Raw genomic sequence first — 236,139 nt, forward strand, 5'->3', positions numbered from 1 at the left:
TTCCCTCTACTCTTCTCTGTTCTTGGCTGAGACTTTCGTAATAAAATACAGATTAACAAGAGACAAGTAGAAGTTTATTAATATGTGTATCTCCCATAGAACATGAATGAGACTCAGGGGAAAAAAATAAGTAACCCAATTGAGGGGGCTTTACAACTCAGGCTTAAATACCATCTTACTAGGGAAGGAGGAAGAGGCTTAATAGAAGAATGTAGGCCTCATGGAGGAAAAGAAATAATTTTTAGGAAAGGGGAATGGGCCCTTAGAACACTAAATGGGGGAAATGACAGAGTCTGAGAAAGCGTGGGTGTGGTTGATGAACTCCTGGGGATTTCTGACAATTATGTTTCCTTTGAAGCAGATGAGGGGAGTTCAGAGAAATTTTCTCCCTGCATTTACCGTTTTCAAGTGCCTATAGGTCAAAATAATCAATATACAAAGCAGCATATTTTAGGGTGGCATGTCCTGAACTCCTAGTTATATTTTGGGATGGCATATCTATTCTGCTGCCCTTTGGCTTCTAGCACAATCTAATACAAAGTAATAAATATTTGTTTTAAGAGTTGAAGAAAATAGACACTTTAGGAAATCGGTCTGGGTCATCTGTGGGTTATTGTATGAGGGACCCTGTATCATCTGCACCATGGGTGAAATTGCTGGGAAATTAGCACACACTGTGTTGGGCAAAGGAACTCCTGATGGTTCTTTGAAGAATCTACAGTGTTGGGGCAGGAAGACCCCCAGCCTTTGTTCTGGTTGCACACGCTACCAGTGTCAGTCAGCTGGGCTGAAACCCTTGTGACTCCGGGTCAAAGTTTATACTTAGCATTGGAGAAAACATTCCTAGCTTGTTCTTTTTTCAGTCCTCACTTCATTTCATAAAGGATAGATGCTGGGGGAAAAAGGGCCAACAAACTTAGTGCCCAAAAGAGTTGGGTTTGCTACATAGTATTTGAATACTGGAGTTTGACTCAAACAGGTATTTCCTTGGAATGATTTAAGATAAATTTATGAACCATTTACTTATAACACTAACCACCTAATAAAAAGATTACCTGATGATCCCTTTCAGAAAGAGAATCATTCCTGCAGGCTGACACTTATCCTTCCTCCCTGCAAAACGGCTCGTGTTAGCACTGCCCAAGAACCCCATCTCCCGGACTAATCACGACAAACCGTTCCTCTTCAGAGTATCCCTCAAACAATGGCACATGGGTTATCCTCACGTTCGAAACCTCATTTTGGCCACGTGACAATATTATTTATAGATCCACCAACAAAAATATTTAAGGAAAAAATTTGGTAATAAGTAATTTTGTAGAACTATAACTTTCAGTGCTCTGAGTATATATGTGCAATAATATAAGGTTCAGCTGTCTAGTGAATTCTGAGTAAAGTAATAATACTTAATAAGAACAGCAACTATTAAATTTTCAGTAATTGCTTATATGAAACACATTTTCACAATATCAAAATGACATCTAAGCTTTTATGCATTATGTCATTCTGCATCTCCTATAAATTGGTCCACATTCTTTCTTTCGGAGTTTTTGTTCATGGTAGTGTTTATTTTCCTAAGTTTTATAAAAAGCTAAATTTCTGTTGGGCTATTATAATATTTTGCAAAATAATGGTCAAACATATTTGCGCAAGTTTAGAATAAATGGTGTAGCTGAAAATATAGGCTACAAAGCATTCTCACTTTTTTTCTGTGATAACTGGAAGGAAGAATCCCCAACAATACAATCTAGCATTTTCCAGAAAAGATGAAGCCAGAATTATAGAAGAAACTCATGCAGAGTCACATTACAACATATACGATTCCAGAAGAAATAAGTGGCTCCAAATAAAAGCTTCCAAACCAAACCTTCCAGGATAAATGTCTAAAATTGCAGGTGCTAATTTTCTATCTAACTGCCTCTCATGTGGGCAACTCTATATTCGAAAATGACTATCAACAGGGGTTGATTTATTTAACAATAGGTAACAATTATCCACAATGCCAAGAGGAGAGTTAATGTGATATAAGCTTGGAGAAATATCTAAACACACAAGCTAAATATTCAAATGAAACATACTATTTCTTTGGAAAAATAGATTCCAACAGGCTGAATACGCCAGCCCCCCAAAAAAGAGAGGAAGAAAGGAAGGGAGGGAGGGAGGGAGGGAGGCCACCCTGTCATCAGCGAAAGGATTATTTTTCTTTGACTTTCATTTAAAATTTGGACCGCCATGTATTTATTCTTAGGTATCTGAGTCATGAGCTGTGTTGACAAATCAGTGCAGTCCCTTTATTTAAATGACCTAATAATCTGTCTTTTGTATTTTGCAATACAACAAGAGAATTTAATTTAATGTCTCACCAGTTTAACTACTGATCTGGATTCTTTTATATGCCCGTAAATTTGATAACATTTGCTCATAGAAAGCAAATGCAAAGCTTGTCCTTGCAGGATCTATAAACTCATTTATGTGAATAATCACCAACAGATTATATAGTTTCACAAATCCCTGGCATGTAAAACTGAACAGAGAAATTAAATAAATCACAAAGTCAAACTAACCAAATCGCTCTTCTCATTTGATTTTACATGAAATTCCACAAGGTCATTTAACTCACCCTGAAATTGTCAGGGTTACCTAGGTAGTTATTACTAAATTCCCTGCCTTTTTAAAGAAAATCAGTTGCTGAAATTGCCACTGTTGAAACATCTACTTGGCTATGAGTTAGCAAAGTCCCTTAACAAAATTTCAGAATGACCCAATGTAACAGACTCTCACTAGTAGAGGAAAGAAAGCCCATTGACAAGGAGCTGCTGGAGAGGCGGCTGATGTTTCATGTGTCAAACAGCGCACAGCTGTACTTCCAATATTCTTGCCAGAGCTCATATTCTAAGTCTTGGTTGTGAAAATAGAATCATCACAACCCAAAGAATGCCAATGAATATAATCCAGTTCTAGGCACCTGGTAATTTGGACCCTTAGAAAGATATGTAAAAGGGGAGAGATTTGGAGGAACAAGTATGAAGGACATAAGGACGAGAACTAATGGGGGTGGAAATGGGAGGGAGGTGGGGAGCACAGGGCGGGTTGGGCTGGGATGGGAGAAGTAGACAGAAAACCGTACTTGAAAAATAAGTAAATAAAATTTTAAAAAATGGAAAAAAAACAAAACAGAAAGAGATGTAGGTGTTTTATATACAACAAAATATTGATCAAAGTTAGAACTCTGATCCCTCCGGAGTTTCTCCCATCACTCACTGCAAGCTGTAATTAGAAAAGGATTAGCCAAGGGTAGTTTTAGAGCAAAATGTTCTGTTTCCTAAAGCTTGTTCATCTTTTGCCTCTTACATTGTTCCAACACAAAGCAATCCCTAACAATAAAGCGGAGCCTCTCTTCTCTCTGATTTAAGAACTCACCATCCGGAAATCAGACCATATTGCAGCCCTTCTGTATTCAAAGTCTCTTGAGGTTTTGCTAAACATGAAATGAAATTGTATTTCCTTGTACTTTCTAGTTCATCCACTTTCGGTTTGAGCTTCAATGATCACTAATCAGATCAAAAAAGGGGGAGGACTGACTCAAGGCCTATTTTCTTTGCCAACATCATTCTCAAACTCCACATTTCTGTCTTCAGATTCCTAATCACTTCTTCAAATGCATTGTTTCTTCTCCTGAATTTAATTTACACTGTTGTAAACTGGGGTCACACTGAATGGTCTTATTGGTTATATATAAACAATTGTTACCAAATCATAAAGTTCCTGCTTTAGCCCAAGGCACTTTAGCCACAATTAAATAAAGTCCTTTGCAGTTGACAGGCAAAAACCAGATCAACCCCCCAAAAAAATAAAATATATTGTTTAAAAATTGAATAATCTGCCCTGGCTGAGTGGATCAGTTGGTTGACGCATCATTTCATATATCAAATTTTGCAGGTTGGACCCTGATCCAGGCACATACATAGGTCCCTGGTAGCCCCATCGGGGTTTGAACAAGAGTCAAAAGATCTCCTGTCCATTTTTAAAAAAGAGTCAATGGATTGATGTTTTCTCACATAGATGTTTCTCTCTCTCCCTCATGTACATGTCTTTCTGTCTTTTTTCTTTCTTTCTCCTTTTTCTCTTCCTTTTTCTTTCTCCTCGTCTTCCTCCTTCTCTCTTTTTCTCTCTCCTTCTCCCCCTCTTCCTCTCTCTCTGAAATCAATAAATATATTCTCGCCCTGGCTAGTGTGGCTCAGTTGATTGAATGGCAGCCTATAAACCAAAAGGGGGACAGTTGGATTCCTGTTCAGGGCACATGCCGGGGTTTTGGCCCAAGTCCCATTTGGCAGCGTGTGGGTGATGTTTCTCTCCCACATTCATGTTCCTTTTCCTCTGTTTCTCCCTCTCTTCCCCTCTCTAAAAATAAAATCTTTTTTCAAAAAAGAGGAAAAACTTTTAAAAATATAATAAAATAAAAGCTAAATAAACATATGCTCAGGTGATGGTTAAAAATATTTAAATAGCCCGCTGCATAGCGTGCCTCCCCTTCCCTTCCCCTCTCTCAATAAATAAATAAAATATTTAAAAAAAATATTTAAAATAGACTAAAATTACAATTAATTTAATCAGAAAATCCTCATGAAGCCCATTCATTCATTCAGTAATTCATTCACTCATCAGATCTTTACTGAGCAACTACTTAGGATTATCTTATAAAAGCTAGGGACAAGGATTAAAAAAACAGTTGCAACCCATGCCTTCTTAAAATGTATACCTTAGCAGTAAAAGACAGGATAAACTTACTAAATAAATAAAATATGTAATATGTCAAGTGGTAATCAGTGCCACGGCAAAAAAAAATAAAGTCAGAAAGTGAGGTAGGAAATCCAGGGTCAAGGCGAGGAAGGTCGAGAAGGGCTAAGGAAGATAACAGAGAAGGACCTACTGAAAGATGGCACATGAGTAAATACTGAACAGAGATAAAAAAACAAGCCAGGCAAATATCCATGAAACATTTCACACTGACAACAGACATATGTCTGAAACCAAGTGAGCCAGGGGAAAAAGATTAGGAGATAGAGCAACAAAGAGTGGTGCGGGTCTGGGATGCAGGGGCATCATCATACAGAGCACGAGGACCTCACCAGCCCACGATGCTGTTGAACTAAAGGAGGTTCATTTGCCTACATGCCTCAAAGCCCAATACAATGAAAACAGGAGTTTGCAGCAATGAAAGCAAAGGCTTATTTAAGAAAATTGCTCCAAGCCCAGAGAAAATGCTGTACTATTACTCTAAAACCTTACTCCCTGATGATCCACATGGAGGAAGATAATATAGGGGAAAAATTATTAACCAGGGTGACTAATGGGGTTACCTAAGGTCACAGGTTCTACTGATTGGTGGGAGCCAGGGCAGGAGTGGCTGACCATGGCATCAGGTGCTGCTGGCAGCCATGCTGCCTCCTGTCTAGTTTCATGAGGCTGTGCTCAGTCTAGGTGTTCTGCTTCTGTGTACCTGGGGCGGAGACACAGCTGAGGTCAAGATGTTATCTTTAGTTTGAGGGAACTCTGTTCCCTCAATCAACCAACCCGAGGCTTCGTTCTTAAGACAGTTTGATGCTGCCCAAAACCTGATGTCCTGCGGGTATAAATGCACACTTTGCCATGGTAGTTGTAGCACTTGGACTGGAACTAAGCTAGTTTGAAATAAGGTAAAAGTCATATGAAAGAAATGAAGTTCCTGTGTGCTGACAATGGTAGGCACTAAGGGTGTACACACAGCGAGGTGGGAAGACACTGAAGGGCTTTGAGCAAAAAGGAATGAGGTGATCTGGCTTCAGTATCACTATGAGAAAAGAGTTTTGAAAGTACAGCAGAGCAGAGAAGCCTTCTTGCTGCCCAGGACTGTCAAGCAGACCATGTCATCTGTCTTCTTTTTTTAATGAAAATCCTCAGCATCTGTTTCCTCCTGCGGCAAAAACAAAAGTGTGCCTACCATGTCTTCCAAAGGGAAGCCCTTCTACACACACCAAGGCAACCTCTTCTATGTTAAGAGTCATTCTGTCAACGCAACCAAGGCTCCCTCTGGGCATAAGTGCTTCGAGAGAGCTTCTTAATTGCATCTAATTAAAGAGGATGTAAACAACCCTAATTTAAGATGTCTATGTGAAGATTGATTTTAATTATTGAATATTAAATTTAAAAACTCTCCTCCATCAGTGGATTTCTGTTCTCATATGAAAATTTATGTAACAACCTTTTCTGGACTAGACATACAGTGAGGTTGTCTCATAACCAAGTAATTACAAGCAATTTAAATTGGACACATGCTAGAATTCTACAATATTGGTATTAAAAAACTTACATGGCTTATAATTCAGAACTATAGGTGAAAAATCTTAGACATTTTTATGTTTCAGGAAGGTTTGTTTCATCTGTAAAACAAATCACTATAGGATTCCATCAAAAAGAAAGCACCCTTAGTAAAGTATTAATATACTGATATCAACATATTTATAGAAATGTAATTATACTTTAAAATTTCAGATTTCTAACCTCGGCTACTAGGGTTTATTAGGTTTTCTAGAATCTGTAAAACCCCTGAAATTATATGTGAGGGGGGTGTGTGTGTGTGTAATATGAATTGTTCTGAAAACAGCAGTCATGGATTTCACTAGAGTTTAAAGAGAATCGTCATCTAAAACAATTTAAGAACTATGATAGAGTCAGAATGAAGAAATGACTATAGTCACAAGAAAAGTAAGAATTTAAGCAAATATTTTAGTATTTATTCTGACATCTTCTTTAGATTCATCATTTACATGCAAAGTTCTGTAGTTCTCACAAATGCGAGCTCTAACCCTCCAAAAACTTATGTTCTACACTAAAGAATTCAGGGCAAAGGCGAGGAAGTGATCTGAGCAAAGGTCTGAAATGCAATCACACTAAATTAAGTAAAAGAGGATTTTTTTATGAGGAATCAGGAGCATTGCACCAACCCCCAAGGCCAGAAGCAATACAGGTGGTGTCTGAGTTTGCTCTCCCTCTCCCTCTTCAACTCTCCAATAAACCCAACCCACTCTTCCGTCTTCCAGCTGTCTTCAACAGGCTTCTCATTTGTTGTTCCCCCAAATATTTGGTAATGATTGGCTTTGTATTGCCGCGATGCTGATGTTGAATCCTCACTTCACCAAGCATCTCAGTCTCCAAGTTCATTCCATTTCTGTTAAGAATAGTCAGTTCTGTAGAGAAAGGGAACCTGATATCCTCAGCTTGCATTCTGAATCCATCTGATATAAGGCTACTGGGGCTCCCCCTACAGTGAGGGTAAGTAAGCGCATCCAAAGATGGTCACATGGTGTAGGCTGGCAGCCAGACCCATCTGTCTACTGCAGTCGTCCATGACTTTGTGCTTAAAACAATCAGTGCTAAGTTTTGTCTTTACCTTGTAAACCACCTAGGACTTAACTGGGACTCATTAATATTAGTGCTTTTACCACACTCCCACCACTAGTGTTATATACACACTCACCAAGAACTACCACTTACAAGGTTTCCTCTTGTACAAGACCAGCAAAGGGACAACGAAAAATGTAACCCTTCTTCCTGTCCTCAGGGTCTTAAAAGCGATTACAATATAAAATAATATGTGATAATGCCCAACTGGTGATCCATACAGAAGTGCTATATTTACGATAACTGACATCTGAAGCAGATTATTGTTAATATACTTCTCCTCTATATGGCAAATTAAATTCAGTAATGAGATTCACATTAGCATTTATAGTAACAAATCTCTTAATGAATGTCATATTTAAATGGAAGTTAATTTAGAGAACTCCTGGTATATTTGTAATGGGTCAGAAACATTTAAGTTTGCATTGAGAACTGTTCTTGTCTTCCACTCACATGAAAAAAAAACATATTCCCCCACTTAAGCAGATTTAAAATAAATTATGAAAGCACAGTGATTATGGAAATGGAAAAAACAGAATTTGAGTGACTGCAAATTTGTCATTCTGGAGATTTGTGTCTCCCATTTAGAAAAGTAAAGGATATGATCTCACCTTTAACAGGAAGCTAAACAACAAAACAAACAAGCAAGCAAAATATAACCAAAGACACTGAAATAGAAAACAGGCAGACAGGGACCAGAGGGGAGAGGGGAGGGAATTTCAGGGGAAAAGAGGAAGGGTTTACAGGAACAAGTATAAAGGACACATGGACAACAATTAAGGAGAGTGGCAGTGGGAGGGAGGTGGGGAGCACTGGTGGAGGGTGGGCTGGGATGGGAGTAAAAAACAGAAAACTGTACTTGAATAATAATTAAATAAAAATATATGTAATATTTAAAAAAGTAAAGGATAGTGACCAGGGTGAACATTTGAGAATCAGGCCCAGCTGATTCTGAATATACTGGAAACCTCTTCAGTTCATTACTGAAATAGACACATGTATCTGAGATGGCACCATGTCTTAAGTCGATTGTAGTTACACACTTATTATTAAAACTCAGAAGTACCTAGAACAATTATTTGAAACTTAGAGCAACAAAAATTTTTTAGGAAGGAGTATTTTATCATTGACATTGTTCAGAATTGCCAACCCACAGTGATCATGAAAAGTAGCCTGAACTTGAGTCTGTGTTACTACTGCTTTATATTCTCTATAGACAGCACGCCCAGGACACATTGCTCCTCCTGCATCCAATGTCCCGTCTTGGTTTATGATGTCAGAGAGCAGGTGCTCGAGCCATGGAGGGAAAGGAGACTCTAAAGCCAGTATTACTTAGGACATAAATACCACAAGCCAAGTTATAAAAATAAGTTATTAATTTAACGATTTAAGATGTTATTGAGGTTCTTGAGAATGGTGCTGCCTCAACAGGCTAGGAAATGTTGTCAGGACCTTCTCATGTTCTTCCCCTCGGTTATGTCTCCCTGTGTGGGGCCCATTCTCAGGCAGGTTGGTCTCTCCAGATGCCAAGGTGTCAACAAATACCCCCAGCTCTTGCCTTATCCTCTAAGCAAACCCAGGGAAAAGAGTATGTTTTTTTCTTCTTGTCACTCTAACTCTGATGGACTCATGCCCATCCTAAACCAATCCCTGAGGCCAGAGATATGCAGTAACTAGATAAGTCCAGTGACTATGTCCAACCTTGGAGGCAAGAGTCAGTTAACAGTAGTCAAACAATAAAAGTGACAGTGACAGCACCTTGATCACTGGAGGAGCAAACGGAGAATTTTGTGGCAAAAATCCATCACCTGCAAACCCTACCTCAGGCAAGTCGAGCAGTTTTGCATAATGGTTGGAACTACTTTGTGTCAGTTTCTGTGCTAGTCAGTAAAACAGCAATAGTGGTACATACTTCACAGTGTGTGATAAGTATTAAGTTTGAAAATGCATGTAAAAAACCAAACACAATACTTAACACATATTAAATGAAGAGTGATTATTAATAGTAACTTTGGATGAGTGCTTACTCTGGGCTAAACTAAGCCTTTAGATATATTATGTTCACATTATTGTCACAATAACACGAGAGGGTAAAATGTGTATCAATTTGCCTAGGCTATCATGCCAAGTTATTTGGTTAAACACCAATCTAGATGCTGCTGTGAATGTGTTGGTTTTTTTTTAGGATGTGATCAACATTTAAACCAATAGACCTTGAGTAAAGCAGATCACCCTTCATACCGTGGGTGAGCCTCATCTATTCGATTAGAGGCTATGAGATACTGAGGCACATTGAAGACAATTGTGTCCCGAGGTTACTTTTGGACTCAATCTCAAAACTCTTGTAAAAATTTCCTATCTACTGGCCTGACCTGGAAGTGTCCAACGTACTGGCCCTCACAATTGAGTGAGCCATTTTTTTAAAATCATTCAATAGATACTAGATAGATAGATAGATGATAGATAGATAGATAGATAGATAGATAGATATTAATATAAATACCACCCCCCAATCAGTTCTCATTCAACTAATACAGATTTTAGTACTGGGATTGAGTTTAGAGAAATTATCTTAAAGATGAGTTTTCTGAGTTGATACTGGGTTTTCTAGAATTGGTGTTCTACTCTGATTACATTTAAAGGCACCAGTGGCTTTATTTTCAGTTTCAAAAAGAGCACTGATAGTTCGTGGTGTGAGGTGGCAACAGAGGTACAGAAAATATCACCACCGAATCTTCCCAGTCAAATACTTAATAAGAGACAAGATTCTGGGTGACCATGTATTTGATACATTAGAACAGAAATTCTAAACTGGTTTGCCACTAGAATTTTCAAAACATGCAATACCGACTATTTAGTTAGGAACACTGACTACTTTTCCTTATTGTCCAATTTAAAAAAAAATGACAATAGCCAACACAACAATATCCATTAAGTATAAAAGAATCAAAGTTATATTTAAGTTTTTTGTCATACTGGCACAGAATATATTTTCAGGTGTGCTATACAGAATTTTAGTCATTAGTTTATATGTGCTAGGGTATGAAATGGTTGAAAATCACTGCCTTAGGACATTTTTTGGCAAACTAATGAATAAGATTGGCCAATTGCTCTTAATTATGCTGGACAAGCAGAGGAGAGAAAAGACGCAGCTCACATATTCATATTCTCAGCTCAAGCGCTGCACAAATGATCTGCAAGTCTCCACCCACCCTGAAAGAGACACTTCACTCCTTTAGCTGCAGAACAAGATGCTGAAGACTAAACCCAAATCTTATTCTGTGAATAGAAGAATTACAACACGAACTGAAGTCCCAGTCTCATGGGGAAACTGCTGTCTAAATGAGGGCATGGACTGGGAAGAAATGAGATACTGAAAATTAGAATGGGGGCATATAGGAAGATCCTGATGAAGCCACGGACACTGAAGCCCTAAATTCTGTCGAGACTTCTTCACTAATTGAAGCATCCACTCAACCCCATCTGAGGTGACTGGCCCGGCTTCACCTAAGGAAACTGATAAAACCTCCCCTGAGAAACTTCCTTGCAAGACACTCCAAGTTCACCTAGGACCTCCCCCATCACTACTCCTCTTTGCTTCTAAACCCAAACGAGACTCAAGCCCCAGCAGGCCCAAAAAGGTTATGTGCGAGTTGCGGCCCATGAGGAGGTGAGCTACACTAAAAGAACTGCATAATTTTTTCTACTTTATATAGACAGGAATCTGGGAGGAGGGCTGCTGAAAATGGATATTAACAGTGTGAAATTTATTGACAGGTACCTATTATGCAGATATTCAGAATTTAATGTTGCCGGTTGGTGGCTGAGAAAGGGCTCTTACAGTTTGTTTGATTGATTGGCTCAAACATGGACCAAGATGTAGCCTATAATAAATAAGATAAAATGTCAACACTGGCTTGGTATACACTAGAGGAAAGGATCTAGAGGCTTAGGGAGATTTGAATGTGAGAGTGTATTTATCACCCACCCTGGAAAGGTCCAGAGGACAAATTTTTCACCATGATTGTGAGAAATAAATTTATGAGTGGAGCTCCAGCATCCTTGAAGAACTCTATGGTTGCTCTTTCCTGTAGGTCAGAAATTGCAGTGGGAATTGCTGCCACTGAGTCAGAAACCCTAAGTGCAATAGGAACCATTGGGTCTTGTGGAGGCAGGGATCAAGAGTGGCGCATACTTGCCAAAAGCAAGGTAGGCATGGTTGCCATGATGGACAGCAGAGTGAAAGCAGTAAACAGAATAGTCTGAGTTGCAGAGACCTGTGATCACAGCAATCCTGGCAGTGAAGTATGTGGACAGTCAACTAAGTTCTTACTTCATCTGTGTAAGTGGAAGTTTCAGATCAACTCAACAGAGATATAACTTGACTCATAAAAAAAGTAAATTTTCAATCAATTCTCTAGAGAATCCTGACTCATAGAAGGTTTTCCTGTTGTAAGATAGTTTCTATTCTCCTCATTGTACAAAGTCAATAAGGTCAAACAATTTAAGTAAGTTCTCCAAGGTCATATATAAAAGATTCTGTAGCCCTAAGATTTTAACCATGATCTAGAAAAAATTCTAGATTCAAAAATCACTCAGCTCTAGCTGGAGGCGGGATGCCTGACTCAGTAAGTATTCAATAAATATTTTTTAAAAAACATCTAAGAACTCAAAAATATTCTAAATATTAGAATAGTATTTAAAGATATTCTATTTTTCTTGACATAGCAATAATTATAAAAATAAAATTACTGATAATAGTCTAATAAGCAGAAACTAATAAACACATAGTCTTAAACTTACTGATATACTTGATTCAATAGATGGTTAGAGGCACAAGAAGTGAGAGGGAAGTTGCATAACGACCACAGAATCTTAAGATTCGTGTTCTACGTGGAAGGTCAGCACTTGGTTTATATTCTTTTACTCACATTAAATATAATGAGGAAAGTAAAGAAAATTATAACTTTTTAAAAGATCAGGTTCTTGGGGTATAGTTTTCCTCCCAACCTACTTCGCTCACCTTTGATCTGCACACTAAGCTTTGAAGAATAGAAAAGAAAATGTCCTCACTTGAACTTGAAGATCATAAATCTCCTTCCCTTGCTACACTTATAAATTTGTTGGGAAAAACCCATCATGGACCCTTGACTCTATCTTAAATCTCTGAGAAACTAAGTTGTAGTCAGTAACTTTTCCTCGCCAGAATTCCATCAAGATATTATGTAATAAAATTCAAACCTACATTGAAAAATAACTGAGTCATGTTAAGTTATTGCTAAGACCTTTATTTCTACCAGGCAAAGATTAAATAGATATGTAATATCTATATTTTACATCCAAATTTTACTGAGAACAAAAGTAATTATATATTGACAAATGCATAATTTCCAGTTTATAAGATAAAAATGTAAATGACAATGAATCATAATATGTAGATAATATATATCTAAATTCAAAATAAACATAAATAAATGATTGTTTTCCACCTATTGTGAAATTCTATTATTTCTTTAGTGTTTACTATATGTGTGTATGTATATATATGAAGTCTGTTCAGAGAAAGTCCCACCATTGTTAATATAATGAGAATGCTTTGTGTGACATTGATATAACCTGGCAGCCAAGGAGAATGGACTGGAATGCATATGCATAAAAAAGGATGACTTCACTGTCCTAGTCAGTGGGGGTGGGTGGTGGACACCATTGAGTGAGCATGTGCTCAGTTATTTTGGAGCATCACATCCAAATGCGATGCTCCAAAATAACTGAGTGATTATGAGATGCAAGATGGTGGAGTAGTAAGTAGAAGCTACACTCACCTCCTCCCTAGAATCTGGAGTTACATCTAAATTGTAGAGAAGTCATCCAGAATGACCAACTGAACACTAGCTGGAGAAAAGGCTTACAACCCAGGACAGGCAGAAGAAACCACTTCACCACAATGAGACTGGTAGAGAGTACAGAGGAGGTGTGAGAGGACTGACTGGCTGCCACAGGCAGCAGCTGAAGTTCCAGAGGGACATTTCTGTGATCAGGGGGCGAGAAGTGTGGCACTAAACTCCAAGCTGGTCTCCTCAGCCTACAGCACCAGAGCCAGAAAAGAACCCAGATAACATTCAGCTGTGAAAAGCAGCAGTGTTTCTGTCCGGCAGAGTGAGATTTCTGGAAACTCAGATCAACACTTAAAGGGCCAATGCACAAAATTTTGTTTGCGGCCACTTACCCTGGGCTCTGGCAGAGGGAGGGCAGGGTGGATGACAGACATTTGAGAAGAGTCTGGGGTTGGTGGCTCAGGGAGAGAAATGAAGGAACAGCAGTCAGGATCCCTGTGCTGTCAGTCCCATACTGAAAAGCCATCTTTCTCAGGCAGAGCACTCATCTTTGAATGGTATCAGCCTTAGGGGAAACACTAGCCCCACCCACAGTAATTACTCTGCCCCATCCTGTGGAGCGTAAATCAGGCTGCTGATTATAGCCTGAGGCTGCATCAGTGGTTAATTTAACAACTAAGGGGGGATCTCTGGGAGCTCTGCGAGACATCAGCTGACCCTCCCCTGGGCCAGGTGCTGATAAAAGTGGCCTTGGTGAGCTGCCTGATTCTTTCTTCACACAAACAGGCCCAGCAGAGGGAGCCCCATGCTATGGACTGCTGATAGCTCCAAACAAACAGTTTGACCAGGGCCAGTCATGAAGTGTCTGACCAAGACCTACACTAAAGTCTTTGCAGATCTACCTAACACATAGAAACAAATACAAAGAAGCAGCCAAAATGGGAAAACCAAAAAAAAGAAAGACTCAAAATGAAAGAACAAGAGAATTCTCCATAAGAAGAGCTAAATGAAATGGAGGCAAGCAACTTATCAGATAAAGAGTGTGAGAGTAATGATTATAAGGATACTCAACGGCATAAAAAAAAGACATACAAGTCATAAAAAGGACCAGTCAGAAATAAAGAACACAATATCTTAAATAAATAATATACTGGAAGGAATAAACAATAGGTTAGATGAAACAGAGGACTGAATCAATGATTGGGAAAACAAGCTAGAAAGAAAATACCCAGGCAGAGAAGAAAAAAAAAAAAGAAATGAAATGCAATGAATTTTTTTATAAATGAGGAGAGCTTAAGAAATATTTTGGACAACATAAAGTGTAAGTATAACGACATCCAAATCCTGGAAATACCAGAGAAAGGACAAAGTGAAGAAGGGACTGAGACCCTATTTGAAGAAATAATGACCAAAAACTTTCCTAATCTGGTGAAGACACACAAGTCCAGGAAGCTCAGAAAATTCCAAATAAGTTCGACCCAAAGAGGCCTACACCAAGACATATCATAATTAAAATGACAAAGCTTAAAGACAAGGAGAGACTCCTAAAAGCTGCAAGAGAAAAGCAAATCATTACCTACAAGGGAGCAACAATTAGACTGGCATCTGATTGCTCAGCAGGAATATTTCGGGTCAGTTGGGAGTGGTGCGAAATATTCGAGGTGATGAAAAGAAAGGTCCTACAACCAAAGCTACTTTACCCAGCAAGGTTATCGTTTAAAATCAAAGGAGAAATAAGGAGCTTCCCAGACAAGAGAATGCTGAAGGAATTTTCTAATACCAAGCCAGTACTGCAACAAATGTTAAAAGACTTAATTTAAAAACAAAAAGAGAAAGAAGGAAAAAAAACAGAGGAAAATAGTCTTAACAATAAAATGGCACTAAACACACATCTATCAATAATCACCTCAAATGTAAATGGCTTAAATGATCCAACAACAAGTAGAAGAATTGATAAGAAAACAAGACCCATAAATATATGCTGCCTCCAAGTGACCCATCTCAGATTGAAAGATACACACAGACTAAAAGTAAAGGATGGAAAAAGATATTTCATGCAAAAGGAAAGGAAAAAAAGCTGAGGAATTAGTACTCATATCTGACAAAATATATTTTAAAACCAAAGCTATTGTAAGGTGCACAGAAGGACACTACATAATGATAAAGGGGATGACCCAACAAGAGAATATAACCCTAGTAAATATTTACACACACAATATAGGAGGACCTAAATATGTGAAGCAAATTGTAATGGACATAAAGGGAGAGATCAATAGACATACAGTCATAGTCAAAAATTTTAAAACCCCATTGACTTCAATGAATAGATCTTCCAGGCAGAAAATCAACAAGGAGACACCAGCCTTAAATGACACACTAGATCAAATAGATTTAATTGATATCTTCAGAGCACTTCACCCAAAAGCTGCAGAATATACATATTTTTCAAGGGCACATGGGGAACATTTTCTAGGAAAGACCGCGTGTTAGGACACAAAACAATTCTAAATAAATTTAAGAAGTCTGATATCATATCAAGCATCTTCTCTGACCACAGTGCTACAAACCTAGAAATCAGTCACAAGAACACTGAAAAGCTCACAAAGATAAGGAGAGTAAATAACATGTTATTAAACAATGAATGGGTCAACGAGGAGGTCAAGGAAGAAATCAAAAGATACTTTGAAACAAATGAAATGGAGCATACAACAAACCAAAATCTTTGGGACACTGGGAAAGCAATCCTAAAAGGGAAATTCATAGCATTACAGGCCTATCTCAAAAAAGAAAAAAGAAAAGAAAAAAAAAAGTTAAAATAAACAATGGAGATTTACACTTAAAGGAACTTGAAAAAGAACAACAAACAAAGCCCAAAGTGAGTAAAAGAAAGGAAATAATAAAGATCAGGACAAAAATAAACAAAATGGAGTCTAAAAAACTATACAAAAGATCAATGAATCAACTGGTTCTCTGAAAAGATAAACAAGATTGACAAACCTTTAACCAGACTCATAGAGAAAAAAAAAAGAAAGAAGACACAAACAAATAAAATCAGAAATGAAAGGGGAGAAATAACAACTATCGCAAAAGAAATACAAAGGATTGTAAGAAAATATCATGAGCAACTATATGCCAAAAAACTCAACAAGCTGAATGAAATGGATACATTCTTAGAAACTTACATTCCTCCAAAACTAAATCAGGAAGGATCAGAGATTTTGAATAGACATATTGCACCTAGTGAAATTAAAGTAGTAATGAAAAAACTCCCAACAAATAAAAGCCCTGAAACCAGGTGGTTTCATAGGTGAATTTTAGCAACATTCACAGAAGAACTAACACTTCTCCTTCTCAAACTATTTCATAAAATTCAAGAGGAGCAAAGGCTCCCAAACTCATTTTACATAGCCAGCATTGCCCTAATTCCCAAACCAGATAAAGACACTACAAAGAAAGAAAATTATAAGACAATACCCCTAATGAACATAGTCACTAAAATCCTTAAAAATATATTAGCAAACCAAATACAGCTATGCATCAAGATGATATCACATGATCAAGTGGGATTCATTCCAGGAATGTAAGGTTGATATGACATTCGCAAATCAATAAATGTGATTTAGCACATAAACAGAATGAAGGATAAAGGCCACATGATCATATCAATAGATGTAGGAAAATCATTTGATAAAATCTGGCACCCACTTTAATAACAACTCTCAGCAAAGTGGGATTAGAGGGAACATACCCAAACATAATACAGGTCATATGATAACAAACTCACTGCCAGCATCATACTCAATGGGCAAAAACTATAAGCATTCCCCTTAAGATTGGGAATAAGACAGGGATGTCTGCTTTCACCTTTCTTATTGAACTGGAAGTCCTAGCAACAGCAATCAGGCAATGAGAAGAAATAAAAGGCATCCAAATTGGGACAGAAGAAGTAAAATTGTTATTATTTGCAGATGACATGATATTGTACGTAGAGAACCCCAAAGATTCCATCAAGAAACCACTAGAACTGATAAATGAATTCAGCAAAGCGGAATACAAAATTAATATACAGAAATCTGTTGCATTTTATATGCCACTTATGAGCTAACAAAAAGGGAAATTAAGAAAACAATTCCATTCATAATTGCTGCAAATAAAAAACATAGGAATAAACCTAACCAAGGATGTAAAAGACCCATACTTGAAAATTTTTAAGACACTGAAGAAAGAAACTGAAGATACAAATAAGTAGAGGTGCATACTGAATAGGAGTATGAACTCCTATTCATATGAGTTCATGTTCATGAATAGGAGAAATGAACACCATTAAAACATCCATACCACCCAAAGCAATCTATAGATCAAATGCAATTCCTATCGAGATTCCAATGATGTATTTCACAGAACTAGAACAAATATATCAAAAATTTATATGGAACCACAAAAGGCCCCACACAGCAACAGCAATCTTGAAACAGAAGAACAAAGTTGGAGGAATCTTACTGCCTAATATAAAAATATATTATAAGGCAATGGTAATCAAAACAACATGGTTCTGGAATAAAACCAGACACATAAATCAATGGAACAGAATAGAGAGCCCAGAAATAAACTCACACCTTTATAACCAATTAATACTCGACAGAGGAAGCAAGCACATACGATGGGCTAAAGAAAGTTTATTTAATGAATGATGTTGTGAAAATGTGACAGATACATGCAAAAAAATCAAACTAGACCACCTTCTCACACCGCATACAAGAATACATTCAACATAGATCAAAGACTTAAACATTAGACCCAAAACCATAAAAATCCTAGAAGAAAATGTAGGCAGCAAAGTCTTAGACACTGCTCTTAGAAATATTTTATTGGATGTATCACCCCAGGCAAGGGAAACAAAAGAAAAAATAAACAAATGAAACTACTTTGAACTAAAAACTTTGCACGGCAAAAGAAATCATCAACAAAATAAAGACAACCCGCACAATAGAACATATTTGCCAATATATCTGATAAGAGGTTAATATTCAAAATTTATAAAGAACTTCCAAAAATCCCCACCAAAAATACAAATAACCCAATAAAAATTAGGCAAAAAAATCTTAATAGATATTTACCCAAAGAGGACATACAGATGGCCAATAAACAAATGAAAAGATGTTCAATGTCCCTAATTATCAGAGAAATGCAAATTAAACTCACAGTGAGATGCCATCTAACGCCTGTCAGAATGGCTATCATCAATAAATCAACAAAATACAAGTGCTGGGAAGGATGTAAAGAAAAGGAGACCCTTTTGCACTATTTGTGGGAATGAAAATTGGTGCAGCCACTATGGAAAGCAGTATGGAGGTACCTCGAAAAATAAAAAATGTATTGGCCCTTTGACCCGGAATATATCCTAAGGAACATGAGATGCTAATTTGAAAGAACATAAACACCCCTGTATTCACTGCAGCATTATTTACAATCACCAAGATACGAAACTAGCCCAAGTGCCCATCAGTAGATGAGTGCATAAAACAGCTATGGGACATTTTACCAGTAGAATACTACTTGGCCATAAAAAGGGAGAAAATTTTACTCTTTGTGATGGTATGGATGGACTTGGAGAACATTATGCTAAGTGAAACAAGCTAGTCAGAGAAAGACATACCATATGATTTCACTCATGTGTGGAATTTAATGAATAAATTGAACTACCAAGGAAAATGACAGACTCATAGATGGAAAGCAGGAAGATAGCTAGTGGTGAAGGGATTTGTGGGGATTTTTGGGATTTTGTGGGGATTTGTGGATTGAGGGATTGAGCAAGAAGGAAAAGGACCCATGGGCACGAACAACAGGATGGTGACTGCTAGGGGGCGGGTAGGGATATAAGGGGACTGAATGATAATGGAAAAAAGTACAGTAAAGATTAAATTAACAAACAACAAAATGACTGAGTGAGTAGAGCAATGAAACTGCATCAAATTTTACATTGAGCTTGAACATTCCTAAATAGAAACTATTTGGATGATTCAAAAAAATGCAGCTATGGGCAGCTGGCGATTGGCAGTTTCATCACAACAACGCAGTCACTCATGCGTCACGTCTCATGCAAAGTGTTTTGGTGAAACATCAAATCATCCAGGTAATTCAGCCAGATTTGGAGCCCTATAACTTCTGGCTTTTACCAAAATTAAAATCATCTTTGAAAGGGAAGAGATTTCAGACCTTCAGTGAGATCCAGGAAATATAATGGGTTACCTAATGGTGATTGGGAGAATGGTATGAGGTCCCAAGGTGCCTACTTTGAAGGGGACTGAGACACCGTTGTCCTCGATACAATGTTTCTTATACCTCAAATCTTCCTCAGTAAATATTTCTATTTCATAGTGTGTGGCCGGATACTTTCTGTACAGGCATCTATCTCTCACATTACACACACACACACACACACACATATACACATTCACAACTATAAACCTACTTTTGCCCCACCCTGTATACATATACTACTAAATATTTATACATACTTTAAAGAGTAATTTTCGAAACAGTGAATAGAGTTAGATGCATGCTTTTGAAGGTAACATTTCTTCTTTGCTTTTTAGTATTTTCCAGATATGAACACAGATGGCCATTCCTAGATTTCTTAAAATTGTACCTGACCTCAATGGAACATATTTTATGTTATCACTATTACTGTATATGTGTTCTATAAAAATAAAAAGGTTTTTTAAAATACTTTATTTATTTATTTTTAGAGAGAGGGGGAGGGAGAAAGAGAGGGAGAGGAACATCACTGTGTGATTGCCTCTCATGCGCCCCCTACTGGGGACCTGGCCTGAAACCCAGGCATGTGCCCCAACTCGAATCAAACTGGAGACCCTTTGGTTTGCAGGCCTGGGCTCAATCCACTGAAACACACTAGCCAGAGTGAAAAGAGAGGGTTTTAAGTTTGGCAATTCTTGTATTTGAAATATGGGCCAGGTAATGCTTTCGTTTAAGCTCAAATGCCTACAATGATCAGGCATGGAAGTGGGCAAGTATTAAAAAAAACACAGAAGATAGAGATTATTAAAGTAGAGAATGTGGCCCGTGAATTCTAGTTGAGATTTGCCATGTGGTAACTTGACCAAGCATTGCCAGACACCTTGAGTTTTCTATTCCCATTCTATTCCCATTTCTTGAAATCTCCATTTCTAGTTCCAAAAATCTCATTTTTCTATTATTTTAAAATATGAATAACAATTTTTTCACACTCAAAGCTGTGTGCCATTGTGAGATGGGTAGGTAACGGGAGTCTGGATGTGCCCCGCCCCTCAGACCTCTCACCGATAGCTTGCGATCTCTTGGTCAAACAACCCTGAAAATTAATTGCCTGTCATCGCCTTCTTTAATGAGCCTTCTTTAATGAATGGGAAAAGAGTGCTGCACATCTCAGAAGCTTAGACACAAAATTGTGATCTGTGATTCAGTTTATGAAAACTAATACGGAAAATAAATACACATCCTGCTGTAAAACTATGCAAACTAATTGAGCAATCTTACCTTACCCAGGCAAGAGGATTGGGGTGGGCTTATTTGAATTGGGTAAACACACAGTGCTCTGACAAGCAGAACGTATTCTAAGAAGAAAAATATCAGGAAACTTCTTATACAAGCAATTTTGTTGTGATCACAAACTGTTTCAAATCAACATCATCAATCTGTTTTAAATTAGCAATAAACAACTAATTAAATTCAGAATCACAACAGACTCAATAGTTAAAATTCTTGCTGGCAATCCAACTACTTCTAATCTAGAAATAAATCTTGGGTTGACGTGCACATAAGTTATAGCTTCTAGGCTTCTGTGTACCCACCTCTCCTTTACAGGGGCAAGGAAAGCATCATTTGATTACTTCACAAGTACAATTATAGAATGCAATCTAGTCAAAAATCCCATGAACTTCCTAGTTCAGAAATACTGGGAGGCTTGGCTAGTGAGGTCTGCTTCACTCACCTTCCCTGTAATCTGCCTGGAGCTGTCCCTCATGTTTATTTTTTTTACATTCTGGAAATGGAACATCTACCCTTACAGGAAGGCTGATGTGACTGTTACCTGTATTTAAATTGAAGCTTCAATATGCAAAGGAATTAGTATTTCCCCATGGACTAATTTCCCAAGGTTTCTGAAAATTCTCCTGCTTCTAAAACTCCACATGACCCCAACACCTAACCTTCTCACTGCTCATATCTCTTTTTTTATTTTTAAGAAAAATTTTATCCTCCTCTGAGGACATGTTCAATGATTTTAGAGAAAGAGAAAAGGAGAGAGAGAGAGAGAAAAAAACATCCGCATGAGAAAGAAACATGGATCAGAAGCCTCCTGTACTTTTCCCAAACAGGCAACCTAGGCCTGTGCCTGACCTGGGATGGAATCCACAACCTTCTGGTGTATGGGATGAGGCTCCAAGAAACTGAGCCACAACTGAGACAGGGCCTATGTCTTTTTGCCCATGCCTCAGATACTGCATTATCATGGTACTTAACACAAATCTTGCCTTGTTTTTAAATAACTTATGTCTGTGTTTTTTTCCATTGATCTGTACCTGGAAAGTAGTGATTTGGTCTTATTTATCTCTAATTATCCTTAGAAGATCAGATTATTATAGACATAAAGAACTGACCATTTTCTGGTATTTGGAGGGGGTTGGTACCAAAACCTAGCTACGGCTGGCACCCAATAATTTTATAAGATAGATATCATATTGCAGTTGAATTACACAGAAGAGCTTCTGAATTTCTCATCTGCCAAGAGAAGATCTCTCTTAAGAATCTGGTGATGAGACATATACAAACATTCACCCTTTAAATAGAGTCAATTACATTATATGAAAATTACTGTTTATGTCTTCACTAGAATACAAATCTCTTAGAATACTAATCACATTACTCTTCACACTTCCAACACTAAGCAGAATAAAGAATTTGACATTTAAGATATACTCAATAAATATTGACTGTCTGTTAATATTATGGCAATCAATTATAAATCAATTTGAACAAAAATACCACCACCCTCATAATCATATCTAATAAAATATACAGTAAAAGCACTTGCAGGTAGCCAAGATAATAGTAGTTGACTAAATCCAAATCTCTCCATGCGTCCTCCAAAATTGTACAGACTAATAAAGTGAACAAATAAAACTATGCAAATGCCATGCTTTCAGTAAAACCAGGCAATAGAGAACTTAATTAATTTCAGATTACCCAAATTAAAAACAACAATATAAAATGCTAAAACTCACAATTCACAATAAAGTTGAAATAGTTATCACCATATATCAAATATTATAGTCACCACTGTTAATAATTAGAACTATGGAAGCTACAATGAGACATACACTAATGATAAAAGATTTCAACATACTACTTTCAAAACAAGAAAAGTGCACAAAAATAAACTAGAAATGTTACAAACAATACTCTGTTCAAAACAACATACAACTAAAAATTTTTTTAGATTGTAAAGGTCTTCCTATACAGAAATTTAAGACAGCATATTGAAAAACCCTTATATAAAAACAAAGTACAAACCAAATGATAAATTTTTTTATCATAACTTTTGAAAAATTTCATGTATCCTAACCTCTAAGCTCCACTGAAAGAGGAAATCATGTAAAAATTCATAAATCAAAACTCCTAAATATCAAAATAGAAAAATTAATTTAATTAACTAAATTCATCAATTAAAAGCCAAGAAACAACAACAAAGAAAACTGCGAGGAAGAAAATATTAAAATGCAAAAAAATAATGAGTAAAAGTAGTACTGTTCAATAGAACATTCAAGTACCTATACATATGGAATGTAATTAAAAAGTAATAAAAATAGCAAAAAATATGGATGAATATAAAAAACAGGAGGCTGCTTGAAAGATGCCAGACATAAAATAAGAGGAAACTCTAATCTCTAGCCGTAAATAGATCAGTTTGGCCTGGGTTTGGGGTGAGGCAACAGTACCTGCCACAGAGGGCACAAGGAAGTTTTTTTGGAGTGACTGAGGGCACAGTTCTATAACTTAATGGTAGTGTGGTTGCGTGGGTATTTCTATTTGTGAAGATTCATTAAACTCTGCCCTTACAAAGGATGCATGTATATATGTAAATTGCACTTCCATTGGATTTCATACACTTATCTATAAATCTATGTTGATATAAATACACTAACATAGTGAGGTGAAGCAAATCTTTTCCAACTAACAAATATAGAAATAATGCTGCAGTTATAAAATGAACACTGGCACCCATTAGAATGACTCAAATATATAAGAATCATTATCAGATAATAAAACAAATGGTTGAAAGTTTGATAACAAACAAACTACACAGTTCTAAAGCGTCTTCTCACAAATTATTTAGTAATTAAAAAAAGGAAAAGAATACATTTCTAGTGGACAAACCAGGCAAACAACACCTTAACCAAGTGGCCAAAGTTAACCTCTCTGGCGATGGGACAAACCGACCTTATGTGCCTCCAATATGATGACTGAGGACACACTCCCCCACTTTAATGCTCCTGCCACAGACCTACTTAAATCATATGAAAATATCGAACATTAAAAAGATAACAAGTATCTGTTTGTAGAAACATGAAACACCTAACCAAACAGTTGACATAAAAGCCAACATCAAGTACTAAAGCATATTAAAGCACCAATGTAATAAATGGGGAATTAATAACATACAGTCTTCCTTGCCAGGTGCAATCTCTTAAATAAATGCATATTATTTGTGGTCCTAAGGACCTTTAAATTTTTTATACCCTGAATCTAATTATGTGGAAACATCAGACAAGCCCAAATTGAGTTCAGTTTTACAAAATAACTAGTCTATACTCTTAAGAAATAACAAGGTCAGGAATGATGGAGAAAGGAGCTCTTCTAGATTAACGATATTTGATAACTAAACTCAATATGTGATTTTGGACTGGATCTTATTAGACCATATGAAAATATGTTCATGTGTACATAAACATATATTTAGCCATCAATAAAATTTAGGACAATTGGTAAAATTTTAATGACATCTATAGATTAGGTTAGGTAGTCCAGATTAGGTAATATTACATCAATGTAACATTATTGAGTTTGGTCATTGTTTTAAGCTGTATAAGGGTGCAGGAGTGTTCTTGACATTAGGTAATATTGAAGTATTTAAGGGCAATGGGGCACCACACCTATGACACACTCACAAAAGGTGCTGTGGGCGCACGTGTGTGTACCTGTGCGTGTGTGCTTGCAGAGAAGGATAAAGCAGTTATCCTTTAGAAATGGGATATCCTTTAGTTATCCTATAGAAATGATTATAAAAATGTTTGCCTAATAATTTACAATAGGGGTAGCACAGGTCCACAGTCCCTTAACTATAACTGTTGGGCCACCCTGGCCAGTGAGGCTCAGGTGGCTGGAGCATCATCCCATAAACCAGAAGGTTTATCTATTTCATAACTCCAGTAAGTCTGAGGCAGTACCCGATGATTAAACAAATATATTCCGTAGTGAAATATATGAATACTCGCCCTGGCTGGTGTAGCTCAGTGGATTGAGCACGGGCCTGTGAACCAGACAATCGCAGTTCGATTCCCAGTCAGGGCACATGCCTGGGTTGCAGGCCGGTTCCCTGCAGGCCGGTTCCCAGCAGGGGACGCACAAAAGGCAATCATACATTGATGTTTCTCTCCCTCTCTCCTTCCCTTCCCCTCTAAAGATAAATAAATAAAATCTTAAAAAAAGAAATATATGAATACTCAAATTGAATACAGCTTTTAAAAGAGTATAAATCATCTCAATTCAGTTGAGGTCAGATTATGTAAACAAATTACTTAAAGACTTAAGTGTCCTGAGATTTGGGATTTCAAAATTGTAGGCAAGAAAGCATGAATCTTTATTTGAAAAGCAACTAAAGAGAATTCTTTATAAATTGTTAACTGAGTGATTGCTTGATGTAAACAATTCATCAAAATATTCTTGTCTTTTTCTCAAAGTCAAATGTGTACGTCACCGACATTAAGTTCGGTAAGTCAGTTTTGAACTCCTGTTCATTTCTAGACAAGAAAGATCTATCAGGCTACAAATTGGGCTACTTACTCAGCACACTGCCCCATTAAGAAATCTGTAATAGTTTCTATGTCTGGGTTGGATTCTAGTTAGGACATTCAGTTGTTTTGTTTCTGTTCTTTTGAGATTCTCAAAATCTAAAGGAACAGAGACATAAAAAGGACTTTATTAAAAATAGGGAGAAAGAGGAGAAGTAGGAAGCAAAATGCTGTTATCCACTCAAATTCACTGGAACTTTTGTAACTCAAAGTTCACTTTTTGTAATCAGCATTTCATAAAAGTTTTGTTTTCATTTGTGTATATACTTCTTTTTAATCCTATTAATATACACTGTAATCTTTATCTTTTCCAAGAAACACATGTCCAGATAATTTTCTGGATATTATTGGTTTAAAGAGTCTTCAGAAAATAATCTTTTAAACAAAAGGTCAATAAATAACCACTGTTTCTCTGGATTTACACTAATTACTTAACTCCCAGTTTATTCAATTGAGTGGAGAAATTAGTAGAATGCTTTGATTGTCTGGGTGAAAGGTTTTATAATTATGCTGACAATTATTAATAATTACAACAGTAGTTCAGTATAACTTCATTTTGCATTTACTAAAATCAATAAGGAAAACCATATGCTGAGTCTGCAAAAAACATTATTTATAATCAATTGTAATTTCTTTCTCAGCAATTTTTGGCATACATGCATCAGAAGCTATGGATATTCGAAGCCCAGAAATAAAATGAAATAATGCAATAGGCATTTTAAAAGTGAGAAGAATTTCTATTCATAAGTGGAAATGTCATCACTATCTCAAATCCCATATTCTACTTGGCTAAAGTCATTTTTAGAAAGACAATCAATAAAGGGAGATAAATATTGGGAAAACTGTTATTTTCCAAATATTAAAGAATTTTCCAGTTCCAAATGTTACATAGTATTCCAATTGCTCAATACAGGGTTTTTACTTTCAGGATATAGTAATATTAGTGCTTAACATCAGGACCAAGAAAGAATACTGAATTAAAAATTGACCATTCTTTCACTGATGTCTTAAAAGTCCATAAAATGGATTCAACTGCTTTTATTTTTAAGCAGCAGTTGTTCGCAAAGCCTCACACTTGACCTACTGTCTGATAAAAGTGATTACTAAAACCTCTGTTACATTCCTTTAAATAGGTCTCTCCAGAGCAAAGTTTCAAACTCAAAGACAGAACATACCTACCACCACCACTCTAACTCACCAGGCTAGGAAGTGTTTCTTTATCGCGCTAAAGCTGAGAAACAAAGCTTATCTTTTTTTTTCCCCCAAACTAAAATAAATCACTCAATGTCCAGTTTGACACTAACTACAGAAGATTTCACAAAAGAAAATCAAGGACCTCTCTGGGTTTGCTGAAGGAAAGGAGGCAAGATCCAGGTCTTGTGAGTGCCAATTGCAAATGATTAATGAATCCACAGAAACCAATGGAAAGAAGAGGAAATCAACACAGGGTCAAGTGGTCCAAATGTCCAAAAGCAGAACAAATAGACAGTTTGTTGTGATATTTATGGAGGATTTTCACAGGGAAGATCACAAAGTACTGTGACTACACACACAGGAACTATGGGAACGCTTTCACTGACTTCCGGGGAAGGATCCGCCTTCCCAGCGGGTGCACATGAAAGAAACTGTCCTTATGTGCGTGCTGATCTTGTTAGAAGAGGAGCCGCGGTAATTTCAGAATGGCTTTTGTCTAGTTCATTGGCGCAGATGAACAGATCGTAGACCGCACAAAATGAATATTCAAGAAAGATGAAGGGAAACGGAGTGGGAGAAAGGCTAGAATCTGAAATGGAATGAACAGAATATAAACCACTATAAAGTGAAAGAAAACATGAGAAGAAAATCCACATCTCTGATTATCAAACATTCAAAGTTGTTAATGAGAAAGTCATAAAATCAGAGCCTTTATTGAACATAAAGAGGGATTCTTTAGGCCCCAGCTCAAAAATGCCTCTATTTTACACGGATAGGTAAAACATTTTTGCGGAAAAGAAAGAAGGCTCTATTTACACCAGTCATGATTAACCAGCTCACCATGATGAGCAATAAAGACTATTGTTCTGCCAAGAAAGAGCAAAGAGTGTGCAAAAACTACACAGTCTGTGTGTTCTGCCTCAGGCCAGTGAAAAATATCTCCAGAATAAACCGGAGTTGGCACTTCCATGCATTAGTATTTAGTCTGGGGTCCACAAACATGATTCAGGAAGTCAAAAAATCCCATCCCCACCCCTGCCACACACATAGTACACAGGTTCCTCTGTGTTTTGTTCTGAGAATCTTATTGATTCCATAAAATTCTCAGATGGTTCTGCAAGTGTTACTGACCACCAGTTTAATATCGCGCCCACAAGGCCAGTGGAGGGTAGAACAGTACTGAAGTTGTTTCTGAACAGCAAGTGGGGTCCCACTGCCCGCGGCCACCCTCCAGGCCAAATTCTGGAGACAGATGTTTGGTGAGAAGGGAAAGGAGCTTGTATTCAAAACCTACACAATTTTGAAATAACAGCTTTCCCCATGCCTAGCAACTTAACTCTTGAGTTTCAGCTTTAATCACTTAAGCCTATCAACTATGGCTAAAATCTTTAACTCCTGCATTTCCTATCATTCCCTTAGCTAGTTTTTAATTACCTTATTTCTCCAAGATTAGTTTACAAACTAAAACAACAGAAGATATAAAAGCTACACAGTTTTGGAAGAATGGCAGTCTTCTGCCCCAGAGCCTGTCCCCTCTAGAATATCCAAAGAAGAATAACCCTGCCACTCTCTTCCAGGCTGGCCTGATCCTAGGCTGCAGCCAGAATTCCTTCTCCCATTTAAAATACCATCATTTGGGAAATGTACATCGCTACAAAGTGATCATCAAGGCATCTTCAAGAAAGAGAAAGAGTGAGTCTCTTCCTTCCTTCTATTTAAATCTTTTGGCTCATAATTCCATGTACCCTGAAGGCATTCAACTTCTCTGACAATCCCATCCTAGACTCTTTGTCATTGACTCTGACTCCTACTTCCTGTTCCTCCCCAGGAACCTGATCAGATCTCTGTGTATCAAAGGGGAAAAAAAGCAGTGACCATCCCTTTAGTTAGAAGAGTGTGTGTGTGTGTGTGTGTGTGTGTGAGAGAGAGAGAGAGAAAGGGGGCAGTAGTGTTTGTGTTTGTTAGAGAAAAGAAAAATTGAGGCAGAGTCAAACACCTTGGTATTATATTATTAATACTAATAAGCACAATTCTTGTTCATTTTATGTCAGAGTGAAGAATTTTGGCAAGTGATAGGAAGAGTGTCAACAACAGGGAGAACAAGGTACAATATGGCTAATTAAAGTCTCTTTAAATTGAAATTTGAAGGTGAAAGAGAGAAAAGTTTTTATTTGTTGTCTTGCTCTTTCGACTTCTTTTATCTTCTATGCAAAGGATATCACTTCCTGTCATTCAATGGGTGCTGTTAAGATTATCAGCAGAATTAGAGAGAATTAGAGGACAAAAAAGACTTTTATATATGGGTTAACATAATATATAGAGAGATCTAGGCTATCCATTATAAACTTGTGAACGTTTAACTCTGAGCTATGCTTCAAAATGTACATACTCTCTTAATGCCAATATGCATCCTTAAGTCAGTAGGTTCTTCTAAGATTTCCAAGGAAGGCATGTCTGCTGTCAAGGACATAGAGAGAGGGTAAATTAAGTAGACTTTCAATCTATCAGTGTTAGTCAAAGACTGAAACTAAACAAAAATAAACAACAAAAAATAGAAGGTCAAAGGGGCTGGCTATGAAAAAACAAAAGCCAAGCCCAAGTTTCTGGCTTCACCCGAATAAAGTATTTTTTATTTCAGATGGGGTGAGAGCATGGTCAGTGCCTGGGAACATTTAGTCTTTATTCTTGTTTAGACTGCAAGCTTCCATGAGGGTGAAGCCCAGCTTTCCATGTCTTGAAACACCCCCCCCAACTTGCCTGCATGGCTGACTTCCACATTTCTCATGCAAAACTTACTAGTTGAGAGATATATTTTAGTTCAGAAAAATCTAACAAGAAACATTTATTCTGTCATAATGTCCACCCAATGACTTGGTTTACCTTTTTTCTACTTTTCAATAATTTGTAGGCTGTAGTATAAATGCATTCAATAGTAAGTTGGAGTGTGTAATGATAAAATCTACTTGAATGAGAAAAATTAAAAACAAAAACACTAAATACATTTAATTAGTTTAGGCACAATAGACTGATCATCACACCTCGTTGACTGAATCATTTGACCCTAAGGAAATACTCAGTAAACATTTCTCAGGATACTTCTGTATGTTAAAGATATTATTCTCTCCATATCATGATTAAAACAGAAAGAAAAAGAACTGAGAACTGAGAGCGAAACCTCAAAACAAAACTTTATGGAGATTAAGAAAAGATACCAGTGTCACTTACAAAAAGGCATAAGGAACTTGAAGGGAGACCCTCTTTTTGTTTTAGCATCTAGACAATTTTGTAGTCAGCAAGAGGAAACGATCCAAGTAGAAAAGAATAAAATATGGCTCCCCTCCCCCAAGGCTGGATTTATAAATTCAACATGAAAGTTCTCCAGAGTTTGGTAGTGAAGTCAAACAGAGCTATGTAGTCCCGCAGTTTCCATCACTGTATATATTTCACTGGGTACAAGCAGAAAAAAAGATCCGACCCTGGCTGCATTGAGAATAATGTGGGAACAATTGAAAGTATATCAGAAGGCTCCAAAAATCAAATAAAAACCTAGAAAAAAAGTCAGGCTTGAAACTGGCAGGAAGCAGAGATGTTCATCAGTCTAGGGAGCCTGGAATTCTCCAGACTCTTCTCAAAAGATGAGGCTCCAGATATTTTCTGTACTTATGCTGCTCAACTTTCAAATTCCTGGGAAAAAAATTTCATCAACCCGGCTTAGTTCCATGGCTAAAAAGGGCCAGGATGCATGAGTAACCATTGTGCCAAATCGTATACAATGAGAGAACAAGTAATTCCTCCCCAAATATCTGGTGTTCTTTTTACTAAAAGTAAGGACATCGGGTCATTTCTAAATAACAAACATCTAGGGCAACAACTAGAGGCCTGAACCAGGTTTTAGACAAGAGCAATGTTACCTTTATCAATCACCTTGTTTAAGGAATACTGTATTTTGTTTTCTATCTTTGTTAAACATAAAGCACCTGCTAATTATTCATTAAAACAAAGAAAGATACTTGTACCTTTATATGTAGATAAGCTAATAATTATTTTAGAACCTAACATTAATATTAGGATCTAAAATAGTTGGATCTCCTTTGGAAAGATAGATACTAGTTCAATAAATGAGAGGGTCTTATATCACCATTTTAACTTAAAATTTCTTATCATTAATGGACACAAGTCTCATCTCACGGCAAACTTTTGCCGTGTAGACCAATGTGGGTTAGTTGGTAAGTGCATAGATATTTAATAAAAAATGATAAGATTCACTATGAGATTATACAATTTAAGGTTATTAATGCAATATAAGTCATTGAGGAAACTTCCCCAGCTTTCTTCAAGTCTTAACTGGAATGTCCATTTTTAGTAAATGTCTATTATTTTTTCAGGTGATGGTAGAACTAGCAATCATAATATGTTATATTAGAAGAAACTCTTAATTGTCCCCCAAGTTATGTATATTTTTTTTACTTCCATAAAAATAATAGCCAACCAGAGTAAAGACCATTTCCTAGTCTTACTTGTAGAGGCCCTGTGTCTAAGTATTGGCAGGTGAGATAAAACTTCATGAAGCACCTCCTGGAATCCTCTGTTGGCTCTTTGTCATTTTATCTTTTTTTTCTATGACACATCTTTCCTGTTAGATGAAATACGAATTTGCAGATTGCAGCTGGAGCAGCAACCTTGGACTATGTAGCTCTTGATAATGGAGGTTTCTCATATTATAATGAGAGAACAACCTTGAGTCTCTCAAAATTCCCTGAAACAGAAATGACCCTAAACTTCCATCTTGCTGAAGCACAGAACTCAAGGGACTATTTCTGGAGTCCAAGAAGGCAACAAAGTTACCAGGACAAGGGAAGATATAGTGAAAAACATTTTGAAGACAGAGCTAACACAGTTGGTTAATGCATGAGAGACACAAGGGAGAGGAAACTAAACTAACACCTACATTTGGCCTCAGCAACTGCGGAAATGGAAATATAATTTATCAGGATTAAAAAGACTGGGACGGAAACAGTTTTGGAGGGAAAAATGCATTGTTTATAAATGTAGTATAATAGAGATAAATATTAAACATTTAAATATAGATATCACGTAGACAGTTGGATATAAAAGTCTGGATTAGGAAAATAGATCAGGATTGAAAACATAAATTTGGAATGCACTAGTATATAAACATTATTTCAAGATAGGAGACTGTAAGATTACACATAAAATGAACGTAAAAAATAAAAAGGTCTCAGGATGCAAAGTCATTTCAGCATTTAGAGGTTGGAGAGGAAGATGTGGCAAAAGAAATGGAGAGGAAAGAGGTGCCAGTGAGATCCCAGGAGTATCAGAAGAGAATACGAGAGGACATGTTTCCAGGAGGAAGGAATAATCAAATGCTCCCGAGCATTTTATTTTTAAATTCAGGGTTGAAGATGTTTTCAGGAATTTCATTCTATCCCCTTTCTGTGTCCCCCTGCCCCTAATGCTTACTCACTCTCCTCTCCAGTGTGATCCTGCCACCTGACAACAGCTGGTTCTCTCCTAGCAAGGAGAAAAGTAGCCCTTTTAATTTGTAGCATCTCTCCCCAAAGGTACGGTAACTAAATCACATTTAATATGTATCAGGGGGCAACAGTTTAATAGTGCAAGAGGTAGCAGAGGCAAAGAAAAACAGACTCAAAAAGCAATTACCTTGGACATAAAATTAGAAGTTGTTTAAATCAGGTGAAAAATTTTGCAATCCTTTATGCGTTTCTAATTTTCTTGTCTCCACAACTCACTGTAGCAGCAGTACATACAGCTCAGGGACTACCCCAGTTTGGAAGCTTCAGTTCTTCCCCCCTTAGAAAGTAATTCTGATGGATAGCATTAATATTATAATATTGCATCGGAAAAGCTATGAAATATTTATTTTTAAGTATTTGTAAAATCCATTTTCATTACATGGAATGACAATAAAGGTTGCCAAGGACAGTAGAGCCTATTTTACAAACATTCTAAGACTGATCTAGAGTTTTGTTGGTTTAACTTTGGATGCAGAGGTCAGGTCATCAACGTCCATGGAAGAAGTGGTTCATGTCCAGTCCCAGTAGCGCCCCCTGGGGAACTATTAGAAATGCAAACTCTCAGGCCTCAACCCCCGCCTACCGAAGCAGACACTCTGGGTAGAGGCCAATAACTGGTGTTTTAACAAACTCTCCACGTAATTACAATGTACAGAAAAGCTTGAAAAACATGGAGTTGAAGGATGGGAAGTGGGCAGAATAAAGAATACAGAGGAGGAGGAAGAGGAGGAAGACAGGGATTGGAAGGAGAGGGACAGCAGAGAAGGAAGGGAAAATAAGGAGAGGAGGAGAAGCTGGGGAAACAAGGAGGAGCAAGAAACAGACAACATGAGAGAGACCAGAGAAGAAGAGGGGAACGGAAAAGAAAGTGAGAATCATAGGCGCCCTTTGAGAGGAATGAGCAATTGCCTACCAATAAGAAGCGGATGAGAATAGCCTCACGGTACAGTCCTAAAAATTGAGAAGATTAAACTAAAACACCAAGTGCCCTGGCACCTAATGTTGGTAATATCTATATCAAATTCATGGTCACAAAGTAGCCCAATACGAAATTAGCTCAGCACCACTACTTTCATAATTCTTATGCTACTCCATTATTAACAATCATTTTCACTCATTTTCTCCAAGGCAAATACCTCCTAGGAGTCCTATTCTCCACCTAGTCCACCTTTTGGCTTACTTAACTCTTTCATTCTAGATCATTCACTGCTTCCTCGAAACCCCCGTTACTGTCTATACTCAAACTCAAGTAGCTGACCTTCCGACTAATTGAAAACACTGAAAATGTTACCAGGGGAGGAGGAGGAGTGAGACTTAGACAAAAACTAATAAATACGATTAATATTTAGTCATACTGAGGCAGGAGCACCTTCTCTTTGAAAAAAAGGAGTGAAGAGTCAGCTTGTGTACTATCGTTCGACTTCCTCCCAGAGACTTAAAGATTTCCCAGAGTTTTACTGCCAACAGAAAGCACCTGAGAGGCTCCCTGTTCCAAAGATTCAGCTCTTGTTCATTGTTTAATAAAAACCATAAAATCCACCTGGCTAGGAAATATGAAGATTTAAAAAAAACAACTAATTAAACTTAATTGGGTCAGTCTGGGCAGACTGATTACCCTGCCTGATTGGCCTCCAGAGAATCTGAACATGGATTCATTAAGGGCCACCTGGCAAAGGAAAGCCTGAAGTCAGGACTGGAGCTATATTTCTATCTGACAGGAAGTGGAATTTTTAGTGAGAAATACAAAAAAGGGGGGTAGAAGCGAGGGAAACGATGTATTGGGGTACGGTACACTCAACCACAAACAAGTCCTTCCAGACCCATTCTATTTCCTCAGAGTGGAGCAGAGCAGAGGGAATTATTATAATAAGACAACGGGTGTATTTTATAGGTGACCCTCTACCTGAATTAACCAAATACACTTGGTCAGGTTTTCTTTGCAAGATCTTTCTTGCTTGCAACACAGAAGAGAAACTAAGAGAGAGCTAGGCGGAGTGAACTGAGCACCTGGATAAGGGTCAAGGTTGTCTGAGGGACCCAAGTCATAGCACACCACAGGTGGTGTTGATCCCTAGAATAGGAAGGCAATCTCATCCCTCCAGCACACGCACTTATAATAACTTGTTCTGGAAACCCCAATTTTGAAGGCAGTAATATTTAATCTGGTTAATATTGTTTTGGAGTATATAAAGATAAAAATGATTTTGCACATAGAAATGATTTTTGCAGCTAGACAACCACTTTAGAGTTGCAATCCTACATTTCATCTTATAAAACTAAAAGGATTAGTGGAATTTTCTAAGGATATACAGATCTATGCTTCCCAAAGTGACAGGTACACACCTGTATTTAATCCATGACAACCGTGGGTTAAAAATACAGACTTCTAAGCCCAAACTCAGGTTACTAAATCAGAGTCTCAGGTAGTAGTTTCAGGGGAAATGTAATTTTAAAAAATGCTTCCCATGTGGCTCTTCATTACTCTAAAACACGTGAAATGTACTTCTAGTGTTGTTCAGTGGCACAGTAGTGAAGAGTCTGAATGTGAGCTTCCTCACGCCATGTAACGGTATGTATGACTCACCTTAAACAAGTCATTTTACCTCCTCTTATGCCTTGTTACTGAAATGAGGATATTAAGAGTCCCTATCTCAAAATGCTGTTGCAAAAATTAATACATAAAAATGTTCAGTACAGTGCCTGGCTAAATAAATCTTATCTCTTGCTGTTACCAGCAACATTATCTAGATAAGAATTATAAGTCAGCAAAAAAAAATTGAATTCTCAATGAAATTTATGTAACAACCCTTTTCAAGTACTCCATTTTTGCAGTACCTGTAACATGCTAAACATTCCTCATTAAAAGCTAGGGTTTTTTTTTTTTACCATTTCTTGAATCTTCTGTTTTTGTTTTTTAAATTATACTTCTAACATTGTCAGTCTCCTGAAATAGAGAATAAATAGACAAGGCACGTTTCTGCGACACAAGGACGTAAGGGTAACACGAGAACTGACCTTTGTGAAGTCCCTACTACACAGCAGTAATGTCCACGCACAACTGTAGAAGGAAGTAGTACAGCTCTCATGACCCTCAATTGCCCGACAGAAAGGCTGATGCCCAGGGAGGAACAAAAAACTCTCAGACACTAGCCACCACTGTCAAAAATGAATTAGATCTGTTACGTATATTGTGAAGTATGTTATGTTTCTAGTTACTCTGGTATATGTAGATTTGTCATCAAGAAAAGAAATAAAAACAAAGGGAGATAATGAGTGAGCCACATTCAGATGATCTGGGTTTCATCTGTCACAGTTTTTATACTGCTCCTACAGTTGAAAACCATGATCTCCCTTAATTCTCAGAAAACTGTGCAAGGAAGATATCATTCCTTTTCACATGAAGGGAAAATAGGTTAGTGAGATTAAGTAACTTGCCCACAGTGAGACTCTGCCTTCAGCTGGTGGCAGGCTGTTTTCGATTTCCAAAACCTGCTCTTAGTTACTCCACCTGAGTAAGAGGTACAAAGAAGCCAGCCGGATGCTCCAGACTGAACTAGTGGCTAATGACACAACAGCCGCAAGGCCTGGTGGAGCTTTCTATCCCACAGAGGAGGTAGAAAATGATTACATCCTAATCAGTATTGTAACTGTTATGGACCATAGGAGGGGGGAAGAGTGGTAAGCATAGAGCAGGGAGATTGATTTTACTATGGAGATAAGGGAAAAGCATTCTCAAGTAAGGGACATTTAATCTGAGAGATAAATCAGTGGGATCAATAAGGGAAAGAGAAAGGGAGAACAGTGGTAATGGAAGGAGCAGCATGCATGAAAAACTTACAGCCAGCATGAGTCAGATACTTTGAAAGAAAAGAATAATATCCAGGAAGGCTGGGGCATCTGAAGCAAAGGCTGGAAAGGGGCTAAGGAAGAAATAATGGGAAGTCTTGCAGGTCATGTAAAGTTTTAGGAATTTATCCTAAAAAAAACAAAATCTACTGAAACGTTAAGCAGACAAAAGGTCTAAGCAGACATTCTGCCAGTCACAACAGTGACTGCTAGAGTTAGGTGTTTTCAAACTCTACTCAACTTGCATAGAGGATGCATGGCTCTCTTAATACTATACTCTTGCCAGTTCGGCTGATGAACCACAAATATCATAAGTACTATAAACACTCTGCAATTTCTGCTAAACTATAGCTCCAAGCATCTTCTCTTAGCTCAATCTCAAGATGTACATCAGCTGTTCCTCTCCTGGCTTACTGTCTGCATCTGTGTACTAACAACACCCCAAGCACCCATTAGAGTCAATTTTATTGGTAACTTCTGCTTACTTAAGAAGACCATCATTAATCAGCTTCTGGAAATCAAAGCCAGCTACAGCCTCTGTGCTGACATAGACTTGCATTCCACCAAGGATGAGAACCATGTGGGAAGAAAGGACAATTTTTTTTAAATCTGTACAGAAAAATAGCCTTTTTGTGTTGCATCGATAAGTCACCACTGCCCAGGCTTAGCGGTACCCACTGCTGACTGTAGAATGAAACATAATGTATTCATCTTGAGTAATACCTTAGCCTTGAATATACTCCTTACCTTCTAAATTTTTTTTAAACATATCGTCAACAAATTAGCTGGAGATTTTTAAAAAGTTGTGTGAGTTGATTTACTATTGAACTATAAACAAGATTACGAAGTTGGCCTTTTGTCCCCTTGCTACCTCCATTTTTCTTTATCTCAGGTGTGCATCGGCCTCATCATGTCTTCTCTGGCTCCCCCAATCCTGCTTTGTCACACCTTCCCTCTCCTGAAGATCCCCCTCTTCTTTTTAAGATCGAGTTTAGAGCTACACGGTTGCAAGGATGGACCCTGCCTGCTCCCTGGAAGCTTAAGCCACAGCACGCAAAGTAGAAATGGAAACTGAATAATGTATATTGTGATTTGATGGTGTGGCTCCCATCAGAACAAATAGGTCAAGGTCAGGGTGCTGCCCTGAGAGAAGAGATCCCACATCTAGGAGGTCCGGAAGGACATTGTTCAGCCGGCTCTTCCAGGTGAACTGACTGTTCAACTAAGAAACCTCCACTGGCTATTCTGAAATGAAAAGCCTTGTATGCATTTATTAAACATGCTTTTAAAATGCTTCTGGCATAAAAAGACTTGGTGGACACACCATAAGGTGACCCCAAGGAGTCATGCGCTTGTGTCATCACCTCCCCTTGACTGTGAGTGGAAACTGCAAATGCTTCTAAAGACAGATTCTGGCCAAGAGGACAGGATACCATGCCTTTGATTAGGTTACCTTGTACAGCAAAGGTGACACAATGTCACTCCCATGATCATGTTACATTACACAAGACTCTGACTTAGGACACTGGAGAAGGAATGTCTCCTGCTGTCTCCTGTCTCCTCCTTGAAGTCAGCTGGCACGTTGTGAGCCTGTGAGACAGCTCACAATCAGTGGGGTGGCAGCCTCCAGCATCTGAGAGCAGCTCCCAGGCAGTGGTGAGCAGCAAAGTGGGGATCTCAGTTCTACAGCTGCAAGGAGATGAGTTCTCTCAACAACCAGAGGCAGCTCAGAAGCAGAACTTCTCTCAGTTAAGGCTCTGATGAAAGTGCAGTTTGGGCCAGCACCTTGGCTGCAGGCTGTCAGTCAGCAGCACCCCCAGCCAAAGTGTTCCTGCGCTCCTGCCCCCAGAAACTGTGAGACAGTGGCTAGCTGCTTTGTTTTCGTCTTCTCCTCCAATACTTTACTAAGATTACATTATCCTCTCACAAGCAGGCTTCTGTTGCAAAAAGTGTGACAGAAAATTGATTTTTTGTTCTTTCTAGGTGATCTGCTCTTATTCTTTTGTAGTTGTTGAAATTTCCTTTTCAACTTAACTAAATTGATGTTTGTACAGATTGCACATTTTTCTCTAGAAAGCATGGCTAGAGATGCTTTGAGAATATCGACATGAGCAGTTCTGTTGACCCTGTTACCAGTTAAACAATCACAACTGGTGAAAATGTATAACAATATATTTAAGTCTCTGGATTGCCATAAGGACATGCAGCAAATACATGCAGTCTTGGTAAGAGCAGGGAGAGCTGTGGTGTTTTGAGCCTCTACCTGGCCTCTGCCCTGCTCAAGGTAACTGCAGCTCTACTCCAGGCAGGAGCATACGGGGACACAGAGGTCTCTTGCCCTAGTTCCTGGGCAAGGATTAACTATCTCCCCGGGCAGGGCAAGCTTCCCGTACTTCTCATGTTCCAGCTCTGTGCTGCAGAAGCTCTATTCCGGGTAAGAGGGCCTGGGGGGCTTCCTTCCTGCACCGAGCCCTCACTCAAATGGTAGGGCCCTGGAGCCCTCTTCCAGTTGAGAAATCCCAATTGCCTGGTCTCTGCTCCCCTGTAGCTTGGCCAGTTGCTATGTCTGAACAAGTGAACCAAGAAGACCATCTTGGAAAGCTAACATTAATACAACACCCCACTTGTAAAGAAGGGATGTCACTTCTAGAGAAGTGAGTCTCTGTCCTTGCCCACAGCTCTGGAGTAGGGATGCGGGATTGTGGGGGGTAAGCAGTTAACAAGAGGCCAGCAGCTCCGTGAGTGCAGCAAGTTAAATCACAGACCAGCTAAAGGTTTAACTGAAAGAACCAGGAAGAGTACCCTGCAGAGACTGTATTTCATTGGATTAGACTGTGGAGTAATAATTTGTGTCCAGGGCATAACAATACAACAATCAGCCAGCAATTAGAGGAGGCTGGCCGCTGGGTGTGATACCTTCAGGGGAAAACAGTTTAACAGAGATTGGGAAAAGGCAAAGACAGCCCTGCTAGGCCACTGTCACCCTGGTCACCCTGTGACACTGAAGGCTGTATCCTTTGGGGCAGTACATTGTGGGGGGACACAGGTTTCACTGGTGAGCAACTAAAAATATAAACAAACAAACAAACACAGGGAGCTCTGGAGGTACATCAGTATCAGCATCAGTTCGAACCCACATAGAAAGCCCATGCAAATGAAAAACGGCATAGTCACTTTGGAAAGCAGTCTCGGATTCCTCAAAAGGTTCAACATACAGCAATCACGTGACCTAACAACGCTCCCCCTGAGTATGCATCTTCCCCCCCAAAAAAAACATATTGCAACACAAAATGTATACACAAACATTCATAGCATTACTCATAATACCAGAAAAGTGGAAACAACCCAAATGTTCATAAACCAGAAAATAAATGAGATGTGGTATATTCACATAATGAAATAGTATTTGGCAACAACAGAGGAATGAAATATTGATACAGACTATCACATAAATGAACCTTGAAAACATTATGCTAATGCATAAGCTAGTCACAAAAGACCACATTTTCCTACAGAGAAAGTAAGTGAGTGCCCAAACCTGGGGCTGTTGACTGCTAACAGCTATAGACTTTCTTTAGGGAGTTACTAGAATGTTCTACAACTCTTGTGGTGATGATTGCCAAAAGCTGTGAGTTACTAAAAGCAATTGATACTTTAAGTGGGTGAATTGTACGATAGATAAATTACATTTCAATAAAACTGTTCAATGAAAACTGACAATGCAACTAGTTACCTTTCTAACTGAATTAGTATATTTATGCTATTAGAACTTTATCTAAAATTTTGTTTTCCCCAAAATTTTAGAGCTTTTTTTAAAGAAATGTGTGGTGGAGAAAGAGGAGAACTCTTCATTACTTGGCTTCTTTGCAGATATGTGTATTTTTTTCAATAGTAAAGTATCTGTTGCTATAAATGAACACAGCCAGGAATTGAGAGGTTCAATATTGCTCAATAAGACGGGATTTGTCTCAAAAGATTCTGAGGCTCAGTAAATAGAATCCATATTGTCCCTTCTGTTCTCAGATCAGTGGGTTGCTTACTTCATCATTAGCGACTCTATTCAGGCATGCAACGTGTTTTTCTATACTGTGTTTTGAGTTTAGGTGAGCCAATCTGTAAAATTAGGCTTATTCACCATTGGAAAACACTGGACTTGCAATTTAAGCTCACTGCACCACATCTGTGCTTTCTAAGAAGGCAAAATTTAGTAACTTATATTAGGAAAAGAGATTTAAATAATATCTTTTGGTATACCAACACATAATTACTTATTAAAGTAAATACAAGTAATATTAGCAATGAAGAATAATTTTTCCAAAGAATAATTTCTTTCAGAAATATAGACTTAGAATGTATTTCCTTTTATCCTCATCTGAGGACTTTTTTTCATTGATTTTAGAGAGAGGGAGAGGGAGAAAGAGAGAGAAAAACATTGATTATTTGCCTTCTCATACATGCTGAACCAGGGACCAAACCCCCCAACCTAAGTATGTGCCCTGACTGAGAATCAGCCCACAACCTGTTGGTCTACAGACAATGATCTAATCAACCCCACCCCCAGCTAGAATGTATTTCTTAACAATTATTTTTAAATAAAAAACCTTAGACATCTCTCTTAACACACGTTACATGTCTCAGCTTGTGTTTAAAAACCTCACTTTTAGTTTATTCTCATCTGTCCTCAGCCTTAGAGGGTAAAAGTGTATCAACTTCTCTCTCACATCTACAGACTATTAATCAGTGTACAGGTTAATTAGGAAAAAAAAGTTTACCTTTGTAACCAACTTGCATTTAGAAATTCTATATCCTTCCCTGTACGCAGCAGAACAGAGAAACTTCTACACTTCCCTTCCGTCTCCCACTTGGTCATAGGCACTCGGAGCTATTCTGTTCTTTCCTTCACTTTCTCGCTCCTCCTTTGGCTCTCACTCCTCCCTCTGAGCAATGATTTGACTCCAAAACTGGATCCAGCTGAAACTTAAGTAACTTAAGTACACCTGTTAACATTTTGAGGGAAAAATTGATAGCCCCAACAGCAACAACAAAAGCACTCGTATAAACTATACTAAAGCACTGGTATTTTCTAAATGATCATAACAAGTCAGAACAACTTAAAGACTTTCAAACAGAAATAATGCCTGTAGAGTGTGGCAACAGGCTGAACCATATTGGGTCTTAGTAAGTAGCCTGTATTTAGCCAACCACATCCAGTTCAGAAATCAGACCCTCTCCTAGCTCAGGGCAGCAACAAGAAATTGATGGCAAGGATGGATCATTAAATTCTGGTAATTAGTGGGATATTATTCCTTATATCAAATTTGAACCATAATTGATTAATCGCTTAACTTTGAGTTGTCACATCAATTTCTTATGCTTGTCTCAATAGTAATCTTTCCATGTTCTTAACACAGTTATTTTTAAGAATTATAGATCTAGCAATCAATAGATAGTTACAAGTGCCAAACAGGTGTGAGTTATTATGCTGGACTTTATGGAGCATACAAGGAGAGATAACATCTCTTTTGTCACAGATAATTGGGAACTAAATAAATGAAAGATTTTTTCAAAGCAGAGAGAGTAGTAGTAAGTGTGCCAAGTGAGTAGTTTGAATCTACTTTAAGCAGTGACCATAATATTGGTCTTGAGATTACTGGTATCACTCATTGGGTTTACTGCTCTTAGTGCTCACACTGGCTGCCCAAATCCTTCATTATATGTAGTTCTAGAAATAAGAATATTTTTGTTCCCTTCAAAAATAAAAACTACAAAGCAGCCCAATTTCTAGTGACAAAAGCATTTTTGTTTTGACTTGGTGTTATAAAACATTGCCTTTTAAATCATTCATGAAACTATTTCTTAAAGCATTTTGGTAACCAGTGATTACTTTCTGCGTTAGGCTATTGTTTGATTAGCAAGTCGTCTAATGACTATGGCATTAGACACAATTTTGAAAAGTTTAACCAGTTAAAGTAACTAATCTAGAAGTTGTAGTTACCCATACTTTATACACCAGAGAAGCAAAACAGTGACAATTTGGAAGAATGTTTTTAAAATATCAAGCAAAGCATTGGTGGTATGTTTAGGGTTCAGTTATTTTCATTTTTATTGCCCCCTTTTTAAAAAGAGAACTTTTCACACCAGATTTTTTAATTAATGATGATGTGTGATTCTGTGTACATTTTAGAACACTGTGAACCTGGCATAGAAATAGGACTCATATCAAGGAAGCCGCTCAGATATAGGAAAGGGAAGCAGTGACCTACAGCTCCTTGTCAGTTTCATCTCCTGTAGATGTCATATCAAAATTTCTTTCATCTTTTTCTAAATTTGATTTTAAAAGGAATGAACATGTTACTGCTCCATAACTTGATTAATGTTATGGCACATTCATTAATCAAGTACGACTTACAGTTATGAGCTACATTTGTTTATTACAGTAAAATAATAGCTGCCATATGAGTAACTACGCTGATATTAATATTCTATTAAGATAATTCAACAGTGCATTATAACTATAAGCTACAAAGAGGATTCAGAGTGATTGGAGAGTTCTTTTGTTCCAAAATTGAAAGCATCATGTCAGCTGTTGTCATGAGGTGATCAATAAAAAATGCAGGAGGCACCAATTTCATTTGGACCATAGCTGTAAGTACACAGAGAAAGGAAATCTTTTCTCCTTATGGCATCTTATTTCAGTTGCAAAAACTGTTATTTTAAATATATATGGAGAGTTGGGTTTTTTAAAGCAATGTGTTTTTTGATATGTGCACAAAGATAAAAGCAGCTACATGTCTGATAACTTCTAATTCATGCTGATAACTGAGAATTTTCCCTTTCTCCTGAAGTCAAGTTTCTTACCGATAACTAGCCGCAGTGGGGAAGAGGGCCCTGGAGAGAAGAGGAGTAGTAGCTATTACTGAGAGTTTACAAAGTGCTCTAACTCAACACTAATGCTGAAGCTTAAGCAGGTGGATGATGGAAGGTGATATAGGCATCGTGGCATTCTGGAAATAACACAAGTTTGAAATCAGGTGTGGGTTCAAATTATGACTTTGCCATCAAATGGCTACATGAATTTGGGTAGATGACAACTTCCTGAGTTTCAAGTTTTCATATGAAAAAATAGAGTGTTATTTATCAGCAAGATAAAAACAATATAATGCATATACATATCTGATAAATCACAGTCCTTTAATTAATATAAGTAGTATTTATTTAAAATATTTAAGGCCTGCCATGTGGCAGGCACTGTGCCAGGAAAAATAGTGGTGAATAAGCCAGACGGAGCTACTTAGGGGGACCAAGAGTTGCAGTTTGTCTAGGACTTTCTCAGTGTCAGCAGAGGAAGTCCTGCATCCCAGAAACTTGTAAACCACTGTTCAACCAGGACTGTTGGTCATCCTACCAGAGCATCAACCTAACAGATTAACCATATCTAGATGCCAGCAAGGATATGACCAGTGTCAAACTGTAGTTTCAGAAAGCAGTCAAAAGGGAGAGCAAAATTATCATCCTGCATACTGAGTCAAAGTGAATGCAAGAATTACAAGATTCCAAAAGGGCTTGTAAGAGAATCAAGAGTCCAATTACCAAGAGGGAACACTGGGCCAATCATCTGAGTGAGCAGCTGACAGAGCCATATGAGAATCCTTAAAGCACTCAACTGTCCTTGAGGAAACTGTCTGTACAGTGTTTATGACATGTTGTGGACAGGCACATAGGAAGCCAAACAAGTGTGTAGGTAATTTTATCACTTGAGGAAGAGCCAAAGCATAGAACATTTTCTGTGGACAAAGCTTGACTAGACCACATACTGAAGCATCATATAGTCTTGGATAATACCTCCATAGTACTTCCATCTAAAGCTCCAGACGTTTCCCTCAGCCTCATGGCCCTGAGCTACCATTCCTCTGCTTCTTCCTCTCTGCTGAGACTTCTATCCCAATACTCCTCCAATCTTTCTTACTCCAGAGTTCCCTCCCATGCCTGCCTTCCCAACCAAACCATCCTACAGCCCCTGGAACCCACTTTTTTAATTGGGCACTCCCATCAGATTCCAACTACTTTATCAATGTTGCTTTTGTTTATCCTCCCCCCCCATTTCACTGCTGCTTGCATTGCTTTTTCTAAGCCCCATGGTAGCCTGTAACTAGTCTCTCTGCCTCCACTTCCCTCTTTTCTAAAGTAGCTTTCCATGCTGGCCAAGCTGGCAGCATCAAAACTGCCAGAGAGAGTTCTAAAATGAACATCTGATCATGGTTTTTTTGCTTTAAAGTCCTTCAACTCAAGTCGTTTCCTAATTTCCCTTTTGATTTCTTCTTTGACCCAATGGTCCTTTAAAAATGTGTTGTTTATATTCCACATATTTGTGAATTTTCCACTCATGTTTCTGCTAAAATTGGTCATAGTGGCAGAAAAGATACTTGGCATGATTTGAATCTTTGTAAATTTTTAAAGACTTGAGTTGTGACCTAGCATGTGATTTATCTTGAAGAAAGGTCCATATGTGCTTGAGAAAAAATGTATATTCCACTGCCATAGGGTGGAATGTCCTGTATATGCCTGTTAGATTGGGCCATAGTATTGTTTAAGTCCTCAGTTTCCCTATTGATCTTCTATATAAGGCCTGTTGTGAATTAAGGTTCTGTATAATGATGGATAATCTTTCAGCTATTTTAAGTGGGGTATTAAAGTCTCCTATATTACTATGTAGCTGTCTATTTCTCCCTTTAGTCTGTCATCATTTGCTTTACATACTTAGGTAGTCTGATGTTGAGTATACATATATATATTTATAATTGTTATAGATCCCTTTCAAATTTACTCTTTCTATTATTATATAATCTCATTCTTTGTCTCCTGTGACAGTTTTTGACTTAAGCATAGCTACCCCTGCTCTTTTTTTCTTATTATTTGCCTGGAATGTTATCTCCATCTTTTTACCTTCAGCCTGTGTGTGTTCTTAAATTAGCAAATGATTTAACTATTTCTTGTACAAAGCACATATCTGGACCTTGTTTTTTAAAAAATTTACTCTGTCTTTTTATTAAATAATTATTTATAAAGAAGGATTTACTATCGCACTTTTCTAACTTTTATATCTGTTCTGTAGTTTATTTTTTTGGTTTATTTGTTTATTTGTGTGTTTGTTTGTTTTGGTTTTTTTGTTCCTCTCTGGCTCTCTCTCTTTGAGATTTGATAATATTTTTGTATATAAATACTGTGACCAAATGGGATTTATCCCTGGGATACAAGAATCATTCAATATACACAAATTAGTTAATATGATATACCAGAGAAATAGGATAAAAGATGAAATTTACATAATCATCTCAAACATTTTTTGTGATTAAAAACTCTCAACAAATTAAAACTTACCAAAACAATAAAAGTCACATAAAAATAGTCCACAGCTTATATCATACTCAATGGTAAAAACTGAAAGCTTTCCTTTAAGATCTCAAACAAAGCAAGGATTCCCAGATATTTCACTGCTATTCAGCACACTTTTGGAAGTCCTAGCCAGAGCAACTTAGGCAAGAAATAAAAGGCACTGAAATTTTAAAAAAAGAGGTAAAAATATCTGTGTTTGTAGGTGATGTTCTTATATGTAGAAAACCTTAAAGGCTGAACCAATAATCTGTTAGAATTAATAAATTTAACAAAGTTACTGGATACAAAAATCAATATATAAAAATCAGTTGCATTTTTATACACAACAATGTATTATCCAAAAACCAAATTAGGAAAATAATTCTATTTACAAATAGCACCAAAAAATAAAATATTAATTATAAAGTTAATCAAGAATGGGAAAGATTTGTATGCCAAAAACCATAAACACTAATGAAAGAAATTAAGGCAAATACAAATAAATGGAAAGACATGCCAAGTTCATAACTTAGAAAAATCAATATTGTTAAAAATGTTCATATTACCCAAAACAACCTACAGATTCAATGCAATTTCTATCAAAATCCAAATAGCACTTTTTTACAAAAAATAGGAAAAAAGTCTAACATTCATATGAAATCACAAAAGATCCTAAATAGCTAAAGAGATTTGAAGCAAGAAAAACATAACTAAAGGAATCAAACTACTATTATAAAGGTACAGTAATCAAAACAGTATGATAGACAGATTTATGGCAAAGATTGTGATGATAATTTCCAAGTTGTGTACTTACCTCCAAAATAATCAAGCCATATATGTTAATTATACACAGCTTTCTATATGTCAAAAGTAGAAAAACTTGTAAATTAAAATAAGTTTAAGAAGATTATTACTATCAGAATCACACTAAAGGAAATTTTACAGGAGGTATTTTAGATAGAAATATGATTCTACATAAGACTATTCCTCAATAAACAATTAAAGATATCAGTAAATATACTGAATTAATATTAAAACAGTAACACGACTGTCCTGCATGTGTTCTGGATAAAGCCTAAAGTTCTTGGTTTGCTTACAAACCAAACTATCATGGTCTTTTCTCCCATGCTAGTTCTATGTTTCCCAAAGTATGCACCATGGGGTACCATTTTTATGTAGTAAAAGTATATTAAAACAAGAAGTTCTTTAATACAATAAGTCTGGTTGCTCTAACCTTAACATCTCCATCCCTCTACCTGCAGTAGTCTTTACACAATACATATGGAACTCCTAAAACCCATCACAGTCTTGACAGCCTCTTATCTTTGCAGGTGATTTTTCCTCCTCCTGAAATGTTCTGCTCTTATTCTTTCTCCTAGTTTATTTGTAGCACATCTTCAAGACCAAGTTCCAATGTACCTTCTTACCCTCCATCCATCTGATTTAGATGGCCTTCCCCAGACTTCCAGAACACCTGCTTCATTTTACATAGCACTCTATTTCCCTAAAGAGAGAGGACTTCTTATTTGCCTTGGTTCCTTCAATCATTAGTACAGTTTCTGACATATACTAAGTATTCGCTAATTATCAAATAAAGAGTGTTGAAGGTAGTGAAGAAGAAATCAATGAACCAAAATATAGTAAGGGAAATTAAACCAGCAATACAGTAACTACCTGTCTGAAAAATTAATAAGAAGAAACAAAGCTATCTTTCTGGGGTGCTCTTAGTACATAAAAATGAACTACAGGACCTCTGAGGTCTTCTTCTTCCCTTTGGAGTCTGAAATTCTGGGAGAATAATACATATCTCTATGAATTTGATCTAGTCTCTTCAAATGATTTATTATTCTTTATTTAAATAATGTATGATTTACTCTTCCAGCTGAATATCAATAGGAAAAAACAAATCTGATCTTAGATTTCCTAACATCTCCAAGGCAGAATCATATTTAAATTCAATGAGATTACAAAGTCTTAGATAAGCATTATTAGGAACTTCTCACTCTTTTTAACTGTCATTGGTATAATCTGTCATTTTCACGTCTATTTTGACTTTCTAAATCTTCTTACAGAGATTTTAAATTATCTTTTCCTGACGTGAAAATTTGTTGCTTCTTTTCCCTGTCAATGTTTTTCTTGTTCTCCTACGATTTCTTTTTTCACTAATCCACTCTGCCAGAAGAAATTCTGACAGCTGAAGTATGTGATTAGTACCATATTATATCTCAACATATAGACTTAAATTTAGCCACAGTGGTTCTAGTTGAAGTTTTTATTTGTCAAAATATTTTAGTCTTAAGTGAAAGCTACCCACACATGCCTTTTACAAAAATAGTTTTTGCACAAAAAGATTTTCAGCATCCCTCTGTCTTGGTAATTTTGAATAAGATCACCTACAAGCAGCTGAAAACAACAGGTTTCATCTCATTCTCTGTATTTTAAGTTTGTATATACACACAGTAGTTTTTCATGCCTACCAGCAGTTAAGCTGCAATAAGGCAGTCAACTTTCTTACCTCCTGGAAAACATTGCCTGCTAACTCTCCTGCCTCCACTTCCTTTCTCAAGTGTGGCTCACACTCCACCACCTCATGTGGATATTATCTTAAATTGTTTTTTTAAATTGGAATTTTTAGTTATTCATTAATTTTAGAGAGAGGAAGGAAGGAAGAGAAAAACATCAGTATGTTGTTCCACTTATTTATTCATTCATTGTTGATTCTAGGAGTATTAGGATAATCCCTAACAAACTGAGCTACTGAGCAGGGCTCTCTTCAATGCTTTTTAACCCTTGTGACATTTCTCAGCATTGTTTGAGAGATGGGGATGGTACAATAGTTCAAATTCTGATAAAGGTAACAAAGAAAGAGAATTTTGGAAAATTGGAATTTTGTCTCTAATTTTTTAAACTATCCTTCTATGAACCCATTTACCTCTGTTCTACAAAGGTAGATTGTTGCCCTTTTTAAGGGAAAGTGCTTACCAGGATAACAGCAAAACCAGAACATTCTATGTTTAATTTGCTATAGAAACAGTGTATTATAAGACTTATCGACCTCTAAATGGCTTGTTTCTAGTCCAAGCACAAATTTATAAATGTCAATTTAATATTTGAAGGTAACGCATTTTGAAAGTTTTGATATGAATATTAAGAAAATAGTACCTTAAAGCTATGCTTAGAACACCATGAATTCCTTGAAGAAAGATCTAGATTCTGTATTTCTTTATCTCTTGTGCCTACTACATAGCTTAGTACATGTTTGATGGAGAACAGGATGACAGCTAGTGGGGCAGGGGGAAGCTAGAGGGTGGAGGGACCAAGCAAAAAGGAAAGAGGACTCATGAACATGGACAACAGTGTGGGGATTGCTGGGGGTAAGGTGTTATAAGAGGACTAAGGGGTAATGAAAAAATACAATAAATATTAAGTAAAATACAAAAAATAAATAAATAGAAAGCATTTCAATTGAATTTGAAGTGGAAAACTTAGGCAAATGACTGCATAATCAACAAAAGGCAGATTTTAATTTTTTACTTTGAAACATACCAATTGGCCTTTTCATTCATTGTTCCAGGGTAGATTTTATTTAAGGGAATAAAATTACGTCAGATGATATATCTGCCACAGAAATTTTTCCTCAATTAAGCAACAGAGAAAGTTTGTTCTACAATAATCAAACTAGGTTCCCTGTGGTCCAGTACTCAGTACAGTGGAGAGAGACAATGCTGAAACTTTCTGTGCCAGACTGAGATCCCAGTATCATACCTTTCATCTTTCTTCTCTAGATAGCTCCAAATTACAGGAGAAAAATAATGCAGTGAAGAACATTTATGATTTCCCAATTCCTCGAGAAATTCCAGACTGCCCACCTTGCTTTCCATTTCTGCACAATGATTACTTCAAGCCTTCTGCACTCTCCTTAAATCCTGACCCTTCTCTATCTCTGGAATTTCAGGGGATCTCTTCTTTCTACTTTTGCTAATAATTAGAATCATCATAAAAGAGAAACTCTCATCACCAAATACATGGACCTCCTCACACTGGCATCTAGATTCACCTCTTTCTCTGCTTTGATAATGGAGGATACATCCCTCCTCCTAAAAATGGCTTTACCTGCTACCTCAGAACTCTCTAAAGTTATCTGCCCTGACTTCTATGTTGAATATGTCCCTCTACTAAATCCTATTCTTTAGTACTTAAACATGCTTTCATCATTCCTTTAAAAATAAAATAAACAGATAATCAGTCCTTGGATTCCACATTCTCCTAAGTTATTCTATTTCTTTCTATCTGTCACCATATGCAGAGACCCAGTTTTATTGAAATGAAAACATATTTCAATAAAACTAATACTCTTTGTAACTCAGAGACATTTTTGATTCTTCATTTTATAGAACTTCTTAACATGTCAGTATTTAACATAATTGGCCTCTTTATCCTTTTAAAAATATGTTTTACTTGGGTTCTATGACATCAGATTGTCACCCGTTTCTCTCTACTTTCCTATGACCAGCCCACCTCAATTTTCTCTGAGAATTTATTCTTCTCAACCCATTCTTTAAATGCAGATTCTCCAGAGCACTTCTCACTTTACACTCCATTCCTAGCCCTCATATCCATTCCTATAGTTTCAATTGTCTTTTATATAATAACATCCCAAATTGTGTCTTCAACTCAGACATCACTTCTAAGCCTCAGATTGTCTATCCCACTGCTTAACTGAAGTCTCCACTTGGAAATCTCACAGGTACCTGAACTTCAATATGCCCAAACTGAACTTATGATCTTCACTCCCAAACCTGCTCCTCATCAAATATATTTTGTGTAACTGAGCACTATATCCTTTATCTTATTGGGAAACAATAGGGCAGTTAAAGATGGGAAGCATTCTTAGTGAAAAAATTATTTACCCAACAGACAAAATGCATATATCTGATGATGATGAAAGACAGCACAGTTATGAAGTATGGAGTAACTTCTCTCAGGGACTGTCAAATACGGATAGAGAAAGAGAACCCAAAACACACACACACACACAAATACACAAAGAACTTCTAAATTTCAAATAAGTTTCTAACTTCAGGCTCCAGTAAGGGTTGAGAAATGATATAACCAGCCTACCTTTTCCAAGCACTGTGTAGGACATCACACACATACCCTTAGGGGTGACCAATAAGGCCACATTCCTGCATCTGAATAAAGAACATATTTACTCTCCTCTCTGAGGTATCAGCACTTTTTAAGCCCTACTCACTTCTGAAGTCCCTGTACCTTTTAATGCCACAGCCTCTAGCATGGCTGAGTTGCTCCTTGTTTCACACATTTCTGTTGCCCTACGAAGTATGGAAGGATGTTTATACCACAGAGTAGGAGGGCATGGGGGGAAGATTTCATCAACTTGTTTATACTCTGGAAGAAAAATACACAGATTTTCATACATGTCCTGTTGTTAAAGTTATGATTGTATGACTTACCTCTTTATTGAGAAAAAAGTTTCAATTTTATGTTATAATTACTCTATTTCTTAATTTGAGAAGCATGAAACACAAGAAAGAAGAGTGGTGTAGGCAAATTTGTCATTGTAGAAACATTTTCTTAGCAAATAAAGTCACCATTCACATACTTGCTCCTGCCAGAAATGTGGGAAATCTCACATCTCTTTCTACTTGACTCATTAATCTAATCAATCAAGCCTTCTTAACAGCTACATATTTGTGCAATTCATATATTTTCACCATTTCTACAATTACTCCCCAAATAGAAGCCTTTATTATTTATCACCTGATGGAATATTGTACTGGCCTCTTTGAAATCATCCAATACCAATCAGTGGAATACTAGCACACGTGATGCATGCAGAGGCTTAAAATACACTTGAACTTTGGAACTTCTGCTTTCAGGTGCCTTTAGAACCAGTCACCATGTGAACAAACACAGGCTAGCCTGCCAGTTGATAGAGACCCAAGGCTCCATCACTTCCATTGACACTCCAACCTCCAAATGTGTGAGTGAGGACATCTAGGACCAGTCACTAGCTGACTACCACCATATGGAGAAACCCAGGCAAAACCAACAGAACTGCCTAGCTCAGCCTGTCCCAACTGTCAACCTACAGAATATTTAATCAGTAAATGACCATTATTTTATCCATTGATTTGAGGGATGGCTTGTTACACAGCAAAAGCTAACTCATACAAATGAAAAATGTTACAGAGAAAATTTGTCCATATCTATCAAAAATAAAAATTCATATTCACTTTGATCCAGCAGTACTATTCACTGGAAATTATTCTATAGATATACCCAATACAAGTCAGCTATACCCACACAGGTACAAGGATATTATGACCACAATGTTTGTGATAGCCAAATATTGAAAATGACCTGTAAGTTCATTAACAAAGAATAATCAAAGATAATATAGCCTGTTTATATCATAGTATTTTATGAAATCACTAAAAAGAATGGGGTAACTCAATATATGGATATAGAACAATATCGAAAACATTCTTAAATGAAAGAAAGCAAGGAGTAGAATCGTATGTTAGATTGTTTTAAAAGTGTGTTATGGAATATTTGTATACTTCTAAATGTTTTCATAAGAATTGCTTATCTGGAGAATTGAAATGACCATCCTGGGGGACAGTTTTTGGAGAATGGCATATTTTTTCATCAGATGCTCCATTTACATTTGAATTTGGCACCTTGTGTATAAATTACTGACCCTAAAATTAATCAATCCATTTTTAAAAATAAGGATATCTTCCCATTGCTCTTGGAATATAATCTAAAATGTTATCGTTGCCTGGCTTGGTGAGGCTGTCAATAGCTTGAGTCTCTTTATTCGCTGAAAACCTCTCCCTAGCCTGAAATAACTGTCTAACTCTAACTCCCAAGGCAGCCTTTTCTATCAAGAAGGCTCAACAACCAGATCACAGGAAGCAGTTTTTGTTTACTGGCTGTCTTGACTGGTGAGAATAATTTGTTTTCTCTCTAACCCGAGGAAAAGACCAAACAGAGCATGGGGAGGAGCATGTGTGGGGAAGAATGTCCGAATGTCCGTATATGCTGATCATGTAGCTTATTGTCACTTAGCCAAGAGTGGCCTCAGTGGATAACTGATCCTATCACCTAATTACTGTCAGAAAGTATGGCTTAATAACACCAACTCAAAAGCTTTAACAATCATTTGGCAGACTTCCAAAGCTTAATTGGCTTATCATTAACAACTTCAATATCATAGGTCAATTCCTTTAGTTACCTAGGGGTATATTTTTGTAACCAGTTTATCTTGTAGGGGTACCAGGAAAAGTCTGATTAATAAGCATTCTGTTGTTGCCTGATTGATATGTTTATAAAGACCATGAACAATTGGGAACACCTGCTTTGACTTTTCTCCAGACTCAAATCATTATCACCACATTATCTAGTTCTGAGAACTTGAGTGCCCTTTTACTCATTTGATGAAATGGGCTTGATATTAAATTGCTTTGGAATCATATGGCTTGTCAAATATTCTACCTAAATTCAGCGAGCCATTAGAAGTGAGGAACGGCCCTGACCTTAATTGAATTTCTGCCTTACAAAATTTGCCAGAGAAGATATTTTCAAATCATCCGATGTTCCATTCTTTACGATTGTTGGAATGAGAAATAAAGAGGATTTCAATTGTCTTTTTTCTAGATATTTCAAATTATATACCCTGCTTCCCATTGCCCTAGAATAAAATCCACATGTCTTCTCATAAATTAGTATGCCTTTCTCTCTTTCACTAACAGTCCACCAGCACCAGCTTTTTTATTATCTCTCCAATTCACCAAGATTGTTTTTCCCCCATTCTGGGACCTGGCAACTACTCTACTCGAAGCCTGTAATAGCTTTCCTCCTAACTTTGTCAAGACTGGGGTCTTCTCATCATTTAAATGTGCCTTAATTATCATCTTTTCAAGAGGTCTTCCTTAGTCCCTTAGTTAACCCTCACTTAACCCTGTTCTATCATTTGCATAATATTTATCACTATTAGAATGTGTTTAGTGATTTGTTTATCACCTATTTTCCCAGCAGTATGTCATCTTTGAGACTCATTTACCAGTCTATCTCTAGTGTCTAGAACAGTATCTAGTATAGAGAGAACACTCAATAAATATTTTCAATATTTCTTAAATAAATAAATAAAACTAGGTCACCACAGTAGTGACCTACATTGAGGCAGCCATAAAAACTAGCTTTTATATTATAATAAGATTTTGAGGATTTACTCTACATGATCCCTCAGTATTCCTCTAAAAGAATTATAGGGGATATTTATCTTGCATATTTATATACAAGAGCAGCTAGGAATTTTTGTGCTTTAACCTGGGATCATACATCTCTTGTATTCTCTCTTTTTTTCTATTCCTGGCTGACCAAAAACAAAAAACAACAACAAAAAAACATAGGACCAAATCTGAGACCCATCTCCAAAAGCCAGACAGAAATTTATGGAGCACATTTGGAATTCAGAACTAACCCCTAGAGTTATTGCATAGTATCATTTTCATCCATTTCTTTATTTTATTTTATCCTAACATATTGCACTGTGGGCATTTCTGTAAGTTGTCTCAAATCCTATTTGGAATGAGACAAATTGAATTTAAAAAGAATAAATATATAAACTATACATGGCCATCAAGATCTGTAGACAGATTAGCTCAGGATCCCCTTCTCTGTTTGTCCTCACAAATCTTTAGCTCTTAAAGTCCATTGGTTACAGTCAGCATTCAATCAAATGCTCTCTTATAGTATGCTCTGGTTTTTCATACTATAGATTCCATAAGATTTTTAAGTGCCTCTGTGTGTATGTATGTTCTCTACAGTACCTAGAATAGTACCTGTCATGTAATAGGTATTCGATAGACCTTTAGTACATTAATGAATGAGCAAACTGCTCAATGAAGGGATAGTTTTGTTTTTAAAACTTCTAAGAAACAAATCTGTTCAGTCTTTTTAATATTCTGGAATCACAACTATAAAAGCAATAGGAAATTAAGGATTTTTTAATCTAATAGGTTTACTACAAGAACAAAGAAATATCGATAATGTTCAACTATATAAATATTAGAGACAGTTTATGTCATGCTTTTGGGATACGGAATTTTACTGGACACAGATCCATCAACTATGCAATGCTTTTTTATTGATTTGAAAGTGCTTTTTGGATGAACCTGGAGAGCCATTTGCTGAGTGTGAGATTTTATAGGCTTGGGGTTGTCAATAAATGGGCTTTGCTGTAATTAATAACTGTATGTTCTTGCACCTGTGGGGAAGATGAAGCATCTTTCTAATTTCATGTTCAGCAATAAACATGAGCGACTGTCTGCACAATTCCTTTTTTGATTCCAGCTGCCAACAGCTTGGAATGCTTTGAGTCCAGCAAACTCTGCGTTCCCTCATTAGCTGGTGTCCCCATTTATTTTTCTGCCTAAATGGGTATAGAAGCCATTTTGTTCAGCTCATTCGGATCTGTTGAGAAAGATACCAGCATATCAACACCTGTCACTTTTCAGTAAATCCTAAGAGGAACTGGGGCTTTATAGCAAATTTGCCTTGGCAGGAAACAAAATGCTTGAGGATTGCAATAAATGACTGAATTCTATGAAACCTCCATCTCCTCCCTTAAAGGGGGGAGTAAGCATCAGTCTATTATGGATGTAATTAATCCAAATCACTTATAAGACAATAAAATTTAATTATGGGTTCTTAGAAATTAAGAACCCACCAATTATAGTTAATAGGGTTTTTTTCTGTACTGTAGCTAGTGAGTTAAATTGGTTGAGGCTATTTTTCCAACAGGTAATTTTTTTAAATATCATTTTATTTTTAGTTAAGTAGCTTTGGTATAGCATTGCTTTGTAGTGGTACATAAAATGTACCCAATGACTTCAGTTTAGTTCCATATTTTGCGAACAATTCATTGACGACCAAATTCTTGCATGTATCTTGATATAATTGGCATTTTCTGTACCTTAGAGACTGTCTATCTTTATTATCTGTTTAAAAAAGTATTTCCCTCTATCTCTGAACAGCTGGATATTTGTCTCTACATTGATTTTTTTTTTGGTACCTCTATGCTTGGCATGAAAACAAGACAAAAGATTTCAAAATTTATTCTGATTTTGTCAGATTCTATAGTGGACCAATTGTTGTTTGTAAGTGATAATATCATCCCCTGAAAGTGTATTAACAAGGATATCATGGATTTGCTGACATTTCTATTCACACGGGATTAAGCTATGCCCCCAAATTAGCAGTTTATTGCTAAAAATTATAAGAACTAGCATTTATTAAATTTTTGCTATGTGCCAAGTACTTTTCTATTGAAGCCAACATGGATTATCTTATTTACTTACACTACAATTCATAAACTTGTTACTATTACTGCCCCTCTTCAGCATTGAGAAAATTAAAGCACAAGGAGTCTAGTTCTAGCAACGCAACAATCTCTTTTCTAATCTTCATTCAGATAGATCTTCCCAGCAAAGATCTTTTTGCTCTTGAATCAGTCAAAATTACTATTATTACAGTTTGTGACCCCAGTTGACTTTAAAGTACCTCCTACTCTTCAACAGCAAAACATTATTTTTGTGCTATGGGAAACTCAGGTATGTCTTCAAACAAGAAAATATTGTTCAAATAATGTTGATGAGATTGGTACTGTGGGTGGTGTTTTCAGCTGTGATGGCAACAGTGCACAGAAATCTTCAGACTTTTGGATTAATTCAAATGATTCCCAAGTTAGAATTAAAGCCAGAGGGCATGATTAATTAAATAGGGCCACAAAATCTTTGCTGCTCCTCTGATTCAGAGGAGGAGTTTAATTCTTTCATTGAATCTGAGGTGGTCTTAGTGATTTTTTGGACCAATTTCAGTGCAGAGGAAGTGACAGTCTTGGTATCCCAAGGATAGATCATAAGTAGACTTGAAGTTTCCACTTCGGCCTTTCAAAATGCTTACTCTGGAGGAAGCCAATAGCCATTTAAGAAGTTTAACTGCCTGAGTCTACCATGTTGGACCGGCCAAATGTTGACACTCTGGTCAAGAGTCTTGTCTGGGTTCATTCTTCCACTCATCCTTCCCAAGGCCCTGCCCAGGGGAGTAAAGTCATCTGGGACCTTTAAAAGTAGTCCAGCTACCAGCTGAGTACCCAGAATGACCTCAGCCAATGTCACAAAACCAGAAGAATAACACAGCCAAGTCTGGTCCAAATTTTTAACCCATAAATTATGAGATACAACAAAGTAATTGTTCTAAGCCACTGGGATTCTGGGTAAGTTTTCATGCAGCAGTGGACAATCACACAGAATATGATATCTGGCTTTGTCAGAAGGGACTCACATGTAGCATTCTGACTTTTTATCACATAATCCTTAAGTCCCCAGGCCCCCCAAAAGTCATTTCACAGTTATAAGCATATTTTACTTACCCACTGGGGTCCAGCTAAATCAGCACTGACTCTCCCTTGTCACTGGCCCCTCAGAGTGTGTCTCCTGTGCACTCAGGAATGCATCCCTACAAGCTGGCTGCTGTCTAGACAGACTTCTTTGTTGTCTGGGTCCACAGAAAAGCCACCAGCTTGCAGGGCTTATGACTATATCACATGCGACATGTTATTTCTCAAGGATACACTTTCCACAGCAAAGTCAGTTCATGTGACCAAATAAGTATTCAGACAACATCCAACTCTTCCTTTACCTGTTCGTCCATTCCTTCTGCCCTCCCCTGGCAACCCCTTGGATGTCCCCCTTGCTCTGGTTGGTTGTCTCCTCTGCAGCTCCATCTCCTTCCGAGACCCCCTGCTTCTTTTATACCTCCTCCCTTTACCTCTAGACGATCCGAGCTGTCACTTTTCCTCTCTCCACATCTGTAAATGAGCTAGTTGAGGAGCATCCCTAGTGCTCCACATCTGTTGTGAACATTAAAATTCAATCACATAATTCAAATGCCAGCACAGCACAGGATACAGAGGAAGTGCTCAAAGCAGGTGCATCGTCATTAACAACATTACTGTATTATCTGTCAGCCTAAAATGACAGTGGCCCTGTTAGTCACCTCACGGCAATAACTACCTGCCTACCCACTACCACATGCCATCACACCTTCCCGTAAAACCCTAAAAACCCAGGTTACACTTGGGCTCCACCCTGACCACAGCCTCCATCTCGGAGCACCCACGTGGCCCAGCGCATCACACCATGTCGCCTTGACCAGCCCATCACACAGAGACACTGTCTGCCAAACCGTCGCCCAGTCCATTCCAGGAATTGTAATGTGTGCAACTGAATTACCCTTTCTATTTTTACAGGTTGTTTTTCAGTACAATTACATTATTTCTGATGGACATATCAAAGTTTAAATTGGGGTTAATCTGATCTTGCAGAGTATTAAAATTTGCTGTCTTCGTCCAAGTAGTAGAACATGGTGCTAAAATACGTTTTTTATACATTGACCAACAGAAAGAAGAGTTTTCAATTTTGTCTTCCTAAAATATATTTTATTCGTGGATCTTTAAACATTTTAATAGTGTACAATTTTACTTTTACATTGCTCAGAGGTCAGTGATAACTAGTAGAATGTCCCTTTTTTTAAGATTTGTTTTTTCCCCAGAATATAATAGACATTCAGCAAAATATGTACTTAATGATAAATGATATATTTCCAGTCTTTAAGAATGAAAACACAACTGCTTTCTAGACATCTCTATTTGCATGTTTCATAACAATGAACAATGACAATAATGGCTAATGCTTAGCACTTTGTCTGTACCCAGCACTATCCCAAGTGTGCAACTTACGTTTTCTCAGTCTAACCTTCAGAAGTAGGTATTATGATTCCCATTTTGCAGAGAAAACACAGATATGGAAGATTTAAATAACCTACTCAAAATCACATAGCTCCTGAATGTCAGGGCCTGGATTCAAACCCAAGAAGACTGGCTCCACTAACTATAAATCATTTCCATTCTGCTTCTCATGGACACCTGAAACTCATTGCCTAAAACAAAACTTACCATTTTTGGTCATAAACCTGCTCTAATTCCTGGATTATCTAGCACCAAGAAACACTTGTGTGATGTCTCACCTATTTGCCCAGGTTCCTGGAATCTGAGTGTCCCTCTCACTCATCCAAACACATCATGAGATTACCCCTCTTCTCTCCTGGATCATTGTCATATTGTAATATCTCTTAACTAGTTTTTCTGACTCTATTTCTGGTTTATTCAACCCATTCAATTTGAAGTCGAAGCAAGTTTTCCCAAAATGCAAATGTAATTATATCACCTTCTACCTTAGAACATTCCAACAGCTTCCTGGTATCCTCAAAAAAAAAAAAAGTTCACACTCCCCGGCACAGCTTACAGGGCTCTTATGATTTAGCATGTTTCCCTAGCCTCCCCAACAACTCTGCACGCTCGATGCTCCAGTCACACTTGGCCTCCTTGGTTTCCTCAAATAGAGTTTGTTTTCCTTGCCTTGGGGTCTTCGTGCATATTGTTTCCACGTCATGCACACTGCAGAACACACCACAACTACTTCACCTGGGAAAATTTTATTTATCCTTCAGGTTCCAGCTTAGACGTTACTTCCTAATGGAACCCTGTGCTCATTGTCCCAGGCAGGAGTTCATATAGCTACTGAACATCTTTCACTACATTAATCAAGCTCTTTTATCATAATTTTTGTAAGAGACTCTCTGCTTTTCTGACTAAGTGGTAAGCTTCATGAGCACAAAAGTGCTCTATTTTATTTAAAGTAGCTACTCAGTAAATGTTTGTAAAATTAGTGAATAAATTTAGGGCACAAAGGGGTTAGAGAAAAGTGATGCAGAGATACTATATACAAAAACTACACACTCCAAAATTGTCTACAAGGGGAGGGACTCAAAAAAACCCCAGAACTCATTTATAGAAATATGTATTTATTCTTACATGTTTAAACTTCAGTCACCTTCAAAGTACTCTCCATTCGATGCAATGTACCTACCAAGAAATTTTCCCACTGCTCAAAACAGTTTTTGAATTAGTCCATTTTGATGCCTTTTCGTACTTCTTCCATTTTTTGTTTCAACTTGTCCACACGGGCAAAATTTTTTCTTTCAAGGACTTTTTTTTCATCTGGAGAAACAAAAGAAAAAGCCACTTTGGGCAAGATTGGTTGAATAGGGAGGGTAAGGCACAGGGGTCATGACGTTTTTTGCAAAAAAACAACGACTGAACACTCAGCACCCTGTGGACAGGTATGCTTGTAAATCACCCATCGTGAAATGTGTTGAAAGAGACTTCAAGAAAAACCATTCGAGCCAAACGCAGCCTCTCATAACAACACCAGCTGGTACACTGATACAGATGAGTCCCTAGAACACATGTGGGGAAGCCAGTACTACAAGGGGACTGCCCACTAGAAGATAATCCTGTTTCTTTTGTGTCCCCCCTTGTATTTTCTGTCCAAGAAATATTTGCATGAATATTGTGTGAAATAGTCTATAACAAAAAGTTTTAAAAGCAAAAGAACTAGTAAGCGGCCATGAAAAATCGTAATGAAGAAAGAAAAAAATAACAATAGATAAACTGTAAGTTTCAGAGGTTGATAAATACTTGCTTATTTCATATCATGGACACGGAGATATAAACAAGCATTCATAAGATTACTGAAACATAATTCTAGTGACCTGAGATAGTAGATTTAAGACTTGAGAAAATTACTGTTTATCAGTGTGTGTGTGTATTTTTTATTTTTATTATTTTTTTACAAATTGCTCCAGATTCCCTAATACGTGAAGACTACAGTTAAAACTAGAGGCCCAGCGTAAACTGGATGAAGGTCTCTGTAATCAAAAGAGGAGATAGGAACCTGTAACTAAAAACAAGGACAGGAATATAATTATTCTGATCTAACACTTCTCGCCACAATCATTTTTTCAAACCAAAATTTTATGGATTCATCAGTTTTGAACATCTACTATAATTACGTTCCTGTTAATGGTGGAGGAGCCTGCCTTGGCGCGCCCCTCCTCCAGTGCTGGGCAGGCTGTGCTAAGCTGCAGGGAGGAGGGGGTGCCCCTCTGCCTATGGGGCTCTGAGCCCAGAGGCTTGGCGGATGGCAGTATCTGCTCGATGCCTCTGCCTGGCTCAGAGGCTGTGGGAACCCTGGCAGACATGGAGAATGGCAGGGCGCTGCCTTCCCCAGCGGGAGCAGTGGTTGGGCCCAGCTATAGAAGAGCATTTTCTCAAAGATGGTGAAGCCAGGCAGCCTCGAGAAATGGCAGACTCAGGGGAGTCTTTCCCACCAGCCAGGAAGGCGGCAGGAGGGCATTCCTACACTGACTAGCTAAGGGCTAGAAAGATGAATGCGTAGGGCCTCCAAGGAATCAGAAGCCAGAATATAATTGGATAAGGGGAAAGGACCTTGCCTCCTACACTTCCTACCAGATTGGGGGTGGGACCAGGGGAAGCAGGCGTATGTGCCATTGAAGTCAGAATGGTAGCAGGGGAAGATGCGGACCAGAATCCTGTCAGTCTAGCCTGGGGAGAGAAGGGGTTGATTGGGAGGTGGACCCACCCAAAGCATGGGAAAGGTTAGGAAGTTACTTGGTCATTCTGAGAAAGCGCCCTCTCACATCCAAACTGAGGGGAACAAAAAAACATTCTCTGGCTCATACACTCAGATGGTGCACTGGCCTGTCCTCTCCGTGGGCCACACGGCCCGTCGCCCCCAGGAGGGAGTCTCTCTCTCTCTCTCTCTCTCCCTCCCTCACCATTTGAGAAATATAAAAATCAATAAAAACATGTCTGTACATTCCATATACCTGTGTAAGTACCAGGGATTCATGATTGGGTCTCAACTTCAGGTTTCACATTGAGAAAAAGGGATGCTGAATAATCTGGAGTCATTTATGGTGGCTAACCTCAGTGGGTCGACAAAAACCATAATTGGTTAAAACCAACTCCATCATATGAACATTAGTATGAGTACAGTAACCCAAGAACCTGTTGTTTCATGTACTTCTGGGAATATCAATTTGATACCAAACTTCCAGAGAGATTAGCACAGTAAAACTCAAATAAAGGAAGCCAGGGACCATTCCCTGATGAGTCAGTCTACAGAGTACCATCTGTTTGTATTCAGAAGTCCCTGGGGCCTCACACATCTAGAGTTCAACCAGGCACTGGAGTTAGGCAAACAGGACTTCACAAAGTACCATAAGACAGGCAGTGAGAGATTTAACAAAAGGTGAGTTTTGCCCTGGAGGCCCCCAATGCTGAGAAAGTCAAGTCAGTTATGCTTTATCTTATTTTTATAAAATAAATAAAATATGAGCCTAATTTACCTTAAACACATTTGCCTCATGGTTTTAACAATATCTAAAAACTACTACTCACATTTTAACTGCAACCACCCCACTTTCCCCTGCAGCCCCCTATATATTTTAATCATGACTGGGAAAGAAAGTATACTGAACCTGGCAAATGATTTAATATTAGGTCTTCAATTTAATTAGAAAACATTTTTAAGGACTTATATGTAAATCCTCTAGAATGGAGAGATTAAAATAAATGTTACAGTAAAATTAAATTATTCCACATAAATGTTATTTGCAACATTCTAGGTGGAAACTGGTAAAGAGTTATGGAAAACAGCAGAATGTTTCTGCTATGCTAAAAACCTCAAAATCCTGCCCTACTTTACCCTGCAGGATCTCCCATTGGCAGGTAGAAGACATTCCATAGAAGAGACCCTTCGTTGCCCTTAAATTCTGGAAAGAAAACATGCAGTCATTTAGACACTGCATATTCAATGTACTTTTATTCATAAAATACATATTTTTCAAGTTATTCCTCTCCCTTAATAATCCACTTTGAGTTTTTCAAATGCCCTCCCTTTTCTACATGTTGCTCGCCTGCCTGTCTTCATTATGGCCAGCCACGGCACTCAGCTTTGTGTGGGAGACTGTCCTCAGAGGACACAAGCGGCTTGGTTTTGTGAGACTGTTAGTGTTTTGCCTTTGATAAACAAAAGCACTCCTCTGTGGGTGGTGTGTTCCTTTTAGGGAATGCCATAAAGAAATAATTATCTAGGCTGGAAGTTTCAGGAGAGGAAAAGTGGACCTCTGCTACCAGAAAAGCCTACTTTTGTTTTGGTCAACAATCAATAGTTCCCTTCATGGATAGAAGTCCTTTACAGAATGAAAGTTGTGTAAAGACTCAAAAATGATCTTTAAGCAATGAGAAGCATGCACAAATGGTGCTGATTTTGACTTGCTGTTTTTTTCGCCCATTACTGCATTGATCTCAACAGCTGTAGGTACTTAAACTCTCTTTTTGGAACACTTACACCCTACCTTATGCACAAGAGAAATAGGGACAATTATTACCAATTTTTCACAGAGCCTGGGAAGCCACTTAGGAGAAAGATAACGTTCTTGCTTTTTCCATGTTACCTCACACTCACCGATTGCAACAGCTTCTTATAAAATGGCATGGTAATCTTCATTAAGAAAAATAGAATGTTTTATACATGAGGACAAAGTTGAAAGGAGCAGTGAGAGAAAGAGCAGGAGAAATAAAGTTGAGCTAGTCTTTCCAAGCTAAGGGTGCTTCAAAAGATTTGTAATAAAAGGTCTTCGTGGATTTGACTGGCTGCATGTGAGCATTTATGGCACCTGTGCCGCCGGGGCGCCACACCAGCAGCCAAATGGTAATACTGGGGTGTAATTACAGAGCACTTAACTGAATTCAGCATGCTTTGTTTCTTGGATAATTTTCCCTTTCATCGTTCAAAAGGCTGTGGACACTGTAGAAGCCGAGGTTCAAATACCTGCAGCTGTTGAGATAAATGATGTTGTAGCTGGTTTTAAAAGTTTCCAGTGGGAATGCTGTTTAAGAGGAAAGTTTGACAAAAGTGCAGTTAAAAATATTCTACTCACCTTTCCAAAGCCATAAAATCCTAAATCTATATATGGATCATTCTTTATTCCTCTTCACTTCACAACCTGGCTGAGCCCCTTTTCACCCAACCCAGTGGAGCCGGTCCTCCATGCCTGCTATTAAATTCTCAGTATGGAAAAAACTACTTCGATTTTCTACTCGGCTCTACAGACGCAGACCTTATGTTGTCTGCACTCATGATCTATAATGGAATTCAGCCATTTAAAACGTGTGTTAACCTGTTTATATGAAAGAATAAAAATGTACCAAAGGACAAAGCTGTGCCAAATCTGAACACAAATCTGCTTCCATTTTCTTGCATTTCTCTCATCTAACCAAGGTTCTTCGGGGCATTACTTACTTGTTCTTTAAATCTTTTTAAAGTTTTGAACGTTAGAAAACAGGAAGACAACCAAACCCCAAAGAAATGTAATTCCATTTTCAGCACCACGGAGAGAGTATATGTTGTTTCAGATTTTCCAAAGACCCTTTATTTTACCAACAATAATATAGAATCTATTTAGAAACAATGCTGCTTGATTAACTATTATTACTCTTTTCATTTCTTGCATTATGCAAATAGTCTGTTCAAATTAATGTAAAAGTCGAGAACCTTTGGTAAGTGTCCACAATACAAGAAGTATTGTTTTGAACTTCTGGTACTTTCTGCAAGCAATTCTGTTTCAAAGTATGAGTTGCATATCTAAATTGGCCGCCTGTAGCCTACTTACTTTTTGCCAAAGTCTACTTTTCCTCCTATTCTGTGTGTTTGTGTGTGTATGTGTGTGTTTAGATAGAGAGGCAGATGAAAGTTAGATGATAGATGACAGGTAGAGCAAACAATAATAAATCAAATAGGGCTAAATAATACCAACAGGCAAATATGAGTAAAGGTCATACTATTTTCATTGTTGCATTTTTTTAAGTCCCCAAATTATTTCAAAATGAAGTCTTAAAACTTCCATGTGGTTTAAACATGCACAATTAAGAATCCAGTCTCTACTTCTGTCCCAGCCCTTTCTCTCTGCACACACCCTGATAGCCAGTCATGCCCCGAATGGGTGCCCTTATGCCCGGGCCTGCCAGAGGAACCAAGACATGCTGCTCAAGACAACACAGGGGTCCATTTCAGCAGAACAGCTTGTCCTTGATCTCTTCGGGCAATTTAAGAACTTTCTTTACTATGAGAAATGATTTTTTACATGTCCGTTTTCATTAGAATATAAGATAAAAACAAAGAGACTGCATTTTGTGTGACTTGGTCATGCATGAGTCAGTTTATTTGTAGTATAGACTATGACAACCCCTACTCAGAGAGATGTTGAGCATTAAATGAGTTGATTTGTTAACTTAGACCGGCCAGATGAATAGCATGTGTTCCCCATATGACAATGGGGCTGTGGTGTCATAGTGATAAGTTGTATAAGATCAGAAAAGTACTAGAATAATAGGAATAGAAGGGATCATGGTATATCCCCCACTAAACATTGCAGAAATGTATTAAATATTTTAGGGAAGTAAAGGAATGATCAGGAAACATATTATGATGATATTGCAGGGAATAAATAATGATCTCACAGTGATAACAAGTGGGAGAGAAGGGGAAATTGAATTTAGAAAGCCTTCATCCAGGTCTATGTCAGGTGGTAAAACCTGATTGTGGACTGAGAGGGTAGGGATATAAGCTATGATGTCATCATTAGCTTAGTTCCTCCACAAAGTCACATTTAGGTGGTATTTCTAGGATATGATATCACTGTGGCAAACAGCACTGTCTTCCCCAGACAGTATGAATCATCCCAATTGGGTCTAAGTACTTCTCTCCATATTATAGCAGATATTTGGGTAAGTGTTTGTTATATATGTGTGGCAGTGTTTAGTCAGCGTGCAGTTGTGACTGTATATTTGGAAGTATCCGGATCAAAGGCGGTATATAACCACATAACCACATAATAAAAATTTTAATGAGACTAATAAACAAGAGGGAAACAAGAAAAAGAGATACAACAGCCCAGGCTTAATTATTTTAATATTAATTTGCTCATACCCTATGTCTTTGTATAGAAAATAAAAGTGATATTCTGGCTCCAAACCTTGTTTCATCAGAGAAGTGAACTAATTTTACATATCAATGTAAACAAATAAATGAATGCAACAATACAACTACAGCGACTCTTCACAGTATTTTATTTAAAAGTTCACAATTAGAGCACAAAAAGTTTAAAGATACAAAGGCTGCCTTGAAGGAAGGATTTCCCATGTAAGAGGCAGAGGGAATGGGAACCTTGTGCTTAAAATGTGTGGAAGTCACAGTGCACTGTGGGCCTCCGTAGGTCATCAGAATCCATAACCAGGAGGGATGAATGTAACTCCCGAGTGTGTCCATAATTGGCGAGAATTAGGGGGAAAAGGAGAGATGGCATAAATCTGAAGATTTCAGTTGGCTCAGGTTAAAAATCCAAACAACAGAAGGAAAACCACCTCAGCGGTAGCTACCATCTGCTGACATACTTCAAAACACAAAACTGCAAACTACTGTCCTGCAAAGAAATCCATTTTTCAAAGACCTCCGTCACACTTCTCAAATTCAGTACTGTGCAAAGAAATGATGATATTCCTGGATGAGGCAGATTGAATGACTATGAAAAAGGAGCAATAAACAAACTTCATGATGAAGGGCTTCATAAATTAAATCCAAACTTCATTTTAACAAATCCTGATAGTATTTTGCCTGGTTAGAGTGTCCCAAGTGTGGCAGATGCTATTTAAAAACAATGACGATAGTGACTGTGAAGTATACATAGAAAGAGTGCAGAAGATAGAGCAGTGACTTTTTCTATCTTGATTATCATGAATCAGCACCATAAAATGTTAGCTGCAAGTAAGCATGGGGAGAAGCTCAGCCAACCAAAAACAAGGCATTAGTAAAGAGAGGCATTCTCGTGAAGGACAAGTCACTAAGGAAGGACACTCTATAAGGTTTTTAAAAAGTGACTGACAATGTAATGGTGAAAGAGAAGATCATTAAGGCACAACTGAGTAAACTGAAATAAAGTTTGGTATCAATATTCATCTTTGGGGAAGGAAGTTGGGAATCAGTTCCTCAGGGTAGCATATGGCTTAGGGTGGTGTAAAATGGAGCCCAGGACTTTACACTGCTTTACCAGCATTAGACTGCCTGTAGTGGAAGAGACTCTTGGAGTCCACAGTGCGTGATTTCTGCACAGCTTCAACAAAAAGTTTGGTCACCTGAAAATGTAAGAGTAGGAATCTTAGCAACCCAGATGATATGAAAGTGAATGTTGAATGAAGCAGGAGTGAAGAGTCACAATTTCTGCTCCCAATTTTCAAAGGAGCATGGGATAAAAGGGACAATACCTCTGATTTCACAGGGACTTTCTGCTGTTTCTCAGACCTTACCATGAATAAATCTATCCCCCACCCCCACTCCCACCCTGTGAATATGGATTAAAACTGACTCAGGGAAAATATACGACAGGCAGAAAGTTAATGAGTCTTGAAAAAAAATTCCCACCCCCTTCCCGTGATAAAGAACTTGGTGAGTCATGTCCAAGTGGAGCTGAACATGCCTCATGCGATCGTATTCTGTAAATTGAGCAAGTGCTTGCACTGTCTCTGAATCTTCCATTATTGTTAACGCGTTGCCTTCAGGTGGTGACTTTCAGTTACAAAAAATGGAATAAAAGTTTGTGTCTTTATCCCATGCCACACCACACTTTTTATTTAAAGGATAATTGTATGAGTAATGAGAGAGCCATGCTGATGTGTGCCTTCTGATTACCTCAATTGCTTGATCACCAACTGTCTCAGGCCCTGACCTACGATAAAGCATCATTATTTTAGCTACTACTTAGAAATCCTTCTCCTTTCTGCATGTTACAAAAAGAGGAGGGGGGAGATGTTCATAGGTCGATGAACACTCTTAAGTGGGGCGCAGAAATAAAAATCCTCATGCAGCCTGTATTTGAGGAAAAGAACATACCTGGAAATTAGTGAGGAGGGCGATTCCGCTGTCAACAGCTGTCCTCCGAATCACGTAATTGTCATGGACATACTTGGTGTTGTTATTTGGAAGGTTAATCACCAGGTCAATGCTGCCGTCTCTAATCAGTCTGGAGGAATAAACAAAACAAACAAAAGCTTGCAGGTGACCATGCATATTTTATAATTAGTTTCTAAAATACTAATGTAAATTACTCTTAGCCCTTTGAGTCAACGGCTTAGCTAACTATCATTTGTTTTCCTTTAAGTAAATGTTCCAATTACACTATTTGGGGGTAAAAATTTTTAGTTGCGTTCTTGTAGAAACTCTGGTGAAAGTCTAACTAATTAAATGAAAAAGGTTGTTTTTTTTCTTAAAACACCATCTATCAATAATAAAAATTGGTAATTTGACAGATGTTTACTTATTTTATAAGGAGGTGATTCGTCCAGCATTCCTGTCCAGCCCCTATTTCCAGTCCCAGATTAACTTTACTTCACCGCCTGCTTGCCAGAGCATCTCAGATGATGGAATGAAAACGCGGGTCCCCTGATTTTGAGTTAAACCATTTCACATTCTGTTGCTGGGCTGCTACACACACAGGAGACATTTAAATGTCAAAAGCATGAAGTAATGCTAATTATTGTTTTACAAAGCTCTACGCGAGGGCTTATACCATCACGGGAAGTCTACTAAGGTCTGAAAAATTTGCCCTTCTTTTATTAATTTGATCATAATTTATAGGTTACCTTCTTAGGAGCTCTAACAAATAGCATATTGCATAGAACTTGGTATTACTTAGCCATTCAATGAGCTGTAATATCCTGGAGCAACTGAGAATTATCTACCTATACCAGGTAGTTCTGTGTTTATATAATGGTGTTCCCAAAGTCCCACATGGTGGTGCTGAAATACTATGTCTTACTAATCTAATGTTGACATAGCCTAAGGTATAGTACCCAACCTGAGCAGAGAATGGCATCTTAGGTAATCCAATGAACAATGTTATTATAGCTCCCGTCACAGTCTCTTGCATGTAGCAAGTGCTCAATAAATTGACTGATTCGTTGATGCATTTCCTCAGTGAAAGACAATTGACCAAACTTATACTTGGCATACACACATGTATACTACTTTGATGTCAAATATAAAGTTCTGCATTACAGTCTTCACGCCCATGATTCTCATCACTGAGATCACAGTATCTGCCAAGGAAAGCATCCTTACTAGGAACTATTTTGAAAGATGCTGCATATATCCATGCACACATATGGCATTGTGTGTTCATGGTGATAGCAAAGTTCATGAGAATGAAACTTTACTATCATCCACAAATTTCTCATTTTAAATTAGTTGATCTAGAGAACTTCTGGAAGACTTGCAAGAGGGTAAGGTAAAGTATCAAGAAGTACTCATATCACACTGGTTCCAAAGTTTTGCTATCTCAGACAACCCTCTCCTGTTCTTACTTTCTGATGGAAGCAAGGCTGGGATTCCGTCCTTCCTGAGATGGCCATGCCACAGGCGTGGCAGGGACATTGTTGGCATTGAGCCAGTCTGACGTGGCTTCAGTGGCAAAGAGCTGCATGGAAAATAGAAAAGTCAGTTGCTGTATCACAGAGAAAGCTTTCATGAAGCAAAGAAGCCTATTGGGACACATGCATCATTTAAAACAGAACATAGAAGAAACTGGTGGATATGAGAAGCAATGGGATATAAATACAGATTTGGACTCAGTGTTCAGAGTAACTGTCACTTCAAACATTTTAAAATTATTTGCAGTGATCAAAAATGCAATCACCCCAATTGTAACTGCTTTTGTAAAGGAGAAAAATAAAAAATATATATGTATGGCTGATTATTCATTGTTATGAGGTCAACAAAGCCCACCAACTCAGCCCGCCCCCCTCCCCATGCCCCCGAGCCTTGGGAGTTACTAAACCAGGCTTCGTATGAATGTCTTCATAGCAAAGGAGTTATACCTGTAACTGTAGCCAGTGAAAACTATGACTACGTATTGAAACAGAAAAAGGGAAAGGGAAAATATATAAAAATGTACTGGAACTTTGTCACAATTCTGCATAAGCTAATATCTAAGTTTGTGATAACTATATTGAAACTTAAAACTGGTCTAATTATTTTATTCCACTGAACATTTGAAATGATCAAGTTAGGATATATTTTGAGCTATTTGATTCCCTATGATTTTTCAGTATGTGGATGGAGCTCAATGCTCACAGAAAACAATCTGTAAAAATATATATATCACATACCTTGAAACCTTCATTGTGTAACTGTTCAGCCACGCCCAGGAATTGTGGACGGAATGATTGCTGAAATGAGAGGAATTTAATAAAATTCACTTTCTAGATATACGAGCTCTTCATTTAGTCATATGCAATATAGTATTCTCTAACGACATCATAAAAGGCAATGCCCTGTGTTGCGAGGTGTTTCATATTTAAAGGTGACAAGTTCTATCCTTTATTTTCCTATAATGAATGTGAGTTCTTACTTGTTTCCCAACATAGATACAACTCCATCCATATTGTCCTAATCTGCACTCTCTTACTTTTTACCTCACCCTCAAATCCCTTCACTCCCTGTTTGATGGACGAAGTCTCTGCTTGTGGATGGAGACAGATGCTGGTTCTTCATGGATCCTCTTCCTGGTCAGGGAGTATTTAAAGACTTCTGGGTTAGATGCTCAGCGCCAAGCCTGCCTTGCTAAACACTTTGCCTACTCAACCTCATCTAATTGCTGAATTCAAACTCTGTACCGCCCTTCAGTAACTGGGCCCAATCCTGGGAGCTCCTGCGCAGTGCCCTGCAATAAGTCAATCATTTGGAGCTCACTTTTGCATTGACTCTAGCAGGGGTGCCCAATCTTTTGGCATCTCTGGGCCACAACGGAAGTAGAGTTGTCTCAGACCACACATTAAATACATTGTGACATGTAATCACAAAAAAAAGAAATCTCATCATGTTTTAAGTAAATTTACAATTTTGTGTTTGGTCGCATTGATAGCCACCCTGGGCCACAAGTGGCCTGCGGGCTGCAGCTGGGACACCCCTGTGTAAGGCAAAGAGTAAAACAATAGGTTCTAGAATCACAAGCTACACTTCAAATCCTGCCTTTACCATTCAGAGTTCACATCTTTGAGCTTCCATTTCTTCATTTTTAAAATGGTAATGGGAATAACAATGTACCTACTTCTTGGGGCTCCATGATAAACTGCCCCCTTGAGCAACTTACTTAACCTCTGCACGTTCTTTCCCCATTTACTAAAGATGCACATAATAACAGTATCCACACTGAGGAGTCCTTACAAGTACCCTGAAGAGGACCAAAGTTGGCCTCCCACCAAAGTGTGCCTTTTGGGATATTGATTTTAAGAGAGTTAATAAGAAACAAAAGATTCAGAAAGAACCTTTGACCTTCTCCCCTTCCAGCCTAAGAGATTCAAATGGAAAGGCCTGCTTTGAAAAGGGAATCTTAACATATTCTCCGTAACATCAGATAGGAAGGCTTCCGGCAAGGGCCTGGTAGCTAGATCTCTACCTCCCACTCCTCTGTCCCACCTCCCTCCACTGTCACCATGCTTCTGAGCTGCCCAGCAAGAACGTGTTTGCCCGGTATGTTAGGCTGTTACCTGTAGCAGCTCCCTGTAAATGGCCTATTTCTCCTTTCTCTATATTGGCATAGAAGTCTCAGCTGCCCAATGTATTTCAGGCCTCGCTCATGGCATGTGCATCTATAATAAACATTGTATATTCTCCTGTTACTCTGTCTCTGCTAATTTGACTATTAGCCTAGTTAGAAAAACACAGAAGGTGAGAGGGGAAAAAGTCATTTTTTTAGCCCCCACAACTCAGCAAATGAATATAAAATAAGAACTATTTAAGTGTTAGGAGACCGACTTAGAATAATTACTTGTCCGTTAGCAGTTCTCATTCAGTATTACTATTATTCTTCAAATCATTGGTTTTGATTTTTCCTCCCAGGGACTAGATTCCTGCCCCTGCACCTTCGTGTCCACGCCTGGGTTCCTCCGCAGGCTGTCGTCACACTTCAACACAAACCAGCTTCCCCCTCACAGATTTCACTTCTGGACAGGCTTCCCTAACACTGCATTTCACTGTTCAGATATTTTCTGCGTCCATCGCTATGACTTTCTAGAGCCCCAGCTGGGCTCATCTAGTTTCCCGTCCAGTCCTCCCTGGATTCCTGCCCCTTGCCGTGAGGGTTCCCCAGTTCTGAACATACTTCCTCCCTGTGGCCAAAAGCCAGAATTGCAGGAGAGTAGTCAGAGTGAAAGACAAAGCTAAGTAGCCTCCCCTAAGGTCAGCCCGTGACCTTAGCTCATTAACATGAGTGTATATGAGTAACTGAGCTGAACAGAGTGTGCAAAATCATTAAAAGTTCAAATGAAAATCTGTTCTGCTTTAAATGAGAGCATTTTGGCCATTTTTCCTTGTAAGGAGTTTATACCCAGATGACATAATTTGGCTACTGTAGCAAATGTTTTGTAATCAATTTAGTAACTATATTAGTGATGGTTGAAGAAAAAGTTATGGATACAATCTTATTTCAGAATTTTAGAGAAACTATAAATTGTGATAACAAATCATATCAAGATCCTTGCCCAATTTTGATAATGGCCAGCCCATAAAACCTCCTAATATTTACTTTCATAGGCTTTTGGAGGACAGATCTAAATCCAAGGAGAAGCCCCCAAAGCCTATGTTCAAATACAGAATTCTTTCAGACTCTGGCCTTCTCAGTCCCAGAACAGCAGTTTTATGAGAGGAAACTATTGGCAGATAGAAAAGACAAATGCAAATGGTAAGGCTCAGTGAAGGCAGGCTCGGGGCTTATCCGTGGCAGTCTTCTGGAACTGAGGGTGTAACCGTGCCCAGAAAAGGGGCTTTCCATTTCCACCCAGGGCCAAAACGGAAGAAACGAGCTTAGCTGTAAGAAGCTTATGGCTAGACACACAAAAAATAAAATAAATAAATTTAAAATTAAAGAGGAGCTTGGCGATGTAAGGGCAATTTACCGAGATGTGTGGCAGTCTCTTAAATGAAATAAGCCAGGGGGCAAAAGACAAATACTATATGATCTCACCTATAAGTGGAACCTGATGAACAAAATAAACAAGCAAGAACACCAGAGGCATGGAAACAAAGAACAAACTGGCAGTGACAAGAGGGGGGAGGGGAACCAGGGGGACGAAGGGGGAGGCTGTAGTTGAGGAACGTGTGTGGAGGACCCATGACAACAGGGTGGGGATTGACTGTGGGAGTGGCGGGTGGACAGGGTAAGGAGATCAATGGGGGAGAAATTGGAACAACTATAACAGAACAATACAAAAACAGGTTAGGCAGAAAAACAGGACAATCATTTTTTTCGAGTTTGATTCTGCTTGGAAAGCAATGGACCGAATTAGATGGCCTTTTAGGTTTTCTGCACATTTTAAGTTCCTTGAAACATGGCAAATATGAATGAAACGGGCTAAATGAACTTCTGGATTTTGGAACACTACTCTGTTTACTGGTCTGAACTACTGTGCTTAGACCTTCTGCTAAACAAAGAACGGACTTCAGTCAGCATGGAAGTACAGTAGAAGGCTCAACAGACAGAGGTCAACGAGCACTCACTGACTGATTAAGAGATTAATTGTGAATGGAACAAACTACTCTCAATCCCTTAAATTTTCCTCTACCAAGAAGTCACTCATAATAGATGGGCATGTGATGGCATAATATTGAAACAATTTTCTAAAATACCCTTTCTCAAGTACAGTGATTCTCAAAATGGGGTCCCTTGGAAACTAGGTCTCACCTGGAACTTTGTTCCCAAGAGGGAAATATGGGCCCTACCCCGGATCTATAGAATCAGGAACTCTGAGGTGAATCCCAGTCATCTGACTTCAGCAAGCCCTCCTGGCGATTCAGACACAAACTCAAGTCTGGGAGGAGGAAGGAACAAGGGACAGGGGGACCATCTTTTTCTCCTTTTATAATTTGAGGTGAAGATTCACTGACCTTGGCCCAAGACACAATGAAAAATGTTGAGGGAGGAGCCCTGGAATGTCATTTTTCTTCCTCACCATTTTAAAGTGGAACGAGTCAGCAAGTCCTCCCAGACCTGCAGACCGCAGTCAGCACCTCATTATGGAGCTGTTTGTTAGTGCCGCCCCCCAAGTGGAAAAGATAAATATCCTACAGGACAGTATCGGCAGCTCCCAGCCGGGGAACCACTCCGCCTCCTGGTCTGGGCGTAGGCTTTCATAGCACATTATAAACTTCTATCAAATGTGTATTGAACACTTGTGACACATAAAACAGACTCTCTACAGAAAGAAATTACAGCTGTCAGCTTGCATCTGAGCAGCCTCAGATTTAATAGCTGATTGAAAATACCTGGGTAAGAAACCATTTGTAACTAGAGGTGAAAAGGACAAGCCGATTTATTTCCTGGAAAATGTTTATAAGAAAGAAGCCCTTTAAAAATAAAATATCTATCTATCTATCTATCTACCTATTATCTATTTCCTCTGATGACCATTTTCACTTTACTCCAGCTTCTGGCTGCAGAACAGAAAAGTAAAGTTAGTACAGGGACATCTGGATTGACAACTCTGTGGTTGCTCTTAATGATTCTGTATGGAAGATAAAAGGTTACTCAAGTCCCTTGGAGTTGTCCTTTTCAAATAAAACGCTTGCTTTGTGTTTCTGGGCATCGCCAAAGCACAGATGTCAGGACTGCGCCTCTCCACAAGCAGCCCTGAATAGCCCAATCAGAGCAGAGCAAACAGCCAGCGCTCTTGATCTGCTCTAGAGTAACAATCATTTATTGTTAAACCGTGTTCCAGAAAACTTCAAATGAGGTAGATTGCCTACTCATAGGACAAAAAAATAATAATAATAAAAGAAAGAAAGAAAAAAACCTGGTGGGATGAAAGCAAGCTGGAAACTTGCAAGAGACTCAAAGATGCTTTTGTTCCTCTATGAACCTGCACTGTGTTTTTTGTATTAGGATCCATGCTAATGGAAAGCTTCTGATTAGAGATACCTTGCATGTAATAGTTAAGCGGACAAAGATCCTCTGACAAAAATGTAAATCCTAATTTTCCCCCCAAAGTCCTAGTTACACCAAGTTGAGGTTACAAATACTTCAAATGTCCTAAGTAATTTGACTCTTAGGATGTATTTAACCTTGGGAGGGCAGACATGGAGGGTCTGTGCGTATAAAGGATTAGAGTGAGGAAGAGAAGTAAAAAATGAAGAAGACTGCAGTAAAACCAATGCGTGCATGCCTGTCCCCCTCCAAAGCACAAGGTATTTCCTGAATGTTTTGAGGTGGCTGATATTCACTAGTAACAATTAATATTTAAAGTACCTGTTAAACCATCAACAATAAGAAAAATGTTTCCTGGCTCAGAGTTACTTCTATCTCTTCTCTGTAGTTCTCTTTTCCCAATTTTTCTCTTACAACCTATTATAAACTATTAATAATGAATTGAGGTATCTTCAGTTAAGTCCCTCTACTCCTAGGAGACAGGTGAGGAGATGAAGAGACGAGAAGGCCTTTACCTCAAATAAATGGGATAGACATTGACCATCCTGCCCCACTTATACATGAAGGAATAATAGGCAAAGTAACCGCCATTGTGCTGGCTGCCAATGCTCCTCTGTGAGTGAAGTCAACACGCACTGAGTCAATGATTAGTTTAATGTATCAAAATGCATCGTAGCCTCTCTTTCTTAGAACTGCGTTACATAACTCAACAAAATCCCTTCCCTTGTACTTACTGTCCTAACTCCCATTTACATATTAGCAGAGCTATCGTAGGGTTGTTTTCTTACATTCTGACTTTATACATTCAAATGAGTCTATATGAATTCTTCTGACCCACTGAAATCATGTTAAATAAAATCATTTTTAAAAAATACAATGTATCCTGAGATACGGAACCCTAATAACTTTGTCCACAATTGCTATGAAGTTTGGGTAAGAAGACGCAATTAGATTTGGGTCCCATTCTAACTAAGAAGATCCTGGTGACTTTCATAGCTAGGAACTCTCTAGTTAGTATATTCTGTCATACTGTTGAGTTAAATTCCTGACTATATACTTTAAAATCACTATCAGCCCTGGCTGGTGTAGTTCAGTGGATTGAGCGTAGGCCTGCGAACCACACGATTGCGGTTCGATTCCCAGTCAGGGCACATGCCTGGGTTGCAGGCCGGTTCCCTGCAGGCCAGTCCCCAGCAGGGGACACACAAAAGGCAACCATACATTGATATTTCTCTCCCTCTCTCCTTCTCCCCCTTCCCCTCTAAAGATAAATAAATTTTTTTAAAAATCACTATCAATGCAAGTCACGTAGTAATTAACTGTTGGTGCTGGCTGCGTTTCCTTGCCTCCCATATAAGAAAATTATTCTTGTATATCTTCGAAGACTCTTAGAGTCACGCTGATCAAGTGTGTCACAGCTGCAAATACTGTATTAAATACAATTTCATTAAACATTTCTTTAAATATTTTCTTTTGCCTTGGGAGTTAAAATACAGATATATATTTAAATCCCTACCATTGTGCACTCATGCACAGGAGAAAGTTCTTTGCAATACCTCACAAAGCTGCTATTTCTTTTTAAAAGAACACATGAAAATGTGGAAGCTCTATGGACAAAACCCCTCCCTTAAGAAGACTCCTTTTTTCTCTACCACTCCCTGCCACTGCATTTTTCCTGCAAAGCAAAAATTCTGTTCACAAATACTTCATAAAGATCAAATTAATTTTTGCCTTACATTTCCCTGCAGCACTGAAACCAAACAGGCCCCAGTTTTATACATCACTGCCTTTTTAAACTGGTATTTTTAAATGTTAGCACTGTATGATTAGTTGTGAAGATGGGGATTAAGGGCATGGTCTCCTCTGAATGCCCCCAGGTCTCACATTAAACTTTAAGCCATAGCTGGAAGTTGGGCAAATACTCTCATACTCACAACTTAATAATACTTAATACCCATTTATAATGTAATGAGTCTCTCGCATGGTGTGATGTGTCTCTGAACTGCCATTAAGCTTTGCAATTGCAAGTCATCTTGTTAGTCTCTGCTCTAAGTGTTCACCATCACCTTTTTGGCACCTTTATAAAGCAAAATCCCAAGCTACTCTTTGCAGAAAGTTCGCCAAAGCACAACCCATCCAGTCTCCAGGGTCTAATTTGCAGATATTAAGACACCCTAATGGGATGGCATGTATAATAATCACCTACAGGCTTGAGAGTACCTGATACTGTTCTAATTATATTTTAATAATTTTTATGTAACCATGCAGGGTCTGAGCTTATTAAAAGTACAGCAGGGGTGATATATAAGACCATCTATTGTTTTCAAAGATCCGAGAACTACACATGTCAAAAGAAAGTAAATGACCCTTTGGAAACATCCAGCATTTTGGGAAGAAATTTATAAACAGAACAGTTTTTACATCCTTGCAATAATTATTCCAAAAGTATACTAACTTTCTGACTATCGTTTTGCACTAAGATTTTTATTTGACTTGGAATAATAAACCAATATCATTTTCATTATATGAAGATATGTATTTATAATTATTGCACCATGCTTATCAAATAATATTTCAAGAACCTCCACAGTGTATTGTGGAATATGCTGACTTTCTTAGGACCGTTACGTTACTGCTCTTTAAGAACAAAGCTCATAATATTTTTCAAACAATGCCCATGTCTTCTTCAACTTTTAACCTTTGACATTTAGTAAAAATTGAAATGTGAGCGAATGAAGGTAAGAAAGAAAGAAACAAGAGTCAGGATGCGGGTAATAGGCATTCAGTCTGGGAGATGTGTTGTGTTTGAGACCTCAGATGCAGGTGCCTGGCAGATGGTTGGATGTACAAGCCTGATGTGGTTGAAGATCTAAAGGTGATGGTTATAGGCAGGAGAATGGACACTGTAGACATAGATGAGCTGGGAAAAGGGAAAGTAAAGAGGCAGAGATAGACACAGAGACAGGGAGAAAGAAGAGGTGAGACCCAACTTCACAGAAAGCCTATGTTCAGGACTGAGGAGCAGGAACTAAGAGCAAAACATATGGAAAAGGTGTAAGCAAAGAATAAAGGAGATTCCTTTATAAAGCCCCCTAAATGCCTCTCAGAACAAATATCCTTCCACCAGAGACTTTTTCTTTCTGTCTGTTTTAGTTATTCACTTATTTGGGTTGGCTACTGCAATAGAAAAAGGTAAAAATCAGGGAACGCATAGAGAACAAATGGCCATTCTTTGTACGAGTTGCTTTTTTCTTTAGAGGAACTTAAAACAAATCTCCCTCTTCTAAACTGTAATTAAAGTCCCTTCCCCCAGCCACTCCCGGCAAGCGATCCCAGGCGTGCGCACAACCACACACCACACACCTGGATCCCAATCAGGATGCCTTTCTGGGGTATCTTAAATCCCGTGGAAAGCATTGCCTTCAGGAAAGCTGTATGAATGCCTTCACCAAAGCAGGCCACCTGTTTAGAATAAAATTGAAAAAAGAAAAGAAAGCAAATAATAGTCAACCATCTTTACAAAACAAAATAAAAAACAACTACAAATGGAAAGCACTTTACTCACAGACTCTTTTGTAGATTTTATTGAGTTGCCCATGCAATCTGAATCCAGAGATGAAAAGGCTGGCCAGGGCAGATGTATCTTATGTTTTTAATTAAGCATAATGAATGAATAAGCAATTCTTTCCCTACCCAACAGCACTCCATGGAACAACATAACTGGATTCTACTGTGAGTTATTTGGATGCAAATCACAGCTTCTGGTTCATAATGTGGTGAGTTACCAAATGTTAATATGACAATGTTTAAATAACAGTGTATGTTCTGTATGCTATGCAACAGTGCGTGAATTCACAGGTCAGTAGCACAAACACACAACCGCTAATCAATTGATTCGGAGTCATTTCATGCAGCGGAGGAGAAAGTCTTCTGAGCAATTCCATAAGTCCATGAAAATCTCAAAGGAGTTTGCTTTTTTAAAAATCATGTTCATAAAATGAACCTAAATACCATGCTACTAGCCCCAAATCCCACAGTCATAAGGAAAAAAAAATTTAAACTAACATATAATGTTGTACTATATAGAGGTTTCATCTGGGGTAATTGTGCTGCAGTATAACTACAAGTCACATGGCCAGCATAACCACAGAGCAAGTGGTCCATGAGAGCATGATGGGAGCAGATTCTGCCGTGCGTATCATCATCTGGCACAGGTGCAGAACAACCATTATAGTAGCCTTATTCTTTAAGCAAGCGACTCCCTTACCATGAAAGGAAAGTTCTTGTCACTTTGACCTGCAGTTGATCACCCATATACAGGGTGGGGCAAAAAAAGGCTGAGAGTTGTGAGTACACAAAAACACAGTTTATTCTTGTATTACTATGTATTAGTTACTGTATTGTTTTCCATATAAGCAACAGTCAACCTCCTTTGCCACACCCCTGTATACTCCACAGGGAACATTTTCTTTGGTCAAGGTATGGCCAACTAACTTAGTGGGACCCAAACTGGAAAGAAAGAAGCCAGGCCATCCCATCATAAGTGCAGATACAACAATGTCTAGGAGGTTTCGGCAGTTTTCTACAGAAAAACAAAGAAACTAGTGAGATATTCAAGTGTAGATTAGGGCTAACACCCCCTCCTCACCACTAAGAAAATAAAATGCCCCTCAGCTAGATCAGGACCTAAAGGCATATACACTCCCACAATAAACCATTTAAATACTGAAAACATCTTTTTGAAGCTTAACTGACATTTCACTAAACTAGAACTATTATTCTGATTTCAGTTATACAATAGACCTTGTAACAACACACTTATGTGACACTTGGAAATATGATGACTATAATACTGGAAGAATAATCTCCTTTTCTATTTCTGACATGGACATTAAAAAGGAGGAGACAAATTTCTAATTTTTTTGTATTTCCATATTTCAACAACTCCAATAATGTATGTTTGGATGCAGAATGGACTCAGGAAGTGAAACGAGATGTGCCACACTAGAGCAAACAACATGAAGGAAAACAGATCCCTCCATGATCTGAACCCTGGACCCTGGACCAGCTACTGAGTGACCAGAAGATCAAGATTAACCTGAAGAGAGCCTCCTTCAGGCATCCGAGAAACATAATCGAGGACCCTCACTTTAAAGGTGGGTTTCTCACCTATTAAATTTAAAGAAGCAGCAAAGGAGCCAAGAGAATGCCATCCATCGTCAGTCCAAATACAAACAAGATAGCCATTTATTCCTCACGGCCTACCTACTTGTCTCGCTTGGCTTCTCACAACAGACCTTGCTTATACCCAAGCAACCATATATAACATCCCATATTTGTTGGAATTAAACGTTTTCCCCTTTCAGGTTTTTCTTAATACCAAGAGGAAACAATGATGCCTCACAGTCTGATGTTGACACCCTGACATGCACGGATGAGAATTGAAGGTTGTACCTGGTAAGTCTGTCAAGGGCTAGGTGATTCGTAAAATGTCCTGACACTGACATGTAGGGAACTTTCTAGAATCTGACAGCTCTCTACAAGAAATGCATTTCACATTCTTGAAGCAACCTTCAGCTGCCGGAGTCCCAGCACAAGTGAAGAGGGCCATCCAGTGGCCAGTTCCATTATAGTTTTAGATAATCCCCCAGAGGTTAAAGTTGCTTTGAAAGTGGGTCTGAAATACTGCACCTATTTTTATGTTGCATAGAATTTAGGCCCATGATCTTTCTAATGCTGTACATTCATTTTGCATATTGCTAGTAAAAACCCACTGATCTAATGGGGGAAGGGTTCTATTGCAGGGAGACCTTGAGGGCTTTAAAATAAAGACCCAGAAAATATTTGAAAGATATTCTTAATGAGTAATATGGACATGAATTGGAAACATGAGTATTATAGTCACTTGTTGAACTGTAAGTGAAAATTTAGACCGTGGGCCCCGAAGGTAAAAGATTTTTCTTTAGCTCAAAATTGTTAAGCCCTTTCAGATTCACTCTGATAGCAGAAGTTTCTGTCCCCCTTGCTACTTGCAACGTTGCTTTACTACAGTCATATCATAAAATCATATACTTCAAAGTAGATTTAATAAGAGCATTTGTGGATCATTAACTACTTACCTCTCCAGTGGAAGCCATCTCACATCGCAGAATGGGGTCAGCATCCCTCAGCCGGGGCCAGGAAAACATTGGAGCCTGTCAAAAAAAAAAAACAGGGCAGAAAAATGTGTGAGAAAGGTATAAAAGGACTAAGAGAGAAAAATGTGTTTGGTGAATCATCTTTCACGCAATTCATTTAGGCTACAGTAGACATGTAAAAAATCTCTTTGGTCCAAACATCTGACTTGAAAAATAGCTTTAAAACTCTGGTCCAAGAATTTCATGAGCTTCTGGCCAAAAACTTGGGTGAAATAATCACGAATTATTTCTGTAAATAGGGCCCCTGTGACCAGTCGAAGCCAGTGTTTCTAATCTGGCCTACACAGATTCCTACTGGAGTGATTTCAAACAAAGTCTGTTGGGCATTGGTCTACTCAAACACAGAGTTCAAACACATTTTTTTTTCTTGGTTGGCTTTTGAAACATTCCTCTTCTTGTTTTGATCATTTGAACTTGCAACAAGCCACCTTGCCAGAAATTTCTGTCTGTAAGCATACTTCTGAGATATTAAACTGTTGTTGACACCTCTTAACAAGCTTTGAAAAACATTCTGCTTGGAAACACATTGGCTCAGAACTTTCGTAAGAACTAGAACATCAATAGGAGTGCTTCTTTTTCATTTATTTTTATCAGTGCAACTCACTACAGAACCGAATTCTTATTTCTTGCATATATCCCTTTATCTAGTCTAGACTGTTCCTCCTGTGAGTCTCACACCCATCTAAGGTATCATGGGAATTCTACCCTGGAGTCATTTCGCTGGGTCACCTTAGTCAAGTTACTGTACATTCCTGCACTCCAGCTTCTCTGTACCCTCATCTGCTGATAGCCACTCACCTTACCAGGGCTATATTAAAACTGACTATGCACAAGTAATTTGAAAACAGTAGATTCCTGTACAATAATAACTAGGAAAGAAGTAAACTGGAAGATCCAGTACATTTTGAAAAATGCATGTCTATCCAACCATATTCTTTAGTGGAAAATTGTTTTATATGTGTGTGCATGTGTATATATATGCCTATGTCTATGAATAAAGAAACATGAATTTGAAATTTATGTACAGAATCTTTGGTGGAAAAATATTTTTCAGGACCTTGTTGGTCTCAACAAGATTTTTGTGTATATATATACATATATATACACATATATATATAATATATAATCTCCCCCATTGAAAACTTGAATAATTTATGTTTTGTCATCATCTCCAGGGTCAAAATGCCACCCTCTCCCAACATAAAAAGTGACATTCTATTTCAGTGCACTATAAAATCTGAGGCATCCTAAATTATTAACTTAAGTAAGATTAATAAAGATTTTTTATTTATAGCTTCGACTTAAAGCTTCCACTGTAAAAGAAGCCAGAATCTCAGCTATAACACAATTATGGTTGAGGTCACCTATAGATATAGAAATGGAAAACTTTTAAAGGCATCTAAAATATGTGTCATAAATATATCACTCGATATAAATAAATTTCATGTGTGCTTCATCTAAAAACTTCATATATATTTATATAATACCTCACTAATCCTGATGCTTGTCCAGTAAAGTAGTTTGGTCATAAATACTCTGTGCTTGGACACACAGAGGCAGCTAGAGAAGTTCAATAGCTTTATTACAAGTTATTAGACATATAGTGGCATATATATGTATATTCCAATTATATATATAATTGGAAATTAGTGAACAAAAACTTAAATTTCCTTGGTGACTCTTCATAAAGGTGCCAGCAATTTCATCACTTTCACAGAATCACTGTGAACAGTAACTGCTCTCTCAACTTTTCAAATGGAAAATTGTGCCATTAAAGAAAGTAGGAGCCCTGGCTGGTGTAGCTCAGTGGATTGAGCACAGGCCTGCGAACCAGAGGATTGCGGTTTGATTCCCAGTCAGGGCACATGCCTAGGTTGCAGGCTGGTTCCCTGCAGGGGACGCATGAAAGGCAACCATACATTGATGTTTCTCTCCCTCTCTCCTTCCCCTCTAAAGATAAATAAATAAACGAAATCATTTTAAAAATAAAAAAAAAAGTAAGTAGGAACTAAGCGATGGTGCCCAAGGCAGTAGAATTTAACCAGAAGGAAAGACTTTTAAAAGATGCATGCACTCTTGAAGTCTTGGCACATTTCAAAAATGGCTCAATTCAAGCCTTGTGCTAACAATATATGTCCATGATTTCAATTTGCCAACCAAACCGGTCCTATAGTCTATCAGCTGCATACACGTAGTTATAATTCACTCGGCTAGTCAGTTCTGAAGTTGAACGATTCTAAATGATGTTTTGAAATGCACAGTAGTTCACATAAAGTTGACTGTAGAGCACCTGCATTACATTATTCAAAGAAAACATCATAATTTCCTAGTCCAGCACTTCAGTGAGAAGGTTCATAAAGTATTAAGATTCTTTTGATGAAAAGTTGCTCTTCTTCCTTGGAACTTACAAAATGACTAATAGATTTTTTTCAAATGTTACCTTAATCGCAACATAGTCCGCAGGAATGATGGGACGCTCCAAAGTTGGAAGGGGATTCTCATCAAAGTTCTCTCCAATCATCACTTTGGTGGCCACATCAATGAAGTCTACCCCGAGAGTCTTGGATACAAAGGGGAAGGACCGAGATGCTCTCAGGTTACACTCAATCACCTGGAGAGATAAAAAAATCAAAAGAAGAGATGGAATGGTGAGGACTGATGACAACAATATTAATGTTTCCCCCAACAGCTAGGGTCCAGCTGTTATTGACTGGGGACCAGCTCTTGTTCTGCCAGCTTCTCCCTTCACTCCCACTGCTTCCACTTTTGCTAACTAGTGTCCTTTCAGTCAGTATCTTTGAAATCTGGCTTTCTCCTTTTCACAATTCCACTTCCTCACACTACTGAGAGACTGACATTAATGCAGAGCTTAGAAAATCTCACATTCGTACTGAGAGCCTTTCACTGGTTTTCACTGGCCATCAGATCAAGGTCTAGTCCTTGATGCCTTCTGTCCTCTTGTCTCTGTGTCTCTCTGTGTTATCTTGTACCACCTTCATGGCCCCAATCTTACTTTTCAGTTTACCTTGCACTATTTTCCTAGAAAAACATGATCTTACTAAACTGAACTAGTCACTATCTCCTAAAATGTGTCAAATGTTCTCATAGATGTTCCATGTCTAATGTCCTCTCTACCTTCCTTCCAGCCATTCTTTAAAATCCATCTCAATACCCAGAATCTTCCTTGAAATTTTTTATAATCCACTTAAAACCAGACCAGACAAATGACACTCAGATACACATATGCCAGTGCACATGTGGGCACGCGCGCGCGCGCACACACACACACACACACACGCACGTGCAAACCAGCAGATACACTCTCTCTCCTCTCTGACACCAATGCCATTTTATTTGTACATTATTCTCACAGCTATTACACTCTAACTTATGCTCTGGTTATGTATGAATTCATCTTGTTCTTGGTCCTCACTAAATGGAAGATCTTTGGGAACTGAGGCTGTAGTTTATAAGTCTTTGTAATCACCCTATGACTTTACATAGCAGATGCTGAATCAATAGTGGTTACTGATTGGTTAAATGAAAAAGACTAAACTAATTAAGACTAACCTAGTTAATTTAACATTTAAAAAATTTTTTTGGTAAATGGCATAAGTAACAGCTTTCTTTTCTGTGAAAATAGTGAAGCAAAACTCCAGTGAATTTAATGTATCACTATTCTACATGTTCAGATTATTTTTTGATAGTCACTGTATCCATCTATCCTATGCTGTAGACGGCAGCCAATGACCTTTCCAATGGATCAGAGTACTTTACAAAGCTGCAACTAACATACCAGTGCCACTAAGGGCCTGCGTTCCATGCTGAGAAACATCCCATTCCCGCTCACTAACAGCAGCAGGGCCTCAGTTGCACTATGGCCGCGTTTACAGTAAAGGTTACTAGAGGGACACAAAACAACATGACCTAACACAGCAAGGTGTCCCCTCAAACACACTGGCATTTCTTACCATGACATCATTTCCTTTGACAAGAAACTGGACGTTGAATGGGCCAGAGATGGCAAAAGCCTTTGCAATCTTTCGGGTAGCATTCTTCACCTAGATCAAAAAACAATAATATAGTGCTAAGAGTGTTCATTAGGTATAAACCAAAAAAAGTTACAGAATCTTAAATTTATACTTCTTTCATTTAACTTTACAGAAAGCTCCATTTCCAATAACGATAATGAAACAATAGCAGCCACCATTAGACTTCTATAAACAAAACAATAATATGTGCTAAATATTCACAACAGAATACTGGGGTGAAAATATAACTACAGGATTACTTCTCTGCAAATAAATGCTCCTACTTACAATGATATATTCTGGTTCAACTTTGAAGGTTAAATAAAATCATTTGGGTTTAGTTGCTTCAGGACTAGAAACTGAAGACCAAACTCTATATCAATCTAACGGGTCACCTGCTGAGAGGCGCAGGCCGCAAACTTATGTGGTATTGGAGAGACCAGACTGATTTCTTTTCTGTGTTTTCCTGTTGCCCTGGTCTCTGCAAGGGTAGATATTATGGTTGGAAGGAAATGGCGTCTCTTTGTGGAGAGGATCTTCGTGCCACATTCAGGAATTTCTGTGTCCTGTAGCCAGAGCCAGAAGTTCTAGGGGCAACTTGGAGACTCTGCCCAGCACTACAGAATCAGAAGCGGGGGCTGGAGTCCAGGGCTCTGTACTTGAACCAGCTCCCCAGGCGGTTATGAAGCACAGTGAAGTCAGAGAGCCACTGCACTCACATACAACCACATGGTTCCTAAGGGGCAGTGAAGAAAAACTGTTATCTTTAAAACACCCAGCTGATACTCTGGTTTCTCTTCAGAACAAATAAATCTTTCACCTTTTTAAAAATACCCAGCTGACTCAGAGCAAGGAAGTTCTTGTAATAATGAAATTTTACCTGGGGCATGTCCAACATTGCTACCTAGCTTTAAAAACTGTTTTTATCTTTGCTTTTTTCCCAGTTGACTTTTATTTGTAAATAATGACCTTTTCAATGGCGCCTTGGCTGACGGTCTGTGTGGGCAGCATCAGAGTTGCGTCTCCCGAGTGGACGCCTGCGTCTTCCACGTGTTCAGAGATGGCGTGGGAGATAACCTGGCCAAAGGAAGATTACAGGAAGTTGTCAGGCGCCTACTTCAGTGCAGCTGTAGCCTTGCCCACCCCTTTTATTACAACAGATGCCTGGAGCATTGGCCAGTTTCTTTGCCAAGTCCCAGATGAGAAGAGCAGAAAGAGCGGCAGGCGTGAACCTGTCAGGCCTCCCTGTGCAGAGACAGACTGCCTCAAGGGGAACCCAAGAGTGGCCGAGAGCTTACCTCCCTCCTCCATTGATTAGAATGAGGATACATAATAGGAAAAGAGGACAAGTAAACCAACTCATATTGACATTGAAGAACAGAGAGAAAACGAAAACATTTGGGAGGCACTAGAAATATTTTTATCTCTTCCTTCCAGGCTAGGTTTTAGACACTGTAAAGGAAAAGAAGATGGGAGAAATGACTATCTAGCTAGGTAAATGTCGTAACTTAGGTGAATGAGAGAAAACACTTCAGCTCTAAAGATCAAGAGCTCTTTAAATTGGTATTTGAGAGAAGAGAGAAGCAAAGGGAAAATACACTTGTTCCCTTTAATAAGTAAGGAAACTAAAGTAATATAAGAATAAATAACTCCAGTACAGATGACTACTGTCCTCCTGTAGTCAGAATAAATAACTTCTGTACAGGTGGCTAAGGAAAGATTTTGAAATTTTATCGGTCAGATTCTAAAGTTTATGGTCTCAATCACTATATAATAGGAGTGTCAATAACACATCTTTTGGAAATGATAAAGCTTAGAGTAGGGGAAATAATTGGGTGACTATAAAAGACATAAACTACAGAGGAGATTTGCTTATCTTCTGATGTACAGATGACTTAAAGCAGAGTGGTATTTGAATCTTAGTCCTCCTTCTGTCATTTCAGTTCTGTGACCTGGGCAAGATGTTGTATCTGCTTAGCCATGGCCTCTGATAAGATGGGAATAATAATAGCATCTGTCTCAGAATGTTTGTAGAGATAAAAGGGAACACAGGCCCGGTGTCTGGCATGATATTTAGTGCACAGTAAGCACCTAATTTTTTAGTAGTGTCTAGAAATGAGGAGGCAGTAGCCCAACTGAGCTCTGGAAATATCATCATTTATCTGAAGTGCTATGTCTACTTCTGAGTGTGACTCATTACAAATAAAGTAAACCATCTGGAACATGTCTGAAAGAGGGAGGCCAGGATGATGAGCACTGGTCTATGGGAAGAAAAGCTCAGGGCAAGAGCTTATCTGGCAACTTGGAGCCAAGTCAGACCAACTCCACCAGCTCAAAATTTGAAAAAAATATATAAATTTTCTAAGCCAGACTTACATTCCCCACTTCTGCAGTGGTGTGATTACATTTCTCTTTTTTTTTAACTCAGTCTCAAACAGATAAAATATTGAAAAGGTAGAAAAACTAAACTTGTGCCCTACAGCTCTGGAAGGTCAGAAGGTCAGCAAGGAAAATCTGAAAGAAGCAGACCTTAGTTCCAAAAAAGGAATATGTGAGATGTCAAAAAATAAACAATTCAAAATAACAACAACAAATATATATATATATATATATATATATATATATATATATATAATCTTGTAACTTTTTTGTGTTCTGCATCTCTAAAAGAGTAAATAAAAGACAAATGATCACCTTCCAGAGATACTGTGAAAAAAAATTCTCATCTTTTGGAGGGTGTGGGGTTAAAATAATCAATGATTTCTAAGGATGCTTGCACTTAAGATCATACGATTCTGTGGTAAGAAGTCATTATTACTATACAGATATATTTTTTCAAAAAAAACCCCACATCACTTCAAACTGGTAAAGTGGAAGTCAAAAGAAAGAAAAAATATTTAACATCTTCAGTAGTGTTTTGGAGAATCTGCAAATTAGAAGTTGAAGGTCAGCCTTTTACATTCCCTTAAGGCAAATACAATGACAAGGACTTCCTAAAACATAACTTCCTGTATTTCCAGATAAAGCATAAATGTCTGAGTACATAATGAGCAAACTGAAGGAAAGCCGTTCTGCATTCTCTTTTCTCACTGAAGTTGGATGCATTAATTGCATTAGCAATATGAGATATGGTATCATAAGCCAATTTTATGTTATTATCATTATCCACCCTCCTCTGTTTGGTTTTGCCTTTATTAACCCAATAAAAAAAGGCCGATAGAAAATCAAGAGAGAAGAAAAACTAGGGAGTCAATCAGGAACTTCAGAAAGAAAAGTATTGGATGTTTTCATAATATCCACTGGAACATAAAAGGAAACCCACAAACAAAAGAAAATGAGAGAAAGTCAATTCAAAAAGAACGATGAGTACAGGATGATAATTAATTTTGAATATCATCAAAGAAGAATTCCAACAGTCTGAAACACAGGAAATAAGGTACCCATGCCACTTCGACTGAATTGTCAGTGAATGTGAATTTTTTTTTGACTGAGCAGCTTGTCCATTATTATTAGAAACCTGTTTTGTAGAAATCATAAACTTGAATCTGTGATGTTTCAAAACTGCCAAGAAAAGAAATGTTTGACGTGAAGACAGGAATGGGAGAGATGGAGGTAAAGAACTCACTCTTCCTTCTTTGCCAACAGCATCCATTTCCACTTCCCGGGCCCCTTGAATAAACTTTGTCAGCACCACTGGGTGTTCCTGTCACAAAGGAAAGCGGGGCAGAGCGTTTAGCTGGAACCATCGGGCTGTGTCAAGTAAGCCGGGTACCTCGAGTAAAGACCAGGGCAATACTTTAAGAGAATTCATGCTAAACACACTACACAAACTCATTAGCCAACTTGTTTTGTCAAATCTAGGCCATTCTCTGTTTACGGTGAGACAGAAGGTATTTCTCTGAGTTTAAGTACTCGGTGAACTGAAAAGCAGTTTTGAAAGGTCAAACATAGACATCTAGGTGAGGTAGAGAAAAGAAGGGACTTGCAGAAAGGGCAGAATGGGATTCTTTTTCTGTTTCCAGAATTATAGATATCTTATAGAGTGAAATATTTATTAACAATTATATATTAGTGGTTCAGGTTCTTTTTTCTACACTTATCTTTTTCATTTCTAAGTACTACAACTTCCTATATAAGTTCTCTCTATAAGAATAATAAAAGAATTTAGAAACAAAGTAACTAGCATTTTGTATCCATTTTTATTAAGCCAAAAATAAAATCCTCAACCTGGAAATGAATGCCTTAAACCACTCCTAAAGTATGACATTTGCAATTGTGAGATCAAACATTTTTTTACTAGTCTTAAAATGTCCTTTTCTCAGCGATTTCAGCTCCCCATCATTCTTGAAGTTCTTCCCACACTCAGTTCCTTCCTGACAGCACTGGGATGCCCTCCACAACCTGGCTGCTGCTGCTTTTTCCAGATGGAATGAAGAGGTTGAAGGAAGAGCACCAAGACTGGGGTGTCTCTTCCCCACTATGCCCTAGGCACCAGCAACCCACACCACTTGCCGTCTCACAGATAAACTGATTTGAGTAGCACAACAGCACCCACAATCCTGGACAACTGAACACATTAATGAAATAGCCCTTATTATATTGAGGAAGCAAATTTCTCAATACATTTCAATCTTATGGCAACATTGTACATTGTTGCTTATACTTTCTTCCTTTGGTCTCCATGAATCACCCCTTCGCTCTTGTTTCTTGGACTCCTTCCAGGGTCTTTCTTGTCCAAGCCCTTACATGCACTGTTCCTCTTTTCTCTGTCTTAAGTGCTCCTTTTCCTCTATATTCTCTCATTGATGACTGCTTCCATTCTCAAAGCTTCAACTAAAATGGTATGCTATTTCTTTTCCAAATCCATATTTACATCTCCATCTTTAGCTGTGACCTTGATGTTCAATTCCAAACCTATAGAACCCTCTGCTTGTAAAGCACGTCCACATGGACTCCTCACAGACACCTCCCATTTAAAAGTCAGAGATTAGAAATATGATTTGCCCTTCTAAAATGCCTCCTTCTCTAGTGGTCTCTGTTTCCATAAACGATACCACCATCTCTCCAGTTGTTCAAGGCAGAAGAAACTCAGGAGTCATCCCATGATCCTCTTTGCCCCTCCACCTCTGTCCATCCACTCATTGCCTTCAATATATTGCATTCCCATTGCATTCTCAATATTTCTAGAGCACATGCATTTTTTCCACCCTACAGTCAGTGCTCTGGCCCAAGGCACTGCTGTCTCTACCCTGAGCTACAGCAACAGCCCCCAACTCCTTTCCATGATTCAGTCTTGCCCCAGAATTCCCTCTCCATACTACAGCAGAGCAATCTTCTTAAAATAGAAAGTATGACTAAAATTCAAACTCATTGTAATGACTGACCAGCTCTTCTTTATCTGCTCCTCATCTGTCACCTTCTCCACCAGGATTCCAATCAGACTTCCCACCACGTTTGGAGCCGTAGCCCCATTGTGAATGCTTGGTTAGTTTCTAGAAACTACATGCCTTTTCTCAAATTGAGATCTTTAAAATGCTGGTCTTTTCTCCATCTCATACCCACAGTGTAAACCTTTTAACTGTGAATCAACCGTTTGGAATCACTTTCAAAGTCTCTTCTTTAAAAGACCAGGGAATAGACTCCAATACTTTTGCACTGTACCTCGACATCATGTATATTTTTTTCTGTGGCAATGCTCATTATCTGATGTCTCTGGCAAAGAGAGTCCTTCATGAGAGCAGAGACTTATCTATCTTTTTATGAGAGTACCCAGTCCTGAGAATAATGCCGTTACATAGCAGGTGCTAAATATGAATGAATGCATAAATAGATAAGTGACCGATGGGGGCTGGTTTTACTCTAGAGCCCCTAAGTTGAGAACACCAGATTCTGCTATAACTTGATTAGGACACTTAAACCAGGAAATACCTGTTTAAGACATCCCTATTACAATGCATTTATCCTGTAAGTGTTCCACTCATATGCTAGCAGAATAAAAAATATTTTTAAAACATGTTCTGTCTGGTAGGTCCCCTATGAAATCCAGTGTTCCAGGCAAAAATAAAAAATAAATAAAGACAGGGTACCTGCTTCATCACTCACACGAGACCAGCTAGATCTAGCTGCTGGTTCCTCCAAAGAGGAGTATGGCAGGCCTGTCGGCAAAGAATTAAATCAAGGGCGGTCTGTCTCACTGCAGGGCACATTAATGACAACTGGCCCGTTAGAGAGATTCCCTCTCCGTTATCTGACTTTCACACATAAGTGAATTCTAAATCCACTTGGTTTTCTGTTTTTTACACTCTTTGCCTCTTCTCACTCCTTATCTTTGTCCACTCTCTTCATTGCCTGAATGTCCTTGGGGCACAACTATCTTGCAGAAGGGGCGTCCAGCTGCATGGGTGCAGGAGGGGTCCCTGCTCTTTACTCCACTTGGAATTGCCTTGGATTCCTCAGCTCCCTCCACATTTCACTTGCCTAACATCAAAGCTTTGTCTATAAGTTGTGCTTTTTCTCTCTATGTATATATTTTCAGCCACAGCTAGCTTTGGAAAGGAAAACACTGCTTTCATCCACTCCAGTACAAGGTGTGCAGATCAATAACCCCACTAGCTGAGCCTTAATGGATCACACTGAGGTAACATCGAAGGAAAGAGTCAAAGCTGGGGCCGTGCAGGGTGGTTGTGAAACCACCACAAAATTATAAACATTTTCATTTGCTAAAATGGAATGTAACCACATGAAAAACACCCCTAAGTGAGCAAAGGGACTTATGGTTAAAGTGGCAAGGTTGACTAAGACAAAGTCTCTGCAGATGAGAATTAAAACTCAGGGTTGCTGAGTGGGGCTGGGCGGCCCTGAGGTTACAGAGTCCAGGGATAACTTCACTAGCGTCTCACCCATGATCGGACAGGGTGTTTATCCAACCTGGCTCCTGGAGTTTAAAGTTATATAAATCTTTGTTGTGATCGAATATACACTGATTCTCGTCTTCTTCAGCTAACCCTGGAATCTAAATATAGTGAAATGCATTTGAGTTTCTTCATTCCCCACCTGTAGGAGACTAGTAATTGGAAATGTTTTTTTTTTAAAGGGGAAAACCGTCCTAAAAACATTGTGTGAAAAGAAAAACAACAGGTGAAATAAAATAGTAATTAACAGAAGTCAATGTCCACAGAAGGAAAGGAGACACTACCTGAGAGACTCTAGTGGCTTCCTCTAGGAACCTTTTCATCTCATCCTCGGAAAATACCACATTCATGGCAGATCCACTGGGAAAGGAGGGGGCGGAAAAGAAGTCAGTTCCTTTATCACTTTGGAAGTAAAGCATCCTAGACTTGATCGCTTCTCTGAACAGTTCCAGGCTGTTAACACCTCCAGTTTTAGTCTGGGCTAAGTAAGAAGGCATCTTTTTTCTAAATTGAGACTTTATTCCATTTAATTAACATGACAACGGACCAAAGTAAACAGTCGCCAGAGCTGGGAATGAGGAAGGGGTGGAGACCTACAATAAACCCAAAGAAAACCAAGGTAGCTCTAGAAATGTTACACCCCCCCCCCCCCCCCCCCCCGCACCCATGGTTTGTTCTTTCTCATTTACTATTTTAACTCTCCACTTGCTTCAGGTAATTCTTGAACCTTAGTAGGATTCCTCCAAGGACCTAGTTTCTCTAACTCTCTTCAGTGTTCATTACCAAAAACTGATCTTAACTCATAGGTTCTCGGTCAAAATAGGGCAGTCTACTTCCTCTACCAGACTACACAAGAGTTATTTTTTAGAAGGATTTGCAAATACAATGTAAAGTATGTGACTGAAATGTATTCAGCTGTGTCCTTCTTTCTAAACAGTTGAGAAAGAAGCTATCTAAAATCAATTTACTCTGCATTTTGACACTGTCAAAGTGGAAGAGAAGAAAAGAAGAAGGAATGAAAGGAGGGTAATAAATAAGGAAAAAAGTTACTTTTCACTTCCTTTTTAAAAATAGTATATTTTACTTTTTCTACTCTTATGAAGCTCTGCATTAAAAAGGTTTCAATTTCTTCATCTATTTAAGACAAGAAAGCTAAGGTTATAATGCTGATAATCTGTAGTATAGGAAACTAGAATAAAGATATAAATAAAGATGAGAAAGGAAATGCAATAGTCAAAGCTGTTTTCTGCTATCCTCCCTTAAAATGCATGTTTACATTAACTTACATACTACCTCAAAGGAGTAATGTTATTAGACTGTGGTTTATGCAAAATGTCATTTAAATAAAAGGAAAGTTTTCCACCTCATTTGAAATTTTTCATTATTTTAAAGGACCCCATCTCAAATTCCATTTACACTTTTTAAATTGTGCACAGCAAATTGTGTTTCTCTTATTATCCCCCATTTGGTGAAGAAGCTCCTTACATGTGGTAACATCTGAAGAGAGGAAGTGATAATTCACACCTTCTCCTTTGATGATAGATCTTAGTCTCAAGGTTTAATATAGAAGATTTTCACTGCCCATGCCCCACACCATTATAATTCATCTATTAAAAAATGTGATTTCAGAAACTCAAAAATTCAAACTAGAGGCATCGTCGGAAGGTACCGAAGATAAGCTGTCATTTCCAAGTATTAGAAAATAGATGCTGGGGCAAGATACCTTCTTTGTGTGGTTTTGGTTTTACATTTTGGTTTTCTTTAATTATCCTCCTCTCTAATGTAAGACTATTTCCCCACTGTTTGGCAAGGATATGCCCTGGGGCATCTTCTGAGATGTAGGACTCCCTGAAGGAAAAGCAATAAACTGAAGGACTGTACTGGGTCCTCAGTCTGGCTGTGGAGGTTTGGGGATTGTTAAGGGATTTACAAATTACTATGTAAAAAAAGCCTAACACTATTAGCATACAGTATACAGGTCTCTATTTCCCAATTTTTTCATTGTTGTTTTGGAAAACAATATATTACCTCAAAACATAGGAAGGTCTCAACAAGCAGGGGTAGCCCACCGACTTCGCAAATTCCAATGCTTCATTCTGATGAATAGAAACATCAACAAAAATGTATGAATAGTTTAAGACATTCAGTGAATAGTATCAATGCAGAATGGTATCGTTACAAGAAGTAGTAACCCAACTCTTTTTATTATTTCTCTCAAAAGACACCATTAAAATGTAAATTGGGCACTGAAATACATAAAATTTCTAGCTTCTAATTCTAAATATCAAATCTAGTTCAAAAAGAGTTTGAACTTCTTTTCATTGTCTGAATCTTAATGAGAATACTCCTATCAATTTAGAACCAATGTTTAACTGCAATCATGGAAATACAGCAAGTTTAAATTCACTAAGCACCATGTGTTCTATCTGCCCTACAGTAAACACCTGCAGTAGTTAACATTCAGGTTACAATTCTTCAAAACAGAACATTAACAGCAGACATGTATTTCTTTCCTTACCAAAGTGTTAACAGCTTTCCAGGGGGCCTGAGCCACCTTCAGCTCATCTAAGACCGCTGAAAAGATGGAGCGGTCCTCAGCCCTGTCGATCTGCAGAGGGCTCGTGCCCATAATCTTAACCCCATTCTTGTGGAGAGGGACTGCCAGGTTGTTTGGGATCTGGCCTCCCACTGATATGATGCAGCCACTGCATGCCTGGAAAAGATACGTGCAACATCAGCCACTGGGGTGCCTCGCATGTGAATAAAGAACTCTGTGCTATTACAGCCTCCATGTCCTCACTGAAAATGATTAACTTGACTGTGATGGTTTCATTTCTTCGATCAATGGATGGTATTAAGTTGTGCCACAAAGATATCGACCGACTTAGTTCTGACTTTCCATGCACTTACATGCTAAAGTCTATGTAAGATCTCATACAACTACACATTATTACCATGTATGACTTCCAAACAATTAAATATAAATGTGTGACAGTTGCATGAGTAACAATTAGAGAAAGATAAGTAAACCATTGAATAGATTTACCATGTACTCTACACTATAATTAATTAAATCTCGGACTACTGTCATAATTTCCTAAGTGGATACAGAGATGTCCTTCTAACTTTTACCTCTCCTGTTCCCCTCCACACCACCCCTCGAATTCTGATTAATCATCCTGCAAGTAACTCCTATACTCAGAGCTCTCCAAAGGTGCTCACCACTGCAAGGATAAAGCATAAACTCATTACCATGAGAACAATGAAAACTTTTCAATGTCATCTAGCATCATTTCCCCTAGCCTCAGGCAGTGGACTCTCCCCCCTGCCCCCAGCCCTGTGCACCCCCACGGGTGAGCTTTCTGTTCTGCTTCGCCTCCCTCCGCCATCGTGTCCTTTCTCTTTTTCTCCTCTCCCTTATCTAAAGTCTAACAATCCCTAAACTGAAGTCTAGTCTAAACCCTACCTCCTATTTTAATATCTTTCCTGCTTTCCTGCTACCTTGGCACCTGTTTACAGGACCCCATAACTGCTTCTTTGAAGCCTTATTTTCCTATTTGCCTTAGAAACAGTCCTGAAATCTTTAACCTTAATGTCCCATTAAGGAGCAGCCAAAACTTCAAGATTAGAAAAGGAGAAAAAAAACCGCAAAATATCCATTTTTCTCAGAACTGGTGTTCTAGTGGTGAGGGTGGATCAGTGTGGAATGTTGGGAGCTGGACTTGAAGTGGGAAGTCCGTTAGCATCTTGGTTACCCTCTTTCAATCTGCCCCTGAGGTTCAGAAATCTTGTCTATAAAGTTAGGACAATAACACCTGCCTACTTCATAAGGTCACTATGAAGATGATACAAGAATAAACATTAAAGGTTTTATACAAATATATAAATTATATTATTGTTAAGATTAGAAAATATATCTGATAGCCCATTGATTTTGACATAATTTTTGTTTTCTTTAATGACCTAGGAATGAAAAATTAGAATTTTTGAAGTGATAGAAATGTACCAAATGTATTTGATCATTATTTGAAATTATTCTAAAATACTCTTAAAAGAAATGAATGTAATTTCTCTCTGATGATAGAAATTATAGTTCTGCCTAAGCAAACACCTGCGATTGCATGCTTCAATGGATTGCAAACAGTATTGAAAATAATAATCCACAGTTCTGCATATTTATAAATGTACTTTAGCTACTTTTATCATCATTTGTATATTCAATACACATCTTCTAAGAACTTTAGGAAGAATTGTTCTCTTTATAATAATATTTGTATTTGCATATTTCTAGCTTATTAAGTGTTAATATTTTAAAGGCTTAAAAACTTAATTTCTCAATTAAATGTATACAAAAATCTCTTATGTTAAAAGCCTCAAAATAATCTTGAAAATTAAGGGAACAAAATTTGGAGTTAATTAAACTAAATAGGAACTTAAAGTTGAATTAAAAGCCTTTCATTAATAAATATACCAATAGTATTCAAAATAGTGGCATGAAACTGATCTTTATTTTTCAAGAAATTAACTTTCAAGATAATAATACTATAAACTTCTACAATTTACTAAGATTGTTACTAAATACCCCTCTGAGGCAGTTATTATTCTCTCCATTCTACATCTAAGGAGACTGAGGCTTGATGAAGGTAGAGTGACTCACTCGGATTTCTTATCTAACAAGCACGGAGTCAGTAGTTAAACTCAATTCTACATACTACGAAACAGTGCCTAACTAATATACCAAATCTGAATCTAAGCTGCATCTTAAGCTGTTTTTCTAGCTGGTTTCAGAGGTGATTCATGTTAAAGAATACAAGAAAAGCTATTTCTAAAACACTGACTTGGAAAAGTGGTAGGTAGAAAATCTTTCACTGGCGCAACCCTCTTCTCGTGATTTGACCTCCAAAAATACAGATAATCACTGGGAAGATAGACCATCCTCACAGGAATGGTCAAGAGTAATGGTGTAATGGTGTAGGGCAAGTTTTGCTCCTACAGCAGAAGGAATTGAGTAGAAGAGAGTGTGTTTTGTAGGGGACTTAAGGAAGAGCACCTGGTACCTCACAAAGCTAAGTTATCACCATCATAATCACTTAACATCTAAATAGCTTCAAGTAACTAATTGAAACAAAATATTCTAAAAGTTCAGATATTGTTTCACAGGTATCTAAAATCTTTAGCCTAAACTAATTCCACTGACTCCCAAAGTTTCATTGATCTCTTATCGAAATTTATTTGTATCTTTATCACCCAACTAAGTTTTCTACTTTTTCAAACTATCACTCAGTTGATGTCTGCAGCCAAAGGAATATATCATCATAACACTTTCTGTTTAAAAAGCAAAAAAGCAACAACTGGGAAGGAGATTTCAGCATTCATAGCATCCCCTCTCACTCAAACTATGGTCAGGGCTTTCCTTCAGAACAAGGAGCTTTACTCACAGGGCATGTCACTGTTTTCCCTTCTCCTTAATGCTTCTATGTTTTCTAAAGGTTTTATTTATTTATTTATTTTTAGAGAGAGGAAGGGAGGTAGAAAGACAAGCAGAATAACATCAGTGTGTGGTCGTCTCTCATGCACCCCCATTGGGGACCTGACTGGGCAACCCAGCATGTGCCCTGACTGGGAATTGATCTCACAACCCTTGGGTTAGCAGGCCAGCACTCAACCCACTGAGTCACACCAGCCAGAGCTCCTGGATGTTTCCTTAGTGTGCTCCCTTGATCCCATGGAAACAACTTTGGTTTTGAACCAGATCAAGAGACCTGGACCAGGAGACTCATTGTACCCTCTATCACCTGATGTGGCTCTATATCCTTAGAAAAGTCTATTGCCCTTCTCAGTGACTCAAACGTGTGCTTTTGGATGTGCTCCCAACTTTCTGCAATTTTACTACTGAATGCCTCAGTGCCTTCAGCCTCACTAGGGGCCTCCAAGGTCAGATGACAGTTTTCTGAAGATTGAGGAATACTTTTTATGAGAGACGGTGGAGCCTGTGGAGCCTGCTATGAGGATATATACACAACAACCTCATGAAAGGAAGCATACACACACATCTATGTGCATGTGTGTATGATCCATGTAATTTCCTGAGAATACATCAATGGCATATTGTCCTCATGTACTCCAGGACAACATTTAAATCTACCTTACTATATATAGTAGCACTTTAATTGTCAATTAGATTCAAAGAAGGGCCAGTTTCTTTTTTTCTAGCACACTGAATTCAGTTATAGTAAAAGACACCCATTAATATTTCTGTGTAACTATATCCAAAGGCAGTCACAGACATTTCTAGTCTTTCCTTAAAGAATTCCTGGGGAAATAATTAATTATGTGTAAAATGCCTGCTGCTACTGCCTGCAATGCTTATTAATGTTTTTAAACAATTACATAACTTTTCACATATTTATGTCATGAATCCTAGTTTTATTTTAATGCCTTGAAGGCAGAGACCTGGTTTTGTATTTAACCTGGCATTTAAAAGGTGCTCAATAACCATTTGTAGAATGCACTTATTCTGATCCCCACCTATGCCTCTGAAATGAATATTAAGGAGTCATTAGAGACACCATGTTAGAGATAAAACTAAAAATTGTTCATATTCTACCTAATGGCTCAATTTTGTTGTACTAAAACATTAGTAAGCCAGATCTACATAGATAAGTATGATGGCAATACATCCATCTTAAATTTGTCCGTTTTCTTTTTTTTTTGTCCCTTTTTCTTTATACTAATAAAATCATGACATAGTTCTAGCACTACACTTTATACTTGACAATATAATTTCAACCACAAATCACACATTACCTTCATGGTACCTGCATGTAGCACATTTTTACACTCATATAATTCATTAACAAAAAAAAGATAAAGTGCAGAGAATTTAAGCCACTTACACAAGTCAATGAGTTCTCATTGACTCATTGACTAGAATTGAGGTATTATTGGTCCAATTCAGTATCATTCTTCCTAAGTGGCCAACTTTTACACATTGGGATGATTTTCTGTGAGAAGGAATTAACTGTAATGACATCAAAAGTGACAACTTCTGGACATCACTTTGAAATCTTCCAGTAGTTATTTTTTTAAATTTAAGACAATTTGACTCATTCTACAGATGCACAGTAACCTATGTACAGTGAAGATATACTCAAATTAGCAGGCAGTGGGGGCACAACTGTAGAAAAATGTTATAAAAGTACCAGAATCATTTGGAGTGGACTCATCAACCTTAAACTGAAGACTAATGGCTTCATCTGATAGCACAAAGAATTGGCTGGTCCTTTGTGAACAAGCGGCGCCTCCCCTCAGTTCATGAACTAGAGAGAGACTGCTTATTGTATGTCCAGATGGCCAATTCAATCATTCTGCAAAGGATTTATTGGGGTTGTCTTGTACTAGTTCATATGTGTCTGGCACATGTTACCAAGAAGAGTTTTTAGTATAGCTGGGATATTGAGAAAGAAAAAGTGAGTTCTATGTGTAAAATAATCACCCTGAGCCAGAGCCTCGAGAATCTAAGGCCGGGTCATTCTTTTTTGAGCTTTCACTACAAAATGAGACACTAGAAGTCACCGGCAGCTCTTTCTCCTGAGGGGAGCACAATATAAATCTACATACATGAATACACATATATAAAGTGTGCACTGCCTATATTTTTCCTTTTTCTTTTCTTTCTTTTTTTTTTTTACCTCCTGATGGTAGATGTCTAGGATTCTTTCCAAAGACAACTCTTCAAAGTACAGTTTGTCACACTCATCAAAGTCTGTGCTCACGGTCTCAGGGTTGCAATTCACCACCACAGTCTTCTTGCCAAGTTGACGCAGTGTGCGGATACTGGAGACAGCACACCAATCAAATTCCACACTGCTGCCTGCAGAGACAATGAGATTGGAAAAAGGGATGAGAGAAGCATGAAGTTACAACACAAAGAGAAGCATAAATGTATTGCTGGTCAGTTTAAGCTAAGGAAGCCAATGCCCTTTCAACGCTTCAATAAAGCTACATTTACTTTATTTGTACCTTCTTTTCCTCTTTTTCAATTCCATTTTTAAAACTCCAAAATATAAATATCAGATCCATTATGTACACAATGTTAATAATAGGAAAATCAGGAACTAATTAAACACCAACAGATGGGCCTGTTTCATGTGCTAAGTTCTGCAATAGATAATATCTGTATCTGAAGCATACAGAACTTCAAAGTTAAAGGGAGATACTTGTAATGATTTAAAAAATAGAAATTTTTACTGAAAATAAATTCAAAATATTGACCTTTGTACACGAAAGTGGTTAAGTTGGTGATCAGAATACTTGAGTTCTTGTTTCAGTCCTTCCACTTACCCTGCTGTCTGAACACTAACCCCAAAGATCCCTGAGGTGTCTTGGAGCTCTGACATATCTTCATTGATTAGAAAGTCCTGTCCTTTCCAAGCAGATTCTTTTAAGCTTGGCAAGACCATCCCATGCAGAGCAAGTGACCTTCTAACAAGTAATTTGAAGTATAATAATGGTCTTAAATGTCTCAAAATATCACGTCCACTGGGATCCCAGAGAACTGAAAGTTCTGGGATTTGTACTAATCTTTGACATTAGGACTTTGTCTCCTAAAAACCGTTGTCAGAATAAGTTATGCAAATTTAGTAGCATGTTAATTCTCACTATCAATTAAGTTTAGATCTGATTATCATCTTAGCTAGTCTTCCCTGGGCCTGAGGGTGATGCAAAATTGTCGAATGAACTAGATAAAATTTGAAGAAGAAGAAAAATAGGTCTAGGAAAGAAAAGGGTAGGTCCTGGTGACAGTGGTAGTTAGGCCAGTTAGCCAAAATAAACTACAGTGGTAAAGATCTAAATGCTTTTATTCTCCTTCATGATTTGGCTAAAATTTGGTAAACTAGCATATCCTGAAGCACTTAGTTCATTGTAAAAGCTAAAATACACTACACTGAAATTAAGCAAGAAAGACTATATACACTTAAGTTATATATTTTATCATTTCTATTTTAGAATAACTTACAGAAACTAAATGTTAAATACACTTATTGAACAATATTGTTGTCTATTTACTGTAAGTACATACTCTGTAAGTATAACAGATCTCAATTCATTATTAAATATTCACTTGTAAGTGTCTAGGGCAGTTTGAGATAATTTTTCTGGTGAGACTGTTTTAATCAAATTATATAACACTCTATGTACCAATGAGAAAAGCTCTTTGCATTTGATATCAACAGATATCACATTAGGTCAGATTGCATCTACAAATATAATCCTGGCTGATGTACAAAGTCCTTCCACCAATAGAGATCTTTGTGAAATATAATGGCAGGAGAGAAGAAGTCAAAGTGTAATTCATTCTTCAACCCCAGTGAGAGGCTCAGTTTAGTTCATGAGGATGAAAATGATTAGGGACGAAATGATGAAATGAAAGGAGATGGAATTTGTATTGGAGGCTGCATTTGAGGCCACTTCCACCACTTAATAGCTGCGTATGTTTGGGTTTTATCTCTCTGAACCTCAGTTTCCTAACTGGCAAAATATTTATTATGACAGCATCTATTTTACATGGTTTTTAGAACACCGAAATTAACATGTGTGAAAAGTACTATATAATCAAACTGTAAAGCCCTATGTGAATAGAAGTTATCACTTTACCAATGTGATATGGACCACAGCCCAGCACCATCATTCCATGCTCATCAAACTTAATATCATGCTCCTGAGAGAGAAAAAAAAGATGTGAAAATTATGTTATTCTTCCCTCCTATCAAACTCTGTGTCCTGTCTCTGTGTCTTTCTCATTCCTCCTTTTGCTGACATGCATCCTCTATTAGTCTGGGAACCTCTAAGTATAAAGTTATAAAAGCTCTGTTTATTCGTAAGAAAAATAGGTTCTATAGTTTTTTATTAAATAGTTAGTACAATATGGTATAGCTGTGTGGTTCATATAACCATTGCCCTTGTCTTTTTATTTTTTATTCCATTATCTTAAGGCAGTTCATAAAAGAGGAGTATAGAAAGACATCATTACAATTGATCCTCCTGATGTCATTTTTATTATCAGGATCACTAGAAAAGATAAAAATTTATATTCCCCCATGTGGACCATTTACTAAATCTGAAGCTTTCTGATATAGCAATGTGGCCACTCTTACCTGACCATTGTAGGTAATATAGAGGTAGTTTGTTACTGATGGGTATTCCGCAGCCAGTGTATCAATCTGCAAAAGATAAATAAACAAATAAATAGATAAATAGGAACTTTTCTGCTCCTTTTGTTTTCATCTCTTTTTGAAGAATGATTGTGGATTTTTTTGGGGGGTGCATTTATATTTCTTTAATGCCTATTACTGCCAAATATAAAGTCAAGAAAATGGTATGTACAACCCAATTGCTTTCTAATTCTGAAAGTGAGAAGGGGAAAAAAACAATGACAACTTAGTTATCTTTTGAACAATAATGACAACACACATCCCAGAGCATCACTGATCCATTATGGTAGTACCTCTCATGAACATAACCAAATGACCATATAATCAATGGGTTACCACCATAGCTGGTGTAGTTCAGTGAACTGAGTGCTGGCCTGCAAACCAAAGGGTCACCAGATTGATTCCCAGTCAGGGTATATGCCTTGGTTATTGGCCATGTCCCCAGCTGGGGGTGCATGAGAGGCAACCACATGTTGACACTTTGATGTTTTTCTCTCTCTTTCTCTCTCCCTTCCCCTCTCTCTAAAAATAAGTAGATAAAACCTTTAAAAAATGTCTTAAAAAATCAATGGGTTACCAAGAAGACTTACTCAGTCAGGCTGTCTAAAGAAGCTGCAAATAAACTCTAAAATCAGAGCACAGTGATCTATACATAAGGATGCTTTGGGTTTGCAAGTGAATGCATAAGATTTAAGTTGCCTATGGCAATGAGAAATCAAATGACACAAATTTCATAGATGGGGACATGGGAAGGAGACAAGATTTCATTGAATGGAAAAAGTAAATCAATTCAGCTCAGAAGGGCTAGGAGCCCAGCTTAGAGAGCAAGAATGTGGGGGCTGACAGGGTAAGCTAGTGTAAAACAGGTGAGAAGGAAAAAATAATAATTGCTGAGTAGCAAATATTCAGCATTAAGCCTGAGACCTAAGGGTGTGCATGTGCCTGCCCCCTGAGCACACGGGAATGGTCAATAATTTTAAAGGACACAAACCAGCTGGTGGTACTTTAAGGCAAGCCATCTCTTCTACTAGGGGAAAAAGAAAAAAAAACCACAATCATATACCTATGAATGTTCTTGTGTGAGTGGCATGAATACTAGATGAGCTCATTATGCCCAACCCTATCACAATGAATACTAAATGAACCATAATGATGGAGCACTTAAAATAAAGTATTGCCTTGTAAAAACTTAGTGCCAAAAGAGATAACTATTCTTTTCAAGAGCCTCATCCACCACACTAGAGTATTTCAAGTTCTTCTATTACATTAAGGATTTCTCTTTTTACAGATATTTTTGCTCTCAGTCAAAAAGCAGAGGAGATATCATTTTGGGTTTTTTTGGGGGGGCTGTTTGTTTGTTTGTTTGTTTGTTTTCAATTTAAGCCAAGAAAATCATGTGTTCACTCTCACCTTTACATCTCAGTTACCCCTTCATCCTTTCCCTTTTAAGCATAAATAAATCCTGTGCTGAATAAAATTGGTGACATCATGGGCATCTATAGGACAAGAAGAGTCACGTTCAAATTCCACCCCTCTTTTTATTGACAATGTCTCTATGAGTTGGTGCCTACATTTCACTTTGAGGAATCTAGAAAAGAAAGGAAAATTACTTTACCTGTTTAACCCAAGGGTGGATGTTTTTCTTTAACCTCAGCTCCCTTGTCTGAGCCTCAGTCAGCCTGAGGCATTTGGAAATCTGCTTGTCTGAGAACCCAATCTCCTTGGCCTTTTTCAGGGTTTCTGCTGGGATGGACTCACTAGGATTTAATGAAAAAGAGATGTTTGAGTTCAAAGCAACCACAACAAGAAGCAGTGAACTATTCAATTTCAAAAGCACCAAAGGTTCTTTATTTTCTATCTTCAGTATACAAATCTACCCAATCGTTTGGCCTCTATGAAGTCTACTATTTGCAATGCTGATCTCAAATACGTGGATTCCCATTTTTACACCCTATGCAGCCTCTTCTTGTTTCCTGAAAAATGGTTTCTGCATTTACTGCCCTAATGAATTTCCTATTCAAAAATAATTAGGGACCCTACCCCCACTTACTAAATTGAGGAGCTCTTTCTCAATTTTCATCTCTTTAACCTGTCAGCATATGACCTGTTTGATGTTTCATTCTTTAAACGCATCTTCCTCTGGCTTCTGGTTAACTTGCTTCCCACCCTACTTTATCGCTCATTTCCATGGTATAGATCATTTTTGTGCTGTTTCTCTCATCTGCAAAGTCTTTGATACTCCTGTTACCTACCCAACTTCTCAACTCCCAGCCGCACTCAGCAGGGCAACAGAAGCTCAGCTTCCTACACGAAGCCTTCTCAGTCTGTCCTCACCCACAGTGGCCTTTCTGGGCTCCTAACTAATGCTTATGTTTGGAACTGAGCTGGAAATTGGAAGCGCGCTGTTTAACATGTAATCATCACCTTGTGTTTTTTATGGTTCTTACCTTTCTTTTTCCCAACCACACTTTTTTTCTGCTTAGCTTCAAGTTCTACAAGGGTAAAGAATACATCTGACTCATTTACCAAATTATTCCCAAAGCCTAGTACACTGGCCCACAGACAACATTCAATAAATATTTAGTAAGTAAATGAAAATAACTGAAATTCTCTATTCTATGGCTTCTAATTTTACAGAAAAGACAAAGAAACTATTGAAATCATCTCATAATTAAATTCAAAAATAATTTGTAGAGTCCCAATATTCAGAAAAATATAACACGAAAAGCATCTGTAAAAGCATCTTTAACCAAATAGCTGTGGGCCAGCTATTTCAAGCACTAGTCAGTACAGTAAAACTCAGTTATGATAGTTGGATACTCAATTCAGAAGATTTAATAATAAATATAATACTTTCACTAAAATTCTGCTATTGGAATGTAGTTGACTGAAATCTATTGCATTTTGTTTATTGTGTTCTTCAATCTTCTTTGTTTAATTAATTCATATTCTGAGTTTAAGGAAGAAAGAATCAAGGTGATATATTTAATAGCTATTTCTCTGGATTTTTCATATCAGTATTAGTTTAGATTTCTGTAGCTATAGCTCTTTCTGTTTCATATGCATTTTCTATGGCACTTAACTCCTCCCTGTCTCTCAAATCAATTTGTTATTTCTTTCAATAAATTTAATCCTTTTCCTATTCCCATTTAGATTTTTTAAATCTTCCCCAGTATTTGATAAGCATGCCCTCAGAGCAACACTTTTTCCTGTCAAAATCTTGAACACAATTTGATTATTAACTATTATTAGCCACTCACTATCTACTCGGCCCTGTGCTGCATGTTCTGGAACTGCACTGCCCAGTATGGTTGGGAAGTAGCTACACATGACAATTTAAATTTAAATGTCAATTAGTTCAAAAGATGCAAATAAAAGTTTAGGTTCACAGTCGCATCAGCCACATCTCAAGTGCCGAATAGCCACCCATTGCTAGTGACTACTGTTTCAGACAATGCAGATTACAGAATATTTTATCATCACAGAAATTTCTATTAGACAGCGCTGCTCACTAAGATACAAAAGAATGTTTGAGACAAGGGAATGACAGAGAGTGATTCAACACATTTTATGGGGCGATAAGCTGTGCGGTGAAATGTGAGGTCAGAGAAAAGAGATAACAATGTGAGTGGTTGTAGTTGAGAAATACTATGGCAGTAGAGGGACGAGAACAGAACCATAAAGAAAACTCGGTTTCATATAGATGAAGGAGGTGACAGATGTACTACAGCAAGGGCAACTGCAATTGCAATAATTCGAGGGAGCAATGGGCATCACAGGTATAAGAAACATGCTGAAGATCTGCAGTTGGAAAAAGTTGGAAATTGTGGCTGGTGAAGGTGTGGTTACATTCACTGCATTTTTTCATTATTCCTTATTACTTAGTAAAACTGTGCTGTGTATCAGACTCTGGGCTACCGATTGAAATGATAAATAAAGTATCAAATCTTTACATTAAGGAAATCAGAGTATATTAGGAGGCAAACAAAGAGCCATGAAAGGAGCTATGAGAGAAATGTATAGGAGAAGAGGCCACAGCGCAGAAGTGGGCCCGCCTTCTTCTGGGGAAGTATGTAAAGGCTTCCAAGCTCCTGAGGGTCTTTGAAACATTCGAGTGTATGGTGTTTAGCTTTAGTTTTGCAAGAAAAAAAATTGAGATGACAGCATAGGAAGGGATCTGTTGTTGTTGTTACTATTTGTTTTAGAAGTGTATTCTTTCCACTTTCCCTGCCAAGACTATGTTCCGAAACCAATTGCTCATTTGTTTATGCGCAAGTGCGCATTCAGCCTCAAAATGAAAGTGCTTGATAAATACGCTGTTTTTCTAAATTAGAACTTGGGATGACGTTCTTTTTAAAGAAATATCTTAGAGTTTTGTGGAAGATCTCAAATCATGTTAATGTTTACCTGCATGGGGAAAAGCTACACATTTGCTCTGAGATCTGCAATTCCATTAAAAACCTAGGCATGAAAGTTAAGTAGTGAAATACTGTACATATAATATTGAGCCAATTCTTACACACAGATTTTTCTAGCTACTTGCTAGAGCATCTTCCCATCACTGTGGGATAGCAGTAAAAGATTGGGCTAGCCAAGAATAAGTAGATGTTCAATAAGATATTTCTTTATTATTGCAAAAAAATATTTGAGGCAAAACCCATACTATATTACTAAATTGACAACCACACTAACCTAAATGACTAAACCTAACCCTGAACAACAGCCATTCACACACACTTAAGAAACATGTGTTGAAAAGAACCATCACACCTATAATTTTGACTATGAACAAGATTAAATACAAGTTCTGCAAGTTCAAAGATAACTAGAAGTAATATTTTTATCTTTGATGTTTGGGTCTTTTTTTTTCCTGGCATGATTAATTTTTGTTTTTCTTATATGGAATGCCAGTCAATTCTTCAAAGCTTCTGATATTGTTTTAAATGAAAGTTATAAATAATGGTAATATACACACAAATGAGAAACCACTTAGGTTCCTTACATTTCTCCTAGGGATGCAATACATTTGCATTTGTTCTGCCCACCTTCAACAATGCAGTCTTTCCTATTGTGGATATATGCATACTTCCTCTTTTCCTTTCCACCAAGAAAAAGTCCAATAAAGTGCATAAACATATTTCCAGCATATATAGAAAGTGTTTCTCTATCCACCAAATGAAGTTGGACTCTTACCACCACCACCAACAAAAAATATATAAGTGAAAAAAAAGGTAGATAGAATTGGCCTTATGCATAAAGAAATAAAGTGAATTAATTTTGTGCTCAACTCTGGTGGCAAAAAATAGCTATCTGTCACCAGGATTAACTCAATTGTTATTGTTCCCCATGGCATATCCACCCCAGAGAGTTTTCATTATTTAAAGGGGATGCCTGAGAGGCACAACAGTAACACAAAATAATGAGTCATGGATGATAGAATGGGGGTGAAACTATTTCTCTATAGGTACCCCCTCAAACCATACCAGGTGAGAGTTCTGCAACAGACACATTGAGCTAGATCTGCACAATGCATGTTTGAAGCTCACAAGCTGAATCGCAGAATATTTCCTTGGTGAGCCAAAAATGGCTTTCACTTTTGCCCAATATTCAAATAATTAGATCAATAACATGATAGAGTATTTTTAAACATCCTGAAATCAGGGTGTATTACATTGAAATGGCATCTGAATACATAAGTGTTCATCTATCTCAACTTGAATGTAAATATTGGGTAGATATGTTCATACGAAGTTCAAAGTGACATGTCTTCTTTAGTATTCCATTCATGCTCTCTGTGGTTATTCATTTCTACTCTTCAGACATGTTCCCAAAATACTGTAAAGCACTTTACAACCTCCTCACTCAGAAAAGAGATGTTGATTCCGATCCACCACAGCGATTACAAGAACAGAGACGAGTTAGATCCCTTCCCTCATTCCCTGCTATCCTAATTCTGCAGGGAACCCCTCACTCCAAGACAGGGAGCAGGCTGCCTCTCTCTCTCTTCCCCTCGTTCACTCTCTCTGCTGCTCCTGCATATGACAAGCCTGGCTGGCATGTCCTTACACACAGAAGAAGATTGACTTTATTCCCTACTTATTCTGATACAAAATTTTATTTTGAGCTCCATTATAATAAAATAAAAGAAGAGACAGCATGAAGACACGATTCATTAGCTTCGGGCCAGTGATTCAGATAAGGTTAAACCTCTTCAGAGTCAAACAAGATGAATCATCTTAAGTGAACATAACAGCTCATTGAACAATGTGGGAATTCAGATACATGTCCCTCATCTTTATCTGTTCATATTAAGCTGCCTTCTATTTTGTCTGCCAAAAAAGAACTTTTGTCAGAGTGAGATTTCTTTAAATCAAGCTAGGTACAAGCTTATTTTAGAGGTATAATATTTACATTTTCTCCAAAAGAAAAGGAAAAGCTTAATATGGAACCGACTCGAAATAAAATAGTTACTAAAAGAAATATAAACACTAAAGTTGTTATTTGAGACTGTTCTTTGAAACCTCGATAGGTTATAATATAAATCTCCATTTATATTACATTGTAAATCAAGGGAGCATTATGCGAAGCAAGAAATGTGATCGGCTAAATGGAGTATATTGTATGAAAGCACAGTTTTTAAATATTTATAATAAATATATTATCCTTCTGTTATTTAATAGATGTGTATGTACTAAATATGTTTATGTTTATCTTTACTTCTTTGAACTTGAACACATTAAATCATGTCCTCTATCCAAATTCTTCAAAGGTCACACTTTTATCATGGTGTAATAGAATCTAAACAATTAAACAAAGAAACACCAAAGAAGTGTGATGCTGGCCTTTTCATAATCTTCCGTTTCTCTCTACAGAGCAGCACAAAATGACAGTCTGAATTTTTAGAGGGGGAAACACATCCTAAAAACAGACAATCAGAATTTTACACACTCTGCCCCAATCTTTTAACAGTTAGACAGCACGGCTCAGCTTTACAGGGGACGTCTCTCGTGTGTTCTCTGGTTTTGTAAACAATACAAACCTTTCTCCTCCCTCTCTTCTGCTTCCAATGTATATTTGTTGTTGTTTAAAATTCTACCCTGTCATCTCTGAAACTTCCTCCACTAACACTTAGCCTTCAGTAATAAATGGTAAAAGGAAATGGAATAAATCCCCCATAATGAGGAAATTCTCACCTGCCATAGAGGAGCTGGTGAAATCTATTCACCGACTGGAGGAACGCCTGCCTGCCGCACGGCGGTGGGGGGTGGGGGGCGTGCACTTCACACACTCCTCTCTTCCACTTGACTGACTTTTATCTGATCCACCAACTCACAAGTAATACTAAACAAATTTCCCTCCAGATTGCACAAGCTCTAATGTGAAATTGAGCACTCCACTTGGCCTACAATTATGCAATGGGCCTGCAATTTTACTATTATCCTCTTTTTAAAAATCCCCCAAAAGACAGGAGCTGAGTGAAACACAAGGCCTGATGCTTAGTAAAGACACCTGCTTTAATAAGAAAAGAGAACTGAGTAAGATACATGTTCTCTGCCCCGAGCCCCCCTCACGGGCCTCCCCTGAGTTCTGCACGGCTTCACTGATTACTTTTTGGAGGTTCGAGACCATGCTGCCACCACAATAATGCAATCGGTCAGGTTATTTGTCTCTCAACTCTTCTTTCAAAGAGGCAGCTTCTTCTTTTCTTAAGGGAAATGCAAAAGGCTTTTTTTCCAAAAGCAGCAGTAGTATTTAGAAAAACAAAAGATAAGATCCAGGCAATTGGGAAAATACTACTCTTTTCTCTTAATTTCTGAGAGCACCAGGCCTTGATTCTGCAAAGCAATGAGGCCTTTGGAGGAATTAAAGAAAAACCTTGATCTTTATCTCATGTTCAGCACAGACAATACCTACATCCAGTGACCCTGGGAAAGCTGCCATCGAGAAAAGTATCTGTTGGGGTCTGGGTCCACTTAGCACTGTCACAATAATGCTGTAATAGCACAAAGTACTGATTTTCAAGTGACAGCACACTTAAAACTGTATTTCACTTTAAAGGCTAGATACAACAACAAAATCAAAACACAAAAAAAATCTATGAGAAGTTGACACTGTAGTGATTTTGAAGTAGGCAATTTTTAAGTCCTGGGTCCTATGTTCATTTTTTTCTAATGTTTAGTGATCCCAATGATTTAGAAATCTTGTGATGTTACTTTCAATCTGGTAAGGGTTCTTATATACTATTGATTATAATATCATTATATTCTATGAATGCCAATAGTAATGGGAAAATAACCTAATATAGCATAAGTTAATTATAATTTTTGAGCTTTAACAAATCACATTTTGTATCTCAGTGATTTTTAATTGAAAATGCTGTGATTCTGTTTCTTTGTCCTTGATGTGATAACAATGAAAAACAAATAGAAACCACTTAATCACAGTAGTTAAGTCACATCTATTAGTGAATAAAAGTGTTCAGTTACATTGGAAAAAGCATGTATCTATAAATCTAGTAGTTTTCACCTGGTTAGATTGAACTAAAGGGCAAAGTCCATACTGTGGAACATTGCTTTTGTTATTTCTGATGAATAAAGTTACTTCTAATTTTAAATCTATTTAATGTATTCTTTCCCAAAAAGCTAGAGGATACAGTCAGTAGCAAAATCCTAGGTTTTCCAATGAATATAGGCTTGATATGTGTCCAGAGTTTAAATCCAACAGATATTAAAAAATATTGTATGAGGTCTCGGTAGAAAACATTGAATAAGCATTCTTCAATGTTTTAAAATGTTATTTCACAAATAAGCTTATTTGTTCTATATTTTAAAACATCTCCATCTCCTTTGTTTAAAGCAAGCCATTTCCAAAGTAGTTTTTCATATATCACACATATTATCCCAAGCAATAAATGTATAACATTCAAGTATATAATCTTCTTTGACTTCTAAAAACTATTACTTAGAATCTTATTAAAATACATTATGTAACTGAAGCCTATCCACTAACTGCTGCATGTATTTTTTCTTGCTAAATGTAACTCATGTAGGAATATTTTTCGACCAAATTTTTTTAGTTCTTCAGTGAGGAACTGTATACCTTTTCTAGAAATGGGGGAAATGAGAGGCCAAAGAATGTGGAAAAATTCTAGACTTAAATTCCTAGTGACACATCACATTAGATCTATGTTAACTTGAGGATTACTACCTAACATGGAAATTGAAACTCTTTATCATTTGCATCTCTCTGATAGCTAGCAATACTGAGCATCTTTTCATGTGTCTCTGGATCCTCTGTATGTCCTCCTTAGAGAATTGTCTCTTCAAGTCCTTTGCCCATTTTTTAATTGGGTTAGTTGTCTTCTTAGAGTGGAGTCGTGTGAGTTCTTTGTATATTTTGGAGATTAAATCCTTGTCTGAGGTATCATTGGCAATTATGTTTTTTCATACAGTTGGTTGTCTTTTTATTTTAATACTGTTTTCTTTAGTCATGCAGAAGCTTTTTATTTTGATGAGATCCCATTTGTTTATTCTTTCCTTTATGTCCCTTGCTCTAGAGGACATATCAGTAAAAAAGTTGCTGTGTGATGAAATATTTGAGATTTTCTTGCCAATGCTCTCCTCTAGGGCTTTAATGGTTTCACGGCTTATATTTAAGTCTTTTATCCACCTTGAATTTATTTTGGTGTATGGTGTAAGTCAATGCTCAAGATGCAAATTAAAACCACAATGAGATACTACTTTACATCAGTCAGAATGGCTGTCATAAACAAAGCAACAAACAACAAATGTTGAAGAGGTTGTGGGGAAAAAGGGTCCCTAGTTCACTGTTGATGGGATTGCAGACTGGTACAACCATTATGGAAAACAGTATGGAATTTTCTAAGAAAACTAAAAATGGACCTGCCTTTTGACCCAGCAGTTCCACTGCTGGGATTATATCCTAAGAACCCTAAAACACCAACCCAAAAGAACCTATGCACCACAATGTTCATAGCAGCACAATTTACAATAGCCAAGAGCTGGAAGCAACCTAGGTGCCCGTCAGTAAATGAATGGATCAAAAAATTATGGTACATATACACAATGGAATTCTATGCAGCAGAGAGAAAGAAGTAGCTCCTACCCTTTGCAACAGCATGGATGGAAATGCAAAACATAATGTGAGTGAAATAAGCCAGGTGTTGAAAGACAAATACCATATGATCTCACCTTTAACAGGAAGATAAACAACAAAACAAACAAGCAAGCAAAATATAACCAAAGACATTGAAGTAGAGAACAGGCTGACAGTGACCAGAGGGGCAAGGGGAGGGAATTTCAGGGGAAAAAGGGGAAGGATTTACAGGAACTAGTATAAAGGACATATGAACAACAACTAAGGGGGGTAGAAATGGGAGGGAGATAGGGGGTACAGGGGGTTGGGATGGGAGTAAAAGAAAGAATACTGTAGTTGAAAAATAATTAAATATAAAAACAAATAAATAAAAGTAGAATAAAAAAAGAAACTCTTTATCATTGAAGGTTTGTTTACAAGAAGACATATAAGTGCAGATTAGTAACCATGACAGCAAAAATTCTCATGTATTTCACACTAATGACTACATAGGTACTCAAGAACAAATTGGTCAGCTCACTTGTTATGCTCTCTAGAGCAAAGCATGGTCAATTAAATCATTCCGCTGGCTAAGAGTACGCAGGAGAGTAGGATATGAGGCAGCATGTGCAATGCCCACGTGGCCATGTTGATACCAATGTGCTGGCCCTGACATTATCATTATATTTACTAACTGCCAGTTTCAACCTTGATCAGCAAATGCCACAGGCCAAATCTAGAATCCGGCCCCAACTATGGGAAGAAAAAATGCTGAGGAAAAACATCAGGCAGATGAAACAATAAAAATGTAAAGAGGTTTTTTAGCATAATGTCAAGCAGGTGATAAATTCTTCAGAAGTCCAAATGCTGGAGGAGGAGGAAGAAGGGGAGGAGCAGTCACAGAGAGCGAGGAAGAGGAAGAAGAGACACAGCAGCCGTTAAGCGGAACAACACTGGCCAGTCACCTAAATCCGTCCCCAGCACCCCAGCCCTCCTCAGTCTCTTCCCTCTCCTCTGTAGCATCCCTGTCTCCCTACCTGGAGGAGGTGAGGGCCACCTTATCATGACTCCCTGCAAATCACAAGTGATCTTTCTGACAGAATGTGCATCGGGCATTTACTCTGCAGTGGGAGACGTGCCCACTGCCCTATGCTCCTCAGGATAGAACACCAGGCGCTTCACCTCCAAGGGCAGGTGCGGAGGCCCGGTGCTCCCACAAAGGCACCTTGCAGGAGTGTCCAACCCATGGCCCGCGGGCCACATGTGGCCCAGGATGGTTGTGAATGCGGCCCAACACAAAACCGTAAATTTATTTAAAACATTATGAGATTTTTTTTTGTTTCCATTAGTGCTTGTGTATTCGATATTTGGCCTAAGACAACTCTTTTTTTCCAGTGTGGCTCAAGAGACTCCAAAAGTTTGGACACACCTACCAGGTATGAATGAGCAAGTGAAAAAATTCTGTGGGGGGTCAGTTGGTGATGAGCTACTTTTTGTAATTATAGCTCAGATCACCTATTCAGCCTAAATTTAATTTCTATTGTACACTTAAGAAGTTTTTGACTCACACCTGCATTAACACAGAAGATTAGGTATTTGCATTTTATTTAAAGGAAGAAATATATGCATATGTGTGTATGCATGTGTATATACAGTCTTTTATTATAAGCATAGCAAAATGTAAAAAGAAAATCCTTATCCTAGCTCCCTGTACCCTTGAAAAGTCTGTTTATGTCTTTGAAAGGCGACCGTGGGGGCTGTCTCCCTGCCAGACCCCCATGTTTTCCCCACCGAAGTTCTAGAGAAGGGCACATCGCTTATGATGCTTCTGCTGTAAATGGGGTCAACAATTCAGGCAGGAAAACACACGGCTCACAACCTGACAGCCAAGGAGGGACTGGTCTCCAGCTGTCTGATGTAAAAGTCTTCTCTCTTAAAAGAAGCTTTTGAAAAGGCTCAGTGACTAGAACCAAAAGCAGGAGCCCTGGGCCAAACTCCGTGCTTTCCCCTGACTCACTTCTTGGTGTGACTCAGCTTGACTATTCACAAAAACAGAACAGTGATGATTTTCTTCCCGTATTATAACAGAAATGCACTTACAGGTCACCAGAGAAATAAAGTCTCTGTGTTTTAAATACCATAAGTATAGACTTTCTGCCTTAACCTTCCCTGCTGTTAATTCAGAGCCTTCACTGAAACTATAAATATTTATGTGTATTTCTCAGAAAAACTTTTCTAAAATTTACAATCTTGAAAACTTAGACAATTTTTTAATCAAAATTTTACAAAATTTGGTTGTTCTCAACAGGCAATAGGGATTTTTATGTCCATGTAAGCATTATAATGCTTACACTGTATATAATTTCTATGTGAATAAATTTCCTTTTATTAGAAAAAGTTTATCCAGGGCCTTCCTAGCCAATTAATAGATATGTAGTCACTTGAAAAATGAAAAACACTAGAGATGTTATATTAAATGTCTTCTAACATGAGTGAATGTATATGTTGGACTATATATATTTTAATTAATAAATCTGTGGGTCCCTTTAAGCAACTAGAAATTTTAATGCATTTTCTTCTTCTTCCAGGTTCATTCTTTGGCGTGACGAAAAAGATTCTGATTTTCACTTTATACCAGGAATAGCTCTTCATTTATTTAACAGGCATGTTATCATGCCAATATCGTTGAATGTTTACTCTATGCCAGGACAATTTCCAAGACAATACATGGTAAACGAAGAATGGGAAGCCAATCCTATCTCTTCTGGAACTCACACTGCACTTTCGAATGGTGAACTCTACTTTGCATTCGCACAAATCAGCAAAAGCTGTTAAGAAAAACTTATAATAATGGTATATTAAAATTTGTCCTGATGGAATTTACAATGTAATTGAAGGCTGTTGCTAGCATACTTGTAATAATTACGGAACAATGAAGTGAAATTGTGTGGCTCGAACTATAGTCATTGTACAAATAGGTAGATAACATCTACCTTAATTCTGTTCATAGATTTCATTTCTTTATAGAAAGATTCCCATTTTTATTAAACAGAGCATAAATATAACAAAGTACAAGGGAACACAATGTCAGTTTCTAAGCAGAATTCTTCCACTTACCTACCTCCTCATTCTTATTGCACAACTGATCCTTAAAGTCCAGCTACGACTCCTGCTTCCCCACCATCAAATCGGGTGGACTTGCTCAACTCTCTCCCTAAACCATGCAATCTTGTTGAAAGTGTCATCTTATTTGTTTTGTCTTAAATTCCTTCTTCCCTTGGCTTCTAAGACATTGGGATATACTGAAGGAAAAACACTGCCCTCAGATTCCAAAAGTCCTGAAAACTCAAATCCTGGCTTAAACAGGCACTACCTTTGAAATCTTGAAAAGCTTACTCAAACATTCTGAGCCATCATTTCATCCATAAAATATGGGGTAGGAATGCAGACCTTCTAGGCACTTTTAAATTGATACATGTAAAAACATACGCAAAGATCTTAGAGCTTTTGTTTTTAACCTCCTATAAGCTGTAATGGTTTTTCGTTTTTGCCTCTTGTTGGTTCATTGAAAGTATGCTGTCATATATATAACTATGTGTATACTTAATCTCCAAAAATAGATTACAAACCCACCAAAGGCATATTAATGACTACCAATTATTGATCAACAAATAACACTGGACCTAGTACTATGCCTAACACATAACAGGTACTAAATAAATATTAATGACTGAACAGATGAAGAAATAACATTTGGTCTAATAACAGTAACTCCTTAAAATAGAACCACCATCAGGTAAATGCATAACCCATCAGGCTGAGATCAGAGATATTGACATAGGAATAATCTGTTTATTCTGGACTATTATTAGATACATACATGAAAATTATGAGTATGGATTATTTTAAATCAGCTTAAACTTTTTGGAATTATGGAACATACAAGAATCAGTATGAAGAAAACATACAAGATTCATTTTATGAGTGATCTGAAAATGACCCTAAAAACATTTTATGTAAAACATTCATCTTGCTCATACCAGAATCAAGTGCTCTCTCACACTTTCAAAATGCATAATTATTTGTCAAAATGATTCAAACACTATTTAAATAATGAATTCAATGAGGGTTCTCTAAATATTAAATATTTGGTGTGAAATTTACTATATCTGATTCAATGAATTATTATTTGAAAACTAATGGATGTATATCAAATCTATGATATCACCTACAATACCCTATCTTATTACATGGAATGTAAAAACAAGTTTAAAATAAAGTATATTTTTGGTGTTAGTTGACAGAGGCATGGAAATTCCCACAGTAACACTCTTCTTTTATAGAGAGAAAATGACCTTGTTTATGTAATTTTTTAATATTTTTTTTATTGTTGCGCGAATATAATTGTCTCCACTTTCCCACCCCCACCTAGAAAATGACCTTTTTATGTGAGCCCCAAGTTTTAGTACTCTTAGTGAGATTCTTAGATAAGTGGTTTAGTGTATGAGGACTAAAACTGTAGAATGGTAATACGTAGTAATTGATAAAATTGTTTTCCTTTAGTTTTAATTACTTCATATACATCACATATTCATCTAGCTGCATGGCTGACTAGTAAAATAAAACAGGAGAATTTTTTTTTCACTAGGGTGAAACTGACACTTAATAGAGTGTGAGTTGGTAGTGAGGTCAAAGGGCATAACTCATACTCTACAATTCAAATCTATAGGTTCCACTGAAGTGCCCAAACATCTCCATTTCCATTTTACATTTAAAATAATAAATACCCACATATTTAGTATATATTTGAATGTCCACAGACTGGAGTGGGGAAAACAATAACATATCATAGCAAAGTATAATATAAATTACAACATGTAATTATATGTTATATATAAGATATATGTATTTCTTTCCCTAAATTTCTTCTATATTTAATATACTTTAAAGCTAAAGTTGTTCATTATCAATGTTTTCCTACCAGAAAGTATAAATTATCATTAGAAAGAAGTACCAGCTCTTCTTTGTCTTATATCCAAGTTTTAACATCTTTTAGGTGACATTTTCCCCCTGAAACTTCAATCAAATATAAGCACAAAACGTTCTTGTCTGGTTTTGTCATGCTTTGTGAGCAAGTTAAATAAAAAGTCAATAGAAACTAACATGTATAGGAGAGGACATTCAAAAGGAGTGTTTCAGCTAAGGTGACATCTGCATTATTACATCTGCCAGAAGTCTGTGGCTGCAGGGAAATGGCCAACTTACCTGAGCTCAATTTAGCACTTGAATGCCCAAGTGGAACTCACTGGGCTCGCCCCAGAGTGTTTTCCTGAGCCACAGGCACACCTATGATTTCTCAGCACTTGCCAGTGGAGGTAGTTTATCACATTGAACATAGTGGTGGCAGTCGTATAAAAATTAGGCCCTCCGAAAGCATACTTCCTCATTTTTACTACTTATACAGAATATACCAGCAAGTAACAATGAAGGGGGAACAAATATTATCAGAATTAAAATCATCAAAAAAAATGTGAAATCTATAGACTACTGGAATAAAAGCAAGTCTTGGATAATTTGCACAATTATCCATAGTAAATAAAGTTAAGGTCAAAAATTATTAGAGAAATAGGTTCACATCTCAGCCTCCTATAATTATATGAGATGAACTGTACACAATGGTCATCTTCCTTATTTTTGAACATCTAAAATGGGTAAAAACAGATTTTTTGAAACAATCATCATCCACAATGTTGCTAACAAAAATAGCAGTATTTTACAAAAAATATCGAGAACAAAGTGGACCATTCCAGGAAAACTGCCCAAATTGAAGGAGATGCAAAGGAAGAAGCAATGGTCACAAATGACGGAAACCTTCCATTTGGTAATTTAACATGGTGCCGCACAAGCAGAGCCCAGCCACCTGCTTTAGCAAATCACTTATGGAATTCAAAAGTTAATTCAACTTATTTGCATCCAGTAAAAAAACAAAATTATACAATTTAAGCAGGTACAATAATGTCCTTGAGTTAGATAATGGCAGTCAAAAATAGTTAAATAACTCAAATCAAAATAAGGAAATTAAAAAAATGAAAAAGTCACAGCAGAAGATAAGCAGATGCTCAAAGCTGGCAATTGATACTCTGACATTTTTTCCTTGCCTGTTCATGTGTATGGGTGTTTAAGTATTGTGACTGCCTTTCGATCTAAAATTGCTAATTCAACCTCATATTAATAAATATGTTGGGGGTATAATGTTTGGAAATAGTTCTTGCTCACAAAAAGCCTTATCACAGTTGACTTTATTTCTTACTTAGAGCAAAAGGGTTCAGCTGGGCTTGTCTATTAATCACTAACACAGTTGAAACATCATAGATGAGTTCTACGGTGATAGGACTACCATCCTTGTAATGTCCATACTTACTATACTAAAAGTGTCTATTATATGTAGTCTTATTTCCTGCAGAGGTTATAACTTGCCTTTCCACACACCTAAATATATATGTGCACTTATATAAATATACACATATATATTAGTATACATATATGTATATGGCTGCATACATGCATGTATGTGTATGTATGTATACACAGGCATACACACATATATCACATAGGGATTAAACATTGAATATCCTAGGCTCTGCAGTCCTGCTCAGGTTTGATCTCAATTCTGTCATTTATTAGCCTGTGATATCAAAGAAGTTGCTAAATGTCTTTGTGCCTTAATTTAATATCTATAAAATTAGGATAATTACTACCTTCCTTAGGTAGTCGCAAACATTAAGTAAAATAATGTGCTTAAAACAGTGCCTAATATGTAGTCAATACATTTTGTTACTAGTATTTTACACTTGGAAGCCACTCAAAATTGTTTGATTGAATCAAAATCCATGTCTCTGTGTTAACAGACAGAGTTCTAAATACATTATGTTGTTACTTTAGGGAATCAGCTGTATCAGGAGAACCTGCTTGATGAAGACATTTGACATATTTATTTATCTTATTTACGAAGGTACTTGCAATTCAGCCCTCCAGGCCCAATTTATTTGCAATAACCAAAGTTGAATCTGTCAATGCACTAATGGAGGAAGGGACTATAGGTAAAATTTTTGTAGTTTTCAAGAGATGAAAATAAGCATACTTCCTTCTAGTGAGTATTAATCAAAAAGGCTATACAGAGGAGTATTTAGGTGTGAAAGAGTTGGTGCCGGCAGGGTAGGTATGGTAAAAATAGTCGTATTAAAGTTTGGCTAACTCAGTAGTGAAGGCCAATGGATAAGTCTTATGCAAATGCAGCTCCATTAAAATTTCTGACAGGCTTAACTTCTCTGAAACTGCTTGCAAAGTGATCTGGTAACATGAAGTTAATAGATCAAACATCTAAATCCCAGGGCATATACCAAGAGGCAATGGAATCCTACATGATACAACTCATATCACACTGAATAAAGAGAAAATTTTCAAAACCTAAAGAAATCCACTGTGAAAGAGATTATCACTCCAGGTCTATTAATGCTACTACACCAGGTTATAACTTTGGGGAACTGCCTGGAACAATCAACTTTCCTAGCACGCCCTTGAGCAGCCGTAAACAATTTAAGAGGAAAGGAGAAAGTCAGTGAACTCTACCAGGAAGAGAGTTGTTTGCCGAAGCTGTCTGAACACTGGTTATCACCATGCTGGTGAGAATGGGTACCACCCTGGAAGTCTCTCCGAGCCAGGATGCTGAATGGATAATTCTTTTTTTAATATAAAAAAATATTTTAATATTCAACATTAAAATATCAACCTGATTTTAAAGTGAAACAAACACTATAATGGACACCAGAGTAGATATACATACACATGGCAATAATCATATGAAAAGATGCTCCACATCACGTCAACAGGGAAATGCAAATTAAAACAATGGACAGCACACTCATTTGGGTGGTCGAAATTCAGAACACTGAAAATACCAAATGCTGAAGATTTGGAGCAAGAGGAACTTTCATTAATTTCTGGTAGAAATGCAAAATGGTACAACCACTTTTAACAGTGCTTTATGTCACTTAGCATAATACCTTTCGGGTCCACCTGTGCTGTCTCAGAGGGTAAGATTTCCTTCTTTTCTATAGTTGAGTAGCATTTGAGTGGGTGATTCTTAACACCCACTGATTTGTCTCATCATTCTGAAGAAGGCTGGGGTTTCACTCATCATCCTCAGCATAAAACATGTTTACTTTCACCCTTCAAGTCAAGGGATTCTTATTGTAATTTCCACTTTTCTCAAATACATGAAAAACTCATCTGTTATTTCTTTAATACTGACCTTGTTACAATCAGTTTTGTTTTCTTCATTCCAGTCGGTGGACATTAACATATATACTAAAAGTGTGGGTATATTCAATTTGGTAGTCAAGTTCTAGACTTCCTTTCAGATTACTATATATAAATATAAGCATAGACCTGCCATAAATTTAAGTAATAGTCTCATCCTCTGCTAGTGAATATGTTTAGTAAATATCAGAAGAATTTTAGCAAGATTAACAGCTGTAGAGTGGGAATTTTGTTTATTAGCATAATGGAGTATTATCGATCTTTTGAAAAGGATTGCATTATTATCACTAGCTTCATTGCCTTCTTTAAAAAAAGTAATTCTGGTATTAAAATAAGTGATGATGCATCATAAAGCAAATTAAGAAATGTTGTATTAAAAATATATAAGGAAATACAAATTGTGATGCTAAAAACGAGCTTTTAAATGTATATATCTAAAAATCTCAAATAGTCTTTGTAAGTCACATTTTCCTTCTCAGTGGAAAAATGGAAAACTTTCTTGGGCACTCATTACGTGCCAGGTTTCCTTCACACCTGCATCATTTAAGCTCCCCAAACTATAAAGCGGACATCAGCAGAACGAACATGAGGCCAGACCAGTGAGGGAGGTGCTGTGCCCGTGACCGCACAGTGGGCGAAACTGCATACCAGTCCGTATGACCGGCCCCATAGCCTGCACGCCTTCCAGTGCACAAGGAAGGAACCAAGGGAAACTCGAAGCACATCTAGCATTCCATACTCTATCCTCTCTTTAAGTTTCTTGCTTTCTCCCCCTAGAGATGCCCAGTGCCTATTCTCCCAGGATCCTGTAAGAAAAGTGCAAAAGGACTTGGCATATTGGTACCAGAGATATTTTGAAGCAATAGGATTTGGGGGTTCTTTCAAATCATACCAAATAAATAGCTACCTCCTGGGCCTCTACCTAGAGGCAGCCTTGCCAACACTGAAGCAGCTGAGATGATGAAACAAAGGGAACCACAAATAAGTGCAAATGAAAAAGAGCAAGTAGAACGAGTAATCTTAACTTTTCTCCAAACTGGCAATAATCAGCCATGTGACGCCCACTGTTAACAGACAGTGACTATTACCGTTGGGGGTACCATATATGCCTTCATGACTGAGCCTGTCTAGATATTTAGAGGCTGAGAAAAAAGCAGATGTCATAATCCACAAAAACAGAAGACAGTGACGGTGAAGGTGATCAAAACAGAGCAAGAAAGGTCAGTCCTACACACCTGCCATCAGCTGCAATTTTTCTAAACACCAGGACCTTACGTGCCACCGAATGATTGAAACAGGTGGTTTCAGTGGCCATTGACTTTTGTTTCATTTATCTAACACTTCTAAATAACAACCAGTATCAAATTGCTATTTGTGCATCTATGACAAAACCAGAAGAAATCATTCAACAGTGAAGTTTCACTCAGATAAGAATGAATCCAGGGTTTAAGTTTACTAATGCCACGAATCATGTGTTGAAACCACTGTTAAGCATAAATTTTTTAGAATCTTTTAAATTATTAAAAAGCAATATTAAAAAGCAAGTGTTTAATGTAGATAATTATGAATAGAAAAATATCTCTATGCAAGAAAAAGAAGACTGAAAATGTCAAATTATCAGCAAATAAATACAACAGATATTATAAGTGACCTGAAGCAGTGACTTGTTCTAATCTTCCCAGGACCTTAGTCACTATCAATATGTGCTTATTTTTGTTGGCTAGAATCTCAACCAGCCTTCTGTTTGTAACAAAAACTACTCAATTAAAACATTGAATTTGTCTAAATATCAGAAGGTTTATCAAGTGGAAATTTAAATCACAATTACATCTGCTATTTTTCACCCCAGACCTTTTCCACGCTACAATTGGCATACTGTAAGTTTCTAGCGCCCTCGTGTGGTTTAATTGCACCAATTTCATAGGCATTTGACATCCGTTGTCTGAAACTGAAAACAGTGGAATAGGCTATAATTCAACATGGAAGTTCCGCTGGCCCCATAAACCAAGAAAGGAAACCTCAAGTCAGCAAAATTCCAAGACAAATGTATGGGCTCCATTCTGAATTTGTTTGCTATCCACTGTTCATTTTATGTGATCACTAGAAAAAATGACTTACAAGCAAGATCAGAATTGCTAGTTTTCAAAACCAAGCATTTGTTGTTGGCAATTGTTGAATAAATGAAAAAGAACCTCATTTTGCTCAAAAAGAATAGCAAGTGTTTTTAGTGCCCAGCTTGTATGTACTTGTTTAAGTAAACACAGCAACTCCAGTACATGATATAGTTGCTAAATTGATGAGAATTCAAGGTTTTGAGCTCTTCCACTGTCCTCAATCACAATTTTTACCGATTAATTTTTTTATATTTTCCTATTGGGAACCACTCTGCCTGGTTTCAGGAGTTGTAACCGCCCCCCATGGATAAGGCTGAGTGAGCGACCTTCAGACCATAAGCCACTAAGGAGACAAAGCTTGTCTCCCTGGCAGGACGGCTGCTTCTGCTTCATCCATCTCTGGCCCCCAGTGCTTGGTCAGTTAGTCAAAGACGGGTAAGAGCCCTCAGAGGAGGGGCAACCTAAGCCAGACACAATCACTTGGGAGGCCCTCAAAGAAAAACTGGGGGGCTGCAGCAAAGAAGGGGTGATGGACCCTCGCCGCCCCCCCCCCCCGGCTATTCTGACATAGCCCAAGTCTCCATTTCTATCTGCGAAAAGTGCTTTCTGGCTCTAATCCACTTAAACCTAAAAACCTATGATGGGGAGGCGGTGCAGCTCTCTGGGGGCTAAAGCGGGTTCCAGGATGATCAGGCATAAGAAAGAATTCCTAAAGTCCCGTGAAGCCTGCTTTGCTAAGAGTACTTTCATTCATACTATAAGGGTCTGAGCAGGAAATGAGTATGTCTCCCAAAGTTTCTGCAACCCCCTTACCTGACAGACACTGACTCAGATTAAGCCCTCAGATTTCTTTGAAATGTTATCTATTGTTTGATCCTTGCCACCTGACATTGATTGATGAGCTTTACCTGTATTCCTGTGTATTACAAACCTAATAGAAGCCATTGAGGAAGGGGCTCTTGGTCCTTCTCCTCTGAGAGATTGACCACCTCTCCTCCCCAAGCAGATCATGTCTTGGTTGTTTTATTTTCATTTGTGGCGGACAGGGGGACTTGTGCACAAAGTTTCCCCCACATCTTCCCATATCATTTAAGAACAATTTACTGCACACAGACAAAAAAAAATCCCTTTCTAAACATATGCTTAGGCTTGTAGTTGAGGCTTCTTTCCAATAGCATTTCAGATCTCTCTTAAGGGGGAGAAGCTGAAGAACAATATACTGTGTTCCTTAAATTGGTAATAAGTACTCCTCTTATCTAAAATATATTTTTAAGACTTATCTGTGATTTTATAAACCTGAGGTGCCCCAACAAATGGTCTTTTCACAAAAAATAAAAAGTAGATTTTAAAGCACTGACATAATTGGAATATTATGAACATGAACTTTAAAAAATAAGTGGCCATGAAGGAGGTAAAAATGTAAATCAATAAGAAGTAAAGAGTCTGTTAACAGAGCCATGAGTGTGGCTTAGGCTGAACTAGAAGTCCCAATGTTAAAAATGCCAGTAAAAGGCAAGAAGAATACATCTTCTTGTCAATATACAGCAATGTGTTGTTTGATATGAAAAGAGAAAAATAGTCTTTAGGATTCAGAAAACGTACAGGAAACAGACATATTCCTCTTTTGATTATTCAAATTTAGACCTACGTATCATTTAGTACTTAAATAGCACATGATATCATAAAGGTGCATTGATTTTCCTACATCCAAAACACCTAATAAGAGCACCATTATGTTTGATGGCAAGAATGGGGTAGAAGATAGCCCAATATTAATATATACCTTTCAGCAGGTAAACATCTAAAAAGCTGCCATTTCTTCTGGACAAGGCTACTGCTTTCCCACCTCGGCACTCTTTACATCATTGAAGCACAATTCCAGCCAAATGCTTAAGGGTGAGAAGAGACTCTCCAGAAATTGCACAGGAGGGATCTGGAGCGAACCAGAGCCGTGCGGCCTTACCTACTGAGCCCTTTCAGTGTCTTCTCCATGTTCAGAATGTCACGCATCTTATACAAAAACCACTTGTCAATGGATGTGAGCTTCGCAACCTCATCAAGGGACATGTTGTCTTCCAAAGCCTGCCAAGAGGAGGAGAGATATATTTTTTGGCAAACATGTTATAAATGTCTTATTTGGTTGAAAACCTAGAGCAGCCACCCTGCTCCTTGTTATTCAGAGAGCCTGAGGCTATAGACTGAGACATGAAATGAAACTGATATCATATCATTGATGTTGCTCCCAATAATCCTACAAATACTGCCACCCCTTTCCACAGAAACATACAAAGGAGACGCTCTGAGTTAACCAGAGTGGTGTATGTTTCAAAAAATCCCCCTAAGTAGGCTCAGCCTCCTGCTCTTAATATGACTATGTTACCAACTATATCCTAAAATTGGGACATCTCTTTGAAATTAAATGGAATCTCTTGAAACTACAGTTAAGCCAAATTGGTAAGAAAATCTAGAATCATTTGACTTGCATTTGGATAATTATCCTTTAGCAAATCACATATTTTTATCACTTCATTCCACATGCATGCAAACTAGTCAGTGAGAATTTATAGGTCTAATTTGGCTTCGTGTTATTTCTATAGGATACATCCTCACAGAGGACTTCAAAAAATGATTTTGAACCAGTTACTTTGACTTTTGCACTAAGGCTGGCACTTTACACAATCCTAATATATTCCAAAACAGTAGTAATCGCTTCAGTTCTGATAGGCAACTCAGCCTTTTCCTGCAGCTTACTTTGACAATTTCTCAAGAGTAAAAGCACAACTATGGGTCATTAGGCTAAGTAGAAAAGCCAAGTGTATAAAGGCAAAACCAAAACCTCTCTATTCAAAAGATGTTTACTTTTATATAGAAATAATCAGATAATATTCTAAAACAATATATTATAAAATGGCACACTATATTTCTAGATCCCATTTATATATGTGTATGTGTGTGTGTGTGTATGACAACTCTGTTGTTGTATTTCAACCCAGGGAGCTTAATTTTCTTAGAAGTTTTCCTTATTTCTGTCTGATATCAGTGAGACCATAAATATAAGCGTTGAGAGACAGCAGAGTTTATAATCTATTGACTGGAATAGACGACATCTAATGGGAATACTCAAAGGCATGTTCATTTCATAAGTATAATTCTCCCTGTAATTACAGCCAGATTCCCAAGGACTTAATATTCTGTCATATTTTCCAAGTGATTACAGCACAATTAACTGTTGGCTGTCAACACTGGGAGGGGGATAGAAGCTGAAGAGAGCCCGTTTTTGACAGACTGGAGGAAGTTTGCACACAATCACACAACAGCGATCACCATGTGACTGATGGAGGACCTAGAATCCTGTAGTCATGTCACTGGGAGGAAGGACAAATATTGTCACATCTGCAGTTTTGAAGAGAAAGCTAGATCCCACCCTTGTCGGGACTTCATCTTCAAACACTGCAGCTTTGCCATTCACACGGCTATAATGAAATTCATAACGACCCCAAGCAAGTTTGAGGTGACTCTAATGTTCCCCAAATCAAAAATAATGCCCTGTGTTCTCCCCAAATCGAAAGAGGTGATGATCCAGCCATCCTGAAATAAGACTGCTGCAAAAATCAGACCTTAGAGCAAGTTGGCCTTTTCTAAGAATCATGAAAGCGAACAAAGATTTACACACTCCCTTCATTCTTTTTCCCCTTCAGCTCTCCGCGGTTCTTAGACTCTTTGTCAAAATCACCGAGTTCTTGGCTGCTGTGGAAATGAACAGTAATGATGACCTCTAACAAACAGAAATCAGTTCCTTCTCTGGGCACTCTGGCAGACAATAACTTATACCTCAGACCAAACACAGGGCACTCTGTGTAAGAAAGAACCTCCACACATTTCCCCTGAATTTTCATCTTCTCTGAGTCTGTTAGAAAAGAATCAGAGGTTTGCTTGAGTTTTACTGCCTGGCTGGGAACTTGGAAACTTTCTTTTTTCATCTACCTTAAATTGGCAGAAGCATAATAACTAGACTTAAGAAAAAATCCACTATTGCTTTCTGTCTAAAGAATTATATTTATCTAGATATACATGTACACATATGAATGTGGTAGGTTGCTTTTTAAAAAAAAAAAAGACTGAAATGAAAACAATAAAGAAGGCAAGAAGGCTTTCTGAGTTGGCCTCCATCATTACTATCACCACAGAGGAAAATGTTAATTCTCTAGTACCTTGAAATTCAACACTGAGCAATGTTCATCAAAAGATACTACTCTCTCCCAGATTTCAATGAGAACTAAATATTCCACACATAGGAACCATAAAGATGAAAAGAATGTACAATGCGTACAATAAAGGAAACATTCCCTCCCATTCTTCCCTATTTGCAGGACTCAATCTATGGACAGAAAAGTTGTAGTAAGCTCAGAACCACTGGCAGCACTTTGATGTTGCAACAACAACGAATTACAGAGGGAGATACCTCTTGTAAAGACAAAGTTCTGTTTTCCTGGACTCGTCCTACATGCACACATCCACGCAGAAAAGGGTCAGCAGGGTTTTGCAGCCCCGGTGTCCTTGGGCACAGTTGGGAGATTAACGCCTAAGCTGCCTTAAATGTCAGAAAACCATGCGCAGACTTCTGCCCAGACAGACCCCAGCTGCCCGAGTCACCTTTTATAAGATCAGATAAGCGGAAACTTCAAAATTCTAAGCATAGTAAACATGAAAGGAGATTAACGTGGCATTTAATTTGCATAAAAGGGAAGGAGGGAGTGGAAGTGAGAAATGTGTGGCTCTTTTTGTTCTAAAAGTAAAACCAATAAAATAATTGCATAGAAAAAAGCCTATGATTATGGAAGTTCTTTACAGTCTGTTGTTTAAACAACACAAAAAGAAGCTGATAAAGGATATTCTAGAGTTTTAGGTAACCCTTACTAAGCGATATTATTTATATATCTTCTTTTCTAAAATATAATTTTACCTATTTTTAAGAAGCAAGTAATGAGGGTGACAGGAAATGACAAGTCAGTATTATCAAATCTACTTAAGAGCACTGATACCACATATAACTAAGAGGGAGGAAATTTTTTCTCGCAATCATCTCTTAAACCTGTAATGGGTCCTTAAACCTAGACTTAAAGTCCCATAAAAAAAGCATAATCTTTCATTAATTACTATAGAATAATCTGACAAAATCCACAGATATCCCCAATCTAACACTCCTAAAATAATTAAAGATGTCCCCCAAGCCCCCAAATTCAAGATCACTTTGTGGTTCAGTTTTACTTTCATGTTCAGGCTGTCTGTATTCTGAAAAAAATATTGGCTCTGGGCCCTTTGTCATGTATCACCTTGGCAATGGCATAGATGCGGGTGCTGGATGGGTTGGACAGCTCTCCTCTGAGGTCTAGGTTTGACGGCCAGTCTTTGTTCATAGGCAGATGGGAAGTGAAGCCACTGATAGACGGGTGGCACATCCGCAAAGCCTTCTGGAAACTCTCCTCGAAGGTACGACCGATAGCCATGACCTGTGATACACATTTAAGAGATCATGTTTGAGGAAGGAGCTTACGTGTTTCTAATCCATAACAGAACTAGAAAGAGAATGCTTTTCAGAAAAGACCTAAGAATAAAACATACATCAGAAGAGCACCACTCAAATCTGGGTGTTATTTTTCCTCTTTTCACCTTTTCGCTGTGGTTTGATATAACATCTTCAACATTAAGTCAGTTGTTTACGTCTTACAGAATTTAGCTGTATTTGCTGAGACTGATGAGGAAAGCCCCCATACTTCCCCCAGACTGTAGTATTTAAAATAACATATCTGTGGCTAGAGCAACATAAACCCTTCCCTAATAAGATCTTGCTTTTGTGCAGATGTCTTTTAAAATACAAAGCAAATGAAGAGAAACCAGGCCCATATTAACATGCGAAAAAGACCTATTTATAAACAGGTATCAGTCAGTACCCAAGACAGGCAGGCTTTCTTTATAGCAAAGCATTAATATTAATAGAACCTTGAGAATCATAACAAATACTGATAAATTTAGATTTTGAGAGTAGGTGGAGACTAAATTCTCCATGACAAATTCAATGTGTCTTCCCACAATCTTTACAGTTCATTCTATACTAATCAATTAGAAAGACCACGTGGTGATTTAGTTTGGACAAGTTACAAGTCAGAACTAAACCTGAATTGATTTTGAAGCCTACCCAGTTCTTTTCAGTGGATAAACACTGTCTTTGAATCTTTCCACAGAATAATACATTGCTATGCATTTCAGGTTGCCAGTCAAACTAGTCAGTCATCATGCTGCCATCAGTAAATCTCCATGATTCCTCAAATAGACCCGAATTCCCACGAATGTCATTTTAGAAAAATCTTCATGTCGGTTGTGTAACGAGATACATATACCAAGATCACTACAGCCAAACAGATAACCTTGCCTCACTGTTCCAAATTTAATTAGAAATAAGGGAAGGTTTTTAAGAGCAAGAATAAATAAAATCTTAATCCAATTCAGATATGCAATTTGCAAGACATAGTGGTATTGGAAGAGTTAGACCATAATGTTTATAGGTTTGCTTGCCTAGGCATGAGAGAGACTATGAGATATAAGATGTTTTATGGCATATCAAACTAAGGAAATATATTTGAAATATTTAATAAAATTTTGTAAATATTACATATTTAAAAGTTGTCCCGATAAAGTAACTAGTTCTATACTCACCATAATTTTTATTATTATTTAAGTACACTGTACATAATGGTATAAGGAATAAATGCAATAAAAGAGAAGCAAACTTTTCTATATATTAATACAGAAATATATAACTGTGTTTACTCAAAATTCGTGCTTTTTAACACTTTGTATTATAAAAATTCATATTCATTAAGTGAAAATTTCACCATTTTTTCCAGTGGAATCTTGGCTTTCCCTTATCATATTCTATTACCTTCTTATAGCAACTGTATATAAATAGTATATTTTAATATTTACACAGTTTAATTCATATTATTTCTGGTTCACTTTACATATTTTGAACTTAGCAACCACAAATAATGTGTCCCAATTATCATCTTACTCACTGTTTTATCCTCCTAGGACCTGCATGGAGTAAGAATTCAGGAAATGTTTGCTCACCTGAGTTGAACTAAATGAACTAAACATTAAAATTAACTGACAGCAAAAAATCCCTCAGATGATAAGCTGCAGATGAAGCCATTACAAAATTATCTCACATCCTCTTCCTTTCACTGTAAACATTATCAAAAGGGACACTACACACAAAATGTAACCTAAATAACAGGATTTGGGGGGACTTGGGGGCAAAAACAACAGCAACAAAACTTTTCATGACATTTGAGTTCTAATTCTACGGTGTACCTTGAAGCATAATAGAAAAAATAAGATTTAAAACCACGATGAAGGAAGAAAAACTACTACTTTTCTTTTACAGCTAGGAAGACATTTTCATTTAAAAGGTCAAATTGTTCCTTGTCAGTTATTACTTTAAAACCTACTATTAATATCTTGGAAACTAAGGAAACCAAAACAATAATAGTTCTGCCTTTCACATGTGAATAGGATTGATCAGTAAAATGTTGGGCTTTTTTTTTCCTTTTCACCTGAACTGCTGATGAATTTAAGCTTTCTTTCCTGTGATTAGTGGCATACATTTCTACAATGACTCATCTGAGTTTAGGGCTATAATGTGTGTCATGGCAAAAAGGCAGGCCAGTAAGAATGGCAGGTCACAGGTAGCTTTTCTGCTCTGTAACCTAACTGGCTTAGATACCTAGACATACACTAAGAGGTCCTACACTGACCTTTTTGTTGAGAGAGATGAGATAAAGTAAAACAGACAGATAGGTAGAGATATATTTTCAGATTTGTACATACTGCTGGTATTCAAAAATTCTACCCATAAACAATGACAATAATACCATTGCAATACATTTATTAGAAATGTGGTATGAATGTACCTTTAAAGTTATTGCTAAACATGTATATGTATTAGTCCTAAACTGTATAAGAGCCCCACACAGTAAGTATCATCATCTTCATTTTTCAGATGGAAAGGCTGAGACTCCAGTGTTCTGCATGAGTGTCTCTAGCAAGTAAGAGGCAACACCAAGAGTAAAACCCAAGTTCACCTTGTTGTAAGGCTGATATTTTCTCTATGGTGCCAACCCTCCTGGATGCAAAAAGAAGTAAAGCTCTTGGTGAGAGCGGCAAGAAGCTGAATCTCAGAGGTAGGGATCTAAATTCCTTTGTTTTCTCCTGCGTATGGAGCAGTGCTTATTTGAAGATGGAATAATCAAAAACTAACTTTAATTTAAAATTTAAATTAGACCATTATGTAAAACTGCAAGGTACCAGAAGCTTGGAATACTTCAGTATAATAAAAGGGGCCTTAATAGTCCACTGTACTCTTCACAATTTAGAATTTTAGACCTAGAAGGGCCATGAGAGACTTTCCAGTCCAGCTCCTTTCTTTTGCAGACATGACGTGGAATGTGAGGTCCACAGAGATTATAGTCACGATTTACATGGACCAAAGTTGAATTTTTATCGACAGTTCAGTGGTTTTTTTGGTCCATCATGTTATATTTTACATAGTATTATTTCCTTGATTAGGTTATAAAATATATTAAAATTCAGTTATATAAATATAGGCATGTGTTTTTATATAAGTGTATATATTATATACCTAATATATGGCTTGTCCTTTTGAATGCTCTTAGAATACTAGAATGCTTGGATGCTCTTAGACTCCATTAAATGGGAGTGTAACAAATGTCTATGCTAATGGTCTAATAGAAAGATAGTGAAACACTAGACATGAAATGAAATTCCTATACACCTTCAACTAATAACATAGTAAGTATCAAGGCAACCTTAAGACTTTCAACAATGTTAAAAATTAGACAAAACAATTGAGAACAGGATGAAATAAAAAAATTAACCAAGGACTCACCTCTCCTACACTCTTCATAGAGCTACCAATCCGGCTCGATGTTCCATGAAAACGATCAAGATCCCAGCGAGGAATCTTAGTAACCATGTAATCCAGGCTAGGTTCAAAGCAGGCTGAAGTCTTGCCTGATACAACATTCTTGATTTCTGGAAGTGGAATTCCTAGGGCAATCTTTGCAGCAATGAATGCCAATGGGTAGCTATAAAGGAAAAAACATTTATTTTTTCTTTCCACAATAAATATTAAAAGCAGACAAAAACATAAATTGGTCTTTCTTAGAAATTCTGGTGTTATTCCACATCAGGATATAAAGCACACAAAATTCTCTATTCTGAATAGAAATATCCAATGACCACATCTAAAATAATGTGAGTCATGATCAAGTATAGAGGGAAGAATCCAAAAGAATTCATTCTCTGTGTCTGACCCCCAGTGCTACAGCTCTCAACCTTCACCTCTTCAATCCAAAATCAGGAGCTTCTTTGATAAACAAAGTACTCAGTTGTGTATGCATGTCTGCTCCTGAGAAGAGAGTGGAGTTAGCCGAGACCATGGGGTATCTAATAGTCAGAAAAAGTAAGCATTGCAATCTTGGGTCCTTGCTCTCTCTCCAAATTATCTTTAAACTTTGGGTTTCCTATAAACCTGTCACTCTGAAAACTGGACTATCCTCCTCTGGAATGTCAGTTTTGATAATAGTGTTTGAGAAAATAATTCACAGAACCATGGGATCACATATGAGTCCTTTAATATAACTCCCCCATCTAACAGGTAAGGAGACTGGAGAGACACTAAGTGATATATCCAAAGTCTCACAGTGAATAAAAGAACCAGAAGGAGAATTTGGGTTTCCTGGCTCTCACCTAGGGCAACATGCCTTCCACCAGTCCATATAACACTGTGTAGCTACATAAAAAATCTTTAACAGTAAACGTTTTGTTCATTTAAATGCCAATCATTTAAATGCCAAATGTTAAATATATTAATGGAAATAAAGGTATTGATTAATTTTCCCTCCAAATATGTTTGCCAACAGTTGTTAAATGGATAGCAAATTTATTTATTTGGTAGCAGCATTTACCTATAGAAAAACCCTATATCGTTTGGTCTTGTTGAGTTTGCTAAACCAAAATAATGTATATTGAATGCCTGAGTCAAATGAACTATGTTACTTGTCTACTATTTGCTAGACCTGAAAAAGCCAATTGAGAACTAAAATTAAGAATTAACTTGTGCTTTTTTACAACATCTGCAAAGTGTAATTAAGAAGCAGATTTTTCTTAGCCTGTGTTGACCACCCAGATTTTGATTAGTTTATGATTAGCCAGCAAACAAAGCCAGCAAGCAATACTATTTGCCTCAATCTGGCAGCAAGCTCATTAATAACCATGTCCTTAGGGTGTTAAATGAGCTGGAGCCAGCATACAGAAATGGGGACTATAGTTTGTAAATGTAGCATAATCTTCACTAGCTGTCAATTTTCCAGTTCTCTCTGTGAAGAATCCACAAATCCATGGTCAAGCATTCTGGTCTTACCCAGTGGCCTTTGAGGCCAGGGCAGAGCTTCGGGACAGTCTGGCATTCACTTCAATGATGCAGTATTCCATTGAGGTAGGATGAAGGGCAAACTGAATGTTGCATTCACCCACAATGCCCAAATGGCGAACGACATTGATTGAAGTACGTCTCAACATCTGAAACTCTGCATTGGAGAGTGTCTGGGCAGGGGCCACAACAACTGAATCACCTGTACATCCAAGCAGCACTCATTAATTTATTTGCAGAATACAAGACACAGGACAATCCAAGGGGTCAGTGGGGAAAGCATTATCTTATGGTGATACATATAAGGCACATCAGGTATTATGTCCTCTGATTATTGTTTTACCTGCCTTATTCCAACACATTTCCAGATATCCTTCTAATCTTTCCCAAGCTCATCTAGCTGTCAAAGCTTCAGTCATCTTACAGATAAACATTTTCTTCCATTTCTCTTCATCTCAACTCATCTCTCTCTCAAGTTCTTCCTTCCATAAAATATCGTCTCTTCTTCAGCCCATACTGGCTGAGATGAGACCATTTGTTCCCATATCTCACCCCTTCCCATTTTCTCACTCCTCTTCATTGTCACTTGTATCTTTAATCTCTTAGTCCTTAGTCACCTTCTGCTTACAGACATGTTCAGATTTCTACAAGCTCAAGAAGCCCCTCCCCCAGCACTGTTAGATAACCACAAGAACCATCTCTCATTCTTTACAAGACAAATTTCTTGAAAGTTTACCAATTCTGCTTAGCGTTAATTGCCACAAAATTCCATTCAACATGGCTTGCATAACCAATTTTGTATTGAAACTGTCCTCTGGAATATCCAAAAGCCATATCAAAACCTCATTCTTGACCTTTCATGGCATTTAATACAGCCAAAACCAAAGCTCTTTCATGAAGTATTTTGTTACATTGGTTTACTTGGTACTGTTCTCCCCTGCTCTTCTCCCCATCACTCTGTTCTTGTTCTTCAGCACTAATTCTTCCTCTTTCTCCTGCTCTGTAAAGTCTAAATGTTTCCCAAGGTTAAGTCCTTGACCCTATTCTCTTTCTTTCTATGCCTCTGTCTTTGAATACTTAGTAAATGCTTCCAGCTTCTATTATTACCTTTATACCAATGACTTTCAATAACATTGTAACAACTTCTTTATTTTTGTCCTGTTGTTGAATTCTAATTCCATATTCTTAACCCTTTTCTTGAGAGTGTCACCTGTATTTCAAATTTAGCATCTCTAAATTCAAAGTCATCATCTGTGCTCTCCAGTCTTACTAATTTCCCTTCCTCAAGAACCTATTTCTATTGTTTGTGGCTATTTTCTCACTTTCTTGGTGACAAACCCATCTCTTTTGAGTCTGCTTCACCTCCTCCCTTACTTCTCAAAACCACATCTTATAAATTTCATCTTTACTATATTGCTTATATTAGACCACTTCCTCAAGTGCTATCAGAATAATAATTTCTTGCCCTACTTCATATAAAGTTTATCACTAAAGCCTGTTAAAATATAAATAAATAAATAAAAGTTTATACTGGACTGTAAGATAAGAATGGTAATAGCTATGGGCCAACAGAGATGTGGGCAAAAGGCATTAGTATAATTCTTGAAAATTCTTTGCCTACCTGTATGAATGCCCATGGCATCAACATTTTCCATGTTACAGACAGTGACACAATTGTCATCAGAATCTCGGACCACTTCATATTCTATTTCTTTCCAACCTGTTACTGACCTCTCCACCAGGATCTGGTTGGTCATAGCAAAGGCCTGAAAATCAGTAACAAAAGAAATCAAAGACTTAGAAAAAGCACCACTCTTAAACATGAATATTTGGCAAAATGCCCTGGCCTAAATCCTGGTCAGCACTGAAGTGTCGAGCCTGGTCTCCACCCTCCTTCACTCTCCAGAAGGCACACTGTGTCAGAAAATCAGTGAGGTGCTAGGAATAGCATCCTGCAGTGAATGTGCTTGATTTACATTATTGAGGCTTGCCATTCAAAGTGCTGATATGACATTAAATCAAACTAATTTAGGAAAAGAGAAAATAATTGAGCAATCAGGCAGAGGGAAATGAAATTATTTCAGCAGCGAGGCTTCTGTGAGACCAGAAAATGCGAGAAGTGTGAATAAATATAGAAAAATAAGTCTAAAGACTCTGGCTTTCTCTAAAATAGCTGAGGGTGCTTTGCACACTGACATACACAATAAAAGTCAGTTGATGTTGATGAGGAGAAGAAAGGAGATGATGATGGTTGTAAATAGTTGGCCAAGATGGCACATGGAACTTGGGAATTAGAAGAATCATGTGCAACTATTATTATAGTTAATCACTGTCTAAGTGCTTAAGTACTCTTGAGTCACACATCACACATGCCTGATTAAACAGATATGAATTAGTATAATCATCACTTCATATTTACTGAGCACCCACCAGGAGGTAGAACTGAACTCAAAATATGAAAGTGGAAGTCTTTGACCTCAGGACATTTGGAGCCTGGAAATGCAAGGCAGGAATGTCCTTTGTCTCTTAATATAGTTGATTTGTGATGGCAGTGAGAAGAAGGGAAAGCACCTGGAGAAAGGAAATTCTTTCAAGTTACTAGTAGGCAGTAAAATGAAATAACTCAGTGTAAGTTTTTCCGTAATGTGTCTCAACACTATTTTTTTAACCTCAGTCAAAACCACGGTCTCCAGGATGTGCAGCTGAAAATGGAAACCATCAGTCCTCACAGCTGCCCGTGAAGACGTTTCCAAAGTGGTCAGGAAACTCCATAGCCAGGGTTAACAATTTAATAATTATTAATTTTTTGTTAGGATCGCTTGCTAAAAGAAGAAATATGGGAAACAAAGGGTATAAATTTGGGAAAGCTTTTTGCGTTCTAATGGAGTAGGCTGAATATCTGGGCACAGGACAACTGACATCATCTCCACCTGTTGTCTTAACTTCTTTTTCCTTTCCAATCTCAGATTTTATATAAAATATTGACTTAGATGAGTTAATGAAGTTTATTATAGTGCTAAATACAACCTCAAGACGATAGGAGTGGTTTAGGATACAATGATATAAGTAATCATTATCAAGAGAAAAGCTAGGTTTTCAACACAGAAAACCATTCAATGACCTATTGATTATTTCAGAGGGATATAAATAATTAAAAATTATTCCATTCCAAAATTGTCTTCATTAGTCAATATTTTTAGATAATTCAGTATTCAGGATATTTCTATACTATAAAAAAGTATACATTTTTATAGAAAATACAGATTGTCACTACTGGCATTTTTAAAGTTGATAATATTAAAAACATTGGAAGCCCTGGCTGGTGTGGCTCAGTGGATTGAGTGCCGGCCTGTGAACAAAAGGGTTGCTGATTAGATTCCTACCCTGGGGCACATGCCTGGGTTGGGGGCCAGGTTGCCAAAGGGGGGCCTATGAGAGGGAAACGAACATTGATATTCCTCTCCCTCTCTCCCTCCCTTCACCTCTGTAAAAATAAAAATAAAATCTTTAAAAAATTATTTTAAAATATTGGGGATATCTAATAAGCTGGAGAAAAAAATCTTGAGCCTCCATAAACATGTTTTTTTCTTTAAATACATGATTCAAAAGTCCAAAATCAAAACAAGAAACATTTATATTTTATATATTTCCCTTCTTTTGGTTCCTTTTGGCAACTTTAGAAAGTCTAAATCCAAGTTGTTGACATGTAAGTTTGTCATCATAGTTAATTGAGTGTATTTAATTCTATTTATTTTTTTCTCAAAATCCTTCATCAACAATTGAAGGGCCTCATTTTGTTTCACTCCGAAAGTAAGTAATGATAAAGCTATCAGCTGTTCTTGGGACCTTGACTCAGCACTCCCCAAAATAACCCTCCTGAAGATGCCCTTGCACGACCACCACAGAGGTTACCCAGGCCTCTGGGGTGCATCACACACTCATTCAACAGGCCCTGGGGCTGCCAGACACTGCTCTGTTCTGTGAAACAGAGTGTGGGCAAAACTCTCCGCTTTCACAAAGCATGTTTTCTGGGTTCATCTCTAATTTATTTTTGGACCATACCTGAATTTTCTCCAGATTTCCCCTTTAATGCTTAAAAAAGAAGTATTCAGTAATATGTTAAAAATTTTGACAGAAATAAATTACACTCAAATCTCACTTTTGCTTGTAATGCGTATATTAGTTGGCAGAGAGCTTGGTTGCTTATGTTATTAAGAGGTGTTTATTCTATACATTTATTAAACACCTGAGTTTGAGGTCAAATTAAATTTCTCGATGTGTTTTGTTTCACTTACTTGATGTCATTCATGTCACATTATTTCAAAAATTAGTGAAAAAAAGAAACATTATAGTCTAGTTTTTTAAGCACTAAAATAAATTTTAGCATTATGAATGTTTTGGAATAGATTTTGAAGCAGAGGATGATGAAATTGGATTGACTTCATTGTCCATTGTTCAGTCTTACTGATTAGATCCCATAGACAGGACAATAAAAATGGGCCTAGGCAGAGTCACCACCAGTTTACCTGGGACTACCTGGCTTAACTGCAGTGTTCCAAAGTAAATAAATGCACTGTATTTCCATTCCAAAGGTGTCATTGTTTGGACAACAGTGTTACAGAACATGAGAGTGATTTTAATAGAGAAAAGGTTGTTCTGTCTGCAGAGCTTTCTCTATTTGAAAGGGTTATTTCAACTCAGTTTCTTAGTTGTTAAGAATTTGGTCTACAAACATGCATACCTTAGCGCTGAGGTCCATTAAGGTCTCCTTATTCGGGCAGATGCCTGAGCCGAGCCCCCCCAAGGCATAGGCAGACCGGATCATCACAGGGTAGCCAATGGTGTCTGCTGCCTTCAGCGCATCCTCCATCTGTCAATAAGAATGAGGACTCAAAGTTTAAAAGCCGACCACACTAGCAGAAAATCCCATAACATGAGAATCTGGCAACTGAGGTAGATCGGTTTATTTGAGGAGAATGATTATGGAAATGTCTATCATTCTCTCATCTCCTTCTGAAAAGTAAGCATTGTTTTACCAATTTTAAGTAAAAATTCTGGGGCTATTTTCATATACAGTGAAAGCTTTTTTTTAATCCATTTGTGGTCATCTTTATTTTTGCACACAAAAAAATAAAGCTATGGCCCAAAACTAAACTAACTATCAATGATTTGAGAATGGAAACCATGCTGAATTATTAATTCAGTTTTAAAGTCTTCATCTCTTAATAAAACAAAGTTTTCTACTGCTGAAACTAACTTGATATTACTGTAATAAGCCATTGGAGTTATTATACCAATTTGTCATTTTTCAAACTCATTCAGAGAGTAGTCCCAGAAGCTTGGAATTTTTTTAATTTTAATTTTTTTACCTGACAAAATACAACACGTGGTGGCTATATTTTTCCGTCATGGAATATTATTACACTACCAATGGGAATGTAATTACACCTTTCCCATATGCCTGCTTCTCATCCTGAGGAAGCAAGGACATAATTAAATCTGGCGATGAAGGAATAAATGGATGGCAGGAGCTTTCCACATGCTCCACAGAGCTATCCTGGGAGTGTTCCTGACTGACAAGCTTTGAACATAGCGTGTACTCGACAGCATTCTTTTGTGAAACATACATAGTCCATTTTCACTTTCCCCAGCTCTGCTTGCCTTATCACTAAGGATTTGCCTATTTCTTCAGGGGGGAAATTGCATCAAAAACCGTCTGCAGCACCCCACTCCACTGACTCTACGCCAAAACCAGGAATAAAGTCAGGGGCAAAAGCAGATGTACAGAAAGCTGATTTTTTTTTTCTCAGGGTCTATCAATAGACACAAAATATGATGGAAACCAGTTAACGGAAATGCAAAATAATCTGTCCTCTTTCAACCTTGAAGTCACAGATTTCGCAGTCGTAAGTCTTACTGATTAGATCCAATGGCCTTTTATCTTGATAATCTCATTTTAAAATGTTTATTCCACTTTAATAAGAAAATTTAAATCCAGCAATTTCCCATTTGCAGGTCGTTTGTACATACAAGATGTGTGACCGGTCGTGGGAAGAAGGTACAAAGTACTTTGGCATTGCAAGTTACTATGGCTCTTAGTTTTAATTCAGGAAATCTGAGATTCAGTGGTATTGATAAAACCACTTCTCTTGGTTTATGCTCCTCTTTTCATAAAATAAAATATTAATACCTATGCCTAACATTTTGACCATTTAAAACTACAATTAACACACAGTGGTTCTGAGGTACTAACACATTTCTGGAAGAACATATATGCAAGTATAATTGTAACTATTATTTTTTGGCATGCCAAACCATTCTCCCTGCAGCAAAGCAAATAATGTTCTTGTTTCTCCAGAACAAAGGCTCCTTACCGATTCCACCGCAAAGCTTGGAGCAATCTTTTCATTAATCTCGTTTAGTTTGTCAGAGAACAGCTGCCTGTCTTCTGTGGCCATAATGGATTCAACAGAGGTCCCCAGTACTTTCACGCCATACTCCTTGAGCACACCTCTCTTGAATAGTTCCACTCCTATAAAGAGCCAAATACAGTTTTAAAAAATCTTAAACTCCTATGTCTTCTATAACACCATTTTTTTAATCTTAAAATTAACTCCAAAAAGCCACCACTGTTCAAAATAGAATCGCACTTAGGGTAAAAAAAGTTGAATAAAAATTTTTGAAGACATTCTAACAAAATATTTTGCTGATGTGGCTGTTGCTGATGTGACATCTTCTTCAAATGATTTTCATTATTGTCATTAACAAAAATCATAAGATTACAGGCAGCCTCAAGATTTTAGTGTATTTATTTTACTTCTGAGGTCCATTCTTATAATGAGGTTTTTATTTAAATAATCCCAGTGATATAGATACATATCTGTATTAAAAATCATCAATTTTTTTTTTGTGTTTTTACTAATTTGCTATCTGACTTTGGCTGTTTTATATTTGTGATACAAATTACATTACCAACTTCTTGCCCCAGCTGGCTAATTATTTCTCATTCACAACCTAGGGCCAAAGGTTTGCAGCATTTTAAAGAGGACAGAGCACTGGACTCAGGACGTGCACGAAGGGATGGTAAAGAGACTGATCTGTGTTATCATGAAAACACACATGAAAGTCAAATGCTGAAGGGCTGGGACATAAGAGCACAAGACACTTCATCAATGTTAATTATTGTCTTTCATTCATACTAGTTGCCAGGCCTTGACTGCTAACAGAGAAAAGTGATATCCTGGATAGAGGATGGAGACTCAAGAAACCTACTGAGCTGCTCAGAGCATTAACGTAAAAATTTCTTTTTGTCTCTCAGATGTTCTGGGAAATAAACCAGTACTATTCATCATATGACATTTTCAAGGGGCTGCCAACTGCTTCCCACACATTAGAGGAAAGCTTTTATAAACACACACAGCACAACCGATAGGTGGAGTCAATTAAAAAAATATCGGAGACCATAAGTACACGACCCCAAACTCTGCCATTAAACTTAAAAGAACTCACCACAGTTCAGAGCTGTCTGGCCACCCATGCCCAGAATTAACCCATCTGGCCGCTCTGCCTTGATGACCTCGGTGACAAACTGAGGGGTGATCGGGAGAAAGTAGACACTGTCTGCTTGTTTTAAGCCCACCTCATTAGTCTGTACTGATGCAATGTTTGGGTTCATCAGGACGGTTTTGACATTTTCTTCCTGAAACAAAAGGATCCAAAATATGAATACATGTTCTAAAGAAGAGAATGGCCATATTTTAATAAAGGGCATTATTAGCTAATAAATGGATTAGGGGATGAATGAATGAATGAATGAATGAGGAAATGAGTGAATGAATGTTAGAGGAAAACAAACATTTAGTGAAATGAAGGAAGAAACTGAGTGAAAATAAAACTATCCAAGAAGAACTGCCTTCCTCACAAGGCTCATCCTGAATTCCCTGCCACTAAAGATACCAAGCAAAGCTGGAAATGATTTATTTTTTATATAGATGATTTTTTCTTTTTTTCCCAAAGATTTTATTTATTTATCTTTAGAGGGAAAGGGAAGGAGAGAGGGAGAGAAACATCAATGTGTGGTTGCCTCTCGTGTGTCCCCTGCTGGGAACTGGCCTGCAACCCAGGCATGTGTCCTGACTGGGAATCGAACATCAATCCTTTGCTTTGCAGGCCTGTGCTCGACCCACTGAGCTACACCAGCCAGGGCTGGAAATCATTTCTATAGAATTCGACTAGATGTCCACAAATACAGCAGGTCCTCAAATAACATCTTTGTGTTCAAGTCATTTTTGTTATAACACTAATGAGGAAAAATCAACTCCTGGCCTGGGCCACTGTTTGTGTGGAGATCACACCTTTCTGCCACATGTGTGTGGATTGTCTGACAAGTATTCTGAATCCCTCCCACATCTGGAAGATGTGCAGTGAGATGAACTGGCATGTCGAAATTATCCCAGTGTAACAGTGCGTTGGGGGGGGGCGCTGTTCCCTACAACAGAAAGGCGTCCTGTCCAGGGTGGATCCCACCTGTACGCTGAGCTTCTGAGAGAGGCTCCAGCCACCCTGAGCCACACTGAGCTTCTGAGAGAGGCTCTTATTCACCCTGAAGGGGAATAAGAGGACTAGAAAATAATTACCCTGTTTTTATTCATTTTTCCAAAATGTCCCGATAGCTCACATTCATTCCAGTGTTTAATATTAGAAGTACTTAGAAAATTTATAAGTTTGGCGTTGATTTTAGTGACCAGGAAAATGCCATAGGAACTTAACCCTTATTTATTGATTAGCCTAAGGTAAAATTGGTCTCATTATACATTGTGTTGGTTAAAGCCACAGTTTCCAAAAAGCTATCATCAACATTAAGTGAGTACTACGAAACTTTACAGCTCAATGAACCTTAAAAGAACACAATATTCCAAAAAATGTTATTCAGTGAACAATAACATAGAACTAGAGGCAACATGGAAGCTGCATCCCTTTGTAACGTTTGTTGGAGAACAACATTGAGTGCACATTTAAAATTCAGGGTAATGTGTTCCCTTCTTGCTGGAAGCACAGAGAGCCTTCGGCTGGTTTCCAATTTCTTTGGATTTTCATGCCTGCTGCAGTGTTTCAACAAAGAACATCATGCAACTGTTTATACATATTATACGAAAGGAAAATGACCATACGGCAAAATAAAATGAAAATTTATGTGTGTGTATGGGGTGTTCATAGCCTATCTCATTCCTGACATCTGGAGAGAACACCAAAATAATTCTTCATGTAGGCTACTGAGAATAATAGCTTTATAAACCAGAATAAGGGTGAAACTTACCAAAAATAACAATTCTAAAATGTGGCCAGATGGTTCTTAGTATTTTACCTATTAGTATGTCAATTTTGAACCCTTCTAAAAAAGGCAGCAAAATATTCAGCTGAAAATATAGAAATCATCTTTGAAAGCCTTACATATTCTTGGGGAAAGATATGAATGAAAAATTAAATATATCTCATACTATTTTAAATTCAGAGTGGCTTAAAACTTGTAATGTACTTTTTTTATCAACTTATTGGATTTTTATACCAAGATTACAAGAGAAATGTCCACCTTGCTTATTAAAAAATTGAGACTGAATAGTTAAATAACTTGCCAAAAATCATAGCTGGTAATAGCTGAAATTAAAACCTCAATTCAAGTGCTTTGATTCAAGTCCAATGTCCACCTTACAAGATTTTAAGGAATTGTTTTAAAATGAGTATTAGGCATACTAGGAAAATATTAAGTAGATACAGGTAAGCAATTGCATTTAAAATATGGATAGGAATTTAACAATTGGGTCTAAGTTGAAAACAAGTCATAAACAGAGGTTGTTGAAGGCCCTGTTACTATAGAAAAGCACCAACACACCTAAATATATTTGCATTTTCTTGAAGTGACTGGGAAAATTATATAAAAAAGGCCCCATATATACACGTGATGGGTGTCCATTCATTTTAAAACTTAGAAATAATTTCAAACAATTTTAATAAATTTTACATTACTTTTTCTAATACAGTTCTGGCTATATTACATACACAATCTAATTCTTTTAAAATATTTGTTTCATAACTTCATCTCTATTAACCTCCTAATTAATGACAATACTATATGTAATAATTCTCATTCTTCAGTTAAAATATGTAACTTTGCCTAGTGAATATTAAGCACATAAAAATACAAGCTGTGAAAATATTAATTTTGTCTTGGCTGGTGTGGCTCAGGTGGGTGGAGCGTTGCCCCATAAACAAAAAGTCAAGGGCTCAACTCCCAGTCAAGGCATATGCCTAGGTTGCAGGCCCAGTTGCCAGTCAGGGTGTATATGACAGGCAACCAATACACATTTCTCTTTCACATTGATGTTTCTCTCTCCTGCTCTCCCTCCCTTCCCCTCTCTCTAAAATCAATAAGCATCTTCTCAGGTGAGGTGATAGCATTATGTATCGACTCTTCACAAAACTACCAAATAGACTTTAAAAATGTATGCTAGTAAAATGTGTTCTGAACCCAGAACACATTAGATTATGTTCTAATCAATCTAAATCATTGGACATCCACTATCTAAGGATAAATGCAATCATAATGCAATAAAGTACGCTTTGAAAATGTACATAAAACATGTGTGCATATGTATGAACAGCCATGCATGTATAAAGAAGAATATTAAAAATAAAAACAAATAAGAAGGTAAGGTAACAGAGTGCTAGGCTCCACATCTTTTCAACAGGTATCTGTCAAGTGAAAATCTCTGTATATAGAATACTAAGTAAAACAATGGTAAAACATAAATAAAAACAATTGGCCAACTGTTTCTCATGTTTGCTGTTCCAGGCTCCTGTGGCCTTCCCTGTATTGTTTTCTCCTGGGAAATGGCTGCAGACTGCAAAGGCAAGGTCACAGAGAGCTCCCGGTGTCTCCAGAGGACCTGATTAGCACCAAAATGGGGACCATCCAGGGAATAAGGACACCAAAGAAAAGCCAAGTCAGCTCTTTAATAGAAACATTTTACGCATACAGTGGAATTTTTCTAAAGGTTTATTTTACTATGGCCAGCATTGGGGAGATCTCAAGAGACTCTGAAGCAATAGGGAAAGATGTTCTACCCAACTTGGGCATCAAATCCTCTTATCCACTTAAAAATCCAACCACACCATCCTGGTAGGTTATCCACTCCAGGTCACAGTTAGTGGAGTGGGGTCCCCTTGTGACAAGTAATAATTTCTAGAGCTTGAACAAAGGCATTGTTGCCTTTGCTTCCCCAACCAGTTCTTCCCATTTCAACAACAGAGAGGCCTGCAGCATCTTATCGAACACTGAAGTAATTCAGAGCACCAAGGATGCCCAAATTCCCTCTGTCACACAAAAGTCAAGTATATTTTAAAAGTTAACTCCCTCAAAAGGAATGAGAAACATCTATCAGTGTGTCTTTATATTTTCATTAAATAGGTGATAATGTAGATAATTTTGAAGACCAATCCAAACCTAATTTGCACATTTGAGAAAGATAAAAATCCTGCCTGTGATCAAATTTCCTTTCATAATAGATGTGTAAAAAATAGTTAAGAAAATTAATTATAATGACTTTGAAAAGAGGTAGTGTCTTACATTTAAATTATACAATGCTAATTAGACTCATTAAAGAGACTATAATAATTCTAGCAAAGATTATATTCTCTCACCTTCATGGCTTTTACAGCTTGCGATCCGGAGTAATCAAATTCACCTGCCTGACCAATGGACAGGCCTCCCGATCCTAGGATAAGGACTTTGGAAACCTGTAAGTAATGTTTTAAAAAATGCATTGCTTTTATATTAAGATAAAGAAGTAAGGCTTTAAGTGGAAATGACTATATTATTTATGTTATGAGATGGTGATCTTAAAGTACAATGTTATATAATATATGAGTAAAAAGACTCACAATGTAAGCAGTTCTAATTTCAAAGCAATTTTCAAATATCATGAAGATTTTTTCACTGAAGACAAAAAGCTTTGGAAGAAGCCTAAATTTTATTTAAGCATATATGATTATCTAAAAATAACCACATAAATATATATGTAAATATATATCTATATATACATATATTTTTATGTAATATTCTTCCAAAATTTAATTGACCAAGTGTATTACATTCAATATTTCATGGATTAAAATACAGGAGGTGAGGGGACATGGGGACACCTTCACATTTACATTTTGTTACCTATACTTTACAGTTCAGTGCCAGAAATATTTACAGAAAATATAATAAATAAAAAAGAGCATGTCTTGGCAACATATTCATATAAATTGTATATATGATTTCAAGCAAATGATAATACTGCTTATCTTTTAGCCACATACAACACTGCCAAGCCTTCAAAGGAGAAAAATGTTCTTGGTCACTATAAGAGACAAGGGCTTGGGAAACTTAGTTTTCTTCAACAAATTCTTATTGGGCATCTGCCAGATGCAAGTCACTGTGGAACATCAAACTATACCCTTCCTTCACCATTTAAAAAAAGAAAAGCATCTGAAGACTATAAGTCGATACTCTGAAAAAATACACTGTAGAGTACATGGTTTCTTTTGCTACCAAGAACCCACAGTTTGATTCCACATTGAGGAGCTGGATTACCTCCAATTTTCTCATCTCAGGAAAGGAGGTTGTGGAAATCCTTAAACTATCTAACTCAATTTATTTCACGTAAACATGACTCAATGCTTTTTGTTCATAGACTATATACATACATATCCCTCTAAATTTTGTATAACAATGCTTTAGGTATATGTGTGTGTGTGTGTGATTTACCTATAAAAAAATGGGTAGAGATCCTAATATACACACTCAACAAATAAGGATTCAAGTCTTAAGATATATTCATCTTTATCCATTTTCTCTTTAGAGATAAATACTATTATTCGATTCATGATTTTGAATAATAATCCTAGTTAAAACAAAAATTCTGTCATCTATAACAATTCTGTAATCTGAACAGTGTATCTCAGGCGTATGTAAAGCTATGGTTTACTGAGTAATGGAAAATCTATGAAATTCTACATTAAACTCAACTCTATTCTTTACTACATTATTTTATTACAAACATACTGTAAGAATTAAACTTTAAAAGATACAACTTTAAATCTAAACAGGAAAATTCCAATGAACATTATCAAGAACCAACCAAAAATTAGATGCTAAAATGATAGATTATAATAATACTCACCATATTTCATAAACATTAAAAAGGCTCACAGGCTCACTTAAAAATATATCATCACATGATAGAGAAAATCCAAAATACCTAAACCATAAAGAAGCGCACACACACCGACCTCAATTCGAGACGCAACCAGAGCCGGCTTTGGGAGAACCGATGCAATGGTGGTGCCTTTCCCCTTCTTGATCAGTGAGAAAAAGGAATCAAACAGATACTAGGAAAAAATACAACCAACTAGTTAGAAGCCTTAAAACTCAGAAGATCACTGGATAAAATAGAGTATGCCCAGTTACATTTGACATTTAGATAAACAAATAATATTTTAGGATAATATTTCTGTGCAATATTTGGTTTTCTGAAGTTTGTTTTTATTGGGTTTTTTCCAATTCTAGCAAAACTAACTAAATGTTTACTACTGTAAGAATTAGAACAAATAAACATAAGTGCTTATGTGAAATCCTATCAAAAGAAAGTTTTCAGCAGACAATAAATATTTCAGATAGTGACTTCTTGAGAATGACAAGTTTTTGCCTTTTTACCTAAGAACAATTTTCTTCTGAATGAATGAAATTCTGGTGGTACTAAAACAAAAACTGAAGCTTCTTACTTATGCATCTTACAGTTAGAAATAACTAGATTTTTTAAAGTCCTATCAGCTCTAAATATGTTTGAAAAGACATTCTTAAACTTTATCAATGAACTTACTTCTATTTTTGCAACAGAAACAATAAATTTCAACAAAAATGTTAATTTTGCAACTATCTGACAAGACAAAATGAAAGGGTTAAATTATACTGGATATTACCTGTCTTAATTTCAGTATTCCTAATCTGAAGTGCAAATATAGGCTAAGGATTAATATTTTAAATTTTAATAAAAGTATTTATCATTCATTAGGCAATGTACGTAACTAACTTTTATTTATAAACTTCATTGTGGGTAAGAATGAGCTATTGTTTTGACTATTAAGAACCATTACTTTTTTAAATAATAAAACAAGAAAAAACACAAATATCTGAAAAAGCAATTCAGATATGAGGCAGTAGTGTTTACAGACAAAAAATGTGTATTCTCCATTTTCCCTAGGTGTCCTTTCTGAGAATATCTACTGACAAGGAAGAACTGTCAGTTAGTAGTAGGGGCCTTAGGGGGTGAGAGATGATGGAGTCAGAGACTTCCCAGACTTTTCTGAGATCACTGCAAGCTCTTGTCCTGCAAAGATGTCTTTGAACATTGAAACAAAAGTTCACACCATAACAGTAGAAACATTTAAGTTACAAACAAAACTCCTCTTAAAAGTCTTTAGGTTCTCATCTGGCTCCCAAGTACCTGCCTGAGTGCCCTGTCCCCTCCCCCACACTCCTGCCCTTCTTCCTCTGCTGCTGTTTACTCTCCCTACGTGGCTACACAAACCGGTTGCCATAGAGATTTTGGGAAGTCACAGATGGGGGATTAAAATTTCATTTCAGTTATGAGAATGAGAGAGCAAGGGGAATTCATTTGCACAGGACAATAATTGTAAATTTCAAAACTAAATATATTAAAATGATAATGACTTAAATAAAAATAGCTTTACATCAGGTTTCTAAAGGGCTCCCCCACCTAGAATTTAAAAAGATTGACATTTCCTCCATGATATTCATGGGGAAGTTTTAATACAAGGAGTGTATTATCACAGCACCCTTCTTGAGAATGTTCTATACCAGGATCATCTAGGGTGATTATTTTGTTTCTTTGACTTTTCACATAAACACGCTTCCAATTTAAGAAGAAAGTATATAACAGGCCTCATCTTTCGCACATACCTCAGTGTCCGTCGGCCCTGGGCTGACCTCTGGGTGGAACTGCACCCCGAAAAAGGGTTTGCTCTCGTGCATAATCCCCTAAAGGTACAAGAAATTAGAGAAACGCCTTAGGTGACAATGAATGTCAACCAGGGCTGTGTAGTATTTCAAATTTAAAACCCAAGTTAAATGCTTAAGAACTTTTGAAAAATTAACAGTACTAATAAAAACAAGCCAACAAAGACTCCACCCAAAGTGGTTCCCTTGATATAAACAACCGGTTTTGTAACAGGGTGTAGCCAGGAGGGGGGGGCCCAAAAAGGGATTTGGAATGGGATCCAGAACTCAAGGTGTCCAGGAAATATTAAGATGTCCTCACCCCTTCCCCCCCAACAGGTGTGAGTTGGGGAAGGGACCAATGGAGCAGGGCCATTGAGGGCTGTTTTGTACAGCCAAAGCCTTGCAGCTAATCCATAGCATGATCATTTACAATATCTATAGCCTTTGGTGGGTTACTTAGATGTGTTACATAGCTGTGGCCATTCTCTGAGCCACGGGGATGGAAAGGGACTTCCTCCCCAAGACGTAACTGGGAGGCAGGTCTCCCAGGTTATAGCACCTGTGTGAGAGTTTGGAGAGGACTGGCTCCACACCATGGGGCCACACCTTCCCAGACTCACAATGGCAGCCCAGTAAAGCTGGAAGGATACAAGCATGCTGGCAAGTATAGCCAATTGTAGGAGGAGTTGGAAATGGGGCTGCAAAGGAGGACCGGTGTGGGGATTTAAAACTCAGACACGGCAACCATTTAAGGAGAGGGAACCATGTGGCTGTGCCAGTGCAGAGAGAGAGCCACGTGCTTTTGGGCAGAGTGGGGGCCTCCGGCAGCTGGGGGTAGAAAGAATCACCATGCAGCTTTAGCAGAGAATCACCACTCGGCATTGCCAGAGTGGCGACTGTACCCTCTTTGTAGCTTTGCAGGGAGATACACTCAGTTTTGACCAGATTGCAGACCCCTGCAGCTCTGGCAAAAGAGGACCACATGGCTTTGAGGTGTGCCCTTTGGCTGAGTGGTCAGGGAAACAGGAGAGACTTTGCCTGGAAAAAGGGCAAAAGAACTCTTTGCCAGTAGACCATGACAAGGTGCCACATGGCTTTGGAGTAATTAGAGATCCTGCCTGGAGGGTGACCCAGGATGGTGGCAGCAGCCTAAATCTCAGACCTGTGCTTCTTTTCCTGAATTAGGGCTGAGGAAGAAGGAAGTGCTGTGAGCCTGTGGGCGTCTGAGGGTATCCAAAAGGACTTTGATATTTTAATGGAGACATTGGGTCACTCCTTTAAGTCTGGTATAGCTTTGAATAAACCTTGCCTTTCCTTTTCACAGAACTCTGGCATTGAGAGATGTCTTTCCTCTGGCGGCGGACAGACAAGCCCAGTAGGTGGTCCGGATGGTATTAGTATACCATCCTAGGGCCTCCTCTGTTCTGTAACAGTTTGGTCTGCAGGCTTTGGGGCCTCCCACAGGCTGTTTGGTGTATGCTGTTCAGAATACACCCAAATCCTCTTCTTATCTTCATCTCCTAAACTGCTTCTCCAAGGGTCCTCTCAAAAGCTACGCCAGCGCTTAGTCCCAGAGACTCAGAGTAGTTTCAAACAGACCTCAACTAATCCCCCATTAACAATAAATGTGCAAGACAATCATTGATTAGCCACTCAAAGAATGGATCTTAGTGAGTCAACTGATGGGGAAATAAGACAGAGAGAAATGACTTTTTGAAAAGCAGAGAGCTATGGGGAAATAACCTATAAATAGAATTCTTCCACAACACATACACCTCCCCCAACAGCCCACATAAACAACAGGAAGGTGTCTTTAATAACAGAGTATTAAAACCCCTGCATTTCCATCACCAACTAAACAGGTTTCTCGAGAGCACTTACCTCATTGGTTTGATCGTTGACATTCACAAACAGTGGCTTCCAGCCAGCAGGAAGGGTGTTTTCCAGGGCATAGCCGTGATTCTGAGAAGTAATGAAAGCCTGTCTGTTTGTCACATTCAAAACGGGCTGATTCTGCCCTCTGGATTAAAAAAAAAAGAAGGAAAATAAAAAGTGAAGCGAATACTGTAAGTGCATTTGTTGTAAAATAGCAAGCAAAAAAAAAAGACTTAAAATTTGAAAATTTCAATTGCTTAGTGAAAATTACTCAGGGAAAAGTCACAGATTGTTAATCCTAATAATTTTAGCAACAGAAATCAATTCAGGAAGCTTCATTGTGTGTTAAATATCAGGTCTATTAAACTTCTATAATCAGTTTTAGAAAACAGGAATTGCACTCGTAACAAAGTGTTGCCTACTAGCTTTGCAGAGACAGACAAACATAAGTGACCTATTTTAAGGGAGCTACGGTAATTTTAAAGCCAGGTGAGGGCTCCTGGGGAATAATAAAGATAACTACTCAGCCCTGAGTCAATCTGAATTATACTTTCTGTGGATTGGACTGTGCAGAAAAGCTTCACGTCCTACAAATCACCATCATTTGCGGTAAGGAAGGAAAACCTAGAGATCTGAAGATGTTTTGGTTCTTAAGCCACTCAGCTTCACAATGTTATCAATGCTATGAAATCAAGTTTAAAATCAGAATAATTTCCCTTAGAATGTCATTTGATTGACTGACTATTATATCCTCAATTTATGCCAAGGGAAGGAAAATAACTGCAAACTACAGCCAAGTTATGGTAAGAGAAGGCTGCCTTTCAAAAGTGCAGTGAGAGTGGTATCAGGTAGTCGGACAACTGTGAACCATGTTATTGTAGGCTTATCAATTTATTTTGAAGAAACCGGCATGTCAGTTCTCTAAGTCTTTTGGATTTAGTGACTAAGAGTGTTTCGGAGCTAGTTTGACCTGCAAACAAAGCCCAACTGCCTTACCTGTTGGCCATGGGCATCTTATAGGATTTGGCACCAGCAGCCAATCCCAATATTAAATTTCCTGTGCTGATTCCAAACAATGGCTCCTTGCGGTCTCCCTCCAAAACCTAAATCATGAAGAATTTTTATTAAACCAGAAGTACCGTTCCAAAAATTGCCTCTGCAGGAATAAACATGAAGCATCCTCCCCCCCCTCCTTGATTAACAAGGCAATAGTCATTGAATAAAAAGTTCGACTACAAATAAGAACATGATTGAAACATTTATAGCATTAGAATTCAATAAAATGTATGTAACATTCAGACTAAATTAAATCTAATTTAATATTTCTTTAGAAACTTGAGGGTGTTATAGGTTCCAAGGTCATGGTGAAGAACACAAGTTGCCATCTCACAACTCTATGGAAAGACACATTTGGAGATCAGACTCCAGCTCGCTGAACTTGAGGATACAATACCAGTAACTTTGGTTTTTTGTTGCTGTTTTTGTTTTATACTTCTTCCCCCTAACACGTATCTGTACCGACATTATCTCAGAGGTTGTGAATAGGAGTAATAACAAATTCCTGAATAAATAACATATATTACAGCCTCCTCAGCAGTATAGAGCAGAATCCCTCATGTTGCACACGAACGCACACTGCCCCATGCTCACTGCACCTTTTTCACATTCTGAATTAGCGGTTGTGCGAGAGCTGGGTTCCCAGGTCCTCCGGCAATTAAAAGCCCATCATACTCCATCTTGGTGAAATCATGATTCCAGGGAACTAAATGTACTTCAGCTCCTCGCTAAAAGAGAAACACAAGAATGATTACAATTTAATAACATTTTTCTTTGCCAAAGTGTAATTTTGCTAGACCTTCTCTTGACTAACCACTCCCTAAAGGGAAAGAGAAAATGGCATGCGATTCAAATAAATAAAGCTTAGCAAAAAATTCTTTGGTGGCTTACTGTGTTGTGTATGAGGGAAATGGAGCCAATGATCAATAAAAAGTGGAGGGAAAAATATTAAAGACCTAATCCTAAAAAGGCAGATAATACCCTTTCAGAAAATTAGGGAGCCAAAAGGCTTCATGCCTGGGCATGAGAGAGTGCTGGTTCTTTGCCCTAGAACTACAGGACAGTTGCAAAAAAAAAAAAAAAAAGATAAATTAATTTACTGTAAGATTTGAGTCAGCCCACCTTTTACCTTTTTCAATTTTGCCTTTTTTGCCTGATCAAATATTACTCATCCTTCTTTCCTAAGGCTTTCTATTATCTATAATATTTATATTCTAATTGAAAAATTAGAATTTTATATATAAATATAGAGATGAAGATGCCTTTGATGGTTTCCTAGAAGCATTTCCTGAGACAAAGATTTGAGAAAAAGAAGTTTGTTTTGAAGCGTTTCCAGGAAATACCAATAGAAAGTGCCACTGTGAGTGACCTCAAAAAAGTATGCATTACCAAGCAGTTACCACTGTGGACAACGGGAGCTTCAGCCCACGGAGGAACTTGGGGGGCCAGTGTAGAACATCTATCCTAAAGACAGCCCAGCCAGGGAGCAAAGGAGTTGGGATATTTACACAATGACCCTCTCTAGTCATTGGTTGGGGCAGCAGCAGCAGTCATTAAGTCTATAGCATTTCCTGCACAACTAGAGGCTGCAACCAACATCCAAAGACAGTCCTCAAGCAAGAAGGTACAGACACTTGCCATTGGAAATCAGGCAAAATGGCTTAAAGTGGTAAACCAAGAGGGAGAGGTGGATAAGCCATCTATAGCACCTGCTACTGAAGAGTCCAGGCACATTTATGTTACTACACTTGGACAGAATTTGAAATCATGATTTGGATATTTGTGATATTCTCTAACAAAGAATTAAAGGATTCCCCTATAGTCAAGCTAAGTTGATGCTCTGCAGATATTTGTGTGTGTGTGTGTTGTGTGCCTGTGAGACAGAGACAGGGACTTACACAGAGAAATAGAAACATAGATGGGAGAGGAAGGTGGAGAAAGAGAAATCCCAACGAAAATTATTTCAGAAAACACTGTAATACTGGTTGAATTCTCCTTAAGGACATTTAAGATTTAATATGAGTGGTTATCTAACTGTCAATATAAAGCAATGTAAAAGCCTGCATTGTATCAAGCATGACTTCTGCAAACATGTAGTGCATAATACATGTGGTGCAGTGGAGAAGTTCTCCATTGACTCTGAAGTTTTGGTTGTCTCTAAATCCCCAGAATGTGAACGTGCATGTCACAGAATGTCAGTCAGTAAGTGATAGCAATAGCCATCATTTTCTTCTCTGTTTTTGGAGCCTTTGAGGTTTTCTTTTTTAACATAGTCCATGAAGTCTCTCCACCAAGTCTAATTTTAACAGGGATAAATGTTTCATTTTGTAGATCAAAGGCAACAGAAAAGAGTAGATTCCCGGACATTCTGAGAGAATGCACAAGCTTTCACTGGAACAGAGAGAGGAAATCACTTTAACAGCAAACGATCGATGTTCCAAATCCTCCCCCTTGAGATGGAACGGTTTACTTACCTTTACTAGTAGGCGGATTACATTGTTTTTTATCCCACAGTCTACAGCTACCACTTTCATGCGGTTCCCTTTGCCGTACACCTTGACATCCTGCCATTTTAAAAACCAAAAAGTGAGAAGGAAATTCCAGCTAGGAACAGCACATCAATATCATAAACATAACTGAGGATGCTTTGCACTTCAATTGGCATCAGCTTGGTTGCTAACTTAGGAGTGACTGGCAGTTAATCAATCATTTTGCAAGACAGGCATAGCAAGTGCCACAGTCTGTATCTTTTTTATGAGGAAAAAAGTAATTTGCTGTTTTATATAAAATCTTGACTGTGATAATAACAATGATCTCTAAAAAATTGGTTGCTTCCATAGTTAACAACCATCTTTCCCATATTTTGCCCCAGTAACAAACAGAAACAATAGAATTTTCAAGTATTATTGCCTGATTCAGCACTAGACAGATGTGGCAATAAGTCCATCACACTTTAAATACCACGTGACCCACAACTTGCTATGAAGTGTGGGTGGGGCGGAGCATTAGCCTTATGCAGTGGGGCTAATAGATAAAATCAGTACGAGAGTCAGAGGAATTGCTGAGCTAGTCTGGACAACAGGTCCCTCTAGGTTAGTTACTGTGTGATCATTTGCATTTAAATGGTAGACTTCATAAAAGGGTCCCAGAGCATATCATCACTATTACCTAGGTCTTAAGCACTGCTTGGAGTCAGATTCATTTTCACAGGCATGTGCCCAAGAAGTAGTTCCCCTAAGTCATAAAAGGAAACAATAGAAATAAAGCGAGAGAATCCCAGAGGGCTGGGGGCCACAGTGACTCCTGCTTTAAGAGTTAGCGATCCCATTCTGAAGTTAGGATAATTCGAAGTTTGTAAAAGGTTTTAGATGAAACTTGCAATGTTTTAGATGAAACTTGCAGTCTAGATATTTGAAAAAGCACTTTAACTGAAATATCTCTCTCTCCACAAAGTCTATAGAATATGAAATGATAATCTTTAGACTGTACTTGAGGAAAAAATTTAAAATTTATATATTTTTGTCTTGTTGACCATTCTGAAGGACAAAAATAAATACCACAGTCCTTCTGTGATCTGGGGAAATTATTGCTCAACTGATCCATAAATGCTACAGATAATCTCTCCCATCAGATAATTTGAAGGAGGACAGATTTATTCTTCACCTTAGGCTTCTGCTACAAAACAAAGCAATATTACCATCTAGTTGTAGCTATCCCAAATTGCAATTACAAGATAACAAATTAAGTTATCAGCCACACCCAAATAAAATTCACCAAATAAATATATGATATAAATATATATTTTATCACAGCTAAAATGAAGTTATTTAATTGCTCTGGCATTGAGAAATGGCACCAGATTTCATCATTGCAATCTCTCTCTTGATTTAATATAGATAAAAATACAGATAGGCTCTTTTTTGCTGATGTCTACACAAACATATTATATACTCTCCATGCAGAATGAGAGAAGTTAATTAAGCAAGACCTCACAGACATGTGAATATATGAATTTGCATTAGGATTCTTCAAGACAGGAATATATTCTACGGTGACCATAAAATGTTTTAAGGTGAATGGTCCAAGGTTCCTCAAACTTGGAAAATGCTAGGCTAGATGCCCAAGGCGGTTCTCAGTTTTAAAATTCAATCATTCTAGAAGAAAAATAGCTGACTTTTGTGCTGTGTCTCAAACTAAATCAACTGATAAATTTGTAGAAACAAATACAGGGAATATTTGCTGTATGTCATGTGAATGGACAAATTTTAGAATTAAAAACAAGTGAATATCACACATGCCATGATAAAATTCCAGATGTATAAATAATTACATATCTAATTTAACAACTCAGATGCTTCAAAATGATGTGACTGCATGTCCATGCTCAACATGAGCATCAAGAATATGTAAGCAAGTACTGATTTTCAAGGACCCAAATTCCTCATCCTGCAGTTCCATGTGACAAGATAAGAACAGCAGATAACATCAACTCAAGTTTTCTCTGATCCTGACATGCTGCTAACCAGGCTTTTTTACTTTTAAAACAGTACCCTGTTGAAGCAAGATTCTCATGACTAGAACTCCTCTTCATAAAATGTTGTCTTCTATAGCCATGCTGACTGAGGCTGGGTTGTAACATGAATCATTTCCCAAATGAACAGGTATCAGCAAATGTGGGGGAGCAAGCTTCCTTTCTAAAGACCTCTAATGAGCAGCTTTTGTCACAGTAGACTACCCCATACAACCAGTCAGGTTTAAGGTGCATTCACCCTCTGTCCAATCATATGCTTTACCACTTTTGATTAGACGTCTTTGAATGTCACTATACAAATGTGAAAAGTAGAGGGCCTAAAACTATGGAAACTTATGATTAATACATGATAATATGAGTGTGGTTACTAATAATGATTATTTCTAGTATGTTGGAAGGCAGTATAAGATGATGTTTAAGAGGCAAACACTAAAACAAACCTTCTTAGGTATAAATCTTGGTAATTGTCCATCCTGAGATGGGGATTTAATTGATATTTGTTTTTCCCTTGGTGAAATGAAATAATAATACCTATCCCAAAAAATTGTTCTGAAGATTGAATACATTAATCAGTGTAAGATGTTTAGAAAAACACCTGTTACATACTAGGTACTCAACACATCTAGTCTATGACTGTTTTTATTAATAAACATGATACTGGTTATTAAAATAATAATAATTTATATCTTAATAATGGGCATATAAAACCATCAGGAACACTGACTAATGTACTCAAATCTGAAGGGTCTGACTACAAATTTCAAAAAATTTTGTAACAACTTCACCAATTCTAATTGCTATTTATTGGCTTTGTTCATTACCTTATTTATTCATTAGTACATATTTATTGAGTATGTACTTAGAAAGCCACTATGGTAAGAGCTGGGGATTCAGATAAGTAAACCAAGGCCTTTCCTCTCAAAGAGGAAACTAACCAGAGAGAAGTGAGAGAGACAATCCTTGCAGGGAGTTAAATATAATTTGATTTTTAAAAAATAGGAGGGGGGCTGGGATGGGAGAAATAGACAAAAATGTACTTGAAAAATAACTAAATAAAAATTTTTTAAAAATTAAAAATAAAAAATAAAGCTATTTATAAAATGACATGGAATACAAAGGGAGAGGGTAAGTCATGGAAAGCTCACAAAGAAACAATGTGCTGACCCTTTAAACTGACTTTTTGAAGGCAAGCAGAGGAGAGAGAGAGAGAGAGAGAGAGATCCCAGGCAGAAGAGCAGAATATGCAAACATACTCTAATCCTGCAAGATGCAGATCAAAAAGAGCCTAATTGTATTAGGAGCTTTGAGAGAGCTTCTTGAATTCACATAGTAGTATCCCAGAAATGGATCTTTCTGGAAATGTCTCAGTGAAACCACACCAAAATGTTAGGCAAAAATAGCCTGAGGTTAACCACACAGATTATGGAATCACTGGAGTTCAAGTTGGGGCTAGCTCTACAACCTTAGACAAATCACATTTGAATTTAAATTGATTTATTTGATAAGCCTTATTTCCTCCACCATGAAACGGGATTTTTAAGTGAGAATTAACTGAGTATTCAAAAAAGGTTGGTTATTATTTTCTTCTAAGACAAAAGCTGACTCTTTAAATGGACCATAACCAAGAGCTATCTTAGGCAAGAAACTGTATGTTTGATGCATAGAGGAATAAAATGTTGTGGGTAAATAATTCTATTTAAAATAAAACTTTAAAGGAAGAGACCCTTTGCTGCCCCCATGTGAATGGAAGAGAAGTTTGTAGCCTTCTCTCCTAGAGTGAAAATAATTCCCAGTGTTGAGCCAGCCAACAGTAATGACCACAAAGGGGTTTCAACCTACCTGAATTCTCCACATTTAAAGTGCAACGGTAACCAAATACACACTCTAGAAAAATTAAGTTCTGCTTTGTCTTTTGTTTTATGTAATAAACACTGAATATAGGAATTCACCCTTTAAATTTCAAAGTACACCAAAAACATTTCTTTAAAAATTCTTGTGAATCCCACAGACATCTCAAGCTGCTAATGAAATCATCACTGTGCTCAGTCAAACTAGTTGAAATCACTAAGAAAATAGGGTGATCTTTTTTATCTTGTCACAGTGTTGTTGATTTAACCAATAATAGGAAACCCTCTAGACCTGGCACTAGTCCATCTCCACTCATCTTTAGCCACCCTTAGGCAAACCCTTTGGTTCAAGCCACACAAAGCAACATGTAACCCTCCAAACACACCACATTGTTGCACACCTCTATGCCCTTCAAATGCATGCCATTTTCTTGTGCCTGAAACTCAGTTCTCTTAGTTCATCCATTTAACTACCTGCTCCTCAGGTCTCAGAACAAGCCTAACTCCTCTGCAGAGCCTTCCCTGGTTCAGCGGTCTCTTTCGATGCTGCCCTACACATGCCCTTGCCCTGTGGCAACCTGTGTGCATTCTAAGGACAGCATCTACCAGTAAATTCTGTCCATGGCAATTACTCATTTGCCTGTCCCACTAGATTTTATGCTCTCCAGTGACAGGGACTAAAGCCCAAGAGACTTATACCTACACTAATAAATTTGTAATCAAAACCAACAGACACCTTTCTAAAATGTATTCTATATTCTCTTATAAATAGACATGAAACATATCTCACTCTGGGCCAGCACAGTAATCATTATGAACACTAATTTTTGAATTGAACTTTATTACAATAAATCTTCAGTGGGTCAAGGAACACTTTTCCCTGCCCCAAATGACCCCAGACTCTGATTAGTGTGTCTGATTTCTTTAAAGTACTCTTCACTTTCCACCTGGCTATTAGCCCTGACTCTTGATCATCACTATGCCTGACTCTGGCAAGTCAATGGCCCCCTTTTTGTTGACATTGTTAAAGCTTTGAAATGGGGAAACAGAAAAAAAGTTAAAATAATAGTAAACAATTTCTAACTCTAAATGCACTGATTTGTAACATATATTTTAGCTGCTATGAGACATTTTTTCCCTCACCTCTGGTGCTTCTAAAAGACGACCTTGACCTGAATGAAGATCTTGACATTATAAGAAAGGAAGCTTTAAAGGGACTAACACGAAACTACAAAATATGAAGGAAATTGCTCACCTTGGTTGAAACATCAGCAATCAAATTCTGCTTATTTGGATCCACAAAATCCACAGACTGACCTTCGAATTCAATCTTCCCAAGTGTGGTGCCCTATCAAATTAAAAAAATTCAACAGTTAAAAGGGAGCAAGGATGAAGGTGCTGACAGGATAATTCACAGGGACTGAAACAGCTGCTCTGAGATCCCAGTATCTTTGTAACCGCTCATAACCAAAAGCATCTCAACCTGGAAAAATAAAGTAATTTGCATAGTACATTTTGGGACCCACTCTGGGGAGTATGATTATTTCTTTCAGGGCAGAAACTACCATCTGGGACAAGCAAAGTCAAAGGCATCAGAATTTGGGTCTCCAGCTTCCAGTATTCAGGGTACCTATTCTTCAGTGCATCGGACCTAAAGATACTTCATGGGAGACGTGGACCAAACAATCTACTGGGAAGAAAAGAAATCTAAATATTTTTAGAAATTTGAAAAGGGTGGGAATGTATTGTATCGTAATAGCAAAATTAATTCACAAAAAATGTGAAGTGCTATGTAAGTCATAAACTCTGAGAAGTGACATTGAAAATACTCACTACTTTAGATTAACTTTCTGTGAAGCTTCCACAAATTACCTCTGCTAGCTTGAGTTTTCTTCTCCCTATTAGTTATGCCATGAGATTTACTTTATCTGTTAGTAAGTTTCATGTGACCTATTTAGGAAAATAGTATATTATATTTAGTAAGACTTTATTGATGGGGGGGAAATGCCAAAATAATTCATTGATTTGCTCTTCTTCAAGAAATTAGTGCGCTGAAGAAAACAGAAAAAAGTCCTCATTTCCTTTGGAAATGTATGTATCCTTTCGAGGAAGACATCTCTTGGGAGTGAATGAGAGTAGAAAGTGCCAACATACCATTCAGACATGACAGTTATTTGTGTGATTACTAAACTCAGAGTGCTACCTCAAATTCTGAAAAAAATAACTAAAAATCACGTTTCACTTCCACACCGGGTGATTCATTTTCATGATGGTCTCTTCTTATTTTCAGAATTCAAATCACAGAATACCTTGACTATATTTATGGATCCTTAATTTTGAAATTTGGTTTTCAGTTCTCATGCCCTTCTTCTTAAAGCATGCTGAATGAAATTCAACCTTATTTTCAAACCTAAGATTAATCGACTAAATGCCACAGTATATGTTTTAATATGAGGCAGCACCACTTCAAATTAAATATAATAGGTGATACTCCATCTTGTCTGTGCTAGCCTATTCAGCCAAATTTTGAAAACTTAACTCCCTCTCATAAAAGAAGGGTTCATTTTAAACTAACATAAAGAACACAGTACAGTCTTGTAAAGTATTTTCCAAAATTAATAGAGCCTCACTATATTTTATTCAACTTGCCAATTCTACAGCCCAAATTGAATTTCCCAAGTTTATTTCCTTTCCATTCTGGTAGCCTCATGATTGTTTACTGCTCCCACACTGTCACTGGGGTAAGAAAATACAAGTATCTACTTGGAATATTTAACCACACTAACATCTATTCTCAGGAAAATCATGGCAGAGGGAATAAAATTGGAAATGAAGTAGAAGAGTCACATGAACTCTCTCTGTCTTTCTTCTGGTCATGGGTATGGAGACGTGTTCTTATTTTCAAAGCTGTTTCTTTCTTTCTGTTTACAGAGATCCTGTGTCAATATATTCTAACAAGAAATCTACCACAGATTTTCTTGAAGAATCTCTTTCCCTTTGAAATTGTATCATTTTTCTCTTTTTATGTAATAAAATTCAGTGAGACAATGTTAGTGGGACTTGGGGAATATAGTTAACCTTAAGTAAAATTTCTTTCTGGTCGGAGAGATGAAGGTTTCATACAGGGAAAAAATAACTGTTTACCTTTTATAACAAGGAGCAGCAAGCTGATGGTGAGGAAATACTCTAAGAGGAGGGGTCAGATGTTTCAGCAATCAGACATAAAAGCAAAACATAAACATACCTGCTACCACTGCCTGAATTGGTGCAGACTCAAGAAAGGCTATGAAATTGAGTTAACACATGCAGGACTCATTTGACACACTCATGAAATACCACTCACTGATTTCACAGACAATGCCTCCAAAAGGACTAAACAACTAACAGCAACAATGCCATGCACCTCCTGCTTTGCATTTTCAGCACAGAGGTGCTCAATTTAGGTAAAGAGTTATGCATATAGTAACCTTCTCTCCACTTGTTTCACTGGTCCTGAGCTGAACGTAATGGCCTTGACTTGTCAGGATCATGAACACAGAGGGAGCACTCAGTAAACTGCTGCTGAGTGAATTAATCTCAAGTCCATTTGATGACAAACATCACAAACAAGTATTCGGCCACAGAAATTGCATCAGAAATAGTAAAACAGGATGACAGAAACCCAAATGGCAGAAATCAGCCAGACTGGTTATTTTACATACTAGTGAATTCCTCAGGCACTGAGAGTATATATATTCTCGTGTGTGTGTGTGTGTGTGTGTGTGTGAAGAAACATAGATTTGGCTAAAGATGACGATCATACCTTATCCCGAATTATTTTAGTCAGCATTCTTGTATCCACTCCATAAATTGCAGGGACCTATAAAAAAAATCGCAGTGACAGGGAAATTGGAAGAAATTAGATCCGGTGCATTGTTTTCGAGTTACAAACTTGGCGTCATCTATCTTCTTGAGCAGTAAATAATCTCCCTACTCTTTCTCTGCTTGACCCAGGGTGACTGTGCTGTCAGAACACTGCAAATGGCTGTTCCACTTGGGCACAGGACTCCTAATGCCCAGGCACTGCCTCAGAATAAAAAATGAGAAATTCCGAACATCAATCTTCTGCTACAGTTTGGCTGCTTTTAACATAGGATGTTAAGTACTATCACATATATACACACATATATACTCTGAGAGAGTGAAATTTGTGAACTGCGCACACAATGATATGTAAATAAAATGCAAATCCATGCTTTGTGCCAAATGTTCCTGGGACTTCGTAAGCACTCAACACATTTTTCTGAAGGTCCCGGTGAAGTCACCATGCTGTAATAAAATTTGCCCATCTTTTGAACAAGTCAGGCAGCACCACCATTTGTTGTATTTTCTTTGACTGGGCTGGATAGAGACAGAGGGAGTATAATGGAAGAGCAGCGAGTCAGGAATCAGGACAACCCTTTGCCCTGTCTATGTTTCCCACCAGCTGTCTGAGTGATGCTTGAGCACGTGGCTTTGTCTCACCTGCACCTCAAGGAGGCAAACTGGTTTTCATGTCATGCACTCATCTACTCTATGTGTCTGTGATCATGGAAGAAGAGTCAAGGCACATTTATACAACAAACTAACAGCCATGGATGAGGCTTATATTTAAACCATGAGTTCCAACACAGAGTAGCTATAATATCGGGTGCCCTACATGGCACAAAGGAAACATTAAAATGCCAGGTAGGGGCTGGGGGGAACCTTCCGAATGGCCGTTACAAAAATTAGCTCTCTGGAAGTGAATTCAGATGGTTGAGAATAGTAGTAACCTGGGAGATGATATCATCTTCTTTCTTTTAATATTTGGAAAGAATGAGAACCAGAGAGCCAAGACGAAGATTTTTTCATTTGTCAGTAAGAGGCAACATTTAACCAAAATAATGTAGACCCTCACTGGAGAAGCAGAGCTTTAGTAGAATAATATTCTATCAATCACAAGCCCAGCAGCAATTCAACAAAAAGCAGCTATAGAAACCCTGAAAATAAAGCTAAATATATAGCAAGTCCATTAACTTTAAGTACATCTGATATTCAAACCAGAAGAATTATCTTATTTGATTAGAAAATAATAGTTTTAAAAAAGGGAGCATAAGATTTATCAATTTTTTCACTTATAACTTCAAATGAGATTATATTGAATTCCATGTCATGAAGTCATAATGTTCAAGTTCAAGGAGACTCAATGGCAATCTGTTTATACTCATTAGGAATTAAACATTTAAAAGTATGATATGATAATATAACCGGCACAAAGTCAAACAGCTAGTTAATGGCAGAGCTGGTATAAAACCCACGACAAAAGCTGCACATCCGGGGGTCCTGGATGAAAGGGGAGTGAGAGGTGAAGTTGCTTGAGAACACAGAATTCTAAAATTTTTTCTAACCCCTTTCCAGGATTAAAAAAGCAACCAAGCAGCTCTGACTGCCACCTAGTGGATAAACTGAAAGTATGTGGTCCTACATGTTTACTAGAGTGAGTTCAGACAGTTGCACCTGTGTAGTATGAGAAGGAATCGCTTTCTGAGATTTAAAAAAGAAAATCTAAACTGCATGATTTGCTAGAGCCTTTTCAATTGTATATACACCATCCCAACTTCCCACGGACCCCACCGATTGTCCTCAGGTGACGCTTGATGCTCCACCGCGTTTCTCACCTTTTCCTCCTGTAGCCATTGCCCTAGAGTCTTGGTAGCCAGCCAGTGGTTGTAGTCATTGCTATAGTTCAGCACCAGCAGACCCGCAACCTGAAAGACCAGCAGTCATTTAAAATATTATCCAAGCCTTCAGAGTCAATGTCTAGAGAGTCAGTTTGCATTTTTTAAAAAAAGCTTTATTACATCCACTGATATGAGGCTTAAATTTTTGGAGATGAAGGAAAAAAAAGGATCAATATTTTGCCCTTAAAATATACAATCATTACCTTAATTATGTATCATCTGAAGGAACAGTTTAACCTAGCTTGCTAACCCCTGAGACTAAACTTAATCCCCCTACTTGGCACTGTGTATTTTTCTTCAATAGCATGTATCAGTAATCTAATAAATAATTGCTTATTTAATGTACAAAAAGAATAAAATAATATTTAATCTATATTTAGAAGTGAATGAGAAATTTGGATAAAACTATGAGAAATAAAGCTAAAGTGAATGATCAGGCCAAGTCATTCACAAACGGAATGGCGTAAAACAAAGAGCAGTAACTTTGGTGTATAAATTTTTGAGTACTTTGTATGTTCCACAGTCCTAAGATATTATTTGTGGAAATTTTAATGTGTTTAATTTTAGAATGGCATATAAGCTGCCTTTTATTCATCTCCTAAATAAGATAAAATTAAAAGGCAAATAGTTGATACAGAGTTGATTATCAAAACCCTTTTTGTTTTTAATTTTATTTATTTATTGTTAGAGAGAGGAGAATGTAAGGAGAAAGAGACAGAGAGAAACATCAATGTGTGGTTGCCTCTCACGTGTCCCCTACTGGGGACCTGGCCCGCAACTCAGGCATGTGCCCTGACTGGGAATCGAACTGGCAACCCTCTGCTTCACAAGCCCATGCTCAATCCACTGAGCTACACCACCCAGGGCCCAAAATTCCTTTAAAAGTATATTCATTACCAATTCTTGTAGCATAGTTATTACTTGAACTTAATAACAATGTTTTTTTTCAAATGAAGCCAACTTAATCCAAGGCATTAGAGAACAAATCTAAAGTGCCCTGGGAAATAAAACTAAACTAACTGTCATGTTTGAGATTATTCTCAGATATCTAGGATGAGGTTGTGAACATGAATTGAGTAGTTTGTACTGTTTGTTATTGAGGAAGAAACTTGACCCAACCTAGATTCTTGAAGTACATCAACCACACTCCCTCAAGTCCAGACCTTGTAAGTAGCCATCACTGGCACTACCTTAATTCCATCCGACTCCAGATATTTGCTAATCCCCATTTCATCCAGTGCAGTAGTGTCAGGAGCGCCACCGTTCCCAACGATGGGGTTGGCCATGGTGAGGATCTGTCCCTTGTAGGCTGGGTCGGTAATAGCTTCCGGGTACCTGGGTTGGCAGAAATCACCAACAAAAAGGAATATAACCACATGCCTTATTGACTGAGCTCTTGCAGATGATAGAACATGAGATTAACATCCTAAAAACCTGTCTCTAGATTTCAGCAAGCCTAGGGAAATTTTATGATAGAATATAGAAATTTATTTCATAATATGAGTGACATGAAAAGAAACACCGATTCTTAAGTACTGAGGCATATTCTTGGATAATTTTTATTTCCTCACTTTCTTAAATGTTTTGAGTCCTTAAAAATTCCTATAGTCTTAATTTTTTTAAATATTGTTCTATGCTTTGCAGATATCCCAAAAATTCCCTTAGCCTAATGGGCTCATGAGTGAGACCAAACTGGTATTTACTGTTGAAGGTTACTAGTGTTACCAAATATTAATTGTGAAAAAGTAAAAGTTTTTTAAAATATCTTTTAGGATGCTGAAGAGTATCCAGAGTAAGTCAGAGGTGGTTGCATGAGTGCATATATTTATTAAAATTTGCTGAATATTTAAAACACAGAGCTAATGTCTATGAAACATATGTCTGACATAGTTGATTTTTAAAAGTGTAGTTTAAAAAGAGGTATATGCTTGAAAATTACCAACAGAGATGAAAAAATTAGTCCCACAAAAATTGACCTGAAGCATTTCTGACTTCTAAATTAAAACACCCAAATAACTATTTAATAGCTATTTTAAAGTACTGAATATGGAATTAGACAAAAATACAAGGAGGATTTATTTTAAAGTTTGGGGAAGGAAAAAGTAAGAATACTTGTTATATATAAAGAGAGATATCTACCATATTTTTCAGACTGTAAGACACATTTCTCCCCTGCCAAATTTAGGAGTAATAATGGTTGTTAATGCTATTGAGTTCTGTTTACATTTATACTGGTAAAATATTATGTTACTTATGTTATTAAATATTTTACCACATTTTTTGCTTCAAAAATTTTTTTCCTATTTTCCTTCTCTAAAACCTAGGTGCATCTTATGGTCTGAAAAATACGGTATATATATATATTTATAGATATATATATCTTATTCTTTATATATGCATATATCTATTTATATATAGATATAAGTATCTATATCTATATATTTATATATTTATAGATATCTATATATATTTAAGATATATACATATATCTTATACTTAATAATAAGAGATTTTATTCCCATAAGTGTCTGGAGCTCTCTACGGCTATTCTGTGCATTGAAATGCATTACATTTCATTTTCTGTGGAAAGAGTTAAACCAAATCTTTCTTGTGGATTACTGCTGAAAGTGAATTTAGGTGCTGAGGGTGACAGAACTGACGACCTTGAAACCAATGAAGTTCAGCTCAGGCAGTAGTCCACATGAATTCTTTAACCCCTACCCAGGCCAGCTCCTCCCAGAACTACCTCTGTCAGCAGAACGCTCTGCCTTTCAGCTCTGCAACCCCCAAGGTGGCTAAAGAGCTGTGATATTTACCTATACCTCCATCCAGTAATTTCTCAGATGCCTCTCATCTGTCAGGAACTGACCTTTTTTAGCCAAAGCTTACCCACAACATAAATGCATTGCTTGAAGATGAAAAACAAAATAGCCCCCTTAATTACCAACCACCTCACTGACTGAGTCACACAATGAATTAAGGCAGCATTTCTCAATGACAAATAGGGTGTGTGGACTGAGCTCATTAATGAACGCCTTTTTCTACACCAAAAAACACCTTTAATTTAATTTTACTTCCCTTTCTTCTTTCTCTCCGTAAAATGACGGTCCATTGTCTTTAGCCGTGTGCTTACAATACTCTCCAGTAAATGAATAAACACAGCTTGTCCTAGAAAGCTACAGTGTTGGAAGCAAATTAATCTATCAGGTCCTGTTTGACTTTTGTGATGTGACAAGATTTATTACCCATAATCAATCACACCAATGAAAACTCTGGTGCCCTCCATCATTCCGATCTATATGAAACAGTTGTTTGTTGGCAGGTATATTAACAGGACTAGTAATTAGTGCTGTCGAAAAGCTTAAATAATTGCCTGGGGAAGCAAAACTTTTCAAACAGCTTTTACACACTGTAATTTAATGTTCTCACCAGTAGAACTATTTTAAAAATCACCTAATATTCTTCATTTCAAACAGAGAGCCAAGAGTTTAGAGAAAATGTACAACATTTATAACATAATGGAGGTTTGGCCAATCATTATCTTCAATATCGGTTAACCCAATGCCTCTAGGTCTGTATAAGGCTAACTGAATTTCACTAAAGAATTCAAATATTTTATGGTTTCATCTATTAAATCTCTAATGGAAACCTCTCGAAACCTTTTAGTCATTTTTTAAACTCTAATTTTTTTTTTTTAGTTCCCAGCTCTAAACGGCTGTCTCATCCAGCCTCTCATTGTTTATTTGTGGAAACCAGGGTTCAGAAAAGTTCAGTGATTTTCTCAATATCGCATAACCACTTATCACTAGAACTGAGACTGGAACATCAGCCTCCTAGTTTTAGATGAACAAATGTTTGTTGGCTAGATAAGAACAGCGACAGCATATCTGTAGCAACTCTCATCCTTGTTGCAGTACCTGTCTAAGCCTATCTTAACCATGAAGTTCAGCCTCAACTGATAAATTTGAAAATATCAGATCTATGCACCTGGTCTCCCACTGAATACTTCAAAACAATAAATGTTATTTTGTCCTTATTAGAGTACAAAACTGTGTAAAACACCTAAGGGCTGTCTTTGCTCCATTGGGTAGGTCATATTAGATGCACAAGGTTGATTATTAATTTCTCTAATAGAAGGTCACCCCAAGTTTCGCATTCATCAGATCTGCAGGTACGCCACCTTGCAGAAGCCATTTGGTAATCTGACATACCCTGCGTCCTCGTACCCTATGTTTCTAGAATTAATTTTGTTCCCCCCCCCAGGGGAACCCCAGTGTCCATGTGCTCTTCCCTGACAGCAGCAGGAAGGACTCTGTGCCTCTTTTCAGGGATGGCAGCAATGGGCTGGTCACAGGAATGGCACGACATCAGGACAATACGTAGTCTTACCGTGATCAGCAATTTCCCCTTCCCACTGTGAGGAAGACCAGCCAGTCATTCCTCCACACAGAGAAAGAATAAGGCCTTGGAACGGAAGCTTTACTCACCCTCCCAGGCCAGTATTAAAAACCACTTCACCAGCCACAGAGGATGGATGGCCAAAGGAGTAACCTTTCATCTTAGTTCCATCTTCCAGGACAATGTGCGCTGTCTGTGCCTAAAGAAACAGATTCATGATTCTTAGCAGAATACAAAATGTAAAGCACAGCCAGTTGAAAACAAACCCCACGGATGCAATACGCAAACTGATTAAATAAATGCACAGTATATTTGATGAAACTTTACCACCTAGATTCAGCGTCACTTCCCTGTTACTTGTCACTTTTCTTCAAATGTATGGCCCTTGTCACTGGCAGGTGTTTTATTTTGTTTTGCTTTAAAGAAGAACTGAAGCATATGGATACATTGTCTGTTCTGAGTTTTACTTGTAGAGTTATTGTCAATCAAGAAATACTTCCATTTAGCTGAAATGTTGTATCTATCCCTACCCTCTTAATATATCCCCTAGCTTTGCTCAAGTATCGCTTTAAGGGAAGTCCATGAGTTTGCAAAAACACTGTGAAGTGTACCATGTAGCTCATTATCACTCAGAGGTGTGGAGCTAGGAGGAATCTTGAAGGTTATCTGCCAACTTGTTCCACAGAGCCCTGGTGTTTGGGGGCATTGTCCCAAGGGCAGCCTCCGCCACTGGCTGTTCGGTCATAAAGAAGCTGCAACTTTACGCTCTGTTATACGGATACAGAAGCAAGCACTATGGAACATCTAAAAATATAACATAGTTTGCTTTCTAGTAGAGTTAATTATATCCATGTCTGGTTCTTTCTTTAAATTATAAAGCATTCTGAATTTGATTACTCCACCATACTAATCTCAGAACCAGCTTCTGTAAAAGTGTTGGCTTACAAGCGAGGCAATTAGAGAAACTTATCTGAAAAGTAGGCATCATCCAATCCTCATAAATAATTTTAAATTCCATTGTTGAAACAATTTAAGTCTAACTCTCAATGTCCACAAAGTTCAGGGGGAGAGAAATGTGTTAAACCACACCTTGGGGTGAAAATCTAGCCTCTGTAAGGAACTTCTGTGGGATACAATAATTGGAACATGGTTAAAAAATAAGTTACAGCAAACTGTAATAATTGAGGAAATTTACATAATAATAGTTGGTATAATATTTTAAGATTGAAGATGATACTGTGGTTATACTTGTAAGAGTTCTTGGTGTTTTCGAGATTAAACACTGAAGTACTGAAATGATTACGGACAAAATAATATGATATCTGAGATTTGCTTTCAAAGGGACTGGGAAACATAAGTAGGGATATTGATAAAACGAGTTTGGCCATGAGTTGAGAGAGTTGAAGGGAGATCATTCTACTGTTGTCCTCTCTGCAAGAATTAAATGTGGCCATTAAAGATACGAGCACACTGATTTTCTGCTTTCCCTCCCTGACATTTTTAGGACCAGACCCACAGAGCCTAATCCTTTTGTAACCTGCCAGCCACCGTCACTCCCATCTCTGTCTCTGTCTCTCTCTTTCTCACACAAACACACACAAACACAGACACACACACACATACCTTGGTATGCAGAAGGAACTCACTAAATGATTTCTAGACCTCTGTTTCCATGATCTCCTAGCTTTGTGACATGCACTCAGCTTTTCAAGTGGGAAAAACACCTCTATAGTGATATTCCTTGTAGAAACACAATGCCTCTTTTATGTGCAAGGTACCCAAGTCTCTTGGCATTGCAATGATTGTTCTTCAGTGTAAAGTAGTGTGTAATTATCTTTAAACCAATATATCCTGGGCTTAAATATTATCTGTGTCTATGTCTACATACACATTAACTAATACACACAGAACTATTTTAGTGTTACTTATTAAAATTGATATGTGTAAGATACTGCTTTCAACAGGTCAGTTAACATATTTTCAATCCCAGGTTCAGTGCGGGATTTCAGGTTTACCCACCTGAGAAAGGTTGCACCAAGTGCTGTACTGCATACTCTGTGTCTGTGTGTGTGAGTGTGCGTATGTGTGCACCTGGACAGAGTTAGTCCAAAGAAGTTTGCCCTTTTCCTAGCCTATCAAATTATTTTTAAGGTCAAGTTTTGTTTTACCATAACCTTGGAACCAGTGTTTGAGATTTCAGGCTTAACCCTTTATCTTAAGTAGTTATGGTTTAATGTCTCAGCCACTCAACCAAAAAAGCTTTTGGAATCAGTCAGCACAAAGAAAACCATAATAATTAATGTTATATTAGTGAAGACAAGACTTTGCTTGCAGAGAAATCAACTTAATACACAAGTTCTGAATTCTGCTCCTGTATCCAAAAACTCAGCTTTTCACATCACTTCTTCTACTAAGGTGATATTCTTACTTTATATTTTACTAGGTCAACTATTGTTTGTTTATTACAACTCAACACAGAGCTTGACTTTAAGAAGTAAGAGTATAATGCTCAGTATATTTCCAAAGGCTATTATAAGTTCTTCAAATGTCTATGGTGATGGTTCTCAACAGGGTATGTTTACTGGGAAAATTCCCCAGGTAACTCTTGATGTTTCAATAGGTGAAACTTTGTGGTCCAGGTAAAGGAACTTCACTGTCAAAAAACATTTTCCACTGAAAGTATTATTTTCTGCTCTCAAGGAATTCATGTGTAACCTAAATGCTTTTACAAAATAGAAGGAAAAAAAACTTTTCCTTAAAGAAGATGTAAATTTGATAGAACCTAAAATAACTTACCCATGCACAAGTTCACAACACTGTGTGTTACCTGAAACTCTAAGTTGTTTTCTGTATACCAGTTTATCCACTCTACACTGAGCCATACTTGTCTGATTATTACCTCTATTTATATTTTTTCTTTTACTTTATCCTCTTCTTACCTAAAAAATTTCAAATGGTCTGATCTATGGATTAGCCACCCATTAATTATTTTAAAGAAAGGTAAAAATTAACATACACAAATCTAACTCTTGTTAGCCTGTTCCTACAATTTGATATGATATTTTTCTGTCTCTCTCTCTCTGTATGGGACTAGTTTTCAACTTCACTTTCTACTTTTTAAAGATATATTTGAGAAGACATTTACTGTTGCCTGAAATGGTCCCTGAGATTGTGCTCAATATGTCTTTTTGCTCCTGTAATTATATTTTTTGTTCTTTTGGGCATCTTTTATAGATCTTCCAATCCTCTCTCCCACTACACATTATATTGTTACAAGGCTTCTGTTTATTGCCTCTAGTACCCTCTATATCCCACTTAACTACATTGGCCTCCAATGAATTTAAAATGATGAGTGCCAATTGACTTATCTATGAATTGATGGAGGAACTCCAAGCAAAGAACTATTATTTGGAATCCCCTCTTCTAGCTAACAGTTCCCTAAATGCTATTTCATTCTAACAAATCCAAAAGAAATCACCTTGTTACTATCATAAGATATTTTAGTAGCCTCAGTCCTAGTAAGAAGTTCATAGCCCAGGAATTCAACTATAACATTGAGTTGTAATTTCAGTGCCTGCTGGCAAAGCACTATGATACTTCAAATGCTGAGGATGCAAATAAAACTTTAACAAAGAGAAATATATACACTTGTAGAATGTCAGAAAAAGTGACCAAAAGATTATATAAATGAGTTCTACAAAATAAAGGACCTTAATTATGAGCATTTAACTAAATGAATATTCCAACAAGACAGTTTAGACATTCAATTCCCAACATGTGCCAAGTTCCCTGCTGAGCTCATGGATAAAAGCCCCCAGTGCCCTCCTGTAGTGAAAGGGCCATGTACATGATAAAAAAATAGGAAAACCCAAAAAGAACCTCGCTGAGGCATGACGTTCCTGGATGTGAGAAGACATGTAACATATCATCATTTCTCTCTCGGGAGATTTCTCTTTAATAAAAAATGTACACCTTTTCATCTGCAGTTTAAGTAATGAAAATAAAATTTTAAGAAAAAAGCAATGTCATATTTTGAATCTGAAGTCCAAAATTTCAAGATTCCTTCAAGGCTTTGCTCAAAAGCCACCCTCTTTCTGAAGAGACCTATCTTGACCCACCTATTTAAATTGACAATATGCCTCCGGACACTCTAGCTGCTCAGCCTACTCTTTTCTCACAGCATCCATGGCCTCCTGACACATCATCCGGTGCTGTATTGAAAATCTCTGTCTAATCCCACTAGACAGTGAACTTCACAGGAGCAGAGAACGGGGTCAGCCTCACTCACTGGGGTGCCTCCTGGGCCTACAGCAGAGCTTGGCACAGGGTGGATGATCTTTCCACTTTTGCTGGAGAAAAAACCACTGAGTATCAATCTGAAGAAAATAACATTAAAAATAATGAAAAGTATTATGACACATTCATATTCTTAGTTCATTCTAAATACGAATTTAAAAATAAGCAAATACCTGTTCTGAGTTGTCTTTTCATTATGTTTAACTAACAGGGCTTTCCTACAATATCTTGAACGCAGTCTCATAATGTGAAGATAGCACAGCAGGAAAGAGATTAGGTGTCGTTGAAAGGTAAAGGGGTAAGGAGGGAAAAGGCCAGCGATGGTTATGCCAGGCATCATAGTGAGTGTGTTGTACATCCTCCATACACACACTGGGCAGAGTTGAGACAAATAATCACAGTAATTCTAAACCAAGGAGTATTTATATCAGTTTACTGGGTATGTCGCATGAAAGAGGGTGACTGTATCTGAAATACATAACCAACTGTTTCATTAGCTACTTCATTTTGCAACATAGACAAAGAATGAGAGCACTCTCTTACCCAGTGTATTCTAAAATACAAAAGGAAGGGTGAAAATCCTGTATTATCCTATTTAGTTTTAGACTAATTTATACAAAAGAATCTTGAAGAAAAATATTTTACATTTCTCATAAATTCTCACATTTCTCATATCATTCTCCTCTTTTTGCATTAACAAACTCAAGTGAGAAGTCTAAATCTAATAAAAAGGGATCAAAAAGTAATTTTGAACACTAAAAACTATTCATTTTTTAATTGCCAAAATGACTTGAATAAACGTGTACTATTTATTCACTTCACTCAATTTGGAAACTGTGTTTACCTTGCTGCTGTGTGCCTCCTAGTCAATCATTACGAAGTAATACAAACAAGCGGCAAATTCTGAGGGGAGTTTCATCTTGGTAAAATTGAGGATTTTACTGTGGTTTGCTCTCACTAGCTACAGAGAACAAATTTTCTTCTTCCAAAATGTGAACACTTACAGAACCATTATTTGCATCTGGCTAATTTGGGGTTTTTCTTTATTTTAGGGGGGAGGAGTTGTTGTTGTTTTAATATGTCCTTACAGCTCTACATTTTACTTGTACCCATCTGAGAAATTTACTAATATTCTAGTAACTTTTCTTATTGAAACTTAAAAAAAAATTATTTAATTATTGTTCAAGTACAGTTTTTTGTTTTTACTCCCATCCTAGCCCACCCCCCAGTGCTCCCCACCTCCCTCCCATTTCCACCCCCCTTAGTTGTTGTCCATGTGTCTTTTATACTAGTTCCTGTAAATCCTTTTATGTAAATTAAATTCCATGTGTGACAGGATCCACTTAGTGGCTTAATTCTAACCCAGTACTCATTTGTATTGTAGTATAATTCTTGATCACTAATTAAATGTATAAAAATCATAAGAAAATTCTTCAACTTTCAAGCTTTCAAGATCATAGCCAATAAAAATTTTAACTTAATTTATTATTTAATTTTAGATTTTAGTGCCTCAAAGTCAAAGGACTATTGAGATATTGTTATTATCACCTTTATTCATATTGACTCAACCAAACTGGCAATAAAGTGATGAAATATAACAAAAATTGTTCTGGATTATAATAATTAGTTTTCAGTTTAGCACTTAAGGGATAGTTAAAAAGCTTTTATTAATCAGTCCTTTTTCTCAACTTACTACTATTGATCACCCAATATACATAGTCTATTAAATATAAAAAGTGAAGAACTTTACCACAAGGTCAACAGGGCATGAAGTTTCTATGTGGAAATCTCATTTCAGTAAGATAAAGTGCATCAGGTTGGCAAATGCTTAGATCACAGATTTTGAAAGATAAAATAATTATTCACTTGGACATCTATATATATTTATATATACTATTTCCTAAGTGACTGCTACACAAATTTGCTTATGTACTCATACTCATAATCTAAATTACCAGCCAGTTCTAAAAGATAGTTCAGGGTAACAGTAGAGTGTGATTTTCTATCCATCCTGGAGAGAAATTACTTATGTATAAAGAGGGCAGACTTCTGGAGAAAAGCAGCGAGAAGAGAAGATGCTTTGGGGGAAAAATTTGTAGACTATGGACACTCACTTCCTGTACCCTGGCCCCATCCATTCCAACCTTTGCATAGTTGATGCACTCACTGAGTGAGGACTGCTTGAAATCCTGTTCTGTGGAGGGAAGAAGAGGGAGTATAAATGAGGCTGGGCTGGAGAGAGCAGTTTTGACCATTCTTTCGCCTTTTGCCATTTGGCTGTCTCTTTCCCTTCCATACCTTGCTTGGTGAAATATGGATTTTACTAGTTTGGAGGGAGTGGGAGGTATTTGTTTTTGTGTAGTTTTGGTTTTGGTTTTATACTCCTGATCAACTGTTTGTTAAAAACCAATTTTTCAGATGCCTTTGAAGACTGTCAGAAAAATAAGTCTTGAAGGGCCACTTGGCATGCAGACTGCTATGCCCAAGTTCTTACCCTCATTCCTGCCCTCTCTTCTTTCCTCACATCCATATTCTACCTCTCATTAGAAACCCAAACTTGATCATCTTTGTACCAAACAGTCAGTGAAGGACCTGTCACTTCCAAAGCTAAGTTTAAACAATAACTGGCACTTAATTCATCTCCCCTGTATCCAAGTATAAGGCCAATTTATCTGGTAAGATTACAGGCAACCCTAGACAACATCAGGGAAACAAAGCCTGCCTTCTGGGTCCAACACAGTATCACCAGTGCACAGCAGGACACCTGGCACATAGACAGTGGTTGAGGGAACTACTTTACACCTTTCTGGATTCACACCCTGGCCCATGAAGTTAATTTTCAGGGACTCTGGAAAGGTCATTTAATACCTGGTCACAGGGAAGGAGGAATGAGTGATTGGTGACTTTGGGAAATGGAATTGAGCAAGACTGGCTGAGTTCTTCTTAACTCTCTTTTTAAAGAAACCTATTCTCAGGTGTACATGGAGGTGGCAGAGCTGGGGTTGTGAAATGAATACATTTGGTTACAAACCAAAGCCCTGTTTTCCAAACAACGTGAGCAGTAATAAAGCTGATTCTCACATCCCTACCTGTTTGAATGCTATGTCTTGTTTCTCAACTAATTTTGAACTTAAGAGTTGAGGGGAAGGTGTGATTATTACCTCTATAGTCCCACCAGTAGTAAATACCTGGCAAATATTAGTTGGTTGCTTGAATGAATTAATGAATGAATGAATGAATGAATGGCTATCAGCTGGCAAAGATGCTATATAACTCTACTTTTGTTTCTCTGGGACACACAAACTGGCTTGCAAATCACACTCCTGCTTTGCCCCCAGTCACATTTAGACTATTCCTCTTAGACTCTGCTCACAAAAATGAGAAGTGATGGGAAATGTATAGCTCTATTTCTTTTTTTTAAAGATTTTATTTATTTTTAGAGAGATGAAGAGGGAAGGAGAAAGAGAGGGAGAGAAACATCAATGTGTGATTGTAGGGGACCCCTCTCATGGGCCCCCTACTAGGAACCTGGCCCACAACCCAGACTTGTGCCCTAATTGGGAATTGAATGAATGATGCTTTGGTTCATGGGCCTGCACTTAATCCACTGAACTACATCCACCAGGTCCTGCATCACTCTATTTCATTCCACATGTTCTATTTCCTGGAGACTGGATGAAGGAGTGAGGGACACTTGCTTTGATTGTCTTTTCTCCTTCATATTCTACCAGGTAGAGATGTAAGTGGATACAGCAATTTCTTTTTCTAAAGCCATTATATCATAATTCAGCTTTATTCACACTTTAGTAAAAATTACTTTAATCAGATAATCTACTAACTTATTTGCAGACTACTGCTGAAGGCTTAAATAATGACTTTAGTAAAAGAAGAAAAGTTACAACCAGAAAAAACAATAAAGATAAGCAATACTCACGCACCCATGTACCCAATTATTTATTCTAATACTGATACTATCAAATATTCATTTTTTCATTTTATACTTGATATAACATTTATTTTTTATCACATTTTAAATTCTTAATTATTTTTCTTATTTTTGGTTGAGCTATTTTCCAAAACAAATTTCTTACTCAATATTTTTTCTAGAAGTGGTGAGTCATACAAATCTTAAACATTTAAAGATACTGAGTATAATATTAAGATATTAGAGTTCTAGTCTCTCCCTATCTCTCTCTGGCTTTGTCTCTCTCTCATCTTTTCTTAATATCTCTTGGCTATAATCTCTGCCATTAAAATGGATGGCATTATACATGGATGGCAAAAAAAATTACATTTTTCTCACATCCATGTAATTATATTACAAAACAGAAACCACACCCTTCCCCCACACATAAAAACGCACACTAAAAAAATAGATGGAGGATTTGTAGAAGGAAATGCATTAAAACTAGTTTATGCTTATAGTTTAATCTCTTTAAGCCTGAAGCAAACAGGTATTGTAAACCTGAGAGTCAGTCACTTTATAAGATAATTAGTCAAAAATTCTGTTTCTTTGTGACATTAATGATTTTTAAGGACTAAAGATTGAAATTAGTAGTCTGCATGTTCTAATAATACTAAATATTACTTTTATTTGCAAATTTAAAAGAGGAATATCTATAAGACTGTAGTTTTCACACAATATTTAAATAGGTTATAATGCAATTATTCCATTTATTCTTTTATTTTACAATTTTATTTTTCTCTAAATTAAACTGTATTACATAAATTTCTAATTGATCCCTATCTATATGTTACTTTTAAAATTAACATTTTGCCCTGCCTGATGTAGCTCAGTGAGTTGAGAGCAGGCCTGAGAAACAAAGGGCTGCAGGTTCAATTCCCTGTCAGGACACATGCCTGGGTTGCAGGCCAGGTCCCGTGAGGGGTGAGTGAAAGGCAACCACACACTGATGTTTCTCTCCCTCTCTTTCTCCCTCTTTCCCCCCCCTCTCTAAAAATAAATAAATAAAATATTTTTAAGTAAAAAATAAAATGAACATTTTGATAAACTGAGCAATGTTTGTACTTTCTAATATTTGTAAAACCTAGGGATCCTTTAATAAATTTATAATAATTCTTGATGAAAACACATTTTTGTGAGTGAGGTTGTATATAACTAGAAATTCTAATAAATTTTCAATGTTTGTTGATTTGTCTGCTATATATGTTGCTATTGTTGTTTCACTATTTCATAAAGTACTTTATTGTTAATGATGTTGTCAAAACATGATATTGCCAGCAGATCTGATATTTTCCCTAATCATTCATAATTTTAGGGCTTTTCATTTTTTTCTTAAAAGTAAAATTCACTGTAAACCTACATTTATGGGTCCATTTTCATTTCTCAGTAAGATAATTGATTAGCTTTATGGGACCACAAATAAATGACCAGAATTTTATATACTAATACTCTCAGTTTCAGATCAAATTTAAAAGGGTGGATGTTTCAAAGTGTTTTCCAGAATAAGAACAATCACCATCTGTGAAATACTGCCCAGCTTCTTAAATACATGCTCAAAATCCAGCTCCAGAAGTCAACTTAAAGGGTCAAGTCAGGGAACATGTATAAAGGACCCATGGACAAAGACAACAGCTGGTGGGGGGGGGACCAAAAGTGGAAAAAATGGGAGGGTGGGGTTGGGGTGGGCAGGGGAGAACAATGGGGGAAAATGGGGACAACTATAATTGAACAACAATAAAAAAATTTATTTAAGAAAACAAAGAACAATGCAATGAATGTGAGTCACACAGCCAAAGCCCCTTTCAAAAACCTGTGAACGTGTGTCCATGGTGCTTGCTCAACTGATTCAGCAGGGTAGGTCATAGGAAGTAGCAGTCAAAATTCAAGCAAACTTTATCACTTAACCTATGAAAGTTTCTGAAATAGCCTGGCATTTATTATTGTTGTGAAGCTTTTCCTTTACCTTCAGTATTATGTTATTAAAAATCATCCGCTTGTTCATTTGTTGGTCCACAGCCCTGCATCATGCTGAGCTAGCTTTAAGGATCCTCACGTTTCATCTTGAACCAGTTTTCATTGGATCCTTTAGTTCAAGGCAGTTTAATACCTATTATGTTAGACTTTTGTGTATGTGGAATTTACAAGTCTCTATTATAAAGAAACAATTTGAAAACTGAAAAACAGCATGTTTGGTTACAAACACATGTCAATATTTTGGTCAAAGGGGAAGAAATATGTCAACTCTATAAACAACATTGCCTTAAAATATCCTATTTAAAGAATTATTAATGGCCATATAAAATAAGAATCCATATTGATTATTTCATTTAAACACTCTGTTCTCAAAATACAACCAAAAAAGGGTAAGGAAAAATGCAATTTATTTTATATGAAAATAAAGTACAGTATATAAAGGGGCTCTCGAGTAAGCAATAAAATTATAAGAGGAGAAATGATTCAGAACATTCTGAAGCCAGGCTACATAACCATGGCTTCAGATATATAAGCACAGTAACAAAAAAGCCAAATTAAGTGGTATTGGAGGCCTAATTATAATTCTAACAAGACTTGTTGCATGTATATTTGTACAAAAAGAGGCATCACGTCCTTGTATGAACCAGAGTCCTTACACATCTCTGAAATGGGAAGAAGAGCACTTTTGATTCCTGGGGGTGTGAGAGTTCACTGGTAAATGTTCCGGGGTGGATGTAAAGCCTCAAACTAATTGAGCAATAAGTTTCACAAATGATTTGAATTTAAACCGTTATGCCTACAATAGTCCATTTAAGCTAGAGTGCAAATAAAGATGATTTACTCTGAGGATCTGACTGTACTACTATTAAACCATTTGGGTATGTAAATTATTTGCATATCAGAAAAAGTAGAAGCCTCCATATGTTCATTTCCATTTTCACCAAGGCTTGAAGCTATATAATATACTTGACTTCTGGCTTACCTGATAATTCTTAGCTATTAGTTCATGTCAGTACTCATTCTCTTAAGAAATAAAATAAGTCTGATATAAGTTTTGGCAAGAAGCTTAAAGCCAGAATTTTTTCTGTTTATTATTGCATAGGTAATATGGTAAAAAATTAAAATCTTGGAATGCTCTTTTTTGGTAGATGAAAACTTTATTTTCTTGAAGTTATACTATCAAAATATGGATATTTACAATTCAGAATTACAGCACAATTTGCTATGTATAGAATATTTAATGAGACTTTACTGCAGTTATAATGTCAACATTTCAGGATTTCAATGTACCGTAACCGCAGTAATCAATTAAGCCTTACAACATCCTAAGTTAATATTCAGTCATCTGCCTTTGGTTAAACGTAAGCCAGTATTGGGGAAAAAAATCACAAGGTTAATTTCCTTCAATACTTCTATGTTCTGGGCATTTATAAACAAATGAGTCAAATTTATAAGTAATTTTTATTCTAGCTATGTTTCTCATTATAAATAAAGAATTTAGAAAAATTCCATTTAAAATATGTTCATAAATTATAGGTTTATTAACAAGTGCATAAGGGTACCAGCTATGTACAGTGTCATGACTTTGAGAGGCATCCCCAGCATTGCCAGGTGATTTTTACCTTATGACAATAAAGTAAAATGGTCTTATATTTAATTCTATACCATAGAAAAAACTTGTTCAGTAAAATTCTTAATGATACAGCAAACTTGCTGACTGCTTTGTAAAAACTTCATATTAACCAATAATCTCCCTACGAAATTTTAAAAATTATTAAAAGGCATTTATTAAGCTGGGAGGGGGTTGGAAAAGGAGAAAGGGGCCTTGAAAATACTTCCATGAGTCGAGCCCATTCAATCAGATGAAAATCAAGTGCAAGTTGAGCTCACTAGGGCTGAGGAGTCTCCAACAGCGAGTGTGACCCTAGCCCCTGCAGGTTCTTCCATCCGCAATCAGTGTAGAAGCCCTAAGAACTCCTGGTCACATCAAGCACTTTCAGTCTGGTGCAGGGAACTCTGGAAGCCCTGCCATGACCTCTGGTATGGCCATTGCTTAAGAGATATTAGAAACCCTCTACTATACCCCCAACCTTTACTACAAGTCCGAAACATTAAGAAAGTCTAATAAAGATGTGAGGGCAGAAGAATGTTCTCTGCTCGTACAGCAGTGAGATCTAAATTAGCCTTTTTAAAGCAGCGGTAAGTCTAGCTAAGCATAGTTCAGCAGAAACTTTAGCCATCACTGGCAAGAAAGGAAACCTGAAGCCAAGACAAGTGCCAGTTCTTTTGGCATCTCCCCCACCTGAATTCTTAGCTTGTAATGCAGGGCTAGGACTAGGGAGAGGTGAGTGAGGTCCCTGGAGTGCAAAACAGAAGGAAGGCAGCCAGAGGCTCTTTCGATGTTGCACCTTAGGTATCTCACTCACCCCGCCCTGGTCTAAGCTCTGCTCTGCAATGTTTTTTTTCAAGGATTTCATGGCAAGAAGCTCAAAGTATCAAAGCACTGCTGATGACAAACAAACGAGTCTCCAGTTTAGAAAGAGGAAATATAAGATGCGCAGGACCCAAACAAAAATGGTCAAAATAAAGGCTACCTCCCAAGGGAAACAATATTGTCTACCAAAAATATGTAATGTTGTCAATCCTTTCCAACTAATTCTGCCACGGTTCATTTGGGATTGGAACATAATTTATTATTTCAATAGTATGGAGTATCATGGGTGAAATCCTGCCCTAAAACCTATCTGTAGTTTAAGTCTAACACAACAGTTATTCTTGAAAGTGTGTGATAACCATAGCCCTACCCCCAACTCTAATATGTACAGGGGCTCCAATATAACAATAAAATCTATTTCCTCTGAGTGTCTTTAAAGCTACTACAATATGACTAAATGATTTTAATTGTAGGAGTGTCTGTACTTGCCAATTCTAATCAAAGCACAATAGCTCCTCAAAACTGAGTTAAACAAATACTTCTGTTAGGATCAGAATATAATATCTTACAAAATGAAAATCTCTCAAAGAGAATAATGATTCCTGGTACTCATTTGAATCTCAAGTGCCAGAGAGAAGAATACTTGGACAGTTAGGTTCCTGACTTAATTGTAGCACTAGTCACTATTTTTATCCATGAGTGGATTGGTGTTAGAAGCAGTGCTGACTGATTGAACCCTTTTCTATTCAGAGGGAACTTAACACCTTTGATTTACAAATTCATTTGCAAGTAAAAATAAAACTGTTTAATCTTGGTGACTTTCCAAGACTTGAGAACTCAGAATATTTTAATTTATAAGTTTCTTGAAATCAGAAACTATCCACTAGTCACCCATTTATTTCCACTTAGTTTCCCTGTATACTATCAAGATAAAAGTTACATATTTACTTGTTAAATAATAAATTAATGAATGAATGACTTAGGATGTTAAGTTGTACACCCTGACTTTTGGATTTGAATTCACCATAGTGGAACAAAATCATTTGCTTCATAGTCTTTTTGTCTAATTCATGATAAGTAATACCTTCCTAGACATAGGCTTAATATAAGGCAAAGCTGAAAAGGCCACCATTGTAAATAGTTGAGAGATTTTATCATACATCTTGTTGTAATAACATGTAGTCCATGAATAACATGAAGAAATTCTTATCTAACTTTCTACTGTCACTCTACTAAATGCACAGAACAGAATTTATTTCTTTAAGTATCCAGTTTTGCTTGTAAAATATTTTATAGATTTTTAAGTATTGATCATGTGTGATGGTCACACAATCTTATGAGTAAAGCAAGAATCATGTCCCCACTACCGATGACAAAACTTAGGTTTGGAGAGAACACATGACTTGATCAAACTCAGAGCATTAACAAATGCAGAAGAGAGATTAGAACCCAGATCTTTTTATTCCCGTCTGGTGAGCTCTCCACTACACAGCTACAACTGGCTGAATAAAATAATGAATACTGAACATTTTCAAAACAAATAGGAAGAGATTATGGTCTCCAAAATCTTCATATTTTATGGCAGTTGATTATGTACACTTGATATCAAATTCCTTTCAAATGTAGAGCACCTTGAACTTCTTTCCTTTTCCCATAAGCAAAATACAACTGTGTCTATTAGCAAGATATGCTAAATAAATATTAGCCACAAACGATTTTATAAGGGAGGGCCACATAAAAGTATAAGTGTGTCACTGCTGTCATCAGCCTTCTCTTTCTGTCACTGAGGGGGGAGGAAGAATGACCTCCAAAGACACTGAAAAGGCAGCCAGTTTATAGAGCAGTGTTTATAGACCTAAAAGCACGATATCTCCCACAATCCACTTACTGTCTCTAACTAGCCATAATGTGACTAACCAGTAGTGACTGTCCTCATGGCCCTTCACTAACTTTATACAGATGCATCCAATGATTTTAACTATCTTTAAAATATGATGCTCACTGAAAAAGAATAAATTTGGATATTCTTTCCTAAGAAGAGATGAGTATTACAAGTAAGGCAGGAAGAAAAGTAGTTAGAAGACTGTTTCCAAATAAGTAAATAACAACAAATTCCCCTTGGGCTGCTGTAAAGAATTTTAATTCACTGTTGTGAAGTGGAAGACCTTTGTATTTCCTCTGAAACTCTGGCAGAAATGACTGAACATGAGTAGTGATGGCTTTCATATTATGAAATGATAGCCGTTTTCTCCTACAAATTTGTCATTCTTTGCTGTGAACTTTGTCAGACCCTTGAAAAAGATCTGCCACCATGAGCTAGAAGAACTACTTTCACAGTAGTCCATCCACATAATTAAGCCGTTTTGTCGCGGTTGTGGTGGTAGTTGTAGTTGTGGTTGGGCAGAATGCTTGTTGTGACCTTGGGGGATGGGCCTCTCACCCATTCAGATCTATGCCATTTTAAGTAGTCACTTGATTTCTGTGTCTGATGTTTGATGGAGCTGCACCTGTTCCTACCTACCTGTTTTCCTGAGAAAGATAGATATTCTAAGGGACACAACTTCGAAGTCTTAGAAGACACATCTAACTGTAAGTGATATTATTTTCATTACCATTTATTCTCCTCAAAGCTATATTTCTGTACCTCTGACATACAGTATCAATAACCCTGAACTGAAACCAGATACTCTCATAGTTTATAGCTCCTCACTGTGTCTTTGAAGATGCTTTAGGACATATCTCCTTTCTGCTTTCTTATTACATTAAACTGAATCCAAAACATGGTTGTTTGTGGATTTCTTAGTTTAAAATTCCAGTTTTTTATATTTTATCATGAGATCTTGAGTTCCTTTTCCCTGTCTCTGTCTCTCTCTCTCCCATTTCTCACTCCTCACCTCCTCTCTCCATCTGTCCATCTGGCTATCTCTTCCTTTCCCGTCACTTCCATCCCTTTCCCAGTACTATTACTGGAGGGTGTAAGAATCTATGGTCATAGCTGAGCCCACAAACCACTTGATTGAAAACACCGAATCCTGACTGGAACACACTAAGCAATAGTCTGCAGAAGCATTTGAAGAATTTTTAGTCAACTCAGGGAGTATATAAAGTATGAGCAGAGTACTTACACCTATTACAACCTAATTTTATAACAAATAGAGGTTGTTTGGGTTTATTTTTCAACTTTACTTTTTATAACTCTACTAAAGAACTACTGTGATTATTTAAGTTTTATATTCACAAAAGATAATCTTCAGTGGCAAAGTTCCTATGGAGTAATTTCAGACTTCTCTGGTGATAAGTGCCTTCAAAAATTTATAGAAAGTAACAGAAGTTCTTACTGGGACTTCATAATTCAGGGGTTGGGGACAAAGGAAGGGCACTTCACGTTCCCTTCCTGGACCTGCTCCTCAGTTATAGATGCACTTGGAGGGACAGAATTCTCAGCTGCTAATTGTCTCAGCATTTTAATCTCCAAACTAAAACTCACAAAGTTGACCTTCTAAAGAAGGGCTAAAAGGAGAAAGGAAAACTCAATGTCTATGTTGTGATTTGCAGATTTCAAAATTACAGAGATATTTTTCTTTCCGATTGCTTCTGAAAAAGTGACATTTTAAAAGAGAAAAGTTGACAGGGAGCCAAAACAGAGCGTGGCTTCACACACTGTCATGTGGTTTGTAAACACAGAAGCATCTCCGTGTTGGAACCCAAACTGTGCGCAGTATCTGGGTCCAGACAGAATCCTAAAAGCCTTTAAAGATATTTGCTTTCTGAACAGAATGCTCAAATCTCACCTGTTCACAGGAATTGTGACACTTCTTTCACACTGGGTGAAAATTGCTGTAGTTTCACCCAGAGCAGATAAAAATAAGCATCGGATAAATCAGTAGGTTCTGTAGTAAATATTAATAAAATAGCACTTCAGAACTACATTCAAATTTGTATTTGTGCCATACTAAACTACTCCCCATACAATGACATCAGCAGTAATGAATGTGGGAATATTACCTTTACAGACAGGAGCCTGATACCGGGTCTTGCAAATTTCCACTGATGTGGCGTCGTCACATTGGTAAGGCCAAAACCAGTCCTCAGGGTCTTCACCACTTTGCAGGCTGCCAACATCCTTGTCATTTTGAAGATGTGGTTTTGTGACTAAAATTAAATGCAATTACATGTATTGGATAAGAATTTTGTTATAATATTTTTAAATTAATGTGAAAGAAAGCTGGGGAGAGGGGAATGTAGACGGGTGTGGAGGGCTGACTGCACAGGGAGCTTTGCACTTCTATTCATTCTGTCATTAAATGTTTTCAGCCACAGCTCCTCCTCCTCTGAACCCCTCCTCCTGAGGTAATGTCCAGAGACGTTCTGTGGACGTGTTACACACATTGCAAAACATCAAACGCTACCTTCTCCTGCTGAAATAATGCTAGTGTTGTAGAAAGCCAGTCACCTATCAAAGGAATTGCTTATGCAGCTGAAAGGACAGCTGCATAAGCAATTGGATAGGTACAATGGACAACCTTAGTCATTTCACCCTGAAGAGTGGCATCTTTCTAAGAACACAAAGGATCAAAGGGTTTTAGTTGTATTAGATGTGATGCCTAATTTGCCTCAAGAAAGATTGTGGATTCCCAAAGCAACCTGAAGACTGGCCATTTTCTGCTTGGAAAAAAAAAAAACAGTGGAAATCACATACAGTAAAAAAGATATCAGAATACACTTTTCTCCACAAATACAGAGTAAACCTACCTATATTGTTTTTGTTTCATTATTTTTCTTTTGGGTTAATGAAGTTCTTTGTTCCAATTTTTTAAGCAATGTGTAATATTAAGTAAAACACAACTGAGGCAAAGTAGTCTGTCCATATCACTCTTAAGTTTTAGATTTGTAAGTGTATAAAACAATGCAAACACTGATTTTAATTTAAAATGTGGTATTTAAAATTATTAAAATGTTACATATAAAATTTTCAAAACTTGAGCATTTGTGTTTAAACCTGAGTTGAAATTGATAACTTAGACCTTCAATCCCATGGTTGATCAGACAGGCAAAGTCTCATTGGCTGGCAGAAGCTATCACTTGAGTCATGTGATTGTGTAGATCAGGAAATACTGCAGCATTTTTCACTGATATACTTACAAAGGAGGTCAAGATATAAAGGCTCCCTCCTTGGGCCTCCTAGGGCCTCTCAACATGTAAAAGATGAAATAGAATGACATATATGAGGTCTGTCCAGAAAAAAAAAAAAACAGCCTTTTTGTTAATCTAGCAGGAAATGTTTCTACAATTTTAATGTAACCTGGCAGGTCAAGGAGAGTAGACTGGAATGTGCATGTGTGAATAATGACAATTTCACAATGGGGGTGGTAGACTCCATTAAGTGAGCATGTGTACTGTGTGGCCATTGCATTCAAAATGACTAAGTAAATAGGGCAATGAATCTGCCTCAAATTTTGCATTAAGCTTGAACATTCCTCCATGAATAGTATTTGGGTGATTCAGAAGGCCGCAGCTATGGCCAACTGGTGATGGGCAGCGTCATCACGACATGCATCACATGATGCTCGTTCATTCATCACGTCTCATGCAAAGTTTTAGAGCAAAACATCAAATCACCCAGGTGACTCATCCCCCCTACAGCCCAGATTTGGCACCCAGCGACTTCTGACTTTTCCCAATACTAAAATCACCTTTGAAAAGGAAGAGATTTCAGACCATCAATGAGATTCAGGAAAATATGACTGGGCAGCTGATGGCCATTGGGAGAACTGTCCCAAGGTGCCTACTTTGAAGGGGACTGGGGCATCATTGTCCTATGTACAATGTCTCTTGTATCTTCTTCAGTAAAATGTCTCTATTTTTTGTATTACATGGATGGATACCTTCTGGACAGGTCACATATATATACATATGCAAAATTATTTCAAATCATTGCCAGTACCCAGAGATACCCAAGGCAGTAAACATTATCCTCCCTTTATTGTCTGTACTTTTTTATTTTTTATTTCTTTATTTTTTCTCATTTTTAATATATTTTATTGATTATGCCATTACAGTTGTTCTATTTCCCCACTTCATTCCCCTCCACCCTGTCTGTACTTTAATTACATGACAGTTGGCATACTGATGAGTCCAAAGATTGAACAAGGAATGTATACTAGTAGGTTGTTTTATGATCATTTTTAAGAGTTGACCAAAAAGCATGATGAACTAAACATGGTTTTCCACAGAGATGTTAGCAACCTTACAATATAATTCCATTACTCTAGAACCTATAAATAAATAAATAAATAAATAAATAAATAAATAAATAAATAAATAGCTGTAGGCCTAAGAGTTGTAATGGGCTTTCATTTTTGTCAGTAAAATGACCTGAATGTAGGGTGGGCCTATGTTTCTAGTTACCAGATGAAAGGGAAAGAGACAGAAGATTTGTATAATTTGGGTAAATATTCTTAATTAGAGACTAAGAAAATTTATTCATTGTGATGCTACAATCATCATAGGGATTGGAAAGGCCAATAAATAAATGATGATTAGTTTTAAGTTTGAGTGTTAAGACAGACTAAAATCTACAAGCACACTGGAAACAAGTTACTGCATTAGTGAGGAAGTTTACATTAGTATAGACCAAAGGAGGGAGGTGATGAGTTGATGGGTAGTGAACATTCAAGTCCTGCATGAAAAATGTAGTCAAAATACTTCCATTTTTTGAAACTTTTCAAAGCATTTTAAAAAGTGTTTTTCAATTTGGAATTATTTCTCCCCCTCTGGTTGCATTTACATGGTCCGCTCATTACATAAGCTGCCTACGACTAAGCAGGGCGACAGGTGTGCACCCCCATAGACACAGGAGTTGGAAGAAATCTGTACTTTTGAAATATGTTATGTATTAGCCAGGACATTAAGGGTTCACTAAGTTTATAAGTCACTCAGTCAGAAAAGCAAAATATTATATATTTTTCTGTTCACACATTTATCATAGTTACAGCATTGGGCTATTTTTTTTCTTTGCACAATTTCAGGTAGAAAAGCTAAAGCTAAATTAAAACTAAATATTTCTCAATTTTGATGGAGCAAGTAAGTTTTTGGTACCTTTTAATTTAATGCTAAGACATATTCTATTTCTTCCATAAATTGGAAAATGCTTTGAATATATAGAGATGAATATATGTATCTATGTGTGTATACACAGAAAGATATATATACACAGAGAGACAAGTATCCTTAACTAACAATTATTTATCATTTCTTTAGAGGTATGAAAGTATTCAGCTTTCCAAATCCCTAAGAGCAATTAATTTGATGAATTTGTCATTGGGATACCTAGTATTGAGAATGGTACTATATTAAGTACAAAGAGGTATTTATTTTTATTTGATATTTTTCAAAATCAGAAAGATACAAAAAAATAGATAATGATCCCCTCAAACATAACTTCTGTTAATATTTTAGTGTATTTTCTTTTAGCACTTATTTATGTGCACAGATCATAATTTTGAAAACTTTGATCAACTTTTATTATGTTTTTGTGAGGTACTATTACATTAAAAGTGTGTTCAGTGTTATAACATGTACTTTTTAAACCTTAATTGAAATGGCTGCAACATATTCCATTTTCATTGCTTTCCTTGTTGCTACAATGAATATCAATTTGCCATTTTAAATAAATATTACCAATGTTCTTCCCAAAGAGAGTGTACCAATCTACACATCAATCATAATATATGAATATCTCTTTTAATACGTCCTCACTAATTTTAGGTATTACCTTGTTGCATTTGCTTCTCTGAGCACTGAAAATGATAACTTGTTTCCATTTAAATTTTAAATTATTAGTGAAGTCAACTACTTCCACATGCTTTTGATTAAAGCCATTTCTTCTTTTTTGCATCTTTTTGTTCCCATTAATCTATTTATCTTAACAGTCAAGAAAACCTCTTGAAAGGAAACACAAAGCAACCCGACAGACAGCCTGTATTTGTATTCTCTTCATGTGGGCAAGCCATTGTCATAAGCAAGGGGAAGCCTGCTGCCAGTTGGTAAAAATTGCTCATCCTGGAGAGTAAAAGCCTCAAGCTTTGCAATAAAGAGAAAATAATGGCATTAGTTGTTCCCTTCCAAAAAGGACAGAAACGGCCAACTTCCCCCGAAGTGTGCCATGCCAGACAATGAATGAATCAGAAACAACTCTTAGAAACTGATGCATCTCTCTTTAATGCAGCAAACAGGCCAGAGGTGCATCTGTAAAGGTTTGAAGCAATGGTTAAATTCCTGTGTACTGAGTTCCTGGTCCATCAATAATGTTTTTTTAAGCAGAAACAAATAAAATTATGTCAGATAAATATAAAAGGAAATGAAGACGTTTCAGAATAAGAAAGGAGAACAGTTGATTAAGAATTCTATGACAAGTTATGTTGAAGAGATAAGTAGAAAGCAGGAACAAGGTATGTCTAGAAAGCAAATATATTCAGAGCAAAGGAAGATGAAGAAAGCCTCCAAAAAAGAAAAGTTCTATTTTGTGTCTGAGCACAGATTCATTAAAATAGAATATACAAAAGTAGAAGTGATTATTATGGTTAATTCTGAGTTTTACTAGCCTAATATAACAAGGAAAACTGTCACCAATGAAGACTGGGGCAGAAGAAGCTATTCTTTGAAGGAAGGGGGTATGGATTTGTCACCACATGAAAGGTGTATATTTTCTCCCAGCACAGAAACTAGCAGAAATTGGTAGAAGGATTCCTCAAATAAAGCTTGACCATGGAGATGTATCAATAATGACAATGGACAGATATCAGACTGTTAGATGATGAGGTTTTTAAATAACCAAGAGTCTTTGAAAGTACAATCAAGTCAGACACATTCACCAAGATCCGATTGGCATTTTCAGGGATAGAAAGTGAGGGACCAATTTTCATGAATGTGCTTGTCAATCTAACATTTGATAACACACAGAGAGGATGAAACAAAGTGAAACAAAGGAAGTTTAAAAATGAAGCTGAAAAAGAGACTGTAAAAATGGTTTCACATGTTAAAATCCAAGGCACATTTGATTTTTATACTAGGATAGTAAAAAAGCTATACTTTATAAGATCCCATTTGAAAATAACAAAGAGAACTAGTTAGTTGGTACAAGCCGCATGCATTTATAAAGAATAAATCTTGTCATACTAATTTCTTCCTTTAAAAAGAGACATGACTAGACTAAGTGGAAATGTTAAATATAATCAGCCTTAATTCAAGAGCACTGAGTATGTATTATAGACCATTATTAGGGGCATACACATTTGCTAGAGAATATATATAAAGGTAAGAGGACACAGCGAATTAGCCAGTGAGTAAACAAAGTTTGTTATGTAGGATGAGAACAGAGCTGAAAATGCCTTAAAGAGTTCAGAATTCACAGTGACCTTGGCAAACTGAAGACATAGTCAAACACAAACAGAGTAAAGTACAAGCAAAGTGAGGCCATGTGTAAGTTAGTCCAAAAAGAGGACAAAAAACAAGCTTCGGATACAAGTTGTGGAGGACTGATTATATGGAAACAGGCCAAAACCCATAGGTAGGAGTCATAAAGTAGAGCAAGCTGTCCAAAGTTATTTATAGTAAGTTGTAATCATTAAAGCCATACATAGAAAGTAGAATTTAGAGTGAAACTTATAAAAAGATCAAAGTTTACTAGAAATTTAAATATTAAATCACTTAAAATACCAAAAGAGAACTTGACCATGGGATGATTATTACATTTAAAATCCTGTCATGTAGAACTCCTAATTAAATCTCTCAATCCTGAAGAGGTGGAAAAAAAGAGGAAACTCTTGGATAATAAATAAGAAAAATCTGAAAATAAAAGCTAAAACATTGAAATTTGTAATCATTATATATATATGTATATAGTGATTATATATATAAACATATCTATGTAGAAAAATAAATACACCACTTCCTATTATGCCAGTTAGTGCAAACAGATATTTAAATAAATAAATTTTAATGGATCCAATGATGATAAGTATGATACCTCATGAAAGCTGATTTATTTGACCTCTGTTGATCGCCCATAGAGTGCCAGCTACTGACTTGGGCATTTGGCATGACTTAGTTGCTAACCTTAGTTGATAACCTTAGTTGCAGGAATCCCTGTGCTGAACGTAGCTAGTACTATCTCTATTTCACAGAAGAAGATGGTGAATGAGCTCCAGATCAAAACCACACAACTAGTAAGTTGCAAAGCTAAGATTAGGGCCAAACTCTTGGCCAATATCCATTTACTTTTCATCACGTCAAAGGCTGATTAGGGTCCAATTTGATAGGAAGAATATGTGATTTTAGAGGCGGCATTGCTAAGAAATATTACAATACCTAGAAATGAGTGAAATGTAACTAGTAAAAAATTACATAATGAGTAAGAAGAATCCATAACTTCTCTGATTTATTATTATGTTTAAAATTAACATAAGAAGTGAAGAATAGTATAGAAATCAAAGTATAAATTTTTTCTTCTTATCTACCTAGTAGAACTAATTGGCCTAGGAGCTATACCTCTAGCTGGTTGATTTAGCTGAACTTGCCTAAAATAGCAAAGAATATTTTAGATTCTTCTATCTTATATACTATTGCTGGAAGTTACTACTCTAGAATCATTAAATGCCATTGAATTTTCATGGTTGTTCATAAATAAAGTATATAGTTACTAAAAAATAATTATAATCAATTCAGGAAGTATTTATTGATTATTTTCTATATATCAGGCATTGTATATCAGAAAATAGGATTGTTTTCTACTGAAAAATACTTCATAGAAAATTGGAAAGTTTTTAATGTATTACTTAAATTCTCATTAGACAAATGGAGAATATAAAAATGTAGATAGGTTTACATAGATAAAAGGAATCTCTAAAATCATCTTTTCTAATGTCTTTGTTTTATAGATATAAGAAATATCCAAATGAGGCAAAGTCATCTGACTATTCTTGAATAATTTAATACTAGATCTAAGACTTTCATAGAAATAACTGCAGAAATGTAAGCTCTGAATAGTGGTATTTCAAATAAAAATAATTTTTAAGTGATGGACCAATTAGTGAAAAAAACTAACAATTACATAAATCAAACTCTATACTTAATGTTGACCTAAGCATTTTATTCAAATTTGGCTTAAACATAAACCACAACATAAGCTTCAGAAAATGCAATGACTATATCATCAGTTCCTTGTCATTCTCAAGAGCACAATATTTCTAAGAATGAGTTTTAAGAATGTAATTCATCATCAGCCTTTTTGCATGACGATTATCATTGCAACAAAACTATCTTCTAATGTGCTCAACAGAATAGACAGCTCTGATGGGCTTGTTTTTTTTAACTTTTGTAGAGAGATAACGCAAATGATTTTGCAAGGCTCTAAAGAGCAACTCTGGCTGTGAGGAGGGGTTACCTAGGTCATGCGCTGGGAGAGGATTGGACCCTCATTAAATTAAACATATTTGAGGATCACAGGGAAGCAAGTTGTGCAATGTGTCTTGAAGTGACCGACTTCGTGAAATAAGGGGCAGCAGGTTACGTTGGAATGACGCAGAGGACTGTTTATTTTCAAATTAAAAACAGGTCATTCACGTACATTCCCACTCCACCTTTTTTATAGTACATTTGTTATATTACATCTGACTTCTTCCACAGCCTCTTACTTCCAGGGGAACATGGTCCAGGAAGCTGGATTCCACCTTCCTAGCAGTCAGACTCCTACCCTCACAAACATTACAGTTTCATCTTTACTAAAACCTTATTGCAAGTTCCTACGAATGAACCATACAGCTATTTCTTTGCCAGATTGGGAGACTTCTGAATTGAGTCATCAAAAGGAAGGATGCCTTTTAAATTTAATGATGTTTAAATGTTTTGGGATGAGGTAATGCTCTGGGGTGGGGGGAAGAAAAACAAAAAGAAGATGGACACGGGGGAGAAGAAGTAGATGAGAGAAGAAAAAATTCTGGTCTTTGAATTCTACAAACTTCTAACTGTCAAAAATGCCAACTTGGAGCTCAACTCCTAACATTCCCTTGGTGTCAAAGAATTAAATGTTCTATTCTAGTATTGTTTATTTGATGTCACTTATTTAAAATCTATACTTAACACCATCAAAATCACCCTTAGCTCATAAGAAGAGGAAAACATGTAATACTGTTTGCTAATTGAACTTGGATTAGGGAATTTATTATTCAAAGAGAAAATTCTTTAAAATTTTGTGACCTGATAAAACAAAGAATTGAGTACTAGAAAGTTGAGAACTGTGTCAAATTTTGAACAATTTGTTTTTAAAAGTTTATTCACTGGAATTAGAAGTTGAGGTTAAGCAGTAATAACTCCTACAAAAAGAATGACTAAACATATTATTAAAAATAATATAAAAGAATAAGGTTGTATAATGGAAGAGGTATTAATACAATGTTAGTTACTCTGAATGGTACACCAATGTGGAACTTAAAAAAAGAAAGGCTTATCAGGTTACAATAATATTTGTACTAAAAAGGTGGCTGTGTCCCTCAAATTATTAGAGACCATGACTCAAAAAGTCACTTGTCCATAAATGTCATTTGCTATCATTAATTAACAGGATTAATTAGTACTTGATTAATTAATTAATCAATATTTAACTATTATAACAAAACAAAAATACATAAAGGCTTTTCAGGAATATTGGTTAGTTATATAATATTGGTACTCCCAACCCAAACTAAGAATTTTTCTCAAAAAAATATATCTACTTCTCCAAATTTGCAAATAGAATTGTATGTCCTCTAGATAAATGATATGATAAACTTTTAAATAAAGCACAGGTCTTATAGTAGAACATATTTTTTTCTTATTTTTCTATTCACAGAAGTTTTGAAGACTTAAAACAATGAAAGTTACTGAAACCGTCAACTATAGGCCTTTTGGGTGTATAGTTTAATTTCCCCATTCACATGCAAATAATAGGTACTTAATGATCATTCTTTGAACACTATACTAAAAGAACTGTTATCCACTAGACTGTGTAACTCTCATTTTACATTTATTTTTAATATACAGGGCGAGAATAATAAGAAATTTCCTTATTGTGAAGGTATCCCAATACTCATCTTGATAATACTTAAAAGTAAATAAAAGTATCATAGTGAACTGAGAAAACAGCACTCAATTCTGAGAATAAACATTTTTAATAACCCAGAGTTAAAGTCCTGAATTACATGCATTTTTTGTTAACCATCTTTGCAGCTAACTCTGCTTAGAGGCCAGAATCAATTTCAATGAAAGTTGTCAGCCTTTGAAAAAGGAAGTACTTAAAAAATGCTTACATTTAAATGAAAATTGTTTATCATACTGAAAAAAAAATCAGCAAATATGCCCATTGAGCGCCATCATTTTTTGACCTGTTATTTCATTTCTTGAGGTACATAAATAATCTTTAGCTCAGCATCTAGGATGTAGGACAGGGAATGTAATAGGCAAAGATGGCTCTTAAACCCTAAAGGTAAGACATACAGTTATTTCACAATGATACCAAAAGAAATCAAGGCAAAGACTATGCAAATCTAAGAGCAACACTGAAGATCAAGCCAGACTCCTGGCAGAAACCAGAGCCATTCAGTGGGAGAGTCCAGTTCTAGTGGGATGTTCTTTCACTACATCTCAGCTATCACCTCAGTCTAAAATAAAATATCGGTATTCTCCATTCTGAGTACTTTTTTCTCTTCTCTTCCTCATCTTGCCACACAAATTTCACCAGAGAAAATACTTAGAAAGGCTAGAAGGGGTACTGGGAAACACAAAATAAGGAGTCAAATGAGTAATGTGTAATTATAAAACAATATTTTAAATTATGTAAATGAATCTCACATGGCTTGACACATTGCCAGCAGGGTCTAAAGCCACACAACTTCTGCCTACTGAAGACTTCTCTTTATAGAACGGAGTTGGTAAAAAGGGAACTAGGGGAAATAGTAACAGATTGTGAATCATTTAGCCAACATGCAACGCTGCAATATTTTACCTGATGATGAAATTGGAGGCTGAACTTTTGTTAATTTTCTCAATGTCTATATCCTGTCAATCCTTCAAGCCATGTAGGTGAAATCATACTTTCTTTATGAGCTTTCAAAACATCTTGTTTGCACCATACGGTTAAATTGCTATCACATATTTTTATTTCATACGCTGGATTAAAAATCATTAAATAGCTCTGCACTGCTTATTGACTATAGTGGAAAGTTAAAGATACGATATGTATACTTTTGTACAGCTTTACTCTATTTTATGCCTCATTCATGTTGTATGATCGTGAATTCGTTTCTTCATTATCTCTGTATTTGATCAGCAAGTTGGAAACAGTAGCAACTGTTACCTCCAGTAGTTTGTAAGTGTTCATTATTTCTGTGATTCCTTCTTTTAGCATTTACTGAAGGGCTTCTCTGTGCCAAGCATGGGGCTAAATCCTAGAATAAAAACAAGACTCAACCACAGACTTGCCCCCCAAGAACCCACTTCGGAAAAACCTTTCAAATTTAGTCTTAAAAAGAGACTAAATTTTCCACTCTCAAAATTAAACAATAAGGAATAACAAAAAGAACTGAAGAGGGGTGTCCAACCTGTGTCCCACGGGCTACATGCAGCCCAGGATGGCAATGAATGTGGCCCAACACAAAATCATAAATGTACTCAAAACATTATGAGATCTTTTTGTGATTACATATTGCAATGTATTTAACGTGTGGTCCAAGACAACTCTCCCAGTGTGGCCCAGAGAGGACAAAACTTTGGACACCAATGCCCCGAGAGCCATGAGACCCAAGCATAACAGGCCAAATCAATATTCCTCCCCAGCAAGTCTCACAGGATGAAATGCGATCCCCTGTTAATGCCCATGACAAAGGAAATAGCCCTCATGTCATCTTTCATATCCCAAAGGAGTTGACCCACACCCTTGGACCCACTTCAGATGCAACTTCTCAAAAAGAAGCATCCTTTTGTACTGGCCGATTTTGGCTCACGGGTCTAGAGATCAGCACTAAACAAATTAGCTAGAGTAGAACTGTAAATACCCACTGCGTGCGTCACTATAAAAACAAGGGATAAACCAGGAAATCCCACACTCACTGCTTTTTAAAAAATCAAATGTTTTCTGAAAAAAAAACATGTGACAGATACTCATGCTAAAATGTATTTTTAAATGAGTTTAAATTAATATTAAATGCTGCAAACACATGACATGAAAAAACAGCAAGCTTTACAATAATTAAAACTGCAAACACCCATCAATTTATGAATCTGTACCTATTATCACACCCAACAGGAATACCGAAATATAATTACTAAATCACAGAGAGAAAAGTAAAGGCTCATACCAAAGCTATATTAAAGTCGTAAGGCTTTAAATTTCTCAAGAACTTCTCATCAGAATCCAATGAATTACTCAGCTCACCACTGTTCCTTCTTTCCCAAATCTTGAATGCAAGCAGCTAAGAAAAGATGAGCCACATCAGAATCAAAGGAAACACACTTTTGATTTGTAAAGCTTATACACAGAATGGCTGGAAGCAGGATTGCCATGTCCAGACCCCAGTCAGCAAAGTCCTTTTTGAAGGAGATTAATCTTTTTCTTCAGGCTTGAAAACGCAGCGCTAAGCCGTGGAAATAACTACTCCACTACCTTGATACTGGACTCTGTGTCTTCCAGACCTAAAGTGAGGCCCTTCTCCTTATCTCCTCCAAAGAAAAGACGGGGCTCCAAAGTCCGGCAGACAGGTAACACTCTACTGCCGGTAGGATTAGAGGCCTTGTCGGGTCACCTGACTTTGTGTGTGTGGGGAAAACATACTAGACACTTTGACTCAATTTTTTAAAATTCTTGAAATCAACATATTTCCTTACTAAATACATGTCCTAAGTATCTTAAATTTCAGGGTGAAAGATAATGGCCATCCTTTTACACACTTAATACACTTCAAAATGACACACAACACTTTCCATGAACCAGCAAAAATACACCCCAAATTTTATTTGCAATTATATTTCAAGCCTTGTGTAATTTTTTTCTTTAAGGAATATCTATGCACTCAAGCTAGCATGAAGAAAATTCTAATTAAAGCCAGTTGGAAATAATTTAGAGCTTGAAAATATTTTACATAATATTTACATGTGTGAATGATGCATTAAGAGTTAAGTAAAATGTTATACAAAATGTTTCCCTAGAACTCAAAGCATCCTGGTTCCTAGTGATGTTCCTTTGATATGTTTAAAGCTCAGCAATCAGCAGAATTAGCATTTTTAATATTAAAGGACTAAATTGTTCTTCAGTGAGGATGAAAAACATAGCTGTGTGTTTATACAAGTCAACACAAAACCCCAGAACAGGGCTTTGACATTAATTTATTCTATGACAATGGCTGTGATATTGAACCTTCACATTGTTTTCTCATAAGAAAATTGAGAACATTTAATGATCATGAAAACAGTGTACTTAGCCTAACAGTGTATCTCCTCACATGTGCTATATGCACAGGAGAAATATTTACAGTAAAGCATTTCAGAAGGAGTTTCCAGTTTTATAAACCTTCTGAGGTGGACTTAGTCCCAGAATATTTTAACAAGTCAGTGGTTAAAATATGCTAACATAGTCAAGGAATAGAGGCAAATTGTATCCCTGGCTCTGCCATAAACATGTTCTATCCTGAGCTAAGTCAATTACTCCCTTTACATCACAGTCTCTGCAAACACTGGGCTAGTGAATGCTGCACAGATAGCAGGATGTGTAGGAGCTGAAGGAGAATATCTATTAGTGCTATGATCTCAGAAGGGAGCACCAAAGGGCACCAATATGATTAAACATCAAATAGTCCGATGTTGGTACCATTAGAATTGTTGAGGGATAACTGGGGGAAAAAGATTTCCTGACCATGTGAATTTCTAGGTCTAGTTTTCCCTCATTTCACCTATTCATTTATTTATTTATTCAATAAGTTGAGTATTGTCTACTAGATACCAGATATTGTACTAGGCAGTGGTGAAATGAACTGACATGTTCCCAAACCTCATGATACCTCATAAAAGATGTTTAACGAATATGAATGAATCAGGGCTTTTAATGTATTAGGAGAGCTTATATGATTATACCACATACAATTATAAATTATATTACATGTCTAATTATAACTGCAGAAGAAAAGCAGGGTATTCAGCTAGAAATAACAGTGGGGAACAAACTTGAGTTTGGATGATTAGGGACAGTCTCTCTGAGGAAGTGATATTTAAGCTGTGATATGAATAGTACATATTAATTAAATAGGTAATGTGGGAGAAAGAGCATTCAAGCCAAAGAAAATGCCATTCATGAAGGCTTTGAGTTGGAATTTAATGACACCCTCTAGGAACTGATTGGTGGGTAAAAAGGGTGATGAGCAAGAGAGGAGTATGCCCAGTATTGATCTGAGAGAGTCAGACTCCTGATCTCATAGGGGTTGGGAGGACACATTAAGGTAGAGATTTTCCATTCACAGTACAATAGGAAGCCACTGCAGAATTTTAACTTGAAGTTAGGCTGCTCAGGCTGCTAAAATAAATACGTCCTGTGGACTTGGTGACTTAAACAACATTTATTTCCCACAATACTGCAGACTGAAAATTCTGAGTTCCAGGTGCCAGCATGCTCAGGTTCTGGTGACAGCCCCCTTCCTAGTTTGCTCATATTACAGAAAGAGGAAGCAAGCTCTCTCGGGTCCTGCATCTTCTTACACGGGCACTAATTCCATCGTGAGAGTTTTACCCTCGTGACCTAATTACCTCCATAAGCCCCATCTCCAAATACCATCAGGTTAGACATTAGAGTTTTAATAGATGCATTTGTGTGTGAGGGAAGGTGGGTGTTGGGGAGAGTGTAGCATAAACATGCAGTCTATAGCACACAGAAAGGGAATTTTGCTTGTGTTATAAAAAGGTCAATGTGATTACTGCAGAGAGACTGAGTTGCATGTGAGGCAAGTTCATGCAGGAAGCTAACTGTGGTGGCCCTCACTGCGTGCCCTGCCCAGATGCCCTTTACTGGCTCAGTAGGCCCACCTCCCAGCCACTGTAAGGGTTGGCTGCTAATCATTCGCACCTGACACCTTCTCCAAAAAGTGCCCTGGTTGACCTATGTTGCCTTGCTCCATCATAAGTTCATAAAAGACCAAACTCCTTTCCCTCCAGAATGGGCAATCTGCTGAGTGATCTGTGCTCCAGAGCCCTCCCCAGTGAATCAGGCCAAGATTAGATCACATACGTAATTTTATTTGAGTGCTAGAGGAAGATGTCGGCTTGAAGTGGCTAAAAAGCGAATGGGATGCAAAGAAGTGGAGGTGACAAGGTAAGAAAAGCAGTTAAGTAAAATAATAGAAGCTGAAGGAGAATGTGAAGAAGGAAGGGTTTTATTTGCTGTTTGTTTGCTTTTAAAGCAGATGGTGGCCAAGGCATGTTTGCAGTGGGTGAGACAGCTCTATCCAAAAGGGAGGAGTAAATTCACGTGATATAAAAAGTGTGGCCAAAAAGTAAAGACTTTGAGAAAGAGGGTCAAGCTGGAATCTAGAGAACATGGGGAAGGATTGGCTTATGACAGGAGGAGGGACATTCCTACCACTGTGACAGGAAGGCAGTAGCAGCAGATGCCTGAAATCTAAAGGTGCCTTGATTTGAGCACCATGAGCACATTGGCAGTTGATGGTGTCTACTCTATAATGAAGAAGGATGTAGTTTTCAACTGAAAATAGGAAAGTTTAAAATAATTTCTGTGAAGAATAAGACATGCTGTCACTAAAACCATAGCAGATAACCCAGGAGCAGATCTCCATCTGAAGCTGATCATGAATAGTGACAGCAGAATATCCATGTATGTTGTTTTCTCCATCCATGGCCAACTACATGGTTGCAGGTGTAGAGATGGAAGACCATCAAAGATTTAAGTTTTGCCAGACCAGTTAGAGAGAAACACCAGTTGTGGAAGTTGAGGGTATCTGCAAAGGAATGACTATAATTATAGACACTAGACTCTAAGGTACATATAAAAGAATCCTCAAAAACTGTTAACAGTTGGAATATTTGAGTATTGAAAGTCAAAGAGTAAAGAAAAGGGTAGATGGGAAGAAGGACGTTTGAATTTTGGAGGGTGCAATTTCTGGTAAAGACAGGCCTAAATGTGACCACAGGAGTTGGTCAGTGAAGTCCAAGTCGAGACATAAGAGTGAGATGATTCACTAGCATTGATTTGCTTCGTGCCATTTGGTTTATGCAACTCCAGTACTCTGGGGTCAAACAACATCTGCCAAATGACACGAATCCTCTTTACAAAATGAATTAACCATCATTACATTACAAGGCAATCCAGACGAGTACATTGTACTAAGTGAAACCCAAATGTTTTTCCTGTTTTCCCCTTTGGGGGAATCTACAACTTCACCTCTCCAAAATATTGGCTTCAACAAAGTTCTAAGAACTATTTTGTTGTTGTTGTTCAGGGGTTAATAGTACTAATGTGGCCTTGGACTTCTCGAAGTCAGCATAACTGATCAATCAGCATTTCACTGATTGCCCAATTCCTCCTTCTCTACATAAGAGGGGGAAAAAGCCCTTGCAAAATGTGTTTGTTCTATTTGTAATTCTGGACAAAGCCGATAACGAGTTGCAGCTGCTGAACAGAGTGTACTGCTGCTGAGGCCATTGCTTTAACTTATAGATAGAAGTGCAACAGCCAGAGATGCGCCTGGGGCTGAAGCGGCTGCTGTAAATAGGACAGCACTCTCCAGCTCTAGTATATGCATTTCATTATCCCACAATTTGTTCTGCTGCGAAGACAGTTTGATTGGCCAGGCAAGAGACTCAAAAAGAGAGATTTTTAAATATCATGAGTCAGCTGAAAGAGTGCTGTTTTCTGACCTGAGGAATTCACTTCTGTCAGTCTCAATAAAGATGCATGTAATAGTAGGTGATTCAGACTCTGAAGGTGTGTGTCTCTCCGGACAGAGTGCTCTCCTGATGATGAGAGTCTTGGGGCTATGCTGCGGGCCTCACAATTCCCAGTGCTAAAGCTAGCTGGAGACCCCACCCTGCATCCAACTGAGTTCTGTTCTCTGCCTCTGTCACTAATGATGAGTCAAAAAGATGTAAGGTCAACTAGTTGCCCTTGACCAGTTAATGGGTGTTTAAGCTGAGTTAACTAATGAAATAGCATCATTGTTTATTATTTGTGATATTGTTTTCTGTTTTATCCTAGATTGTTAACTAGCACGTGAGGAAAACAATAGTGGTCAATTTTATGAAGAGTAACCCAAAATAGAGACAGATTTCTGGAAAAAAGAAATAAAATAGTAGGCATCTTATGCTTTGCTGGAAAGGTTCCCAAATTGCCACTTACTATCTATGTGGCCTTAAGCAAGTTGCTCTAACTCTTTGAACCTCCATCTCTTCAGGTATAAAATAAGAATAGGAATCCCTGTTGTGGAGAATTGTTGAGAGGATATAACTGGAATAAGTTATGTAAAATGCCTCACACTGGTGTGTAAAGGATACTCTCAGTCACTCATAGTGTGAGTGTAAATGGGTCCAGTCACTTGGTAGCACAATTTGTCGTTATGGAGTAAAATATATGATGTACAGTGTGCATATCCCATGGCAATTACATTTCTCAGTATGTAACTTAGAGAAATACTAAAACCTGTACAAAATGAGACAGATGTAGACAGATACTCCTTTCAGCAGAAATGAACCAGTGGGAATAATGTTTAAATGTTTTAATGTTCTTTTCTTTTTCAAAATTCTTTATACTGACCTTCACTTCATGCATACCCCATTTGCTCTGTGGTAGTTTAAGATTATTACAGCAGGAATACAAAGAAAGAGAAAAAGTTAGTATTTATTTTATGGCATTCTGAAGGTATTTTTGCAGTAAGACAATAGTCCTGCAAAATAAGATTTGTCCAAGAAGAAAAGATATTTTATAATCTTCAAACTATTGTCGATTTATGAAACCTAGGCTACAACACTTACTAGCTAACATTCTTTCATAACGAAGAGGCCGGCCCTTCTCTTATAATCATTGGACACTGAAGTAGAAAGTAGAAGGAGGAGCTGCCATAGAGGAAGCAGATGGTCCACAGCCCACCACTTGTAGGCCGTGGGGTGGTGGGCAGAAGAATGAAACACAGCGGGAACAGAAGGTCATGTCATGATCCCTTTTTCCCACTTCCATCCCTGGCCCCTCATCCAGGACAATCTTCAAGCAAGTAAAGGCATCATGGATTGGAAATGACAGCAGCAGGCCAGCAGATAAATGAAACTGCGACAGTAATATCGGCCTTCCAGGCCCGGAAACAGAAGACCTGGGATCAACCAAGTCCTCACTGTGGCAACACAGAGGTTCTGAGAGTGCTCGGTAAGTTATGACGCTCAGGATTGGGAAGAAAAGGCCACTGCAAGCAGATCATTTCAGACAAGGAACAAAGAGCTAAGCCAGCAGTACCCTAACGAGCAGGTGGAACACAACACCACACCAAGAGCCAGCACAGAGCGAACCCACTCAGCCCCTCTGCAGCCTTCTGTCAGGACCCAGAGAACCCTCCATTCTCTCCCCTCCCCACCCCTCCCCTCCCTACCACCAATCAGTAAGCCAAAGAATCAGATGCCATCTCCCTGAGGAATAGGGTGGAAACATGGAACTTGGAGAAACTGGGCATCTCCATCAGTCAACCAAGCAGGGACAGAGTTACTGAAGAGTATTTGAATTGCAGCATTGAACTCAAGACAAAGTTTACCAGATTGTTTTTCCACAGGTTAAATTTATCAGATCAGATATATATATATATATATAGTAAATATATATACAATTTGCATATATAATATAACCTATATATAGGTTATAATATAGTATATATTGTATATTATATATAACTGGTCTGATATATTTAACCTACATATGTATAACCTAGGTATATACAACCTATATATATCATATATATGTAATATATAATATAGGCTACATTTTCTTTGAACATTTGAACTTTCTAAGGGCACATGCCAGGATTGCAGGCCAGGTCCCCAGTTGGGGGCGCACAAAAGGCAACCACACATTGATATTTCTCTCTCTCTCTCTCCCCCTTCCCCCTCTCTAGAAATTAATAAATAAAATCTTTAAAAAATGGAGTAGATATCTATATACATAGAATAAGCAAACAACTGACAGAGTTCACTCTTGCATTGACTCTGTCCTTCACATGTGCTAACTTATTTCTTCTTCCAACAATCCCATGAGGCAGGTTCTATTGGTAATTCTCATTTTACATATGAGGACCCTGAGGCATGAAAGCTAAGCTGTCATTTCAAAAGTCCCCTACTAATTAGTGGTGAACCCTAGATAAGGAAGATCTCTAAGGCATACTGGTGAGTAGGAAAGACAATTTACAAAACAATGCATACAGTATAACATTAATAAAAGGCATGTACAAACCAACACTTTTATCTGTAAATGACTGGGAAAAAATTTGAAAGGATATTATCAAATTGGTAATAATATTCTCCTCTAATAGCAGGAAGAGTTTTTCCATAGGAAAGAGTGCTGTCAAAGAACACTTTAACCTTACCCATAATGCTTTAATTTTTCATATTGACAGTACAGCAATGTGCAACTCATGTTGCTCAAAGTTGATAATTATATCATACTAAAGAGGGTAGACTCAGAGTGTGATGAGCCAATAAAAAAATACTTTTTATTGTCTACTTTATCTGAAGTATGCTTGTACTATAAGAAACTATAAGAAAATGCAAGCCTAGGTAGAGGATAATGTTGAAAGTTAATAAATTCACATTGTTCATCCTACCATCCCCACTGGATGTCAATGAACTGATTTTCCATCATGCAATAGTAATTAAATGTGGATCAATGACATTCTCTCAGGAATACCAACAAATGTAAAAATAGTGAATAGAGACGAGAATAAATTAAAATGCATAGCTTTACTTAAATGTAAGAGGAAATCTTATTTTAATATATTGAATAAGTTTAACCAATATAAAATTCTTTTATTGTGATTTTTTTCAAAAAAATAATTGAAACCTGACTCTGGGCTATATTGTACAATCTGTAATATACAGAAGTGGAACATTTCAAATATGGCATTATTATGTATGTGTATAAATAAATATGGAAAGAAATAAGGAGATGTAGGCCCCTATGAAGTCTATAAAGGCCTTTAAAACTTGACTAGCATATTAGGACAAGATAGGAAATCTGAAAATAGCACTTTATTAATTTGGGAGAAAATTTTATTATATAATTTTACAATCTCTACTCTTATTTCAAATCCTGCCACCAACAATCAAAACTAGCTACTACGGAAAAAAAATAACTAATGATGTTTCCCTCCCCCAGGCCAGGAAGATCAAAGCACTCATATTCTATGGGAAGAGACTCCATTGTTCATCACCAGAGAAACCCAGTTAACTAAGAGTTAACCACTTCAGTTTTGATCTTCTACTTGTGTCTATGCAGCAGAGAACCTGGGTATGCATGTAAATCATCGCTTGTTGCTCTAATACAGTACTGTTCTTTCAGCCTGAAAAGATTAGTGGTGTGGAAGAGGAAACACTGCAAGTTTTGTAGGATAGCAGCCTGTTTTAGTTGGTGTGCAAGGCCAGAACAAGCACAAGCACATCGCTTGTCAACAGTATCCGAAAAATCACATCACCACTAGTCCTAAAAGAGTCACCGCTGTCTCATCATTTTCATATAAAAGGACAGACTCTTCAGGGGCATGTGGTAGCTTACTACAAATGATGACAGAAACGCCCACCTTGAAATCAGGGTATCATATCTGATGAAGACTATAAGAGAACAGCAGCTGAATGTAGCTGTGGGACACCCCAGACACCACGCAGGCCTGTCAGGACTCAGCACTTCGGAGGGGCTGGGCAGCAGCTGTGGTTGATGTCATTCACATGCGGCAGGCCTGCCGCCAGAGGAGGAGGCAGCTCCATGCTCCCGTGAACTCACTATCCCGTGCGGAAAATCTGTACTATTGCTTTGCCTATTACCCCAACCAAAGTGAATTAGGCAATTGTCATTCTCTCCTCAACACACAGCAAATGTAAGAAAAGACAGAAAAAATTATTCACATGGAAAGAATTTATGAACTATAGTTGCTTTTTTCTCTTTCCCTTATCACTGGTCATTCTCACCACTCATGGCTTTGAAAATTAAGCCCTTAGCAATGCGCAGTGACTGAACCTGGTGGTGCTTTGAGGAAACAGACATCTGACCTGATCGTCCATCTTCGGACACTATATAATACACCCCCACAGCTTATCAACATTTCAAAGTACAAAAGGTTAAGAAATTCCTATTAAAATGCATCCAATATCATTAAGGAAGACAATGGTGAACTTGTATCTCTCTGGGTTTCTGATGTGTTTGTGAATATGACATAAATTCACCAGACTTTCAACTGCTGATGTTTCTACCCTTTGAAACACACAGTGACATTACCTGTTAATAATATGGGAGTATTTTGCTCTTCGTGTTTCTTTTTCCTGTACTATTTAACTTTAGGAAGTATTCTAAAAAATATTCAAGGTTTCTATTCAGCTACTTGGTCTTATGTTCTTTCTCCCTTAACTTCATGTCCTCTTATTTTGTAAATTAAACTTATTAGGGTGATGTTGGTTCATAAAATGATGTAAGCCTCAAGTGCACAATTCTATGATATATCAACTGTATATTGCATTGTGCGTCCCCCACCCAAAGTCAAATCTTCGTCCATCACTATATATTAGACCCTCTACTATCCCTCACCCTCCCTTCCCTCTGATAACCACCATACTGTTGTCTGTGTCTATGAGTTTTTGTCTTGTTTGTTCATTTGTCACTTTCAGTTTTGTATCCCACATATGAGTGAAAACATATGGTTCTTGACTTTTTCTGTCTGACTTCTTTCTTTTAGCATGATATTCTAAAGATCCACCTATGTTGTTGCAAATGGTAGTAATTCATCTTTTCTTTTCATCTTTTCTGGGTGAGTAGATATAAGATCTCTCAGGCAAATTGAATTACTCTCTGCAAAGGCATTATGACATTTATAATCCCAGTGTTTTTTGGAGACATACTGGCTCATTTTGCATTACCCATGCACTGGACTTATATCTAAAGAGCTACTACTATGTCTAAGCACTATTTAATCAGCATGTACTTATTTTTAAAAACTATTTAGAAAAATACTTGAGTTTATTAGAAACTACAGAACTGGTTTTCTTTCAAACTTAAAATTATATATAGTTATTTTTCATTGCATAAGCATAAAATCCTTTGTGGGAACCTAATTTCCATGGAATGTTTTCAGGATGATTTAGCTAAGTGTGTGTGTAAGAGAGAGAGAGAGAGAGAAAGAGAGATAAGTCTGAAATAAACTCACATTGGAAATGGCAGTATAATGTCAGGTGAGTGAACATAGTTATGATCTCCCCAATTCGGTTTCTCATCTAAAAAGTGAAGATAATAATAGCTCCTCCCTCATCGCACCCACTTCAGGTATTCTACAGATGAGTTAGGGGGGCAAGGGCTCAGTTACACAGACCCTCACCCAATAATGAGCCCTCAGTTAGGGCTCAGTTACACAGACCCTCACCCAATAATGAGAAAGTTTCAGTGCTAAGGAGAACTGAAAAAAGTAAGGGAGGAAAAAGGAAGAAGAACCTGAACTGTTTTTTGAAGTACTTGCAGTCAGAAGAGAAAAGTGCTGTGGCTGGGATAATATATTTGAAATATTAATGGATGCATCTTCTTACCCAGGAGTTTGTGTTTCCTACTCTACCGCTGGATCCACCCACCACATTTCTTTCTCCCAGGAGAGAATAAATACAACAGAGAACCATAATGTCACCCCTCAACTCTGATACTCAAATCTAGCTTTTTCAAAACTTTATTTATTTTATTGTTTACCCTTTTACAGATGCCCCCATTATTTTCTCTCTGTTCCCTCTGGCCATCCCCACACCGTTGTCCATGTCCACGGCTTATGCATGTATGTTTTTGGCTAATCCCTCCACCTTCTATCATCTAGTCTCCCCCTCTCTCCTTCCCTCTGACAGCTGTCAGTCTGTTCTGGGTATCAGGTCCTCTGTTTCTATTTTGTTTGGCAGTTTATTTTGTTCATTACATTCCACATATAAGTGAGACATATGGTATTTGTCTTTCACTGACTAGCTTATTTCACTTAGAATTGAGACAGCATTCTGGAAATCGAGGCTTTCGGGTATTATTGTGAGGAAATGGATTAGTAAGTTTCAATGAGGCAAAACTTAAATGACTCAGCGCCATATTTTTGGTATAAAACTCAGAGCAGAGAGAAAAACATGAGGTTTTCTCAACACGAAAAGTTTGATAAAGCCTTTAATGGGAGGCGGGAAGAAGGAGTCAGGTGAGAGCCTTACAGAGGCTGAGCACATTGTAGCCTCCTGACATGGGTGGATGCCTAACTCACTCTCTACCTACCCACCCACCCCACTATGATTAACACCCCAGAATGGAAAAGCAATGAAAACACCCAGAGCAGAATGCAAATGCTTTGTTTTCAAAGCACAGCCAGGGAACACCACCAGCTCTTAGGCACTCCTGTATTCAGCGTGGCAGTGAAGCATCAGGATACACAAGCCACCGCCATGCCTGGGGGAGGCTCCAGACAAACAAGCCACAGGAAGCCACAGAGTTCACTTTCTACACAGAAAGCAGCCATGAGTTCTTGAGCATGCTCAAAGGGAAACCAGAGAAGTGCTAGGAGGGCCTGTGGCTGAGAGCACCAGAGTCAGGGCACAGGATGTAGAGTCTGCACCTCTAGACCAGCAGCTTGGCCAGGCTCTACTGTATCAACACCAGAAGCTGCACGTGAGGCCCAAGGGCTAGAATAGACCTGCTATACTTCACCAGAAGCCAGCAGGAACCAGAGAAGACCCAAGAAAGAAGACTCTCCTCTCCCCATGCCAGGATAAACTCTAAGTCACACGGGAACTTACATCACCTCTACAGATAATCAAAGAAGGAGCCAGAAGAATAATCTCAGGATTTCAATGAATAAACTACAAGTAACTAAACCAAGTTGAAGCGGCACAAGTAAATATTCTCAGCCAGCTGAGCAAATAGGGACTCAAGCTAAGTTAGGTTCAGTTATGGACAAATAATCATTTCTGTATACCTGAGTTGTAACTGTAAAGTTTTTAACCCACTCTACTGTCTCATCAATTATATATTTCCATGTAAAGCAGATCCACGAGACTTCTTGGAAACTTACTGCCTATTTCTTCTAAGACAGTTTCCAGTTAGCAAAAGCATGTACTCAATGCTGTGTTCAGAGGTCAATAATGGCCGCAGTGGGACAGCCCTAGAAATGTACAAATCCAACCCAGAGCAATAGATACTAATGGCTTTTGGTAGTTGTCACACGTGCGAACAGCCATTTATCTTTCCAAAGTGAGTCTGCATTAATCAGAAGAAAGATGAAGTGATGATGCAAGGCCCCTCCTCCTTCCAAGGTGCCCTTCGTGCCTTTCACAACACAAGTGAAGGGAAACACCTAAGAGAATGGCACATCCATCAGCTGCTGCAGGACTGGCTGTGCACCTGAGCAACATGTGCCTCTGCAGGCAGCTCTTCCACAGAAGCATTTTTACCATTGAAACCTTGCTCATTTCCCCACAGTGAGTTCTAATGCTTCTTTTAAGAAGCTGTATGATAGCAGCAGCCAAATGCTAACTCATCTGAACATGTGACATGAACATCCAACATGGCTCTATTAGTCACAAGGCACTTTGACTAATCAAGGGGCAGCCAACAAAGGACAGATGAAGACACTGCTTTGATTCAACAGGTCACTGTCTGATTAAACTGTGCAGAGGGACTTGTGGCAGTTGGTTTCCCTATTTCCCAATGGCTTTCCTTTGAAGAAGAAGAGGAGCAAAAGATCGTTTTTGATTACTCTGAAATGAACTTATTCCCTGGGGTTTATTAATGAGCCTTTGACTGATCTCCCTTGCTAGACCACTGTCGGGTGCATGATTCCTCAGGGGCCTTCCAGAAATAAATACAGAGACCATCCAAGAAAGCCCCTGACTTGCAAATCTAAGAAATACTCAAAGCGATGTCTTTCTAGAAAATAAGTGAATTTTTACTGTTTTGGAAAGCCAGATACATAGCCTGTGACCACTGTTTCTAACCCTGAGTCTAGACGTGCACAGTTTCAATTGGAGGGTGTACATCTTTGGAGTCTCATCTTCGTGCAGGTGGTAACTGAGAACACAGACTCAGGACCCTGACTGCCTGGTTCAGAAACTGGTTCCACCACTTACTAAGTGCGTGCACTGGAGAAAATTGCCTACTTTCCTCCCCTGTGCCTGAGTTTTCTATCTGTGTAATTGGAAACATGGCACTGCCTGTCTCACAGGGTTACAGTGCAAATCAAATGAGTGATTTTTAGATAGACTGTTTACAACTGGATCTGGCATATAAGGGCCACAGAAGTGTTGGCCACCCTATCAATTGTTGTTATTTTTGCAATCGCAAGACACTCTGCTCGTTAAGTTCCCAGTTTTCTGATCCTCTGACCTAAAAAGCGTTCAGAAACCAAACCCCTTTTAGTCCTTAGGGTCTTCTCTAAGTCAGTAAGACTCCAGCGATTTGAGATTGTGCAGGGCCAATGATGGAAGACTCTGCCCAGCACCACTCCCTGTCCCTAGAGGTCATGCCACTCGCCAGGAAAATCCTACACCTGGAAAGTTACTTTCTTCCCTTCTCAGCCCTGCTTTTCCCTACCTTTCTTAAATTAACTTCATGGGTCACTCACTCTCACTTCAGCTTGATAATAACTGAGATTAGTTTTTGCAGGATTATCTTCTTAAAGACTTGATTAACCAGATAAACTCAGTCAACCACAAAGAGTGTGATCTTTAAGGCTGAGTACTGTATCATATCCAAAAAAAAAATCTTTTCCATTTGGACTGTGAGTCAGGCTTGTAGTCTGGTTAATAGAACTGATTACCAAGTATAAGGTACCATGAATAGGAACTGTTTTATTAGCACTAAACTCACTGGTAAGTACATATTTTTATTTAGAAATAGCTATGTCCTAAACCATAGTTTTAATAAATAACTTCAAAGTAACCTTAATAGAATTCTAAGCATCAAAATATATACCACTACATAAAAATCTAAAGCATCTGGTTATCTTTTTGACCTAGCAAACTTTGAATTAAAAAGCCAGACAACTATTAGCTATTGCTTCTGCACAAGTCACCTTTCTGGTAACCACCCTATTCCTAACAGGAAATAGAGTAAAGACAGAAGACCAACATCTACTTTAGTATTATATAAACTATTTCAAAACAAGAAGGTAATTTAGAAGTTAGGGCTGCTAAGTAGAAAGCCTTCATCTGGTTTTTTATCAGGTTCTCTCTACACTGTTAAGAATAATTTTTAATCTAACACTTTCCAAGGAACACATTCCCCCTTTCAAATGACTCTAGGGTCAAACACTAATTAACCTTTTCTCTTTAAATTTGGTAATGATACAGACCTTGTTGTCTTGTTTTAAAGTTTAAAGCAGTCTTATAACCCTCCAAAATTAATTACACATTTTCCAAAACACCTCACAGTTCTTTCTGATCCGGTTGAAACTAATAAAATGCTTAAACTTTCACCTAAGAGACCCTAAATGAAAACTGTGATGCAGAAATATAGTTTTAATCAGAGACCTAACTAAATAAGACTACCCTCAAAATGTGGATTTTCAGAGTTAACAAAACCCTGCACCCTAGGAAGAGAGCATCACCTGAACCAATCAGAAAGTCTTGCTCTGCTCACTGATTTTCAGGCCTCAGGCTACTAATGAGTATACATCTTTCCTTTAATTAAATAGTAGACGTTATATGCAGAGTCTCCATCTCATGCAGCCTAGAAAGCCATGTGCTGCACAGAGGAACAGAAAAATTGGGTTATAACAACACATTTGTGATTAAACTTTAACATTCAGGACACAATGCACCATGGCTAGAGTTTTACCTCATAGCAAGGTCAAATTAGAATCTTGTTCTCCCAATCTTTTTGGTAGTGGATTATAAACAATTTAAGCAAACCATCTGTTCAAAGAGCATGCTGCTATAAACTCCTCCCCATAAACAGCCTTTTTTCCCCCTGTAGCTCAAAATTACCAGAAATTCTCTAATCTTTTTTGTCTTTTCTCATTCATTAGGCCAAGTAAAACAGCTTGGAGGCATAACCTCCTCAAATTCGAACAAATACTTAAATGCAAAGCTTTGGATTGGATTGCCTTATTAAAATGTTCCCAGTTGATTACTTTTATTGTTCACTCTTTTGGTAGGCATGGAATGATAAGTACCAAAGACATAGAAAGCCTAAAATAACTGGTAAATCAGTGGACAATTGAGAGACTATTACACAACACTAAACAGAAGCCATGGGAGTTAATGGCTGGCACAAGAGTTCTGTCTAAAATTACAAACTGAACATAAAACTATTTGTTCTGCAGAGTTCCAACATTTTTTCCCTGCCTTTGCCCACTGTGGCTAAAATTAATTCCCTGGGGCTTTTCAGCCCAAGGTCATGATCTTCCAACTTGCATGCAAGTCGTTCCTTCTGTCATCATTTCCCTGTATCGAAAGCCAGGAATTATAAGTCAGGTCCTGGGGAGTTTTCAAGCCTTGTGGTTTTATTCAACGGGTGACATGGCAAGAGTTTTCAGGATCTTATTACTGACTTTCTCAAAAATCCATATGTAAGACTTAACCAAGACTAAAGAGCCAAATCGCATTCACTCTCTCATAAACATTTTCCTGATAGTAATTAAGACAGTTGTGCTCCAAGCTTATTGTGCAGGGAATAATTGTTAAAATGCAGGTTCTTGGGACATGCACCAGATCCCCTGAGACTGAACTGTTATACTTGGAACTGGGGAGCTACATTTTTAACAAGCACCTCAGCTAATTCTGAAGTAGCTGGTTGTCAGCTACGTACACACAAGAACTAGATAATGAATGGAGTCTGGGGTAAAAACCAACAGGCAGTACATTTGTGATAGCTCATGAAGATTCTAGAACTTGAATTCTAGATTCGTAACTGCTGATTTTACCATTACCATTCACGACTACTCCCTTAGGTTAAGTTGCATAATCTTCCTCAGCCTGATTCCTCACCTGAAGAATGAAAGTACTAATGTAATACTTTCCTCATTGCACTATTATAATAAGGATGAGTTTACAGCATCAAAATCACTGAGTAAAAGATAGCTACCCTGAATCTGTTGCCCTGCGGTTGAACACACCTCTGAGCAGGCCAGACCAAAAAAAAATTCTTTGTTTCAGTAACTGTCGCATTTATCCTTATGTCTTTCATGTGTGTGCCAAGGAAAACTGTCTTTAAATGGGTGGGAGGAGTGGTCAAAAATGCAGATTCCACAGTGTCACTTCCTGAATTTAAATGTTAATTCCACCACTTATTTAAGCAAATGAATTAACATGCATGCGTCTTGGTATACTCCTCTTTAATCATATAGTGAGTACCTACCTCAAGTAAAATGGTTAACAGAACTCTAGGCAATGATCAATTGTTTTGCTATTATTGCAACATAGGAAAAAAGATCTGATGAAGATGAGCAAACAACTTTATTTTATAGTTGAGAATAGAAGAAAGATGCCAATTATTTTATTAAGTATCAGTGACATTTAGAAAAGCAAATGTTTAACGTTTGCCACAGACATGATTCTAGATCAGAAGAAACTAATTCATTTAAAGAGTTAAAAACTCTGCCGATCAAAAAAATTCATTTTACTTAATAACATAACAGCTCATTTTGTACAGGAACTTAATAATTTTGCCCAAGTTTTAGATAAGTGACCTTATGCTTTTATGCAGGTCACTAAACTGCCTTCAGTATCAACCTTCTTATTGTGGAAATAATTACAAAGTGGTAACCCTTACCAAAATAGAATAGCATTACACTTTTAATAAAAGCTTACAGTCTATAAGTTTTAAAAATTAGAAGCTTAAAATCACTGAAATTCATTATAGAAAACTTGAAATCCATAACAAGAGAAGATTTAGCTGGTGACAAGATCTGAAAATGTTTTTGAGTGAAAATATGTAGTATTATATTGTGTGTGTATCTCAAGTTGAAATAGAATAGAATTGGACTCACATGGAGCAATGAATGGGCAGTAAAATGGGAATAGAATAAATGCAGTTAAGATGAAATCAAATAAAATCTGTATTTTATCCACCCATATCTACCTCTACAATGCTGTCTGTCACTTATTATCTGGGTGTCTAGCCTAGTTGCTACTTCTAAGTGAAGGAAGACGTCTGTCCCCTGCTGCTGCTTGAGGTATTAACTGAGTAGTGAGGAGTAAGCAAACATATTCTGAAATGTTATTTTTCCAGATTTTTTTCTTTGTTGTCAGAATCAAAGGAAAACTCAGATTAAAATGTCTCATTGTTTTCCCTCAAGAAGCTAACGTTTAAGGAATGAGCGTATGTAATGACGCAATAAACCCAACAACCAAGAGGGGGCAGATGACGCAACCCTCCCCTAGACATAGAAGCCGACCGGAGGAAATAAACGATGCAGATGGACTCCAGTTATCAAAAGAGGTAGCCTCTGAAGTAGGTTTATTCGAGCAGAGTCTTATAAAACGAAACTAGAGTTTTGAACTTTTTCCAGAAGAAAGTAGAAATATCTTAGTACTTTGCTCTTTTTTTCTCTAGATTTCCATTCAATGTCACAGTGACTTTTTTTTGCACCTTGTGAGTGTTAAGCAAGACTTAGGAGACTGAAAGATAATTAAGCTATGGTTCCTTTATTTCAGGAAATGAAGAGTCAGAGATACACACAATGAACCAGGGAAGTTATTCTGTTCTCAAGGCTATGCCAGCATCTGACTTTCTTTTCCACTACTCTATTCACTATACCTCCCTTTAAAAAACTCTTAGCTTGAAATTCTAACCATCATGATTAACTCAAATTTGCATAAAGCCAAACAAATAATAATTAATTTCCTTTTACTAGCCCCCAAAAGCCTTCTCCATTCTAAAATTTCTCGTAGCATCACTATTTTCTAAATCACCTGAGGTTGTAAAAGTTAACATTTTCTTTGACTAAACCTTTTCTCTCCTGTTTCATATTCAGTTAGCCACTCTATCTTTCCCAATTTGTTTTGAGGATTTTACCCTATAACATTTCCCCCTCAATACCTAATACTAACTGCACCTTATTTTAGATTCCCTGGACCTATTATAGTTAATAGTAAATAAGATGACAGAGATCTGCTTCCCTCGCACCCATGAACTTGGAACTAAAGAAAGAAGATGGGGAAAGACCAGGGGAAATGGCCTTGGAAGGTTCACCACTGGGATCCCTACAGTTGACCCCATTCCTGAGGCACTATTGTTTCACCCATTCATTCCATAGGCCCATCCATTCCATCTTTTAGCTACCTTGGCATATTTTCTATAAACTACTTTTTAAAAAAACTTACTGATTTCTCTTTCTTGCAACCAGAAAGAAGAACCTTAGCCAATACAAAGGGACATATGACTGAGAGTTAAAGCAACAAATAGTAAGTGGAGAGATAGACCTGAGAGATAGACTGCCTCCCAGGTCTACAACATTTTACTAAAGCTTAATTGGCACTTTTGACATAAAGTAATCATGAATGCCAAGTGGAAGCCAGTGTTAAAACATGTTTAAGGAGGCAAAGCAGCACAGTGTTCATCAGAGAGATGGCAGTCAGGTCACTAAAAAGGTTTCTGCTTTCCTGCTATGGGGTAAAAATGTTTTCTATGATCACGTGGCAACCTAGATAAAATATGCCTCAAAATCATCACTTTATTTTTGCTCCAATTATACGCCCACTAAAAAATCAACTGTGTAAGACTTTGAATCCCCACATACCTCATCACTGGCACCAGGGTGACTTGTGTTGAGGGCGTGAATCTTTAAAGGGACAGCCCCTCTAAATGAACAGTATCTCTATACATTTGGTTACCATGAGTCTGTCACCAAGAGTTGAATTACTTCCAAGAGAGAACCAATAGAATCCAGCTTATGGTACAAAAATATTAAGGAATAAACCTTCACTACCATGAATTAACAAGGGAAATATCAGTCTCTGAGCCCTTGATGCAATCTTGTCCCTGACCGTCACATTCCACTCCCACTCCACTGCATCAAACTTCAACACCCGTACCACTGCCCCTCACCACACCTCCCACAATCCTCTGCTCATTCATTCATTCCCTTCAGTCTTTTTATATCTGTCAAGCACTACATTAGGTAATACAGAGACAAGAGCATAGAATATGAAAATAGCTTATTCATAACTAATACTTTCTCAGTATATGCCAGTGAATATGAGAGAACAAATAGAAGATTCCATTAGAACATGTGTGAGTGTGACTTACCCTAGTCAGGGTTGTCAGGGGACGTTTCTCCGGGGAAATGACATTGAAGCCGAGACCTGGAAGATGGCTCCTGAGACTTCCCGCCAAACCCTCGCTTCTGACACTGATAGACTAATCTTTAAAAAAGTTTTCAACACTTCTCTCATGTTCAAAATCCCTGCTCATTAGGAAAATAATTATAATGTGGAGACTTACCTTTGGGAACCACTGGACTAGGAGATTTCAAAAGGCCCTTATAGCCCTGGCTGGGGTAGCTCAGTGGATTGAGCGTGTGCCTGCAAAGCACATGATCGCAGTTCGATTCCCAGTCAGGGCACACGCCTGGGTTGCCAGCCAGTGCCCAGCAGGGGGACACACGGGAGGCAACCACACACTGATATTTCCCTCCTTCTCTCCTTCCCTTCCTCTCTAAAGATAAATAAATAAAATATATTTTTTAAAAGGCCCTTATAGATGTAACAACGCAATGATTATTTTTCAGTATATACATATTGCTCCTTATTTGTTGGAGTCCTGCAATGAGCTGGATGTCTCTGATATTCTTTTATGCAAGAAAGTGAATTATTCCACTTTGGGACAATAACAAGTTTGTATATGGTTTTATGAACATGAAGAAATGTGTGGAGAAAAACACATCTAGTTACTAACAATGATTTTCTACATGGAGGAAAAAAAGAGGCAGAAATAAAGAACTGAAGATGACTGTCAAATAACTGAAAATATCATGAGTTAATTTTAAGTAAAAATTCACATGTAAATATCCTACCCATACTATTTCTGCAAACCTGTTACATTTGAAAATGGTAACGATTTTGGTCTTTACCAAAAAGAAATGTCACAGATAAATGACAGTATTGACTGATTAGGAGACAAGATTATACCAGTTCGTATCATTGGTTTGTCCTTTTAATTTTAATACTCTGCTTGTAATTAAGTAATGTTTAAGCTTGTGATTTGACTCACTAAAGCTTCTACCGAGCTTCAAAGGCTCTCTTTAATCCAGCTTCACCCTCTCTCTTCAATCATTCCCACATGCATCAACCAAGCATTTTTTATCAGTAACCTTCAGCTTTATGGCTTTTGTGATAAATTCCAGGGTGTGTGGGGAAGGGGGAGAGAGAAATTTCTTGAATTCTGCTGTCTGGCAGACACTGGTGCTAGGTACAGTAAGACCCAACTCAATGTCATCAATAGGGTCTAAAAAACTGTGACCTCAAGTGAAACCATGAATAACAAAACCAATTTTAACATAGGTTACTGTTAGAAATAGGAGTTGACTCCCCATAGCATATTTCTGGTCACAAAACATCACCAAGCTTCTAAATAAAGACTCAAAATACTTTCACTATTTTATAATATTAAATATTAAAATAAATGTGAGCCATACCTATATTTAGAAAGATTAATAAAAACAAGTAAGGTTATTATTTTCCAACCTACTTATTCCAATTCAGAGTCATGGTCACAGGTGGCCAATGCCTCTCCCAGCAACTCAGGGCACCAGGGGAGAGTTCACCCTGGACAGGACACCCTTCTAACATAGGAGACACTCACACCCACCCACACATACTCATAAGGGGACAACTTAAATATGCCAATCGCCTCACGGGCACATCTTTGGGACGAGGGGGAACTGAAGTACCCTGAGACAAGCCATGTAGACATGTGTAGAATGGGCAAACTTGACCAACAGTGAATGGGATAACATTATTTGAGGACCTACTGTACTTCACACTCATAAACCAATCAAATCCTTACAGTAACAAAATGAAGGAATTGTTATCTTTCCCTTTTACAGATAAAAACCTTAGGTTTCTCGAGTTGACAGCACCAAAGGGGCAGAACTTGAGTTTTCACATAGAACATCCTCTATCCACTAAGCTTTGTCCCCTGCCTACCTCTCCCTGTTCATTTCCCATGCGGCCCCAATGAACTCTTCACTCCAGTCATATCAGTCATATCAAACTACTTTAATTCTCTAACACAAGTCACTCTTTCACCCACTCTTCTCTTCCTCTTCCCCCCACTCCCCCTTCTCCACTACCTCCTCCTTCATTCCCTCCTCTCTCTCCCTCTCTCTTCCTCTCTCTCCATGTCTCTGTCTCTTTTTTTCTATCTCTGTCTCTCACTCTTTCTCTCTCTTTCTCTTTCCCTCCTCCCCATTTCACTTCATTTGTTGTACTATTCCTACTCTAACTGTACATTAAGCAATCTCCTATTTGTTCCCTATGACTCAACTCAGTTGTCCTTTCCTTCTGTGACCCATCCATGACATGACATCTTCAATCAGACTCAAGAGCTTCCTCTGTGCTCTCATCATGTCTGTTTTCACACCTTTATCACGACATTTTGTACTGCCATGATTATTTGGTTATTTAGCCACCACCTCACTAACCAACCTTCCTCACCCTGACTGTGAGTCACTGTTGGGCAGAAACTAATAAATTAGTTTTTTCTTCAGTAATTCCACAGCCTCATACAGGCCCTGAGATAGAGCAAAAACTAGATAAATTCATGTTAAATGAAGAAAGCAATGAATTGTTCCCTAGAGTTCAGAACACAAATCAGGGTCATTTAGAGAAGACAGGTGAATGAACAAGACAGAATAAACAGAGTTTGCCCTATGTTCTTAGAAGATAACATAGACTCTCTGATAAATTGGCTTTCTGAGGGAGGTTTTACATCAGAAAAATTAGCTGGAGAGTACAAAGTTTCAGAGAAATTATGTGTATTTATATATACATAGTTTTACATGGTACAGCTATAGAAACTGAAACAACTCCAGGGTGTCCAGCCATCTTGTGATTTTCTTGTCCCTGGTGCAGTACAGAGGGTGGGGCCATAGCAATTTCAACAATGACCCATGTGGACAAGTGACTGATGACAGCTTATTCCTAAAGAGAAGGAGAACCCCAATAAAATTATATTAAATTTTCTGACAACCCAGTTGATGGGGCTTCAAGTCGAATTTAAATTAAAAAGTAGAGACTTTTTAAAAATGTGATGCTTTATACTTAACCAACTTAATATAGTTAGAATTACTGGGCTCCAAGTAACACAAAACTCAATAATTTAAGAAACTTTGAAGGAAACTTTGCACAGCAGAAACAGTCAAACAATAAGGCCTTTGGAACCAACAAGCATTAGTGAAGCTCTGAGTTTTACACAGTGAAGCTTGAGGTTTACAGGAATCAATGGCCTTAATTGGAGCACCATCTTTGTACTGAACTCACTCTGATAATTTTCAGTCCTTTTGTTACTCAGTCTGACAAAAGGATCTGATTGGTCCAGCTTGGTCATGTACCCACAAATTGGCTAGAGAAGATGGGAGATATTTGAGGGACACACACATCAAGAATCCAGTAAAAGGAGAATGAAAAATATCCCATAGAAATATCAGGGTATAGTTACCAGTAAATAAAAAAATGGACAAATGGTTCTGAAGACAGCAAAAACAACATAACTACTACTGATTCATACAGTCCTACTTCTCACTATTTAAAATGTAAGCTCCTTGGAGACAGAAACTTTTGTGTTTTCCCCTAAGTACCCTCATCACTAGAGTATCACCTACCATATAGAATGTTTTCAATGAAAATGAGTTAAATTAATATAATACCTTGTCTATAAATAAATTGCTCTTCGGTTCTACTAACTACTTATCTAGTGGGTCCAAGAAAAAATACATGAGTATGTAAATTGTGAGTGGAAGCAAAAGTGTAAAAAAAGACTCATAGCCTTAGGCAGACTTTAATGAGAACTCTGGATGAACAGAGAACCATGTGAAGGTTCCAAAGGCTTATGGAAGGTGAATATCATAGTACATGTTAGGGGTGAAAACATAGGACAGATAGGGGAAGTTATATTCATTGAGAGTCTACTTTCTGAGAGCTATTGTTGTAGGCACTTAAGCATATGCTATCTCACTAAATATGGTGTGCCAAAACTTCAGAAGATACACAAAAAGTAATGAGCACTGTAGAATTCAACTTCATTTACTTCATAATTGTGCATATGGCTTGCTCTTGGCCTGAAGTACCCTCCACTGAGCTCACATTTGCTTTGCACAATGGGACTGTTGATTCTGATAAAGAGCAAAGGGTCAACATTACTGGTCAAAGGAACAGCAATCTTTGCCCATCTCTGCTCCACTCTCAAGCACACCCAACACAAGAAGTAATGCCAACCACTTCATATGTGCCTACAGAGTGTTCTTTCCTTAAACGTGTGCAGACACCATAGTCAGCTCAGGGTTTTAGAAATTTCCTTCTCCTTTAGCCCCTTAAAGTGGAGAGAATCCAGCTCACTCTGTCCTAAAATAAAGACTGACAATTTGAGGTAGAAAAGACTGTGTTTCCAGATGGTCATCTATACTGACAGATTTTTAAAAGGCCTAAGAAACTCTGCAATGTCTAGTCTATGCTTAATACACAGATGATAAACAAAGGCTCAGATAAGAAAAGTGAGCTGCTCAATATTGCAAAGCTTGTTAGTCTTAGGGCGAGGACTTAGACCTAAATCTCGCATCTCCTAATTCAGCTCTCTTTTTATATCATCAGAGTTTGTTCAGATGCTGAGATTCCATGGTAGCTTTAAATCATTTATAATAAGAAATTGTGCATTAACCACCTTAATTTTATATCTGATTTAATTTTTTTCTCCTATCTCTCAAAATTGTTTTTCTCAGTCCAAATGATGTCCAGTGAAACAGAGAACTAGCTTCTCATAAGAACCATAGAGACAAAAATCATGGGTTTATCCTAAGAGGTTTTAACTTCGGGGTGCTCTTTTCCAAGTTGCATCCTCACAATCATGATAATCATAATCATGATTATCTAAGACTTTGATGAGATCCATGGACTCAAAAAGCAACATAAAATGTCCACTATGATCTTTGAAGTGTTTTAGATCAGAACGACTCCAACCATCCCGCTAAGAAAGCCCCTTAGCAACTGAGCCAATAGCACCCTCTGGTTGACAGCAGCAAAGGCAAGCAACAAGAATTAGAACTGTCCGAGATGAAGCTTTGCCATTCCAGATTGGCTTGCCTCCATGTTGGCTTCAAAATGCCTGGAAAGGAAATATAATTCTTTTGATCTCCTTCTTTAATTATCATATCAATCAAATTTCCTAGTTATAAACAACAAAAACCACTCTGGCTCGTTTAAATAGAAATACAGAATTTCTTAAAATGATAACAGCCTTAGCTGCACCAAAAACTCATCTATAAATGTTTAAATGATGAGCTATACTTAACAAAAATTAAAAATATTTGTACTTTAAACAGACCATTAGGGAAGTGAAAAAATAGGACATAAACTGGAAGGAAATATTTTCAAGTAATATTATTGATAAAGAAATTGCATCTAGATATATACTATTACAGTTCAATAATAAGATAAATAACCAAATTTAAAATGGATAAGAATATATCTATAGATATTTCACCAAAACATGGCTAGTTGGCACATGAAAAGATACTCACCATCAGTGGTCATTAGAGAAATAAATATTAAAACCATAATGTACCTACTTGATGTCCACTATACAAACTATAATCAAAACGACACACTAAGAATTAATGATAAGGATGCGGAAAAACTGGAGACTTTATATACTACCAGTGGAAATGTAAAATGGTACACTTACTTTGAAACAGGTGACCAGTTTCTTAAAAAATTAAGCATACATTGACTATTCAATCCAACAATTTCATTTCCTGTCAAAAGCCATGAAATGAAAATGTATCTCAAAGATACATTTTTTCCTATCTTATCCAAAGCTACTTAGATTTATCCAAAGCTAAACAGAAGCATTATGAATAACGGCCAGACAGAGGAAACAATCCAAATGCCAGTCAAATGGTAAATAGATAAACAAATTGTGATATCCACACAGAAAGACACTCACTGCTTAATACAAAAGAAGGAACGACTGATAAACATTATCACATGGATAAACCTCAAGAACCCCCTCCTAAGTGAAAGAAGCCATTGTAAATATCATCTGATTCCAGTGAGATAAAATGTCTGGAAAAGGCAATTCTGTAAGACATATGCAGTTAGTTGTCTAAGCTGAGGGTGGGAGCAAAGGCAATTAATTGCAAATAGGTATGAAGTTTTTGTGAACTGATGGAAATGTTCTAGAACAGTGGTGATGGTTGTACAACTCTGAGAGTTTAGTAAATATCATTGATTTCTATGCTCAAAATGGGTAAATTTTATGGTACATATATTACAATTTAATAATGCTCTTGGAAGACTTCCACTTTTGATTAAAATGAAGAGTGACTGGATATACCCTCCCACATGAACCAATCAAAAAAGACCAAACAGTATATATAAAACAACTGCTTTTCAAGACTTAGGAAATAGGCGGTCAATATCAAAGGTCCCAGACAGACCATATTCAAATAAGGTGAGCCCTGTGGTTGGCTCAGCTTACTGTCATGAAGACTTTTCAGGCTTCGACACAGAGAAAGGGGACTGACGAAGACTGCAGTGGACTCCTTAACTTTGAGGACATAAAGCTGAGAGTCTAGGGAACAAAAGAAGCTAAGATTGTCCACATGGACTATTGAATAAGAGTGAGAGAGAGAGAGAGAGAGAGAGCATGAGCACACCCTTTGGAGATCTGCAGAGCCCCTCAAGTATTAAGCATTTGCATGTGAGGAAATTATCTTAGGCCAAGAAAAAAACAACCTGAAAAGATCAGAAGGAACAGCTACATTGACTATAAGGCCTCACAGGGCATTAGGCAGAGTAGGAAGGGTCTTGCTTCAATAGTGAGGAATAATTAGCCCTGGACAAACATGGGGCTGAGTCCACCTAAGAAATCATAAAAGCATGATCCAAAAGGTCAAACTGCTAAGCAAGTGACTCAACTATGTGCTAGAACAAAGCTAAGAAATAGTATAGAAATACAGAGGCCTTGGCTGGTGTAGCTCAGTGGATTGAGCATGGGCCTGTGAACCAAAGTGTCAGAAGTTCAATTCGCAGTCAGGGCACATGCCTGGGTTGTGGGCCAGGTCCCCAGTAGGGGATGCACAAGAGACAACCACATAATGATGTTTCACTCCCACCTCTTTCTCCCTCCCTTCCCCTCTCTCTAACAATACATAAATAAAATCTTCAACAATAAAAGAAATACAGAAGTCTCCAGCTCCCAATAATGTAAAATAACAATATTTGATATCAAGTCAAAAATTACAAGGCATATGAAGAAGCAAGAAAATATGACCCACAATGTGGAAATAAAGAAAATCAGTTAAAAAATGAAAAAGAATTGATGTAGATATTAAAATTAGCAATAAGAAAATTAAAGAAAATTTTATTACGCTGTCTCATATGTTCCAACAGTTGAGAAAAGGGAGATATTAAAAAAACAGAAATTGAACTTATGGAGCTGCAAACTACCATGTTTGATATTAAAAATTCACTGGATGAAATTACAGCAAACTAAATGTTGCAAAAGAAAAAAAAATCAATGAACTCAAAAACACTGCAACAGAAGCCCTCTAAAATGAAACATGAACAGAAAAAAAACCCTTTTAACAAATGAACAAAGCATTAGTGAACTGCTGAGCAACCTCTAGTGGCCTAATATATGAGTCATCAGAGTCGCCAAAGGAGAGAAGCAAAGGAAAGAGAAAAATAGTTAAGAAGTAATGGCTGAAATTTTCTAAATTTTATGAAAACTATAAACACAGAGATCAAATAAGCTCAATGATATTCAAACACGAGCCATGAAAAAAATGAACTATAATACACACAACATGAAGTTCAAAATAATGTGTTTGGTGAAAAAGTCACATTAAAAACGTCATGCCATAGGATCCCACTGACGTAAAATTCTAGAAGCGCAAACAAACTGAAAGTGACTGAAACAAATCGGGAGGCACAGGGAGGACAGGCAGGAAGGAGGAATTTCCGAAGGACACGAGGAATTTTGGGGGGTGATAGATATGTTCCTTGTCTTCACTGGGGTGACAGTTTTACAGATGTAGACATATGTAAAATATATCAAAATAGACCCTGTATAATTTATTAGGTGTGGATTATATCTCCAAAAATATGTTACAATGTTAATATATTAAGTATATGTTTTTTGTATATATGTCAGAATTATTTAAATTAACCCAAATCAATGCCAAAACATGTATCATCATCTGAGAATGAGCTGCAATAGAAGAATAAATCAGAGGAATCTGATAAAATATAAGCAAGTAAATAAATAGTAACAGTCTGTAGTTCTCAGAGCTGTTTTGAGGACATAACAACAAACAGGGCTGTGCTTCCAGGAAGATGGGAGACTTGGGCTGATGAGGAAACCCCAGCTGCCGCCGCTGCCTCTGAGCGCTGTGTGCCAGAACTCGGCTCTGGTGTTATCACTACGGCCACCAGAACCAAGGCCATTTTTGCATAAGGACCTTTTCCAAAAATCACTGTCCTTTCCTGAAGCCAAACACCAGCACTCACATCAGAAAAATGAAAGGCTCCACTCATGCCCCAGCTGCCCACTTTTGAACTGAAAAGTCTCATTCAGGCCCATGGGCCTGTGAGGCCTGGGTCACATGTCTGTATCTAGCTGCCAGCAAGGCTGGAAACTTGAGTTCAAAATCCATGCAGGGCAAGGAATGCTCACAGTGTATTAGTTTCTTCGTAGAGAGAACAGTCATTTAGATCCTAAAGGGCAGTTACAAATAACGATGAATGTCCACTACAATCATTATTCATAATTAGACCCAAGTCAAACTACTAACATTTACTTAAACATCACTTTACACACAAAAAATTGTAAACTTCAATAATTTAAACTTTAGATATGACACTTTTCTTAATTTAATGTTTATAAGTGATACTAGGAAAGTGGATTATATAATTTTACTTCCAGAATTACATCAAAGGAATATGAAAGATACTAGGAATAACTTAGGTATGTGTACCACTTACACTTTTTACAGTTTTTCCCATAACTTATCTCTAATTTCAAAAGTAGTGGTCACACCTTAGACAAAATGCAATCAGTTCTCCAGAAATTGAATTAAAATATTGAATAGCAATTCTGCCTGATGAGGCAGAATTAATCGTTAATGATGCAGAAAATTGAGATAGATATATAAAGCACAAGAAACTACTGAGAATACTTGATAAATACATTTAATTTTCTACGGAAAATGATCAAGAAACTCAATCACGAATGTATTCGGATTTTGACGACCACTTCAGGGAGAAAAATCTCGACTGCAATGGATTCTCTTATAACAGTGAGAAAAGGCAAGAAACTGAAGATATTGTCAAGGTTTTAGTTTGGAGCACAATAGAAGCAAACCTGCAGGGAAAGCTAAGGAGTTAAAGTTGGCAAATGTTAGATTGAAGGGCTTGTGGGTCATTCACGTGAACAAAGTTCAGAAATTCAAAAATTGGTCTGAAATTTCAAAATCATAGAATAATTACTTTCTGTTCTCAACTTCATTTTGTTTGGATCTTGTCATCAGAAGAATTGAGTTCAGAAAAAGGAAAGTAGTTGAAGTTTAAACAAGACAGAAACGTGGCTCTGTCTCCCATCCATTAAGTCTGGAAGTTGGCTCAGTAGGAGGCTCCAGAGGATCAGGGGCCCAACTCCTTTTCTTGTGTGGTTTCCTTACCCAAAGTTATCTCATGGTGCAAGAGCATTGCTGGAGCTTAAGCCATCATATCCCTCTTCCGATCAGCAGAAGACAGAAGAAAAAAGAGACTGCCCTCCCCCTTTAGAGATTCTTCCTATAAATTGCACTCACTGCTTCCTCCTTTACCCCATTGGCTAGAGCTTGGTCAACCACCATACCCATTTATAAGAGTGGCTGGGAAATAGTATCTTTATTCTAACCACACATGTACCCAGCTTAAAACCATGGTTTCTTTTGCTAAGGATAAGGAAGAAAACAGATAGTGGGTAATAATTGGCTTTTAGCATAAAAACCTAGGACAAATGTCTGCAGCAGTACTGTTTCTCCCCCTAAAGAAAGCAAGTGGCACTAACAGCCTCATCACAAGAATCACTGCGAATCCAGGAAAATTTGTAAAACAGAAAACCATTCACAATCTTTGGTACCTTAACAATTATGAGTGACCAATTACTTGAAAGACACACCAGATCACAACATATCAAAGTGTCAGGGCACCATGAGCACACAAAGCCACATCAATGGCAGTTAATCTACCATCACATAACCACCTGAGGCTGCCATTCATCAGTCACTTCTAAAAGGGGCAAAGGAACAATCCAGTAACACAGATAGCATGTATAATGTCACAGGTCTGAGATAGAGCTGTGATAGGAAATTTAAAAAGATGGTTTTTAGTTTGTCCATTAGACTCCACACATGAGTGAAATCATATAGCATTTGTCTTCTCTGACTGGCTTATTTCACTTAGCATCATGTTCTCCAGGTCCACCCATGCTGTTGCAAAGGGTAAAATTTTCTTCTCTTTTATGGCTGAGTGGTATTCCGCACAAGGAAAAGAGAGGAAGATTCATAGATAGAGGGCAGGCTGACAGCTCTGAAGGTCGCTGGAAGGGCAGAGGGCTAGAGCAAAAAAGGGGAAAAAGAGAAAGGGCTCATGGACATGGACGACAGCATGGTGATCACAGGGGATGTGGGGAGGGTGGAGGTGGAAGAGAGTATAGAGGGATAAATGGTGATGGAAAAAATAAAATGAAAAAATCAAAACAAAAAAATTGAAAAAAAAATTTAAGACATGGTTTCCAGTCATCAAAATGCAAAACTCTCATTTGGAATAATCTCTTGGTTGACCAGTTCAATACATAGGATAGTCAGGATGAGTTGCAACAAGTAAAATGATTAAGACATTTTTTAAACTAAGAACTATATACTGTTTTGTATCACATATTTCTCTAGAAAAAACTCAAACGCTATATGCTCCTATCAGTCAGATACAAAAAGGGAAAAGGAAATAAAATTGGAAGAAACATTAATGAGAAAGAAAAAAGACTAAACTGTGTAAACGGAATAACTGCTATCGTTTTTCTTTGCCATTACCTTGACAATAAAAGGTGTGTATGGAAGCTCCTGATTTATGGTCCTTTCAGGCAGACACTGCTGAACAAAGCCACATTGATTTCCCAGGATCCAAGGTGGGGCAATTCAAGGCCACTAACAATCACAACTCACACTTCTGTTGGTTTAATATCTATGAATTGGATCTGACCCAGATCAAATTTATTAATGGGGTTGTTTTTGGCCTACCTGTCTTATCGCTGACAAATAAAAACTTTTACCTTACCATAAGCCATACCCGTGAGCACACCCAGGACTTCTAACCCATATCTGTGTTGGCTCTCTGGTTCAGAGACCTTAAAACTCTCTTTGAAGATTATGCACCAATAAAGTAAATTTACCTTTGATGTAGCCGAACCTTCAACTGCTGAAAACAGTGTTATTACAAGAAGACTAAGTTAAAGGACTTAAGCAGAAAATTTCAATGCACGCGTTTCTGGTTTTTCCTTAGGCTAGTATTGCTAACACGGTGGGACTAAAAGTTGCCATGTGAAATATTTCCTCTTTACAAAACATTATCCACAGAGATACAAAGTAGGGACATAGAAAAGTATAAGCCCAAAGCTGGTGTCAATGGACATGCCTTAGGCCATGCATAAAGATAAAGAAGAGAGAGATTAAAAAACAGAAGGAAGCTAATATTTTAATAAATAACCAATGAAAAGGAAGAAACCCCAACATCAATTTTTTTTTAAAAAAATGGTAAAGGAAGAAATTGGAAAGACATTAGAGAAAAAAGAAAAATTGAAATCTTAACTGTGCCGCCGAGGTGTTTCATGGAAAGGCTCTCTGGAGGAGATGGCCCAAGCTGAGTTTTGAGGGACAAGTAGAGAGAACAGCATGGATGGAAACGGAACAAGGTGACATAGCCACCATCTGAGGAACTTCACACCTTGGGTGAGGGGGAGGTAAAGGGAGAGCGGGACCTGGCTCCAAATCCTTATGCAGTTTGTATATGAAGGCAGAGTTTACTTTATCCTGAAAGCTCTATTAAACTCATGAAGCAATTTAAGCAAAAAAAAAAAAAAAAAAAAAAAAGGAACATGATCAGATATGCATTTTACAGAAATCACTGGACCGAAGAAAAGACACACAGGAATGTGGTCAAAGTGGGGGCAGAAGGACAATCATAAAGATGAGAAGTGACGAGATCTTAAACTTAAAGACATTGGGAAAGGAGAAAGAAGACATTCAAGAGGCCTTAGGAGACAGAAACCATGAGCCTTGTAGATTGATTGAGGAGAGGAAAGAGTGTAATGTAAAATGATGCCCTCCATACTTCATGGTAGAGCAACCAGGCAGCGGGTTTTGTCATTCTCTGAAATACGGTCTATAGGAGAATGAGAGATCTAGGGGAAAGATTGTAAGTTCAGTTTTGATAACATTCAGTTTGAGCTGCCTAATAGGATCATCAGGAGATGTCAGGAGGCAATTGATTATGAATCTGAAACAGGGTAATTCATGGTGCGATGATCCACAGAGAATAAATTTAAAGAAATTCTTTAACCAAGGGATTAAACTGATGTAAAAAAACTCTTGAGAATTATCAAAACTACCCTGTATAAATAAGTATTAGTCAGTTTTGAGCTCTCTATAGCCCTTCCTCACTAAGGAATTTCTGTTGCCCCTCAACCAGTGTGGCTCAGGTAATAACCTCTAACAGGTTGTTGTTCTACGTTGTTCTACACATGCACCTTTGTCCCTAACCCACACTGTGATGTGAGTGTTATTTCTAAGCCTCAAGCTTTGCTTGTGGAATCATTAAAGTCTTCAAAAGAGTCTCTCTGTCAACTCCCATGGATGTCTGCACAGTGACACTGACTCTTAGATTCTTCCACTGAGGTTACCGTTCTTCAGTAGCAAGGCCTGCGTTCATTTTCTCTTTCAGTGGCTACAGTTTCTTCATATGTCAATTGAAAAGATTTCAAAGCCCTAATAATTATGAGTTTCCAACTTCTAGATTCAATTCACAAAACTATTAAATGCCCCTGGAAGCAGCTCATTCAGAATACTACTGTCTGCCCTCTTCATGTCCCAAATCACATGAGTTACACTGACACATTCTTCCAGGCCCATTGGATGTGACTTTTCTCGAGACTTCTGTTGACCCAAAGAAGGTGGTGTATGGAGGAGAGTGAGGAAGAGCTCCAATGCCAACTGTTAAAAGTTTCTTATATATCGGTCCCTATCTTCTGCTCCATTGAAGTGATTAAGAAGTGAGTTATTAAGAAACAAACAAGCCCCGTGCTCCCAGTTGTTCATTTCCTAAGGGCACTTAGGTTTGTACAGACACATCACACAGTGCTAATGACTGTTAAAAAGAGAGTTTCCCTCCTCTTGGTTGCCTCACCAACAGGAAATGGGTATACTAGAATTCACTTAGTCCTCCAGAAAGGGGGAGAAGTGGGTTTGGAGCATCTGCACAATCATATATCAAAGGGAATATTGCTACATTAACAGGGAAGACCGCTTTCCTAAAGACTATCCAGTTGGAGAGTCTATCCTCTAAGTGGGGATGTAGGGTTAAAAGGGCATGGTGTCCAGTGTCAGATTGACTGGCTCAGAGCTTTGCTCACCTATTTATCAGCTGTGTGTCATTGAGAAATGTACTTAACTCTGCCTTTACTCAGCTTCCTCATGTGTAAAATATGAATAATAATAGGACCTACATCGTGATGTTAATGTGAGGATTAAATGATATAGTTCAACCATTTAAAATGTACTTGGCACACAGTAAGCAATTGATAACGTTAGCTATTACATAAAGAATGTTTTCTTGTATTTCTGTTTGTTTTTGCATTGTTTGGGGTTTTGTTTTGTTTTAATGAAGATTGGTATGTAATGCTTCCAGATGAAAACCCAAGAATAAACAACAAGGGATCTTCATGGATGGACACACACCATGCTTTGCTCCACTGTTCCAGGCAGTGACCCACCAGTGTATGTCACTCAGGGAAAAAGAAAGCACAGTAGTATATCCAGGTATCAAGAGTCTAGCATCTCCCTGAATGACAAGCAGCTGGGCTAGAACAAAGCCAGGGAAGATATACAATCTCTCTTTATAAAAAAAAAATCACAACACGTCTCCCATTTTGACAGTTTAGGGGGGGAAAGGCAGCTATAGAGAATAAATTACCAAGTGCATTTTGAGATCTTCCAGTGAAGAGCAGCAAAGAAGCACGTCTGATTACTCTGCAAAACCCTTACTTGGATCATAGACCCAGAGCTTTGGCTCAGATTGTACTGTAAATAGGGAGAGGATTTCTAACTGTTTTCCCTTAACAGGGCATGAAATTCTTTTTCTCCTACTGGATTTGGTGGCACTGCCACAGCTGTTGCAGAAGTCCCCTGAATAAGATTTTACCACTGTCACCTGAATATGTTCACCCTTCTAAGAATGCTATAGCTGAGTAATTTTCAAATTTCTAAAAATTTTAATCAATCATAAAGGTAGCAAAATAAAATATAGTCCATTATTAGTTATTATGACCAGATAATAAATTGTGATTAGAAGCAGAAACCAAGAAAAGGGGAGAGAGAGAGGAAAATAGAAGTCAGTGACAGAAAAATGAAAATATAGAGAAGAGAGAAGGAATACACACCTGCTGGAAATAAGAAAAGGGCGAGCTAATATTTATGCAAGCGTTCACTTTCTCTCACCCTTCAGACGATAGCACATTTAATGAGTCTCTCTCTATCAACTTGTCAAGCAAAACAGCTGCACCTTCTGTTCTTCTAGCTCAGAGAAAGGAACTTACATGTCATGTCCCCACAAAGCTTCCTAAGCTAGATATCTCAAGAATATTGCTCAGGGAAAGTAAAAATCCCAAATAACCAGCCTCCTTCATCCCAAGAATTGCCTGCGCCATCTAGCGGTAGAATGCAGCATAACTTCTAGGAAGTTAACCAACAGGATTACAAGAGCTTCTGATTTTACTTTCTCCCGAGTCAGAGAGGCCTGAACTATCCTCCTGGTCACGGGATGTCAGTGCTGGGAGAGACCTTAGTGAGACAATGGTCTCAACTCTGGCTGTGCAAGAGAATCAAATGGAGAGCTTTAGAAAATATATTAGTACTTGGGTCCCATGCCCAAATCCTTATTACCATAAAAATAATTTTTAAGAATAAAACAGCACCGCAATGTTCTTAGCAGCACAATTTACAATAGCCAAGAGCTGGAAGCAACCTAGGTGCCCATCAGTAAATGAATGGATCAAAAAACTATGGTACATTTACACCATGGAATTCTATGCAGCAGAGAGAAGGAAGGAGCTACTACCCTTTGCAACAACATGGATGGAACTGGAAAGCATTATGCTGAGTGAAATAGGCCAGGCATTGAAGACAAATACCATATGATCTCACCTTTAACAGGAAGCTAAACAACAAAACAAACAAGCAAACAGAATAAAAACAAAGACACTGAAATGGATAACAAGTGGGCGGTGACCAGAGGGGAGAGGGAAGGGAATTTAAGGGGAAAAATGGGGAGGGATTTTGGGGAACAAGTATGAAAGACACAGGGATGAGGACTGGGGGGGAATAGGAGGGAGGTGGGGAGATGGGGCGGGGGGGCTGGGATCTGGGATGGGAGAAATAGACAAAAAACTGTACTTGAAAAATAATTAAATAAAAATTTTAAAAAAGAATAAAACATTTTGTTCAAATATAATGAATAAGAATTTCTAGAACTGGGGCCCATGGAATTAGAATTTTTAAAGCACTGCAGGCCATTTAAGCTAAATCCAGCCTAAAGACCAACTGAGCTAATCGACTCCTCCGTGTTGTAAAGTGTAAAAAGGGGGAATGTGTTACCTTTCATCCTTCAGTTGCTGGAGGAGCAGAGATGGGAACCGAGGCTCTCACTCAGACTATAAGGTCTTGCTAGACTCAGGTGAAAGTCGCAAGAGTGAGAAGGGTCAGGGCAAAAGAGAGGCAAGAAGCACCATCCAGACCCAAACTGTGCCTTCCTCTCAGAGTGGATTGCTCTGCTCTTTAATTTTTTCAGTCCCCTGTCCTGATATATGTTCCATATATGATCAAACTAAATTGAAAAATGCCAGCATAAGTGCACATTGTATTCTTTTGGAAAGATGATTTGTAGAATAAAAAGGGTAAATCTTCCTAAATAAAAAAAATAGGGTTTTAAAAAACATACTGATCAAACTTCTTTCTAATGACTATTTGCACAAAGTTTGCTGGCATTAGGGGCTACGAGGATAATTTTTTTATAACTTGCCTCACTTCAGAAAAGGGTTGGAACAAAAATAGATATAAAACAGTAATTTTTAATTTAATTTTCAAACAAGTCGGAGTGAAAGGTAATGAAGACCAAATAGTACGACAAAATCAGGAAGAGTTAATACATAGTCCCTTAATTGGATATGACAGATTCTCCTGAACTTATTAGATCTAATAAAAAATAAAGGAGATATGATCAGTTACAAGGTTCTTACCCCCTATTTGATAAAACACAGGCCAGTTGTTCAGAATAAGGGTAGGGTGGAGGGTTGACAAACACTAAATTAAATCAATAGGTATATTAGATGATAATAAATGCCATGAAGAAAACTAGGAACGTAGAAGAAGGATAGGAGTTCAGTATTAAATGGCATGGTCAGAAAAGATATTGCAGAGAAGGCGAGGCACCTAGCCACGCCGCGATCTGTACAGTACGATTATTGCCTACTCACAAGAAGTCCGGTACAGGCCACCATGATGATTCGGATCCACATAGTTCTTCAGGGCGCCAGGGCTCTTCCATCTTGTGACCTCTCTCTCCCCCAGACCCTCCGGGTTCTTCTTTCCACAGCACTGGATAATGCAAAGAGAGAAAGAGCGTGAAGAGGGCACACACTCCTCCACCCGAGACAAGCATCATCCCTCTGGTTCCAGTGAGAACCAGACCTGCAGCTCCACCGATGCCACGGCCTGGGAAAGGCAGGCCAGCAGTGCGCCTAAGGAGGAAGAGTGTGCATACGGATGAGCTTAAGCAGTTCCTGCGCACACCGGTTAGGAAGCCACTGCAGTTAGCCCAGGGGAGGAACACGCTGACTGGGGCCAGGGTGATGGCATGAGATGGTGAAAACTGAGAAAATTCTTACAGATCCTGAGTTCGAGTTGCCAGAGTTTACGGAGATTGGATATTGAGTGCGAGAGAATGAGAGACATCAAGCTTAAAGCCAGGATGAACCACTAACTTCAGACATTCCTGCACAGGGGCATCCAGAGAGCCCAATCTGCCTGAGTAGTTTCTCTGTGGCTCTTACATGGTTAAAGGAAGAGGAGTGTTTTATTTAAGAATACCCAGGTAACCAAAGCAGAAAATATGGAAAGAAGATGGCGGCCTCAGAGTTCTGAGAGGTGGATGGAGGGCCTGTTTCCACAAAGGGCTCTGGAGACAGATACATGATTCAATTCCTCAAAGAGCAAAATAACAGAGTGAGGAAGCTGAGCATTTCCTGTGCAAATCACTGTGCCTGAGAGGCCAGCAAATGCCATAGATGTTTCTGATGCATTGGCAGCACCCTGCTGGGTTAAACTTTTTGGCGAGTAAACTATATAAGATCCACTCCAAGAAATACTTGGTATAGAAGACAGAATATTGGTGAAAATAAGGATCTCCATTTTTAAGAATTAAGAAAAATATTTTGTGCTTTCCACCAGTTTACCTTTACTAGGAAAAGGAAGGAGGGAAGGAAAGAAGGGAGGAAGGGAGGGAGGGGAGGGGAGGGGAGGGGAGGGGAGGGGAGGGGAGGGGAGGGGAGGGGAGGGGAGGGGAGGGGAGGGGAGGGGAGGGGAGGGGAGGGGAGGGGAGGGGGGGGAGGATTGACTGCATATTTTCCTGTACACACTGGCTGCATATTTCCCCATGCACACACACATGTGCACATACAGTATGTTTATACTACGTGCACACACACTCACCTACCCCAAGTAGTGAATTCTGTGCTCAGTGACAAAGAATAGAAATATGGCAAATTGCAAAAAAAAAAAAAAAAGGGAAATTGCCCGCTAAATTGTGTTCTTCATATGTTTTGCTACCAAAAGTCTAGGCCCATTTTGGAGATGGAAAAAGAGAAAATACTCCTGAGGAGATCAAATATGCTAGCCATATATGCAAGCATGAAGGTGAAAGGATTTTTCTTGGGTTACGTGAGATTTTTCCCAACTAGAAGGAACAAGCAGGAAGAAAGCACAGCGCGGCTAGAGAGACTGTGTTCCCCACAAGGAGACGGCTGGTGACAGAGGGCACGCAAATCCTCTCTTTCATGAAAATTTTTACATACTGTGCATTGTAAAATTTTGTATTCATGCAGATGTTTTGAATTTTGCATTAGACTGTCATTTACATGAGCCGAGTTTGCGGCACCCGCTCCATCCTAGTCTCAGTGCCATAGCACAGAGAAGTGCCCGTGACCGAGCCACAGCACTAGACCCAGCGGGCGATCTGGTGGGATGCTAGACACACAACGGTAACCTCCGTAGATGGATGACCTACAAATAATGAGGCTCCTCTGATTCTCCCAAATTTTACACTATGTGAGAACTTTGATGTAGGAATTAAATAAGCCAAAAGAAGAAATGAAGCTAATAGCAAAATTAAGGCTGGGAACAAAAAATAATCCGAGTTTGAAATCTTACTCATCTGCGTTCACCGACGATACACATCCATTTTAACCAATAATTCTTGACGCTAGCTGAATATTGGCATCACCTAGAGTACTATGAATACTTTCCAGAGACAAAGTTCCGCCTGCAGAAGCTCTGATACAAATGGTATTTTGTAAAAGCTCCTTAAGTGATTCTAACGTGAAACCAGGCCGACAGTCACTGCCTTATATCATCGAGCGTGAGTGCTGTGTGCCATGGACACTCTGGCAGTGGAGCCTAGTAGGGGCCAGCAGAGTGACAGCCTCCCCTCTTGTCCTCCTGTCTCCCCTTCTTATGGGGCTCATGACAAATCTCAGTGCACACTGCAGGGAAGCATAAAATAAAACCAAGCTCGCCACAGAAAGTGACAAAGCTTGGGAACATAATTAAGACAGCAAATTTGATGGGGGAGGAGTGGTGGTGGGTAAATGCAGACAACTATAGTTGAACAACAATAAAGTAAATTTTTTATAAAGACAACAAATTTGAAAGCATCCCTTCACCTAAAGCTCAGAGAGGGTCAATTCTTGAAAAAGTGTATTTGATTTATGCGATCATTTCTTTTAAGATGCTGATGCCATTGTATAGTCGGAGACATTGGAAAATAAGAAAACACATTCGGAATAAAATAGCAAAAAATAGATCACAGTTCTTTTTTATTGATTAATTTGTCATAGATTGAATGTTTTCTCTATGCTACATGAAAGCAACATACACTGCACCACCTTTACCTCTTAAAGCCTAGAAGTAAAACTGTCTCTATTCTGTTTTGACAAGCGCCTGGTTTAGATGAGGTTTAACGCTGGTTTTCAAGGTGCTTATAATCTAATAGTCCATTGGTAATGCAGCATTCAGCATCACACACCATGCTGGATGTCCCTGGAATAGCTTGCGAAGCAGGTTACAACTTCAGACAGCTTTATTAACCCATCTGTTCACTCATATGAATGAAATCATCCCTCTACAAACTACAAATGACTATCACCTCAAATGACAGCACAGCAAATGAGACGTTCAACTTGAAAGAGTATTTTCCTGCCCCTCGGGAAATGTTACTGCCAGGATCAGTAGCATCAAGAGCAAACTGAAAAAGAACTATTTCCCTGTTTGCTAAATATAACCTATAACTGGCTTATGAGGAGGCAAGAGAAACAGTCAGCTAAAAGGTGACTGCAAGATATCAGTAATGACAAAGAACACCCTTTTACCCACTTACCCAAGTATCAAAGAACTCAGAAATCCATCACTGGCTATGCGTCCCTTGAACTAAACAGTGTCATCTCTCTATAGACACTCCCTGAATGTGTAAATATACACACTCAATATATCCATCCAGAGACTAAAGCATTGTCACCAACAATTACATCTAATTAAATTGTTCATATCACCCAGAAGTACCAAGCCCCTGACTTGGAGAAAAATTATGCACAGGACAGAAACAACTTTTTATTACTTTGTAATTTGATCTAGAATTCACCCAGCCTGTGTTCGGACAACAACCTTTTGCTGGCTATCCTCAACTTTCCAATGAAGCCACAAGTCTGCCCCTATTTAAAAACCTATGTGGAACTCCTGTTTCAACACCAACTCAGTGAAGCAAGTGATGCAAGGTGGCCGGGAAACCCAACAGAGAAGGAGTTGTTCATCTTAAACCTACAGAGAAGGGTCTGGGGATGTAATATGTAAATAAGGATCATACACACTGTGTCACAACTCTTTAATTATTTTGACCACCTGTATTCAGTGTGATGTTTTCTCTGAATTCTTTGTACTTCATATTGTACAGTTAAAAAAGATTATTCTGATGAAGAGTAGCAAGCTTTAACAGACTGCCAAAGCCATCATAGCACACACACACACAAAGTTTAAGAGCCCCTGAAGTAGAGAAACTTTTCCTTCCTTTGCAGTTACAGGTAATTAGACTTTTGTGTAGTCTTATTAGAGATTTAAAATTTTACTATATTTACTAAGATCTTACTGTAGATCTTAAAATTTATAGCAGCAAGGCAGGCAAGAGTCAAAATATCCTCTGCTAGATTCTTTGCTACCAGTGGCCTCCTGGGCTTCATGGTAGGGTAAAGAATACAGATATTCTCTATGCTTCAATCCAAATAACACACTAAAAGTTATTTTCCGCAGATGATCAAACTTCAATGATATGAAGTGATTCCACTCACTACCCAGTCACACTGGCTATCCTATTTTTAACTTCTACAGTGATTTGCTAGAGGAGCATAGCAATTAATTTAACATTTTGGAACTTCTACTTTTCTATACCTACCAAGCGTAAAACTGTGGATCATTAAATTATATAACTATGTCTAAAGAAGGTTCTCTAGCCATCAAATGCTGCTATTATATGATCATAAAATGGTATAGCCCAGAAAAAGAATTCTGGAGGGATAGTGAAGCCTGATTCGGTGGATGGGTATGTTGGGTTGGCCTCAGCCTTGATGCAGAGCAGTCAACTTTGTTGGCTGCATTCCTGCCGCACGGTCCTTGGCCACCAGCAACTGCCCGCACCATAGTGTTGGTTGCTGCCAATGGCTTATAGTTGCACTCTCACTTGCTTTGTCATCGCCACCCTTAAATCTCTATGGAAGCCCCTGTCAAGTTAAGGAGGGAGAATTGAGAGAGTGGAATGTTATGGCTATTCCTCAGCTTGATAAACTTGAGGGAAGGCCCGGTCTTCCAAATGGCATAGGGCCCCCCAGCAGAAGACCCCCCTTCAGAGAGACGCAACCCCGCAACCCCCCAGTGCTGACAGGTCTGCTCGAGGTGACCTTGCCTCTCTGTTTATGAAGGAACTGGTGGAGACTTGATGCCTTCACTGGGGCGGTGAGATAATAATTGCCCATGGTCACAGGACACTCAGGACATCAGAGAGAACAAAACAAATTCACAGACATCAAATGTACACTTGTACAA

General features: G+C 37.5%; 1 protein-coding gene and 1 long non-coding RNA gene across 2 annotated transcripts; one reads left to right on the forward strand and one right to left on the reverse strand.

Annotated features, from left to right (window-relative positions):
• Positions 1-65,498: 65,498 nt before the first annotated feature.
• Positions 65,499-184,280, reverse strand: CPS1 (carbamoyl-phosphate synthase 1). Its single transcript, XM_037138622.2, has 38 exons — positions 183,989-184,280; positions 167,405-167,514; positions 164,108-164,252; positions 162,855-162,944; positions 160,979-161,035; positions 158,432-158,524; positions 153,273-153,362; positions 151,398-151,526; positions 150,739-150,845; positions 149,749-149,887; positions 147,829-147,906; positions 146,139-146,237; positions 144,504-144,599; positions 140,316-140,505; positions 139,181-139,338; positions 137,548-137,676; positions 134,428-134,572; positions 132,798-133,008; positions 131,262-131,460; positions 127,630-127,806; positions 124,260-124,378; positions 103,384-103,525; positions 101,712-101,777; positions 101,212-101,275; positions 99,246-99,427; positions 94,073-94,267; positions 93,583-93,650; positions 91,839-91,914; positions 88,269-88,346; positions 85,613-85,720; positions 84,584-84,673; positions 83,053-83,223; positions 80,535-80,609; positions 77,779-77,877; positions 69,605-69,664; positions 68,801-68,913; positions 67,332-67,461; positions 65,499-66,577 (listed from the first exon to the last, which is right to left on the reverse strand). The coding sequence occupies exons 1-38, from the start codon at positions 184,112-184,114 to the stop codon at positions 66,479-66,481; spliced, it is 4,503 nt and encodes a 1,500-aa protein (XP_036994517.2). The 5' UTR covers positions 184,115-184,280; the 3' UTR covers positions 65,499-66,478.
• LOC119044342 (uncharacterized) lies at positions 181,822-212,400 on the forward strand. The gene is made up of 3 exons (XR_005081582.2): positions 181,822-182,572; positions 201,261-201,425; positions 203,418-212,400. It is a non-coding gene; the product is annotated as an uncharacterized LOC119044342 (long non-coding RNA).
• Positions 212,401-236,139: the final 23,739 nt, after the last annotated feature.

This window comes from Artibeus jamaicensis, unplaced genomic scaffold (assembly GCF_021234435.1).
Source record: "Artibeus jamaicensis isolate MK-2021 breed Jamaican fruit bat unplaced genomic scaffold, CSHL_Jam_final contig_1015, whole genome shotgun sequence".
In the NCBI taxonomy this organism is placed as follows: domain Eukaryota; kingdom Metazoa; phylum Chordata; class Mammalia; order Chiroptera; family Phyllostomidae; genus Artibeus; species Artibeus jamaicensis.

What these genes read in the sequence shown, in the direction of transcription:
- CPS1 (XM_037138622.2), bottom strand. Translation starts at nt 184,114, where the DNA reads ATGACAAGGATGTTGGCAGCCTGCAAAGTGGTGAAGACCCTGAGGACT. An exon ending in CAAGCTTTGCGGTGGAATCG is followed by an intron (nt 137,677 to 139,180) that starts GTAAGGAGCCTT and finishes TCTTATTGACAG; the next exon opens with ATGGAGGATGCGCTGAAGGC. An exon ending in GGAAAGCTGTTAACACTTTG is followed by an intron (nt 93,651 to 94,072) that starts GTAAGGAAAGAA and finishes TCTATTCATCAG; the next exon opens with AATGAAGCATTGGAATTTGC.